The sequence below is a fragment of the Struthio camelus genome, chromosome W, assembly GCF_040807025.1.
Source record: "Struthio camelus isolate bStrCam1 chromosome W, bStrCam1.hap1, whole genome shotgun sequence".
NCBI classification, from domain to species: Eukaryota; Metazoa; Chordata; class Aves; order Struthioniformes; family Struthionidae; genus Struthio; species Struthio camelus.
The window spans coordinates 43599911-43888268 of NC_090981.1; the positions used below are offsets into that span (position 1 = coordinate 43599911).

Below are 288358 nucleotides of genomic sequence, written 5' to 3' on the forward strand. Positions count from 1 at the left end.
TCTTTATAGGAAAATCAGGCATCAACATATCAAAATCATGCCTATTCAAACAAAACCAAAAGCTGCCTTATTTTCCTTCAACACTGTATCTTTCCTAGTTAATGTTTAAATTATTCAGCTATCTGAGTCTTTCTGTCAGCTTCACTTCACGTCTGCTACTACATTATTCAGAATTTCTCTACCACAGTTTCTCCCTTGTAGTGTGGTGATCTGCAATAATTTTTCCTACAGCTGATCCTTAGATTTTACCTATGAAGCATCTTTTTTTTCTTATATCTGAGATTTAGTTTCATACTGCAGGTGATCACTGTAAATTTCCCTTATTGTCTAAAGCTGGGTTCCAGGTTCACTAATTCTGCATTTGTGCATTGCTGTGTCACCTCGGAGCACACGTTTGAGCCAGTTCAGATATGAAGAAACCTTTCCAACAGCGCTGTTCAGTTAGCAAGAGCTAACAATTGCGGGGTTTGGATGGCGTGAAGCCTGATATCCTGACTGCCACGTGTGGAGCAGTTCACTTATCCATCCTATTTCACCATGGGGCTGCCTGTAGATAGGTCTTTTTGGAAGAGCTGGCCTTCTCTTCACAACACCAGACTTCTCCTTTGACGTTGGCCAGAAACAACTGCCCTTAACGTACTACATCACCGCTGGGACACCATATGTAGCGCAGCATGGCAAAAACAATACATCATTTTTGCTTTTGCCTGAGCAGTGACTGCTTCAACCGAAGCATGGATCCTTGCCTGAAGAAAGCTTTACACATCCTGATGCGGCAGTATCAAGACTCTCAGTGCCAGAAATGAGCATTCTTGTTCATTAATGTTCATATAGAGGGAAAGAAGGTACATGGAGAGATGGAATAAGAGCAGGCTACACTGGCCCCAAGGCCAGAAATTCTCAAAATGTTGTCGGGGTTACTGTGAGGGTTAAAAACTGCTTGCAGAGGGCTGTGCTGCAAATGTGCAAGGGCTGACAGTGGAATGAGAACTTCAGGGAGGGAAAGGTGATGTCTGTGGAGACCTGTGCCAAGTCCGTTCCCTACTTTGTGTGAGCACAAAGAACATGACTTGTTTGATGCTTTTCCAGTCCTTCTAGCTCATCTGGAAAAGTGACTTGCTCGGGCCTTTCACAGTACTTATGTGTATTAGTAAGGTCAGCAGTCTGGGCAGAGTCTATCCAGGTAGATGGAGCCACTGTACTCTCCTATACTTGATACTTTGACTCTCCTGCCTGATATTCCCTGATACTGGGGTGCATAAAATTGGCAACTCAGCAGTATCCAGGACCACTTCAGTTAATATAAGAGATGGTTCCAAAACATGTTTTTGGTGCACAGAAGGGAAGATGAAAGAGGAAAGATTAAAACCTGAATTCGATCTCTGTTGCCTTACCGATTTGACTGTTATGTCCTATGGAGCAAGCACATGAGGGAGCAGATGTAAGAGGTGGGATGAGGAAGTCCATATTGAACTATAGCCAGCAGCTATCTGTCATGACTCATTGACTGAACATAAGAATCAGAAGGGTCAGACTGTGAGCTATTTTATGCAAAATCCCATATTTTTTGTGCTGCAGAACTGCCTATAGCTGAATTGAAACCAATAAACCATCATTCCCTACAGCTTCTGTTCTCAGTCTCTTTTTCCCCTGTCTTATTTGTTGTTCACAGAACCAACATTTGAGGACCACAGTTTTGAATCACTGACTGACTCCCCGCATCCCAACACATGTATACAGACTCCCTCCTGGACTATTTTCTAGATCACAGATTTGTAATCTAATTGCTTAATAATCACAATTTAATTGCTTAATAACTGCAACATAATAATTCCTCAATGAAGAAAACACAAGGAGTGATTAAAAAGCAATGCAAAACACATAAAAAAAAAACCAAAATGCAGACAACTATTCACAGATACGTTCAATTTTAACATGGAAAGGATAAGGAGCGACGTGTTGAAAAGTTATTTGCCAGAATCATTTTTCTGGAAGGCATCCTAGCAAAAGTCCTGCTACTGTCTAGACATTGCCCACTGAAGTCCCTCAGTGTTTGTCTTCTTGAAGGGTCAGGGTATGAGCTGAGCCCTGAGCTAGGAACGTGCAAGAAAAAGGACTGCAGAAGACAGGCATCTGCATACAGCAAGAAATAATACAATGGACGAAGAGAGAGGTGATACTGAGGTCTACTCACTGCCTGAACTAGCTCTTTTATCACCTGCCTTAGCTTCTGCTGTTCCTCCCACTCTTGAGTTGGAGCAGGAACACATGCACTCAGCAGGGACTGCTAGTGCCACTTGGCTTCGTTCTGCAGCTCCCCACTCCCAAATAGTATGTGTTCATTTTGCTGCATCCTCACTCATGACTGTAACTTACTATTCCTTGCTCCCACGCACTTGCTGCCACAGTAGATTCGCCATCCTCTTAAAGGCAACATTTGTTGCAACGCCTGGCTTCATCCACACACACTTAAGATAAGAGAGTGAAATTGTCACTGTTCTGTCCCCAGCTAGACAAATGACTCTTCTTCCAGCAGGAATAACTGTTCCTCCATCATTGTATCCTGCTGCCTTGGCCAGTGCTGTGATTGCTGGGCTTTGTAAGTGCAGTTATGGCATATGGTGACCCAATGGCCCATGCCCTGCTATCTGGGGGATGGGAAACAGGCAGGCATGTTCAGCCTAGGAGAAAAGTGAAGACTGCTTGCTGGTGATAGCATGCTGTGCCTGGGTGTTCCTAGGATACAGGTGTCCCCTGTCATGGGAAAGGTAGGGGCTCTGATGCTTGGATAAGGACTAGCAATTGGTCCACAGGAAAAAGAAACAGAGGGAAAGATAGCTTGCTGATGATACCAACAAGCCTTATTTGTACAACTCCAGGACACATGGAGCAGAATAGGACCTCAGGTGGATATGAAGAGCAGCAGAGGCTGATGGCTCCACTGGGGACAGCTTTCACTTTTCATATCTAAACTTCATTTTGAATGACATGACCTTGAGCAATATCCTTCTAGGTCAGCAAAAATGATTCTTTGTTCAAGCCAAGGATGACGAATTTTGTTATTAGCCAGTATGCCTTTAGAGCATCGAGACACTAGTGAAGTCTGTTATTCTGAGAAACAAGTATGACATGCTACTTCTCTACCACAAACTAAAGTCCAGTTCTTCCAGTTCTGATGCCCCTGAGATACTGTGTGAGGAACAGCAGTTGGATGCACTTGTCCTTATGTCAGTGTAGGTCTGGGGTATGGCATACAGGGCAGATTCAGTCAGAATAACAGAGTGGCGTAGAGCATGGAGAGGCAGGGCATGAGATAATGGGCAGCGCTAGACTGACCTTTGGCAAAATGACTACAACATGGCAATATATTAGCCATCAGTTCCTTACTATGATTCAGCTATTGGCATGGGAATGCTCCTACCAAAAAAGAGGTAAACTATCCACAGAGAATTATTCCAAATATCTTGCTACAGTTCTGGAATACAAAGGGGTAGTCCAGGCATGTGGCTTCAGAAAGTGGTCAAGTTTCTCATAAAAAGGGTAGGCTGCTTCACCAGCCGCAGTGAACTCACTGTTGTCCTTAGGCCTGCCCAGAGGTTTACTTTGGTCACGTGCTGCCCCTGTAAGCCGGCTGCGCTAGTTCTAATTGGAGAAGAATGTGGGTACAGGACAGCAGAACTGGTAAAACTCCCCTGGCCCCTGAAAACAGACAGATTAACGCTACCTTTTTAGAGTATTCAGAACAAGTTTATACTGGCTCAAAACTTTGCCTAATGGAACCACAGACTTTTTGGCTCAGTGATCAAGCACACTAAAACTGGATTTATTATCTTGTGGAACAAGGGCTTCACTGATTATAAGAAGCAGAATGAGAGGTTAAATGGGAATCCACATGTAGTAGATTTTTGCTGTTTTGAATGCTGCAGTGACTTCTGCCATTTCTCCTCTCTTCTCCACACTTCTTTGAAATGAGGGCAAAAAATGTTGACTCATGACCTTTGAGTTTTATATTTGAATGTCCACTTCTCTTTTCTCTCTCCTCACTAAGTTAAATCTTTTCAACATTTTGCAAGTAAATCTCTGCTGTAAAACTTAGAAACTAAGTGTATGTATGTTATGCATTCTGATTCCTTTCAGCTCTCCCAAGAGCTGCTTTGAATAACTCTTCAATTAAAATTTTACCTAGCAAATTAGGTGTTCTCTGTCTAGATTTTCAGCAAGACTTTAAAACTAGTATCTGCCCATCATCTAATTTTAACCTGTATCTTTCATTATGCTCCCTTAGCGTTCTCTTGTCTATTTATTGTAGATCAGTTTCTAGCAGTCTTTCAATCTTCCACGCAAGTAATGTTGCCTGACTGGTACAGCAGAGCCTTAAACTAAGTGCCCGTGTGGCAAGTTGACATTCTTCATCCCTGCTTTTTTCTAACAGTTATGCTTTCATTTGGAGCTGCATAGATTTCTCCACTGTGTGAATGGAAACACTCCTCTTTACAATTGTTACTAGGGCTTATTTGTGTGGCTTATTTTTGTTTTTTGAAGGTCCATCCTCTGTAAATCTGTGATCTACTTTATTGGGACAGGAGCTGACAGAAACAGATCACCTAGTTATTTACTCAGCATTTTCAATTGAAAAAACTGATATATTTTCCTCTCAGCTGAACAGGCATCACTGAGCACTCCTCCCCACTGTCTGAGGTTGGCATAAATACAATATATTCCACAAATATTGTAAAAACTGAGAGAACCAGGACTTAAAGGAATAATGTCAGGTAATTTCCTTACACAAGATTTCTGAAACACAAGTATATGTTGTATTCAATCTCAGATTACAATACTCCTCACAAACAGTTCACATCTACTGTTTGTTGAGGTTTAAACTCTTCAATAATATTAACAATTTCACAAAAACTTACATTTTCAGAGAAAATGGCCAGGTTAGATTAAGATAATTGAAATAATTGTCATTAATTATGAATAATTATTAATAATTATCTTAATGAAAACTACTGAATGAAACCACTTCCATGAGATTAGGGAATTTTTAGATGGAGAGATATTTTTATCTAAATAATGTTATCCGTTCTCTACTAGAACGTATTTTTCAATGAACGTACTATATGTCAGTATATTAAAATTGGATTGTTGTATTTATGAGACAAGTTTTGTAATAAAATTAGAAAGTTTATTGCAAGTAAGCAATTCTCACCTAACACATAAAAGTAAATTCTACTGTTCAGAAAGCAAGTTGTAAAGAGAACTTATTGTGGGGGGGTGTATCCTTGGCAAATCAAATACCATTTCTAATTCTGAAACTCCTTTGGAAAAGTAAATGACAATGTCTATTATATAACCCTCAGCATCAAACGATGACATATCTGTATCACCCATGTTGTTTATACAGAGTATAAACTAAGCAATTAGCTGGAGGCATGTATTCATTCTCATTTTCTATTAGCTGGTAGTCAGAGTGCTATCTCCCAAAGTTAACGTTAGTTGCAAGTAATGATGCACTGTCAAAGCTCACATTATTTGATTGCAATATAATTTTTATCCTTTCCAAAAGCATTTAATGCAGTTTCATTGTTGTCTTGAAAGTCACATAAAATGACAGATTACTCTTTAACAGTGCAGAAACATACTAATATCAGAGTTGTTGCTATGTCCATGATTTGAAGCATCAGTAGCCACGCAGGAAAAGGTGCTCTTTTCAGTCAAACATTCATTCATCCCTGCGTTTATTCATCTGTGTATAGCTGAAAGAAGAACAAATATAGAGTTGCCAATGCACACAACTTTTGAACTATCAACATGTACCATTGAGCTATGATATTGAACTATGGGTGACTACTGGAAAACAACATGATTTAATTTGCTGTCACTGTAAGTGAGCTGTATGAATGACTGTGACTAACACTGTAATACACTTCGGTTGATTGCACAACAGCTGCCTTTGTGTTTTTTGAAGTATAAAGTATTTTACATTTCACAGAAACAAAAAGTTGAAAGTGTCTTGTTCTTTAGAAGCTATGCTTTTATGATTTGTCCCATTTGCATGTCATCTTATATCTGACAGTCCTTCACGAGTAATTGAGAAACTTCTGCATAAATTACAGCAAGACCCATGGCAATTATTGCTATCTTTACTGATCCATGGCAAAATCAATTCTGTGATCATGTAGAATTATTCTTGACTTGTTGATGGAACATCACTATCGTAATGACTGCCAGAGTCAGGATCAGTGTGGTGATATAAGCAGATTAAAGTACATAAAAATATTAACATTCCAAGTGAGCCTTAGCACATGTTTATCCCATTTGTTCTGTATCTCTTCTGTGCTGGGTCATTAAACCTTAGCTATTGTGCCCCAGTTAGCCCAGGATTATTACTCAGGAAAAATCACATATGAATATCAAAAGGTTAAAAAGCCAATTTTAGTCTCACAGCACTTTCTTTTAGGTAGACTACAGGTTGACCTGTCTCAAATCTGTCTTTTGCATTTAAATGGAGGTTTATTTATCTGCATCATTCCGACTGGGTTCTTCAGTCTTGAAGATGCAGGGTATGTATTTCTAAGGAAGTATTTTAAAATATTTTTTCCATCAGTTCTCCTTTGAAACTCTCATGCAGTCTTCATCCTAACTTCAAAGACAGCCTCTTCTTTCCTCCAGTTCTGCCACACTCTTTTGAAGCCCTCCTCTTACAATCTTCATAGTTGCTCAAATCGTATCAGCGTCACAGTTTATCAGCAGCACAGAGTACTCTGTAGGCTGCCGAGTCTGGCTGAACATTTGCAAGAAGCTCTTTTAACATGTCTAGTGAAGGAAGCAGGCTTTTGTGACCATGTTTCAAAGCCTTACCCTACATACAGTCCTCACTGAACCTTTGTATAAGACATCTGAGAAGCCCTATGCTTGGCATGTTATTTACCTCGCCAATAAAAAAACAGAACAACACAGTGAAATGGTGTTTTATCAAGCAAGTCTCAAACCTGAAGCCTTTTTTATTAGCTTCACAGCTGCTACAGGCAGCGCTGGGAAGGCTCACTGTAGGGAATTTTAATTTTACTTTCTCGACAAGACGGCTGCTCTGGCTCATCCTGAGGGGCAGAGATGGAGGAGCAGAGAGGCTTCCTCTTTTTGCACCGTTATTGAGCAAGCCCGGAGAGGGGGTTACCCAGTGGCGGCTACCCGGGCAGACCCGACAGCGACGGCACCGGCCAGCGGCGGGGACGCAAAGGCCGGGCAGGGGCTGGAGGAGCTTCGTGGAGGCGGCAGGGCCGCTCGGCACCCGCCGCCCAGGCCAGCAGCTGCTCGCTGAGGGGAGGGCACCGCCGCTGCCGCCATGGCGCGCGGGCGCCGGCCGTTAGTAACGGACACAACCTCCCCCCCCCGCCCCGGCTGCCGCGCTGAGCCCGCCCGGCGACAAGCCCCGGGGCGCCTTCCCGCATGGCTCCCGGCGGCGCGGCGCGGCGGGCTCGTCACGTTGTGCCTGGCTCCGGCAGCGCCACCCTCCGCCCCCCTTCCCACTCCCGCGATGGAACCTTCCAGCCCACCCCGGGAATAGGAGCGCCCCCTCCAAGCGGCAGACGGCCCGCCCCGCATCGTCATTTCCGAGGCGGCCATTTTGGGAGGTCGGCGCTTGGCGGCTCGCCGGTGTCGGAGGGGGCGGGCTGCGGGGCGCAGCGGCTGGTGGCAGCGGCTGGGCGGGGGGAGGCAGCCCGCGTGCCGCCTGCGTGTGGGGGGCACCGGAGGGACAGAGCCGCCGCCGCCGTCCGGCCGGCCGTCCGTCGCAGCGCCCGCTTGCCCGCCTGCCCCCGCCATGTCGGACTTCGACAGTAACCCCTTCGCGGATCCGGACCTCAACAACCCCTTCAAGGTGAGGCTGGGGGCGGGCCGGGGCCGGGCGGAGGGCGGGGCCGGCGGGGGGCCGCCAGCCTGCCCCGCTGCCCCGGCGGGGAGGGGAGGGCGGAGCGGGTGGACCGGCGCCTCGTAGCCTTGGCCCCGCGGCGCCCAGGGCCCTGGGCCTCCTGGGGGGGTCGCAGCCGGGAGCGGCGCTGCCAGGGGTGCGGGAGGTCGCCTCACCATAGGGAAGGGACGAGCGCTGCGGCTAGCGCCGCCCGGGGGGAGCCTGCGTCTCCGGTGTCCGCGCTGGGGTGCGGGCTGCCTTCGGCCGCGGGCCTGGGGCACGGCTCTAGCGGCTCCTGAAGAAAGCCTCTGTGGGAGCCCTGGAAATGGGCACAGCCGCTTCACAAGTTCAAGTGTCCGTGTTTTGTTTCTCCTTTGGTTGCTAAAATAACACAAATCGCGCTTAAGTGCGTTATTTTGAGAGCAAGATTTTTTTTTTTTTTTAGTTTCGGTGAGAAATTAGGCTGTGTGAATGCATGCTTATGTATAACGACAGAACTTTTCTTCTGTGTGACTGACCTAGCCTCAAATAATCTAGTGAATTTTCCCCTTCTTTCTCCCTCCTCCCCCTTCAAACTTACCCACTTTACATTACTTGTTAAGCATACATGGCTAGGTACAAGTTCTGCCCTTCTCTTCAGAATGGTTTATTTTAATGTATTTTAAGGCTTTTAGTTTTTTGGACTCCTGACTTCTCGTGCTCACAGCTGAGAACTGTTTCTTTACACACCTTGCAGCATCAGCTGTCAAGATGAGGTGGCCTGCTTGGATGCTTCCCCTCTTTATCTGTGCTCTCTTTGGAGCCCGGTTTAATGAACTTCTTGAGCTGCTTACTTTCATCATTTTACTGATTGTGTGCTTGGTTTTTGTGCCACTTTTTGATATCATGCTGACACTTTAAAGCACACAAATGTTATTTCAGTGGGTTTTGGCTCACTGGTTTCAGCTGGAGTAATTAAGCCTTTTTAAAATTAACTTGTCATACTTCAAGCATACTTTCATAGAGGTAGCTGCGGAGAACATAAAGTATTATTGTTGACCGTTCATTGGAGTCTGTCTAAATTGCCTTAGTTTAGTTTTTATCATAAAATTTTGCAAAATCCCTTTTTAAGCTAGTTCCTGTGTTTTTCCTTCATATTTTACACAGTGCAGTGACCTAGATCAAGAGCAGTACTGATGCTGAGCTTGCTGCCAGTAGAAGTTTGGACTGGCACCAATGGGAGTGCTGTTGTTTTAAATACTTCTGGCACAGAACATCAAAAAGGTGTCACTGTTCTAGAATATGTCTTCAGCAACAGAAAGAAGTCTGTTTTCCTCTGCTTTCTGTACTAGTGATGAGAATACTATATAGCAATATTTGTTGTGTATAGGTATCCAGAGTAGTTAAGGGTATTGGAAACAGTATAGCAGCTGCCTTTGCGTGGCTCCTGAGCCCAGGCAACCTGCCCTATGTGGTGTTTCTGAGACCTAAGCTAGAGATGTAGCTCAGCCACATGTATACTGTGAAGATGTTGCTTAAAGCTTATTCATATTTCCCCCCTGGAAAAGACTTCTATTGTAGCTGTTAGGCAAAATCCATGCTCTACTTCTTTTATCAAGATGCATTGCAGTTGAGGACTCCAGAACTTGAAGACCATGGTTAAAGCATTGCTCTGGATTTCTTTTCCCTGCAGATGTTATTTTAGGAAAGCTGTGTGGTTTTTCTTTTTAGGAAGCTTTTTTTCCCCACTTCTTGCAAGTCTCTGTTAACTTCTGTCTCATTCTACTGTCCACAAAAGGTGATTTTGCATTTCTTTACTCATCCGGGCCTTTACTTGAAGGGCCAGAGAGGCCTTATGTATGAGCCACACCTTGACTGCCATCTCGCTTGAGATTAGTGGGATTTTAACCCATGTCTGAACTTCAGTTTAGTCTAACTGTATGTGTTTTAAGATACCTTGTATGTAGAACAAGTATATTCCAGATGGACCCTGGCAGCCCTTAGAATCATTTAGGTTGGAAGGGACCTCTGGAGATCATCTAGTCCAACCTCCAAGTCATGTTGTCCGAAACCTTATTTGAACTTATTCATGTTTTTATTTGTCTGTACTTGATAATTTTATGTGTGATGAGATTAGTTATTTTCTTTACATTTGCAGCCACTTTATATGCTTGTGTAAAATCAGTATGGTACAGAAAAGTGGGAGGGGCTTCATGCGCAAGAGTTGCTGCCAAGGGCTGAGAGCGGGTCATACTTTTCCTTAAAGACTTTGTTTTTACTAACTTTGTGTAACCTGCTTGTAAGACTTTCTGAAACTATTCTCATGCCTTTTTCTTTTTTTAATCAGCATAGATTTTTGTTTGATGTTGAATCAAAAATGTATTCTTTGGAAAGATAAAGGTGAAATAGAAACTCTAGTTTACTTTGTGTTTCGGGTAGTTATTCTTTCTGGAAACCGAACTTAAAATCGTGTTTCAGGTTTGATATCTCCTGGAAGTAAAGGAATTTAATTTGTAAAATAGAATTTCTTGTTTAAAGTATTTGCTTGCTCAGACTGACCGTAGAACTGTGTTGATTTATGAGATAATGGCCTCTATGTTTTTATGTGGTACCCCAAAGGCTAATATGCTTTTGAAGTCATGTTGTTCCTGTGTAAAAAAACTGTCTTCTGGATAGGTGTACCACCTACATGAAGAGATGTTTTTGTTTGAGAGACAAGAGGAAATTAAACAAAAAGATAAATAACATGCTAGTGTTAAAATGCTTTTGAAAGATGATGGTAAAATTGTGTGGAGGAGAATGCATCAATGTACCATACAAGTGAAGATGTGATCATTTCTCTAGAATTTGAGAAAGTAGTAGTAGCAGCGTTATCATGAAATATACATTTGGCACAACCTGAATTATTTTAAATGAAAGTTGGGCTAATAATGAAAGCTGTTTTATTTCCTTCACTGGGGAATGGTTGTCACATTTTTTGCTAAGTAAAGTTCTCTTTATTTTGAGTTAACTGAGGTCAAGTCAGGACGTTAAGTCAGGGTCAGAATCAGATCCAGTGACAGAAATCAGGGTCAGCTAACATCTCCATGATCACTAAGCAAGTCCCTAGGGATGAGGCAAATCTGAACACCTCGGAGAGGTTCAGCTGTGCTCAAGGCCTGGACAGTTGATTCTTGAATAGACCACGCCCGTGCAAAATAAATTTTGTATAATCAGACAAAGATATTTTTGAAATTAGCTTCAACCTCTTCCTGTGTAGCTGTCTCCTTGCTGTGTTGTGTTAGGGGTTTCGTTTTATTTTGTTTTCCTCATGAAAGAGGTGATGTTTATAGTCTTTTGTCTTGGGAGATGGTGCAAATACAAAGGTTCTGAAACTACAATCTCTTGAAATCCAGTATAAGTTTTATTTGCACTGAAATAATTCTGCAGTAGCTCAACTATGTTTTTTTTCTTTTTTTGCAGTGAATGTTATTAACTACTGAGAGATGAAGTAACTCATCTCTTTAGTGCTTTTATAGTGTTCTAATGGGTTCTACACGTGTGTGTGGTTGGGTTTTTGGGGTTTTTTCGTGTTTTTTTTTTTTTTTTTTTAGTAGAACTATGAATTTCATAGGTCTTTGTGGCTTGACTGACTGTCTGTAAAAAGGTTTGAGGACTATTACATTTGTCCAAACGTATGAAACAGTTACTTCTGAGTGACTGTGGAACTGAGACTTAAACAGGGTTCTATGCTGGATTTTGTGGGGTTGGTTCCTTTGACTTCACTGGAGCTCTGAGCAAGTGCAGGTGTTTGATACTATAGAAACTAAGGTAGGATCAAAAAAGTAAGATATACTTGTATTTGAATGTGAATGATGACATTACAGTAAAAAATCACTAAGCAGTGTGGGTGAAAACTCGAACAGAGTACCAAGCATCTTGTTCTGTTATAACATGGAAGGACGCGATCATGTGAACCTTTAAATGTATGTAACGTTAACTATGTGAGAGTTTCTCTGGGTGGGATTCAGTATCCAAATGTAAGTATATAGCGTCATTTTAAATGCCTGGTGGTATCTTGGTTTGCTGCAAGCTGTTGCTCTAAAAAGATATGGGTCTCTTGTCGATGTCTGAGATGTTCTGTGATATCTAAAAATGGCCTTGGGCACCTGACTTGGTCCCACTGAGGTCATAGGATTACTTGAGTCACTAGAACTAAGTGCATCTCGGAGCTTAACTTCACTACAGAAGTAGTTCTAGTTGTAATTTCGATATTGCACTTAATCTGACTTGCATGAATGCAAATTAATCTTCTGTCTAGTTTTGACAGAAAATATGAATTGATGGTCTGATGCTTAAGTTAGTAGCATACTGATGACTCTGCTGCCCTGTGTAGCTGCAGAGTCCATGTGATTTACACCTTGACTGCTATTGCTCAAGGCAAGCTGAAGTGAGTGAAAGTTACAGCAGGGGAGAGGAGTCTTAATTATTTTTGAAGGATCAGGACCCTAATTACTTGAATTATTTCCGCAGTATTTATACTTCATATTGCAAAAACTTTGTTGCACGCCTGTATGCATGGCTCTTTTTATATGATTATAAAATATATCCAATTAATTTGTCTGTCTTTTAAATTAGTAAAGGACATAAAATACTGATTTTATTATTCAGTTTCCCTTTGTGACTTCAGAATTTCTGAATTCCTCAAAACCTTGCATAATGTAATGTGAAACATCATGGTATTGGAGGTGTTCTTTAACATGCATGGTAGTTAGCTTTCAAGAGTACGCTTCATCAGCACTGTAGGTGCAGTACTGTGATATGTTTTAACAGATACTCAGTATTGGTTATAGCTGTACTTTTTTTGTATTTTCAGTAAAGTGTTAGGAAGTATTGCATTAGGATGGCAGCCTTCCTGCTCCAAGAACTATACACTGAGACTGTAAGTTGTGAAGAGGAACCTGCCACACCTCTCGGAGCCAGGGAAAGGGAGAGTTTTGAGACCAGTTCAGAGATAGAGGTGATACTTTTCTAGGGGCTACAGCTCCATTGCAAGATAGGACAGCTGTGGGGTTTGAGACAAATTCATCCGTGGGAGTCTATGAAGTTTTATTTGGTTTTGGAGGTGGTGAATTGGGTTTACTCAATAGCTCAGAACCCTGCATAGTCTGGCTTCCGGTTAGTGTGACTTGTAATGGGAATTGCTTGACAGTCAAGTGTAAGAACCGTGGATTGGCTACTTCTATGCTATCCTATTTATTGATTGAGCTCTGGCAGTGCTAGATTGAAAATCTTTGGATATCATTCCGTGTTGGGGGGGGGAATGGCTGATTAGTGAATGAGATGTTAAATTTGAAGCTGGAAGAGTTGAAGCATTCTAGTGGTTTTTCATCAGAGTTGTGGGTGTGTGTTTGTGGGGGTTGCTTGTTTGTTTAAGCAGAGACTTATTTCTGTACCTTTAAGTGATTAATTCCTCCAAATGTAACAAATGTAACTTCTGAGGCCAACTCTTTCTCAAAGTAAGTGTTTTTTAATCATAGGTTTTGCAGGTAGTGCAGGTGTGAGGCCCTAAGTCTTCCTTTATACTGTACACTGTAAACTTTATACTATATTAATGTGCTGTTAGGATAGAAAAACATACCTGGATCTCAAAATTAAGTTGCTCTTTGTGAAGTTTTTGTCAGCTTACACTTTCTTGGGCCTATGACCATGAAGGAAGAAATAGAGCGTGAAGATGCTTGCCACCGTGCATCAAAACCTGAGCAGCTTTTTGAAACTTTACCTTATGTAGCTTGTTGTGGCATGGACAGGGTAAAAATCTTTGGGGAGTTAAGCTGTTTGATTTATTCCAAATTTCTACTGAACATGTGCAAATTGCAATTTCAGAAGCTTAATCTGGCTGAAGGTAGACAGTGTTATGGAACTGGAAAATACATCCTTCATGTGCAGAATATCCTCCTTTCCAAGTGTTAGGTCCTTATTTAAAAGGTGAGACACAGAGTTAACAAGAAAAAGCTTTGATATCCACTGATGACAAAATACATGTTTATTCAGATTTTGTTCTAAAAAGTTAAGTTTGTCTGACACCTCCCCTCGCTGCAAAAACCTCAGGTAGGTATATAGAAAGCTAAATACAGCATATGGAGAGTTTAGTTGATTAGTTGCTCTCCGAAACTCATTTGTTTATGAAGAGTGGGGTGGATAGTTTTCTCTCTGATCGAGAAATTGAAAAACTCGGGGAAACAGTTATAGATGTTTCTGTTGCAATTTACTTAACTGATTGGAGCCATCAGTGTGATCTTTGGAAGCACTCCACAGAGAAGGGGAAGTAAAACTGCTATTGAATTTTCAGCAGAATTTGTACGTCCAGAATCTTATTGACAATTAATATTTTTCACACGTAGAAAAGGCTAATGTGAAATGAAATAGGTATAGAGAATAGTTTCTGTGATAATCAATGGAAGGCTTATCTTGAAACAAAAAGAGCTTAGCTTTTCATGCAGTTAAACAAAGGCTGAGGGGACCTTGATTGGGAAAACATACCAGTGAGAGACAAGACCTGAACTGGGAGTCAGTATTGTGCATGAAGATGGGTATAACCAATCAGTAATAATGGTAGACTGAAAGCTAAAGGGTTCTAATCTTTCAGAGTGAGGTACTGGAACTGCCAGTAGAAGTAGTAGGGATAAGAAATCCCTGTTGGTTGAGATGGACCTTGCTCATGATCTCTTGAGTCCACTCTGGGGAGTGGACTCGCCAATCTGAATTCAGTCCTGATAGACTTCTGGTCTGTGCTTCTAGTCTGCATGCCATCAGGTTTTTTTGAGGCATGACATCGTTGCTGAGCATGAGGAGTAGTTTGGAGGATTGGATTGATGCTGAACATCTCTTTTGCTCTTTGAGAACTTCCACCCAAGGACAAAAAGCAACAGGGGGAAAAATGCATAGTTAGGTGAAGGTGATTATTTAACAGTAAATGCTGAGGATGCTGGCAGAGTAAAGGCTCTGGTCGGTGTCAGTGACTATTAAAGCAGTTAGGGTGTAGGTATTTGTGAGGTTCTTGAAGCAAAAGACAAATTGTACGCTGGTACAGCTGAAGGGCAGCCATCGCCTGATCTTAGAGGTAGATGATAGGGTTGATATAATTTGCTGACTTGCTGATTGGTGATATTCTCTACCCACCCCCACCCCCCCTTTGATTTTTTTTTTAAACAAGAAACCTTTTTGTGTCCATTGTAAACTTGCTCACATGTTTAATACTTTCTTGGAAAATGAAGTAAAATTCTTTATAAAAAGAGTCTAAGAGTATTGTACTGAATGGAACTTTTCTCAGCTTGGATTGAAACTACTGCAGTAATCAAGAGGTCATGCCTGTCCCTGGAACGTAAACTAAAGCTGAAAATGAAGATTTCTATGCCTGCTGTAGCTTATTCTCCCCTCAGCTATTCTTAAGGAGTCTTATGAACGAATACATTTTTTTAATTCTAACTTCATTCTTTTAAAATTTTAATTTTGTTCTTTTAAAACAATTTGTATGTTTAGTGTATTGTTTCTCCTTATCCTTATTCTTTTTTTCTGAAACTAACCAAGTGTACTTGTCAGTTTACTTGGATATTTTTACTTACTGGCCTATGAATCCAGTGTAAACTTTTTTTTTAAAATATGCTGTCAATTCTAAATGCAGCATTCTAGTTTTACGTATCTTTCCAAACAACACGATTACTCTATTCTTGCTATGTATAATACTCCCTGTAACATGATCCAAGTTTTGGAAGGTATTTAGTTGTCTTATTTACTTCTTGTCAACCAGTATTAAAAATCTACCTTATTATGCTGGGTTTTTTTTTGTGATTACCTTTGTTCCCCTTATTCTTTTCCTGATAAGTGTTTTATGCACGTGTCTGTTCTTTTTTACTGCAAACTTTTTTGCTCTACTTTGGTTATGCAATTTTTATTCTAAATTCTTGTTTTCAATTGCTAATGTATTGTAAAACCATTATAATCAGTATCCAAATCAGTATTTAGAATGAGTGTTCATAAACCTACTTTCCTGACCCCAACAATAAAATGTTGCTTTTACCTCTTTGCTAGTCCTTGGAAGCAAACTATACTAAAGTAAATAAGTGACATCAGCAATATTAATAAACAATATTCTGTGCATAACCTTTTATTAATTTCCTTTAAAAAACATGCAAATACACCTCAGACTTATAGATCATTGTTATATTTTTAGCCTGGTTCCCCCCCCCCCCCCCCCGGCGTTCTGTTAAGTTACTTGTGTAAATTGCTTGTGTCTAGTATGCGTGCTTTGGCCTTTTTGGTACAAGAATGTGTATACCTCAAAATTAAAAGTGATTTTTTTTCTTTATTTTTATAAACAATCTCAAGGACAGTTTGGAGTGGGAGGATTCCTAGCTCACTACTTTCTCTTCACTGACTAACTTAAAAGCAATTAAAATTACAGTTAGAAACATAAACTTAACTGTTGGGTTTGTTAAGAATATTTTCACGTTATCTATGCTATCAAAGCATCTTACTCTGAAAGAATGCTGGGCCCATTCCCAATGAACGCTAATACAAAAAATCATTACAGATGTATCTAGTTCTTCTATCTTTAATTTTTTCATTTGTTCTGTATTAATGCTGTCTGGTAGCTGATAACTAACTTTGGTCTCCTAGACAACAGAAGTCTTTTAATTTGATTTTTAAAAAGCTGTAAAAATTTGCGTGGAATAGAGCATTCCACTCTTATTTCAATCACACGATCTTTGATTTTTTGGGGGGGGGGGTGCGGGGAAGCTACCTTCCTTTTCTTTACGTTCTAACTTGTAATTAGTGGAGTTCATACATCCTATGTATTAACTGGGTATTCAGTTAACTTTATCTGTGTCTGAATGATGTGAGTATAATTTGTTAACCTAGTACTGGAGACACTTTTAATAGTTATGTAGATGCTCTTGTCTATGCGGGGTGTAGATGTTTGTGGGGGGAGTTATTCTGTGTGTGTCTGTGTGACTACTTTTTCCATTCTTGATGCAAATAGTGGGGGTGATGCTTGTACCTGACTCTTAGTGATTCGAAGAATGGGTTTCTAATCTTTCCTTTTGAGATTGATATTGGGGGAGGAATAGAACAAGAAACAGAAAAGAGGAAAGATTAGATGGAAGCAGTTAAGTTGTGCTGATTTATTGATACTCCAGTCTTCCAAACTAATTCAGAACCTGAGGCTGTGGTATGAAATGATCACATAGCTGCATGTATGACTTCCATGCACTGCTAAATACAATATCTGGGTGTGAATGATGATCTGTTCTTAAATTCTGCTCCCTGGTTGATGTGGCCAATAATTCATAAATCAAGAGACGAGAAATTTGTGAAATTGAATCGGCAGGAGCTTGGGTCAGGTAAGGCCGGAGAGGGAAGTGCCAATTGGAAAGAGGGAACAAGGAGTTTAGGAATTATTGGAATCAGAATTCTATGGAGCAGGGACTGGGACTGGCTAGGTGGTTGGGAAAAGTCAGATTGTGGGAAGGAGCTAGTGCTAGGGCAGCTCCGTTCTGGGCAGAAGTACTGGTCCCCCCAGAACAGTCTCTTTTCAGTTGGAGATTGAACCAGGGACTCTGCAATTAGTCCATTCGGTGGCTGACATCAGATATTTGAAGTCTGTTGCAGAATGTATCAACCTTATCTTCCACTTTTCTACAGCGAGTAACCCAATTTTTGTGATCACTGAAATAGTGTAGCTTAAGTGGTTGAGGTCTGTGGATGTTTGGTAGTTCCAGCCATGCTCCTGCTTTGTACTGGTGTCCATATGCTATCACATATGGAAACTCATCTCTGGCTATTTTCTGTTTCATGCTGTGACTTGCTATTAACAACCAAAGGGAACTAGAAAATAATGCATTTTTTAATTTCATTCATGCGTTATTTTCTAGTTCCCTTTGGTTGTTAATAGCAAGAGACAGAAAATAGCCAGTGATGACTGGATGTATTTATTCCTGTAGAACATGACAGGCTTCACTGTTTTGTTCTACTCTTGCCTCAGGATGCACATCTTGCGGAATGTATAGTCTTAAAAGCATCCGTTCAAGGACAGTTGTTAAGTATTATTTTTTCCTTTCTTTGTGTGTGGTACCACTTAATCAAGGGTTGAATAATGAACACAACTTCTAAATTAAATGTTTTATTATTCTGCAACAATGAGTGTGAATGCTTCTGTTTTTTGCACTGCAACTAAGTGAGTTGGCATTCACTCTTTTTTTTAAAATGAGATGCAGTGAGCATAAGGTAAAAGATGCACAATCATTTCAGATATTCCTTAGGATGTCAGGTCCAATCTTTAAAAAAATATTACAAGTGCTGTCAAATATGAAGTGCAGCTCCTGTTGGCATCGGCTTTTCACTGCACTATGGATGTTCAGAACAGTTCAAAGTCCAGGAGCCTCCAATGGGACATTCAGACCATGAGGAACTTGTTTCTTTTTGTTCTGAGGCCAAGTGCTTAGGTTCTTCACCTGGCATTGCAAAAGATCTCTATGAATGAGTGCAGGAGAGATTCAAATCTCCAGTGTAGTACTTGCTTCTTTTAACTATTTTTTGTTTTTATTTTTATTCCTTGTAATCTTTAGTTTATTTCTCCTCATGTCTTCCAGCTTCTGGAAGCAATCAGACCCTGAGTTTCTGCTGAAGTTCAGACTCTAGAATTCAGGCTTTCTGAGAGCAGAATTTGAATGCCGCTTGGCGTGATGGGGTCCAATTTGAGTATTTCAGTGCAACTATAATAGTTTTTGCAGTTTTCCTACTAGATAATGGAACTTTTCTTATACAGAGCTGATGTTAAATGCCTTTTGCGTCGTTTAGTTTTTTCAGAGTTCCTCCTACTTTTGCAAACAACAGCTAATGAGTCAGTAAGAAATAGGAGTGTTTGACAGAAGTATAACAGTAATGACCATTGATAATTCAAAAGGGGAATGGATTTGTGATGGAGGAATTCTTGCTGTACTCACTATGTATATTTAAGCATATAATGTTTTCCTAAAACTAAGACTTGGCAAAATCAGCTTACTTAGCTGAATCAAGAGAAACATATGTTTCCTGCTGTTCTTATTAGTCAGTGTTAAAATGTTACAGTAGTGTGGAAAGATGTACGAACTATTTTTTTCCCCCATCCTTCTCTAAAATACTTGAAAAGAAAGTTTTTCTTTCATCAGATATTTATTGGCATTTGCATATTTGTAGTAGTAAATATAGACTGCTTTTTCTGAATTGACCACTCTTTCCTGCTTTTTGGAAACCTGCTGTCACGTGAATCTGTCATATTCTAGCTATTTAAATAGTTGCATTTGTTGCTCTTCATGGGCAGAATCTGACTGTCAGACACCAAACAAAACACAGAAATTTAGTGTTGAAACAGACTCTTCAAACAACCAAGTCAACTTAAAGTACTAAGTGCTATGTGAGTTGTAATTATGTAGACTTACGTATTCGCCATGTGGCTGATCGTTAGTGTGTTTCATATGTCTCTGTACTTCATCAATTTTATAGTTTGTAGGGATACAGTTGTTTTCTTTAAGGTAGACTATGTTCTGAGTAATTTTAGTCGTCTAGCTTTGTTTTTGTCTTCTGCATTGAAAAAGTGTATTAGTTCCCAGAATTGATTATTTAAATGCATTAAAAAGCCCTCACAAGTTGGACTGAAACACAGGCCTGAAGACTTTAAAACCTCCAGAACTAGAAAACTGAGGAACAAATAACATACATTTAGAATCACCTATTTGGAAGACTTTTTTGGTTCAGTTTACAGTGGTTCATGTATCAAGGCTCCAGCTAGCCTCACAGGTCAGTATAAAGTTTGCCCTTGTGTTCTTGCTGGAATTTTCTGATCTTCAGATGGTGTGCTTCGCAATCTCTTTTTCAGTGACTGAGTATTGTTGGACTGGAATTTCACTGTTTTTAATGGTTTTTGCTCTCATCTTTTGACTCTTCACGACCTTGTATGAAAAACTAATGGAGATGAAGATATGAAATCCTGCTGTCAGCACTCTTTTTGCACATTTTTCTCTAGTTCCTTCATTTTTCTTTTCTCCTACCCTTCCTGTTCGTATTCATGCCCAACGTACTTGGCTTTATTGCAAAGAGTAAATAGCTGGCAACTCTTGTTTTCAGTGTTGCTTTAGTTATGTGTAATCCTTCATGCCTGACTGTTCTAAGGAGCAGGAGAAGAATTGCTATTTGAAGGACTAAATTCAACCATTTGCTACTCTGATATAGTGCCGGATGGCAGTCCGTAGAATGGCTACCATTTGATGTTATTCTGACAAGTCACTTGTTAATATTGAAACACCAATGCCTGTTGATGTGAGAAGTTGCACGTTCAGTGACCAGAGGCATTAATGACACTTACACACGTTCTTTTTAAGTATTATCATCTCAAATTGTGATTTATGAAAGGTTTACTGTCTTTCAAAGTTGCTAGCTTGAGAGAGAATAACCTGAGAGCTCATGACTTATCATGTGGAAGAAGCTATGATTTGAGAGTGTTTGTGGAAGGGGTGCCACACCAAATGCATGAAGCAAACACTAGCGTATTTTCTGCTCTGCTAGTTTATACTGCCCTTAAATAATTCAAATCTAAATAAATTCAAATTTAGGCCAGTGACCTTACTTTCTACAGTCTTGTGTATTGAATTATGAAACATCTTATTTTGTTTTTTTGAAAAAAGTTCATCTGTTTGATCTATGCTAGTAGGTTACAGCTGTCAAGATTGTTAATGCTGTAATGGATGATGACTCTAAGAAACTAGATTTTATTTCTCAGTACCTTAGTAGTTTTAATTTTTTTAGTTATAGTAAGTATATATTTGTGTAGATTAAATAAGATTAATGTTTCATACTGAGGTTTTAAATTCAGCTGTCTTTGTATGTATATTTAAATGTATGTAAATACTGATCTCAGCCTTTAACTGTAATTTGTTTTCTAACATTGAACTAATTGAATATTGAAATTAAGAAACTATAGATACAAATTTACTATTTACTTGTTTATATACTTATTTAATGTATTTTATATACATACAAGTCTTTGTAGATTTGTTTTGTGTATTTGTTTAGATGTAACAAACTATATTGAATAAGTGGAATTCTTGATTTCTTAAAAAACCTTCCTCTCATCCATTCTTGTATTCTGAAGATGTGAAAACCTTAAATTTAACCGTAAAAATGATACGTATGGAAGCAGGCATTGCATGGTATACATACAGTTTTTCTTAATATGAAGTTATTCTCATCTGTTTGTGGGTAATTATGCTCTTGTACAAACCAAGCCTACCAGTCTCTAGCATAGACAAATGCATCATTCCTGAAGTTACTTTCTCAGTTAAGCCTTAAGCAGTCCTCCTTACTGTATAGTTCTTTGGAGGAAAAAAGAACATCTTTTTCTATTTCTGCCAGTTCAGTGCCAAAAGCTTCTCTGATTTAGCTTTTGTCTATGGGACACTGTTTCCTCAGCTCCATTTTTTTTTTTTTTTTCTCTGAAATGCTTTTACTGTTGTTGAAGATTTTGGAAGTAGTTTTCGATGGGGAAAATGTAAAGTTAAAGCGCTCTTCTGTTATGCTCTTTGTTTGGAGTATGGCTGTGGAGTTCATTGGCCTAAATGGCAGGATAGGGTTTTCTTCCCTTCTCTTTTGAGAGCTGTTCTCTTATAAATCAACTGTGTGACAGATGGAGTTTCTCTTAGGCTGTGTTAATCTAGGTTTGTAAGAAGCTCAGAACGGAATGATGTCATTTAGGGGACAGAGAAGGAAAAATGGGTATTTACAGTCTTTTTAAAGTGCAAATTAAAACTTTTTTTAGATTGAAACAACAGTTGAGTTTTGTGTGAGGTAATGATGTAAGTGTTGACTCCTTGCTTTTGTATATGTGCACACATTTACAGAACTATTTTCTTTTCTAGGATCCCTCAGTAACGCAAGTAACGAGAAATGTTCCTCCAGGATTAGATGAGTACAATCCTTTTTCTGATTCAAGAACGGTAAGCACATCTATTTCTTAACCGTGCTGTTAATCCTTCTGGGTAAGAAAACTGGTAAAATCTGTGAAGGACTAGCTAGAAACAATGGAAGATCTATAAAGATAGATGATCCCACAATCATCTTCAGAGGGAGTCATCCCCTGAGAGTCTTTGGAGGATTCATTGGGTAGATCTGGCTTAAGTGAGCTTTGAACTCTCAAGGAAGAGTGGTTTCCTGAGAGGGAGCCGAAACAGAATTTCATTTTTCCCATTTAATAAGATTTCTAGTGGCCTGTCCTTTATGCTTTTCTAAATTTTGTCCTTGCTTTACAGCATGTGTGAATGTGGCACACTTCCTCCAAGTCTTGCTTTTGATTCCCGTTTCACCTACAAAAGTGCAGTTCAGAATAAGGAAAAACACTGCATTTAACAGTTCACAGGCAACGAGTGGTTGTGCTGTACTGAAAGGAATAACTTAAGGCTGAGAGACGCATTGGTTTCCAGCCAATGTCAGAATTAATGTTAATTCACATTACTGTTACAGCTACACTGATTAGAAAGACATGAATCTGTCCCGGCAGTAATATTTGGGGAAGAGACAAAAAAAGATGCTATATTCTGAGGCAGGTTGAATTTCAGGGTTGATACGAGTACCTTGTAGTAATCTATCTGTGAGAAGTAAGGTCTCTGTAAAAACAATAAATTCAGTTCCCATAGCCAAATGTGCATGGTATATGGTAACTCTTATCCTGTGAAGACTGGATATCAGTGAAGTGCTCACAATACAGGTCTGAGTAACTAGTGATTGAGTTACATCCTTATAAAAGATGAAGTTGTTGACCATTCATCTGTCTTTCTGTCAGTGGCTCCTCAGTCCTGTCCAGGATGTAAAATGATCAGATCCCTCTCTGCTGTGACCAAATTCTGAGCATTGGGCTAGGCAACAAATAGCTTTGGGACAGGTATGACAAAACAAAGTGCCAACTCATAGGTTGGAAGGGACCTCAGGAGGTCATCTCTTTCAACTCGCTGTTCAAAGTGTGTCCAACTACATCAGGCTGCTCAGTGTCTTGTCCAGATGAGTTTTGAATACATCTAAGGGTGAAGATCGCTTGACCTCCTTGGGAAACCTGTTTGGGTGTTTGACAGCTCTTAGAGAGATTTCCCCACCCCCCCACCCCTGCCAACATCCAATTAGAATTTGCTGTGTCCCAACAAATCCAGTCTTGTGTAATAAAAGCAGCAGCATCCTTCTTTTCCGAACAGCCCCACATAGTTTTAAGATGTTATACTTTGTAAATTCCACATTAATTAGGACAGAACTCAGCAGCATTTGCCTGATACTTGGGTAAGCCAGACTTTGCTCCAGTTAGTATGAATTGAGAAATAAAAATAATTTTTACAGGGTGACTATCACGTTCTTCTGAGGTAAGAAATATTACTCAAGTCTTGTTTTCAAATCTTCATTATGCCTGATGTGGAACCAAAATTTTCCAGAAGGATAGATTGTACTGCAGAATTTAAGAGGAGAAGGAAGAGATTTGATTTCTGCTGCCCTGAAGCCATGTGAGAAGCTCTCCTCATCTACTTCCAGGAATACACAAGGCATGATAGTTGTTGGGATGCTCTGGTATGAATTGCTGAAAGAGGTGTTCTGAGGCAAGTCCCAGGCAAGAAATTTAATCTCCTTATTCAGAGCCTTAGCTCACTGGGAGAGACTTTATACAATTTCATCCCTTTAGACCTTGACACTGAGCTGGAGTTTTTTTTCTTCTCATTTTGCTTGACTGGTTTTGGTTCTTAGGCAGCTTTTTTTATTGACACTGATGGAATTTTGAGCTCAAGTATGAGAGCGAGTGCACATTACTTGACTTACTGTTTTCCTGTCTTTACCTTTAAAGAAAACTTTGAGAATGGGATATGTTTGACTTGAAAATAAATTTGATTTTGATATAGTCACATTTGTTTGTTTTCCTTCACTTTGCTAAACACTTCACCTAAATAATAATAAAGTGGATGACTTTCTATCAGCTCTTAACTTTGCAATTGACATTGAAGTAAGATGGGCACAGCAGCCAACCCTTCTATTTTGATTTGCACACAAATAGTCAACATTTGTGTGTTAGCCTTCTTTAAATGCTAGATGGATTTCTGTGCTTAAAAATCCTTCTGATAAATTCAGTCCTTTTTTTTTTGCTTCTATCATAAGATGCTAGTCAAGGTTGAACAAGCTAACAGGCAATGCCAGCTTCGCTGATTTCTTTCAAAACTGCCTCTGCATTTTATTCCTAGAAATACGGTGTCAATAACCAAAATAACAAATGAGAATGTTGATTCTGCTTATTTAATATTTATGAACATTAGTGGCTTTATAAAATGCCTGTTACTTCTCAAAATTAGTTTATTCAGTTACCTGGTTTGGCAGCTTCAGAATTTTCATTATTTTCAGTACCCAGTATGTGTCTCCCACTAGAACCTCTTGTGCAGACAGAATATTTGAGATGACCTTAAAACTTGGTTGTTTGCTTTTGGTTCTAAATAGCAAGTCAGTTGCTTCTGTGCCTAGCTCTAGCCTGATAGCTTGGTAATAGTATTTCCTCAATAAAATGTATATTTACTAGGTACAGTTGCATGTATTAAATGCATGTTCTATGCCAATGTTTTTAAAAACTTAAGTCGGAGATACTGCATTCCAGAATGATTTAAAAAGGCCTCAAATTTAAGACTTCTTGCGTCTTGTGCAACTACACTTAGGCCATTTTGGACAACTCTCGATCCAACAACTTGCAAATATTTCACCGTTTCAGCCTGTAAAGAACATGCTGTATGCTAGCTAATATGCCAGTAAGAATTTTTATCAGGATTATTTTAGACACTTTTCTTATAAAGTTAGCTTAATTCTTTATCAGACTGACTTCAGAGATGGCAATATGAGCAAACCTGTGCTTATTGTACATTTGGAAACTGATGTGGGACACTTGTGCAAATTAATGTGTGAAATTTTCCGTTGTATTGCCTTTTTAATAAATGCACAAATAACTGTCTGCCTTACTGCTTTGTCTACTAGCTAATAAATGATTGTCTCTTTTTAATTAAGAATATTTTAATTGCATGTATGATGCAACACTACTTTTGAGTACCCTATTTTTTTTAAAGGTTTGATGAACACAACTTGCATTCTCCCTGGTTTTTGTTATTTGCTTGCCCTTGCATGCATTTTTATTGAACTTCTATTTCTCCAGAGGTTGCTGAATATTGACAAATATTTATAGGAAAAAAATAATTTATTTGTGGCTTTATGAAAAAGTTAACTGGTTTCTAACAACATATTATCACAAATAACTCCCTCTCTCCCCCCATTTGTTTTGGTTGCTGTTTTTTCCTGTACCCTTTCCTTACTATTTTTGTCAGGGCAGTAACAGATCTTGTGTCAGCTGGGCTTTTTATTGAGGTCCATGCAGGTTTCCAGCTCTGCTGTACCATACATGACTTGAAGACGTACTGAAGAGAAATCAAAGAAAGTACTACTTTTTTCTAAGGAAATTTGGGAACAGGACAGCTGTATCTCTCTTGTAGCTGAATTCTTTTCCAAGGCAGATAGATGCGTGTGTGTTTTTTTTGAGCTTTAGCAGTTGTGGTGTGTTTTTCACTGCTTCTCAATTTTGATTAAAGTTTTGAAAGTGAGTACTTTAGTTTGTTAGGAAGACTTTATGCCAGCATGAGTCTAAAATAGTTTTATGATGTTTTCTTAATTATATTCCTGACCTATAGCAGATGTTTTATGATACACGTGGTTATTGTGTATTGAATTATGATCTTTGCATAGTAACCTGGAAAACCAACACATTAAAGCAATGTTTAATTTCTACCATTAGAGCTATATTTGAGCACTTGTACTTTATTCCCCTGTGCAGACATTATGAAGCTGAAATAAATAACTGTGAGAACATGATAGTATACAAAACCATGCATGGCTCTTATTGTACTTACTATAATATAGTAGCATTTCTTCATTAACAGGCTATAGCCTATGAAAACAATGACTGGAATACAACTTTTGTTGGGACTTCTTAACGTATGTTGAATTAGCAGAAGTCCTAGAACGATACCCAGTGAAATTAACAACAAATGTTGGAGCAAATGCACTTTTTTCCTCCTTCTTTCCTTACTACCTCTGACTTCCTTACACCCTGTCCTCTCTACTTTTTCTTGCGTTGTGCACCAATTGCAGCAAGTGATTTTAAATAAAGGTGGAATAACACATTCATGAGTGTTGTAAACATATCTACTGTAGCTCAAAAGTAAATACTTAGTGGAGTTTGTATCCATTTTAATGCCACATTAGAGTCTCAGCAAGTGTATACAACTAAAGAAGAGACTAAGCATGCTGGATTTTGTTGCTGGTGATTTAAACAGCAGTGTTGTGTAAGTTATTGGACTAAGACAGCCTTTAGAAAAGTGGAAGCCATTTCCAAAGAAAATGGAAGAACTTAAGCTCAGGCAAGCTAAGTGTGAAACTTCAGGCAAGCTAAAAGCTTTGAGGAAAAACTTAAAGCATAATTTCAAAACTTTATATCCTGGAGGTAGGAAGCTTCCACCTGCTTTAAGGTCAATAGGTGATCCTGTTGTGAGAGTACTAATAGAAGATAATGCTGTAGCAAAAAGATAAATGAAATGCTTCTTTACAAGTGGCAAATCGAGGGAAATGTCTTAAACCTGAATCCTCAGTAGAACAGGCTTTAGAAAAGCAAGAAATTGCCCTAAATGGTATTCTGCTGAGCTTTAAGGAAACTAAACTGAGAAACTGCTAAGTCTGAATTGGAACATAGCTTGGTTGGCCTTATAGCGGAGGAGGGGAAGTGATGACTATCACACTTGCTTCAGAAAAAGCTCTTAAAAGGATTCAAGCATTTAAGAGGCCAGAAGGTATAAGTTCTATACCAGGCAAGTAGATAAAACTTTATGAAGACCCTCCCCCCCCCCCCCCCCCCCGCAGCCTGTCATTTTGTCAAGAAATTGTGTCTTAAGTAGGTTTATGAGATAATGAATATGTGGGGAAAAGATGATATGAATGATGCATGATTCAGATTTCAAAAGCTTTGTATTTCAGTTGCAAATCTCCATCATGGTGTGGTTCAGTTCAAAGGGAATAATAAGTAACAGGGGAAGTGATGAACAAAACCACAGACACAAACCTGATAGATGAGCAATAACAGAGACAATAATAAAGACCTAAGCTTTTCAGCCGCTAATTGGTGGGCCACTAAGAAACTACAGGCATAACTTTGAAGAGATTCAACCTGGACTTGGATAAGAAGATACTTGAGACAAACAGATACTTGAGGGGTGCCTCTGGGTCTACCTAAAATTTATTAGGCAGTGTTTAGGGGAAGGGGAGCAAGGGGGAGCAGAAAGGGGTGTAGAAAAGAAGACAGATGAAAAAGGCCAGTTGTGTGTAAGCACCTACTGGTCTGTATGCTTGTCTCACTGAGGCCTGTGCCTGATGACTGACATCTGTCCTCTCTTAAATCCTTTCTTAACTATATTTCTTTGTAATTTCACTCTATCCCATGTGAGTGCTGCAATGTCTAAATGCCAGCAACTGGAGAGACTGAGTGAGTGAATAACGTGCCAACAACTGGAGTCAGACTACAGGTGATAGTGACCTGTATGTCTGTGGTGTTAGCAACTGGAGGGACTGCAGGTCACAGGGCCTGTGTGTCTGGGGTGCCAGCAGCCAGGGTGGCTAGAGTGAGGTGAAATCAAATGTCAGCAACTGGAGCCACACCATGGCTGATAGGGCCCATGTATTTGTTGTACCAGTAACTGGAGTGAATGAAAGTCTTAAGTGTCAGCAACTGGAGTGGGGACCACTCGTCATAGGGCCTGTGTGTCTGGGGTGCTAGAAACTGGAGGGACCAATGTGTTTTCCCTTGATCCAATGTGTGCAGGTATGTGCGTGTAATTTGTTAGGAAACTTCAATCTCGACTGACTCGTGAATAGGAAAAAAACCAGTTTTTGGGAAAACTCAAAGTCTCATCCAAAGGTGAGTGAGGGAGTCCAGAGTCCGGGCATGGATATTAGGCAGGCTGAGAGCCTGTGCCAATATTTGAGAGATCTGGGGGGCGACTTGTGAGATGAGCGTGTGAGAGCATGCGTTGAGCTGGACTACCTGGTGAGTAGGAGGAGACCCGTATATCGGGTAACAGGGCACGGGATCCAGGCAGGGATATTAGATGGGCTGAGAGCCCCTGCAAGTATTTGAGGGATCTGAGAATGTGCGTGTGCTTCTGAATCTAGAGAGCAAGGACATGCGTTTTCAGTAGCGAGCTGCAATCATGATCAGCCACAGAAGAGGAATGGGACTTGGCTAACTGTACATGTATTTGTTTTATGTGAGTTCTGGTAGTGTTATATCTGAGTGTTGTTGAAGGCAGCACCCTATCTGTGGCAGTTTGCCTAGCTGGCTATGTTAGTGTCCTCTGTATGGGCATGTATGTACGTATATACATGCTCAGCCTCGCTAATGGCTGAAAGAGCAAACGGGAAAGCAGCAGCCACATCCATTGGCCTAGGACGAAGAGACCTCCAAGTCTCAGGCTGCACCAGGCTGTGTTTCAGCAGTTGGGAAGGAGAGATCCCTGGGTCTTGGAGTCCACCAAAGGCCACTGAATGCAGTGGCCTTTATAAATTTTCTTAACAGCTACGGTAATTATTTCATCCCCTGGCTGCTCTTGACTTTCGGAGCTAAGGACTCTGCACCCTGGAATTCTACAGTCCACTGCTCTAATGTCATTTATTCGAGGGAGCACATGCTCTTATTTACACGCTCTGGTCATGGGATCTTTTAGCAAGTCTAATGCTGCGTTTGGATGGCCAGCTAACACATCGCGGGATCTAAACAGTCTGGAAGTCTGTTCCATAAGCACATATATGCATGTTCCAGTCATTAGCAGCACTGCAGGCTCTTTGGGCCAGGTGCCTTCAAGAGCTAAGTATCTTGCTCCCCAGTACGAGAGAGACGTGGCATTACTGGAGAGAGTCCAGCGGAGGGCTACAAAGATGATAGGGGATTGGAGCATCTCTCCTATGAAGAAAGGCTGCGCGAGCTCGGCCTGTGTAGCCTGAAGAAGAGAAGACTGAGAGCCGATCTCATCAATGTCTACAAGTATCTGAAGGGAGGGTGTCAAGAGAACGGGGCCAGACTCTTCTCCGTGGTGCCCAGCGACAGGACAAGAGGTGATGGGCACAAACTGAAGCATAGGAAGTTCCATCTGAACATGAAGAAAAACTTCTTTGCTGTGAGGGTGACAGAGCACTGGAACAGGTTGCCTGGAGAGGTAGTGGAGTCTCCTTCCCTGGAGATATTCAAAACCCGTCTGGATGTGATCCTGGGCAATATGCTCTAGAGGACCCTGCCTGAGCAGGGGGTTTGAACTAGATGATCTCCAGAGGTCCCTTCCAGCCTCAACCATTCTGTGAATCTGTGATCTTTAAATTCATTTTTTGAATGTTTTCCAGTCTGCTAGTCCATCTTTAGATGCTGTTACAGGTGTCTGTGAAAGGCTAATGGAGTCTTTACTGGGGACTGTAGGCAGTCTCACGCATTAATCTAGCAACCAGCTGCTTATCAGTTATGGTTTCAAATTCATGTTTGAACCCATGTTCAAGCCCCCTTGTTACTTCAGCCCCAGAGCTACAATAAGATTATTTTTGGCTCTTGTAGCATTGCTCTGGCCTACAGTGCATAAGTCATAGAGTTTCTGTTCAGCAGATTTTTATTATTTTGGTGCAAGACTGGTAAGTATCTTATGTTTGAAACAGAAGATAGTAAGACTTTTGATGGCTGTCTAGTTTTTGTAGGAGTTCCCATACAAGAATTTTTCTTTCTTACCACAGAAGGCTTTAGCATAAGAAGTTATCAGAGACAGTGAACAGATGCAGCAGTTTGCGCAGAAGGGCGCAAGAAGGCACCTTTGTCTCCAGTCTTAGTAGTGTATACTTCCTAAGATATGGTTGTGACACACTGCAGAGCCCGTTCCCCCTGTAGCTGTTGGAGTCGCTGTGTCAGCTGTGTCAGCGACTTCCACCAGACAGGCCTTCTGCCAGCAAATGCAGCTCTGCAGCTCTCAGGCTGCAGGGAGTGCCTGGGACCTCTCTGTGAGCTGGGGCTGACAGTCAGCTTTTCTGCAGAAGGCATGCTGTTGCTGATGAGTTGTGTCACCAGGTAAAAGAGTTACAGGAGGAAGTAAGCAGGCTGTGTAAGCAGGCATCCAAGCAGACGAGCAAGAGAGAGATAGGATATTTTCAGAGACCCTCCATCTTCAGGAGTCTCAACCCCCCACAGCAGTGGAGATGCAGATGGGCTCTGTGCCATGTGAAACAGTAAGTCATAACTGTAGAAAATGAAGGCTGGAAACTGGTCACTCCTCATATGAGGAGAAAGGCTCTTGCTCCTCCTGAAGACTTGCAGCTGACGAACAGGTTTAGTGCAGTCCAAGTGGAGGAGGAGCTGGGCATGGCTTCAAGTGAAGCAACTTTGCTGACGGACCCTGTGCTACGCAGGAACACCCGGAAGAAGTGGTGAGTGATTGTTGTGGGTGACTCCCTACTGCAGGGGATAGAGGCACCCATCTGCTGACCTGACCGCTTGTCTAGAGAGGTTGGTTGCCTGCCGGGGGCTCAAATCTCAGATGTCATATGGAAAGACTGCGGAGGCTTGCCCATCCATCTCTTACCCCCTGCTGCTCTTCCGCATGGGCACCAATGATACCAAGGGCAATTTGGAAACTATCAAATGGGTTTTCAGAGCTCTGGGGACAGTGGTCAAGGGTCTGGGGGCCCAGGTCATTTTCTCCTCGATTCTGCCAGTTAGGGGGAAGGATGCAGGAGGAGTAGACGGACTCTCTAAGTAGAAAACTGGCTGCACCGCTGGTGTTGGCAACAGGGTTTTGGTTTCTACGGCCACGGGACCCTGTTTGAAGTTTGACAACTGACTGGGAGAGATGGGATCCACCTCAGTAAGCAGGGCACACGTGCTTGCCAACAGGCTGGCCAGCCTGGTAAGGAGGGCTTTAAACCAGGAAAGACAGGGGAAGAGAAGAGTTATAGAGGCCACCAAGACAGCAAAACAGTGCTCAGGTGGGGATACCTCCAGCAAGTGCATGCAGCCAAGGAAGTGCCTGTAAGATATGACTGTGGGGTATCCTCTTACAGCCCTCCTGGGAAATCAGCTTGCTCAAATACCTCTCTGAAGTGCCTGTACACCAGTGCATGCAGCATGGCAAATAAACAGGAAGAACTGGAGATCTGTGTGTTGTTGCAAGGCTATGATCTCATTGCAGTTACAGAGACATGGTGGGATAGCTCCGATGACTAGAATGCTGTCATGGATGGCTACATGCTTTTTAGGAAAGACAAGCCAGGAAGGCGAGGTGGTAGAGTTGCCCTTTATGTGAAAGAGCAACTGGAATGTATTGAGCTCTACTTCGGGGTGGGTGATGAACGAGTTGAGAGCTTATGGGTAAGGATTAAAGGGCAGACTAATAAGGGTGACACTGTTGTGGGTGTTTGCTATAGGCCACCTGATCAGGAAGAGGAAGCAGATGAGGCCTTCTACAGACAACTGGCAGTAGCCTTATGATTACAGGCCCTGGTTCTCATGGGGGACTTCAAGCACCCTGATATCTTCTGGAGGAACAACACAGCAAGGCACAAACAGTCGAGGAGGTTTCTAGAGAGCATTAATGATAACATTCTGACACAGGTGATGGAAGTGCTGATGAGGTGAGGTGTGCTGCTGGACCTTGTACTAACAAACAAGGAAGGAGTGGTTGAAGATGTGAAGGCTAGGGGCAGCCTTGGCTGCAGTGACCATGAGATAGTGGAGTTCAGGATCCTGTGAGGAGGAAGCAGGGCAGTACGCAGGATCCTAGCCCTGGACTTCAGGAGAGCTAACTTTGGCCTCTTCAGGGACCTTCTTGGAAGAATTCCATGGGATTGGACTCTAGGAGGAAGAGGGGTCTAAAAGAACTCATTAATATTGAAGGATCATTTCCTCCAAGCTCAAGAGCAGTGCATCATAATGAGCAAGAAGTTGAGCAAAGCGGATAGGAGACCTGCGTGGATGAACAGGGAACTCCTGGCATAACTCAAACATAAGCGGAAAGCGTACAGGAGATGGAAGCAGGGAGAGGCCTCTTGGGAGGAATATAGGAACATTGTCAGACTATGTAGGCATGCAATGAGGAAGGCCAAGGCCCATTTGGAATTAAATCTGGCTGAGGATGTCAAGGACAACAAGAAGGGCTTCTTCCAATACGTCATTAACAAAAGGAAGACGAGGGAAAACGTGGGCCCGCTCCTAAATGGGGCAGGCGCCCTGGTGACGAAGGATACAGAGAAGGCAGAGATACTGAATGCCTTCTTTGATTTGGTCTTTAGTGCGGAGGCCAGCCCTCAGGAATCCTGGACCCTGGAGACCATGGAGAAAGTCTGGAGAAAGGAAGCCTTTCCCTTGGTGGAGGAGGATTGAGTTAGAGATCACTTAGGCAAACTTGACACTCACAAGTCCATGGGCCCTTATGGGATGCACCCACAAGTGCTGAGGAAGCTGGCAGACATGATTGCTAGGCCACTCTCAATCATCTTTGAAAGGTCGTGGCAATCAGGAGAGGTGCCTGAGGATTGGAAGAAAGCAAACGTCACTCCAGTCTTCAAAAAGGGCCCAGGGAGCTACAGGCCAGTCAGCCTCACCTCCATCCCTGGAAAAGTGGTGGAAATAGCTCATCCTGGATGTCATCTCTAAGCGTGTGGAGGACAAGAAGGTGATCAGGAGTAGTCAGCATGGATTCAGCAAAGGTGAATCATGCTTAACCAACCTGATAGACTTCTCTGATGGGATGACTGGCTGGGTAGATGAGGGGAGAGCAGTGGATGTTGTCTGCCTGGACTTCAGCAAGGCTTTTGACCCTGTCTCCCATCACATCCTCATAGGCAAGCTCAGGAAGTGTGGGCTGGATAGGTGGACAGTGAGGTGGACTGAGAACTGGCTGGATGACAGAGCTCAGAGGGTTGTGATCAGTGGCACAGAGTCCAGCTGAAGGCCTGTATCTAGCGGTGTGTCCCCCCCCCCCCCCTCCCCCCCAAATACTGGCTCCAGTATTGTTTAACTTATTCATCAGTCACTTGGATGAAGGCACAGAGTGCACTCTCAGCAAGTTTGCTGATGATCCAAAACTGGGAGGAGTGGCTGATACCCCAGAGGGCTGTGCTGCCATTCAGAGGGAACTCAACAGGCTGGAGAGATAGGCAGAGAAGAACCTCATGAAGTTCAACAAAGGGAAGTGCAGGGTCTAGCACCTGAGGAGGAATAATCCCATGCACCAGTTCAGGTTGGGGATTGACCTGCTGGGAAGCAGCTCTGCAGAGAAGGACCGGGGAGTGCTGGTGGACAGGTTGACCATATGCCCCTGTGGCTAAGAAGGCCAATGGTATTCTGGGTTGCATTAGGAAGAGCATTGCTAACAGATCAAGGGAGGTGATCCTTCCCCTCTACTCAGCCCTGGGGAGGCCTCACCTGGAGTACTGTATCCAGTTCTGGACTCTTGTACAAGAGAGACATGGCACTACTGGAGAGAGTCCAGCGAAGGGCTACTAAGATGGTGAGGGGACTGGAGCATCTCTCCTCTGAAGAAAGGCTGGGAGAGCTGGGCCTCTTTAGCCTGGTGAAGAGAAGACCAAGGAGGGATCTCATCAATGTATATAAGTATCTGAAGGGAGGGTGTCAAGAGGATGAGGCCATACTCTTCTCAGTGATTGGATGAGAGGCAACAGGCACAAACTGAAGCATAGGAAGTTCCATCTGAACATGAAGAAAAACTTCTTTGCTGCTTTGCTTTCCAGAGCACTGGAACAGGTTGCCTGGAGAGGTAGTGGAGTCTCCTTCCCTGGAGATATTCAAAAGCCAGCTGGAGACAATCCTGTGCAACGTGCTCTAGGTGACCCTGCTTGAGCAGATCTCCAGAGGTCCCTTCTAACCTCAACCTTTCTGTGATTCTGTGAAGTAGAGTTCAACTATTTTCATCCTAGAATACTGGGCAATCATTTTTAGGATGAAAAGTGTAAATCACTGAGTATTTCTGAGGAATAATACCTGTATCTCTGTGTTCTATTAGGAGCTGATGTGTAAGGTGGCAAGATAGTTCTGAAATGCTGGAAATAGTCGATGTTGCTGAGATATACTGCAGTGTTACCTGTAGGTGTAGTTTTTTAAGGCATGATGTTTCATCCCCTGAGGATTTCATTTGTATATGTCAAAAAATGGTTGGAAAAGATGCAGGTAAGCTGGGCCAGGTCATCATTTGCCAAATCAGTGGTATTTAGTTATGGTTCCTGCTGTGTTTTGAGGTGCCTTTATATTTAAAACGTCACACCTCTCTCCATATTTTTGCTGTTGTTTTCAGCCTTGTTAGGAACACGTGGTTCTCTGTCTTACAAGATCACAGAATAGGGGAGTCTTTCATGTTGCAAGAACCACACAAAGAAAGATGTGAATTGTAGGTTTCCCCTAAGCATATTCAAGAATAAAATAAGATAATAGCAGGACTGAACTGATCTGCTTTGGTAAAGCTCAGTGGACGACTTTAATCTTTGCAGTAGTTATTTCCTTGGTTTGGTAAGTATTAGTTAAACATTGTATATGATAAAGAGATACAGAGGAAGTCAGAGGAGGTGAGAAACATAGAAATAAGCAGGAGAGGATTAAAACAACCTCTGAAAATACTGTGAAGTACTAAAAACTTCTTGTAAACTGTGTTCTGATAGGTAACGAGCGAGTCGCAGAATTGCCTGTGGTGCTTGAAACTAGATATTACAGTAAATACTGGTATTGTTAAGTATTAGATTATGGATACTGAATTTGAAAATTTAATAGGGTACATTGTTTCTCTAGTTAACCAAGTGGTATAAACCTTTGTTAAGTAGAAAGCTCTAGAAGATATTATTAATAGATCTCATCATGTTTGAGAATGTGAGTAGATCACAATTAAATCCTGCAATTCCCATAAGAAATAACTATCCTTATCCATATTCATGTCTGAATAAAATTAGATTATTCATACTGATTCATAAAATGCCATGTGTGTATATGGCATACAGCGCACTGTAAAAACAAACAAACAAAACACTGCAACGTAGAATAGCTTCTCCTTCCTAAATGTCCTAAATACTGTGAGCTGTGTATCGGATTTTCAGTTTATCTATAATGCTTCCTTTGAAACAGCTGGATTAGTTCTTACAGAATTATGAAAAAATGTTTATTGGAATAGGAGACTGTTTTCTTATGACTGTCTTTTGTTTTCTTAGCCCCCTCCAGGAAATGTGAAAATGCCTAATGTACCCAGTACCCAGCCAGCAATAATGAAACCAACAGAAGAACCACCTGCTTACACACAAATTGCAAAGGTTTGTCTGTAACTTTCAGGCAGTAGGTTTCTTCTAATTATAATTACATAAACACTCTTCTGGAACAGTGTGTCTTTTATTAAAAAAATATTATTTCCTGATGATTTAGGAAAATGAATACTGCTTTTAGGTAACCATTGCATGAATTCATGCAATATTAGGTCAGTCTTCATTCATAACTGGAGATGCAACTGGAGATGCATAATTATAGAAAATAGACTCGGAATATTTATTTTGTGTTCATACTTTTAGCAATATCTGACAATGCTTGTTTTATTCAGGAGCATGCCTTGGCCCAGGCAGAACTGCTGAAGCGCCAAGAAGAACTAGAAAGAAAAGCAGCTGAACTAGATCGCAGAGAAAGGGAAATGCAGAGTCTCAATCAGCAGGGGGGTATGTATAAAAAATATTTTTTTAAATTGTAGAAATTTAACTTTTTCTTAGAAACTGTTTTTGTTTTATAGTGACAGGCAGGGTAAAACAGGTCATGAAGGATTTTCTAGAGAAGATTTCTTATGTCCTTTGCAGCATTTTATAAGGGGAATAAAAACTGGTCTGTCTTGTGCAAATTTCAGTGTGGCCTTGTTATTGTCTGCTATCAGCTATTTTTATTCTTGGTTAAAATCCAAATAATACTATCAACTAGAAATGGACCATTTTGAAAAGAAGAACTGTAAGTAACTTTATAAGTAACAACGCTAATTTCTATTCTGTTAGTGTTTATAGCTGTGGAAGAACTGTCCTGCTTTGAAACATTTTTCTATCTTCTATCACATTCTATGCAAATAGCAGAAAGAGTATAGGTGTTAATCAGTTTTTCAAATGACGCTTTGGATAATCAAGATCAGTGCCTCATTCTGCCTAAACTGTTGTGTGCAATGTAACACCATCAGTTTTTGCCTTGCAGTTTTTGAATGAAAAGATTTACATCCTCTTAACTGAAGATACTTTGCTAGAAGAAGATCAATGGGGAATATTTATTTTCAAAAGGAAGAACTTCAAACTGGAATCAGAAAAAAAAAAACACACTAAAACATTGTGTACAAGGTTGATTTTGTGTGCTCTTTTCACCTGTATCTAGTCTTCAGACAGTTGCATTTCCACGTTATTTTCTTTTTCTTTATTCATATCAAAATTGTGACATACAATAGTACAATTCCAGATTGCGTGATTGCTTAGGAATTCAAAATCTCAGGGAATTTCTTGCCAGTCAGGTGCTAATATCTGAGAATGGGGAATTGTTTTTCTTCTTTTAAGGAAAAAAATCATGGTGGTTATTGTGCCTTCATTAAAACATTTTTATTTTCTCAGGGTTTATTATTTTCATTCTCTTCATTACGTCTCTGTATCTGTTCTCCCAGATAATGATTTTCTTTAGTCATGTTTTCGTTTCAGTCTCCATATAGTTCCCTTCACCTAATTTCACTAACTTATATTGATGGTTCTGGATTAATTACTTGTCTCTTCCAGGCTTTAGGGACAGTTTTTGTCCATTCATCTATATCTTAAGGAACGTAACTGTGATACCTCATGCATGTTTCAGGATCCCTAAAATTGTTATTTACTATCATCATGAGGTTGCAGTTGTTCACATCAAAGTACTTGAAGAGTGTGTGAAGAATCTAAAGGATTCTTTAGGAAAGCTGAGCAGAGAAGATGGAGCTCTTACAGCTTAAAAGAGGAAATTAGATTTTAACTAAATGGATGTGTAAAAGATGCTGCAAATCAGGAATTATGCTGTGACTAAAGACAGCAATATTGTTTTCCGATTGATTTCTTTCTTTTGCAGGCTCCTTTTCAAACACTGTAGAGGTGTCTTGATAGGAAGGGGAGAGTCCTTTGCAATAGTACTCTAGTATTTGCATTTAGTTTACAAGTCTGGCTTCACGTGTAGGATACTTTAATTGAATGTAATGGACTACAATGGAAAGATCTTCAGGTTGGTAGGTGTGCTCAGTCTGGTGCCTTCAGACTTCTCAGCTCAAGTCCAGTGCAGTGTTGTGTTTGAGCTGATTAAACTGTGCTGCTTCCTGTTTTAGCTGGTTCATTTGGTCAGAGCTGAAAAACCCCTCACTGTGTTTGCATGAAGCTGGTTTGGGAATGTCCGCATTCATAGTGTAGGCACGTTGCTGAAGTTCTGTTAATAAGCCTTGAGGTAGTAGCTCCTTATGTTGAATGACATAACTCTGAGCTAGCTCTTTGCTCAGTCAAGCTCTGATCTTGGAATATGAGTATCCAAGGAATATTTGGAAAAAGAGCGCTTGGTTTTTGATGTCAAATCATCTCACCAAGCTGTCTTTCAGACTTAGCTGAGTATTTTGATAGTTATGCCGAAGGGGAAGAGAAAAAGCACATCAGATAATAGCTTGAATTATTGTGAACTTATGTGAATTTTTCTGTAATTCTACCCTGAAACTGTCAGTCCTGAAGGAAACTCCCATATATTGCAGAATAAAGATCTGGATTATTGTCAGATTTTTTTTATATAAGAAATCCCAAAGTAGTTTTTAATATGGATGGGAATATTACCTGATTACCTTCTGTATCCTCCCTCTGTAAGTCTCCTGTTCTAAATGGCTTGGTAAATTGATAAAAGGTTCAGCAGGAGAGGAAGAAAACACAGCAGGGTTTGGTCAGAACTATCAGCTTCATCTTGTCTGAACAGGGAAAAACGTAACTTAATAATGCAAGTATTTTAGATTTGCAAGTTTTCTGTTCTTACGGATGAGCTACTAGTAAAGCTATGGTTGAAGGTAGAAGTTGCAAGCAAAAGCTTGTCAGAATTTCAAAAAAAAGTCTTCAGGCTAGCCTCTAGTTTAGCTCCACTTTTTGAATATGGTGATTAATGTACCTATTGCATCCACAATTTGAAATGCTATGGTAAAGGTGTGTTGTATCTATCTCAGTTGAATCTCTGAATATTGTGCTTGTTACGGTTTGCATTCAGCAGAATGTGTACTCTAGCCTGTGAGTAGATCAGTGTACAGGAAATCCAAGGTGATTGACACTGTATTGTCTTTTGTTGTGTCTTGACTTTATCACACAACTTTGTATCAAAATATTTTGATGTTGTAGGTCATCTTTTTGTATTGTAGTTGAGACCATTTTAATAGAAGTCTTTCTTCAGGCTTTTGTGCTTTTAGGCAAAGCTTTGATGGTAAAATTTGGAAACTAGTTCCAAGCGTTAGAGATATCTAGATGTTACGAGCATGAGGATTCTGAATATAGAAAATGCCTTTCACTCCCCAGTCTTTGTGTTCCACAAAGTATGGGGGGACTGGGGGAAATGTGCATTTAAGAGTCAAGGAACTCGGAGAAATTGTTTTTCTCCCATTTTTCAAATCTGAGATTTTGGCAAGACTTCTGCTCTCACAGGATGCCTGCTTAGTCTTTTGCATAGGTATAATATTGTACTCTCCTTGATCTGCCTACGTTTCATCATACTTTATTTCTGAAGCTTGTTTTCGATATTGCGTGAGGATTGCTGATAAAGCTCCTGAATGTTGGTAGCCCAAATAATTTATAGACTTGTGCATTAAAAAAAACCCCTTCAGCTGAACCATGACGAGTCCAAAGGCATATCTCTTTCTAGTACACAGAGAGTATTATAAACTCTTTTTCTGATTTACAGGCAGAAAAAATAACTGGCCACCCCTTCCTGAGAATTTTCCAGTGGGTCCTTGTTTCTATCAGGACTTTTCTGTAGACATTCCTGTAGAATTCCAGAAGACAGTGAAGATTATGTACTATTTGTGGATGTGTAAGTATTTTTTAACAGAAAAAGCAAAATGCATTTTCAAACTTCATGATCCATGCCTGCTACTTTGAATTTTGCAACATCTATAATGTGAAATGTATTTTTTAATCCAGAAGTCAGATGGTAAAGTGAAATCTTTATGTTAGCTTCAATTTTAAGAGTATTGAATTATTTCATAGAAACTTTGATGGAAGAAAGGGGAAAGTATTACCCTAAAGCAGTTTGGTTTATACCATATTGTAGCTTTCTGTTTAAATATTTATATTGTTATAAAACAATCTCTGAGTGTTTATTACCTTAAAAATAATTTTACTGTTTTTAAAATCAGCTTATATATTAAGAAATCTAATTCACAGTATTTATTAGACTTTTGAGTATAAAATGTGCAACATTCATGTGTCTACTATTTAATATAGTTTTAGTCTATTTAGAAAAATAAATAGTATAACATAAATTAGCAGAAGAAACAGTCTATGTTTTATATATAACTCTTTGTTGTACTGCACAAGTGCTCTAAACAGTCCTTGAGGGGTTAATTTTGCATTCATTCAGGTGCTGTGTTTTGATAGGAAAAATGCTGGATGAATCAAATGTACAAATGCCATGACCTTTGTTTCTTCTGTCTTGTCCAGTGTGATGAGAGCTTAGTAAGTACCCTAAGACTGAGGAAATTCCAAAGGTTTAGGTGTTTTGATACCATTAATATATATTTTAGTTTACTAAGGTCATGTGAATTTCAGACTTTTTCTGTATTTTTTCAGGGTTCCAGATTTAACAAATCTGCATATTTTACCTGTTAATTTGGGAATCTTATTGTTGTGACTGAACCATATATTTGAATCCCATAAAATGAGCAGTCAGCACTCAGTCAAGTGAATTTCACTTCATTATCTACAACTTTATCCACTATCTTTAAATAAGTAAATGAATAAATCCTATTGTAGAATGAGAGATTAGTCACTCATAAATCTGATAGACATTTAAGTTTTATATCAAGTCTATAATCATGGACTCCAAAATTTTAGAATAGCTGCTAACTGACCATTTGCAGGACTGAGTTCTAAAAGTACTTTATGTTTTAAACACAAAGTGAAGTTGGGCAGTGAGAACTGGAGTATTAATACTCTTTTTCTTTTTTTGCCCTTATTATGGCAATAAATTAAGAAACCAGTGACATACTATTTCAAAACAGATGAGAATTCTGCCCTCATTTTAAGCTGACAGATTTTCTTCTAGGTAGACTGAGATTGTAACTGAGTTTCCTTGTTCTTTTCCTTCTTTAGCTCTCATTCTCCATCTCTGACTTAGGGATCACTAAGTAAGGAAGGAGCAGGGCATATTAAAAGAAAAGAAAGAATGAAATGAAGAAGCCTGAAGAATATTTCAGGCTAAAGAAAATGATTGAATACAGAGCTCCCTGCCTTAGGGCTGGCTGTTCAGTCAGTCCTTGTGACTCTTCTTTTTCAGGGATATACCTGCTTGGTTTGGCTCTTACTGCATTAGAGTGGCTATGCTTCCTTAACGAATGCACTCATTACCATAGCAAACCAACCCGCTGCTGCTTGCTGCTCTGCTCTATATTTTATTTCCTCTTCTGGAACTTCCTAGGTCTTATAAGGCCTGGAGGTCCATGAACATACTGATATTCAGATAAGTCTAGTTCCAGCTGCTCAGCACTTTGTAAAGTAGGTTAGTTTTCCTGCCCCTCTTTAGCAGCCCTAGGAACACACCTTTCTATTTCTTTCTTTGTGTGTGTGTGTTGCCTTGTTTAGTACCAATTTTAATATCTTTATTCTTAGTCTTTACATTTCTGAGGAAACTTTCTTATCTTTCATGGGATCAATAAACCTTTTATAGCGTGAGAATAGAGGTCTGCTTGTATCCCATTCCCAGTGAATTTCTCCACCTTTTCTCTGTTGGTGTCAGAAGTCAGAATGGTCTAATTCCTTCATGTGGTTTTCTCTTTGCCCAGATATTTTTTCTCCCGAAACTGCCTTTTTTTTTTTTTTTTTTTTTTTTTTTTTTTACTGACTGAGTGCTCCCATATGAAACCACCTACTGCTCTTTTAGTGGCTCGCGGATAGAATCGCAGTTTTGCTGGCTCATTGGCCCTGGGCTTTTTAGATCTCTATGCACTGCTACTAGTGAAATGCCCATGCCCCATATCTCTTGACCGTTATCTGACAACAAACATTTTTGTCTCAAAAGCCTTGTTTTCCAGTTACTTTCCCACAGGCTGGTAGGATGCAAAATGAGCAATACTAATTTTCAAAGAATATTTATTTTTTGAAGTTAAAACTGAAGAGCTGCATAATCTTATGGAAAGTTTTTGAGGCATATGCATTTGTTGTTTTGTATTGTTTGTGAGTGTTTCCCTTTTTCTGTGAACAAGACTTTTAAAAGTTTTTAAAGACATATGGCTTAAGCTGTAGATTGTGATGACTATCTACCTTAAGGTACCAACTGTTTTGATGCTTATTCTGTTTAGGAGAGTTTTGTTTCGTCCATCCTTCTGTCTGAGAAAATGATCAGTAGCACCTATGTCAGTCCGTGCTAATGTTTGTTTTACCTGATCTTGATGACCTCCAAGGAGGGATACCTTGTAAACTCCCCCCCCCCACCCAAATTCAGGCCATTCTAGTATGTTGCCATCCTTGTCATTAGAAGATGTTTCCTAGCATATAATTTAATTCTCCTGTGCTGAAATTTATTTTTGTTGTTCTGTCCATTGTTTTTACGGAGAACACGTTTATTCCCCATAGTCATCCTCTTTTAGCTAAATTATCGTAGTTCACTCAGCCTTTCTTTGTACGTCATCTTTTCTAGACTTCTGATAGTTTTGCTGCTGTCTTGTAGATTCATCATTTCATCCCTTCCATATTATTATGGGTTTTTTAGTGTGTAGCGTTCAAAATTGGACAGTGTGGACTGTCTAATTAACTTCAGCTGTCTTAATATACTGAGTAGAGAGAAAAAAGAAATAGTTCACATATTTGGTAGACTGTACGCGTGTTCCTGCATCCTTTTGTCAACAGAGGAATGTTTGCATCTCTCAGGCAAGCTAAAAAGAGCAGAACGGACAAGGCAAAAAAGATAGACTTTAACTGAAGCCACTCTGATATGATCCAAGGTTGTATGTGATCAAACTTTGCCAGCTTTTAGCTCACTTACCAGTTGCCACGTGGCTGCAAAATTCTCTCTTTTATGGACATTCTGTTCCAGTTGAGGCATTCCACTGCAGGGTTGTAATAGTCCAGCTGATTCCTGGGAGAAAGCTCGTTCTTTGTGTAACATATCCTAATGAGGACTTTGGTTTCCTCAAAACAGCATCAATAAAACATCACTGAAATGAACCTTACTACAAAAATCTGTTTCTTGCAGTCCAAATGGGACTGCAAAATAAAGTAGATGTCAAATAGACAGCATCACTGCAACTTGTGACCTTTATCTAAAATTCACTTTCAGACAATAATGGGTGCTAAAACATAGTTAATTAAGGTGAGGATTGTGTGTCTAAGTAGGCTTCTTCTATACTATGAAGTTACACTAATAAAAATGAATTTGTGAGCCTGAATATTTCATTAAACCAATATAATTTCTCACTGTTTGCTCTTATTCTGGCATGAGTGACCTTTTTTAAACTCACCTTCTTTGTCAACTGAACTAGAAAAAGGCATTCTCAGGTCTCTTTACGTTGCTCGAGCTGGGCTGGTTCATTGAGGTTATTGTCATTTAGCTATTCTGTGGTACAGAGTTCTGCCACAGCCTTGGTTTGTTTCAGCCCTCAGGTAGTCATTATCTTGTAATAACTTTTATCACAGTTGAATTCAAAGAGACAAATAGGAGGAAGATACTTAGAAAACTGTTACCCTGAATATAAAACAGCTGTCTTTTCATTTAATGGGAAAGTTTGTATATGTCACTTAGTGAATCCAGTGGCTCAAAGAATGAGTGCCTCTCTGGCACGCAGGAGTTAAGAGAAAGGGGAGAACTGTCAATGAAGTTCTGTGTCTTCATCTGTAGTTTGCTGCTAGTGAGTTTTTGCAGTTGAGATTCTTTGTAACAGCAGTGAAGTGCTGAAGTAGACCACTATGTTACCAGTTTTATTGCGCTAATAAGTGTCAGTGGCGTGTGTGACGTTGTTTCAACCTTCTTCTGCACTGATCCTATTCTCTTAGACCTTGTCCTGTTATCTGAACTGAAATTGTAAAGAGTATATCCTATCTGAAAGTTCAGATTCCACCAGAAGCTGGACCTTTCTAATAATCGATGGACTCTTCCTTTTTTTCCCAGTATTGACTAGGGGGGAAAAAAAAAGTACCACTCAGTAAACTTTCTCTTATTTATCAAAGAAAGGTAGGGATTTGGATTTGTACCCTGTGTTATACTTGTGATGCACGCACACAAAATCTCTGAAATCGAGTTGCTTTGCTAACTTCTTGGAACAATACTAAAATATTTAAATATATTAAACACTCTTTATTTAAAAAGCACAAAGTTTTCTGTTTCTGATGATTCTTACAGCGGAATGTGATTTCGTTGAGGGAGAAGTGTTTTGAGTTCCTTCAGCCTTTCATGTAAAGATGTGGGCATTTTGATTTAAGGTTTTTTTCCAATAAGATGATTTAGGTTTTATTTAAGTACTAGTTGAGAGGGAAGAACCACCCTTGAAGAGTTTTTTCAGAATCTTTGTGTGTTATATAAACTTACCAGCTCTTCTGTTACTCTTCCTTTCTAGTAAAAGCAGTGTGGACAAGGGAGAATTTAAATGTATATACAGAGCTAAGACTTTATTTTATTTTTTGTTGTGAACTCTTTATGCTACCTAGCTTCTTTATATTTCTCTGAGAAGTGATAAATAAGTAAACCTGTAAGGAGGAGGATGAGCTGTGAGAACTTACAAGTTTGAATGACCAAGATGCTTCTCTGAACTCTAAATAAATAAATAAATAAATAACCATTGGTTCAAGGAACTGCTTGTGCACTCTTAACTATAAATAATTTACTTTATCCTGGTCCACAAGGACAGAAACAGTCCTTTGGGACAGCAGAATCACTCCTGAATCACTAGGTATTGCTGAACTGAAACAGAAATTCATTTTCATCCTTTTTAAGTGTCTGACAGAACTAACCACTGTGCCAGATAGCATGAAAATAGTAGTTGCAATGTTTCTTGCTATTGCTAAGAGAACAATTTATTTGAAATTAATTGTGAAGTCATAATGCCAGTGCATTTTCTTCAGTAGAACTTGATAACCTCTAATATGACCTGCCAGTGAGAAAATGCCAGTATTGATCTGGAACCTGAGTACTGAAGAAGCAAATTTTAAAGACTGTTGATCTGAGAAATATTTGAATATGCCATATGATTTTAGGGTTCTAGAACAGCTCCTCATGGATTTTGTTTTACTCAGAAACACTGTTACTAAGTAGTTCTACTTTTTTCCATGTAAGACAAAGAGTTTTTATCCAAAAGGATATTTTTGAAATATTTCCTTTTAAATTAGAACATGTACAGTGATAATTTTATGGTGTCTTTTATTCCATTTGTAAGCTTTTCTCTAAAAAAACCCATATAGTTACATATTGTAATAGAAGGGCTGTGAGGTCTTCCATTTATTTACTTGTCTGGTTGTAAAGGGAAAATATTTAAATAAGTGCAAATATCTGTGTCCAGTATTTGCTGCAGAAGAAATATCAGTTACTGCAGCTGTGGAAACCTCTTTTACATTATTTTAATTGTCGTCTTAACTTGTTGATGCCCTAGGCATCAAGCCTTTGCTAGAAATCACTCTTAGGGACTCCCTGAGATTGAAAATGTTTTATGTTTATGAAAAGTTTTTTTTTCCTTCACCATGTATCTCATATTACTTCTGTTATATATTGGATTTTCTTGTTCAGTACTTTACGTAGGAATTCTGACTTTACCTGAGAGTTAGAAAACTGTGACAAAACAATTGGCTTATTGCAAAGAGGGTATTGATTAATTGTTAGCATGCTTATGTTTTGTTTACAATACTCCATTTATTTGGGTATTATTTTAAGAGTTGAAATAATTTATTGTATAAACATAATGTAATTAAGACTCTTTTTTGGTTTTGGTTCTACAGTCCATACAGTGACACTGTTTCTTAATATCTTTGGATGTTTGGCCTGGTTTTATGTTGATCCGACACGAGGGGTTGATTTTGGATTGAGTATCCTCTGGTTCTTGCTTTTTACTCCTTGTTCTTTTGTCTGCTGGTACAGACCACTTTATGGAGCTTTCAGGTAACAACTTCAGCTTGGCCTAAGATATTAAAAAATATTTATATATGTATATATATATATACACACACTTGCTGAAACGCATTATTCTTCTAATAGAATTTACAGAATTATCGTTATGACAATCCTTCAATATGATTTCATTAGAAACAAGTAGTATATCTGTTATTAGTTCAATTGCCATGTCTGAAACAGATGGCAACATTTAGGAATATCATAGAATATTTAAAATATTTATAGCTTCTGCTATTGACATAACATTTTTAGGAAATACTTAACTTTGTATTGGGCTAATTAGGTTTTTAATGGAAATTCTCATTAAATGTCTATCTCATCAGACCGAGAATCCGAGCAGGTCAGTAGTTAAGGGTTTATTACTACATTTTTGGTTTGGTGAATGACCTTGCTAAAACTCTGCACTTAAAATTTTACATTGTTAAGTAATCTACAGCGTCTGTTACTGCAATAGACTGAGATTCTTAAGAACAAGTAGAGCAGGTATATAGCTATCAAACTCCAGTATTTTCTGTAGCTTTTAGCAATCTGCATTTCTCACGCCTGAGGCGCAGTATCTTTGTGTTTAAAAATACTATGGTTGGTTTGCATGCTAAATTGAGCTTTTTTGGTGAAAATTAGCATATAGACATTCTAAAATCTTGTACTCCTGCAGTATTTCTTGCAAAATTATTTTAATGTTGAAGTGAGTTCAGGATATTGGAAAATCAGTTTCAATACACTAATTTTTGTTGAGAAAGACTGATAGTCATTCATTGCAGTTGAGCATAACTTTTAGGCTAAATCAGATGGTTTTTTGCTGATCAAGAATATATTGCTATACCTACACATCTTCGACCAATTATATAATTTATAGTTTCATGTGCTAAATTCTTATATTCTTATGGCTAAAATATGAGAAGGATATTTTTCATTTACTAGAACAAATTTGTTCATGATATCGCAGTGTGGGTGCAAATTAAGATAAATAGAAAATACAGAAAATCACCAGCATTTTGAAGTGGTAGCTTTCATTAATTAATTTTAAACCTTACATGTTCTCTTTTAATAGTGTTTTTTTATATATAATGTTTTTTTCAAAATTAACTGATTTGTTGGAGGAGGTGTTCACAGTGTTACATTATCGTCCAGGGTTTTACATCTAGCAGATGTTAGCCTTTCTTAGTGAATATTGATTGTTTGGAAAAAGAAACTAAAGCTTTCATTTTCAACTTTCATTCAGTTTCTCAGCTGAAAATGAAACAGTTATTGAACTGAACTGTTTGAATAAATAGAAATTAAGAAACCCTCTTCTGCAAAAAGCATTGTTACTGGCAACATCTGGATCTAGTTTCTTAATCTGTGACTTAACTAATTCAGTGATTTTTACTTTCTTTAGAACTCTGGCAGCAAGCACATCACGTAATTATTAGTTTTGATAATAAGTTGAAGTCTTTATTACAAGTTTCACCTGTGCATTTATTTTTGGTATTCTGACTGACTTTAAGGTTTCCAGTCTCTGTCAAGCTGGCATTTTAGTAATTTAAACAGCCAGCATATTTTGCATATTTTACTTTTAAAGAACAGCTGCTTCGGTATTCTGATCTGCATTATGTTTTAATAATTCCATATTAGATTTTATTTCTTTTCACAAGTAAAAAATTTCTGCCACACTGACAGTGCTGTAAACATCAGCCTGAAAATAGAGCAGACTTCTGTTCTTCAAGCACTGTAGCAAAACTTACATGGTGAGTCATATAAAGCCCGGCTATGTTCGGAACAAAACATTATGAGGCATACTAAGGAACAGTGTATTGTTGCTTTTCTCACCTCTGTTAGAGATGCAGGAGGCAAAAATACTGTATTATGGAAGAAGCAGCTCTTGTAATAAACACTTTACAAAACCACAGAATTAATGCCTGATATTTCAAGTCACCATCAATAAGTTAAACTGTATTCCCTCTAGTTCTTACCACAAGAGTATTTTACCTTGGTACTACAGTATTTGTCAAAAGGCATTAATTTCCTTGTGGCTTTAATCTTTTTTTTTCCCCCCTCTTTCAGGAGTGACAGTTCATTCAGATTCTTTGTGTTCTTCTTTGTATATATCTGTCAGTTTGCTGTGCATGTACTTCAAGCTGCAGGATTCCAGAGGTGGGGAAACTGGTGAGTATTCTGCTTTCTGTAGCATTGTACTATCAAAACAAAACAAAACAAAACAAAACCTCTTATTTTATACAGAACCTGCATAGACTCTTTGGGATTATTTTTCAATAAAATTTTGTATCACTGGAGTTGTTGTATTTAGCATTCAAAAAAGCATTCTTAGAGTGTTCTTAATTAATTGAGAAAAGTGTATGAAAGGTATCCAGAGTGTGTAGTACTTCTGTTGTTAGACTGGTCAAAATTTTATCCTTTGACGTAAGCTACTTTGAACTAGGCTTTTATACGTTACCTCCTCTATTTCAATGGTGTGTGGAGATGTTATTTGCTCTATATTTAGAATAAAGGCATAAATAAAACTAAGAGAAAATGAGAATAATTTCGGTGGTAATAGAATAATATATAAAGAGTATATTCTGTCATTAATTATTTGTAATTATAATTATTAATATACTTACCAATGAGATTTCTGGCTAAAATTTGAAGAACAAGTGGACACTGTATTCAGCTGAATATAGTTGTATATCTTTGATTTAAGTTACTATATTGGAAAAGCTAATCTCTTTGTCCGAATCACCTCCTTATTCTGCAATAGTTGATTTTTCTTTTAGATGCTTACAAGTTTAAAAGTTGTTTTCCATAAAGCAACCTGTAGTAAGTTACTTTTACTTCAAATACAGTTTCTATTTGAAGTCTCAAGGTCTAATATTTAGATTTTAAAAGGAAAAGCTAGTAGTTTGGAATCATAGTCACCACTCTTGCAAAGAAGTCGATGAATTTGAATTAACTAAAAGAACATACCCAACTAGTAGTACAGAGAGCTATGCCTAACAGTCCTGTAGCTGGGTAATGACATTTCTGTGTATGAGTGTTTTTTGCAGCTAACCTCCAGATGCATGCAAGTCAGGCAAAACAGTATTGGTTTAGAACTGGAGTGTAAGGAAAAATCCTCTGTTACTATTTTTGCTGTCAAATCCAGTGTTTTGCTTTTCAGTAGATACCTCTTGATTGACATGAATAAAATAGTAAGGTAGTTTTAGAGGAGCAACTCTTCAAGTATGTGGAGTGTGCTTTTCCAAGATTCTTAGGGAAAGGGTAGGAAAAGGAGGCAGATCATTCAAAGATGCTAATTACAGTTTGGATTTTGGAGCTTTGTGGTAGAATCCAGTTGGACATAGCGGGTATCAAAGCAATTTGAAACAGCAAGAAGAAAATTTTAAGGTTCTTTGGGTTTATAGAAATGTTTTGCTCTTTTCTGTAGAAGACTCTTTTCCCTCTTAGGGTCTTGTTTTTCCTAATGTAACATTTAATTTCCTGCTTTTGTGGTTTCAAGTTTGGTATTGTAGTTTATGTTGGTGTTAAGAACTTTAAGAATTGGGGAACGTTTAAAGTAGAGACTGCTATACCAGTATCCTGTCCCCCCCAGCTCTGTCCCTCTTTCTGTCCCTCATTTCTTCACCACTCTGCTCAAGGATAATCATCTTTCTCAAGCTTTGGCTTATAGTTTCACTGCATACATTGTGAAAATAGAATCAACGTTCAAAAAGCTTTTATAAAACAGGAATGTATTCATTTATAATTTCCATGACTTTTTCTTCCAAAACACTCAACGTTGACCAGAACAAGGAGGCTATAAAACTTCTCTAGAGGTGGATACCTGTGGTTGAACAGTTCATGTGCTATGCTGATAAAGCTTATCTTTTTTTTTTTTTTTTTTCCCCCTTCAGTGGATGGATTTCATCTCTTACTGGTCTTAATAAGAGTATCCCTGTTGGCATTATGATGATAATCATAGCTGCACTTTTCACAGCATCTGCTGTTATTTCATTAGTTATGTTTAAAAAGGTAAGTTACCTATTATTTCACACTTTTGTTTCCTATGTTTGATCTGGATTGTACTTTCCTGCTTGAGAGAGGTTCTCTCTCACAAACTAATGAGGATTAAAAGATATTCTTGGGAATCTTTCACAGCTCTGCCTTACTTATTAACAACTATGCTTTTATAGCAATTGCATTTTTGCTTGTACTGTCATGGACAGAAACACTGTGTTTACAATGCACTTACTTTCTGCAAATTGAAATGTGAAAGAGTAGCATAGAGCAAGAGAAGTTGGGAGGTAAGTCCACATTGAAAGTACAGGAGAATGCATAAGCTACTAAATACCCAGGTTGTAATTTTCAAGTCTGTAGCAATTCCTCAGGCTGAGTGAAGCACAGCCTAATTCAAATGATTGCTAAGTTTCAGCTCTTATCAAAATCATTCCCATGAAGAGCAACAGAAAATGGAGATGCCTGGCACCTGGGAAATGCATGTTTATTTCTCTGCTTGTATTATTTAACATTTTGTTGTCAGGTAGTGATTGCATAGCATAGAACTTCAGAGGAGGATGCTTTTTTCCCCTTGCTTCCTTTTTGTGAATTTCCAACCAGAAGGCCTAAGTTTAGATACTAACATGCTAGTAACTTTTTGATATTGGTTTGATTAAATGTAACTGGGAATTCCTATGATCATCTGCTGACAATTCTAATAATTCTACCTGATTTGTAAGTTAAACTTCGCCTGAAATTTTAAGTATAGCCTGGAGATCTTCTGTCTCCTTATTTGCTTTCTGTGTGAATACTCAGGTGCAGAAGAACGAAACAAATGAGAAAAATATATGGTGGAACATTTTTTCACATACTCTTTCTATGACACACATTTGGATTATTTTTGGAAAACTTGCATACTCAGATATGACCAGGTGTATCTTTATGGATGAGAAACAGTCACATTTATAAAAAAAAGAAATAAGTTACAACATTAGTTTTCTTGCTACACTTGAATGAAAATGTCTTTGCAATGTTATTTACAGTTTTATTGTCAGCTATTTAATTGACTACAGATCAGAGATAGCATTTTAATTTTAATACTGAGATGATTAGAAGTTACTGAGGATTTGCTTTTTACTGTACTAGATATTATAAGCCATACTGTTTAAAAAGTTTGTAAAACATATTGTTTATATCTCTGCTATTATGCAGAGCTATTGGTCATCACAGTAGTTTAGCAGATATGTATCTATATTATTAGGACATTTTATCCATTTTAATATTCAGTCATAGCTTAGCTTAATAGGTTCTTGTAGACATGTAAATCTTACAGACCTTAAAATGTGTCTAAAGAATTAGTATAGAAAAAATTTACCAGAATGTTATTGACACAGTGGATTCAAAAATTAATTTTTTGGTTTTGCTGCCTGCCATTTCTTTTAACATGCACTTACTAACTCTTCAATTAGTAGGCCAAGTTGTATACAAATTGAGACAGAAAAAGCTTTTGCAAGCGTCTATGGCTCTGTGCTATGCTCAGGCTGCTGCTGCCTGTTTGTGTGTTGAAGTACGTGGTGTCAGGCGGGAGGTACCACACCCATTTCTGGAAAGACCTGTGAGAACTCCTAACTTGCACAAAAATGCAGGTACTGCTACAGCAAAGCTGCGCCTGCCGCAGGCGAATCAAAGCTGTAGGGTTTGTAGGAAAAAAAAGCCATTTACTCATTTCCTGATCCTCCCAAGCAGACGAGCAAACCAGGTTTCCCCGCCACACGGTTCTGCTTTGTTTGGAGACTTTGTTCTTGCTCTGCCAAGAAATGGAAGGCCTCATACGCTTTTCTCCTTGCTTTCCCACCTCCCTAGGTGCATGGTCTCTACCGCACGACTGGTGCTAGTTTTGAGAAAGCGCAGCAGGAGTTTGCAACAGGAGTGATGTCCAACAAAACTGTACAAACTGCTGCAGCAAATGCCGCGTCAACAGCAGCAACCAGCGCAGCTCAGAATGCGTTCAAGGGTAACCGAATGTAGAGAAATATAAAAAGTTATTACGGTTCTCTTTGACTGTACTTTTATTTTCCAGTCACTTACTATATTCCCTAAAAGCCTAGATCAAAATACACACAGCATGTTTGTCTGTTCTTCAGCTGTGCATGGGTAAAATGGGAAATGTTTGTTTTATTCTATTATAAATGTATTTATTTTTAAAAAGATAACCGTTCTTTGCCCCTCTTTAAAATGTTGCATTCTAGAAAATAAAACCGTATTTTATGAAGGATGAATAATTTCAACAATTGGCCTGAGAATGACTTATGGTACTTTATGATCAAATAAATATATTAGGGATTTGGAGGTTTTATAGTAGTTCACCCTGGGTTTTTTTGGTTTTGTTTTTTTTTAACTTCAAGAAAGCACTTTGGATCAATTATTTTTGTTTATAAGACCTTGTTACCCTATTTCTACTATGAGAAGTAGGGTAGACAAAGAGCTGTAGAAGGTTAGGTTTGGCTGCTGCTTTTGCAATTTCAGCAGCCGCTAGAGGACAGATACAAGTAGGGTAGATACTATAAATTCTTCTCCTGTTTTTTTAGGATAAGTCTTTTGATATAAACCTGTAAGTTTGCATGAATACCTTTGAGTTATTTGATCATGTTTAAATAGTGTTTTGGTCCAGAATTTACCTGCGCCACTTTATAAGGTTTGTTTGTATCTATTATCATGGAGTATTCTCTACCTGTGAGAAATGACTGTGGTGCATAAACATTCTCTGTAATAGAATGTGTCTTGCAGTGTACAGCTTAGGGAAGTTAACTGATGGTTTTGATCAGAGAGGTAAGTGATTATATATTTGCTATTTTTAATTTCAGTATTCATGTCTTGGGGTAATCATTCTGCTGGAAAAGAAACCAATATTGACCTTTAGAACACTAGTTTCTTGCCCCCCTCCCCACTTTTACATGCAGTGGTATTTTTGTTGTGCTTGGGGTTTTTGGTTTTTTTAAGTGTAGATTTGTGTTTAACAGTGGTACTAAATCTCTAGCCTTGTCAGTCACTCTGTTTACTGCTTGTCCAAAAATCCAAACATACAGTATTTAATTTTCTAACAAGACTGTTGTCTCAGATCAAACTTTTTAAACAATGACATTTAACAGATACTTGAATTCATTTTAACATAACTCAGCCTTCTCTGTGATTTGATGTAAGCTGGAAAAAAAAAAGCATTTTAGCTATATTGAGTTGGAAAAGTGAGAAAATCTTTTTCTTTTACAAAATTAAATGTTAATTTATTGAACTGGATGCCTAAGGGGTTAAATTGGAGCTCTGCAGCTGAACAATCCATAATGGTATGTGCCATCATAATATTCCAGTATTTAATCAAGTCTAACGATAAAATGATGTTTCTCTCCATTGAATACCATTTCATACTCTTGGATTGACTGATGAATATTATGCACAATATCTTAGGCTGTTTTTTAAAGTCCATTTTAGAAAATGGTGACAAGAAGGACCACATCCCACAGCCTATTTAAGTATACACTGCAGATGAAGTGTATTCTTAGTGTGAATCATGTTTAGCAAGACTGAGTTTTAAAATCCTGAGGCATCTCCATGTTCTGCGTGTGGATTGACTTTCGTAGAGTAATCCTTTTTCACTACAGTGTATTGGTAATAACATAAGAGCATTGCAAAAAATAAAACCTGTAACTTAATCCCTGGATCAGTATAATACTGTTAGCATAAAGTCCCTATTAGTATCCTTTATTTACTATCTTCTTTAAATCTTACCTGCATTAGAATAAATACAGTAGGTTCACCTATGCTGCAGTTGATATTCATAAGTATACATGCTTCTAAATATTCTTCATGTCATGAAATTAATTCAAATATTCCGTGTAATAGGGACTCTAAAATTTTATGCTAGTGGACGTGCTGGCATTGAACTTGAATTTGTGTAGAATATTATTAAAAGCTTTCCAGGCAAAAGTAACAATTTTCTACTGAGAGCAGGCATTACACTTCTAGCAGCTGCATCGTTCTTTTCTGAATATTTTAAAACTGACTTGAATGTTGCATCTAGGAACCCTACTAAGAATTGCTTTTGAATCTAAATATAAGCATCTCCCCTCTCCCCCGCCCTGCCTGTCCCCCTCTGCCTGTCCCTCCCTCCCTCTCTCTTTCCCTCTCTCGGATATGAAGACATATATGGACATCATCCTTGCAATTAAATATAAATTGAAGATTGCATAGTAATATGCAATATGCATAGTAATATGGAATATAGAGAAGACATTAACAAATAAAACCTGAAATTGACAGGTGGAATTTTTTCCCAAATGTTTAAATGTTGAGAAAACATTTAATGTTCAGTGTATAGGGAGTGTTGATTTGTAATGTCATGAAGTGAGTGTACAGATGTAAACCTCGTAAGTGAAATTCAAATTTAACTATGTAGTTAGTTTAAATGAAAAATCTCTGACACTTGCAGCTCCAGAGGGAGGGAGGGAGGGAGAAGTTTGAGTTTAGCTTTGATAACAGAAGGCTGATGTTTGTTAAAATATTTTGTACTTAACTAAAGCTAGACTTTACGGTCTCTTATTAGTTAAGCAGACTGTGGCGCCCACTTAAGTTGTCATTTTGTAGTATTGTGGCAAATTGAGTACAGATTATGAAGTTTAAACACTGGAATGTCAGTAGTCATTTATCTGTAGTTTAGGGGTTGGTTTTATTTATCTGAGGGATGTTTGTATATTTTGTAAATTACTAACAATGCTCTGCCATCCTGGTGAACGTCCTGGTTCTGTACAAACGCACTCATTCTGTCCCTCTGTTGCATGTCTGAGTAGTTCAGAAGTTTTGTATATTTATTGTATTAACACAGTGTCATAGAATAAAAAAAAGACTTTTTTCCTGGATGTTTGCTCTGTATAGTTTTCAACGGTATAGAGTGTTTTTTTTAATAGGTCAAGATTACGTGCAGGAGGGCTGATCTATGTAAAAGTCTCACTTGTTTTTTTTTAAATCCTGTATATAAATTCTGTAATGCTGCTGAAATGGGAAAGTAAAATGTCCACTATCAAAATCATACATGAGGGTAATGGGAATTAGTCTACCCAGATATTATCGAGAAAACCCCTAAGAACCTGCAGCCTGCTTACTTACTTGTACTGTAAAGTTAGAGGGTTACAATCTAAACGTGTTCTGTCATTACTGAATGAAGTTCTACAGATATGAAGTGAATCCTAAGACATTATTCAAAGTAAAATGAAATTGCTGAAAACAGCATTGGTTTGGTACTGTTCATTTTCCTCATTTCTGTTTGCTTACTGAATTGACACTTCTGTATCACTGCTGTGTTTTGCTCTTTCTGTTCAGGTACTATCACTGCCTGTTGATTTTTTTTCATATAATATCAACTGTAACACCTGTTGGCAAGTACTGAATTCATTACCAGGTTTTCTTTGAAGGATGAAATGGGTAATTTAACAGTTCATATAGACCACTGCGGTGTAGTTATGTTTGCAAACGCACAATACAGAAAATACTGCTCTGTTGTGTGGTCAGGATTGTTTTGGGAGCTAGCAGATGTGGGTTTTGTGTGCGCTCACACATCAACTTTCTCTGTTTCTTTCTTTGTGATTTACAAATCCAGGGTGGCAGGGGCAGCAGACTAAAGAAACAGGTCTTGAACTTTCTGGTAAATGGTGAGCGCAGTTGGGTAGCATGATAAACTTACCCTTCATGCCTTACAATTAGAATTACTACACAGTTTATGTGCTGCTTTCTGGAGATTACTCTACTAGCTTACCTCAAAAAGTTGTAAGCACGAAATCAGGAAAGTAAACAAGACACACAGAGAAAGTACAGGGGACATAAATGTGGTTAAAATATTCAGTGGTACTTCTGGAAAGATATTTCTGTTAGGCAAAACAGTCACGTGTCTAGCACATGCATTCTGGTTATGAATCAGCAATAAGGTACAATGGATCAGATGATAACTAAAATAAATGTGTTTTAGGTTTAGAATTAGTGTGCAGTTTTTTTCCCACAAACCAATTTTATGTCTGCAAATAGCTTTTATTCTGAGGTGTAGAAAAATCAAAAAGATTTGCAAAAAAATGGTACAGATTTCTTACCTCAGTAGCATCATAGGAATTTAGCTTTATGCTGGGATTAAACTAGAAACCATGTCACACACTGCTGAGAGAAAAAAGGAAAAAAAAAAAAAAAGGTGTTGATGGAATTGCAACTTGTAGCTCGTGCTGCTGTTCATTTTGGTCTGGGGGTGGGGAAAAGACTCACCCAGCTATTTAATGGATGCACATGCTGCTTATCGAAAATGTGCTCTTCCTAATAAGCATTATAGTGATTGCGCCAAACGCCAGTGCTTTTGGTTTTAGCTTCCTGCCTAATACGCTTGGTGTGGGGATGTGACTGAGTAATGTATGTGTGCAAAAGATACTGTCCTACTTCAGTGCCGTTATGCTACTAACAGGTAAGGAACACTTTTTAACACATAGGAGGGCTTATACAAAGTGTTGGGAAGGCCTGCTCTCTGCTCGTTTGTACCCGTGGTTCAGGCAGGGAAGCGTTCAGCTGCTGAGATGGGAAATTGCAAAAACTTACTTAATTTTTCGATGCTGAAGTTGGCAGGTGTATTCGTTACTGGCAGTGCGCTTGGAATGGGGCTAATGTAGGACTGCAAAGTGCAGCCGAGTTTAGAGTCCAGTTACCTGGGACCATTTGCTCACCTGTTCTGCTTTGCACACCTACGCAGTTAGAGCTGGGTGAGCTACTGGCCAGAGACGGGCCCCATTTTGGCAAAGCGCTGCCTCTGACCACCTGAGGCACCAGGTGCCCTGCCGCTGCTCCAGCTGCCAGTGCTGCCGATCGATAGCTTTCCCACTGTAAAGGAAACGGGCATCTGTTGTCCGAGTTCCAGGCGTCGCACGCGTGCCGAAGCGCCCAGGGCAGGGCAGGGCTGCTGCCTTTGCTACGTGTGTATTTTTGATGTTTTAGAGGAAAAAAATGGATAAGCTGTATTGGGTAGTGGGGTGATATTTCTTTTGTTTAAGGTGAGAAAGCAAGTGGAAGTGGTCAGAACAATGTGATTAAGTTTTGATTTGTTACTTTTCTCAATTAGACTGAATTGCTGATCTTGCTGCATTTGAGATACTTAAAACTGGTTAAGAGACATTGCTTTCTACTCGCCTGGTATGGAGATTTCTCTGAATTTCACTTCTCTAAAGATACTGCAAATCAAGCAGTAAAAAAACCAAGCTCTCAGTGAATCACAGGAGCAAGACAATGTCTTTATATGCCTACTCTTCTGACGTTATGAACATATAGTAACCTTATTGCATCACTCTTCTAAACCTAGCTGGAGCTGAGGGAGAAGCCACTAGAGCACAGAAATCTGTAATAATTAACATGTTGTTTAGAGAATTAAGTGCTGAGTCCCCAGTTTCCATCTCCATTAGCCTTTTTGAAAACCGGAGGCAATATTTTTAATTATACAAACAAGTACTTTGAAATTTCTTTCAGCAGTATTTTGAATTGGTAGAATAACCACTGTAGATATACCTGCTTTGAAATCTATACTGGTGACTGATGTGGTGACCTGCTGAGTGGCAACTGTACTGTAATTTGTTCTGGAGTGTACGTTTCTAGGAGTCGAGAAAACCATTCCAGCTTTTGACCAAGATCTCATTCTTGGAAGTTTAGCAATTGTCAAAAGCTACATTAAATTTAAATGCAATTAGTTACATGTAAAATTAATAGAATTAATAAAATTAGGAGAAGAGACCCATAGTGACTTAATATTAGCTGATAAGACAGACATCCTGACTTTTTTTTTACACTACTAAAACCCTGCTCCTGGTTCTGCCGTAGATTTACTTAGGAAAAAATATCTAATCTCTCTGTCTAGTGCTTTTCAAGTGGTAGGTGAGAAATAATACACATTCTCTGACAAATACCATTTCAAAAATTTGTGTGATTAAGGCATTTTTGTTTTAAAACTTTCTGCCGCCTTCTTTTCATCAAAAGGAGCTGCAGTGCTTTATTTAAAAATGAAAAGCATTTAAGTCAGATGTATATTTATTAAGAAAGTCTTTTTTAAAACAAACAAACAACTATTGTCGAACCCGTAGCTACAATTTCAGATAACATACTTTGATCAATAAGCGGCAATAATTAGTAAAGTCCTTTGGAAAGCTCACAAACTAAAAAAAAAAAAAATCCTTTGGCTCCCAATTGCTATAATGCTGCAATGTAAACACCTTGCTCAGGCTCAGCGTACCTAATATAGTTGAATTAAGGTAGTCAGACTTCTGTTAAAGTTTGAAAACTCACATTTTAATTGAAATTTTTGATTAAAAAACATTAGGTACATCATTCATGCTAACAAATGTACATAGTGGTGACTCAAGAACACAACATCAGTACCACAAATAAACCATGGCTCAAAATCTAGTCCAGCTGGATTGCCACAGCTTTTCTTTTTTAAAAAATGGCTGTGGTGTACACGCTGCTGCTGCTGCGCTTGACCTTTGTTGGGCTCTGTCCTTTCCGTGATGGTTCCTTGTGGTAGGCTTCAGGGCCCACTGCTTCCAAGGAAAACTTGGAACTCTCCCTTTACCACTAAGAAGTGAGATATTCTGATGTGGGATAGTAATGCAAAACTGAAATGATTTAGCTGAAAAAAATCTCAGCATCCAGAAAGAATGTTAATTTTATTGAATAAAACAGATACAAAGATGATATAGACAAACCAGAAATAGCTCAGTTGCAATGTATTTTGCAGTGCCAAAAGCACATTAAAACACCTTGCTGAGCCTTTTCAGCTTTTAGATTGTAAATTGCCTGAGATGGATACAGATTCACATTTGAACTCTCTGTATTATTTAGATAGGAGGATTTCAAATCAGTCTAGAAGAGATTTTTAGTTAAATCTTTAAGCTACTGTCACTGTTGTTGCATTCATTTTCTAAACCAGAGATTCTATTACATTGTTCTAGGCTTAATTTGTCCACATCGCCAGAACCCCAGCCAGGCCTTCCCTGGGAAGTCCCTTTTCAAATATCTTGTTTAAACCCAAAAACTAAAAAAAAGAAAAAAAAATCCTGTTATTGCACATCTCACACAAGGTTGTGTATATATTTTTTTATATATATATATATATTTAAATATGCTACACTTTTTTAAAAAAGGTCTACGGTACTTTACAGAATATAAGTTTACAGAGGCGCTCAAACCACAGATGTCTGAAGACTTCTTCAATAACAAAAAAAAAAAAAAAGTCAAAGTTAAAACTGAACTAATTGGCACACAGGTTTTAAGGAATCCACAGCAAATTTTTCTAGATCCTATGCAGTGCATGTACATTAAGAAGCAGTTACACTCCACAGCCCCATCATGACATTAATTAAATTAGCTTTAAGCTTTTTTTTTTTTTTTTTTTTTTGGCCAAACATCTTTGAAAGCTACTGCTGAGGTGAATTTCAGGAACAACTCTGAAAAGCTGTCAGATTAAACGAGTGCACCATACACCTGAAAAAAACCTCATCCAGAAAAATCTGCAATATATACATACCATCTTATCACTTGCTAGAAAAACAGAACCCTGAGAAAAGAAATTCTGATTTGTTTCTGCATTTCTTTCCAGCCTGTCTTCTATCTGTGCTAGGTGATAAGCATGGATATTCTTGCAACTTAGCTGATTAATGCTGCTGCAGAGTAGTTTGATTGATAGTATACCAGCAACAAGCAGAAAAGCTGTGTTTTTTCTTGGTTACAAATGCAAACAACAGTAAAATGGTCCACTGACAATACTTCCTTTGTATTTAAAAACTTCAATATTAAAATTTTTAAGCGCTCTGGAGATCATAGCAGAGGTCAGCTAGTAATAGTAATATTAATTAATTAAATTATATATATATATATTTTTATATATATATATACACACACATATATAGAGAGCATTGTTCTTTGTTTACTTTTAAGTGAAAGCAGTATATGCCCTCTATACTTTCTGGAAAAACTGACCTTATTCTGACTAATCAAGTGGTCAAGCCAAAGCAGCATTTGTCACACTAATATAGTGTCAAAATTTGATGGCAGTAGCAACATTGCAATTGAATTGCTACCCACCTCAGAAAAGCTAAAACAATAAAGCTATTTTCTGATTAATTTTTTTACCCAATTTTATGCTACTCTCGTTCCTCCTAGCTGCGCTTTTCCAGTGCCAGCACCCATGGGTGCACAGCTGGGTGCGTGCCAGCCGCGGCAGTGCACTCCAGCAGGGGGCTCCGCAGCAATGCTGCAAGGCGTCAAAGCCCCGTGCGGCAGGGCTGGGCTTTGTACAACTACCAGAGCTTTATAAAAATACCATGTCCTTCCAGAGGGACGTTTCTGTGTATAGGGAAGAAAAAAAAAAAAAAACCCACCAAAACAGTAAGTAAAGCACAGGTATGGACAGGATATGCTGGCTTTTATTTATTAGTATTCGTATGCCACTTTGTGCTAGTGGTTTTGGTTTGTTAAAATAAATCTGGCTTTGTGCAGCTATTTTGGCATATAATTGGTTCCAGACCACAATTTTGAGGGTTTTTTTTTTTAAATTAAATATTTGAAATGAAGTCAATTACCCATTTTAAAATCTAAAATATGGTGAAAGTGGGCTAGAGAAACAGGTTAACACAAGAAGAGATTAAAACAATACCTTTTTAGTATTGCCAGAGGTTGACCTTAGTTTTTGAGTAGTGGCTCACCAACCGTCTCCCCGTGCCTCCAGCAGCTGGCGTGAGAGCGCGTGGGTGCACACAGGCTGGGAGCAGCGCTGGCAGAGGCGGCATCCGTGCACGCAACAGCCATCCGTGGGGCGGTGACGGCTTGTGTGCGCACAGGCTCAAGCCCAGCCCTTGGCTAGCAGCAGCGACTGCTGAACAAGTCTTGTATTGGGAGTGGCTTGCTATCTACCTGTACCATAACAACAGTGAATAGCTAATGGCACACGTTAACAGACTTACCAGGCATAAACCAGAATACCTGTTCCATATTATGCAGTGACCAGATGAAAAGGCAGCACTGTCATCCGGTAGGGTTAAATGTTACTGAGAACTAAGAAGAGTCTAAGATGCACTTAATATTTCATTAGAATTACTTGTCAGATGAATTCTCCCCTGTGCTTCCATACCACAGTTGCATCATTGCTTTTATTATTACCTTTTAAATTTGTTTTCAGAAGTAGTGCTAGTAAGTGATGAGACGCTACAAGTAATAGAACTGCCTGCCTTTGAGAAAGGAATGTCATTGTGGCCAGCTCTGTTTTATTTCTGCTGATTTAGTTGGAAAATGGTCCATACCACATGTGGTTAAAAAAAGGGAAAAGATCTTCCTAGCCTTTTAGACTTTGGCGTGGCTTCCTGAAAGATGTAAATGTATTAAACACTCCGCTGGCTCCAGGACAGTAGAGATATTGGTCTGTAGACTAGGAATGAGGTTTCACTGGCAAAAGAAAGAATAATACTGTTAAAAGTCCAACATGTGATCTACATTTGTAGAGGAGGCTAAAAAGTCCAGCCCCAACTCTTGGCATGCAAAAGATAATGCCCAGCTGTGCTGTGGAGTGATCTGCTTGGGATTCCAGGAGTTTCTAACAAAGGCACAATTGCTGTATAAATCTTTCAGCACATATTGGGCAAAATAATAATTCTACCAGTTTTTAATCAGACACAGGTATAAGCCAGTCTAACAACAGCTTCTCTGCCTGTTCAATGAGACCAAAATATTTTACCTGCTAAGTAACAAGTGGCACATATTTTGCATTGTAAGGTTCAAGACAAAGAAATATGGCAGAGATTCAACTTCAGCTCCTCCTTAAAGGTAGGTAGAAACTGCATCATGTCAACTTTTCTCTCTTCATTATATACTTATTATTCAAGAAGGCACTGTACTTTAAGGAAGTTCAGTATCAAAAAAGCACCTCAATAAAAAGTACAGTACCAAACCAGGTGGTGGTGAAATATTCACAGGTGAGGGTAGCCCTTGGAAACAAAACCTAATCAAAATAGGCTTCTCCTTTTTTTAGTATAAGGAAAACGTGCTGGCTTTTATTATTTTAAATCCAAATTTTTCAGAGTGACCAAGATGGGTAAGGCAATCGGTCAGTCAGATTTTGTCAGTTATATAACAACATTCCTGCTATATACAAATGTTTCCTCATCCCCCTCATCTGATTAATATATTCCACTTAGTTCTGATAATATAATGAAACTAAAAAATTCCCAAGTATTTACATTCTGTTTTCTTGGGATCCTTTCTCTGATCCTCATTGCCCAGCAAGGAAGAAAGACTGTTTCAGTAGTTCAAGGCTGGAATGCATGGGGCTCAATCACACAAGTGGTGGAAACAGGCAAGTGAATCTGCTTATCAAGTCACTGAACAGCAGATTAAGATCCAGGCACTGGTATTTTTCCCACTGTAGTTAGAGGAGGCAGATAAGGTTTTTCCCTTCTTCTATTTCTTCTTGTACTTTGTCACTGGATGTGGCAATTTCAGCTTGCGCCGAGAAGACCGCACAGATGAATGTCAGAACAGTGCCACCGATAGCTGTGTAGAAAGCCCAGCCCAACGAGCAGTCTCCTAGTTTGTAAGCAGAAGCATAATGTCCACAATAGCTTATTGCTTTCTGGCATCCCCAGCCTGCAGGGTAAAGTATCAAGCCTAAGATAAGGAAGAGGCCTAAAAATAAAAACAAAAGAAGACAGTTTAACACCAAACGATCAGTTTTAACCCCAAATGCAACACATTTAGTAATGGCTGTAATGATCATTCATTACTCACTCATAACAGGTCCCCTCCCCATGAGAAGATTCTTCCTCATCCATCCACCCTTCACTGATTGTTCCCTAGTACACGCTATGCAGTGTCTATCTAAACTTCGAGCTATACTACCATTTTTGTTGTGAAAGGTTTATTTCACATAAGACTTTGTTCTCAATTTTAATTCTTGTAGTCATTCTACATCCTTTGTTTCCACGCACTACTGCTAGCTAGGTATACACTGATTGCAAAACATTTGCATATCTCCACCTACTGTTTATACTTGCACTTTTCAAATACTTAGGAATGTTTGCATCCACTTTTGAGTCCTTATTTAGTTAACTCACATTCAGCTGTATTTAATCATTCATCATAAACATTTTTACTTTTTTCCTTCAGGTTTCTCCTAGATTGATTTTCTTGCCTGGAAAAAAAAAAATTCACAGTGCATCTGCTTATTTGTCCACATTAGTTAGGACATAGTAGAAAAATCATACAGCAAGTTTGATAAGCGTCTTCCAGAATGAAGGGAGTCTGGAATCAGCCACTAATGGGCTTAAGTGTCCCCAGCCGGCGCACAGATAACACTGGGATCCTCTCGACAGCTGCTCTGCTGCTGCAGAACTTGGGAGGGAAAATGCGCTGCAGTAAGGGCAGGAGCAGAAACCTCAACTCCTGATCGCCCTAAGCTGCTTCAGCACCCTGCTGTGCCTAGCCTGGAAGGAGAGAGCTCAAGACTAGTTACCCACCTGATTGTCGCTCTCTCACTGCTGGATGTCTCTTCTGTGAGGATTTACCTCTGTCTTAACTATGAGGGCTTTCATTAAGGAAAAGGAAGAGTCCCAGTGCATGTAGTTCGTCTTTGTACCAAAATGAAAATGTCACTATGCGAGATTTAACCAAAATACCTAGTACGCTAGTGGCTACAATGCTCTCATATGAGCCTTGCTAAAAAAACACAATGACTTGAAAAACAGATCTTCCTATGTGTAGCAAAACATCAGGACTGCACGAAGGTATCAAAATCTGCTTTACATTGTTTTCTTTAAAATTTTACTCAGAAGAGCAAGAAGAATTATGCAGAATAATTTTTGTTTAATACAACTAATTTATCAAGAAAATAAATAGAGCCTTCCAGAGCCTTTAAATATTACCTGATTTGTTTGTCCTGCCTTTTACTCAACCTAGCATGTCAAGAAGATAGCTGGTAACTATAAAAGAAGATAGCTAGTGCTATAATCTGAAAGTGGGCCAGAAGTTGTCCTTTTTACATATGGCACTGGTTCATTCCTAGATTTCATCCAATCCTTAAATTTAAATTAAGAGATAAGATGAAAACAGTCTTCCTTTCTTCCTTATACTAAGGGATTACTAGGAATAGCTGTAAAGACTTGTTCCCGTCTTTGTCATTTCAGTTAGAGTAGGCTGTTCTGCAGTACATTAGATTTCCTTAACTGTTGAAAGAAATTCAGCTGGATGCAAAAATTTTTCCTCATTAAGAGCAAAAGATGGGTCCTAGCTATTAACCAGTTAACATCCACAAAATGCAAAAACATCCCCCAACTGTCTAAAATCGTCTATACCTGCCAGATGTTTCACAAAAGAAAGTCCTTCAGCGTTTTTCTAACGATGACAGAACACCATGTGCATGAATGAACTAAATGTCATTCTTTGGGGCAGCAAAATCCATTAGAGAATGGCATCCATTCTCTGTGAAGGAATTTCATCACTGTTTACATTTATGAACCAATGACAAATTTTATGCCGTTTCCTGTCTGAATGGCTAAACTACATTACATATAAAGTATTGCCTTATGTTGGACAGACCTGGATAAGCCGTGCTTTCATCCTGCTGAGCCCAGCAGCCGTTTCAGACTAAACACCAGCAGTTCCTCTCCTCTATTCATCACTTGCTTCCTGTGCAGTGTAACCAGCATGACTAAACAATGTATTCTTCTGACTGCACATTAATATGTTCCAATTGCCATTTTCTCTTAATGATCACAAGCCCTTTGGGAATTAAAACCACCATCACTGAATTAACAACCCTGTCCTGAAACACCACCATGGCTACTGCTGCCAAGGATGTTTTTTTTTTTTTTAAGGTTTACCACCCCAACACTACAGTGCCTAGCGATGCTGCAAATTTGGCTTATGGCTGAGCCACAATCTGGACTGAGAAGCTACATCCAAAGCTTTTTGCCAAAAACACAGCACTGAAAAACTCCTGAAAACTACTGTTTCCTGGTGCATATCTGCCAAGCGGAGAGATGTTTACTCAAAAATTCAGGCCCCCAAAGGTTGCAGTACTGCTGTCAAGTGTACTGACAACCAGACTTCAGTGAATTTAAATATTCTTTAAGAGTACAGAAAAAGTCTGGAAAAATACTGCATACGTGCCACAATTTGATAAGCTATAGCTATTTTCCCCATGGTTGAAAAGAAAACGTGAGGAAGTCTTAACTATGGGCTGTGAATATGGTCTGTTTTTCTCATGGGTTCCCCCCCCCCCCCCAACTTGGTCAATCTTATACTGGTCTAACATAATAAAAATTAACGTCCCCCCCCCCCCAAAAAAAAACCCCACCTACCTTATACGCCATTTCAGTGTAGACACAACGATTCTCAGGAGCTTCACCTCTTCTTGCTATCACTAATATTTACCATAATTACTAATTTCAGCAATACCTGCTTCCTATTTGTTTGGAAAAGTTAATATGAGTATTTAATTAACCCACTTCCACATACCCACAACAGAAGTGGCACTCCTTGGATCTCATGCTGAACAGCAGCAAATGGAGTGGCACCGCCCTCTCTCACACGGTCACCTCTTCAGCTCAGAGCTGTGGGACCTGGCACAGTGGCTGAGCTGGGCAGGGCTCAGGGGCCCTTCTTGACTCTGCCTTGCTAGAGAGACTGCCCAAAAAGGGTGTTCAAGTAGGAGAAAGAGAAGCAAAAAAAAAAAAAAAAAAAGCGCACAAGGAGCTTTGCCTGCAGCTTCCTAGTAACTGCAGAAGAGATGCGCACAGGCTACCAAGCTCATCTCGCTGACTCCTGCTGTTTAAACAAAACAGCAGAGTCTTTCTTTACCACCCAACAACAGAGCAAATCATGGCCGAAGCCAGCAATCAAAAGCACTTTACTGCCCAACTGCTCGTGGCCGGAGCAGCAACATCCAGAGACTGGAAGACGAACAGCAGCTGCCTATTTAATTATATTCAGCTTGATAGTGCCCGTCGGTCATGCCAGCACCTCTAAGTCACTTCAATGCTTCTAACACAGGTGGTAGATGGAAAAGTTTAGGATCTTCTTACTGGGCCCAATCAGGTCTGCCCTCCAGGGCACTGCTTCACCAACTGCCATTCCCCTGGCTCTGGCTCCAGTGAGCCAGACCACAAAAAACAACTTCTGTGCTCCTGGGAACACAAAGGGAGAGGGAAAGGAAGGGAAAATGCCCATGTGGAAAGAACAAGAAAAGATATATCAGGGGTAGCAAGCGCAGGAGGGGTTGTGATACTCCTTGTGCTTTCCCAGGCGCAATGGTTAACTGCAACGTGAGCATCTCGCAGTCTGTGTGTTCCTCCTCCTCCGACCTAAGCAGCAGTGCACAACCATCTCAAGGAGCACGGGGAAGCCACAGCGTGTTTCTATGGCTAACACTTCTATGGCTTCAGCTCCAGCTATGGCAAATGCAAGCAGCCACAGCTAAGCAAAAACCAATTAGAGGCTGGTGTGCAGCCAGCCTATCCGCAAGGGAAAACAACATAGTAAATTCTCAGTGCAAATTCCTCCTACCAGCCCCCATGGGCAGCCTGGCCAGGGCCCTTGCAGCTCTGCTTATTTGAGAGAGCTTCTCACTTAATTGCCTGTATCCCTGTCCTCCAGCGGCCACTGCTCGCTCCCTGGAGCTTGTCTGCCTGCGTCTCTCTCATTTTTGTCATTTATTTGTATTACCGCAGAGCCTGGCAGCTCTGTTCACAGCTTCTGCCCACGACAGCTAGGAAGCTCCTTCTCAGACAAGCCTCACGGAGGGGCAGCGTGCAAGGACCTAGCGCAATAACCCTGACTAGCGCACTGGCAGTAGTTTCATCACACCCACAACTCAGCTGTTAACAAGTTTTTCTTTTATAGCCACTGCAACAAGACAGTCTTGAGAAAAATGCTGAAGGAGGACACATTAGCTTTCAGTTGAGTTGTTTGTGGAGAGCACAAAGCAACATGGGAGCGTGTGGTTTCGTCTCCCGAAGAGTCGCCAGGCGGGTGGTGGAGCAGGGCACTGGAGGGGCTGCACGGAGCCAGGCCCAAGCGTCTCGGTCACGAATGGCAGACCACAGCGCAGGGGCTGCAGCCTCGGGGCGGCCAGAAATGGGAGCCAAGTGGCTGACCCTTGGCATTCACTTATAATCCCAGTGCACAGGAACACATGACTAGTTCCTAGCACAACCTATTGATTTGTCTGTAAGAAGTTGCTCTCTCTAGAAAGATTAGCTATTATAATCCTCAGATTTCTTGAATTTGACTCAGTTATTCTTCAACGTAATTCATTAAATATTAATTCTGTATTTAATCTGCATTATGCAGCTTCTACGCCATTTAATGCTGTAAGTTAAGATTAAAGCATTTAGGCTTTTGTTAGTCATACAAGTACAAAGTTCATTTCTGTGCTATATAATTTTATGTCAGCATAATCTAATGAAGCAACCATTATCTCCTGTCAACAGTTTGCTAGAAGACGGATCTGGCAGCACGAGAGTAAATATTAATAATAATGATTTCTTTTTCCTAATAAATCAGTTTTTGCTCCCCTCCCAGTGTATCTGAATAGCAGCCAGTCTTCAAGGGAAAGAACAGAGACCACAGATCTAGTGCTCTGTCTAAGGAGAAGTTTTTTCCAAGGAGTCCTTTCAGGTCTTCTTGCTAATTTACAGTAAATGAAAGTTTTAATTCACACCCAGTCGACCTGTGGAATCGTTGGTGTCTGTGGGAGGAACAAAGTCATTCTGAAGACATTATGTGAGGCTCTTTTCCACTGTGCTCCTCTACAGTCTAGCTCAAGCTATCTCTGTTCTAGATTTAACCCCCGCCTTAGCACAGCTGCACGGCTCTGGGTGCAGCCTACGTTGTACACGTTCTCTTGCTACTCCTTCTTAAACACTATGATAATTTTTCGGAACTACTTTTTCCTTCTTGTCAGTTGTTGCTCGCTCTGAGTTACCTTTCCTCTGAGGATTCCATAAAACAGAGGTCTGCAAGAACGCTATGCAATGCAGCTACCTGCCTAGGAACAAGAGTAGAAAATTATTTAAATGCATTTTTTTATCCAGAGAACTCATCTACAGCTCTTTGGTGCAAGTCTGTTGGTAGAGAACATTCTCCTGTGTTTCACTGGAGAATATTTGCCCACGTAACATTTTACTATCAGTCCCAAATTGTCTGCTTTTAAAAAGAAGCCTTAGAAATAGAAAAGGCCAATTTATTCAGATTATTAGACTAAAATCTACTTCCTCACTACAACATAAACAGCCTAATATTAAACATTAGCTCTACTGTATTTGAGTGATGTAAAAGCAACTCCTTTCTCCTGAAACACTAAAGCAAAAAAAAAAAAAAAAAAAAAAAAAAAACGTAGCAAATACTGCAAAATATCAGTATGAATATAGCAGAAAGCATTGCTGTGAGACACAGTTTCTGAAGACAGTTCAGTGATGCTTTTTATGTAAGAGAATTTTTTTTTGTGTTTGGGCACCAAGTTTCCCCTCCTAAGGGTCTGGAATTGTTCCTCCTGCTTTTGATACACTGTGGTAGCGTTGCTAGGCTAACACCATGGAAAACCAACAAACTGCTCTATCACTATGGGCTTTTGTATGTCACATTATGTGCTGGTCAGTGCTGGGGGTCAGAGCTGAGTAAAAGCTTTCTCATCCTATCCTTGGAAACAACCCTTAAAAAAGGAGTTACGCAGATGCTTGTTTAGATGAGCAGAGGCATGCTACTTAGTTCTGACGGTCTCCTGTGCAGCTGCTGTTATGCCATATTAAACAACAGCATATACTAACAAAGCCAATTTCCATTGCAAATCCTGATACTATCTTCTCATTTCCTAGCAAAATAGCAAAGAAGCTCTGAAATGCTGCTGAAGAAACAGGAAATTAAGCAGCTGTGACCACAGCAGTGGCAGCATCGCAGGCTTCCGCCAACCAGCTTCCACCGTTTTAACAGAGGAGGAGACACAGGGCCAAGGGGGGAAGGATTAGCCTTGCCCAACCCCAGGCAGGCGATGCGGGCAGGCAGCTTCGTCCGCAGGAGTGATATTGACTGTTCTCATCTTCTGCTCAGCTGCAGCAGATGACTGACTCTTCAGCCCAAGGGCAATCTGCCAGCTAGGCAAAATAAACCTGCCTCTATTGCTCAAGGTCGTATTTCCAACTAATGCTAACTGAGCATCCGAACACTTTTATGCTTAGATTATTTCTACAAACGCACCGAACTAGCTTAACCCAAGGAGACTAAGCAGTTTTTTCTTATACACAAACTTTTCTCAGCAAACTTTCTATCCAGCAGGAATTCCACCAGGTCACTATTCATGGGCTATTTTACTCCTTCAGCCACTGACAAACAACTTAAGTGACAGCCTACTACTCGGCAGCTATACAACAGACATCTTCAATCCCATGAAATGATTTGGTAATCACATTTTAATCTGATCAAAGCTAATGAGATGGGCTCAGAGCAGCTGGTTTGATATGGGAAAAAGTGTGGGCATCCCATAGCACTGCAATACTGTTGGCACACTGAAGAGCGTGCTGGTTACACCGCCCGTGGCGCAGTACCCACCACCTTCCTCGGTGGCTGCTCTCCATCTCTCTGGATGACTGCCAGCAGCATGGAAAGCAAACAGCTGACCAGAGGCAGGAAGGTATTTGCACAAGAAGAAAGGGGAGTATCGGTAAGCCTGAGTGCCCCGGCCCACTCAGAAACTTTTCAAAACAAACAGAAGAAAAATTGACAACAATGAAAAGATCAATGATTAAAAAAGCCTAGCGTGACATCCCACTTAATTCTGGTTCACATAAGCAGAGGGGATTTGGGATAATTTGGAAACATGGCTGTTGAGGGTGGAGAGGGTTGCCAATGGGCAATGTAAGGAGAAACTGGAATCTTCCCAAGCAGCAGGGGTGACAAGAGGCGAGATCCAGACCCATTCAGTCACTGTAGGAGAGTGCAACCATATGCAGATTTCTACATACTTGGAATACCCTGAGCTGAGGGCAGGAGAATAACCAGGTGATCTCTCAAAACCTGCCTCGATTTTTTTTTCCAAAGTCTTTTAAAGTTGTCTTGAGGTCATATAAGGGGAAGCAATTATCAGAAGAAAAAGCATTTCCCTAACCATTTTCTTCCTCAAATTGAGGAAAACAAAATTCTTTTAAACAGTCAATTAACTAAGCCATTTTCTCAAGGATACTTTCCCATTTGTTAAGCAGATCAAAGATGCTTGTTCATAACCTAACGTATGTAAACATAATACTTCTCATGATATTACTAATATTAGGGTGTGGAAATAGGATGGGAACACAGGACAGGGGACCTGCACGACAGGGACATAGAAGGGAAGGCTACTGATGGGATACAGTGCCTACTATGGCTATCAAGTATATGTTGCTACCTCCAGAAGAAGCTAGAAATAAGTCAGTTTATAAACCTCGATGTGGGTTGCTCTGGCATATGGAGGATTCCTGTGTGGGGTTTTTTGTTTGTTGGTTTGTTTTTTTTTTTTTTTAATATTGGTGTAATTCTATTGCTCTGACTTGTCTTTAGTAAAGTGTGAGCCTGTAGACTTCTATTCTGGGAGAAGAGAGTGCATATTCCTCATTAGCTTTTAACAAAATGTGTATACAAGGTAAGAGTCCCCATTAATTGGCAGGGAGGAGGAGAAATGTGGAGAATCAAAAAAAAGATTAATCTCAAACGTTGAAATGACATCCCCACCCCTTTGCTGGCTGCGTAAGTAAATGGGGATGTGGAGGCATTTCACTGCACTTCACAAGGGCTCTTGTAAGGCAGATACTAGCCCTGCTGTTAAGTAAAGATCAAGCCCTGTATACATGAAAAGCGAAATGCTTATGAGTTTTCTACAATGCCGAGTCACTAAAGACTATGCACACACAGGGCGCTGGACAGTACCTCTCATCCTACTTGTGCCAACCCTCTGTCACACAAAATCACTAGTTTTGACTTTCTGCTCCATCTAGAGCACCTACCTGAGGTGATGGACACATAAATGTTACGTTCTCCTAGCACAGCAGAGCTGCCGGGGCATGTTGCAAAGCGACCTGCTCAGGCTCGACAGCCGGCAGGCACCAGGGCCAGGCACGGCGCCCCTCCCCGCCGACCCTCGCAAGGCAACAGGCACCACCGCAAACTGTGAGGGCAGCGCCACCGCTCCGGCCCGACCACCAAGTCCGTTCACCGCCCACATCTTACCTCAATAGCCAAGGAAGCATCGAGTGTTTTTAATTTAAGTTGGCCCAATAAGAGCTGCTAAATGAGTAACTGAACTGTGGATAGTAACTTTGGGATGCTCTTTAGTTAGGAAAGGAGCCACGAAAAGCTTGGCTTCTTTCCTGGCCACGAAAGAAGCCAAGGGAAAGACCAAGCCCATTTTGCAACACTTGCCATAACCTTTCTCACTGCTCTCCAACTGGTCACTGCCAGTGCCCTCAAAACCATGAATTAGCTACAATGAATCAGCTGCAAAGGAAGGAAGACACCAGGTCATGGGCACCCCGCGCTGCATAAAGAGAGGCAAAGCAACAACCTGCCTCCGTTTAAACACAGAGGCAAAGGGGCTCTGGCACAACTCGTGATTGAGTTGCGTTTCCTCTGTACTGATCCAGTCTGCAAAGAGGCCTCCCTCGCCTTGCCTCACCGAGGCCGCAGGGCTCGCACGGTGGGAAAGGAGCTACAAAGAGCTGAGGGTCGGAGAGGAGGAAAAGGCGAAGGCGGACATGGGAGGGGAAGGATCTCACCCAGCCTGATGTGGCAGCGGAGTGCAGATTGCCAGTGCTGGGGAAGGAAGCACAGCTCAAATCCACCTTATTTCCTTTAACAACCCACTGGGTGCACTGAACAGAGTAGCTAACCATCAGTTAGCCCCAGGTGTTCAAAGAGCTGTTTTAATCTGTTTTGCTGTGCTCGAGTGAAAACACAGCTTTTGTTGAATTTAAATATTTTCCTACAGTGTTTGCAGCCTATAGATAACAACAGCATCAGTCTTGGCTCTGAGACCTGGAAGCAAAATCCAACCAAAAGAGATTCCCATTACTCTCCTGTTATTTTTAACCCTCTCCTCAGAGGGGCCACCAGTATCTTTTACCTTAAATCCACAAGAAGAGGAATACAATGAACTTCTCAATATCTCATTTAGCCTGCACTGGTAGAAGCAGTAGACCGTTGCATGCGTACGTGCCACAGTTAAGCACTGCTCAATAGGTAGCCTGAGAGACTCACCTGTAACACCATTTTATTATAGCTTTATGGTTGCTATGAATGACGTCAACTACCAAACCTTATCAGTGAAAACCTGGACATTTACAATCTGCCAGGTGTCCACTGATCCATACTCGCCCATCTTCACAGCAGCTGAGAGGAACTGATCGTCAAATGTAACCAGACACTGGAATCTTCACTTTATTTCTTTAAAGTTACTGATATCGTCCCTAAGGCTCAATAGCAATTTACCACTTTAACTCATTTTCCTTGTCTGGCATATTCCCTCTTGTTCCAACCCAGCAGTCCCCTTAGCATGAACTTTCGGCAGCTGAGTGTGTATTAGATGCTGCCCTGGCATTTGGCCATGTAGGTTACAGGAAGCACTATACCACCCTGTTCAGACAGCAGAAGTAGTTCAGGCTGTCAGGATTTCCATTGTAAGTCCCTCTCCTCCCCTTTCTTTTTTCCCACCCCAAGAATTCACAGTTCTGGCATCCGAAAAGAAAAATCCTAAGCTGAATCCAAGAGGAAATATGCTTTTTGAAAAATGCATGCTCTACACTTTAGAAAGACAAACAAGAAGTTTCCTTGCCTCGGAGGGCAGGAGGGCTCTCCCCCTGCTTTCCTCCTGCCCAGGCGTTGCATTAGTCTCGCCCGTCTAGCAAGGGCCTCCGACAGCCGGCAGGCAGCAACACGAGCTCGCCAGGCGTTTCCTTCCTTGCTCGCTAGCTCGCCCCTTTCTCTGACAAGGGGTGCCGCCCGGCAGCGCGCTGCTCCCTACCGCTTCCGCATACGCTGAGCTACTGGGCGACGCTGACTCTCTCAGCGTCGGAGTGAGCTCTAGCAGCACCAGGGCCCCTCCGCAGCAGGCTTCGGTAGCGCGCTGTCCTTTTGCTTTTTCTCCCCTCTCAGCAGCGAGTTCTGGCTAACCTCCCGTTTCCTCCCTGGCTTCCTCAGCAACTCCCAATTCCCACCACCCACCTCAGCAGCCAGGGGCCCTCAGTCGCACCTCCCCCCCTACAATCGCCCGGGAATTACCCAGCCCCCCAGCACCCTCCTCGGCCTCACTGCATCTGGAGTCTACTTCATACACCCCCACGAGCAATCCCAGATCGCTCTTTTGCCTTCAGATGGTTTCCATCACTTTCCTAATCACCCAAACTCCCAAATGGAAATGACGACTAATAAATATAACATGCTAAACTATTTCTTAGTGCAAGAGTTGTAAAACAAACCCTTCCAGCAGCGCAAATACACTGTTCTAGACACAGCAGAATTCAAACTGAGTTTCATCCCTGTATTTTAGAAAACTGTAAGGAGAATTGCTTGTGTTTGAGGATAAAAATGCACTCTTAACTGAACTACTGCCCACGTATTGCATTGGCTCCTGATCAGAGAAGCCTCCAAGTGACCACAGCAAAGGGAACAGGAGAAGGCATGAAGAGCAATACACAAAGAGGAAAAAAAAGAGGGCATAGAAAGGACAGAAGAATGAACAGAGGAGAACTTGTCGCGGCAGCTGAAAAGGGAGAGTACCGTGGAAAGAGACTGCACAGTTTGGGACTAAACTGGACAGGTGACAGGGGAAACCTGCCTTGTAGAAAAAACAGAGGAAAACGCTGGAAAGGAAGAAAATAGGGTGAAAGGGAACCTCAGCACTTGGTGATGAGAAGAGAGCACTGAAGTCCGGCCCTGAAAAGGTTTCATATGGGAAGACGCTCAGTCGTCTCCCTGGCAATGCTAGAGGAGAGCTCAGATCCCACAGGAGAAACTGCTCTGGACCGGGGGCCCCAAACCTGCTGGGCATCATCTGGTTGCAGGAGAGAGGACCCGAGGAAACGGTGGGGAGAATCTTGCTCTCCTGGACCACTTCTAGCAGCCTTTCAAGACAAACCACTGCCCCATATGACTAAACATGCACCCATTAAAGGCATAATTGGCCATGTCCCAGCCTTATAGTCAGAGTACTAAGGCACACGACTGCAAGTGCAGTCTCGCATTCTCCCAGACAAAATGCAGACATCCCTCAGCACGTGACAGATATGCAGCAGGCCTTACCACAGATGCAACGTGATTTTTAATTGCAAAAACCTGATGAACAAGTGCAATCATCACATGTCCAGGTGTGCTTTTTGTCTGGTAATACAAGGCTGCATGTTGGCCACATCAGGGCCTTTCAGCCATTCATGTGTCAGAAGATGAGATGCAGAGTCCTTGCAAGAGAGAGCACTTGGGAAGAAGCTGACAGCGGTTTTGGCAAACCAGGTTCACAGTTTGATCATGCCTGTCTTAGCCTTGTCTCTCTGGAGCACTTTTTTACTTTTTGCCTGAATGGAGGAGTTTCCAAAGGTGGCCGTGACCTTGACATGCTTCTGTTAGAGAAAATTCTTTAGTAAAACCCTCTTTGAACTAGAGGAAAGCGGACTGTGAAAAGAGAAAGCAGTGAGGGGGAGATAACCCAAAAGAGGCCTCCCAGATGAAACCATCATCACTCTGAAAAGACTTGAGGGAACAGGAGCTGCTTTAGCCCAGACTGGTAAGCCTGCCTGGTAACACAGCCCTGCTCCAGCACAGTGAAGCAGTGAGAATGGAAACAAAATTCCCAAAGCAGCCGGCCTTCTCAGCAGACTAACAAGCCTTCCCCTCTGCCCTTTCTAAAGCTTTTTCTGGTGCACGGTATAGTTCCCTGAAAGGAAAATCACTGGCCTGTTCAAGTTTCAAAGCCGAGACAATATATGCACTGCTAATTTAGTTTCTGCCTTGTGACTTGCGGTCAGGGTGTTGCTGGCAGGTTGCAGCTCACCTGCGCATGAGTCAGCCGGCCCCCATCGGCTCCACTGCTGGCCTCTCACTAAGGAGCCTGGTCTGCCAGCCACAGCACCCGATGCCAGCTAGCTGCAGCTACCCCTTCTGAGGCTCAAAAAAGCCAAGAAAAGTTCTTATGATTAATTTCATAAATGAAATTGTATCAGAGACTGAAGGCTGAAGTTGTCCTAGGCTCTGTCCTAAGCTCCCCTCCATCCTCCCCCAACATACTTTTTTAAAGTCATACTTTTAACCATGAGAAGGGGTGAACATGGGAACTACGAAAAGAAACTGCATACAGTACTCTGAGGTGGTTCGGCTCTTCTAGGACAGGGATATGTTTAGATTATATTGCTGAGCATAGCAAAGTACCAAAGCCCAAACAAGGCTTGTAAACACTCTGTGTGATTACCATATATTTCTACTACAGTATGTCAATAAGAGATCACCAATCATTTACTTCCTAAATGATTACTGTGACAATTTACTTTGAATTAGTTCTTAACAACTACTACATAATAGCATATTGCCTCTTCTAGTCTCTGTATTTCAAATGATTCATAGACTAAAAATAGAATACTTACCCCAAGACGACATTCAAATGAATGTATGCCTGGACTTCTTGCTGCTAGGTAGTGATTATCTATTTAATTATACGGCTCTTTTCTTTGCACTCTCTATTGCAAAGACAAGACTCTTTTCTAGATGAAACAATGCTCAAACGTTCCTAAAATCACGATTGCTGATTACCATTTCTACACATCCCGAACAAAAGAGTCTGCTGTCTAAAAACAAGTGGTAAAAGTCCCGCTCCACTACAAAGGAATTTCAGGATTTTAAACAGAGCTATATTTTCTTCTTTTATAGCTTTGTATTCCTAGTTTTCTGCCACAAACAAAACCCTGTGGACCAGATTGTGTGTGTGGCTCCCTCCCACTGACCTAAACGAGAGTTCACACATTTGTCCAAGGGCAGGCGTTGGACAAATACCATAATAGAAGAGATACAGCTTTGTGTTCTGCAATTTCACCTTAGGCATCAGCCAGGTCACAACCAGTGTTGCTAGACAGAAATGATATATCCGGTGTCTGCTATTGTTTTTTCATGATGAATTCCAGGAATAAATTAACATGCTGTATGTTTTTAATTATATTAAATCTCCACAGCAAATATATAGAGATTTTAAATGAGATTAAGTCTGTAAAATTCTGAGTTCCTGTAGAAAACTCTACTGTGGGTACATCTCATCTTTGAAAATGAGATATTTGAAATATTTGAAAATATTGGACTGATACGCACTGATAAAGAAAATGACTTTGTGTATTCTTGTCCTACATTTATTGAAGAAAAAGGTCACATTTCAAAGAATGTTCTTAAGGTGATCAGGCAGGGTTGTATCTAGTTGTTCCCTGGCCAGGACACGAGTCTACAAATCATAAACCTTGCATGGATTAACTCTGTGGACAACTGTCCTTCCGGAAGCACTTGCTTAACTGTTTTCTGAAACTCAAGAACTGAGAACGATGACATTAAAAGCTGTAGTAAGTCCTAAGGAAAATACTTTCAACTAAGTAAGCAGATGCTGTAATGCTACTGGCACAAAAGTAGCAGTGGACCCAATAAAATTAATCTCAAGAAAATGAGTTGCTAGCCACAAGACGCCTGGCTGCAAATACTGGCAGGCATACTTCTCAGAGCAACAGTTTCAGTAATGTGACCTTTCAATTACCCAGCTTCATGCCATGTCATTTGTCTGAATTATAAGAAGGGAAGTGCTTCCATTCTCAGTACAGCTGAGAAAAGAACTCTCTCCCCTAACATACAAGGAATGCCTTGTCTACCATACTGTTCAGTTTCGAGTCCGTGCTTACCTTTACAGGCACAACTGTTTTGATTATAAAACGTAAAACTGTTTTTGCATGTATCTTCTCAGAAGCAAGTGGTCTCCAAAACAGTTCTCTAAGATACAAGAATCAATTTCCTGTTAATTTTGATGTTTGACCGTTTATAGATATTTTGAAATGGCACCAACGCTGTAAGTATGGTTAACCTTTCAAGAGACACACAAGTCTGACATGCCCTAACACATACATATCTGGTCCACAGGGTTTTGTGTGTGGCATGGTATGGTTAACCTTTCAAGAGACACACAAGTCTGACATGCCCTAACATCTCTTTATGTTGATAACCGCTCTTCCCTGCTGGGCAGATCTCTCTTACACAAATACACCTCTAATAGAAAAGAAGAAATGTCATCTCTTGAAAACCAGGTTTCCTGGATTATTTCTGAAGTAAGTGGTAAGATAAGAAAGCAGGGCAGTTCTGATCTGCACTGCCGAGCCGCTCATGTGTCACTTTGGGGCTGGCAAATTCTGTAAACCAGCAGTGGTTACATCAAAACATGCAACTTTTATTTGAAGGACATTCTTCCACTAGTTATATGCCATCAGCTAAACAGATGCATCTTCAGCCATTTACGGATCTAATTCTGTCTCAAAAGCACAACCTGACATTGTTGGTGTCATGAATACGCAGAACACCTTTATACTGAAGCTGCACAAAGAGGAAGGCGATAAGAGCTAGCAGGTCACTGCTTCAGGGGCTAGTGTCGGCCGGGTCCCTGGCCATTGCTGCTTTCCCCGGAGAGCTGTGGCAGCCGCTGCCTTGACAGACTTCCCAAATTCTCTCACAGAAAAAAACACAGACATATTTGCATATGTCCCTTCATTCATCTAGACTAAGATTACCTTAGTCCTCAACTAAGCAACTGAAGCCAACCAGCTTAATAAGGGTTTAAACTTGTACTGTTACGTCTCGTGTGAAGCTACAGCCAACACAGCGGTATCCATACAGGTGAGGGCTGGGGAAGCTGGACTCTTGTTTTGAACAAACAAGTTAAAATTTCTAACTTTTGTTTTAACAAAACCATTTATGATTCGGAAATATCTGTTTAAGAGCACCACGAAGAGGGAAGGAGGAGGTGGCCCTGTTCATTCCCTCCTTCCTCATAAGGTCTCTGAGGGCTGCCAGAGTTATATCACAAGACCACTTTTCTCCTTAACACGACCACAGGTAAACAGTAAAAAAATATGAAAACCTGCACATGGGAGCGGTTCTCTCCACTGCTCGCTAGTGAGAACACCAAGAACTGCTCTAGCTAACATTTTCCATTCTCAATCTACATAGCAGTCACCTCATCTCTGTAAAATACACAGTTATAAACAGAAACAGAAGATACCTATAAGCAATTCATCAGTCAGAGTAAAACTAACACTTGAATAGTAAAAGCAAACTCACTGGGCTCATCTAAACAATAAACTGGCTAAGGGAAAGTTTTATGATAAGGTTACTTGTCAAACTCATGTCCTTGAAGAGTGCTTCCCGTGCTGCTTCACGTGAAACCTGGGAGAAGAAGGTATGCGATTCTGCAGGCTGCTCTTATCCCTAGGGCTGGTATTTGCCCTCACCACAGGCATGAAGTCTGAGACATGCAGAACTGCCTTTGGTCTATGGGAAAATTACTAAAGTAGCAAAAAGGAGATAGACTGCGTTCCTATACAGTATTAACTTTGCTCTCTGCTGGTAACAAAGGAGAGAAGTTCTTGTTACTGAAATAAATTCAGAGGAAAAACCCCTGCACAGCAAACAAAAGAAACATTGGTCAGTTCATTTCGGCGCACAACGGGCTGCAATCTTGCTGCCAATGTCAATCTATTACAAGCCGCGTAGCTATAAATTTCAGCTGTGTTTAAATAAACACCAGCATATAGAATCACTCTCGGGTCCATCTAATGCAGTTTGTCTGTAGGCAGCAGAGAATCTCTACATTTCTTCAACTGAATGGCACAAAAAAAAAATTTTTTTTAGTTGCACGTACCTGCAATCCCTTGTAGCAGCCCACAGACATTAAAAATACTTTTCTTCATAATACTCTGCACACACATAGTAAAGACGGACACAAACGCCACAGCGCAGAGAATCATGATTCCCACAGCTAGGAAAATAGCGGTAGCCTGCCAGAACCCACTGGCAATCTCACTGAAGTTTTCAGCGTAAGGACCACAAAGCGTGTCTCGTCTAGAAACCTGCACGTGGGAGATCCTGGTGCAACGCCCATAGATGCCCAGCGTTGGGTGGTAGGGTTCCTGTGACCCTCCTGTTCTGTTGTCCATATCCTCAGAGCTCCAAGGCTTCGCTTTGCCAATCAGCCAATCTGCACTCATGAAAGCAATGAGCTCTGCAAAAGCCACGACAATACTCAGGAGTGTCCATAGCATCGACCGACATGTTACAATGACATGACACATATTGATGTCCAGTGCTTGTGATCAGTGCAGTTGACAGTCTTAAATCCAGATACAACAGGAAAAAATTAAATTAAAAAAGAAACAAAAAAAGAAAATCACTGTTGCTGCTCTGCTTTTTCAGCTCTCTCTCAACAGCCAAGATAAAACTTCTCAGGAGAAAAAGTTAACTGCCCGAAGTTTTGCAAGCAGTACAGTCGTTTGTTCTCTCTGTTTAGTTTCTCCTTTTTTCTTTCCTGGATGCTGAGCTCTGAAGTGCGCCTTTCTTTCTTAATGTTCATACTGGCACATGACGCTCCAGGCTGGTGGGGAAGGCCCCAAGCTCTGCCCACTAGATTGACATCACACACCTACAAGAAAGAATATATCAGCAGTGAGAAAAAGGGTTCATTTGCACCCCCGCGCATCCCAGGAACAAGCCAATATCCAGATCCAAAGCCACATGCAGAAGTTCCAACAAGGGCTGCTCAAAAAGAGTCTGCTGGAAACCTCCCAGCTTCGTCTCAGGGGAGCGATTACTCTCGCACTGCCCAGCTGTACTTACAGTATCTGCTCTGTCCCATCCGACTTGCAGTTGTTTGACAAACGCTTTGCGAGAAAGGTCTCAGTAACACCAGACGGTCCCACCCACTCCTACCACCACTCCCACATCATCTTCCTCTGGTTGAAATTACTAAGTTTGCTGGCAGTTACCCAGCAAAACGTTCGTACATGTTCAAGCAGTTTTAAAGACACGCAGTTCAGTTAAACTGCTGCCCTGCCTTTGGTCCTGGGACTCTAATGAGAAGGCTGGCACAGTACCCACCTTCGGGGAGGAAACAAGACACGGCTCTTACATGTTACAGTCACCTAGGACACAAAGCACAATGAATGAACCTCATTTCTATTCACTTCCCAGAATTACCGTAACTAGATTTCTGCTGATTGTTGCTGATCTAGCCTCTGTCTCAAGAGGAGACAAACAGGATTACAGCTGGGGACTGCCCACCCACTAGAACGCAGCAACTTTATGGTGACGCAGCCCATCATTTTAGAGCTTGGAAACAGTTTTGCAGAACTGGTGTTTCACAACATTCTTAACTTCTGTTCAGCTTTAAGTCAGGGTTTAAGAAAAGTGATCCTCCTGCAGGTATGTAACATCTCATCTTGAATTAACGCTGACACTGACAGCCTCAGGGTGACCTACACTACTGTAAATATGAATCTGCACAAAAATGTCCTGATCACTGCCAAGCCACCAATAACTCCAGTTAGAGAGGTTGCCAGGGAGCTACAAGATTTTTCACTGCCCTAAATCTGTTCCTTCCATAACCTTCTGCAGGCTGGGACTGCAGCAGAAACATTCCCCAGGGGTTTCCCTAAGCATCTATGCTGCCTTTGAACAGTAGGCGACGACATTCCCAGAGTTATACTTATCTCAGTATACGAGGCAATCAGAGACTCTTACACATCTGAATTTTATCCAAATATCTTGCTTAAAATAACAAATGGATCACTACATATGCCTCTGTGCTTGAACTTGAAACATGTCACTTAAAAAAAGGAGGAGAAAACAGGAAATGTACTCATGTTACCCATTCAGTGATGAGAACATAGCACTTTTAAGTTTTATTCACAAAAAAAGATACTCATATTCAACTGATTCTGAAGGCAAAAGAATCTAGAACCAAAACAGTATCTTATTACTATGGTTGCCAAATAGGAAGTGTTCAGTGGATGCAAAAACAACCCAAACAAAACCAAAAACAAAACAAAAACAAAAAAAGACATTCTCATTCTTATCTCAAAGATTCAAAGACTTCAGCTTTGTCAAAGAACAGCCTATTTAATTTTATAGGAGTTTTGAGGCCTATGGTCAAACTCTAGTCCCACCGAATGCGAAACCAAAAAAATCTCACAACTTCAACAGATTCAGAATTTCACCCAGGAGTTTTGCTCTCTCCGATACTTGTGTTAGTGAATGAAACACGAGATTCTGTCCTCATGACTCCTCGCTTCCTCACCTAGCTCGGTAGACTTATCTAGTACTGACACGTGTATGGACTTAAGCTGCCAATTGAATTTTGTCTCCCTTACTTCTACGTTGCCTCATAGCCTGTTTTTTCTGATATATCCTCCTGCATATTTTCCTGATATTTTACATTTGGCATGGCTTAAGAGTAGATTTCTCAGCTTCCAACTTCTCTATTACCACTGGTAAACCTGAGAAAAATATCCAAGCACTTGAAAGACAACTTAGTCTCCAGTGCCTATCTCTGGCAATTAGGCAACTCATTTCATCGGTTTTATTAGGTAAATTATTAAATTTTACTAAGTTACATGCTAAAAGGGGCATAACATATTTATTTGTGCTTTTAGTTGTACTAAAGACAATCGTTTAGATTACTTTCCATTTTTCTGGAGTAGCTGGGAAGAGCACGAGGTTTTCAATCACCCTGACACGCTGATGACTCGAATACACCCATTGTAATAACAGAGAGTTGAAGCCTTAGTCTGCCAGTAGTAGTTAGCTCTCTCAGTATTTCCACTTTAAATAACAATTGGAATGTAGGGAAAGTCCACCACAACCCCACATTCTTCTGATGTCAGCAGCACTCGTAAGAAAGAAATTAATAAAAAACTTTTTTGTTTTTTGTTTGTTTTGGTTTAAGAAAAGTTCCAAAATGGTCTAGAGTCTGTGTTTCTGTGCAAGAAAAACATGTAAATCCCTTGTCTTCATAATTATCCTCTTTCCCTGTAGGTACAAGGGAAGAAACAGTTAAAAGCCCGCCTTAGCTGTTATAGCTGACGCTGCTCCTGCTAAACATAATAAAATACTGTTTCTAGAACGAGATACTGTTTATAGATGAGAACAAAGTTCATATTTACTTAAATAGGTGGAAACTGCAGATGAACATTGGGAGCCATAAACCACATAGCATTGATAACAAATGTTTGATGCATATCAGAAACAGAAGGAAAGGTCCACAAGTTGGGTTCTTTCCCATTTTAAAAACAAGTGAAAGAACATGGTAACTCTCTGAAATATGGTATCTCCAGGAAAGTCAATACATTAGCAAAAGCAGTCTGGTCAAAAATGGAGGTAATGTCAAATCTTAGGACTTTACTAGAACGCACACTTCACAAAGCAACATACCAAAATTTCCATACATAACACATGAAAGTTAATAAAGGTCCCCATTAACTATAGTTTCAGAGAACATACTTAGCTTTCAAATCAAACCTGCACAACTCAGAATTTTCTGAGATGACCAGTATTTTATTCCACTACGAAAGATACTTCCAGAATAAAATATAACTCTCAGAAGTGCTTCTGCATAAATTTATTCTTGTGCAAGTGATGCCCTCGAAGGGGAGCACCACCCACCTACAACTCCTGTTAGCAGCAAGCAGACAGAGGCCTGCACAGCATATCAGATCAGTGGAGCGGCAGGGGCATTGCTCATTTGTGAGATTTGCCAGATATAGGTTGCAGATTAATTACTGGAGGTAATCTACAGTTCAGTCATGCTTATGTAGTTAACCTTTTCCTTCCAAAACACACCACTTTGGGTTCATAGATGAAGTTAACCAATTCTCACATTGCTCCTGCCAAAACCTTTACATTGTACCTGCAAGTCTTTTCAACAATAGATGATGCTACATAATGCCGTACTTCATGAAGCTTCCCACCAGCATCCCGCTCACCCCTTTTCTCCCATTCTTTGCTTGACAAACTCGAGCTATGTTCTTGTGAGGCTCAGAATTGATTGTTTATTCCTCCTCTCAGTTTTCTGTCCCTTGGCAAGTTTTTTCATACTAGAACTGCATGTTCTTCACAGCACGCCACTCAATATCCATTTCTGAATGACTGTCAAAATATTTGCTTTGACAGTCCAAATTCAACACATACACCAGGGCTTTAACTCCTTCTATATTAACTCATTCAAAAAAAAATTCTCACTACGAAAGCAGCCTTCTTTTCTTAGGCTCACCCCTCAGATTATTTAGGCCTCTCCCCATATTACTATTGTTACTATTGCACGCAGCTGGGCAGGGCCTGAAGGAAGCCCTCTATGTTGAGTAATGGGGTGCACCAGCAGAAGCAGCAGCCCCCCGGGCCAAGCCAGGCCACAGTTTGGCGGTGCAAAGTCCCCCATGGTGCAGGCTGCCTGGGCACTTCCCAGCCTCCCCCCTCCTGGCCCACCCCACCACACAATCCAGCATAGCTCCATGACACAACGTAAGCCACACCAATGAAGTCATCCAAGTTACTCTTCTTTTGGAAGAGATAGAAGGTATTTTTTTTAAATAAGGTCATTTCAGCAAACCAGTTTACAGTATTGCCCCCAAGAAATAAACTGTGGCAGCAGCAAACTCTGATGCTGCAGCAGGAGCAAGCGACAAAAGGACCCTCAACCTGTTCTCATTGCCAAAGCCAAAATACCACAGCCCGACACCTTCAGCCTCGTTCACGCTCGTCCCTCAACTATATTTGCAATGCAGTTCTGCCTCAAGTGAACTCTATTATAGCTAAAAAATGTCAGTGAGTACATAGGATCCTCACAGCATTCAGAGAAGATAAAACTGAGTTCTTGAAAGCAAGGACTAACAATCTTTTGGTCATTTTAATCTAACAAAACAAACTATCTTAAAATATCTCTAAAACTGCCTTCCTCTTTAGACACAATTTTGACAGCCAGATAGTCTGCCTCAGTTATATTACACATTTCTAGCTAAGAATATCCAATTGTTGCCTTTTAGTGAGAAAACTCTACTCCTCTTTTACTACATAACATTGCTACATGTTACGTAAATAAGAAAGATCTGTTTTTCTGAATTAGATGAAGAAACACACTTGCCTCCATTTTGCTTACACTGCCGAAATTAAAAAGTTAGAAGCTGATCCAAATTATAATACTTGATATAAGGACTGATTTTAAAGTTTAGAGATGTTAAGCTACAGAGTTTTGCTTTGGCATATCACACAAAGAGGAAGGAACAGCTGCAAAGTTCAACTCTGAGTCAATCACATACCACTGCTGTTTATTTTAAGAAGGTGTCCTACAAGCAAAGTACAAGAGACCTGCAAGTACCTTGCAGAACTATATTATGGCCAGTTCTTTATATATCCCCATATGGTTTTGACTGGAGACAGAGGGTTCATACCAAACCTTGGAAATCAGCTTTCCCCCTTCCCAGCCTGGTTCTGTCAGCTCAAGAGTGAGAATAAATCATCTTCAGATAAGTGCCTTTTGGCTTGGCTTAAACAAACAGCTGAATGGAAGGCCACACAGACTGCTGAAACAGTCCCAATTTGTAAAATAAATGCAGGCACGATTAGACCTTTTCTTCTAAAGTTTGCTACAGTCCAAAACACAGCTATGCAGAGGAGTTTCTAAACTTTGTTTACAAAACACAGGCTTGAGCATCTTATAACCCAAAATGCGCAAAACTTGCAAGCCTAGGTCCTGCTTTCCCTGAAACACTGCTCATTAGCAGTTATAAACATTGCGAGAACGCTTTGAACTGTGAGAGCAGAAGTAGCTGCTATTTATGACGATGTTTGCAAACCCACTATTTAAAACAAACAGAAAGAGGCTCATACGCTAAGGCTTGGTTATCTCAGGCTGACCTCCCCCCCGCAACCCGGGTCAGTGGGAGCCCCCACTCCACACAGCTCCCAGCCCTCGGTGCTGCCGGACGAGTCGGTCCCCCCCGCCGGAGCGAGCGAGTCAGCCATCAGCTCGCAGAGGCAGGAGGGACTACACTTCTGAGGGTGAGTGTGGGAAGAGGATTAGCGATGATTCATTTTCTGGGTGAGTGATAAATGGAAAATAGCTTTCTTATCCCAGGGACTGCAAACGAAGAGGAGGGAGTTTACTGAGAAACAGCAGCCACAAACTGAGAGGGGTGAGGAAAAAGAAAATGGGAGGAAGCAAGAAACAAAAACAGTTGCCACATGCACTTGGTAAAGGATGGATCAGTAGCGCTGCCACTTCTCCCGTTTCGTTCCCCTTGCAGCATGCTGGCTAATCCTCCAGAAGGAGCTGCCTAGAAGGAGAGGTCAAGCTCCTGCCGACCAGCTTCCACGGCAGCCTGCGAAGGACTGCGCTAACAAGCGTGATTTCTCAGAGGGTACCATCATGAACGCCAACTCGCCTTGCCAGAGGTGCATCTCTATGTTTCTATCTCCACACACTTATACGCAACTCCGAGTGTAAGACGACGTATCTTCACCACATTTCCCTGCCACAGGAGACCAGGGCAGAGAATCAGGACTGAATTTAGGGAAAGAGCAGTTGTCTCAAAAGCTCAGTGCAAGCCACCTCTGCTGGCCACGCAAGGGCTCTGCTGGCACTAGCTGCTCTGTGGGAAGTGGTGCATACCTACCCCTGACAGCAGCTGTGCCAAGAAGAGAGAAGGGCATGGGGGTATCTTCAGCATGCCCGGTTTGTGTGGGTTTTGTTTGTTTGTTTGTTTTTTAATTCAATGCTTTTCATAGAGTTCATCAGAAATCTTCAGTCTCCCATTATAAAACAGGAGAAAGTGCCTTAAAGCTGAAGTGGTTGCACAGCTCCAGACAAACAGCAGAGAATAAGCAAAAGATTCCCTTCCCCTCCATCCACCTTCGTATTTTCATCAAATTACTCCCTGCTAAAATAACATTCCATGTGAAGAACAGAACTTGTTAAATGGAGAAGAGAAAGCAAAGTGTCGACGAGGCTTCACTAGCAAATGAAAAAAAAGCAAGTAAAATTTTGCATATATCATAAATATTTAACTGTTTTAAACCTGTAAAAGCACCTAATGTGTGCATTATTATGACAGCTGGTTGAGAAGATGCCATATTCTGCTCAGACAGATGCATTTCACTAGTAATAGAAGGAATGTAGACTTACAATACATCATGTCTTAATCCTGTTGGCATGACATAAGATGTGAAATATAACTAAAATATTTTGCAAAATTGCTAAAACTCACTGAAGTACCATAATCAATTCCATATTTCCCTTCCTTCTATTTGAATTATGCCCTGTTTACTTCAGCCTTTTCTTATCAAAGAAAGAGCTCCTAGATGCGAAATCTTAAATTAATCTTTCTAGCCCTCATATTCCCAAATTCTACATATGCCAACAGATAAAGAAAAAAAGCTGACAGTGGATGTTCTCCTGAGACAGTGCAAGTAGGTTGCTTCATCCCATCTTGCAAGTGGACTTTTTATTATTGTGCTGTGAAAAATGCCATCTAATTATGGGTGGATTTGTTTCTAGAATACATCACTGTAAAAGAAGTGAATATGAAACTTTAAAAAAAGCAGTTGAAATGTACTATTCTCTTTCTGACCTCATTAAAACCCGTGGCAAAACTCCCACCGACTTTAATGGGGCCAATACATCACTGAAAAATCACTAGAAGAATGAGAGTTTCCAAATTTTCAGACCAACTGCAGGGGAGGTTTAAACACAGGATTCATTTCCCGCTTTCCTCATCCAGACAAAACTTTGCATGTTGCCCCCCCACTGAGAGATCAACTAAGTTGGATTTGCAATATCTCCAAGTCTGAACTGCAAATTCTCAAGCAGGAGATTTGTTCCATTGCTCCTTATTTATTGACTTACAAAATTCCTTAAACCTACAGCCATTACCCTATGTTTTGAAAACTTACTTGAGATCTGCTGTAATTCCAAAATTTATTAAAACTTACAAGGCAAAGAAAAGCTAATGTGTAGTATTTCTATTGTTGGTATCTCAAGAGAAAATTACACATCACATAAAAAATCATCACTAAGGGAGCAATCTTGGCTACAATTACTGATAGCCTAATTCTTCAGGAATTTACCAACTGGGAGTGGAATAGTGAGCTTTCTTCCTTTCTTTCCTCACTAGGTCACTGAAGTTGCAATATTCGAGAGTCTCATCTGAAGCCCCCTTTCTCAGTTACCTACAATATTACATCTGTCAAGCAGACCCAGATTATTCACTGTGTTGGAGTCGTTACAAGAAGCAATTAAAATTACAACTTCTAAAGGTGGGGAGAGGAGGGAGAATGGGTGGCTAGAAGGAAAATGGGAAGTCAGGAGGAAAGCACTGTTAATATTTGGTAGCAAAGAAATCCTTGCTATTTTTGTACTAAGGGTTTTTACCTTAAAAGGAAGCTAAGCTTTTGCTGTTTAAATAGTTAATAGCGTGTACATGAGCTAGAGCATTAGCCCAAAAAAGCTTGGAATCCATTCCTGTATAAAGCAATTTACTCCCATGAGTTCATTGTGACAGATCTGGAACTGCTCTTAACAATTTATGAATATTGTATTATTTATTATACAAATATATTGGTTATTGTTTAAAAGAGGCAAGTGAGAAAAACAATCAGGAAAGGAAAGAATGACTCAGTTACGCCACTTCTTAGCAAACACAAGAGAATTGCTTGCTGAAAGGACAACGCTAAGACAGGAAAGGCCTCATGAACAAAAGACATCAAAGACACTACGGCTGTTTAGGAAGGAACAGTCTCTCAAGTGGAAGGGAAGAGAAGCTGTTTTGGACAAACAAGCTTAAGAAATATGTGTCTGCTGGAGGCGCCTGTTGTGATTAGCCTGCTTGGATCATCGTATTAGGCCCTCACACCTTTAGACGAGATAGACATCTGCAAACAGCCTTTGCTCCTTTTCTTAAGCAAACACCACATTCATTTTAAAAATTAGCAAAGGGAAACTGGTGCCATCACAGCTGAGGCTGTGTTAGCCCAGCAAACACAACAGTTAGCCTACAGCCTGGCCTAACACCCAGGCCACTCTTCTGCTACCACAAGAGCTAAGGACTACCCTTTGGGAGCAGGGTGGTCTCAAAGATGCAACAATCCTGTAATCATGTTTTCCACCAACTGTTACTCACTGCACATACCCATAAACAATCTTGTATGTCAGACTCTCCCAAGAGCCACTAGTTAACAAGTCACATCACAGGCATCCACTGCTCTCCAGGTCACACCGCGTAACATTCCCATGATGCAGATGGGACTGCGGTCAGAACAATGCAGCTCAGTGAACTGCCCACCTAGGAGATCAATTACGGATGACCCTGGGAGATGGAGAACCTACCATATTTCAAAATACGTATATTCATTTCATTTCCTCTTAATTCAAACTGAAAATGAAACATCCTTCAAAAAAATCAATACGGACTAGTGACTCAGCACAATAACCTGTACAAACTGGCCTATGTCACAGGAACATCCCTCTTGAACAAATACTATCATTTCTTTGGACCTAGAGCAAAGGAGAATCAGTAATGGCTTGAGATAACTTACATATATCATAAAAGATCAGAAGTGTCAGCTTTCCACACAGGAAAGGTGCGTAGACCTCTGAAATATCTGGACACTATATATAGTGCATAACTTGAAAAAGTTTATGAAAATCCGTTTCTTTATTCTGAAAAAAGGCAATGTACTCGGAGAAATACAGATATATGATATCTGCAGACATCTACTGAACTTGAATTTTAAGCACTGGTAATGGCCATGTAGATACATAAAAAAATAGTAGGAAGAAGGCATTATAACGGTCCTAATTTCCCCGATGAGACATTCCTCAGTCATAGAAAGAAGTGTGTGGCAATACTGGAAACTAAACCTGAATGCCACTGTTACGGACTCTTCACCTTTAGGGTTTTGATAAGCTCCTCACTTTCCTGCACTGTGCCAACAGTTTTCCTTGCCTCCATTGGAAGACAATCTTCTCAAATTCCTCTGTCACTTTGAATCTTGAGCCCTGATTCACTGGCTACAAGAATATCCCTGACTCTCTATTAATTATGACCAAGGACAAATGATACTGAAGGGAATGATCACATCTCCAGCAGCAACTTTAATCTGCCTGATCAGTGAGAAACAGTTCTGTCATTAACGTGCCATTTTTTCCCTACAGTTTTCACTGTTGAAATAGACAATTCCCATAGCAACATTCCATGGCAGCTTGTCCATCACATCAGGAAATACAGATTCACCTGCAAAGAAATAAACTCACCTAATAGCGTTAGCTGTTTCTCTAAAATACATAGGTACAAATTACATAATTTATCTTCCATTTCCTAAATGCCCTCCTAGAAAACCAACTCATTTCATTATGGACAAAATTAAGTAGATCTGAATAAATCAGTAATACTATTTATGAACAGAGAGAAAATAAGATCATATAGAGCAGGCATTTATTTAAACATCAGAAAACTACTCATACTCTTATGTCGCTAAACCATACATGTCTTTCCACATCACAGCTTCAGCTGTGCACTGTGCCAATATTTGCATATATTCCTGAGCTCACCCTTTTTACACAATATGTAACTCTTACGTTCTGATACAAACTACCTAGTTCATGTAGCCACCTATTTGGCATTAAGAAAGTTCATCAGATTCTTCAGGCGGGCTTTTCAGAACCGTCGCCTTGATCTAGACTGCAAGGCTCTGCTTTTGAAAACCACAATGCTTGATGTTGATCATTGCCACTACAATACTGGCCTCAAAGCCTGGCAGAGGATGCTCTTCTGCCTGCCTTCACCCATTTGGTTATGTCAAGATATTAGAATTAACAGTTCAGATAAAGCATTCAAAAATCAAGACTATTTGAGAAATTATCCAAAAGGGGCTTTGCTTTAAAGCAAGTATACAACGAAAGAAAGAGTTGCAATGAATGGTATAAAAAAGAAGAAAAAACACCTAACCCAATCAGTCCCCCTAATCAGTCATCTGCTCCCATTAGAAAGGTTGAAGATTAAGTTAGCTAAAACCTATTTCAACAGGTCCATACTCGTCCTTTCACATAATCGTAGAGCCTTTTTTTGTAAGTTTACATGACGTTCTGTAGGTCACTGATATGGACCAGGTTGTCAGCCTGAAATTTATAGCAACTATGTTTTCAAAAGTGGGTATTTAAAACTAGACAGTAAAGCAAGGCCTCTCAGGAGCACCCATCTCTTCCATCCGCTTGCTAGCACGTGTCCAGGCTCCCAGGAGCAGCGTGGCTCACCCAGAACGCACTGGCATGGAGCACCTCCCTGGCATTCACCAGCTCACACGCAGCAGGGAAAGCTGCTGAATTAAAGCAGGGGTTTTCCACTGGCTGCTCTATGTCTAGTTCTGCTGTTACGACAGGACGGCTCGAGGCTGAGCAATAGTTTCAAAGACTACCTCGGGGAGAGGAGAGACTTCTGACCATGTTCTTTCCCAGAGAGGCCCTCCAATTCTGGGGAAGCACAAGCAATTTCCACTTTTTAGTAGATCTGAAATTGAGATTGGTCTCAACTGCTACAGGATTTCCAATTCTCCTACAACAGACTTCGTGCCTCACAATGCGTGTAGTACAAAGGTTTATCCTACTATGGATTTGAGGGAGTATAGCATTACATTGGGGATTTGGGACGAACGTTCACTGGTAACAGCAATGTGACCATTTACTCTCACTCATGAAAGGAGCTTAACTTAGGTATTTAAAAGACCAAAAAAAACCTGTCTACTTCTTACTCTGACAACTTCACCTAGCATCTAATGACCATGAATCTTTATTCTATAAAAACTTTGTTTTCAGTTCTCATAACAAGCTTTACAACCTCTAAAAATCTAATAGTGTTAAGGTGTAATTCCTAAAAATCTTAGCTCTAAAGATGAGGTCATTCTAACAAATGACTAAAAATGGCTGGTTTATGAATTTTAAAATGAACAGTTTGTTTATTGCTTTAAAAAACATTTTTTGGAAAGTCCTGTACCAAAGTTTTTGTACAAGAGCCAAATTCATTGGTTTTAATATTTCGGCATTTAGCTTTCTATAATTCTTAATAGTATAGTCTAGTATATGAATAGTATAGTGTAAAATTACAATACTAAGTCAATTCTGGTGATGTAAACTGGCATAGTTCTGTGGAAACCCACAGAACTACATGAGCTGAGATCAGCTGGAGGCGTGCAGGACTATCCATACCTCAACCAACTGGGGCAAGAAGGAACCACAAACCCCATGAGTAACTTTAGAGCTTGCCTGCTGCTGATGTCACGTAACGTGCTGATGCACATTTAAAACAATTCTCTTCTCTTTGCTTTTCTTTCTTGACAAAATCAGTGCTTCTCACGGGCTGCCACTTGCCATGGGATGAACACATAATTGTGTGAGCAGCAAAACCATTGCTGCCTGATTTATAACTCTAACTTCAGCGCCTGTGCAGATATTTCTGGGACAAACACAGGTTGACTTGAGTTAAGAACTATTTCCTTAGGGAAGGTACGGGCTATCTGGGCAAAAGGAGACAAGTCTCCCAAAATCTAAGAAAATACAGTATTTTTGAGGCCCCTCTCCTCTATTCTCATGAAATGTGACTGAAACTGGACAACGTTTCTAAAGATAAAGGCAAAATTATTAACAGATCCAGGCCGTATGACTGCTCTTGTGTGTATATATATGTGTGTGTGTATGTATATGCATGTGTGTGCGTATATATGTATATATACATATATATGCATACACACACATGTGCATCTGTGCACATATTTTTATATATAGTATGTAATTAGTCTAAAATTGAATTTACTGAGTAAATCATTATTTTCTGTATTTTTGCAAAATGTTTAGCCCTACGAGTAATAAAAGTTATGAGATTGGTCCAAAGTACTAGGAGAGAAAAAAACAAAATAAAACAAAACACACTACCTAAATGTGCAGAGGACAAAAATATGCAGGTAGAGAGAAAAAGGTCAACACTATCACATTGCAGCCAGCTTCCTTTGCCAGCAGGGTTTTGTTTTGAATGAAACATTGCTTAACATGCTGAAATGCTTTCCAATGGCTGCTAACGACCACCCTTTCCTGAGCTTCAGAACTTTGATACTATGTGAAATCTTGCTATTTGACACAGAGTATATATACTACAAAACCATAACTACAAAAACCCTGGAAACATTTTCCCCTTATAAAATATCTTTCTGTTCTTCCAGGAGAGTGATTTATTTTTCATTAAAACAGGAAAAAAAATAGGGAACATTGAAGTTCTTACTTTATTTAGAGATAAAAAAAGTAGTTGTATAAAAGCTTCTTAATAGCTGAACTTCAACACAATGATGATCATCTTAAAGCACTGAGAAAAACAAAACCAAAAAAAGAGTTCCAAATACTACCATCCGCTCAATAAATCAAAATGGGAACAAAGCAGGTTTCATGCACTTCAAGACTATGCAGTCAACTACCCTCCAGGCTCCAAGTACTGTTGGATAAATAGCTTTTGCAATACACCCAGAAGATCATCAAGTTTGATACCTCTTGGGGAAAAATGGCACAGCAGGCTCCAGGTTCCCCTTTCTCATTCACATCAAAGGATATTCAGTTCTACACAGAACTGTAGAGAAGATGCATTAATCTGTGTTCAGCGAATGTCATCTTAGGAATGAAAAAGTAAGGGGTTATTTTTGGTTTGGGGGTTTTTTTTTGGTTTTTAGAACTTTAATTCACTGTCTACAATAAAAGTGGACAGGTTAGTTTTGTGTTTAACACAGAATAGATTCTAAAAATACACTGGTTGGTTACATTTTGTTTTGAGCTAGTTATGCAGTCATTTCACTTTCTGCTTTGGGGTAAGATATAACTTTGGAGGTTTAAAAAGAAGCAAAGGAATAAGTAAAATGCAAGTGCCTTTTCCTGGAAAATTAAAAAGAAAAAATAAAAGTTGATTCAACCCTTTTGGGTCTTTGCTCTTGGAATCACTTTTGCCTTTGTATCCTCTAAGCTGTCAAGATGACCCACGAGTTAAGAGTAGAAGCTCTCAAAGCTTGTCTGAGGAGCCTGTTCTGTTTTGCAGCACTGCCAGAATATGCTACAAGATCTAACCAGACTGACTCACTCCTTTGGATAATGATCTCATCTGAATTGAAGCTGTGAAAATATCAAGTGACTTGAGATGATACAACCACTGTTGCAAAAACTAGGTTCTGCTGCAGCTCTTCTAGAAAGAGGGCTTTGCTGGATGACAGAGATGAGATTCATAAAGTAGATACTCCTGGTGATCTGATCCGCCCAGACCCCTGGCCTGGTGCAAGCAGGCAGCTAGGTCAGAGCTGCTGTCAGCGCTGCAGGGATCCCTCTGCAGCAGGCCATCCTTCTTCAGCCACTCTTCATGCCTCACAGCCCTTAATGGTCCTCCCGTAAAGCACTGAAGTATTCTGCCCTTGCAGGGCTGAGATCCACCTCAATTCCTTGCCTGTGTATTTGGAGCAACACTCTGAGGACCAGGCTTCGGTAGCAGAGCTATTGCCACTGGCTTCATTGCTGGCATCTCTACTGCTAATGTGGCCTGTTTTCGTACTGAGTCTTTTCATAGCAATACTTCAAAATGCTGCCTGAGCAGCTCTGGAGCTCTCAAGGAGCACCAGAGAAGAGAGCTTGTGGTTTTTTTTGTTTGTTTTTTTTTTAAAACCAAAATTCACATGCATGCCTCATTTGGCCTGAAAGGCATCTCCGTAGATTGCAGAAGGAGATGAACTGAAATTGTGCTCCTTGGTGTTCAAGGTGCGTATCACTGATCACAAGAACATCCATATCTGTTTGCTGTATGGATTTATCCCAAGCAGGAAAGGAAACTACTTTGTTCCTTTTTCACTGGAACTAAAATCTGCTACCCTATACAGGGAAGACCATCAGTATTAACTCCAGGTAGATCAACATAAAATTATCAGAAAAGCTGTAAAGCATTTGGAAGAGTTGGTAAGATTTGGTTGATCTAGGACACTCCTAAAATTTTGACTTCTAACTGTGGTTTAGAATAAGCACCTGCAGAGCGTTGCAGCAATGTTTCTGTCGATGCCCACGTGCTCGAGCCAGATACTGCTTAAAGCACGCATGCAGCCCTGGTTTTCTTTGTGATTCCACAGACACTGTCTTGTGTGTGAGGGTTTAACAGCAGTTGAAAATGCAATGAAATATGCTGCAAGAAGAACAATAATACATTTAACTTCTGTCCTTATATGTGGAAAACCTTTTGTGTACCAGATTTGGGTTTCTTTATGAGCTGTGACCATAAAATTGTATACAAACTGTACTTGATTGTACTTCTTGGGAAGCTGGTTGGTTTGTTTGTAGAAAAAGCAAAAAACACGATAGGTTAGGTTAGATTAGGCGTGCGCGTCTGAAATGTAAAACTAACATGCTGGTCACACTTATACCTAGTAAAAACAATCCTCTCCCTTGTTTTCAAACCAATATTTAAGGTTTTTTTTTTTTTAAACAGGAAGCCATAAAAAGAAACAACAAGCAGAAAGTACTTAAACCACAAGCAAATGCAAGGAAGAGATAAGGTGAAATGCTAAAAATAAATCTGGAGCAGTTGCAAGTGTAGTGAGGAAGGAAAGTAGCAGTAAAACATCCAAGTCTTTATGCAAATATGGTTAAAAAAAGAAAATAAAAAAGCAATAGGAATCAGCTGGTGACAGGAAGAGAGCAGTGGAACAAAGATCACTCCTGGAAGGCAAACACAAACTGTTACAATAACCTGTGCAGGAAAGCTGGAGACGTGAGAGAAGGTCAAAGCACAACTAGCGTATTCAAAGAAAGCAAGAGGAGTGAGGCAAAATGAAGAGGAATGGCAGAGGCGAAGCCCATTCAGCTGCACCTGTGACGACTCGGTCATTCAGGCAGGCTCCAAGGGCCTGGCTGCTGACCACCCATTTGGACAGCCTGTGCCCTTCTCCGAGGACACTGCAGCAGGGCAGTGCCGCAGCACCACCCCTTCGGGATTATATGAGGGGAAAAAATAAGCTCTGCCTGACCTGGGACTGCTGGGTGTCCCCGCCGGGACCTCGGAGCTGGGGCTCCCCAACACCTTGTTAGCTTTGGTGCAGAGAGGCAGCTGGGCCAGCAGCATATGCAGTGGCACTGGGCTGAGTCCAGCAAAAGGCTTCCCAAAACCCGAACAGAGGCAGACACTCCAATAGCTCTGAAGGGCTCTGCTCTGGCCCTAAAGGGTTATTTCTGGCCTACAGATAACTGTATGGCACCCATGTCCCTGCCTGTTCCCCAGCCCATCCCCTGCTATGCACGTTAGGAGCTTTTCAATTGCCCAAGGTTTCTCGCTGTTTTCCAAGTTGAGATCAGCCTGTTGTCCAACACGCTGATCTGGTCCTTCAGCATACAGAGGCCAACCATCCTTAAACCACAGTGATTCACCCATTAAAGCAGGGGTGCGGACAGGTGGGTTAAGTCTTAATAATAACCTAAGAATATAAGACATAAGGTTTGCAGAGAGAAACTTGTAAGTAAGTGGCAGAAAAAATGAGCGGACAGAGAAGAGTCAAATAGGCATGAAAAGTCATTAAAAAAAAAAACAACTTAAGTGCTTTATACCACGAATCAGTACAAAATACGAAAAACCAGAAGTTTCATGAAACAAATGTTAAATAATCATCCAGGAAAGCGACACGGGATTTTACAAGAAGCTTTAGATAAACAGCAGATGATTGAAACGTAGGCAAAAGAATGGTCAGTGATGGCTTGAACTTTGAAAACTCCTGAGGGACTTGTTAAAAACAAAAACAAAAAAAGGCAATAGTATATAGGACTGGAACTTATCAAACATAGCACTAACCTTTGAACATGGAAGAATGTAAGGCTCGGGGGGAAGAAGGAAAAAAAAAACAGTTCAGCCTCAGCTAAAACCAAGCAATAGGACACCTATGAACTTTTGCAGAGAAATTCAAGGTGAAAAAAAATCCTACAAAAAAACCCCTTCAACCTATGAAGAACATGAGATTATGCAAACAAGCCTAATCTTTCCCCAGTGTGTTCCCTTAGAATGACAGGCTACAGTCCAGAGCCTAAACTAATATTTCTTTAGGATGAAAAGATCAAGAAAGGTCTTGGGACAAGCAGACAGTTATCCCTCCATGCATTTTAAACAGCATTTTGTCTTCTGAAAATACCAGCGCACTGAAGAACACTGCTAAATGCAACTTGTGTTAGACTTAACTTGCTATATCCCATTATCAGATCCCAAACAATCCAGTTTCCTGAGGGCAGACTACCATTTAAACGCTCATAACTGAGGGAAGAAGCGTTCAGGAGTTCAATACAGTTGTTATGATTCATAGAAGTTTTACCTAATACTGCAGAGTCATACCCTTATGATCATTATATGAGCAAATATAAATATTGCTTGAAGTCAAGAATGATCCTAAACTTGATTTTGAAACAGTTCAAAAATAACTGTTTAGTAGCACAATACTGAGAAAAACAAGGATGACTTTTACATTTCTCTTCCGCTTTCTGAGACAGCAGCAGAAAAGGTCAAGCATTACTTCAGATTTGTTGGTACTGTACTGTTGTACTGTACTAAATTGGTAGTTAATCACTCAAGAACAAGTGATGTCTTCAAAATACAAGGTATGGCAACAATTATCAAAGAAAACCTCTCCTTGCCTTTCCCCAGTCTCTCTTGGTAGACAGAAGTCATATTTGCATTGATTCCAGAAGAACAGAGGACACTGTAATACTTCATCTACTGTACCATTTCTTAAAAGCACCTATGCTCACCTTAAAAACATACTTAGTTCCTTGTGTAAGCTAGAATATAAAAAACATACCTTTTAAAAACTATTGCTTGTATTTTGCTAAGGAAAATAGAGCATTAGTGTAGAGCAAATTTTTATGCCAGACAATAATACTACACATTCATCTAATTGAATTCAAAGTCATGCTCCAATACAGTACCCCAAGGAGGCAAATGTTATTCCAATTCTATTAATACTGCACGTGCTGTTTAACAAATACATTGTAAAAACCAGACAGAAAGAAAATAGAGAAGGGCCCTCCACTCCCTTTTTTTCAGGCACAAAAGCAAGAAATTAAACCCCATTTGATTCCAGCAGTAAAATCCAAGCAATACTCGCTGGCGTTTTTTGTTTGTATTGCTATATTTTTAGAAAGGTTGGCCAGATACATTCTTAAGGAACTTTTATTGATTAGCATGACTTAGCTCCCAGGGAAAATATAATTGTGGCTTAAAGCACAAAACTAATGCAGACTATGATGATGATCTTTCAACTGGCAAAATGTTTTCATGCACCCACTACAGTATTAAGAGAAATCTGTTTTGTTAGCGACATTTTGTTTGATTTAGTTTCCCAGAAGAAATTAATACACAATATGAAGGCTGTAGATATATCACACTTCTCAACTAAAAGCAAAATGTTTAAAATTATAAATAAGTTTGCATAGATTTTTTCTGAGCAGAAAAATTTCATAGAATATATTTAGAAATGCTCAGTATAATTTGAAAAAATTTTTTAACTTCATAGCCAACATTTTATGAACTCATCATTTCCATAAGGCCTGCCTTGCTATTTGATCACAGGAATACAAGCTTCTTTTGAGAATTAACATGCATCCACAAATGTAATCTTAGAAACAAAACAACAAACCGACTCAGTTACTATGTTTTCACTTAGCTCGTCTGGTATTCAGGAAGCGAGGCTCTGATTAGTAATCACTGAGAAAGCCCTTGAAATGATGAGTGACCTTTCAAAAGTTCAGAAGAATAAACACGTATCATGAAATCACTGGAAAACAGCTTCTTAAAGAAAACAGGCAATGGAGAAACGTAGTTAGGATGAATGTTTCACTATGTGCCAGTCACATCCTGATTTTAATGCTCTCAACATCACAGAAGACCGAGCACCACCTCTCTCTAAAAAACAGGAATGCTCGTTTTTTGCTTCACAGTTTAAGCAGATGCTTACACTATATTAACATTGCCTTTCTATAACACCAGAGGACTACCCATGTTGAAATATTCTGGTGTTGTACTAAGACATTCTGAGATGAGACATTTGTTTCCTCAATGAGAAAGTACCAACAATTACGAGCTTTCAGAGACCACACTCCCAAGAGAAACAGACATATTGGAAGAGACAATAAAAAAGTATGTTTTGGCCAAAACTGGATTTAAATAAAACCTTTAAATAAAAGGTAATCCCCATGACCTCTCACTGTAAGGCCTCTCACTGTGATCTTAAGTGGAGGAACAGTCTCCTTATAGAAACAGAAGGCAGTAATTAGACATGCCTGTAAGAATTACACATCATAAACACAATGAACTTGAAGTCTTAATACATATCAAGAGCTATGACTTAATTGCCACCAAAAAGATTGAATTTGGAAAAAAAAGTGCAATAACACAATATTGATGCAGTTTGGAATAGCTTTCCTACTTTCTCAGCTAGAAATGGCATATGAGAAGGAGAAGCCTTTTGCTGTATATCAAGAAGGTATGTATTTGCTCAGATGCTCAGGAAATTGAAGACAAACAGATCTGGAATGTCTCTGGGTGAAGAAAAAAGGGGAAGAGAACAAAAAAACCCTCTACCTCAAAATTGTCCCATTCTCCCATTCCCAGTCAGGAGATGGTAAACGAGTTTTTGTTTTTATTTTAAAAAAGTACTTGAGGCATCCAGTAATGCTGCTAACACAGGATATTATTCAATTATTTGTTGAAAGAACAAAATAAAATAGCACGAACTCAAAAAGACAACATTCAATAAAGGAAAGGGCAACTTGCAAGAAAGAAAAATGAAATGTTTAAGTACAGGGTGAAGAATAGCTAGCAGTCCTATAAAAAAGGATCCAAGTGTAAAATGGGTCACAGCTGAGTAGGAGTCAAAGGCCTGACAAGACGTGAAAACAAAAAAAACTAAACTAAAAATTTCTAATTCAAGGATACGTTAATACTATTACCTGGACACAGAAGGCAATGATTTCGCTCACTTTCAATGTTTCGCTCTGCACCTCAGAAAAAGATGTAGACAAACTCAAGAGATCAGAAGACAGCAACAAGAATATCCAGCTACCGTAAAAAAAAAAAAAAAAAAAAAAAGTGACACAGGAAAGAAGATCCGAGGAACCTCAATTCATATGAAAGAGCAGATCTATAATAGGGTATTAACTGAGATAATTAAAACACTAGATTCCTAGAAACATAAGCCCTTAAAAGAAAGGTATTTCACCCAACAAACAATTTTGTCCTTAAATATGAGACACTAGCTAATTCGAGTCCTTCCAAAACTACAGCACTGCTGAAAACAACCATATGGAAACAACTGGAAAAAAAAAGTGTGTGCGTTAACATAAAGAATAAATTCAAAATCATTATACTGATTTTGTCTACCTTCCTCCCAGTTTCAAATTTCAGCAAGAGCCACAAAGCCAGCTGTAGCTGGGTTAAGCCCACATTACCAGATAGAAGTGCAGCAAGAATTTCAGGGTGATTTGAACAGAGTTTTCTTTCACAGTGCAATCAGTCAGACGCTAGATTCATGCCCTTCACAGAGCCAGCCTATAAACTACAGAATAACACACCAACCAAATCAAAACAGGATGCGCATGGCAGTCCATAGGTTTCTAGAGCACCTTCTCCGAGATTCAGTTGCAAGGCACTCAGGGGCTTTTGCAGTTACTGCCAGCCCAGGGGATACACACACTCAGAACAGTCCAGAACAAATTATAAAGCTGAATTGCATAACACAATCTACTGCTTGGCTTCCTGAGGCATTACCAGTGCAGACTGGGAATCAGAAACAAGAGCTATGTACACCATCGCAACTCACAGGTGTTTTCCTTAAAATGCTTGCTATGTTACCATAGAACTTCACTTTTCACTCTGTGAGTGCAGAGAATAACTAAAGTGTTAGAAAAAATTTAACTGCCACAGTTCTGTGTTGGAGAATTTCAAGCGGGGAGAAGAGCTCCCCCTTATAGGGAAAGGGAATGAAAATGGCAGTTCAGCCTTGAACTGCAGCACAGATTCCCTTTATCTATCAAAATGTAAGTTCTGTCTTGTACAGAGATTGTTCGAGATTGTCCACTCTTAAAACATGCCTTCATTGCTTACAGCTTTGCCAAAATAGCAGTTTGGGCTGAAACCTTCCAAGCCAGATGTCTGCCTAAGGCTGAATTTTCTTGCACAAGTTTGAGCCAACACGTCAGATGTTTCAGGGAATGAAGCTACATTTTGCAGCATTAAAACATTCTGGTGACCTTTTCTTCAAGGAGGTCAGAGATGGTGTCTGGGAGAAGACATTCCTGACAAATTTAAAATGTACATTAGCTGGAAAGAGAAGCAAGATCTGTAGTAAGAGATAACATCTTTTATTAGATCAGCAGACATATAAGACGAAAAGGTACTCATCTAACCTGATCTGGCAGTTCTAAGCCTTCCAGAAGGTGGAATTCAGCAACTCAAACCTTCAAAGACTGAATCCTCACTTGCACACCATTCCCTCAAGGCTGAGTACTGAGCAGAACACAGAGTCACCATCCCCACAGAAAAATAGGTAATGTTGATCGGCTGTGCACCAGGATGTAACAGATATGCAATCAGAGCTGTCGACAGGGAGTGTTGTCCCCCCTGTATGTTCTCACCCCTCTGCAAAGCTGTTGCTAGTGACTAGGCTAACGCACAGAAGGGCTAGACTGGGGGGCTATTTTGGAAGGAAATAGTCAAAGTTCCTTAAAAAAACTGCTTGGAGATCGGGTGGGTAGGAAATAAAGGGATAGCAGAACTGGCACCTAACAAATTAGGTGAGGTGGGAAAAGATGGGAGATTGTACTCACTGGGAAGAAGTGCTAGATCAAGGGACAGTGGGGACTGTCCAGGGGACATATCAGCAAACTAAATGAAGAACAACTAGGTGTTAATCGTGTTAATCATAAAAGGTGAAACACACCTAAAAGGACGTGGAATTTATTTTACACAAGCAACCTCAAATCTGACCTTTCCTTACATTTTAAGGATGCTATTACAGAGTTTTAAAATTCTCATCCTGCATCTGCAACATTACTTATAAACATTCACATGCACTATTGTGAAGCGAAGAATGAAATTAGATGCTATACTGAGCTAGTCTAGCAGAGAAGCCTTGCAGGCTGTTACTGACCCCCTTCTCTCCTTTCCTGGGCTAAATTTTCTCTCCGGTTTTCTTGATGGTTCTCATGACCATTACATCCCTCCATGAGGTGATTCAACTCACTAACCCAGCAAAAAAATTAACTCAGAGGGAGTGGGAGGAAAAAAACCCCACAAAACAACCACACACGCATCTTTCTAAGTCAGCAAGTTGAACTGGCTCCCAGAGAAGGAAAGAAGCAGAACAGCTGGCAGGAGAAAGGGGCAGGACCACACAGCAGGGAATGGGGGGAGCAAGACCTCCCCCTTCATTTCAGATAATGGTCTTCAGCATCACAAGTTGAAGGATATTTATTACAAAAATTACAGCATGACATATAAAAACCTTAGAGGAGAAAACGCTTTTGGCTTACCTAAAGCAAAGCTATTATCTCTGTCTATAGACAAGCAACATTTAACAGGAATCACTTAAACCTCCCCACAGATTATGGCCCCTAGAAACAGAAGTTTTTACCAGAAAATCTGACAAAGACTAGCAATATTTCTTTGTTTATCGTCACAACTCCAGAGTCACCCATTGAACCTATTTCACTTCAGCAATGTTACAATGACTCAGGCTGGTGTGCAGTATATTCCCTACAAAGAAATCAGCTTTATTGTTTATCTCATACCTATGCTATTTAAAAACAAAATAGTTTTATTTAGTCTCTCTTATTTTTCTGTAGTTCAGCCACTGTGGCCAAAATGTACCCAGTGGACATCCCACCCACTTAAGAGATTAAAACTGAAAAAACATCCTTCTGTTCTTAAAAATCTCTCTCCTAGATCCATGTTACAATTCAATTTGTATTCAGACACTGCATTCCAGACTAAGTTTTGAAGAGCCTTTTATACCAACTTTTCCCCTAAACAATAGCTTACCAACCCCAGCCCTCAAGCCTGGAAATTCTCACAAAAATATACTTTTATACCAGCTGAAAAAAGGGGCAGTGATCCAGCATCCAATCGTAACACTTGCTTTGGAAAATAACAGCAGTCAGATGGTCAGAGAAACACCACCTCCGCTGCTGGAAGAAATAGTGCAATATTCGTTCAGCTACAACAGACTGAGCAGGAGGGCAGCTGTGACCGGTGTTGGTGGCCCCTGTACGGGCGCACCACAACCTCATAGGCCTACGAGCCCAAAGACACAAATCACTTGGGTTTGGGTGGTGGAGAAACCCAGGGCTGGGTGAGACCTACCTAAGTTTCAGGGAGATCCGGTGAGGGCACATTCGCGCTGTGCGCTTGGTCTCAGCTCATTGAAGTCGGCCAAAAGATACTTGCTGACATCAGATCCTGCTCTTGCATGAGCCCTGCTAAGTGTTTACATCAGTCAAGTTGCAGACTAGCTGCAGCATACAGTATGTTCACTCCTGCCTGTATTGCAAGGGGGGGGGGGGGGTTTAAGATCATTTGTTTTCAAACTGCTTCGAGATCCTTGGATCTAATATTAAAGTGCAAGGATGTTAATTATAAATGTGGATCTACCGACCACCTCAGAGCATACAGAATGACCTGCACAACTTAGAATCCCTAACGGTTCCCTACAGTTAAGTCTTTATTTCACAGATTTACAGATCTTACTGTGGCTTCTTTTCCCTCTAAGCTCCTCCAGGCCAGAGCTGTGTCTACAGCACAGATTTGTGGTGAGAAGGGTCCTGGAGTGGTGGGGAAGGAATTACCAAATTATGTTGAAGCTGGTGAGTTGCCATCAAGTAAAGACTGTAATAAAAGAAAGCCCAAAAGAAGGCACGTTCTCTGGCTACAGACTAGCACCATTCATCACATCAGTGTACACACACTAGGCTTACGCACTTACACAGAGGACACGGCCACACAGCCCAAGGAGGCTGCAGCAAGAAGGAAAGATTCTTGCACCACGTCGTTGTTCTTATGCTGGAGTCAAGGCCTTTTTGGCCTGAACTCTCTTCATGACCTCACCTACCATGACTACCCTCCAAGTTCTTTCTCAAAACTCTTTTTCTCAAAGGAGCTCAACAGTTAGAAACTGCAGCTACACATTTAAAAAACCCAAACAAATAAACAAAAAACACCTCACACCATACATAGACTCTCCAAGCAAGCTCTCAAAAAAATGAGCTTCCAGTTGGTTTAGTCATTCAGTTCCAGCAATCTGCTCTGTTTCACCCTGTTGTTCTTATTTGCAAGACATCGATTTTACTGCAAGATGCTTTCTGGGGCAGAGTACTTTTGAAATTAGAACAACAGATACTAAATGGGATCGTGGGATCAATGAGAGGCCCCTATTGGAGAACAAACAAACAAATAAAAAGCAAGAACAAACTAATCCACGGGAATTTCCTAAGAGCAAGAGGATCTTCTCTGGGCTCTCTGAAGGTAAAAACATACTTGTTCAGGATCTCCATCTCTGTCTGGACTGCTTTTTTCTATTACATATTTTAAAATATGTTTATTCTCAGTCATATGACTTGGGCATACTAACTCTAAATGCAAAATACCTCCTCTCAGTTTAAAGAATGAGCGGGAACAGACATATCTAAAAGTTCCCCATAGCAGTAAAAATGTAATTTAAAAAATTTAATAAATGTTGCAAGTGTACATCAAACAAACAGATGTACTGTTTTTCCTGTAAGTGCACAACTGAAAGAAAGCAAAGGGACTCAACTTACAGCAAAATAATAGGAACATTATCAAATTTGTTTAAAAAAAATCACCTTTTCCTTTTTCCCTTCAGGAGGGGCTGATGCTAACTGAAGTATTTTGGTTTTCAGATAACAGAGGGGAAAGAATTTCTCCAAGATACAGATAAAAGGATGTAGGTAACACTATATACACACAATTAGAATTCTCAAATGTTTGCATCACTGACAGTTCCTGAGGGCGCTGGGGGAAAGATTAAGCTTGATTAAATTGCAGATTGTGCAAGTTTGTTTATGGACTCCACTGCGAAACAGAGAACAAAAACCTATGTGAAACAAAGCTATTTCTCATTAACCTGTTGGTAAAATAGCTGAAATCAGTTTCCCAATTATTTTCAACATAAAAATATTGCTTTTGAGCTAACTGAGAAATAAACATAGTCTAGTGAAGGTTACACATGGAGAGGAAAAGGGAGAGAAGCAAAATTATTTCAGCCCAGGAGTCTGAAATTTCATTGTTCTACTTGGCCAAAATACATGTTTCAGATGTCTTTGTTACATGGCTCCAATTCATTTAATGACCTTATTGAACTTAACTACCATTTATTTTCAGCACTAATTTCTCATTAGCACATGCATTTCGTCATAACTAGATTTTGCTCTGGCAGCAATAGGAGGAGGAATAGATCCTCTCTACAATAGTTTTTTCTTGCTTTCTTTTTTGTAATATCAACATCTTTCACATAACAGCCTATAAGTCTATGCTTCTTTTTTTAATCTCCTGATTTCATAATAAGGACACAAAGATTCTTGGGTTTGGCATCTATAGCTGTATATATGTATTTTGTAGAATCAAAGATTTTAGTGGGCTACTTTAAAAAAAGCCCTTTTCACAGAATTTCTCTTGTTCTGAAGAGTCCTGACAAGTTGGATTTAATTGCATCCAATCTGTCTGCAGACTGAAAAAGACTATTCACAAAGTTTAAAATAACCTGTTATTCTTTGACTGCAACGATCAGCTAGTGCTGAGAAATATATATGAAATTGAAAAGAATATTCAAATATATATCAAATTCAGGCAAGGTTTGGTTTACTGCCCATTTCCACACTTTCATTAGCATATATAGGGAATATACCCTCACTAACCCCATAGAATTAAAAAAAAAAAAAAAGTGAATTAGGAAAAAAAAAATTTACAGTACTTTGAATTTCCTCTCTAGTGCATTAGTGTGGAAAAACTTCAGCTAATAGACATGCTATTTTTAACACGAAGTGAAAAATAACCTTTTAATGGTATTTGTTCACTTATTCATTGGTAATTTTCTAAAAAAAAAAAAAAGAAAAAAAAAGAACCATTTTAGTTGTGGGCTGCGTTGATTTTCCTGCTCTGTTTCATTGCCATTTTAATCCATGTTCTTCAATTTCTGTCTACATAGCTTTGTTCTACAGAGATACAATATTTGGGGGGGGGGGGGGGGGAGGATACTTCTATGTACAATTCCTTACACAAATACCTGATGCCTGTAGTCAAATTTCTTTTTTTTAATTAGGAAGAATGCAAGGTTAATTTAAATTTTCCTTATGTTTTGTGAGTTGCTGAAAGTTGCATTTAAAGCCAACAACTGAGTTCTCTGAATAGTAAGTATTTTGACATATTCATCAAAACTTTAAATCACTTCCTTCAATAGCTAGTTATGAGAACATTTTAACAGAGAAATAAAACAGAAGAATGCAGATCGAGGTCACAGGTACCTCAAGCATAAACTATTCAAGCCATCATGCTCTTCTGGAGGGGTGCTCTTAATGTCAGTCTACCAGTATTATCATAATCTAGACATCAAGACAAGTGGTTGAGGTTTTGCCAGTGGATGCTCTTATCACCTTGTCTCACAGATATTTAACTTATTTGCCTATCAACACATCTCTATAACACATCCTTAGAAAGAAACAAACTTCAAACACAAGATCTCCTCTTTCAAAAAGATCCTGCACAAACTTTTAGAAAAACTGTATTAAACTTTTCAATTTATCAATGTTCTTTAAGTAAAGATGTCAATTCTTTGTAATCATGTATTTTTTCCTCTGAACTTCTGCTGCTACTGGCTGACCTGATCTTTTACAAAATTCATCACGTCCGTGTCTCAGGCTATAGCCACTGAAGAAACACACCCTGTCTCGATAGTCATCCTTCCCCTTCACTGTTGAGATCCACAACATTTAGCTATGGATAAAAGTAGAAAATGATTCTAGTTTGATTGGCATTAGAAGAACAAAGAAAATGCTGACAAACTGATAAGGAAAACAATAGAAATGGAGAAAATGTCCTATGCTTTATTTGGAGATGGAGAGAGAGCATAGAGAAAACAAAGCGTGCTACAGGATAAAATAATGAGGCAAAAAATATTTCCACGTTATTATGGAAAAGATAATGTAGATAGCTCATGTATTTGTGAGACCTAACCTTATAAAAACAAGTTCATTTAAAAAAAAAAAAAAGAAGATAATCATCATGATTCTGTGTTTGGGAACTACACTCACAAAGTAATGCTCTACATAATCATTTTTCTTCTGCCCAAATATTTACATTTTTATTAGTGGAAGAGTAACCCATACTCTTCCCTTCCTGGATTAAAGCATCACCACCAAATTACACAAAAAGTCATGGCTAACTGGAAACAGCTGCTAAGCCACTTGTATTTCCGTTGCTTTGTAATATCATAGGATCATATCTTACATCTGCTTCTCTTTTACATCAAAGTCACAATAGATAGTAAATGAAGTTGTCATAGAATCTCGATCTTGGAGAGACACAGAAAGTGATCCCGTGGTTGTTGCAGATGTTCCCCTCTGTACGTTTACTAATAATTGCCTGGTGAGCTTTAAAATTCTTGGAGCCAGGGTCTCCAGATGTCTCCTCCAAAATTAATATGAACAACCAGAAAGTTTACAGGAGTGAGACAATCTAAAAATTCTTTTTTCCTAATTATGTCGCAAAATTCTTTCCCAACATCTCAAGCAGCTCTGATATCCACAGAGGAACGGTGCAAAATAACATAGCTTTTCTGCCTTCACATAAACATGAACAACTACAGCATACCAAAACAAAAGCATCACAGAAGACCCCATATCATATATCACCACTTCTATGTCAAAGAGACACCCCTTCGTATTCACCAGCAGCACTTAAGCCACCAGGCTGCATTGTCTCTTCCTACTGTCAAGCATTCTGTTCACGTGCTGTTAGCATACCAAAAGAGTGAGCTTACAGTCTGACATTAATGCCCACTCCATCAGAGACATTATCCATAAGGTCTGGCAACACAAAATGAGATTTAGAACTCAATGCACTAGAATTTAATGAAAATTCACTCTAACACAGACTTTCTAGCAACATTTTTCTGGCCATTCTAGCCTTTGCTGCCCTCAAGCAATTGCACCTACCTTACTTTCCAAAAAACCCCTGTGGACACAAAGAGAAACTAAGATGCACGAGTCACACATCCAAACTTTCAAATCATGTTTTATTATAAAGGAACCTGGCAGGTTTTCATATTATCAAATATTTTCTCATTTTTCTTGAAGACTGAAGGCAGATACTCTATTCTTATTAAAATTCAAACAAAATAGATTGTACAGAGGAGCTCACTTTCAGTGACTGAAGTATTTTATTCAAGGACTTGAATTGATTCCAGTGAGAAATTTGCAACAATGACCTCTGAACATACCTATGGACATTTTTTTTTTTTAGTCACAATTTTATGAGGACGTACATAAATAAAACAGGTTCAATCCAGGCAGTATTTATCGCCTTCCTTGCCTCCTGCCAGAAACTTTTCTTCTTTAAACAAAGAGCTACTGCTTTTCCTAATGGAATGAACATTTCTAAAGCCCCGGAAATCTAGCTGCAATTAGGTAATATAAATCAAACTACAGTAATGAAGCACTCAGATGACCCAGTTTTCCAACCAACACAGCAGGAAGGTTCTATGGAAGCATTCCTAGGGATTTCTAGCATTATGTACTTATCTGTCAGGAACAGAATCAGGCAGACAACTCTTCTACCTTCCTGCAAAAGATTTTGTAATTTTTCTTGGTAAAAAATAAGACAAAACAAAAAAAAACAACCCTACCCACAAAACTAAAAGCCATAGTCTATACAGGAAATGGAAATCATTCAAAGTGTTAACCAGACAGAAAGACAACTTATCTTCCAAGTGTCAGCATCATAACAATTAAGGTTAACCACTTTGAAGACAGAGAATTTGATCTGATTAGGATTTTGACCTAGTACAGGTGGGCAAGGCCATAAATCGGGGCTTTCAATAGATATTGGGACCAGCTACTTCTCTATTAGCTATTTTAGAACAAAAGAACGTCTCTTGTTTGCACCAGAAATCCCATTCTTGTCAAAGTTGGTAGTGGATATCTACGAAAAATACAGATTTTGCAAAATTTCAGATTAAAAAATGTTATTGGAAAATTCTTCATTGGCTCAGTATAAGCCAGCACTAGCTGGTAAATGACAAGTTTAAACAATTACAAACTATTTTGGACAATACCTCATGCATGTAAGAAAGAAACCTGATGAAAGAAATTTCAAAATTGTTCTAGCCCAATATAATTCTCTGAATAAGCATCACATATTTGATGTTGGCCAACTTCTAAACGGTTGTTGCATGAGTGCATCCATCAGTCTCCCAACTCTTTACCACCTCTGTATTTTCCTGCCCTTTACGAGCTAAAATCATCTTTAAAATCTGAGATGGAATAATGGTAAGATTTGTAACCTAAGACAATAGATTGCCAAGAGCTGCTATTTTCTTATTAATCCAGAGATGGGAAAAAAAAACAAAGAACCCATCACCGACTTCAAGGAAGAACCATCCTAATTTACAGATCAAGCTTCACTTCCCCGTTCTTTCTCTATCCCTAGACTACCACAGAATAAAAGTTCTAAGTTTCACCAGGGTCACAATAATAGTACAGTCTTCATATACAAGGAATCTAATATTGCGCCTCAGACCTAAACTTAACGTCAAGGTACTAATTATTTTGTGTAACACGTAAGTGTCAATTTAGAACGACAAAGAACTGCATGAAGTAACTCTGCACTTCAAAGGCAGTAACTAGGGGTAAACAAAACCCTGAAATACTATCGAATACAGATTGGAATACTGTACTGTCAGAAGCTACATAATTTACAGTTTCAACAACACTGCAAAATCCAGAAGATACTGGTATTATGGAAAAAAAAAACCCAAAAGCTAAACAACATTGAATGTGTTTGCCTGAATACCTCCGCAGGAAGGCTTTCCTCTCAGCAGAGAAAAGGCCGGAATCTTCCTGGTGCAGCAGTAGTCAATGTGCCACACGCACAACTCCCCAGATGTCTGTGTGATTTAAAATCCTAAGTTGTTCCTTTTTTCTTCTGCAAAACCACACTTTCCTCTTAGGCCTTTATGCACGAAAAAAGACAAGCTAGCTACAGAGCACTAGCCTGTCCTAAGAGCTGAGCTCCCCCCTTGATATGAAGGGGCACAATTCAAATCACTTTTAAGGAGAACAAGCACACAATTCTGCCCTGCAACAGAAAACAATAACACTAGGTAATACTAATGTTAACATCTGAGAATTGCAGATGATGTTGATCTGGGACAGCACATCTTATTCCGTTAAAATTATGAAGGCAGTCTGTTAAACAACATAGCTGCAATCAACCCCTATTGTGCAACTGTAAGCCATTATATGCAAGTCTGCTTTAGTTACTGGAAAATGTTCAGTCTAGACATTTATCAGAAGATGATCAGAACAATAATAAAAAAAATTGCAAAGACTTATACATCCGTTTAATTAAAATTGTATGTTCTTTACCACTGTATGTACTTTACCGCACGCAGGCAAACAAACCAGCTCCATTCCATCACTGTTCAAATAACTTGTCCATGGCAAAAAAAAAATCTATTGGTATCATAGCTTTAGATGGAACAATAAAAGTTCTACTTTGACAGAATTATTAGCTCTAGAACATGTCATAGAAATATCAGACTGTTATGACTTTTAGAAATAAAACTTAAGACCATGCCTAGCTCTTTCTTCTCCCTCAAATCACAATTTTAAAAAATGACGTTGTAAAGTTGTAAATTACCCAAAACTATTTAAAAGCTAAAAAAGCACTAAATACACTTACTTCTCAAGGAGGAAAACACTGCTTTTGTTCCAAAAATAGGCAATTAGGGCAATTACAAAAAGTCCATCCTTTTATCTACTGTTTTCCATCTCTGCTCTCCTCTTCTCTAAGCATTTCTAAAAACATCTGAAGCTAGTATTTGTTACATTTCTCTCAGGGCCTGTTTTAACCCTGTGACCTATAGACTCTAGAGGTGAAAAATTATCTCAAATATAAGGAAATGAAAGAAATAAAACTACTTAATAATGATCTAGTAAAAACCTTTTGAATGCTTTTTCAGATAACATGCCAAACTCTGAAGCTCTATGAGTCTTTTAGGATGAGATTTGTTTCTACATATTCTCCAATTTTAAGAGTATAGTCACTGCTTACCGAAACCAATAGGAGTTTTTCAGCTACCTTCCATGGACTCTGGACAGTCCTGGCTTACTGTACTAACATTACTTAAGATAGAGGTATTTTTCCTTATTGTTCAAACATAATTGCATGCACACAAACAACATTATAGGAATAGCTCTTGAAAATGCCACAGTTATCTCTCATTTTAAGCCTTAGCTCCAGATGGATCATGTAATGATTCTTACAGTTGTGCTGATTATTCCAAATTTGAACATAGCCAACATATTAAAAATGTCTAAACCTGGGTGGATTAGCCCACCCTGGTTGGAAAATCAGACAAAAGACGTAACTTCATATAATTCTAGTTGATTTAGGCACACTACAAATAGCTGGAGTGTTATAATAGACACGGCACCATTGCATCCTCTGCCAATTAAGAAACTGGATTAGAACACACGCAAACAGCTAAAAATATGGAATTAATCTACACGGTAAATTGAAGAGGAAAGTGGACTCATTTTCCATTTGTTCTAAGAGCCTGTTATTCCCATTCTTCTTGTTTCTCATGAACAAGAATGGAAATAATCATAAGAATACTGAAAGCCCAGTTTTACAGACATTTTGGAAAGTGGTCCTCTTATTAAACATATAACATTTTACAATACGCTAGCTTCTAATTAAACTGTAAAGTTCTGTGACGTTTTATTTGATATCTTTCTTTTAATAGATTCTAAGTCAAACTAATACTGTCCCTTGGTGAAGGAGGATGTATAATTACTTAAATCAATGCTTATAATTTCTTCACCTGGCATAGAAAGTAAAGTTCCATTTTCCATTGTTCACAGTGATATTACTTTCCTTTCTATTAGCAAGAATAATAACACAAAAATATGCTTATGCAAAACAGTTAGGTGAATCTGCAAGCATGATCCTGTAAAGAAATGCGCAACTATACCTGATATCAATCGAAACCAAGGGAGTTTAAATGTTTTCCAGCTCCTGTGATTTTATCATGAGTCATATTTTGTGTCTTCCTTGAGTCATATTTTTGGGCACCACAGCAGCGGTGCTTATAATTACATTTGATAATTTCATTATTGTGGTGAGGGTGCGTGCCTTTTTTACACATATGCATCCACATATAAAGCATGAGCGTGACACCCTAAGTAACATGCCAGATTACTGGGTATCAGCTTTTGTTGTACAAAAAGCAAGAGATTGTTACAAAAGAGTTTTTAATGTTACTGACAATTTCTTAGTGATAGTTCAATAAAATCGGTTTACAGGAAGTCGAACATGTCTTCTTGGTTGTGTACTTTCACTAATGAGAACTTCTGGTTTTTCCTTTTAGAGAAAAACAAATATTACATTTTATCGACTGGACAGCTTATGATAATGATAGCATTCCACCCACACAAGTTGGAACAAGGCAAACAACTGCAAGAACACAGATGAAGCAAAATTTTCTGAATTTTTTCCTTTACCAGCCTCGATAGCCTTAAGAAGCAACAGCTAAGAACAGAGCACCCATGCTTTTTCGGTCTCTGACAGCTTCTCACCTCCACACTGCTTGTTTTCATCAATTTCTTCCTTCCTACCCTTCTTACCCTTACTGTTTACATACAAATGGGTTTTGGTCTTAAAACTATTACAAATCTCCTGATTTTGGTAATTTGTAGTATTCTAGTGGTAGGGAAAAAAATGTCATCCCAAGCTAAAAGCTTTAAAAAAATTAATAAATAGCATCAGTTAGACATTATTCAAAGCTGCACTGGTCAAGCCTTTATTGTTAAAAACTTACTCTGTTACATGACTGCAAGTCCATTTAAATGCTACTCAAGATGCAAGTGGTCACATAAGATTCAGAGTTGTTATTATCTAAATTAGAAGCAGGGAAGGAAAACACACAAGTGCTTGCAATGCAAACATAATTCCAAATTTTAAAATTCAGCTGCTTTGCATACCCACAAAACTTTAAAAATCTATCTTCTATAAAGTTTCTGCCAGAAGAACTTAACTGCTTGTAAGTTTTTGAAAAGCAACTGCTGCAATCAAAATTGCTTTTCAGTATTCATATAAACCTCCATAAATCCTAACGATTGCCTGGAGCGTATACTACTGTTCCAGCAATGACCAAAATGATTAAATTCAACAGAGGAACATGGAGGGGGGAAAAAAAGCCTTCTGGCCTCATTTCCAACACTGAATATATTAAGACTTACTCTCAGGTTGCACCCAGCAGGAAGCAATTCTGCTCAGCAAAGGACTAAAGTAGATGAACTAATGGATCTTTCTCACATATTTTGACGATGCTCCATAGTCTAAATGACTTGTCATTTAACAACAAAAAACAGAAAGACCTCAAAGTAAACCCTCTCCACAAAACAGAGTCTAGCAAACATGAACGTCAGGGTTCCACACAGTTGAATGCACTAACATACAGCCAGGAATGAACTTCTAGAGTAGGCTATTGTTTGCTAAAACAAGCAAGATTGTGTTCTGGCTGCAATTCCTACAAACATTCCCACCTGGCCTTGACAAACGGGAGAGAAGAGTGATGCAATTTCCATGGCACCTCCACTCTCAAAACCAGACACCCATCAACTAGGTGTCAGCAAGCTCTTACACAAGCCGTCTCAAATTACTACGTTGCACCAAGATACGAAACTGGTTCCCTTTAACATCTGTTAATGTAATTGGTTCCTATGAGCCTGTAACAATTAAAACCTGTTGTTGCAGGGAGCAGCAAGCAAAGGGGAACTTATATATCCACAGCTGGGCAGTTAACAGAACAAATGGACCCCATCTGAATCAATGATTCTCACTGAAATCCAGTTATGAAGTTGTGAGAACAAGCCATAAATGAAGCTGATTGCCTCACAACTGAGTGAGCTCAAACTGCTCATCAGCTGCTCTGTCACAGCAATGACCATAGGCAGGGTGCAAAGGCTTAAGAATCTCGAGCCAGCAAATTTAACAATCCTGGAAGAAGGAAGACCAACTACAACCATGCCAAATATGGACTGAATCACTCATTCAAATAAAAACAGAATTTCTCTGTGATACATGACAGAATTGGTAGTTTTCAGTGGGTCTGTATTAAGGCAGAAAACATTTGGAATCGAAGTCCTTGATTAGATTCAAAATATTTTTAAGAAAAAGCAAAGTATTGGAACCATTAAGCAAATTCAGCTCTTCACTGATGCAGAATACTTCATTGAATTTATGTCAGAAATAGAAAAAAAACCTTTTTCCTCTCCCCAAAGGAAAAAGTGAAAAAAGAACAAACTCATACCCAGATCTGTATTGACCCCACCTCTGCAAACACTTACATATGAGCCTGTCCTACACACTCAAGATGATTTTTAATTTCAGGAGGACTTCTCATATACCTGCAACTACCTGCACAAGCCCCTAGACCAGGGGCTATATTGTCTTCCATATCATCAGCTTCCAGCATAAGGAGAGAATCTAACAGTTCATCATAAGTTTTGTAAAAGATCTCTAAGCCCTAACACCTTCTCACAGCCCGAGAAAAGAAAGCAAACACTGCAGTTCTCTTCCAGAGTGCCTCCATCAGATTAATCTCTGGTATTAACAGCTAATTTCTCTTTCTTTCTGTAACCAAGTTCTAAAATGACTTCATGGAACACTTTTCAAAGCATTTTGCTCCCTGTCCTCTTCTGCATATTCTACCACCATTTTACGCCACCTAAGTAGTTGCGCCCAACACTGTACTGAGATGATACTACCACCATTAGAAGGTCCTCGGAATCTCGTGATACCCTATGAGATTGTGTACCTCAGTGCTGGACACCTTTAATAGCTCACTTTTTTTTTTTTTTTGGGGGGGGGGGAAGGGGGGGGAGAGGACAACCCAAGTGTTATTTACTTGGTGGGAGCCAGGCAATTAATAGCTTTCACCTTTGATTCTATAAGAACTATTGGTCTAGTGGCATTTATTTTTATACTACTTCTGTTTGCTATTTATCACTTCTTCCTTTGCCTCCTCTGATTTCCATCAACCTTTGTGGAATTCTGCAAAGTCAACTTTTAAGATAGGAATATTTCTAACAGCGAAGTTGAGACTTATTTGGTATTTGTAAGTGAATGCAAAAACTCTTCCCTCTCCAGAGTATCACTGAAGAAGGCCTATGTATCTGAAATCATGTTCTTTTCTCTCTGTATGTTTCCTCAGACAACCACAGTTATGGATCCCTATTACTTTCTCCATAATGCCACCCAAGAGCCCCACAAGCTGGGCGTACTTCCTCTCCTAAGGGCATCCAGCCCTGCTAACCAGGCCACGTCAGTGGCTGTGGGCCATAAGGAACTGGGCTGCAGGAGGGAGAGGCACTTCCTCTCCCCAGAGAGATCTCTGCATAAGCAAACTAGTGAAAATAAGGTCAAAAAAAGAAATGTACACCTAGCTCGGGGTGTACAGAGCTGGCCAGGCAGCAGGGTGGATGCAGTGAGCCCAGTGAAAGATAGGTGGCAGGATTTTGGCAGCAGGGTAGAAGAATAGATTAGATTGCATCTTCAATGGATAACGTCACTGGAGCTTGATATTCTCCCTGCAAATAATCTTTGTATAAGTCATTGATTACATTTAGGAAGAGGTGGAGACAGAACAGTCTGCAACAGCTCAGACTGCATTTACTGATAGGGTATAAAATTACTAGGGGGAGGAGGAGGAGGGGAAAAATCCTAGTCCATTCTAAAATGTTTGAGAACCACTTACATAAAAGTCGTGATGATGCAACCATTTCTGCAGACAGGAAGCCAAAGCAGGGAAAGCTCTTACTAAACGTCATACTGTTATATTAAGGAGATAGAAATAGAACAAACCCTGTCTTATGTCATCATAAGACACAAGGCTCTTCTCAGGTTTCCCAGGTCTGATATTCCTTCCATTATCTAGCCTGGAAAACAGGTAGTTCTGAATGTGTTTCAGCAATCAGAATTGTAGTTTGAGATGAATAAACAGAAAAAAAAAAAATCAAAGACAAGTTTTTCCAGTTTGTGCCTATGCACACCCATACCTAAACTTTTCCAAGTCTCATTTTTATAAAATAGTCATTAAGCCAAGAAGAGATATAAGAATCAGAGCTTATGAACACAAAATTAAATAAATTACTCCAAGTATAAAAAAAAAAAGACTGGCCCTTCTTTAATCAGTTCTAGATGCTGAATTATTATTTTTAATAAATGAAATGTCATGCTAAAATTCCAGAATGCACGACATTGCCTTTCACAGCACACTAGAATTACTAACACAGTAAACTTCATATAATTTATTAGCATGCTTGCTGGTACTGGACTGAGTTGTTACTTTTAGATTCCATGTATAACTTAAATATTCATTATACTGATATTATATTCTCATTAAACTACATTTCCTGGATGGAAGATCACAGAGAAGAGAAACTACTACAAGCAGACAACAGTCTCTAGAGAAAGATATTAAAATAAGTACTCAAGGAGACCATCGGCAAAGTTCTACTCAGGTCTGCCCTCTCCACGTGCCCGAGGAAAAACTGTCAGTGCATAATTAAGAAAACAGATTGAGAATATAAAGACAAACTTTCTTCATAATACAAAAACCAATTACTGCCACAGCAGCTGTCTTACATAGATTTGTTTTTTTCTAGTTTTGCTTCACTTTTTTTTTTCCCATAGAACTTCCTATAGCCTCTGTCTGAGACTTGTCATCAGGAAACTGTTGTTTATCATGAATTCCATTACTCAAGTTATTTCCAGATTCAAGAAAAAGTTACCCAAAAATGCTTTTGTTTAGCAGAGTTCTATCCTAAAACAGAAGTGATGAACTTTGCAAATCATTTGTTGAAGTATGCCATAAATTAAAATGTGCTAATACTGATTATCAATTTCGCTTAATAAGAAGGAAATGCACACACAGATTGGTGATTAAAAAAAGGAAAATAAATGGGATGAGGAGATCTTTCTAAGTGAGAGTCATGGCATTTGGTCAATTCTATTTGATTCCCTTGGATATCCCATCTACAGACTAAGCAGGACACCCCCTCTATATTTCACAGGTATTAGTATGACATGAATGTCCCTGAGGTAGAGTTGCTAAAGCTGTCAGGAAAACAGTCATCAACAAAAACGCAGTAACAAACAAAAACTGAGGATGAATTGGTGGGAGTACCAAGGAGGGAGACCTAGGAAATGTTTACATTAAAAATAATGTTGCCTTGATATATGTGCAAAACAGTACTTTATGATCATACTCCCATCAGATTTGATGGTTTCAGGAAGGGGTATGAACTGTATGCAATTTCCAGAAAGAAATAGACTCAATGTGTTCTGAAAAACTAGTTGGATTTCAGCAGATGTTTTCAACATCCCTAGTAACAGAATTTCTTTTTCTTCTTCTTCTCTTCAGCATTAACTTTTCCAATAAATAACAACAACCAGAAGGGAATTCTGCAGGGAATGATTTTTCCCTTGTTTAAAAAAAAAAAATCTTTCGAGACTATGAACTTCTTAATTTTCAACTGCCTTAAATTTTGCCCCCAAATAAATCGTTATGCAAATATTTCCTCTTCTTGTTTTATTTGTCTAAGAGGTGGATTTAAAAATGATCCAGTAAAGGACAACTGCAACCTTCTACCAACTAGACAAAAAAACAGAGGACAGATGTTTAAGTATACTTCATGCTCTAAGCAAGTTAATAGCTCATTCTCAAAACAAAAGGCTGTTAAATAGGGTTTTCAAATATATTTTTGAATGGTGGAAAAAACACAGTTAAGCTGAGGAGTTTGCACTGATACTTCAGTATTAATTGCATACATTCTGCCTCCAACTTTCTGCACTGTTGCATATGCAACTTTGGACAGCGGTTATCATTAGCAGATGCAAAAGGACTGACATCTGCTTACTTAGAAAAGCTCGTATTAATTTGCTATTTACAATACAGTACTATCCAGATGCTTCTCACACCCCCACAGCACCAGTGTTTGTCATCAAAAAAGTGTTTGAGTACAAAAATAGGGACAACATTCAGTTTGTATTTCTGTTTTGCATAAAATACAATTTTAAAAAGGGTATAAAAGACCCCATCAGCCTACATTTGGCATTATTGAAATATTTTTTTACACAATACTCAATTTTCACATGGATATTAGCTATATTCCACCAGAATACCATTCTAATATCTTAGGACAATAAGATATTAAGATATTAATTTTAAAGACATTATAATAGGCACCTTTTAAGTATTTTAGGAGGTATATACAGCACATGAAGACATCCACCTTTTGGTCAGGCACGTTATTTCATTTCCCTCCCACTTACTGCATCCTGTTGAAAGCAAACCATATTATTTCACTGTTGTTAATGCTCCTGTCATAACTCCTTTCACGTTACATAGCTGTGTGCTCTGATTACTGGGCTGAGGGGAGCACTGCCCCTAAACGGGACTGCAGTGGCATGATCACAGCACAGGACTTGGGTCTCAGGAATTCATGCCAATACATCACTAGGTGTCCTTGATTAAGTCACATCTCCATTGATCTCATGCTGTTTTAAAAATCAATGAAATTGGCATTTTGGTGTTTACCTAGTATTCATAAAAAGTTCAGTTACTAACACCTAGCAGCCCAGGCCACTCAGTTCATTATTCTCATTAATTACTTTTTCCATGGTCTGCCTGCATAAATTATTGAAAAAAAAAAAAGATACTGTCATCTTCTGCTTCAATTCCACAATGTATTTAGACATATGAACTTCAACAGGCAACTGATTTCAACAGACAGGCTACTTGCATGCTTGTTTGGAGGCCCTAATGCTCCTCTTCCTTTTAATAACTTTGGGAATCAATCTAACAGCCTCAACAGCTTATGACAGAAAGGCCCAGAAGGATATACACAAAAAATTCCTCTGAGGGACTGAGAAAAGAGCTAAGTCTGTCTCAAGAAATAAAATAAGAACTATTTCTTTCAAGTGCTACAGGCCTACTTGGACATAAAGTTCTTGGCTCCACATTTGAGCTCTGTGCATGTCTCTGCTTTCTGCGTAAGGAATCCCTCATCACACCCAGGGCAGAAAGCAAGACTCAACCAAAGTTTTGGCAATTCTTGACAGCAGTCCTTCTCAACCTATACAGTTTTCTTCTAGTTCTTTCACTGACAGCTTATTTTTAAGAGAACTGTTTTCCTGGATTTTATGATGGCCCTATTTGTAACAAATGACTTTTGTGCATCGGATAACACGTCTGCTCATCTTTAGACAGGTCTAGAGAGTGCAATACACAGAGCCCACGCTTTTGAAATAAGTCAGTGTGCTGCAGTATATGGCAGAAATACTGTGTTTTACCTTTTCCTCCCCTTCTGTCCAGCACATCTGAAAATGAGCTCAAGCTCTTTTTCAGTTCCAGCAGCTGCCTATAACGGAAAAAATGAAGATTGGCTGTTGCCAGAAAAGTGGGCAGTAAGAAATAACAGATGTGAAGTTTTAACGGCATCATCGGCCAGTTCAGTCTCACAGACAGCTTCCGAGCTGGAGCTCCACTTGGGCTGCAGGGCCCTCAGAGGCCTGCTGGCATTTTGAGCAGCGGAGCTATGCCTCTTGTTTAACTGGACTTACTCAGTGACCTCAGCAGTGGATGTAATTGACAGGAAATATTCATATCCTTGCAAACATGTGTGAGCTGTTTGTAAAAGATCTTTGATTAAAGTTAGTCACTAATTTTCCAAAATCATTTTAACAGTTCACTTCTCTTCCTCCTTCCCCCTCTCTTCCCTTTTACTTCACAGACACTTGGAGTGAGCAAGGAAGAAAAGACAGTTCCCTCATCACAAGATCTTATTACGTAAGACTCACAAAGAAAGTAAAATCAAATAAACCAATCTAATCTGGTGTATACATTTTAAGAGAAAGGACAGTGGGTGAAAAATGCCCTTTAAAGTCAACTTGAATTACAGAAGTCATTTTCAAAGAAAAATGAAGTGTCTTCAGAGTTTAAAGGGGAAATCATGAATATATAAGAACTGCAGAATATATCACATCAGGGGCAGCTTCCATCAGCTCAATTTGCAATATTAAGTGGACTTCAATTTAAATTAATAACGAATAAAACAAAAGTTATAAATAGGCATCAGAAATATGCCTAGAAAGTGCAATGTGGATCACAAAGATGATTGCTACTTCAGAAAAGTCAATTATAAAGCAATAGTAGAAAAAAAATACTGTCAGTGACGAATATGTAACAGCAGCAACTAACATCAGCAGAAATGAAGCTGGGCTGTCAAACCCATCACAAGCCATTGTTCTCCTACATGAAAAATCTAGTTGTAAAATGCAGCTCTCGGGAGCAATCATTCTCATGCTACATCTCATCTGGTGTAGTTACTACTCGTTGCTGAAAAAAACAGTACCACTCTCACCGCCTACTTCCAGTTGCTGATTCCCTGTTTGTCCCTTGTGTTGAATCTACTAATTTCACAGCCACAGGACAAGCCAGGCCAACACAGTTATCTGATGTAGCTTTCCTCGCCAGGAAGTTAGTTTTTTTGTTGAATCAGCTACTTACCTTGAACTCGCCTTAGGGCTAGGGGCTGATGCAAGAGAGGAAAAGAACAATCTGAAGTTGTACTGCCCTTTTTGGCATCAGCCTGCAGTTGCGTAAGACTAACTGCAAAACTAAACTGTACTCTAGACTAGCCTTTTTCTTTCAGAATGAATAATCAAGTGTCTTCAAGATGCCATGTCACACAGTGAGCCCCTGAGATTTAATGTCACAGCATGAAAGAAATTCTGTAAGTGAAAATAGTCACGCAACAGCTGAAGGCATGCACAGACACCAAAGCATAGCAAGACACATTGAGGGACAGTATCTGGACCAAAGGACTTGAAATCTAAAGAGACAAAAAGAGTAAAAAATGAAATAACTCAATGTAATTTAGCAGGTTAAAAACGGAGGTAGAAAGAGAATGCAAGGGTCATTACAGGCAGCCCTAAGCCACACTCCTGCCTACAGCCGCATTAGCTATTTACTCACTGCTTGCAGCATGGCACCCCCATGTCAAGAACTGCATAAAATTTTAGAAATAAAATCATTTGTTGTTCCATAAGCAAATTATCAGTTCAGCCTGGTTTATAGCATCTGAAAGTTCCCGATGCTTTCCCAAGGAAAGACCTCTTAACCTTAATATTTTCTCAACTCAGTAGCTCATCCTCTCTCCCCTCTAATGATACACAAAAGCAAAGAAATGTTATGAAAAAAAGATCCACTGCTATTTCTGTCTCTATTAAACAGAAATGGGGAACTATTTTAGGTCAGTGATTTTAAAATACATCAAAATTCTCAAAGAAGGAACAAAGACAAACTGTCTGAAATCAAAAAAGACACACACAGAAGAGAGATTGCTGTGATTAGCTTCACATATTAAAGCCCATATAGAAAAAGTAGTACAAATGTATATAACTTGCTATTTATTCTGGCTGTTAAAAAAACCAAAACACAAAACCTAAATAAAACCAGCAACATTGGCTACAGCTCCATTTTTTGTTTCCATAGGAGAAAAAATCCCCTACCTCCATACTATTATATATAAAACCAAAAATCCCAAATCAAACGAAAATACAAAAACCACCTCCTGCCTCCATATGTATCCCTCCATTGTGAAGAAAGCAGGATTACCACATAGTGATTTTTTAGTTACATCAAAACCATTAAGAATTTTTCTATTTTGAGCTTGAGATATGACAAGGCTTCATCAGAACCCTAAAATATAATTCTTGAAGTCAAACACCGCCATGAAGCAGATAAAGAAATTATATGGTTCAATACATGGATAGGATGGCAGCTGGAAAACCCTGAGCAAGCCATGGCTGTCCTCTCTCTGATGGCTGTCAGGACAGAAGCAAAGATCTTCAGAAAGACACTTTACTTGCTTTACTTCACCTTGGTTTCTCCCAGTTGTTTCCAAGGCCAGAAATACAACCCTAATTTGTTGCCTAATCCAATTTCAGTGTTTGCCTTTCATGCATGTGTTTGTCATTTTCAGTTACTCCCAATTAGTATGACCTGTCACCAGTGGTATCAAGAGAAGAATTGCTGATCTTATATTTCATTGCTGAAAATATTCCCAGAGAAGCAGAATACTTGTTCCAAGTCACAGGTAACAACAGCGTATCAAAAGAACAATGTTACATCAAAGTTTTGATTCATCCATGCCCAACTTAGCTTAGGCAACCTCTTTCAAACAAAATGTGTATTAAAAATGGCATATAAGCCTGTACTGCAACACAAGACAGCATACATACAAGTTGGTGAATGCTATTCACTCACAAGTAAGTGAATGCTATTAAAATTAAATAGAAACCTTAGGGAGAAAAGGAAAGAGTAAGTAAAATATCAAAGATTTAATTAAAAGCTTATCAGAAAATAATTTTAACCTTTACATTTTGATCTGTTATTTATTTCTTGTTTCCACTTACAATTTTATTAAGAATGCTTTCAAAGAATTGCAACTGAAGTGAAAATCCTTGTTTTTAAGTGTTTTCCTATTTTCAAATGCATCTTCAAGACAACTTTCGTAACGCCTATGAAGAAAATTCAGATAGCCAGGCTCAGCAGCAGATCTGTAAACTATTTACATATTTACTTATGCAAAAAGTTGCAATTTCAGATTTCTTCCAACGTATCACATCTGCACAGAGTTAACCTTATTAACTATGCAATCTGCTGACAGTTGCTCGAGTCTTTAAGTTAGCTTCACGTTCTTTATGCATGTGCTAGTATTTTTGTTATGTTGCTAAGCATTATAGGGTTCCCATCCTAACTGGTCTAAGGCACATTGCTGTGAAATAACTCATGCTTAATCTGCAATAGTATCCAGGAAGCAGGTTTAAATTATTAAGAAGTCTCTTTATTCTCAACTACCAGCTCCTTAAAGAGCATCAAATGAATGAATCCTTATATTCATAGTTGCATAAAGCTGTATAAATTGCCTATGATGTATCATGGCCAGAGTACCATAAAGTACACAGTTCAGTCTTCATTCCTAACAAGAGCTGTGAAAGTGCTGTATGGCATCTTGGTGACCCATAAAACGAGCAAGGTTCCAATTTAACAAAAGGTGGTGCTTCAGCTTTTCCCTTATTCAACAAAACTCTTAAGCACTTCCTTAGCTTCTACACAAATAGCATTTTAATTGTTTTTCAACAGCCCTTAAGCATATCCTCTAATTCTGTGATGAATCAGAACCCCATGTCAGACCATCCCACCAGAAGGGCCACCATATTAACCATAAAATAACAAGTATCAGCACTCTGTAAAGGAGGAAATGATTTCAGCTCGAAACCATGCAACTAAACATCAGTAAAGTATTAGAAGTTGCTTCACATGAGCTAGTAAGTTGTTTATAAGATTACTTTTAAATACACTTGAGTCACCAACAAGCAGCAGTCATAAGCAAGTTTCTTGGATTTTTTTTTAAAGCACTATGCTTATTTTCTTTTAATTTCCCTGAAAATATAGATATGTTAAGCATGACTGAAGGATAGTTTTTATTTTCAGAATTTTAGGACTGGTGACTTTTGAATAGTGGGCCAATAGTCACCTGGCCAGTTATTATCAGAGTTTATGGATAAAAAGGCACAGACCGGAGTTCTCCCTTATACACTTGAAAAGAATCTTTCTAATTGTTAGAGCTTTTTGTGGGTTCACATGATCGGTATAGCAGAGTGATGCCTCTTGGATTAACACCTTGATTTCAACATGATGGAGCACTTGTGTGGCGTGGAACACTTAACTTGCACAGAGCATGAAATATCACAAAGGTGAAGCAAGTCACATAGATCCATACACATATGGGTATTTAAGTGGGAATGAAACTAGCTGATGAGGTATAACATGGTTTGAATTATTTCTGGCATAGTTCTTCATTTTCCTGAAGTTTAAATGGGGATCCTATTAAGTCTACCACTTTAGGCAAGAGAATTCAGATTTTTCAATGGGAACTTGAATGTTGTTTGGATTTGTCTGGATCTGTCTCCACAACTAAAAATATCCTAAATAATTGAATACATACAAAGTTTCCAAGAACCTGTAACATTCATTCTAGAGTACTACCTGAACTAATGTAAATATCAAAACCCATACCAGTACATAAAATTCACTTGAAAAATTATTTGACAATTTAAAAGTTCTTCCTTACCCTCTCCCTGCGTGCTTCTCTAGTCACACAGCAGGTAAACAATTGGCACACAGGATGCAAAGGAACAGCAATAAGCAGGGCATAGGGGATCAATGAGATAATCTGTCTTTACAAAGGACACCCCAATTTGCAGAGAGAACTAAGAACCACAGAAATAAGCTTGGGCGTTTAAAGAAAGAAAAAAATTCAGCTTTCAGTAATTTATTAACTCACCCTAGGCTTTCATGTATTTTAGAATCATATCTGATAATTGTTCAATGCATGTACTGTCATAAGTTTGAGAAATCTATATTCAGGCATCACTTATTTAATACAACAGGTTACGGTGTATGTTACTACATTAACAAGTATAGGTTAAATTATTCTGCTTGAAATATTTCAAGTTTAGTCATTCAAGTTCAGTATTTTCTAACTCAAGGGTGGGAGAAAATAAGTTTCACTTATCAAAAGCAATCACTGAGACCATATCCTCTTCACCTTCTTAAAATTTCTGCTTAAAAATAAGATGAATCCTCTGGACAGAAATTTAGGCTAAGAATAAAAATATTTAAGAGGAATAATCTGCTGCATATCTTCCATCCCTCCAGCAGCAGTCAAACTTCAGAGCCACACAGCATGCAAAAACATCAGCTAAAGCAATCTGTATTTGTTTTACTCACCTGTGTTCTAAGTCCTTAGATCTTGGTCAACCACTTCAGAAGTCTGGCAATACCTAGAAAAATAATGGATGTAAAATGTAAGAAAGCAAAAAACATTAAAACACTAATTATGATAAGTACTAGTGGATGGAACCCTAGAACTTTGCTTGTAAAAGGTGATATGCATATGGGTAACATTTCATTATCGTGACGCTTCTGCTTTGTTAGAAATGCAACATTCTGGTTATCACTGCAAACCACCAAGGAACTAAGCAAAATAAGCATGTGTGAAAGAGTAACGCATAAACCACTAAGCATGCTCAAAATTGCATCTTAATTGCATCTTTTTCTTTTCCTCTATTCTATTAATAATTTATGTCAAAATTTGAAACTATATTTAAAGTGATTTGTATAGTCCATTACAAATTGTAACAATATTTTTAATTTTGGTATAATTCAGGAAGAAGTTTCTAAAATGGCAGAATAAAAAAAACAGACTATGATAGCATGTTCAACTCCACAAGCTTATGGAATACACTTCCCAAGCCTTTTCATCGCGCACGCACTTTTCTTGAAATTCAGCGTGGATAAAGACAAAGTCTTGTACCTGGGATGGACTAACCCCTTGGACAGGCTGGGGACTGATTACCTGGAGAGTAGCTCTGCTGAAATGGAGCTAGGGGTCCTAACAGACGGTTGGCTAAACATGAGTCAGCAGTGTGTCCTGGCAGCAAGGAAGGCCAAGAATATCCTGGGATACCAGAACAGGAGCTTTGCCTGAAGATACCTATTGCTCCCCTTCACTCAGCACTCCTTAGACTGCATCTGGAATACAATGTCCCATTTCGTTTCCTCAGTACAAGAAAGGTGTTGATAAAATTGAGTGAGTCCAGTGGAGGGCCACCAAGATGGTCAGAGAGCTGGAGGCCAAGCCCTGTGAGGATGGGCTCATTTGGCCTGAAGAGGGAGGGAGGACTTGGGGGAAGGAAACCTAATAGCAGCCTTCAAACACTTAAGAGGACGCAACCAAGTAAAGAGCCTGGGTCCATCTCCCAAGGCGCACAGTGGGAGAACGAGAGACAATAGTCATAAATTCAAACAGGGGAAGTCCATGTTGGATACAAGAAATTTTTCTTCACTATAATTAAGCATTGGAGCAGCTTGCTCAGAAAAGTTGTGAAATCTTGTATGTTTTGAAGACCCAAATGGATAAAGGGCTGAGCAAGCTGGTTTGATTTCAGTGCTGATCCCGCTTTGAACAGGACGTTGGACTAGAGACCTTCTGAGGTCCCTTCCAACCAGAAGGATACAGTGATTCTGAATTACAGGTTTTCCTACAATAAGGAAAACTGCATTTTTATCCATATATCAGGACAGGACACACAGAGAACCTTTCTTTAGCTACAAGAATAAAATGAGCCAGCAAGTCAGTAGAATCCAATGAAGAGGTATAAATTGTTTTTTGAGAACGTGGTTTCACAAAGGAAAATCTGTGCGGGACTCTTATCAAAGCATGCTGCTGAGAACAGACAGAGGAAAACATAATGGGAATACTGGAAAGTCAAGCAAGGCCTCAAATTGCCTTTGAATTCCTGGCACGTAGCATATTCCACCAGAAAAATCAAAGGGACTGGATCAAGCAGCTTTGATCCAACTTCTCCCTTCTGCTTCTAAAGCAGTTAACATACACGACAATGAAAATACAGCAATGCTCAGAGAGGCAGAGACTAACTACATGTCATAAATAAAAAAGGTTAAATCATTTTCTTTTAAACCCTGACCTGCTCAAGCATCTAACGACAAGATCTATTTTAAATATGCAAAAATCAATGGATTGCTCAGACAATTAGAATTAAGTGGTGCTTTTAAACAAGTTTTCTCACATGGGAGTCCTGGCTCCTAAGGAAAATTAAGTGATATAGACAGGATAAGATAGGGTCAGCCTGTAAAGGCAAAAGAGCCTTTTGTCATACATTTATCTACCTGCCAAATGCACAGCCATGATTTTCCTCACCCAAACACAACAAATACCAATAAAAGAAGGAGAGCAAGCACTATATCAAAAAGAAAGACTAGTTTTTGTCTAATATTTTTGTGACAAAACCAGAAACCTCATGTGCCTTCCACTCCCCCATAACCACACACAGTGCGCTTTTCTCTACATCCCCGATGGCCAAAACGAAATCAAAATCCTTCCAAGTACGACAGAATTAAAAAAAACATGTGTATGGTCGCTTTTTCTCTCAAGAGCTCTTTCTTATAAGTGTCACAATAGCTCATACTGATTTCTACAACAGTTGGGAAAAAAAGAAAAAGAAAAAGAAAAATTCATGTCTTCCTTTCTACTAAACCACCTGTAAATTTTGCTGTGGCATTCCCTTTCTCCCTCTCCTCCAAAGAAAATATGACTTTCTTAATTTTCAGGCACTTCCTCATTTGCGAAGAAGAAATATTTTGGCATAATTCAGGGAGAGTCTTCCATATTCTATTCCAGACAGAATTCTGGATTTAATACTTTTACTTACAGTCAACAGGAGAAGCAAATAAGCTAGCCACTATTAACCCAATAGAGACATTTTGATAACATCCCTTTGTCACATATACCGACTTTTTACACAACAGGAACCACGAACACTTAGGCTTCTAAGCAAAAATTAAAAAAGAACACAGATATATCCGCTGTATCTTTAAATATCTCTTTCAAGTAGCTTTGTCTTCAGATATACTACTGTGCAATACTTCCATGTATTATACAACAGTGAGTATCCAAATCAAAGAAGTATTTACTTACTTCAGGAAAGTTTGTATGACCAATTATGCCACTATGAATAGAAATAATTCAGTCTATGGGTTCATTGTCTTTTGCTATCAATGCAGAACAGTATAAAATTTAAAAAAAAAACATACTATTTAATAGGCGCCATTAAGTCTAGCTTCAGAAATAACAGCAAAACAAGAAGGGTAAAGTATTTTCTTAGGGGACATACTGCTAGCAGGTTAAAAAAATCTAAATTAATTACAATTTTTTAACATTTCTTCCCAAGCTAATTACTCTCTCACACACAGACAAGGAAAAAAAAAAAAGGTTCAGTCTTTATTTTCTCCATTACTATCTACCTCATTTAGTCTACAAGATCATACTACCTATGTATGCAATCTAAAGCAAATTCAAATTAGCATACTATATAGAGCAACATAACAACTTGCAAGCTGTTTCAATGAGAAAAGAAAAAAGTTCTTACTTTTTATACTACTGCAAATATTTCACCCAAATGCACCTGATCTGAAGTTTACACCTAATAAAAGCCAGATGTACTTCTAATACACTGCTGATCCATGTTCTTAATTCCTGCTTTCCCACCACAACACCTTGACCGAGAAAGCGGCACAGCCTAGTTTTACACATCGTTAAAACGTTTAAACCAAATATTACATTTTTATAATCCTAGCAATTCCCACAAAACTAAACAGAATAAATACAGAGGCATTAACAGACCTACACTGTGAATGAGAAAGCTCTCTTAGCCTGTTACCTAATTCAACAAGCACCTGAGCGATCAGTGAATCAAATCACTGTTTCTTTAACAAATATGCCAATACTAAGGTAAAAGATACACAAATACATTTTTACTAAAGTTATTCTCTAAATGAATACTATCTTACAGTGTATTTTTTAATAGATGTTTAAAACTCTATTGGAAATTAATAATATGAAACATTAATGAGTCTAGTTCCACACTCACTGAAATCAGTGGGAACTTTTGCCATTAGTGTTACATGGGAGGATAAAAGCACATGCATTGTTTACTTTCAAGGCTATGTAAAAATATTGAAAAAATTTTACTTTTATAACTTGCTTCTTAAGCTGTATGTACATTTCGCAGACAGGGACAGCACAGCAGAGGCAGGTCACCTCCCATGAGTGCCAGCACGGCATGTTGCGCCCTGGCCAGCCCTTTGGCCTCACTCCATGGAGCCTGCCGCGGCCAGAAGCACGACAGCCCAAGCCTCACCAAGATGGTGCACTCTGCGAGGAAGGACCTCGCACCACTTGCTCTCCTGCAAAAGCATACCCATGCCCGCCAACCTTCTCTTAGCCCCATTTTGGCTGTAAAACTGCTCTAGACGGCTGCAGCTAAGCCCTAGCTTAGCAAGCAGCTCCATGCTGCGGCCCTCACCTTGGCATCGGGGAGCAGCAAGAGCCAGGCGGCTCCGCACAGGGCAGCAACCTGGGACCTGGGCTGGGTCGGCCTCCCGGCAGCACCCCGCTGGGCTCGCCCAGCAGGACTGGGGACCTGTGACGCAGCAGGGACAAGGACTGGGCTGAACTGGGAGCCCATGGGCGAGCACAGGCCCGGGGAGGCCAGGCTGGGCAGGCGAGGGCGCTCGCCTGACATTCAGTTGCTCTTGCAATACTCTTACCAGTAGCTATTTCTTCAGTAACTACTTAGACTCAGTTGGTAGGCTTTGGCTGTTCTTCTTTCTAAATGTCAAGTGCCTTAAAAATAACAGCTTCTGAAGAGTATTATTAGCATCCAAATTATTATCCCCAGATTACTACACACCACGGTCCACAAAACAGTAAGTTTACAGAAAAAGTACTCTGCTGGAAGAAAGGGAAGAGACTGTCTCAAAGGAAGACAGCCAAGTTATCTTCTCGTGAAGTCTTAAGAGACAGCAAACTGTAGACTTAACAATTAAGTTGTTAGCAAATAACATACCATTTTATTTAAATGGTAGATAGTCTGAGACTATCTCTGAATGCTGCATGGCCATCCTGCCCTGATGCTCTGAAACAAGGCACATTATATCACACATATACACATGTACACTTTTTTTTTTTTCTCTCCAATCCAACACCTGTTTTTCAGGCCAAAGTTATATTCAGAATATTGCCATAGTGATGCAAGCTCTGACTATTATAAATCAATGAAATAATCATTAAAGTTCCCAAATTCCCTTAGAAAATGCCTGTTTTTCAGTGCTCCAGCACCACAAAGGATTCTTCCAATCTAACTAAGAACCTGTTTCTTTTGTGGTTTTAACCTAAAGATGATGCTTCCTTAAGCACAATCTTCCCCCTCCCCCAACAAAGAAATGCAAAATAACATTCAACTTCCTATAGGTTTAAGACCTCTAATAAAGCAACCAAACATACAGTTAGGGACCAACTTACTAAACCAAGAACAAGCTGTTATTAAAATACAGCTTCAAACTCCTCTATGGTGTCAGGATAAACAACATTGTTTGTCTTAAGCATATATTCTATATTGGACTAATTTCCATGTCTCCCTCACCGTTTTCATCTCCAGAGATACAGTGATAAATATACATGAAAAGTAGCTTATAAAATTAAAGCAACAATAGATACTACCTATTATTACAGTTCTTTTGAGCCTTCCACCAGTGAAAAACTGCTTTTCAAACATGAAGCCTTCTATGATTCATATAATGATTTCGCTGAGTCACAGATTCTAGGATTTAGGTCATTCAGTGTGACATAAAAGCACAGTTCCTTCTACAAAAACTAGTATAGCTGAACAATCCCATCAGTAGTCCTATCATGTGCTCAGATTTATATTCAAAGCTAAAAAAAAAACCCCTTAGAACACATCAGCTTGTTTATTTTTAACTGTTCTCCAGCTCGCGTCTCAGAATCAATTTTCAGTCTTAAAAATAAATAAATAAATAAATAAATAAATAAATAAATAAATAAAGAGGTCCTGAACAAAATGTCACGTGCCTTCCTTCCTTGAGTGTACAAGTAAATCTTGTCATGGAAATAAAAACCCTTACTCAAGTGTAATCTGCCCAGTTTTCCAGCTCTGGAGAACAACCTGCAGTTTCTACAGCGCTCTGCAAAAAGCCATAAGCCACTTAAGTCCAGCCAGCCAGCTCTTCCCATTGGAGGTCACAAGCCGACGCAGAGACATTCCTTTGATGCCAATACCAGGAAGGGGAAATGAGGGAGCCACTGCTCGGTAAGAGTTAAAAATTATACTCTGCTTGCGGATGGAAGAAATAGCTAGCCCCAGGGACACTGGGAATTCAACAGCAACTAAAAAACATGTTAACCGTGGTTTTGTTCACCACAAAGAAGCTTCTCTTTGCCTTTTTAATTTTTGTCATTTTAGGCTTACTCCAGAGCCAATTTGTTTAAACACTGCTATAGACTATCTTCTTTTCAGAAAATCAGTCTGTTCTGGTCATATGACAAGCAGAACCTTTGGGTTTTATTGGTTCTCACTCATTAGCTTTTCCTGAAGCTGTAATAGTCCTGCTTGAAGACTGTCACAGCACACTTTGTAAGAAGTTCTACTTATTCTTTAAAGTACATTTACTAGAGTATTTCATCTGGTTAAGTTCTGTATAACTGTGAACTAACTTGTTTACAAGTTATGAGCTCCTAGTGATAACATTTTACTTCTCTAGATTTCTACTATTCTTTCTACTGTCTCAAAGAAGGTACTCTATTGTGAAAGATTGTCTCTACGTACACACGTGCACATGAGCAGAAGAATTGCACCTGAAGTCTCTGGATTCAGAGGGAAAAAAGAAATCTCAGTCTCTGCTTTTCCTTTCTTTTTCAGGACTATTATAAACTAATGCTTTAAAAAGGACACTGATTGCTACCTTTACCATTTCCTGCACAAAGGCACACGAAAGGCTGAACTGGAAGGTCATAGGCCGGTTTTAGACTCAAATCACAGGCTTGCAGAATACCCCAACAAGGACTCCATTTACATGGGGGTTGAGCTGGGGCAGAGGGAGGGTTACCCAAACTTTTCCCAGCTGGAGGTAATGTTGAAAGACCACAGGAACTTTAAAATTTACACGTTGCCCAGGGAGGCAGTGGAGCCTACACCTTGGGAAATATCCATAACTCAGCTGGACAAGGCACTGAGCAACTTGATCCAAGCTGGCCCTGCTTTGAGCAGGGCACAGGGCCAGATGATCTACAGTGGTCCCTTCCAACCTGTATTATTCTATGCTTCTAACTACAAATAACTGAACATAAATCTTATGCAGATATGTTTTCCTTGAATATGGATGCTTGGCCTTCCTAGCTTGCATGTTGTCTTTCACTGATTGACCTTTACATTCCCAAAGGTAGGTAGGTATTGAATATGGAAGAAAGTTTACAATAATCATAAGATCATGTCCTAACATTCTGTACAGAAACTCAAGAGAGGGTGTTCACCTGACCAAGGATTTTTGGTTTGACCATGCGCAAGATATCTACATCAACTACATTCATAAAGTCACTTTTAAAGAACATGAAATAGCCATTTATAGCATTCTAGACCGAGCCTAAAAAACAAGACACGGTGGTATAAAGCTGTTTATTCTAAATAGCTCTTTTTTGTCAATTGTATAAACAAAGTAATATCCATGAAAAAATTTATTTTGAAACAAAACATGAAAAACTAAGGTCAGACAGGCCTCCCTACAAACAAAGACAAAAGGGAAAAAAATGGTCACTTCATCTGTGAACTGTGAAGCTGTGAAGCACAAGCTTTAGAATATCCATACAAAAGATGCTGTGAGAACACGGGAACTCCACTGTAACCCTCATAGAAAACCGACCTCTGTAACAAACTTAAGAGCAACACTTCTTTCGAACACATAACAACCACTTCTGAAAGTTCCTTTTGTTCTCTGAATCTCTTAGATCATTAATCTGTGCTATTTTATTAGTAATAAGCATTTTAATAGACATTGGCCATTTCCTTGCTAACAGAAGAAACGTAATAATGCATGCGCAATGTGAACAGTCAAGGGACAGCCAACAAGGCGGTGAGATGGAGGATATAAACACTCCCACCATTCCTGTCCCTTGGAAGGCTGGAAAGATGCATCACAACCACACTCTTCATGCCCCACTTCAGGTTTTTGGGTCAACTCTATTGTTTTACCAAGAAAAACTACTTGCAGCTGAATTCACAGCTCTCTTTAAGCCTTCAACATAGTACGATAATGGTAATTCAGAAACTTCCAAGGGAGCCTCTGGATTTCACTACTGAACCCTGAAACAAGGTGTAATCTTATCTGTTTAATTGAGGGTTTTTTGGTCAGAATTCATCCCAAGGACAAGAATCAAACAATTCCTTAGGTCTCATTGACTGTTCAGTGCACTGATTTTGAGTGCACAGTGCACTCATCAACATGTACAAGTATCTGAAGGGGGAGTGTCAAGAGGATGAGGCCAGTCTCTTCTCCGTGGTGCCCAGCAACAGGACAAGAGGCAACGGGCATAAACTGAACCACAGGAAGTTCCATCTGAACCTGAGAAAAAACTTCTTCACTGTGAGGGTGACAGAGCATTGGAACAGGTTGCCCAGAGAGGTAGTGGAGTCTCAGAGTAGTCAGGAGTAGTCTCCTTCCCTGGAGATATTCAAAACCCGTCTGGATGTGATCCTGGGAAATATGCTCTAGGTGACCCTGCTGGAGCAGGGAGGTTGGACTAGATGATCTCCAGAGGTCCCTTCCAACCTAAACCATTCTGTGATTCTGTGATTCAAAACCATAATTCTGGAAAGTTTGAAGTTGCAAGTTCCAGAGTCCCTAAGTACTAACTTTTTTCCTGCAATACAAATACATCAGAAAACTGTAGGTATTGACTATATTTTTAAAGGATTTTTCCAAGGAAGGTTGAGTTTTAGAATGCAACATAAATAAATTTTCTTAGATAATTGCTTTCTTATGGTATTCCGCAACTGAACATTGACTCAAAATCTCTTACAGTAACAAATGGCTGGTTTAAGTCATTGCCTTTGAAAGTGCAAAGATGATATGGAGCTTATTTTACTCCCCAATATCTTTTATGGCATTGAAAAACTTTTCAAATAAAGGAATTATATACAGACACACACAATCTTTCTCACATTCATATGTATACTGCACATACACATATGTGTAATATTCCCCAGCTCAATTCAGGTGGTTCCCAGAGGTTTTAACTTTCGAAAAGGAGTTAAATACACGAAATAGACCTTTTTCTTGTTCATTTATTAGCACTGCTTTCAAAGGGCTCGCTCAGAGAACGAAGCACAAGAAAAATGCTAAGTCTCTACTATGCTTGACTAACAAAGTATCCAAAGTATCCAATCAGTTCCCACTGAGTTGTAGTTCTTTTTGTGTCCACATGCAAATGATTAGAATACATTGTTTGAAACTCACTTCCACATCTGTTGTTCTGCAGGACTTGGAAAACAGATGAATTTTTCTGATAATTATTTGCAGAGAGTATAATCACAAGCATCTGTAATGGTATCCTAAAGTGCAAAGGGAAAACATCATGAATCCAAGAAGTTTTTTTGCTGAATATTTTTGTTTCCTTACTAAGTAAGATTAAAAAAAAAATTGTCAGATGGAAATCATTAATAATTGCTTGAGAAGCCATCCACTGTAACTTGAAAAAAGCAAAATCCAGCTTTCCTTCCTAAAACTCTTTGTTTGATGTTCCTGTAGTTTACCCATATAGCCAAAATCCACGTTATGGTCTGTCAGGTAACTTTTTAAAATTATGCAGAAGTGACAAAAGCCCACAGAACTACAACACAGAAAATACATGTTTTTTCATTGGCCTCTACAGCTGACTTCTAGTACTTGCAAGAGTCAACCTGTTTCAAATAGATGGATATTTAAGTGGTAAGAATATATTTTCTTGAAATCTCTATCTATAAAATACTGATAACCACAGAAAAGAAGAATAGGAAACCCTTCACTTATTTTATAATGCAAGCACTGACAGCATCAAAGGATACTGGGGAACGCATGGTTCAAGAAAGCACTTCCTCATGCATGGTGCAGTTAATGCTGAGAAAATCTGCTGCAGTTTGCCGTGAATGTGAAATTTCAGATTTGCTCAAGAAACCACTGGACACGTTAAAGGAGGAAAGATCCACTGAATACTATTAAACACAAAACTGCCCTCTGAGGGCCAAGTAAGTCCTCAAAATGCAGAGCAGTGGAGGCTACGAAAGCATCAGATTAAGACCGCTCTGTATTCAAGGCCGCTGGCCATCAGACACTGGCCTTAATGAACCTCTGGACTACGTTGGCATTTGTGGCCTTACGACCTTAGCTTGGACTTCTGACCTATACATATAACAAGCGCAGGAGCAACCTTATTTACAGTGACTGAGGGAGGTAGGGAGGGCTCAGGGTAACTGAAAGGAACGTTTTGACTTTTTTTTTTTTTCTTTTTTAACTTAATGCTAAGCTTAACGTAACAATTAGTCATCTACAAGGACAAGTCAAGGAAAGGCCAAAATTTAAGTTCAGTCACAGCAAACTGTTGAGTCAGTTAAAGAAACCAGACACTACTGCCAGCTCCTACAACTTTATTGCGAACTTCCCAATACTTGGTGTTTTCTTAAAACCACAAATGCCAGACTATGTGATTATGATTACCTCACATAATAAGAGAAGGTGTTTTCAAGCTTTCCTCCACAGTCATTAGGACTAGAAACATGGATGACAACAGAAGCACAACGGGGTGGGGGAGACAGAGGAAGCTACCCACAATAAAACCTCCAAGCACAACAAATACATAACACAAATCAATTTCTGTGTAAAATTCGGAGAGTTTTTAGGTCATTATTTTGGATTCTGATTGTCCCCCTCCTTTTATTTATTTAAGTTTGCTGGTATTGGCAACAGTGGAAACAAAACTAAAATTTAGAATTCCCCTATGTGGCCCGTCTCAAGCGTACTGAAACACTGAGTCACCTTAGATGGAACAGACGAGGGACTTCAATTAGAACTTACCAGGCTTCCTAAAGTGAGCAAGGAGAACAGGAGCAGAAGAAAGCAAGGTCAGCTAACAGAATGCTTATTAGTTACGTAAATAGAAGCTATAAAAGGAAAGAAAAAAAGTCTGTCTTCCACAGCAAACAACAGTTGGGTTTTAAAAGTTTTCTGCTAAGCAAAATTGTTATCTGACATTAATTAGGACTTCAATTTAAAATGCATAGGATAACTGAGTGCATAAGTCAGAAGGCACAAAACGGCCTGCTGTCTATGATTATTATATATATATTCAATTTCATTATGTAACTCAAAGAATAGTACAAAGGAAAGATTAATAATGCAGAAGATGCAATCAGATAGCATTTTGCTTTGGAAGAAACAGCCTTAGCAAATCTGTGTTCAAGCACTGAAACATTAAGAGGATAAACAATATTGTTTGACTAAGGATTAAAATACACCAACTAGCCTTATTTATACATAAAAAGCAGTCAGGTTGTGTAAGCATGGCTACCATATCCATCAATTCACTGTAAACAATAACTTTGACTTTTATTCTTTCATTTAAAATGATCTAATATTGTAAAGAATCACTGCAGACTTCCTGTCGGTAAAGGAAGTTCGGACACATCTACAGACATTAACCGTCTGCAGAGAAAGATCAGGTGAAAAAATAATATTCTCTCCCCCACCTGCATCCCACTCATGGCAGAACAGCACTGTCCCCACGCGGGTGGGGAGGTGCATGTCCCCACACTGGTCCCCTCACCAGTCACTGCGCTTTGAACACCAGGGATCTTCCTGCACAGATGCTTCCCAACTTGTCTTCCATGTGCTATGGGCACGAGAAGACACGTACCTTGAATTCATTAGTGTGAGCATTCTCTGCCAATACCATTTCCTAAAACACACACACATATATATAAAAAATATAACCCCCACATATTTATAGCCAAAAGAATATTAACATACACAATTTAAAGATTCCTATAGCTTTTTTCTCTGCTAGCGTGACCAAAAGGCTAAATGAAATTCAATATACGTAGGAGTCCCATGGGTCTCTTCCACTTTGTCCTTCTGTAATTGTACTAAACGCTTGTCTGGAGTCTCTCTCCTAAAGCATCTGGAGTTGACACTTCTTGTATTTATCCAGCTAAAGAAAGGTCCACTGCCTCTCCCCTGCTAATACGATGAAGGATTTAATGCATCAGCAGGGACTTGAAGTCTGAAACTCAATCCAGTATTTTCATAAAATGATTCACAGACTTGCACTGACCTTTTTGACTTAGAGCAAAGGGATTCCATACAGCAGTTTTGGACCAGATTAATCCACTCATGTTTCCAGCAGAAGGGGAGGAAGGAAGAGCACTATAACATGCAAGCACTGAATGGACTTTATCATACGAGACAGAAAAGAAATCCAAGTTAGGGTCACTTCATACCTTCTTAAAAATATCACAGCAACTATTCAATGCCTTCTATGAAACAAGGATGAACACCAATCAACACCAGAGCAAATTAAGCAAAAAATGAAAACAAAAGGGGAACCAAGAAATATCATGAGAGTCTCTTTTTTACTTTACAAGAGGGAAGTGCCTTGAAACCAAATCTTACTCCACACTGATACCTCGGGGAACAAGGAAGAATCAAAGGAAGATTTGGATCAAAGGAGTGTTCACATACAAAGCTGAACAGGTTCCCCTTTTTATACCTAAACAATAAGCTAGGTACTTAACACAGAAGGAAGACATATTCTGCCATATACAGAGAGGACTTTGTCAAACTTCTGATTGTATTATATCAAATAGCGTAACAAAAATCAGCAAGGCTAGCTATTCTGAGTTTGGCTTTTTGAGAATGGACCATTTTGAACGTTATCCCCCATTATGCCTTGAAAAAAAATTTTTTTTACTTGTGCAGGAATGATACAGCTTGTTTGTGCAAAATGGCATCTTATCTTTTCCTTAGTTCCTTTGAAATTCAAAATGTCCTCCATGTACACATCGGCCACACATAACAAAAGATCCAGGTGTATAAACATAAATATTATTTAAATCAAATAAAAAAGCATCCTAGTATTTTTCTAAAAGATCAGAAGTTTATAATGGGTTTTCTTCCAGCTATATAACTGTTCAAAGTAAGAGAAAGATAGATTTCTGAAAGATGAAAGGAAGTGATAGAAGAGGTGAAAAACAAGAAAAAAAAGATGGAGCGAAGGCATGTCTTTTACTTCTCTAGTGCTTCTTTTTAGCCGCCAGAAATCAGACAGAACTGACAGAACTGCTGCTTTGATAAATCAAGTCTGCAATAATAAGATTTATATGTAACTCTGTTAGAAAATGAACAAAGTACACGAGTTATCCTATTCCCAAACATCCAGGGCACCTACTATTAAGATCCTAAAATTTGTCTTCATCTTCTAAATTCTGAATTGAGGTCAACAAAAAAAAAAAAAAAGTATCACAAGTATCTCAGAGATCCAGCATCTATCAATCTCAGTCACAGATTCATTGGAAGCATGTGAAGAGGGCAAGAATCAAGTTGTGTAGAGTAATCCAGAAGCACAGCAGCAAATAAATTAATCACACAATGAATCTCTCAGTTCATACATAATCATGCATTAAAGCTGGACATTAGAAATACGACCCTGCACATGTCAGAAAGGCAATTTCCACGATAATTAACAAAAGGTAGGCATCTTTATGGGGCTCTGTCAGCCACATATTGAGTAAAGATTTCGCCTTCACTGAATGCCCAGCAAGGAAACCCATATACTAGAATAAAGAGTAAAGCTTCTGCAACTTTTTCCAGTCTTCTGAAAACAAAGTTCAGCCAGCAAAGCACGTTCAGGATTGCGTATAAAGATACTTCAGATTCCACACACGACAAGTCACCAAAAGGATATGCTACTTTAAAAATAAAATAAAACAGAACAAAAAACACAGCTGATTGTGTTTCAAGTAACTATACCTGTATTTTGTTTATCTTCTGAAGATGGTATATTCCTGTTAAAAATACTTCACATGCTAAGAGTATTTTTCGGGGGAGTATACTCCTACTCATAAATAAATTAATGAAAGATTCCCAAAGATTAACTAAAATTTAACTAAAAAAAAGAGCCACAATAATTAATATTAAATATTGTTAATTTCTGGGAGTATATTCTAGGCATCTGTAATAGTCTTCTCAGATATTAATGTGAACTAATTTCTTTTATATCAGATTACATGCTAGAGTATTCTATAAAGCTTGTTCTCAAGTTGAAAACTACTTCAAAAAGCCCATATGGTTAGCATAATAGCTCCTTTTTTTTTTTTTTTTGATTCCTACAATCTAAATAATTCGGTTCTACTCAATTAGCTCCTATTTTCGTATTTCTGCTACAAATAAGAAAGCATTAGAAATTATACATGCCATTTAAAGTATTTCAAACAGGCATAACAATTTCATTTTTTTTCAGGTGTTCAGTTCTAATTACTCAATGGTAAAAATGTGACCTTCTATTTATCTTTTGTATTTATTAAACCTGTACACCCAATGAACACACGACTAGAAAAGACCACCTGGTAAAAAACAGCCCCCTACAGTCAGAGGCCGTTGCACCCAAGGTTAACCCTGGGGACATACAAAACAACCACACACCTCATCAGCTAAGCAGGTTGGTAACCAACCGTGTATGCCAATTGACAGACAAGATACCTTTGCAAAAAGGGCTGCTAATCTGATAAACAGTTGCATAATATAAGATGATCAGTCTTTTCTCTACATCACACTTAACAGTGCTGCAGACATGCCAACATAAATAGATCCAACTTATTTTAACTTTTTGTTAATGCTGTTCAAAAGCAGCTCTGGCACTAACATGCTACAAAAGTTTAAATGCCACCTTGTCTTAATCACGAAAGCGCAGACTCCCCTTTCTAGAACTTAACTTTTTGAACATGTACACGTTTTTGACTTTTCCTTCACCTTGTTTTAAATACTAAAAGACCAAACGTTTGAAACGGTGCATCAGATATTGGCTTAATCGTTATGCACCGAGTCACAGCTGAAGCCATCCTAACAGCAAAGTCCCTGTGGTATAGCCAACAAATTTTGAAGTCAGCTCTTCCATTCCTTTTTTGGAAAGCTAATCTGTATTTGGACACATGGTTGATTCTATATACGATGCTTATTCAGTATATGTTGCCAGGGTCCCAATATTTCATATATTTGAAGGGAGACCTCCGCCCTCACTTTAAAGGTAGTATTCTCAGCACTTCTGGTACTTGCCTTCAAGTTGCCACCATATCTAATTGTACTTTTTGAGCCCACCTTTATGACATCCTAGCATACTGAAGCAAAACCTTTAGTTATTGACACTACATAGTAAGATATGATACAAACCAATTCAGAACTGTGTGCTCAAAATTAGTTAGTCATATAGCCTCTGAGTTTGCTTTACTTTTCACCATGATTTTTCAAACACAGTCAAATTGAACACAAATTCTGACACAGTACTGTATGTCCTTGCCCTGTGTTACTCTTCCCTATGCATCTGCTCACAGTTGTTGATGCGGACATGGCTGTGCTTTTATGGACGAGAAGTAGATATCAGCTAACCACATATAGCCATGTAGCTGCACAGAAAGATATTTCACTGATAAATCCTATCTAGGAAAACAGTTCAAGTAGTCCAGACAGGACAGTGACAGCGTAAGAGTCTCTGGCAAAAACACAGGTTCAGAAATGCTCTTTCATTGTCCAGGCACTGCGTGCTAGACCCACTCAGTCTAGCATGGTAGGAACTGTGTGTGGCTTGTACTACTGCAACCTGTATTTCTCCTATTTTGCAGTAACAGCTCGAATTCTGCTAGCAGCAGCTGAGTCCAGCCCCTCAGGAAATAAATACCTGGCTCTCAATATCCATACCCAAGTAAAAAAGTGCTTCTGAGTAGACAATACACATATCTATGATTCTGAACATTCCTACTCTGCATTTTATTTCTGAGGAGCTTTTGATTGTTTTGTATGAACTAATTATTAAAAGCTTTACTGTAATGACTGCCAACACTTTGGTAAATTTAAGAACTTACATATTTCTACATATTTTACACAGCAGATATCATCTTTAGATGTCACAACATTTAATTCTTAAAAAGCTCCTCTTTTTTTCTTTAATTAGAATCTAAACTCAGTACTGGAACAATCTTTCCAGGCTTACTTGTAAGGACAAAAGCTTAGTAAAATATCCATCCAGTGTCTAAATAGTTACTGCCATTCAGAAAGACAAACAATTTTGGATGATGACATACATTCATATTAAGCTTGGCACTGAAAGCTTCATGCTGAAAGCAATAGTTTTCTGCAGTCAGTCATAAGCATCTTTCTTATTTCTGACTTTTGAAACAAATATTTGTTTACAACTAGAATCAAAGATTAATACTAAATACTATTTCAGGTTTTTCTAATCAATACTGTTTTCCCAAATCTCATATATAGTATTTTCATAATCACGCTACAACCAAACGTATGCATAGATGGTTGAAAAAGCCTGATCAGGGAAGCTTTTTACTGGTCAGTTTGGTTACCTTAACGATTGCTTTTGACAACATTAAGAATTACATGCACCAGAGGATCAGGAACCCACAGGCCAGGAATGTAATTTCACATGGCCTTTAGTCACACTTGATTTCTTTTTTTCTATGTTGTTATTCAGTAACAGTAAGATGCATTTCACATTTGGCTTGTTAAAATGTGTTCCCTACATAAACAAGAAGCAATCAGATCAATAATCAACTAGCAAGAATGAAATTCAGAGCAAGCTGCTGTTGTAGAATAAAGAAAATAGGAATCTTCTATTTCCACATCTTCAAAATGAGAAACTGCAGAGCTTTTGGAAAATTTATCTTTACTTAAAAACAAAGTTGCACGTTATGCTACAAGAAGTATGTTCTTCATTAAAATTGGTATTCATGACTTTACAGTTTATCATAGTACTGCAGCAGCAAAATTCTTAATAGTGAATTGCTTTTATCTACTCTTACTACCTTCCTATTGTTGTACAACTAAATGATTAACATTCAAGAATCCTACTATTCTAGATCTGCCTTTTTGGTCAAAAAGTTTATTTCAGCACGAGAGTATTACTATTTGAAAGGCAAAGTCTTGTTTATGAAGAACATTTCATAGTTTTAATGTCAACTCATATTCATGGACATGACAGCTGAGACAATAAACTATTGAAGAATGAAAAAAATGAACAGCCCAATAGGCACTGCTCAAAGATCAATGTACAGTAAAGCATGTCCTCTGTAATCACAAAACAGCACATGTAACCAAGAAGCTATCCTGGATCATCACACCAGGACAGTGATCCAACCCTACAAGGAAGAGGATAGAAGCCAGAGAACTTTTTGATAGGGAGAAAGTAAAGAAGGGCCTAGAGGTGAAAGGAAAAAACCTTTCAGTTAGGTAAAATCTAAGTTCTAGTACCAAAGAGTCTATCGCCTAAAAACTCCTCAACTTCAAATCGACTATCTGGCCATAGACTATTCTTTTTTTTCCTTTCAATTTTCTGAAAAACTTACATTTCTTTAAGATAATAGTCTTAGACTACTTGCGCTGCAACTCCCATTTTTCTGCCTGTATGGAAAGACATCTTTCTTCAAGTCTTTTTTTTAAACATTAACTTTGGACTGACATTTTTGCATTTGTGGTACAGATGATCTAAAGTGAAAACATGACAAAAAAGTTAATGTTTAGACAAATTAATATAAAAACTAAAAAGGGAAGCAAAAAAAAAAAAAAGACTGGCAGTGGGAAAAGATTCTTGAATTACTCATGAAGATAGTAAAGAAGCAGCTATCCTCTTATCAGTTTTAATAAACCCAATTTAAATTTTTCTCAATGCTTGCATAAAACAAATTGAATGCTTTTGTCTACACTGTGAAACAGAGCCCTTACTATAAAACTAAGCATCAGATGACGCTTATTCTTAGTGCACTCAGCAGAAGAACTTTTGAGATACGCACAGAAAAGCTGTCCGTGAGGCCTAAATAAGTTTGAAATATTCCTATGAAAGAAAAACTTTCATGGCAACTTTCAATGTCATATTTATGCCACGATCAAGTCGGATTTTAAAGTCAATATTAAGAAATAATAATAGATTAGAAATTGAAAGCAAACAAGAAATTCCTACTAGTGTTGTTGAGTATAACTCTTTCTAATGAGGCTATGCGCAGCAAAGAGATCAAGGACACTCCTTAAAAAAGAGGAGGAAAGAAAAAAAATACCTTTAATCCCTCATAGTTTACATTGCTTATTCCATTTACAGGTTGTGTAAATTCATACCACTTAAAGCAATGCATTAATTCCTAAGGGAAGCATGAAGGGTACACTTCCTTAGTTTAAGTGTTTTGGGTAAGTAATGTGTTTACACTACCCCAAACAGCTTTTTAAGTTCAATAATTCTACCTAGTTTTACAAAACAAACACACTGTTGCATGCAGTCAAAAGGATATCTGCAAATTAAGAGTATTTTCCTGGTTCAACACAATGTTAATGGGATTTCCATTTGTTTCCTGTTTGAATTTTAAGGAAGGTTTTTCTCATAAATGCATCCTTGTTATTTCTGAGTACTACCATGTTTGTCAGACCGTCATCTGAGCGAATGACAGGAGCTCCATTCATGGACTTACACACCATGAAAATCCATGTGGTTCAGACGCACTGACATGCATATATGAGTTACACAGCTTAATTTAATGCCTGATATTTTCATATTCTTTCTTCTTTTCACAAGATCATAGACACACAAACTATACAAACCTCCGTCAGAGCCACCAAAATCACCACCACTCCAGGTGATTTCAAAAATACACTTTTTTTTGCCCTAGGGAGCTATGCTTAGTGAAGTAAAACTGGTTGAAGAGCAGAATTACTAATGCCTGCCCTTTCTGGGACACACGCATACCAGTTTAAATTAGTGATACTTGGTCAGCTTGCAGCTGTTTTTTTTCCAAAATATGCTGAACCTATACAAAATAATGTTTTAATCAATGTGAGATCCATGGAGAAGTCTGCAACCACTTAAAATTTAATCTACCGTTTAACACCAAAAGAATAGTCTCCAGAGCAGAGCTGAAGAACTCCAAACTCTTCTCCTTGAGCATACTGAACTAAATAACTAGGTCAGGGCAACCTCCCCCTCTTTCAAGCACAGAGACGGCTGTACCGTTTGCTGGCGGTAGCACAGCTTCAGTGGGGCAGAAAAAGGGTGGCTATGGGCTGGTGACCTGCCAGCTGGGCACTCAGGGCCTTTTTTGGGTGCCACAATTTAAGCCACCTCAGACTGCGGCCAGAAATGCACCTGGTTTTCACTTCATGGCCAAGTGCTCTAACAATTTGACTATTATGCAAGAAGGGGAGCAGAATAATGCCTTATTTAATACTCCAGTAGTCCTTTTTTTTTTTTTTTTTAAACTTTTTTGCAGAAAAGAGCATAGTCATTTATCTGCAGGAAAGGGTTACAGTCGGGGCCTCCCCTCCAGAGTTGAGTAAAATGTGAAGCCCTCCTGGAGGGGCCGGTTTCTTCCCCAGAGCAACATCTCTGCCATTTACAATTTATTCCTCAGGGACATGCAGTAGTTGGAATACATAAACACAGCTTTGTCCTGCAATTTTAAGTCTTTGCTCTCTGAAGCAGAGAGCAGAGAGATTGAGAGCTACATGTCTAAAATTTATTTTAAAATACTGTAAAATAAATGTATTATATTTTTACAGCAATAATTAAAATCCATATGGGCAGTTTCCTCCCTCAGTTTCTTCCCTTGCTTGAACGTAACTGGGGACCTGATCAAGAAACCCAAACGTAACCAGGACACCGTGCTCACAAGTTACTGCTTTCTTTCTGGAAGCCTCCCCTCTCCCCTGCAGCCAGCTTCCTTTGTCCTCGCTTGGCCCTCGCGTTGTAGCGCCTCCGTGCACTTCAACCGCTCGCTGCTGCGTTCCTCTCTCCTTGCCCTGGCAGCTGTCCCTCCGTGACCCACGCCACCACTGTGCTTTCAAAGCACTGCACCAGGGTCTTTTATCTTTGTTCCTTTTCCTGTAGGAATTAAAATTTCTTCAAACTTTACCACTCTGCTGCACACAGGCCGAGGAAAACGTGTCTTATCTAGAGCACAATTCTTCCTTAGTTCTGCCTACTGGGAGCCGCTGGATCCAGCATTCGCAGATGGGCCAGATCAGCCCCGTTCCCTAGCAGAGTGAGCAGAAAGGAAGGGAACATAAAAATAGCTATAAGGCAAAAGGATATAGATAGCTTACAAAACCATAGGAGGTTTATAATAGAACCTACTAATTGCATATAGACACATAGGCAAATTCCCCAAATCATTCCAGCCATACTGCATATATCAACATTACAGAAAAATTTAAAATCTTTTCTTAACTATATTCAACAGTTTAATAGTTTCAAGATTTAAATAAAAAGACAGAAGGTACTTCTGGCTCTTTTTACTTCCATAAAGCTGCTTTAACCCCTTTTCAAATGTAGGTTAAGAAAACAAAGGGTCTGGCTAAAGCATACGTTTTCTAGAGTACTATTTTTAGCTTGCTTAAGGCAGAAGGAATTCACTGCAAGTTCTCCACAACATGGTACAACATTCCCACCAGTCTCTCTGTTATAAATTAATGAAAAGTTGGCTGCTCATTCTCTGCCTAAAGGCATCTACCGTATACCATAAGCTTCTGTCATGGGCACCAAGGAGTGAATCACGGTATAAATTTATCCAAATAAAAGAGCTTCCAACAGAAGCTCTTTGCTTTGCCTTCATTGCAGCAAAACGATCTCCTGTGCCCTCTCAACAAGTAATTCTAGTGTCCTCTCCTCTTCTCTCATTACTAGACGTAGTAAAATCGTTCAAATCATCCGAAATCGTCTGCACAAAAAAAAATTGTGGTCTTTGTTCTTCTGTAAAACACAGTACACAGGATAATCACTTTTTTTAAAAGTCACGCTCCACTAAATTTTAATGGTGAGTTTAAAGGAAAGTTCACAAATTAAGTATTTGTAAAATTGTATCAAAAGGACTCAGTGTTGATCTTTGCATTAAAAAGCTGCTCTAAACAAAAGCTATAAAGTATGTTAACTGCGTACTTTGGAATAATGCCTAGAAACAAGACACAAAGAACCACCCCTCCCCCCAAATCCACTGTTCTTTGACCAGATTTTTACAACAGCAAAGCAAATATAAAATCATAACTTAGCTACAAAAAAAAAATAAATAAAACAAAAAATGGTATATATTCAAAGTAAAGATTTTTAAAGTGCTAAACACTGGCTTAATTCAAGTGCTCCTGCTGGCATCAGTGGGAATAAATTTTGCTCTTATTGACTACTACAGAACAATTGGATTTCTAAACATTAAAAATACTTAATTACAATGTTAATAGTACACTAAATTTCATCTACTGGCCTTATAAGCCTTGCCAGTCAGAATTATTTGTTTCTAAAGAACAGGGACATTTTACAACATTTAAATACAGAAGAACAAAAGGACTGTAATAATCTAGCTTAAACATAGCATGAGTTATTAGATAACAGTACTAACCATTACTTTTGAAAACCATGTTTAAAGTCACCACTTACAACCACTGTGCTAAAAAGCATCAGCCTACCTGCCAAAAATTACAGTTTGCTTTTGACTCCCATAACTCAAAACAACATTGACAAATGTGCAGAGGAGGGAGACACCAAATATTTTTCCTGAATTTTAAGCTCAATATTTCATAGTAGGCCACATATTGGCCCTTCCTTTCACCTGGTCTTTATTCTGCTCTCCAGCAGAGCTTTTCCTGTCTCCATTTCAAGTTCTGTGAGGCATACAGTTCCAAATCACATTTGGCAGATGGTGACATGGTCTAGTGCAAAACTGCAACTTCTAGTGTGGAAGTGCAAACGGCACATACCCAGTATTCTCTATGCAACCTAGCAAGCAGTAAGAACAAATGAGTCATCCACTGGATCCTTCTCACTGCTAGACGGGCTTCTAACACACTATATAAAGAAATCAAATAAAACAAAGAGATATTTCATCAACTTTTGGAGTAGTGAAGTACGAATTATTTTAGTTAAAATTTATAGTGGGTTTGGCTGCTAATGGAAAAATAGCATCTAAAATAAAACCTTATATGGTAAAGAATTCCTGAGCCATGGAAAACAGTAATTAAAGCAAGTAGCTCCATGAATTCTGCAAGTAATGAATCCTGGTTTTGTCAGATTTGGGCTTCACAGTTCACTGAGAGATTTGACAGGACGTTTCAGAGTCCTTCCTCCATGTGGTCACCTATTTTTGTAAAATACAAAGGTATCCTTAGTTTTGAGCAATCTCTCTTTCTGTCAATTGCTGAAATCAACTGACTGCATGAAAAATTATTCAGAGAAAGAAGAGGCAGCACAGACCCCAGTCAAGAAAACTTAACTGAAAGCCCAGGAAGAACAACGCCTTGTAGCATGACTGCACTAAAGAACACTTTTAACACAACTATGTTAAAGACACGCAAGGACTGTGTACTCCCTAATACCAGAGAGCAATACGGTTCCTCCTAATACAGGAGAGAACAACTGAACAGGGCTTGGACATTATTTTGCCAGGCCACATGAACTACATCCCATCAGCCTCTCTGCTGAACCTCCTCCCACCACCCGCTGCCTTACATGCAACACATTCGCATTAAAACAGCATTGCCGGGCCCAGCTCTTCACAATATTCAGAGCTCCCTAATCCTCCCCACTGCATAGTGCTCCTATAAATCTGCCACATTAATACCCCAATAGCATCCTTTTCACTACTGTATGGCAAATATACACACTTGCACTTTTGTGCTGGTTGGTGGACAGGCAAGAGAGGCACAAGTAGACTGTGAGGGCCCTTGGAGAAAATCTGTGCACAAGCTCCAAAACGTGGGTCCAAGTTCAGATCCAATTCACAATCAGGTAATATGGATGATTTTCTTTGGAACCAAAAACAAGTACTTATTTTTTAAAATTCTTGAGTAATTTTGTTCACACTTAACTGAAGTTTTACATAATGTTGTTTCTCTGCCATGCCAACTGTTCATCAACATGTTTCTCAAACAAAGATGCCATAATAAGATTGCAGTCATTATTCTAATTTTTTTTTAAAAAAGGAGAAACCATAAAACACCGTTAATTACAAGTGCTATTTTAGGAACATGCCTGTTGAAATACCTTTTATCAAATAACAGTAGTTACCATTAATGACTATGTACAGCATACAAAGGGAGGAACTTCAGAGATATTCTACTTGTTGAAGTAACCATCATTTTTGGAACTATACTTTGGTGGTTCTTTAATTTATAAACATCATCTAACTCAGAATTTCTGAACACAGTCATTAACCAATCTTCACAGAACCTCCCTGAATTAAAGAAATTTTTTCCTAGCTTTACTGGCAGGAAACTAAAAATTCAGAGCTTTAGCCACAAAGTAAATGGCAGTGTTTTCACAGCTTTGTGAGATTGTAACTTCTACTGTTGAACCTTCCAAGACCAAACAGATTTGAAGTCTTCAGTACAGAAGAAAAATTACAAAGGAGAACAGCACAGGGCCAGCAGAATGACTAACACGTGGAAAAAGTGAACAGGAAAAATTATTCACCATTTCTCACAACAAAAGCTAGTGGGCAACCAATGAAATGGTACATTTGAAGCAGACAAGAAATGCTTTTTCCTCACAACGTATGCTTAAATTATGGAATCACTGTAGCAAGACATTTGGACACACAAAAAGCATAAGGGGATGCAAAAAGGAACTAAATTTTTGAATGACAGACCCACTGCTAAACAATTACTTGGATACAACCTTTAGCTAAAAAGCTTCCTAAGCCAGTAATTAGGGGACCCAACCATGGGAAAGAATCACTACATATATTTCATGCATTTCTTACATATTTCTACCCAAGCATCTTTACTGGAGGCCTTTGGAGAGACCATTGAGCTAAATGGACACTTGGCCTGACCAGAACATGTCAGTTCTTCTGTTCTCATGAAATTAGAAGACATGCCAAATACCAGAGGAAGGCAGACAAACAGGCACAAAATGTACGCAGACATTAGACTGTTATTCCTCTCCCAATCCACAAACAGCATTAATCACCATTTCTGCAAACAGCATGACAGCATGTAAGACATGACAGATTTGGACAGAGCCATGTATAATTATTGTGAGAAACAAAAATTACAAACGAGAAAAATGATTTTACCTCTCTCATATGCTCATATGTATGATTTCATTCACTGCTGGGAAACAAGCCATGATCCAGAGCCAACACTTAAACAGGAAGACAAATTAGGTACAATCAGACTTAAAAGCTGAGACTATATTCTACAAAGAGGGTAAATATTGGTTCACTTTTAGAAAGCTTTTCTAAATTCCGCTGAAGTCAAGACTGTACAGGTGAACCCCTTATCTAAGGGGTCCCCTAGCACAGCACATAGATCCTATTCAATACAGAGTAAGAAAGGTCATTAAAACCAAGGAAAAACTCAGTTTAATTATGAAGGTTTCTGCTCCCTTCTTGTCTTAAACATGACAGTTCCTCTGGCTAACTGTTAAATCTCCATCAAGATCTAGAGTCATTTGAGACTTATTTACATATCTCTAAACTGGCCAATTAAATCCAACTATACAGGAGTGTTTTTTGTTTGTTTGTTTGCTTTTTAAGTGTTACGGTTCTTCTTGCACTATCCCTGTAACACAATCAAGGATTAGGTTCCTTCTGTGGTTTTGAAGCTCTTACCATACTTAAGGTACAGTTTGTTTTTTTTAAAACAACTTTTTTTTTTTTTTTTTAAAGGAGGAAGATGTTAACTCTGGTTTAATTTTGTCATGACCTTTCCATAATGAAGTAAGATATGGTGCTTTTGGTCAGAATTTGCTACTGCCAAATTTACTATGTGCTCAACAGCAGTACTTCAGCCTGGAAAACTTCGGGTACTTGGATGCCCCTAGTGACTGAGATTCCTGATTGTTAGTTAAGTACCCTATGAGAACCTGTTCTTTCCAGTTCACCAGAATAAAATCAAGACGACAACAGATTTGACACAATTACTTTAATTATTAGGAAAGATGTGGAAAGGTAAACCTTACAGATTGGTTCAAATGGCTGAGAATGCCTCTGTCTTCTTTAGATAAAGGTAATTCTGCTCCTATGATTACCAAATCTTTCCTGTTGGTTCTGGTCACAAGCAAGCCCACTAAAGAAATATACCATTGTATTACTCTCTGGCATAAGATTTTCTGCATGAATGCTCACTCCTGTGGAGTTAGATCTTGTTTTGTGAGCCAGTTAGTTTGCTTTCCCCTTGACTCAGATGGTTTATATACTTGTAAAACCACAGGAGGAGCTAAAAGAGACTTCAAAAGATCGTCTTATCTAATTCATACTGAGAGATACAATCAAGGATAGTAAGATCATCCTCAAAACTTTTTTGCGTCTAACTTGTTTTTGTAAACCTCTAATCTCAATGGATATTCCACAGTATCTTTAAGTCATCTATTTCAATGCTTAACTATGCACACAAACAAGTTACTGAGACTAAGGAGAGGGCTAAACCACATAATAGCTGCAGGGTATCAGACATCTGCCACAGAAACTTTTTTGCATACCTAAGGCAGTTCTTATTTTTCTATCACCCATCCCAAGTTATACTACAGCACAATTAACTTTTTTTCTGCCCTCCTGTAGTGGAAGATAGTATCTCCTACAAAGCTTTTCACTTCCTGAGAGATATCTCTTCCATATGAAACAAACACACTTCCTTTGAGTTTTTCTCATAGGCCATATTTTCAAAGCACTTTATTACACTTTCTTAAGAAACATTCCAAGATGTCTGTGCCCTTTAAAAGAAAAAGTTAGTAACTCTAAACTGGATACAGTACTCTGAGACCTCAGCAGTGCCTTTGTCTTTGGACAATTTCTCCAAGTTGTCAAGAAAACTGCTTTTCAACCTTTTTTCATGTATGAACCCCTATAAACGTTCCAGTGGAAGCATAGGACCCTATGTAGTGAATTAAGACTTACTGATAGTAGGCTTGCTTTTGTTAAGTTACCTTTCGTGGACTCCTTATAAGCAATCAGTGGATTCACTGGGTCTGCAGGCTACAGCTTCAAAATAATTTATTGCCATCATTCTGAATTCTTGTCTGGATTTGCAACATATGCAAATGTGGGTTTAAGAGATCCCAGCTTGCTGTTGTCCACAAACAAGTTCTCTCTATTCTACTAAGCAAGCGCCTATGAAAAATACATAGCAAAGAAAAAGCTAAGATACATTGGACCTGTCTGAGCCATTAGCAACTACACTTGGAGACCTTTCTTCAACCACCTGTATGTTCAGTTTATAACGATTTCATGTAGAGCTCCCTAGTCATTTTCTAAGAATGATACATGAGATAGCGTCAAGAATATCACATGCAGTCATAGCATGAAAAAGAATAATGAACTGAAGACATCTCATCCATCTACTGCTTATCTTTAATCCACTAGGTTAGCTATACTGCCAAGGAAGGAAATTAAAATTGTCTACAGAGTTTGTTCTTGGTAAATCTGTATTGGCTGCTTATCAATTTTACTATCCTCTACATGCTTATAAAGCAAATGTTGTATAACTTGATAAAAAAATGTTCTGGGATTAAGATTTCACTGATGAGCTTACAATTCCCTTCATTTCCCCCAGCACCTTTAAAAAACAAAACCAAAGGAAAGTAGAAAGAGAATTACTATGTTTGCCCTTCTCCAGTCCTCTAAGAGTTCCTCCTATCCTCCCAGGCTTCTCGCAAAGACTCTCTAAAGATTCAATCTAAAGGGTCCCTGACAAAGAGGAGAATGATAATGCTGACTTTTTGGTTTAGTAACTTGAGCATAGTAAGCTATTAACTTGTCTTGCTTCTTCACTGAGGTTAATCAAATAGGAGCTTAATGAATATGCTGAGGTCCTCAGAGAGGACAAAGGAAAGTAATGAGAGACTGGACTTTACTCAAGGTTGTCCCTGGCCATCTAGATAGAAAAATTTCACTAGTTTGCCACCTGAAGGGATATCAGTGGGTCAAACATCTTCAAAAATTTAAGGACAGTGGGAAAAAACAAGCTAAGCTGCTAACCTTACTGCTTACCTTGAGAAGCATATTGAGGGGCAATAAAACAGACTGGTTAAACAGATGTTTAACAACGCACTACTGAACTGCTTTGCAAAGCCCCTTGGCTACATTGAGGAAGTGGGGGCCTGCTCGGGTGTTGCCCGGTGCCGCACAGCTGGGAGAGTGCAGGAAGCCAGGGGCTCTCGAGCGTTCCAGTCTGCAGCTCTCCTCGTTGCTCGAGTATGAGTCTACTGTGCTAATGGAAATCCCCAGGTAGCTCTCAATTTCAGTCAGAACTGTCTCTTTCCTGCCACGTTTACCTAAAACGTAATGTCTATAATGGCCTGTAGTTAAGAAATTCTCCAAGAGACTGAGAGGCAGCTCACCCTGTCAGGGACAGGAGACACAAAATGCATCCTGACAGCTTGCCAGGAAATAGAGAAAGCAGCAGGAATAGCAAGAAGGCGGGTTTTTTTTGTACCTGCCTTGAAGTAAATGGAAATGGCAGGTTACCTAGAAGGCAGGCTGAACACTGGATTCAGCACGTGAAAAAGACATCACTCCACTAATATGTACTGTTATGCACTAATCAGCTAAAGCAGTCTGCCAGAACTGCAAGTAACAACCCTACCCTAAGTGCACTGATTTAAATACTTGTCACACTAACCGATTTAGCCTTCAAGGCACAGGAAAAAGATCAAAAGGTGCTTCTTTCTCTCTTTTTTCTTAATAGAGGAATAGAGAAAAAGTCAAAAGCAGAAGGCAGAGATCAAAAAGTCCAGAAGTATTTTCTAGTTTACTCAATGCAGATAGTTACCAGCGTTTATGCACTCTGGTTCATTTCTCCATCAATGCTAGCTGCCATTACAGATCCTAAGTTAGGTTAATAGAAACACTGTAGAGCTTCAAACCCACACATAGCCCAGAAAGCATACTAGTACAGTCATTTCCTTTGCTAGCACCCATTTAGTATTAAAATAGCCATACTTACTCTTTTAGTTCCATTAGCCTGGGGCGTGCAAGTTTACTTGTGTGCAGTTACTTACTGCATAGGTCTAGTTTGTCGTGTTCGGTACATACATGGGGCTCAAACAAGTAGCAAGGTCCCATGTCTTCTGCGTGCTGGCAATATACAGTAATTACCTTCATCAGACAATAGAGCGCTGGAGCAATTAAGAGACTTACCCAAAACCCAAGTAGAAGAATGGAGCTGAACACTAGCATATGGGAGATGATAATAACATACAGAGACTGGAAACAGATGAAGGAGGATTGGATCAGCACATTTTCCATCCTAATAAACGTCCACATTTCATTTTTTAAATTCAGAATTAGAAATTATTTTTGACAGCAGTAATGTGGGGCAGTCTTCCCATTTATACATTGTTGTTCAACACAGACTTCCCTGAAATCATCCGTGCCTTTACCATGATATCTTGGAGCCATTCAGAAACGTAGCTGGCAAGGACTGTTGATCCACACTGGCAAACATCAGTTTAGGTAAGCAGGAATCCTCTCATTAGGATTCGGATCAAAACTATTCTGAACAGAATCAAGGTTATAACACCTGTATTGGCCCTCATATGCACTGGATTGAATTGAACAAATTCTTGTTGACTTCTAAAATTATATACTAGCTGAGAGAAACTGCTTTTCATAGAATATGGCATATGTGGCAGCTGAAGGTAGTAGATTTTGCAGACTCTTAGTTTAAAAGCCAGAGATATACTGACTGGCTGACTCAAACTGAACCTCTGTTCATGGAGTGCCAGGCTCCTCTCCATATGCCAGGGGAACGCTTCACACTGCCTCCCTCACCGATTCTGCACGGAGCTAAAGGTAACACGAGGATGAGCTGGAACCCACCTGTCTAAAACATACCATGAGGAGAGACAAGTCAAATATATAACTAAGGTAATAGTTGCCTACCCAATTAATCAGTAATATGGACAACACATGACAACAAAACACCCCAGGAAAGAAGGATGGTGCCTTGACACAGCCCATTTCATGTTTTCCTCTTGTAAAATATATAGTTTTTCATTATGTATTTGTTTTGCACAGGGCCGAAACAAACACTTTTTAAAAATAGATTCTTCATTCTAGAAGGATGGTTTATAGCTCCCAGTTTAAACTACTGTTGTCTATCTGATCAATAGATTGCCTTAGCAGACCTTAACAACTGACAGACTTGCCAAGGAAAACGCTAACAGCAGCATTATAGAAGCAAAAACGTCAGTGTTTGAACTAAACAACAGCAAACCAAGGAGTAAGCACAAGCCTCCAGGTTTACTTTGTAACAATTATCCTAATGAATTATACTAAGACAAGATTCAACGAATCAGAGACAAGCCTCTTGTCAACTTCAGCAGTACTTTTCATCTACGTTTTCCAAGACTTGTACTAATTCTCTCTCCTTTCTTAACGATAGGATCATTTAGCTCAACACAAAAGTTCATTTATCTTAGCTGAATAGGGATAAGCGTTTTTAATAAGATTTTGCCAGACAAACCGTATTTTCATACACATACTTACTATCCCAGTTAACATGTATTTATGCTACATATGAAATAAAGCAAACCCATGTCATAAAAAAAAAATTACTACAATCAAAACACATACTTCTGAATTACACACCTTACCCTCCCATTTCATCATATTCATTATATTTTATTTTTTGGGATCCTCATTTTAAGTATTGGTTAGCTATGTGAATACTTCAGAATAGTACCATAACTTGTTTTATCTAATTCAACGGACACGATATACATAACATATACAGTGTATATGTTACGTCCTTAAAAAAATAAACCAAAAGCTGATAGCTCCCCTTCACAAAAATAACCTATCCTTCTTCAAAAAGGAGAAAGGAATCTACATTTGATGATTTCACAATACAGATTGGGACCATATGTTTCATTTGGGGATTTTTTCTATTTTTGTTTTTCTTCCCTCTTTAAGTACTAAAACAAGCTCTATTATGCATGAATCCTAAAAGCTCAAGTCAGCCAAAAGTTGCAAATCTTTCAGAATAGACACGTCCATCTGTCATTGCACAGCAGGAGAACAATAGCAGCTTCAATTTAGACACAACAAGCTCACACAGTCCTTATACAGCCAGACAGAAAATCTGCCTTAACTGATAACTAGCTGCCTTTGAAAACCCAGACAGATGTTCCTGCGTAATACTAGGATCAATTTCTTCTTTCTCGTTCCTGTATTTTCAAATTCCTCATCTGTTCATAGCAACCAAAATATTGTTAGTTTACTGCTTATACTCTTTACAGAGCTTTGTGAAAATCAGATCTCGGGAGCAACAGAACTCAAAACATAAAAGCACAGAGTACTATACTGTTTTTTAATCTGACATTTTTTACTGATGGAGCCTGTGTAAAAGTAGATGATTCACCAAGTTTCACAAAGACTCTGCCTGTATTCCTACAGTTTTCTAGAGCTATGCTCAGCAGCCTCCAATAATTTTCTCCCTAAATCTGTTTAACAGATGACACATTACGTTTCTCCTCCACTGCTGAAAATCAACTTTGATTTTTTTTCAACGATTTATTCAGTAATATATCTGCAGACATGCAGAATAAAAGTTCTAGTCAGGAACTTAATTTTATTGTTCTGCATCACATATTTAATCTTTAAATGGCTAAACAGAATAATTGGCTAAGCATTTGGTGGGAGTTCAGTTAAAAAAAAAAAGAAAAAGCATTACTGATAACACTCAACTAATTTACATATTTAAAAATAATCTCACTAAGCCCATCTGTAAAACCTTTGTTTCAGTAGTGTGTGTTTATTTTCTTTTCATGACAGTCAGTTTCATGGAGTTTTGATTACAGCAGATTTGCAAGTCTGGCTCTTCACAGTTCCCACACTTTTCAGAAATAAACAAGCGGCTTTTTTTAAACAACAGGATAGTGATGGTGTCATGTGTCCTACTGTAAGGTTTTTTTCTCATTGAGACTAAGCCTCTAAAACAAATCTGACTGCTAGTAACTGAGGAGACACAGATAATGTACAGCTTAGAGTGACTTCACAAGTCAGTTGGGATTTAAAACTAAATAAACCCCCAAACCAAGCAAAAGAATCTCAGACATGTCTTAACGCCTCAAGATGAAGGCTAACACATTACCCTGTAAAATCTCACCAGCTTTTCTTCAGAAATGCTATCACCTGCACTTCCTCTTTTCAAGGACAACAAAGACAAGGATAGAGGATTGTAATGGTCAAGGAAAAGAAAGAAAACAAGGAAACTTGGGAAGAAGCGAGAATATAACATTCAAGAGACAAAGACAGAAAAATATATGCAGTTTCTTAATAGAAAGTATGCTTTAGACAACTTTTCAATTCTAAGATTTAATTTCAACAATTTATCTGTCCCTCTCAAATTTTTCTGAAAATTTTCCAGGCACTGGTTATAAAGTTCTCCTTACTAGAATCACCCCATTTTTGAAACTACAAAGCAAACTCACTTTCTTTTGACATCCCCCAAAGATTTAGTTCAGCTCCACCTAATCAGCAGAGATGATTCATCAGGCATTAACGGCTAGTCCTTTAAAGTTTGCTGAATGGGGACAGTATATAGAACTTGATGAATAAAGAGTATCTCAAGTCCCAAGACAGCGTATCTCAGAGCAAGGCAGAGAAAAAGACAAGAAAAACACTTGTAGAGTGGCTTTCTGTCTTCATTTGGTTTTGGGTGGCACAGGCTGTTTGCTTTAGCATTGTGCCAAAGGTGCCTGGAATGTCATGGGCAGGACAGACTGATCACAAGCAAGAGTCCAGCTGTGGAAGTCAAAAGGCAATAGCAAATCCAGTTCCTCACCATTAATAAGCTTGTTCAGTTTCCTCATAACTCACTGCTTTATGGAAAGCCATCTCATACAGCCCTATATTATCCAATAGAAGGTACTTTCCTAAACAATAGATTACATTAAACATACTTCATTTCTCTTTCTTTAAAGTAGGGTTTGTTCTACCCACTAACAAGTTCCAACTCCAGAAGGTGAATTTCTACCTCTGTTTAGCATGATACATTTGTGTCAAAACTAAGGTGAGTCAATGCAACTTATACTTCAAAGAAATTAAATTTCAGATAAACCTGAAGGTTTTCCTTTTTTTCTTTACATAGAGCTCCACAGATCTGTTAGAATTGGACATGTGCCTCCAGGAGGCAGAGGGGAGACAGCAGAATTAGGCTTCAGATGCGGACATACAAAACAAGGCAAACTAGCAGTGTCCTCCTTTTCTTGCTATTCTCCCCTCCACTTTCCTCCTTCTCCTATGCTCCCCCAAAAATTCGGTATACTGATAACTTCTACAATAAATAAGGAACAAAGATTTAATGAGAAGTGCATTAACACTGAACTAGCATTTGACAGACCACCAGATCCTTATTCAAGTGGTACAACTATTCTGAGCAGAAAGTTCCTACAGATTCGTTACTAAAGTGGAAGAGGAACCGTTTTGGAATTCTTAAAGAGAGTGAATGGGCATGACAGTTACAAGTAATGGTTTTATGATTTAGAAGCATTTATTTTCCCTAGAAAAGTATACCTACATTCAAAAAAAAAAAGATGGAGATGGAGTAGGTCTCTATGTACAGCAAGACATTTTATTATAGCATTGGGAGAAACAAAATCAGAATCTACAAACTGCAGAGCTGGAATAAAATGCGTGCCTTAAGGAAACACTTAATGCCAGAATCCTTGCAAACCTTACTTTTCTTGTATGTGCTAATATCATCAGTATAACATCATCATACTTTTGCTGAAAACTCTCATAAAGAGTCATTATGTTTCATCTGTTTAAGATGATATTTAGCCATTGGTAGCTAGCACATCACTTGTTGACTTCTTCCTGGAGGCTAGCTAAGCAATGTACCACATGATCCAAATATTCATTTTAAATGCAGATGAACCCAAATGGAAGCCCCCTATTCACCCATAAACTATTTTTGCCAAGGTACATTTGTAAAGCCTTACTGTTTCCTTCAACAAACCTAAGAAGCTATGAACAGTATCAGGGCCACCTTCTCATTCCAATCTTTTTTTTTTCCATTCTGGAAGACTATTGAAAAGATGAGGAAAAAATATAAAAAGAGATTCTTATGCAAACACAGCCTTAAAAAAAAAAAAAAGGCATGGACACACAAACGGCCCCCATCTACCACACTGGCATTACAGTTTCCACATGCAAAGATATTGATCACAAACTTATGTGAACAACTTTCAAATGTATTTTGTAGCCGCAGGAGCCACTCTGCCTGCTGGAATTCTGTTACACAGGGTTGCTTCATCTTCCTTCATATAAATGCAAAAAGTGTGTGGAGAGTTCATAAAGACATTGGAAACTTTGATTCACCTAGTACAGGAGTCTCTGTAGCACAGGAATGACAGTAGTTTTCCTAACAAGTATGAACACACTCAGAGCCCACCTGTTACTCCAGCTCGTAAGTGGAGGGGACTCACTAATGCCCTTCACCTGAACTGAATCACAAACACCTCCTCAAACAAAAGTTAGTCCCTGCAGTCAACAGATGCAGAAGTGAAAGATTTCCACAGTAGATGAGAACACAGAAGAGAGACATCCACAGTCACTGGATACATAACTCTTGAGCACCGAATACATCTCTGCAAGGTAGCAAATATTTTGATAGGTCTCAGGAGGAACCGGGCTTTGTTTCTGTGATATCACTCACTCTTCACTGCAGACAACTCCATCTTCTCTTAATGTTTTTCTAGGACATAGCCTTGTACCTGGAAATGCATATCTTAGCACATCCAATGCCACATCTCTGTGCTATTTCTCAATCCAGAATACTAAAGGCATCAGAGCACCATGGTTCTCCTTTTTGCATAAGCCCTACTTAGATTTCCAGCAACAGACTGGTGTATTTTCTTCTTTCCAAAACTAATATTGTTGCCACTGTAATTCTGGAAAAAGAGATACCCTGGGGGATCCCATGTAGAATCAAATGCTAACAACCAAAGTTGTGAAAACAAAATGGTTGCCTTCCATCTGCAAAACATAGCTGCTGCAGGAAGGTAACAGGGGAATGCTTTGAAGAGGAATCTCCACCTTAAGAAGTTAGTTAGATGTTTCAGACAGACACTGCCCTGCTGTGCTTATCCCCAATTATCTGGAAGTAGAAATAAGATGGGGAGCAGATTGCAATGCTTTGATCTGAAGTGGAGAATGGATGGTTTCAGGATTTCAGTCATGTCATGGCCTTTACAAACAGCCAAGACTGAGATCTGTTCCTAAAACTCTCATGCATCTTACAGTCTCCTGTGTCCACCGACCTCCTTTGATCACAATGATGAGTAGTCCTTTTGCGTCCAAAAGGAAAGGATCTGGTAGAAGACAGGGGGCTAGCTTGAAGGCCCAAATAACCCCAAGGCTGCAGTTTCAGGAGCAGCTGAACCAATTTGAAGGTTTCTTGCTGTCCAGAAGGAAATAAGGCTTTTTGTCCCCCCACCCCGCTTTTTCCTCCCCCTCTTTCCCCTCTTGCACCTGGCTGCTTAATCCTATCCCTTCCCCTCCCCTCATGCCAGCACTTGACATCCTAATAATACACTCCATTTAAAATGCTGCATATTTTTCTTCAGAGTTAGGGAGAGAGGAAAGGAAGGAGGAGAGGGTTAATAATAAGCAATCCACATGAGGGTCTGATAAGCTCCAGTGCCTGAAGCATGTGGTATAAGCATTGGTCCAGAGCAGAGAAAGGGAAATAGGACCTCCCCTGTCTGAGCAGTGGGAAGCATACCCTGGGTCTCAGGGACCTACACAGGCAGCAGCTCTCAAGACTGCACTTCTTCAAGTGTCCTTACAAATAGTTCCTTCAACTAGGGGCTTACAAGAACTTCTCTAATTTGCCTCATTTGTAATTTTTTTTCTTGTATCATTTGACATGGCTCAGGCCCAAACACTGATTTTTTTCCGACAACTCCAGACATATCTGCTTTCCATTAAGACTGCAGTAGTGAACAAATACAGAGCCTTGGTAATTGCTCAAGCTAAGGCTTTCTGCAAAAATGGTTATGGCAGAACATAAACAGAAACTCCTTCAGATTATGAAGAGACCTTCCTAAAAATGTTATTAGATCATACTCTTAAGTCATTTAAAAAAACGCGAATAACAATTAAAAAAAAACAAAATCATGCACTCTTTCTTATTGAGTAACACAAACACAAGTTTGTAGCACATTATTTCATTCAGCTAAAACATCTGTAAACTAGGTAATGAGGACATGCTAGCATTATTTGTCCTTCTAAATATTTTAACATAGATGTATTCACAGTATATTGTGAAGTAACCAGCCAATGGATATAGCTTACAAACGTCTGTTTAAAATTATCCCAATTTAGGGACAAATGCATGTTTCACAGTTTAACTGGAAAATAAGATGTTCCCACAAAATATTATACCTAATGTCTGCCATTTTTCCAACTTTTCTTATATAAGAGGTTTTAAGACTACAGTAATAGCTGGTATTGATTTACTGACCTGCCTTTTTTAAAACAAAATTTAATGTTATAAAAAAAAGTTAAACCTGCATCTTTCACTTCTGCTGTGCAAACATACAGGGTCTCCTAGAATATCATATGCATTTTATACAGCTGTTTAGAATGACAAGTTTAATTAAAGAACAGGAATTTAAATAGCCTAAACTTACCAACCAGTTAGCAAACTAATTTATCTGATCATATACTGATCACTTGAAATATACTTCAGGGGGATAAAGCACTTCTGTTATGTGACCACACTTAGAAAAATCTACCCATTTACCACTGTTGTGAACACCAGTGGAAACTTTTCAACGGTCAAATGAGAAAAGAAAAATTGCATTATTTGCAATCTGAAAATTCCTACTTAAGGAGAAAGCCAAGATGATGTCAGGCTAAAATTGATACTCATGATTCAGTGCTGCATGGGTGGCTGGCCTCTAAAATTAAATTCTCTCCTGATAAGAAACATCAAGACCTTGCCACTATGGAAAACAGGCCTTTACCTTTGTAAGTGATAACAAAGTAAATTTTGACACTGGGAGAATCTCCTATCCCAATCTAGACAGAGAAATTTTTCTTCAGATTTCATTTGCTTCCTTCCCCGCAAGTGAGAGTATTGGCAGTCTCTTTCGTTAAGAGGACAGATATTGCCCCCTTTTTAAAATAAATTATTTCCAGGATTTCAGGCAAAACATTTAATTATCAGAAATTTATCAAGACATGATAATACAAATATAATAGTTTTTCTATCAGATGAGATAATAACACAGATTCCTGTAATTCTGGGAGCAAAAGAAACATATGAAGCCATACTGCACAAAACCAGAACAGGTATATAACAAAAATAGTATCTTCTAAGTAGGGTAACAGCATTCACTCTAGCAGTGCACATGACATGACAGAACTACCAGCCACAACTCATCAAGGAGTAGCCCAGTGGCACTCTGTTGATTACTTCAGGCTCCTCTGAGGTGATGAGCATCCCAAAATAAAAGAGAAAAAAATACTCAGGGAAAGGTCATCTCCTACGCCTTTAGCACAGCCCCACTTCTTTGTTCCTACTTACCCACAGCAAGACTTACCTTCCCAGAAAAACATCTCTCCCTGTTTTCTGCATACAACCAGCCTTCGTCTCAAAAAAGAAGAAAAACCTCCTCCGCTTCCTGATTAGATGTCACATTAACCTAATCCTTTTCTTTCTATCTCTCCTTGCCATGTCAAACTTCTGTTACAGGTGTTGTAGAGAACGTCTGATGGGGCTCATCGTTTTAATTAAGCCTCCTATGGCCAGTATATTGCTTACACACTAAAAGCAGTGAAACTCAGCCCTCAGTTAATACAGGAGAAATCCAAAACAGCCTCTGAGTTACTCTAGATTTTAAATCCATCCACAAAAATGTAGGTCTTTAATCAAATTAATTCCAACACATACATATTTCTGGGTCTTTGTATATGTCTTCTGCATCTCTAACAAGCAAAACTTCATGGACCTTTAATAGACTGTATCAGTAATTTAGAGTATTTTCAACATTTTGTTAAAAAATCTTCTCCATCAATGACGTGAAATAAAATTAGATTCCATTATGTTTCACAAAAAATTCTCTTAAATAATTCAGTCAATAAATATCAGCCCCTTACAGCAAATGTCACCTATAAATGATCAAGCTCTAACAACTCCCTCTGCTCTACAGGGTCAGACAAAAATCTCTCTATCGCTTCTTAATTGGCAAAATATTTAACCAGTCTGAATAACCACTTAGAGAGAACTTAAACTCTTGATTCCATGTGTTTAAACATTAACATTTTCAGTTTGCAAAAAGTATAAGCGAGTTAGCCTTAAAAAACAAGCAAAAAAGACACACACTCCCCAAAAACCAACCCCCCCAAACTTATTTGCAGCCCATTTCCTTTGATGTGAAAATACCTAAAATAGACACTAGCAAATAGCAACCCTTACACGTGAAGTAATTTTTTAAGGCTTATTTTAATTATCGACTATGAATCTAGTAGTCTGAATGCTATTTTTGACTCTTTATGATCCAAGTAACTAATTTAAACCTAATTTTTCTCAGTTAAATCTTTACAATCTTACCTAAAAAAACCCTGAAAAATTTACCCAGTGAAACATTCAAACTCAATCAACAGATAAATCTCAACTTCTCAAATAACACAGCTTCTTCTTACATTTCCTCAGGATATGATTACCACTTATAAAAAACAAAAATAAACTTTTTTTTTTTACTCCTTTAGGACAATCTCTTCGAGAAAACTGATGTATATTAGCACAGCTCCAGGTAAATAGTCTTAAGCAATCAGCAAAAGCAAAAGATATACCAGATAACAGATCAACTTTACCTTTAATCCGAGCACATACAGGTAAACCAAGATTACTCTCCTTTGATCTACGAAAAAAACAGTCAGGGATAGTGAGCAGCATATCTTTCAGTGATTTTTACTGGAGCCATTGGTTTTCAGCTCCTTGAAAACAATCATACCCTGAACACTCAGGAGGAATGCATCGTAATGAGGAACTTCCCATCACATACTTTCAAGATGTACTAGCAAATACTGTGTCCTTTTTTCTGATTATGAGTGAAATTTTCAAACACTGCTGGTAATTAGGTATGTAAAGTGAACATCAAATTGCCTACGGTGGCACTTAAAATTAGAATTAGGAGGAAGCAAACTTCTGAAATACAAGTCTGAGAAGGACAACACCCCAGGACCCAGCCAGCCCCACAGGCACTGACAAGTCAGCAGCAGGCCCTTTGGCTTGAAAGTTTCTTTCACCAGTGCTAAAACATTGGTGCTCTTTATATGCAGATCTGCACAGGAAGCCCAACTCTTGCCTTCATCACAAATCCCATACAGTAATGCAGTGGAGAGGCACGGAAATACTGCTTAAATCATGAGAGCGGTCTAATACTATGCATTCCCCAAACTGTTTAGGCATTTTATATAGCTCATATATTAAAAAGTCACCTAAAAATAGCCATGGTCCTAAGCATGGGGACCAGAAACTGCAACTCACCACTCTCAACCGCAGCCACTAGCTAAAAATGTACAGAAGCAGGCTCCCTCAATCAGTTTCTTCTTTCTCCTTAGCCTGCCGGCTCTGTTACTCTCAGTTGAAGTGTTCAGCCTCAGTAAGAGAGGCAAATCCTCCTCCTCTCCCTCAGACGCTTCTGTACCCTCGTGGTGAGCAGACCTCACTGAGAGGCAGTGACTGTGGCTCTGAGCCCCTCAGCCCATAGCGGAACGGGAAGGTGAGGCTCCCGCTTCCCTTGCAAGTGCCCTGGCATGCTGGCGAGGGTACGTGATGGCACCACCTTTTCGACTGACACGTTATGGGAGAGCAGGGGGGACAGCATGACCTTGACATTGCTGCCCACAGGAGGGCTGCCTGAGCTGGCAGAGATGCCCAGTGCCCCGAGCTAGATGCCTGCGCTCCCAAGGGAGGTAGGGCTTCACACACCCATTCTGCAGGCCAGGTCTCCAAGCCTCCTTTGGAGAGCGCTGGTTCTCTCAGGCTGTACAAACACAGCAGGCACTAAGCTTAGGTAACTTGAATCAGGTGCTCTGCATCTTGTGATTTTAACGGGATTTGTACAGGGAGTTGCTTTGAAATTGTACCCAGTGTTTTTATGACTTCATTTACTGGTATATTAATCTCTGGCATAATTTTGAAGTATGCCATTTTAAAAACAAATTTATTGAAGGAAAATGAGTTGAGGGGAGAAAGATTCAGTTTCCTTTTATGTGTATAACTCATTTTCATTATCAGCTTATTGCTAAAAACAAGTGATTATTCACTCCTTTTCTTACTAGGTAAAAATCCTTACACATTCAAATAAAAAAATCTGAACACAAATTAAAAACAGGCTTTGCTTGATATTTCTAGTATTTTTACTTTATTTTCCTTGCTATTTTGAAACTACTGTATTTGCAAAATAATGGTAATTCCGCATTACTCAGGCATGTATTTCTTTTTTTTTTTTTTAACATCTGAAATCTGTTATGTCAGGAAATAAAGCACTGTACTATCTATTTTTTAAGCAAATTATCCAGATGGGTCTCTAGAAGTTTAAATTTAGATCAATATATTATAGAGGCTTTCTTACACAGCATAACTCAGTACACAGGACTTCCTTCAAAGCAGAATCAGGGTTTGTTTTTATTTTACTAAACCGTAAGGGATGTCAAACAAAGCTGATCTGGCAGGGACAGCCAAAAAAGACATCAATTTTAATTGCCTTTTTCTGTGAAACAGCAGAAGTCACGCTGGAAAGAAAAGATTCAACATCCAACAGAGTCTTTGTGACAGAGCAAGGACTCTGCACAAGAGACCATGACAAAACTAGCACTCGTTATAGACACACAATGGAACAACAATGACAAAATCTCCCCCAAAAGACATCTTTCTTTCTGGACTGAAAGGTCATGTATTACAGCTGTGAAGGTAACTTTTTTTTTTTTTTGGTTAAGAAATTAGATACACATGTTGGTGATTGAGACTGGAAATAAGACATGGCAGGTCACGTATAAAGCAGTCCCCAGCTGCCACAGTTTATTATTGTTGAACAATATATCTGGAGAAATTATTTGGATTTACAGACTTTCTCAATTACATTTAGGTCTTCAAGAATGTATTATTTCATACAAGAGCAGTTTCCAAAAAAGCATTTAGGCTTGTGAAGGGAAAAAATTCTAGGCCACAGATTGCTTCCAAGATAACCACTATTGGTTGTTGAGGCCAGTTGCGTGCAGGTGACTAAGCTGCAGCAGGGACTACCCCTAAATAAGCTCACCAGGGCAGAAAGGATGCTCAGAGGCACACTGGTTATCCTGACTGACATGAAAGCAGTCCCAAAGCTCAGCCAATTTCAATCACTGCTAATAAGACTTCTTTTGATTTTGGTATAGACTTTTTCTAGAACTCTCAAAGTGCAACACCCTAAAGGATTTCAATATTAATGAGTATTGTCTGTTGCACAAATTAGCCCAGAATCTATCATATGAAAGCCAGGGTCTTGCCAGATGGCCTCTATGCAAACGCATACAGCTAAAGATATAGCTAATAAATATAAGTAATCTTCTGATCAGCAAGTGAAATAGATTCATACCTTACGGAGCTAGAAAGGTCTGCTATGTAACTCAAACCATATGACTTCCTCAAATAGTTCTGTGTTGAATTACAGTTGACTTTTTTTTTTTTTTTGGGGGGGGGGGGGGAAGTAATCTTGATTCTAAAATTGTCCGTAACTTTCTCACTGACACACTAAACTGAATAAGTATACTAGGTCATATTTCTCAGGCTTTTATAGATTTTGCCAGCTCCTCTCTGGTCACAGTTAACATCATCTTTGATTCATGGACAGTAGTACAGGATTCCAGTAGCAGTTGTACCACTGCCAAATGAATGATACAACCTCTGTATTGTCTACTCCTACTCGGAGTGCCTCATTTTTTATACACAGAATTACATTAGTCCTTTCTGGCGAAACTGCTGCACTGAGAGCTCATATTGAGCATATTATCCGCTATGACCCTCTATTCAGAGTTGCCACGTTTTACTCAGAACATGCCTGTAGGCATTACCTTCATTCTTAGTTCCTAGCTGGATGACTTTGACTTTAGAATTGCCATTAGCCAGAACTCAGCTTACCAATCACATCACTCTCCCTTTTCCTTGATTCACCATTCTACTAATTATTTTATGTCATTGGCACGGAACAGGATGATTTTCCATCACTAGTGATTTTTAAACTACATGGAACACTTTTTTTATGCTGTAGCTCAAACTGGAATTAATTCAGAAATGTCCTAATGCCTCCATTACCCAGGCAGTCAGGCTGCCTGACCACAATGGTCCTTTCAGGCTTTGCAACCTTTAGTTCTTTGACTCTTTAAATTCGACAGAGGTAATTTGATGTTTTCTTCTTTGTCACCAATAAAAAGTTTGTAAAGAATCCAAAGCTTATCTAGAAACCCAGTTAAATAATGACAATTCCATATATATAGTTACACTAGGCTCCTATCATTTAACCAGTTCCTAAGCCGCTCGTTGCTTTGATTTTGCTTTGTTCTAGAACAAAAAAAAAGTTGCTGAAAAGTTAAATACTTAACCTAAGTCTATTATATCATTATCTATGAATTTGTGGCTTTATCTAAAAAAAGTTCATTTGATCAGATAACTTTTCCACAAACTCATACTAATTAGTATCAATTTTACACTCCTTTCAGCGTGTCTTAATATATTCCTACCTTGGGCAGCATGATACAACTCCAATGCAAACGCCTGGCTTTCTCAGCATTTCCATTCAGCTCACCATCTTTTTCCTGAAGACGCAGAGCATAGTTTTTAGGTAGCACTTGCTACTCAAGAAATTGAATATTTCTGCATATGGCAACCTGCTGCAGAGGGTCAGGCTGCTGTTGCTGAAAATGTAAATGGGAGAGGAGCCAAGGACTGTTTCTGATGTACCACTGCACAGCAACATCAGTTTGCTCCTCAGGCAGCAGCAGCAATTCAATGCTTCAGGACTGGCAACCCAGTCCACCCTCCTTCCAGCTGCTGATCCAGCTGGCTGCCTAACGTCTCACCCAGAGCAGTCCAAAACAAAACCTGGATCCAGCCCATAAGCCTGTTCTGTACAATATTAAGTCAGCACATATAATCTAATAAAATAGAGACATAACACTGGCATCATTTTCTAGTCTCTGAGAGTTCCCCAGAAGTAAAACCGCTGGGGCGGGAGGAGGTGTAAGTAGCATTACAGAGCACAGAACTCACTGGTCAGCTTTTTCAAGCATTCTGGATGTACTTTATTTGGCCCTGGTGACTTGAATGGTTGCTGTTCAACATCCTGAGTTACTGACCAGAATCTGTTTCATTCTAAACTTGTGAAAAGAGCTACACTGTCTCTTCCAGATACTGGACCAGGCTATCGAACTAAAACACTTGCTAGTTTTACATTCTCATTTACAGTTATACCATTCCTATCTAGTGATGGCCTAATTGTAATGCTGCAGTTCTATTTGTTCCTGATACAAAAATCTCAACTTCTACAGTCCTTAACCACAGTGATCAGGATAATCACACCCATGGAGCAGAGTCTTGTTTCTATTAAACAAGAACTGTAACTAGTTCCTCTTTGTACAGATGGTGAACTATCACGATGATCTAAAACGTTCCAATTCCTTCCAATTCCTATTCCAATTACTGTTCCAAATACTTTTTTTCAAAAGTTACAGTGCACTGTTGTATAGGGTACATATTTCCATAATACAGTAATAAATTAGTAATAGCCATTGCCATCAGTGTCTAAAGATCTAAGTTTCTAAAAATCCAAGACACTTGTGAGGTGAAACAGAAAGACTGAAGGTCTGAGAAGGCTAATTATTATCCGGTCCTAGTAAATTAAAACAAAAAGGATTAATGTAAAAAAAAAAAAAGATTTTTGTATGTTTGGAATCTAATACAGATATACTGTGAAGATATACAGATGTACTGAATGAACATACACCTAGAGTTTAATAGATGGCACTGGGAAGCATTCTGAATTGTGGGTGGTGCTGTGCGAAGAGCTATTCTAGGAGTCTTTTAAAACTAGAAATCTGTTATACCGCTGCATTTGATAGCTGGGGACCAGACTCGGTGATCCAGAGCCTTTAGTAATTCAGTATTCTTAAGTAATTCAGAAAGAAATTGGCTGGATGTGCCTTTAGAATTTATGACAAATGAAAATTAGGATGGTGTGGTTACTGCTGAAAAGGACCAGTGACTACCACAGCTATGCTGGTTCGAGGTTTTTTAATTAACCTTATAGTTTACATTTTGAATTTCTGCACATGCGGAACTGACTTCTTCTCATATATATACATAGATCCTAAGTATATACATACACACACACACACACACATATATATATATCAGTTATAATCTTGATGGGTGGAAACCATACATTTCATTTCATTTCCTATTACTCTGCATAATACCTCTATAAACAAAAGTCAGATCTCCATGGGCACTGGTAACACTACCACTGCCAAATGGGTATGTTGTCTTTCAACACTATTAAGCAAAGTGATTTTCTTTCATCTTAGAGATGAAAAGGTTTGTACAAACTTACAATACAACTATTCCCTAGCAAAAGCCTTTCTACAACTATTCATAAATTTATTACAGTTTCCAACATTAGTTCATGTCATAATTGATGTTGATATTTTCCCATAAAGTTAGTAAGAACAGTTTTAAAATGGAATGGAAAACTACATCTCTTAAGTGCCAGTTAACTTCTGAGACAACTTAAATAAGATACAAAACTCTAATCAACATGAATTCAACAGTGCATAATGGCCTTAAAAACAAACAAACAAAACTCCAGACAGTATTGATCAGTAACTACTCCTGAAGAGAAACAGAAGTAAATACAATGCTCATAGCATCATTTAACATAACATGGTTCATTTTCTTTGTTATTTTTTCCGAAAAGGAAACAGTCTCCTCTTACTCCAACAACTACAGTGCTCCTGAAAGCACTATAATCACAGGCAATGCACAGTGTAACCATTATCTACACTTCCCCTGCTGTAAAAATCAGAATGCGTCTTCAGTTCTAGATTTTTACATATACACACACACACACACATAAAATCAGACTGCTGTAAGTAACTGAAATACTATTTTTCAACTCCGTTTTACAGAGGAAAATTGCTGTTCCGCAAGTACTCAGCAAACCTAACCTCAACTAGGTCAATACGATCAGTTTCAGCCTCTTTTGAGCAAACCCAAAGAGTTCCCAGGCTGTGTCTGGTGGTTTCCTTCCCTACGGTCCATTAGGAGTTGAAAGGCAGGGCAGTTCAGAAACAAATGGAAGAGGCTTAAAGCAACATGCAAAAGATGAGAGTTAAGTTTTTCCCTTGGCCATTCCAGCTCTAGAAGCAAATACAACGTGTGCAACACGACTAGCCAGGGCAGCAGGGAAGCAGCCATTAAACGTTTGGGGCTCTTTATGCCCTGCTCATTTTGAGCCACACAGCGAGTCTCCTGTAGCAGCTGCTCTCCAGAGCTGCTGAGGTGCACCACAGAACTGTCTTGTTCTGTAAAAGCCAGACCAACTACAAAAAGCATAACAATGCTGTGCTGTATCTGCAACAAGTACTAATTTAAGTATGACAATTTCTAGCTCACCAATCACGTTCCTGAGGGCAGATTTCCACTTACAGGATGGCAAGAGAGTAACGTTTCTGAAGTTCTACGTTAAGGGAGACTCATGAGTTCTGGATATGAAAAGCTAGTCAAAGGTGCCACAAAAAGGGAGCATACACCTGGAGCACGTGAACGTACATCATACACATGAACAGCACATACGAAATACATCAGCACACATAGCACACAGGGCAGCGTTTGTTTTCTTGATAACTAACAGGAATAGACCTCTTAAGGAAATAGCTCCCCTCACCTGCCTCTATTACCTGCAGTCATTTCTTTCTCAAGTGCTCAGGAGAACATAAACTTTATAAATTGACAACAAGAATAGCAAATATAGGTGAGAACTGGGGGAGGGGTAAGAGAGAAAGGAATGCAAGGTACCAGCATGCCCATGCTTTCTTCTGAAGCGAGCACCTCCGTTGAGGGCAGCTGGGAGGAGCCGGGCAGGCTCCCCTTCAGGACAGCACCTACGCGTAGAACGTTCCAGAAAGCGACCCCACCTGGCCAAGACAGCTCAGGCCACGCAACTCGGCTGCCCCAGTCCTACCAAACTGAAGGAAACTCCAGTTCCTGATCTGATTTTGCATCTTCATCTGTTTATATGAGGAAAAGGAAGATACTGTTGGAGCCTCTTTCAGAATGAAAACAAATCAAACGTTTCGCAAATTTACAAAAACTACTTAAAAGATCACGTTACTAAAAAAAATTCCCTAGCTATAAACGAAAGACCAAGATAGTTATGCCCTACGTATTTTACTAATCATTCAACAAAATCCCTCCGTTATGTTTCAGAATACTGAAGTTTTTTAGAGGTAATTTTTCTCACTAGCTGCCATGCTAGAATACGGATGGTTCAGGATTTGGCTGCTTTTTTAAAAGTCGTCATCTAATCAAATCATTCACGCAAAAAGAAAACCTCAAAAGTCAACTATGTGATGAAAGGGTAACTATAAAAATGGATAAGCTAACTTTGTCTTTTAATACTAGTTTAGTTCATTTTGTAAGTAACATTCATCTTTTTAAAGCATCAAATGTAAATGCACTAACTAAAAATAAAAGCAGACAGAATCACAGAAAGCTGTCTGTAATTTTGTGAAGTACGTAAGTGCTTTATATCTTTAAAAATAGCGTTCACCATATATAATTAATTTAATAGACCACACTTTATGGCTGTGTGCCACATCCCACTTATTCTGGGAACACTATAAAAGACAGAAGATTATATGACTACAAACGTCAGCGTGACTGGTCCCTGAGTTATCTAAAAAGTACATTGTGAGCAGTATTTATTAAGTCACGGGAAGGGATTTAGTTATGAGGCTACGGAAAGGGAGTGGAAACAGACCATCTCTTCCTCCTGTTTAACAAACAAGCTGCACCACCATGTCCCTGTTTTTAAAACAGAGGTCATATTTGCTTATTTTGTTCAATGTAATTCATTGTCCGTCAGTTACAGGTAACGTCTTCAAGGAAAGGTGTTATGAACAACTTCATATCATTACATTGAAGGAACGGAGACCTTTCTACTAGTTGTATCATCACTAGTATCCATAAGATGCAAGTCCCCAATATTACTCCACCCTTTAAAGATAATAGTAAATTTAAACGTGCCTGCTTTGAAAAAAGGAATTGCATAGCTATGTCTGGTGAATGCTCAATGAAATGGAACATCCACTCATTCGGTTACTGCAAGATACATAGCTTCTTAGATATCTCCAGTTGTATGTATATACCTTCATGCAATCAAAATGCATAAATCCCAGTCATCCAAACGGGTACGGTGTGATCTCTGGCTTCATGACCTGCACATGCGTCTCCTGTCACATGGCCACATACTTTCCCATCACATAGTGGGCAACTACCCAGTCACACCGTGTGCAGGGCCATCAAGCCACAGGGAGGAGGGAGGGAACAGGACACAGTTCGCAATTCATCTGGCTCACTGCCCTCTCCCTGCATATTACTGAAGGGCTTCAAGAAGGCAGAGACAGAATGAATAGCATAATAAAATTATTAGAGAAAACAGAAAGAAAATCATGGAAGGAGAAATATCAGGCAAAAAAGCCACTTAAATGCATTTCTTTTGTAGCAACTCCCATGAAACGCAAGAGTCTCCTAGAGCTGGAGAGTAAAAGGATTCGCTACAAATCTACACATCTAAGTAATACAGAACCTGGAAAGCAACTGCAAATTAAGGTCATTATCCAATGAACATTTCCATCACAACCACTAACACAAGTTCGAGAACTAGGAGCCACTAATTATGCTGAAGTTTATTTAAAAAACAAACTGTTCTTACAAACTGGGGATAGGGAACAGAAAGTCTGTTCAATCTAGGTCAATGCAAGACTGCTCATTGCAGCATCACTTTGTTCACAAAGTATCTAACTTAAAAGATGTGACTAATGTAATTTCTGTTATTTCATAGGAAACACTTCCACAGAAAATGATTTCAATGCATGAGTTATGCTGACATACAGCCTACATTTTCTTCATTGCATCCCACTATCACCTTGCTTCTTTGACCTCATTTCATCACTGTTTAACAAAGCCAGTAAGACTACTTTTGTTTTCCTTATAAATCATCCCACCAATCCTTTGATCCTTTTGATACCTTCTTCTTAACTCCTTTGATTCTGTCAACATCTTTTCATATCAGGTACCTCAAACCGACTGCAATTCCAACAAATGTAAATGTATTCCAGGACTAAGAGGGAGGCATGTTATAAAACGGCGAAGAAATACCTATCTTTTTTTTTCTTGATCCGCAGATTATTTTTGCGGATTAAAATGGCATTGATCTTTTTGCATTACTACCTCAAACTCAAATCTTACGTATTCTCCCCTTCCTTTAAACAGGAACAGTTTTTAGGTGTTTCAGGCCTATCTGCTTCTTAGTTTAAACTGCGTAGCTACATGGCATTAAATAACATTTTCCAAGCTAAAAGCAATACAGTATTTTCACATTTGCATTTTTTTTTATTTGGGAGGCTCAACCTCTCTAATGAAACTTACTTCTGATGCTGAATGAGGGATGATACTCTCATCTCTTTCTCTGCGGGCATTTTCTTAATGGATTCCTGTTTTGAGAAATATATTGCTTCTGCACCAGACTCAACTGTGAGTTTTAAAGGTACTTTACAAAATCATGTCAATTATGGCAAATGATACTTTTTGCACATGCCTTATTAAATCAAATTAAGACTGTATCTGCATATATAAGACTAGAAATACATCTCAAAAGTTAATTATGTAATGAGCAGTCATGTTTATTATTATAATCCTATTAAATATCATAAAACAGTATATACTTTACTTGCATTTGTAATATTTTTCAGATAGCTATTTAAATATATAAATAGCTAAGTTTTAAACACATGCACTGTCTACACTGTACTGGAACAAACAAACATTTTGGCAGTGTATGTTCCAACTGAGCTGAGTTGGAACCTAGTACACAGACAAATAAGTGAAAGGGAGCCAAAACGACTTCCCTCTAAAGACAGAAACTCATTTAACCATATGAAAAAGAAACAATCATTAGGGAAACCAGTTTATCTTCTGTTTCTGAAAGGATATAATAAATAACAGATACAACTACAGTGTGGGCCTCATCCAGGAAATCTGTGCGGTCTCTCGGACCACACACTCCTTCTAGAAAGTCACATGTAGTAATGATGAAGCAACTAACCCACCCAGAGCAATGCTTGGATCACTTACGTATGTCTAGAAAAACAGAGACATTCAGCAAATGGTTACCTGCACCTCAGGAACTATCCCCGTTCTGAATTCTGTCTTTGAGAATGCAAGAATGGCTAGAGGCCTCTGCACAGACTTACTTCCCCAAATAATTCCAGTGCAACAACAGATTCATCTTTAGACAAAGTCTTCTGTTGACTGCTTCATTTTTTAACTCCAACATACTGAAGCCTTCAGAATGGCAGACATCTCTGGGGCCACAGTCAACGACCACAGAAGTGGGTGCTGACCAACATGTTCCAGCCTAGAAGTTACTAAGCACTGTACACAAATACCCAAATCCCTGTGGAAAAGGAAGGGGAAACCATGTATTTCTTGATCAAGTTGAATTAGAGGAGAAGGAATATGAAATTTTTCACTCAATGATTGCTTCTCCTCTAACTGGCTGACAGCTAAGGAATATTACTGCAATGACAATGCCCTTTTTTAAAACCATACATACGCTATCTTCAAAACAAAACGGGAATCATTCAAAAAAACTGGCTCTCAGCAGGGCCCTGATCCCTACTGTGGGGGACGGACTAGATACTGAATCATTTATTCCACTCTGAGAGAATGCAGACTTCTCAGAAAAAAGACCCAGTTTTTGCAGCACAGACAGGTTTAGGCTGACTATATCCATATGTAGTAATTTTCTCCATTAAGTCTTTATCTTAGTCACATGAGGACAAAAAAGAAAAAAAGCCAATAACCCTAAAATAAAGTATGAATAGACAAAATTAAGATTCACCAGGCTTAAAACATGGATCAGCCTCTACCCACTAAAGACAAGGCTGAACAGCAATTTTCATTGCTCTCTCAGTTCATAAACAAAGTTTATTACTACGTTACTCAACCATTAATACAGTAACAGCATGCACGTGTTACAACAAAAGAAACATTCAATTTGAACTAGTTAAATCTAGAGTTATAAGAATATAACTGGTCATCTGGTATCAAATAGTTTACAGTTGTATGCAAAATGAAATTGTAGTGTATAGCAAAGATACCCTTATGAAGTTGCCAGTTGTGAACAGCAGACAGAAGCAGTAGATAGGCACATTTATTATTTTTAAAGACGACACTAATTTCACTGTAAGACCAGCAAATAGACTACTTCTATAATTTGGTAATGAAATAAACACAGATTAGGAGTTATGATATTTGTTTCTCACAAGTGAAAGAGAGATGTCCATGGCTATCCAAACATGACAGACAGTTCTACACCCTTAAAAATGATGCTTAAAGAAAAACACTGAAGAGAAAGGAAAGGAGAAGGTCTGTGGCTTTTGCAAAGGAGCAGAAGTCCAGATTTAGGAGTCCAAATGTGAAGCCCTTGCACTCAGCCTCATACAGTCATTCAGAACTTTTATCCCTTCTGCTCTTTATGAGGACAATGCCCTGCATGCAGTATTGTTCTAGATAGTGTTTGAGTATGAAGTCAGTACTTATTTGCTATTATTTAATGTGATGTTTTTAGCTATTTTTATTACCTACGGTTACTCTTAAAAAAAAAAAAAAACACACACCCATGACCCTACCTTACATATTTCCTTTCTGAACAGGGAGATAAATAATGGAGTTTTGAGCTTCTGAGGCCTTGCAAGAAGCAACGGGAAAATAACTTGAAAACTAAACCAAAAAAGAAATGGCAAATAAGCACCTTTTTTTTTTTTTTTTTTTTTTTTTAAGATCTTGACTGAGGAGGAGGGCTAGGTTCAAGCCAGTCCACAGAAAATAAATATCAGAAAGCTTTTTTTTTCCCTACATCACAAGCTGGTTTACCATACTACACAATGGGACCATAATTGCCTATTCTTCGCTTATCAGACCAACATCTTCCTAAATTGGGTCATAATGTCTGAGGAATTTAGAGATAATGTGGAATATATTATGTGCGTTTGCAAAGATGGCTACACTATTCCCATCAGCTGATTGATGATGTCTCAGCCCACAGACAGACAAAGACCTGGTGCACTACATTTTAATTAACAGTGCATATAAATAACCTTTCACATTGTCAGATACAGAAAAACATAAGTGAGTAATAAGACCACTGATTTTGACGTTCAGTCTTTCTGGTAGAGGAAAGTAGATCAGAAAGGGACACACTGATTTTCCAAATTACCTAGTTTGTATAAGGCATATTTTAATTTTTTATCCTCACTACAAAAAAAATTCTTCAATAAAACACTATATTCTGTTTAGTTCTAAGAGCAAATGTGAATGGAAAGTGAAGCAATAAATATCAGCTCAGTGCCTGAAAATGTAGACTATCCCTTGGCAGAGAACACTTATGGCCACAGATGAGGATTCAGAACGAAGAACTTTAAATGAAAGATTTGTTAATTGGTTATTAAATTAATCTTTTATGAAACTGTTAAAATTTCTTGCGCATTTGATTAAGTTGCTGACATCTTTAGGAACCATATAATGTAGAATGAAGAACACAATAGTGAGTGACAGCTTTGGTAGATGTGTCTTATTATTACTGATTATGATGATAGTGACTACTGCAGGAGGAAAGGATGGTAGTCAAGACTTCTTTGGAGTATCTTTTAATTAATCGTCTCCCTTCCATAATCTAACATCCAAAAAGAGTGTCTAACAGGTTTCTGCTAATAAATATGGTCTGGTTATATAAAGATTTAGAAGAAGAATCATTATCACAGATAAGAGATCTGAGGTCAATGATCAGTCACACTGATTGACTGATAGATAGATAAAGGGCCATTTTTTTCACCCCTATCTTTTTCAGCATAACTCTGAGTAGCAAAAGGGTAAACCGAAAAAACAAAAAGACTTCCTTTGAACTGTGTTCACAAATCATATCTAGCACAGGAGCCTCTCAGCTGTATTCCCTCATTCTCTGGCAAAGAACCTTGCATTTTTCATCAGCTAACAGGCAGGTATCTAAGCAGTAGCTTAATTTTACCTCATACGCTTCTCAGAAGCACAGTCAGTCAATGATCCATGTCATTCGGCTAAACTTTCCTCTGTCCATACAAAAGTATTTCTGTGCAACAGAAGAGCTGGACCACTTTCCTGCCTAAGAAGAAAACTTGATCTTCTTTCGTCAATTCAGAAATACACAGCTGTGATACTGTTGACTATGACTAATTGCATTTGGCACAGCTTTAATAAAACTTCAGAGAACAGAACTGTATTCGCTATGTGCAAACACATTACGAGTTCAAATATTTACAAGTATCAAATGATGACATTTGAACATAAGACTACTTCTGGGGTTTATTACAGTTTATTCTTAAGGTAGTCAAAAACAACTCTGCTGTAGTAATATTAATTAACATTCCCTCAATGTGCAGAGATCAAAGTAGCTACTATATATACATTTCAACAATAACAAAACAGCACTCACTGTTCTTTACAACAAACTTCAATCGTCTCACCTACATAAACCTAAATACTACCTTTTAGACCTCTGTGTAATCCTGCCTTCCCGACCTCCAAAGCCACATACTTCAATATAGCTCGCTTCAGTGTAAACTGTATGGGGTTTCAGTATGATCAATCTGCTTCAGAGGCAGATGTGGGAACAGACTACAAAGACCCTGGAAGGAAACTTCATAATACCTACATGATTCATTTCTTTTTAAACCTGTGTGCAGCACATCAGCACCAGATAATCTGGGAATTCAACCACTGTTAACATAAAGGATGCACAGAATAAGCCAGTATTTGCTACAAAAATGCTATATAAGAAACACGTAGGTGGTAAGTCATGAAGAAGCATGCAGATACAGGCTAGAGTAAAAAGCATTGTTAATTTAACCTGCATAGCCATTTTGGAAAACCCAGCAAAAGTGTGCTAAATATATCAATACATGACATAAAAGTAAAGAATGCATGTGCAACACATGGCTCTATGTTCATTAACGCCAGATTACCATCTGGAACATCACCATCTGGAATGGTCACCAAGCAATCCAAATTACACCCCGAGCAGGTGTGGACACAGTCCCATTTACGTTAAGTTTGCCAGAGCACAGGATATTGCATTCATACACCAGCTGAAGGAAGACAAACAATACCGGGTCTGGCATTCTCAGAGCTGTACAGACAAGCAATATCTGACATAGCAGAAAACCTACTAACACAAAGTTAACTTATTAAAATTTCAGCTGACAAGGTGTGCTTATACTAGATAATTGCAGAATGTGGTTATGCATTTTTTATCTGCTTGTGAGTACCTTAAAGATGTACTATTGAATCAACACTCTAAAGTAATCTAGTAGATTAGTGTCTGTAGAAAAATTAGTAACACAGCTTCCCTCTCTCTATGCTTCTGTCTCGATCAGCGATCTGGGAGCTTTCTGTCTTTTTTCTAACTCTGCAGGGAATATTGCATCTTTTGTGTTCATGTCACCAGGTAAAATGCATCTATAATAGACGGGGGAAGGGCAGACAGAGGAGAAATTTCCGTATTAAATAAAATTTCACACAAGGGTTGGAGAAATTAAATCAGCAAAATACAGTTAGGATTACAGGCATAGCTGTTTAGATTCTCTAAATGAGACAATGTGTATTATCTCATCTGGCAGTTTAGCATGACTGAAATGAAACATAATTTGTAGCTGACGCCAACTGGCAGGACACAGACAAATGTTCATGGCAATTTTTTCTTTTTTTTTAAATGTAATTCTGTCTTAAATTATAAAGAAAATGAATAAGAGGCTTTTGGCCCATAAAGTGCAAGATCTGCAGATGCTACCCTGAACTGCTAACTCACAGAAAAGTGTATCTTGAGTTTTTATTTTTTAAAAAGACAAACAAAAAATTTTAAGAACAGCTATGCCAGGTCAAATCTTCTGCTCAGTACCCCTGTCTCCAAGAGCAGCCAAAAGCGGATGTCTGGGGAAGAGGATAAGAATAGTGTAAGCATTTAGTCATACTTTCCCCAAATACTCTCCAGCCTCCAACAATTTGCAGCTCAGGGACTTTCAAAGCCAGAGGTCATGCTTATGTATTTAATAATCCTCTATGGACTTTTTCTTCCATTCATTTTGTCCAGTCTCCGTTTGAATCAGTGTAAATTTTTAGTACCCGCAACATCCTGTGTAGTTCCACAACTTAATGATACGTGTGTGAAGAACATCATCTTTTTGTTGTTCTGAACCTGACACCTGTTAGTTTAATTTACAGGCACATTAGTTCTCGTATTGGGAGAGACAATGAACGACTGATCCCTATCAGCCCAGTCATGCCATTCATGATTTTATAAAACTTTGTTGCATCCCCAGTTGTCTATTTTCCTCATTGACTTAACTCTGTATGAAAAGTGTTAACACTTCTCTGACTGTCCTTGCACCACTTCTCTGGATCTTTTCTGGTTTTACTAGATCCTTTTTGAGATGGTCGTTCAGGACTGCACACAGCAGTCCAAATGTGAGTACACCACGGATTCAAATGGTAGATTTGTACTGTACTCTTAAAAAAAAAAAAAAAAAAAGTCAGAAAAACCCAGATTCCTAACATTCAGATTGCTTTCTTGACTGTGACATATTCATGGAACTATTTATTATAAAGCAAAGATTTTATATCCAAGTGATAAGTCTGGTCAGAACCCATCACTTTACATGAAAAGGTAGGTTTGTTCCCCTGTTTCCCCAATACCTCACCGCTTTTTTCTACAAACATTGAGTTGTATATACTGTTTTATTGCCAGGTTACTTGATTTTGTAAGGCATTTCTACAGATTCATGTGTTCATTACCTAAATAACACTTCAGCATTAGCAAACTCTAGAATAGATCAATATGCACCTCCACTGATAACTTCCTTCCGTTGTGACAATTTCCTTCTACCCCCTTTTTTTTTTTTTAAAAGAAGCTTCACGATTCCCCCATAACAGCTTACTTTCCTTAAGAGACTATTTGAAATCTAAGCAGCCTAACAATCAACTTGATTTCTGTTACCTATGTGCTTCTAGGTTTATGAGGCCCTTCATAAACTCATGTTATCTCTTCCTCGGTATGTCATATTTTATATGTTTCCACTGAGTTTACATTTTGTTACATATGCATATTACAGACATCTGGCATACTGGTCTGTAATTTCCCAAATGTCCCCTAGAATCTTTTCAAAACTGCCACACATGTGCCAGTGTCAGTCCTCCATTAACAAAGTGTTTTAAAGAAGGTCTCACCACATTTAGCAGTTAGTTCATTTCTGAGTTTCTTTAGAACTCCTGGGTGAATACCATCTGAATCTGGCAGTTTGTTATTGCTCATTTTTGTCCGTTATTCTGCATCTCCTGCCAGCATTTTAATTTGAGAGAGACCCTCTAATGAGTTTCCCATAAAAAAGAACTCCAGTGCAGAAACCTCCATCAAATTCTTCCACAGTGAACAGAAAATCAGAAAATAAACTTAGCCTTTCTACTGGGCCTTACCTTCTCTGAATGTTCCTTTTATTCCCTGAAAATCTGTGGGCCCTACAGGCTCACTGACAGACTTCCCGCTCCTTGAGGTGTCTAAAGAAGAATTTGTTACTAATTTTGATGCTTTTCTCAGGTTAATCCTCAAATTCTTTCTTAACCTATTTTTCTGTGTTTGTAATGCCTATTTAATTTGCCAGAGTGTATCCCTTCTATTTTCCTCTGTCTGACACAACTTGTACTTTTTGAACTACAGCTATTATCCCTGAAACTACATTTTCCAATGAGCATCAATTACACAATGGCCTAGTGTTAACATTATTGAAATAGACAAGGATGGAGGTCAGTATTTTTTCGTGAAAAACAAAAAAAAAAATCTTACGTCCATCACTTGTAAACTAACTGAAAGACTTCAGAAGAAATGAAGTTTCCCTCCAAGCATTAACATATGTGTGAACTGCTTTCTCCAGTCTATGGGATCATTGGAAGTCACAGTAAATTTTTCTTTTCTCAGATTCTTCAAAACCCATGCCAAATTAAATCATTTGTTCTCCAAGGAAAATATTTTGGCCTAAAATTTTCCCATCTATTTTTCTCTCCTACTTGCATCATTCAAGGAGAAAAAAAGAGATTTAGTTAAAAATTCTTCCCTTTTCTAAGGCAAGGTTTTTATCTGAAAAATATTTGTTTCAGTATTTTCAGGAAGGACCTGTAGGATGGAATAAAGTCAGCTGTTATGTTAGCAGACAGTTTTAAGAGATGAGAATTCGAAATGACAAACTGGAGGAACGCTCTGAAAAAGCAGTGTCATCTTCAGTAAGGACATGCACAAGATGCTACATATAGGCAGGAATAACGAGCTGTAAAACTAACAGAGCGAGCAATGTGTTACAATATTTGTGCTCGGAAAAAAATGCAGTGGGTTACTGTCCAAACATGAAAAAGAGTCACAGAGTGGCAAAAAAGACGAACAACGTACCAGTAGATATGATACATTTCTGTCCAATATCCATCCCACTCTATGCTATTCAGCTTCACTAATACCTCAAGTGGAATAGAGTCTTAATTCAGACAGAAAACTTCAAAAGATGTGAAGAAATGGAAGACAATCCAAAGAAAAACAAGAATAGCAGACGTACAGAAAACAGCACCTATGAGGTCAGACAAAGAATTCAGCTTAAAGAAAAAACAGGGTATGACAGGCAAGAAGAAACATTAAATATTGTTGTAAGAAGGAAAAAATGGTTTTCTTTGTCCAAGATAGATGCAGAATGAGTAGCTATGGTGCTAAGCAGCATTGAGAAGGGTATGAATCGGACAACTGGAAAAGAAAACTTTCTTACGGCAAGATGATGTGAGGGAGACTGCTGAGTCTCTTAAGAACAACTCAGACATGACAGATAGAGAGATCCTAACCTGAGACAGGGGAATGGACTAGGCAACTTCATAAGGCCTCTTCCCATTCCATCTTTTTATGATCTTGTCCCCAGAATCTAAGGCAGAATCTCCTTTTTCCAGTGATTTAACAAGAAAGAGTTACAGGGCTGCCTTGGAAAAATGAGGTTGCAAGCAGGCTGCTCACACAAAAAGTATTCATCCATACCTTCTCCCTGCCTGCATCTGAAAAGCTTGTAGGGGGAAAAAAAAAAAAAAAGCCTAGGAGTGGCCAAGAGCTAGATGAATTGTGCGGTAAGCATGGACTCCTCTGATCTGACCTTTTCCAGGCCTTCTCCAAACATACCTTGGAAGCAGATGCGTACTATGCCTACGCAGTGCAGTGGATATGTGCACATGGCCTGAGGCATCCTGAAAGTGCATCCTGAGGCATCCTGATTGCACATCCACTGTGCAATCCATGCAACAGAAAAACTACATAGATGCTGCTGATACGAGCCACTTGAGCACCAATGGGTTAGAGCATTCTCTTTCAGATTTGCACTCTCTTTTAAACTTTCATGTTCCACTTTAACATGTCCCATTATTGCACTAAGCACAGTCAAGAAAGACTGGATATTTCAGTACTCCAAATTTGGTTGCGATGAAAGGCAAGCTCTAATTCATGCTGTCAGGGCTGTCATGGAATGTGGTTTGGGTCACTTGGATATAAAGATTGGTTGAAGGTAATTACACTGATTTTATGCAGTCATGATCATGACTAATGACTGAATAAACATGTATGCACAACACAAGCCTCATAGATATTTCTGCAAACTGGCAGCCTCTGCTAAATTATCTAGCACCTCAGCAGAGCAATCAGCTGGGCAGTCTGTGGAAAATCTTGCACTCTAGCTGTCTGTCATGTACTGGCAGTACAAAGAAAAACTAAAGCAGAGAGAAAAATTAATTACACTTTTGTTAACTCTTGAAAGGTAAACCACACCAGACCATTACCGTACTGAAAATCAGTGTAGAAGTACTACTGAAATATTTAAAAGAGAGAGAGAGAGAGAGAGAGAGAAGGCATAATACTGCATAAACTTTCTATTGAGCATAAAACTATAATTTAATTATCATGATGAATTTGGCCCACCACTTACTGTTGAAATTGTAAGTTAAAACAATTTTTTTAAATATAGAAACAAATCCACAAATATGACCATTTAAAATTCAAATATATGTAACTAATCTCAACATATAAAAACCACACAAGAAGATATTACCTTATTTAGAAAAGAACCTATATTTAAAATTCCCTTTTCAACAGGTCAGTTTCAACCAGAATTTTCCTGTAAACTCTAAATTATTCAGACTTGGCTGTGCAGAATGATGGTCAGGTGTTATCAGGGGCCTGTTCTGTTCTAAAAGACAGTAATAACTGCTATTGTCATGGTAACTATGTACATTTACCGTCTTGCTTACATCACAAAATAAAATACTGAGAAGACTATAGCGTTTGCATAAGGTGCCTTCCTTTGATAATACTACAGGCAGAGTTCAATAATTACAATTCATAAATATTAAATATTTATACACAATATCCAGAAAGATGATGTATTCCTCTGCACACAAGGAACTACCTTCTGAAATTCTGTACAAATCTTACTCTATTAAACTCCAGACAGGTAACAAATTTTATTCTCATCTGCAACACCTTGTATTTTACATGTGTATATTTTACTGCAGGAACAGCGACATACACATAGAGCACTGCATATATCCGAGTTAATTTGTGTTTCAGGAATAAACCACCACACTATATATGAAATTATATGTTTTGTTACAGATTTTCCTCCCCAAAATTACTGTTTGCACAGGACATATCAAAGCAATACGCATGTGCTAAGAAACAAAAACAAGAATATGCAACCATTAAAATAAAGGTGCTCTCAAATGCATTTGCCAGCGCATAAAAACAGAGCATTAGCACCACCATGTAACTAGAGAGGCTAGTTTTTGAGAAATGAAAGTTCAATGCAAACTGACAAACCAGTTTTCAGTGATCCTAGGCATAAACCTTTCAAACAGCAATTCACCGACCTATGTAAATTGATTTGGCTTTCAGATAATTTCCTGGTGAATACTATTACAAAATCCATAAACACAGATGGCACCAACTGGCACCCTGTCTGCAATCTCAAGAGAAGATCAAATATGGAGACTGAATTTATCCTACCACATCAGAGGTAATACTTTCCAAACAGGTTTAAGGGATTTTAACTCAAAGCTGAAGGAATAAAGTTATGTCACAGCTACCCAAAGCCTCGTCTACCTAGAGAAGTTCCACTGCTTGACTGAAGCTGGTTTAAAAATTGTATGATTGTTAATAAATAGTGCAATGTTTGGTTCAGACGAGGCCCAAGTTATAATCGTGAGCACCAAGCTCAAACCCTTTTTTTTTTTTTTTTTTAAGGTACCTCAGCAGAAGAACCTAGGAAATACCTGGGATTAAAAAGATTCCTGTAAGACAAAAAGCCCAACAAATTGCAGCCCAACTTTAAAAAAATTATTAATTGTACTGTTAAAGTGGATACCTACTAAACGATTTCATCTACAAAAGTATTGTTACCTACTGAACATCGCATCAGCATTAACATAGTTAAGGGTGAATTATCATAAATAATGCATGAGAACGCACACATAGAATATGCAACGTTAGCCAAATGAATGCCAAATTGAATGAACTCATACTAATTCCAAAACAAGGCATTTATCATTTATCATTTTATCACTGATAAAATGATAGTTTCCACGTATAAAATATGAATCTAACAATATCTCCAGTTTTTAAGACAGCAAAACAGTATTAAAACAAAATAATTTGAAATGGGACATTGATGCCATTGACATAGGAAGCTGTACGGCTGCTTCAGCAGCATTGTTTCACTAAGCCTTCCTTAGCACTAGAAGCTGTATAAATGTGAAAATGAAAATAAGACCCCCAAAAATCAGGTTAAAGTAAGGTTTCCTCATGTGTCTTGCAGTTTTCTGGCTTGCTTTATTACTTTTGGTCATTTTAGCTGGTTGCAACACAACATAATGCTTTCTCCAAGACAAGTTTTTTTCTCTTTGTACAATACTTCATTTTCATAGTTTATCATTTAAGTTTCCATTCTTTCATCATTGGCTCTCAACCCTCAAACTCCTTCTTCCCCAACCAAGAACACTTAAACCAACATGAATTAGAAGTGGAATTCAAGGAACAAATGTCACAACAGCACTCTGTTCACACAGCTATGTCCAAACCTTTTGAACTCCCTTCAAGAGTTTACATCTAACTTCACTACGGAGCTCCAGGTTAAGTAAGCCAGTATGATTACCAGGATAAGACGACAAGGAAAATGAGAAAATTATTTAGCAGTAGACTGTAAATGATTTTTCATTTGTTTAGGGGGAGGGGAGGGTGTTAGATTTACTGAATTAGAAACTAGATTCTGTTGTGTCAACAGCACAACAATCCCCAAATATCTTTTACTATGATTTGATGCTCAGTCCCTAAAAATCTAATTGGCCCAATTACTTGGTGTGTTCTTTGAATTCAGAGTTTCAGGTATATTTGGGACCCATTCACATAGTTTCAGCACATTTGCAGTCAGGTACTTGGCTTTTACTGCAAATTTACTGTTTAATTTGTTTTCCTTTGTGGATTTTGTTTTCTTTGAAATTACCTTCCACAAAAATACCTTCTAGGACAATACTTCTAGGAAAATTGTTTATTTTATTCTTTGATTAACTGGTGATAAAATATTGATCTGTGGTTTATATCTGACTTCCTACAGTCCAAACACAATGACAAACAATTAAAAAATAAAGATCTCAGATCAGCAGTAAAATATTTTTCAAAATGCATTAACTACTTTTAATAACAGATCATTAAATCATTAAAATAACTGAAATAATTTGCTTTACCTAAAGGACAGTTTGTTTAAAAACAAAATGATAGAGCTATTATTTACACAGCTTTCAGAGTATATGACCATAACTCTCCAGCAATGTAATATGACAAGTAATACAAGACTGCTTTTTCTCTTTGTTTTTCTAAGGCTCCATATTCAGTTTAATCAAAAATTAATCGGTATGTAGTATGATAATTTTGGAATAACACATCTTACTAGTTCCACATTTCCAGTTTGGGCACCATCACCTGGGAGAATCCTGTCTATTTTTGTGAAAATTTGAAAACCAGAAGATAGAAACAGGCAAAACAAAGGTCTTTGGCATCATTTTAACAGACTCGTCAGCTGTAATCACATCTGCAATTGTCTCCACATCAAAGAAAGGGCTCTGAGAGTCAGTAACACCTTCCAGCAGCTCATCACCTCTGCCCCTGTTCCCAAGCGAGTTCAAAATGCTGATACCCTGAATGATTTATCCCCTAGGCAGAAAGCAAAGAAATAGGAATTGTTGTGGGGGAAGGGAGGAGCTGAAAACAGAGAGAAAAGAGGCAAACGGGAAGACACAGAGAGGCCCTCTTGATGGGGAGATAGGAATGGGGACACAAAACAGCTTATCTCACTGCCAAAAACTAGTAGCAGTTCAAAAGTTGGTCTTTGCTCTTCTCCCCACAGGCTGTATGGTGAGACCGCTCAGCCAACAGGAGAAGCCAGGTGTGTGTATACCTGCACATATGTGCGCATGCATGTGCAACAAGTGAGGAAAAAGCAAGGGACAGAGAAGTAGCCACCCTCACCGCCTTCTCTCTTAGCTTCACTTAACATGTCTAGGACAAAGGCATAGCGAGGGCAAAACCTAGCCACTTTACTAGCTGTTTCTGCGTACGGAGGCTTCTTCGCTTTCCTCTTGCCCTGTAACGATTTGGCTTTAAAATGTTGAGGAGGAAATTACTAGAAACTGCCTGTTGCCTACAGTAAACAACTAGAAACGTACTAGGTGCTAGAAACAGAGCTGGGTGAAGGAGGGAGCAAGTCAGCTGCTCCACCAGAGCTACCATCCCTCCCCGTTTAGCACAGCGCCTGCTCATGTCCACTGCTTCTCATTAATTCTGGAGTCATCCAGTTGATGGTGAACGTGTCTAACAGTAAAAACAGCTGGAAATATAAAGTTTGATGAATAATAATTGTGTATGCTTCATATCACTCAGAAAAATAATGAATCCTCCTTTTGATGCAACGATCATTTAAATAATAATGTCTACATTGCTGAAATATGCAAAACAAAATCCTAGGTTTCTTGCTTGAAGCCAACTATAAGATCACCTCTGATCCAAATAAGGTTCTACTGAGCCAATAGGACATCACATTTAATATATCATTATTCTATCGTATTGCAGTACAGCACAAGCAATTTTCACAATTACACACCAGAACATGAAAAAGGATCACTCCAGTTACTGGCCTCAGTTTTGCCCTCAGTGTTCCTGCTGCAAACTTACCAGCACAATACAATGAAGGGTGACTAAGATGATGTGGAGGACTTAACATTGGTTAAATAGGAAAAAAGGAATATAGCATTCTTCTATAGAAATGTCATATCCAGTCCTAGTAATGTATGTTCTTAAAAAAAACAACACACTGCTGTGGCTTATCGGATATGCAGGTACATCATCACCCAAACATTTCCCAGAATGCTTACTAAAAACAGATGATTAACTGAAAAAGACTAAGTGGGCACTCTTCTAAGTACTGATTAAACCTAACTTATGACCCAGACAGAAAAGACTTGTGAAGAAAGCAGCAATGTGACTAAAGCTGTAGCGGTTGCAACTATCACATGTAATTTAAAAAAATAAATCAATAAATAGTCCCATAAACTTTGTTTGAGATAAAATCCTCTTATTACCAACTGCCATAGTAGAACAGACAGATGATCTATATCCTGCATCTAACAATGAACAGAAGAAAATACTCAAGAAAAAGCCATAGATTAATTAAGATTAGGTTTTATAGCATGTTTTATTCTGAAGAATAAATGGGGATATTGACTTATTTAGTGCCACGGATACTTCCTAATAAATCATTCTTTGTGCACCATATATATTAAGGGCTCAATGAGTCACAGCTCTGTACGATTTCTGTGACCAAACCCCACTGAAAACAGCAGGTGTATGCTCGCATAGGCAGAACCAACTGGAAGACTGGGACTGAGCCCACATTTTCACTGAGGTATCTGTAATAGCGCCTAGGAATGTTTTCCTAAGAAAGCTAAAACTTTTAATTGATATAAATAAAATTTTCTTCCAGATGAGATCAGCTAGAGCTTTTTATTGTTTCAGTTATACCTAATAATAAATCTCTCCTCAGGATCTGCACATTCACAGTGTCTAGTATGCTTACTTCTGGCTCAGTGTAAACCTACTGAAACGGAGAAATCCACTCTGCCGCCAGTTATTGGCAGTACTTACACTTGTCAGAACACAACACTATTAGCTCGTATTGTTTTATTTGATATTGCTCCAACACACTCACAGCTTTTAAATTATGGACTCACATTTCTGCCATCTTAAAAAGAACAACGGCATTAATGTCACTAAGTTCCTTCCGAAAGACATCTAGCACAACAAATAAACCTTTACTGATATTCGTGCCATGCACTTCTTTCCCTTTCCTGAAGGATCCTATAACCTAAAAACAAACAATAAACAGCCCCCCTAAAAAGCAAAGCCCAGAAAGACAGGGGAATAGAAAAAATATACGGGAGGCAGGAGGTAAAGTAAGCAAAATGCTAAGGCGAGCTTTGAATTTCTTTCCCTCAAGCACCGCACCGAGACTCCAGGCGAGCGGCAGCGGGGCGGTGAGGGGCGCCCAGGCCGGCCCGGCGCCCCGCAGCCGCTGGCCCACGCGCGGCGGCGCCCCCAACAACCCCCCACCCCGCTCCTGGCAGCTCGGCTTCCCCCAGAAACGGGACGGGCACGGGCACGGGCATGGCGGCAGCGAGCGCTTTCCCTGGGCTGACTCGACGGCCGCCCCGACGACGCCGCTGCGCGCGGACGGGAGGCAGCGAGAGGCACCGTCCCACCGCCGCCCGAGCCCCGCGGCCGGCCTGCCGGGGCCACGCGCGGCGTGCTCGGCGGCACCCCCGCCGCAGGGGCGCAGCACGGCGACACCGCCCGCCCCGCCGCCGGCCTGACACGCGGGCCTGCCCGGCTGGCCACGCGCCGTGGCGGGGCACCGTCCTGCCCGCCGCTTCCCGGGCTGGCGCCGAGCGACTTGCGCCGGCCCCGCAGAGCCCGCCGTTACCTCCGCGCCGTGCCCGGGCCCCGCTCACAGCCCCGCGGGAGGTTTCCCCGAGCCGCTCCGCGGCCACAGCCCTCTCCCCGAGGAGAGCTCACAGCCTGTGCCGCCCAGGCCCACGGGCGATGAATGGAGATGCGCCGCCCGCCGCCGCCTCACCTCCGCCGGGCGCTGCCCGCTCCCGGCGGCTGCTCCGCGCTGGGGCTCCGCTCCGCTCCCGCCACCGCCGGCCCGCGCCCCGCCGGGCTCGCCCTGCCCCCGCTCCCGCCGCGACCATTCACTGAGGGAAGAGGAATGGGAGCCGGAGAGCGCGACCCGGCTGCCTCCGGCCGGCGGGAGGGGAGGGAGCCGAGCCGAGCCGAGGGCGGGCGGGAAGGAAGGAGGGGAGGGAGCGCGGCGGCTCTGCCCGGCCCAGGACCGGCCCCTCACTGACGTCCCCCGCCCCGACACCGCCGTCTCCCGCCACCCGCGCCGGGGGTGCCCGGGCTGGGGTCGTGGGAGGGGCGGCGGCGTGCGGCGGCGCCCCGCGGTGGCGGGCAGCGGCGGCCTCGGCGGCGGGGAGGCCCCTCGGCTGCCCCGGTCCGCGGGCAGCCCGCTGCTCTGCCGCGGCCGCCCGGAACCGCAGCGCTCCCGCCGTCCGGTACTTACGGCTGCGGGCCCGCGTGTTGGCACCAGAGCCACTGACAGTAGTCCTCTCACGGCAACGACATGTTCACCCATAATCAAGCTGGTGTGAAAAAACAACTTTCCTTCACCTCCCTCCTCCAACTGACGTGGCTGAGAACTGGCACTGACCTGCAAGATTGGTAATATCGAGCCCAGTATTAAATATTTTACTGCTCATCTTTGTAATTAATAGAAACAACTAGTTAATCTGTTGCCTCTTGCACCAACTACTGTTCCATTTGACCTAGTCTTAGAAGAAGCATTAAATACAAAGTGGGAATGCTAAACACCAACTTCCCCCATTTCCGAACATTCCTGCTCATCTTAATCTTCTGAAAAAATATAATTATTATACAACTTACATTGCAATAAATTGTCTCCAATTGTCAGCAAGGCTTGTATTTTCTCTGTGAAATGCTTTCCACTCAGAACTAGTCATTCCCTAGCAGTTTCCCTCTAAAATCCTAGTTAACATTCTTCCAGTTTCAAAGCAGCATTCTGATGACACAAGGTTTTCAAGAATTTTGTAATTGTTAAAGTGTCTTAAGATGTCTAATTCCAAGAATATATGAATCTACTAGCAGCAAAACTCATTTAAAGCATTTGCAAATACCTGCGGAGAAAATCATGGTTTAGGCTTGGACATGTCCCTGCTCGCCTGTGCTCTTCCCTGCTGTTGTGCCCTCATGCAATATACTGATAGCTTCAAGTGGGTGACAGGTGTCTAACTTCATATAGCTTTTTTCAAAGGCAGCTTCACTTGCTAGATTGGAACTGGCAGTTGCAATAGATAAACCAGCCACTAAGTGGGTAAATAAAATAGATCACTTTGACTATCTCAGAAATATTTTCTCCAGGGGAAAAACAAACTACTATACCAATGTAAAATTTGCTTTGCTGCAGCTAAAGCTGTCCTCCTCAGGGGAATAAGCAAAGGGTTCTTTTTCATAGCTATCAGATTGCTACCTTTCATTTACCTGCAGCTATGTTTTTGGCTTTTTTAGAGAGCTGCATTACTGTTCCGTTCTCTGAAAGCACGGAGAGAACCGTGCGGGCAGGCCCTGCTGACAGCTGGTGTCTCCAAAGTCTTCAGCGGGTCTGCGCAGAGGCACAGACCATCTGAGTAGGTCCACTTGCTGGATCCAGGCCTTCTTTGTAATTTGTGCCTGCTGCTCAGAAAACCAAAAGCCAGTTAATATTTTCCTAAGTATGTAGGTTTAGGAGGAAGAAACAAGCAGGAAGCAGAACAAATAAGCAGTAATAACACTTGCGTAGCAGAAACATTCAAAACATATATACGGTTAACTGGACTTACTGAAAATACACTTTGTTTATTGTCCAGACTTGTATCCTTATATTTCTTTTCCCCTTTCAATCCAGACAAGTCATCTTTTGAAACATTCAAAAAAAGTTTTACTAAAGATATTTTTGTTTGTTCCTATTAAAGACTCTGAAGATTCCATTTCTACAAAAGAAGGGTATCTTTGTAAAGCTGAACTCCTTTTGACCTCAGAGAGTAGCTACTTTAACATACAATAGGAGACGACTCGGTAGGCCTGTCCAAAAATAAACTTCTGTTTAAAGAATATTTTAACCCTAGAGACTTCAAACAAACAGAGCAGTCAGAACATTATTTGATAATACAAAATGAATGTAATTGACGTATTAATTTGCCAAAGCTACGAAACCGCTTGCATTCCAGTCTTTAGATACACTTTGAGCTAGTCTTTGTAATAGATGGCACAATTACTTTAAGATCAGACTGTATTCCCAAACAGATAGATCAGGCCATTTCAAAAGGATGTGTTAGAACCTTGCTGGTCCATTAATAACATGAAACTGGAAGGTTTAAAAAACTGCATTACAAATATTCTTGTACCAAAGATCATTTTTCTCACTGATCCTCTATCAACTCCTAAAAGATAAAGTGAAATGCCTATTGATTTAATAGAGATTACCTAAGATTAAAGGAAATAAATATTAAGGTATGTTATATTCATTTACAAAGTTGCCTGTGCTCCTGAATATAGGCGCCGAGGTATGCTCAAATCACGCAAGTTTCACTGCAATTAAGTGATGGGATAAGGAGTTGTGCCTAAACACTGTTAGTGGTACAAAAGGTGATGGTGATGGATGTGGCGTTAGTGGATCCAGTGCTGGTAGCAGCCCTTTTCCTCTTCCGTTAATTACTTACCTTTAGGAGAGAATTCAGCGTTCAGAAGCCTAAAGGGGGAGAGGCACTCACAGCCTGGTCCCCACAAGGAAGCTGGAGTTTAGACACATTTTTGTGTACAGTGGAGACAACTTTCTTATCTGCATGTGGTATGGTACAAATCTATGCTGTGAAGATCCCTTAAGTATGAAATCTCATGCTTGTAGTTCTGCAACCAGAGAAACAAGAAGTTTGACAATGCAAACGCTAAACCCAACAAAACACTTGTAGAATCTCAGAGAGGCAGATATGCAAATGAGGAAGTGTCCAAATGCAGTATTTAAAAATACACAGCAGGAACTGCTACACAGCGCTGCTATCACTTAGAGCTTGTGTGCAGGCTTAGCAATTGGATAAAGTAATTACCCAACAGGAATGATGATTCCTGATAACAAGAAAATGATTACCCATATAACACTGTGATGCAACTTATAGGAGATTGATTTACATGTATATGGAGGACAACCATGGCTTAGAACGTTTTCATTTGGACTATTTTTTTTCACTTACTATTTACCCTATTACCCTGAGCAGAGAAACTTGTGTGGCAAACTCAGTGTGTCAGGTTGTGTGGCTAAATGAGCCTAGGGGGTTAAAAAAAGAGTCACGAGGAGGCAGTTGTGACCAATAAGTAAGGAAGCTGCACTCTGAAAGCCCAAGAGAGGGCTGGGACGCCCACAGTGCTGGAGAACCCAGACTGCCCAGGGGGACACACCGATAGCTAGACAGGCCTGGGAGCAGCATGTAGTATGTGCAAGCACAGTGCTGCCCTGTGGAGCACTACCTGTCTCCAGTGATTATACAAAGAGTTCAGAAATCTGTCTTAGTACTTCTGTTTTAGAGGTCAACATGCAGACAGGCTGAGACAGAAACAAGGTTTGTGCAGGACTAGCTGTCAATGCACAAAGGATTTAATACTTGTATAAGCATAATTCCTGCATGTGATCTGGTGAAACAGATCTACAGCAAGATCCAGTCTAGCAAATGAGTATCCATAGAAAGGCTTGTTGAGGTTGTGCATATCACCAAGATTTGGGACCCAGACAGATTCAAGTGTAGCATCTTATTTTCTTAATTTGAAATAAATATTTATTTGGAATTGGTGTGAGGGACTTGTTACTTCCTCCTATCAAAGTACAAATGCTTTAATGTTAAATAATTACAATATTGGCTTTGATGTGCAGATCTAAACATTTTTATTCTGATTATCTGAAATCCAACTGCACAAACAAATAATTCATCACCAGAACTTAGCACATAGGCATTATACAAACAGGAAACTGAGATGTCAAACAAGCACACTTTAGATTAGGTAATATATTACATGGAAAAGATGATATAATGTTCTTTCCTCTTGCTCATAGATCTTCCCAAGCATTAACTCTGTAGGCATTCATTTGTTTAGACAGTTTTCCTCCCTAAACATCAGTTTACTTATAACCCCAGATAGTAATATTTGACATTATTTTGATTGATCTATTTAAATTCTCCATAGACTGTTAGAATGAAGGATTATTTTACCCTGAAATTTCCTGAGTTCACCTGAACAAATACAGCCTTGGATGTGGCCCAAAAATATTCTCTGAAGGTTTTAAGAATAGAATATAGACTGGGCAGACAAAACAGGATAACAGAAAGTACAACCAAAAAGGCTGTTACATCCAAATAATCAGCAAATAACATATAGGTTGGCAAGCAGAACAGACACTATTTGGCTCAAAATGAAAATCTCGGTTATTCTGTGAAGAGTCACTGGAAACTATTAAAGACGTATTGGAGAAGATACAAAAACATCTATATGGTGACTAAAACAAGCTAAAAATGAACAAAGGGAATATCATGCATACATATTTTCATTGGAAGAAGTAGTTAGACTAAACAGCAGAACTATCTTAACTTTGTAAGTTTCAAATATATTCACCTCAGATCCGTGTCCTGATTGTAATTTACTTTTTTTTTTTTTTTTTTTAAATTGATTCTTGTAGGAAAGAAGGAAAGAGGAAAGAATTTTGTCAAGGAACCATAATGATCAGTGGCTGGAAAAACAATATTAAAATTGGAACTTATCCTAAGAACTCCAGAGAAAAATGAGGAGAGAGGAGAAAAGGAGACAAGAAAGGGTGAGAAAATACAAAACTGGAAGAGTTGAGAAGTCGGAAGGAACTGACTGAGGGAATGGGTGTAGTTTCTTGTGCTTTCTTTACAAGCATCAAGTCTAGGGTAACTCGGTATACCGTCACTTTAGGAAAGTTAGTTTAATTTGTTCGGAGATTATTTTGCTACTAGAAACAAGTATAAAGGGCACAAAGGACAGAGCCTTTTAGAACTTCCCTGAGAAACTGATGAAGGGAATACTCTTCCAGACATGCAGAGCATGCAAGGAAACAGCCTACGTTGATTAAAATAAAAACAAATCGAAGAAATAATGACAGTTAAAATGGAGTGTCACACAGTCAGAGACCTTTAAAAAGAAGGAATCATGAGAAGAAAAGGCCTTCAGAGGGTTTCAAAAGGTATCTATTGACCCTGGTGAATATTCTAAGGCATATTATCTACACGTCACGTTCCAGTTCTGAACCAAGCTTAGTGTTTTTGGGACAGTAATTGTTAACTAATTTGGGACTCAGCCAGTAGGGTACCAGCAGGAATCCACCACTATTTTAAGGTGGCTGTAACTGAATGCAGACACTCAGGCTTACTGGAGGGATCCAGATTTATCACTGTGTCTAATCTGTATTTTTGAAACACATATTATTGCAAGTAGCATGAAAAAAGGCTGTCTAGCCAAATATATGTTGCCTGACACAACAGCAGTAACAGCTGTTTTATCTCCTTTCCCATAATTTGGGGCTCTAGGACAGAGAGTATTTTTAAGTGCACTTTGAGGTAGTAATTCATGGGAAATTAAATTAGCAGTGTCCTTTTTACTGAACAAACTGAGACATCCATTAGGAATAAATAATTTGAGAGGCTGAATTTTACATATGACATTCATATATTGAAATTCCCACATTAGTACCCAGCTGTGCTAATCTAGTTCTCTTCTAATGTCTTAAAATATCTTTTCATGTCCTAAGGAGTGCTAAGAGAAAACATATAGAGCTAAACAATTTAATGATCTTGAGCAGAACACTATGCAAACAGTATTTTAAACTACCCTATCAACTCATATATGCACTTGAAAAAAAGAAAAGAAACTTCAATATGTCCTTCAACTACTAGCTTATTTTATCATAAATGAAGCATTTTCTAGGAATTTGTCCAAAACATTCTTCAGTTCTACAGATTATTGAAGGAAATAGTTTAGTGCTATTTCTAGGAATTATATATCTCAAAATTATTTAATATTTATTCATTCATCACTGTTAGCATCATTAGAGATGGGAAAACCTCAAAGATTATAACTCTAAGACGGTAAAGTTTTTCAAAGTAATTTAAGACCTGAGGAAATTGTATGATAATTGGGAAGATTCACCCAAAAAGAAATTCAGTAGAAAGGGCTTCTTACCCCATAACCCCAGCTCTAGAATGTGTTTTAAACATTTCTCAGAATTGAAATGGGCGTCTCAGTGGGCAATCCTGCCTAGGGAGGAACTGAACTATGATCACACTAAGTCATTCTAAGCTCCAGCTGGAGTACCAGTGAGATCCAGGGCAGCACCAACCCCGTCAGAGGGACTGATTACTCCCACTGGCAGCTTGTGCTGCTTTTGATTTAACATCCAGCTTCATATTCAAAGATAGGAAGTGGATTCCTGGCATATTTCATACTTACCTGGATGTTTGGGATTGTAAAAACTGACCATGGCATTGCCAGGATGAAAAAAGGAGAAAAATGATAATGCCAATTGCTTTTTGTTGAATTGCCTTCTTTGTTTTCTACTGTAGATGAGATATATCTCAATTACAGTTTCCACACCTTGCACTCTACTAAAAATGTTTTTACAGAGGATCTAATAATGTCTTCCAACCAGGAGTCTGAACTAGTAATCTATCCTCATCTTCCTTACTTGTTGGCAAACTAATACAATGCCTTTTGATATTTGTGAAATCTGGCCCTTTCTTGTCTCATGTGGTTCTAGTTTCACTCTACCTTCTTTTGCTACTGTAATCACAACTCGCTTGGAACCCTCCTTCCTTGTCTTGAATCACACTTTCACTTTGATCTCTGTTTTTCCCTCAGAAGCATTTACTTTATGTTTTGAAGCTTATTGCCTGTGAAACTACATTGGAAGGCATCCAACTTCGGGCTTTGGCCAACACTATGTATTTTGGTTAAACCAGAACTCTGAAAATAAACCAAAAACCCCAAAAAGGTTGTTCTATGTTTAAATTTGAGCTTCCTGAGAAGTAATTCTTTTTCCAGATGCTTGGAACTTGCCACCACTATTTCAATATCCTCAACATTCAAAAAATTAACCTTTTGGGGGACATACTGTACAGGCCTTCTTAGAGAAGGCCTTAAGGACTTCTCAGGGAAGGACTTAAGAGAATGTATTTCATTTTTCCAGAGAGCAGGCAGCATGTAATACCTTATGACAGAGTTACAAACTAATTTACAAAATAACATTGAGACAGTTTTAGCTGTTAAGTAGCTGCAAAGCCCATCAAGTATTAATTGAAAATAATAATGCTACAGTTCAGAGAAACTCTCTTGAAGAAAAGACCCACGATACCATTAACTCATCCTTCACATTCTGTGGGATTAAGTCATGTTCATGTTTATGGCCTCACTACAGTACTAATCTGACACGTGTCAGATTAAAGAGATTCAAATGTCCTAAGCAGCCTGGGGGCACATAACAGCATGTCTCTTCTAAAGAATGAAAGATATGCACAGTACACACTGACATTAATTGTGCAATGATCTTTTAACGTGAGGGATCAAATACAGTCTATATGACTCGGAAGAAAGGGATCTTCCTAACAGAAAAGACTTATAAATTAATCACAAAAACATATTTTAAATTTACATGCTGTATTTTTTATGCAGTCTATTTATTGACTCCAGCACTGATTCACCCCAGGAGGCTTTTATTCTGTCAATCCCTAATCACAAGTAGGTATTAACAGTTACAAAGATGTAGCAATTTCCTTGTAACTGGGCAAACTACAGAGTATTACAATATTAGCTTCCCTGGGCATGCGTTCTGAATCTGAACAGAAAAAGTAATATAAGATATACAAAGAGGTTTAAATACGATGCTTTAAAAAGTCAGAAGCGTTTGAAGTGAGATGGTTTCATTGTGCAGTGCAGCATACAACAAAATTTAAAATAGCTATCAGAAATTTTTGCAAGTAGCATATGCTGAATACATTTGGAAAAGTGAGCAGCTTTTTACTTAAAATTGGCAAGCAAACTTGCCAATTTTACATTATTATGAAGAACAACATATAACCTCAAAAGTTGTTCATCAGAGAGCTCAAACAGGAGATGTCTAGAAAAAACAAATTTTGTGTCAGCATACTTACCTTTGTTCTAGTACCTGAAACTATTCATGAGAGAGTAATGGAATTATTTTTGGATAATAATGTAAAGCCAAGTGAATGTGATAAACTTATGTTTTTATATAACACACCAAAGTGTTTATTGATCTTCACATGCAGCACAGCGCTGCATGGAGCCTCTTTGAAAAAACTGTCTTCGACGGTTTGTGCATATAATGCCTTAAAATGGCTTTTCTCTAAAGGTATACTGCAACTTTGTACTTCTACCTCATAATTTATTATTAAGCCACAATATGTTCATTGAGTGTTTTGTTTTAAAATTCCATATAATTGAGCATACCGGTTTTCAGCAAAGAAGCGGTGTGCTGACCAGAATGCTGGTGCCAAACAAATTTATAAAACCAGCTTAATGGTTGAGAAAACCCTGCTGAAGTAGCCTGATAATTCAGATTGATTACATTTCCCTGTAGAGAGCACTGTTTTCTTCAAATTATTCACTGGAAGCTGAATACATCACTTTGATAGGGTACCTCTTTATCAAATGTAAAAGAATGTGCAAATCAGCCTCAATATAAAAATGCAAGACTAACTAGCAACTTTTGCTGGTCAAGATCTTGAGGACTGTAGACCATAAGCAACTCAGTTTTTTTAGCGATCCAGTCTTATGCTAAAATATGTATTTCTCATTGCTTTGTTTTGTAATATTTCATTCCTTCTTGCTTATTTAATCTTCAGGTACATACCTCTGTATGTTAGCGTAAGAGATCTGCTGGGATCTTTACCTTAGGCTTCTCCTTACCACTGTATAAAAAACTCAGTATTTGAATCCTTGTCTCTGAAATAGATTGATCACCCTCATGGAAAGAAGTAAGTTTTTCACAGCCCTTGAAATTATTTGGAGTGTAAATACTACTGCACCATCACTTACTACAAGAGATTTAATTTTTTCCTCTAGGATATTATTTTGAATTTATATATATTCAGCAGTATTACTGTCTTCTGATGAGTTAATTGCCATGTCTCTGTGAAATAATGAAATAATCTTATTCCAGGCTTACAGTCAGTTCTGACCGCAGCATAACACTTGCTTCCAGAACAGGTATCCTTGTCAAAAACAATTAATTAAAGATCTCTCAGATCACATACTTACAAGCACTAAAATAGCCTTTTATTTCTCAAAGATTCTATCTATATCCTGGTAAGTGATCATTCTGCATCTTCAGCTGTTTTGCATGTAAGTAAAAAAACTTCAAATCGCGTTGTTATGTTCTGCATCTTTACAAAAATTAAATTAGCTTTTCAAGAAGTGATGATGGATCTCCATTAAAACAGGAATGTGAACTCTTAGCTAGAGATAACATTAGGAATACTACAGTGATTAGTACGAGGAATTCATGCTTTCACTGTTTGATTAGGTAAGATGGAACCAAAATAATAGCTTAGAAACCTAATATTTCCAAATAGCTGCAGATGGTAATGATCTGGCAAGGACACTGATTATTGGGAATCATATGAAAAAGAAGTTAGAAAAGAGAATTAAAACACCACAAGTGATTAAAAGGAAATGCTATTTATGATTATAATTATAGTGCTAATAAACTCAAGAGGAGAGAGAAAGGAAGACATTTATTACAAAGAAAGATAAGGCCCATATTCATCAGAGTAGGCTGTATAGTCATTAGTGCAGGCTTTTCCCTTAGGACCAAAACATCTGTAAAGAGCTGTAGTGAATAAATACAATTCTGATATGCAAAGTCAGATTAACAGAAATTGCTGTTTCATTGTACAGTGATCTTACTTAGCTATCACCTACCTCTCAGGGCTTGGCATCATAGCCAAATTCAATAACCACATAGCACATCAGGTGTAGCTGGCACAATAATGCAGTGCTGGCTGCCACACAGTAAATTCTGTTTTGCAGCTTCAAAGGTTTCAAAATAAACCTGGAGATCTACTGCACTGAAAACTGAAAAAAGATACATAATGTTGTTCAGTGAGTCAGCTGTAAAAAAAAAAAAAAAAAAAAAGGCAATTTTAGGGTGGTACTATTTCACTGCCGAGTTTCTTCTGACATTTTCTTATTTGGTATTTGGCTTCTGTGCACAATTCATATAAACTAGTAAACTTTGGAGAGAGAAATGTAACCATTGCAGGAAAAGACATAAAGGGATTGTTACATAACAAAGTGGTAGGCACTTCACCTCATACTGTGCACACATTGTTGTTATTTTGCAAAGTCACTGAATGACAAGTAAGCAAAAGCCACACCCTGACATCATGCCTATTTCAGTTTATGGTCTTTCCTGGGAGTAGCATTTGGTTACAAATCCTTGAGAAATCTCGGAGAAATCTCCTAAAGAAGAAAATTATGATACAGTAAACTGAGAAGAAGAAGACCTCTTTGCTCCGATAAAGCAAAGCACCATGTTCTGTCAGGGAATTTATAGTGCAGCAATGATGCATCTAGTAAGTATGATCATTCTGAACAGTCTAGGAAGAAAGGAGATGGTACTAGGTCATTAATAAATGGTTCCATGCAGCAGTTTCAGAGCAGGTATTACACAGTGAAAAACAGGATTAAAGTCACTGTTAATATACAACCTCCGGCTTAGGAATAGCAAACAAGGAAAACTAGCCTTTTATGGCAAAGTGCACAAGGTTTACCAAGGATGCTACAGTAGCAAAATTAAGAAAACACTAAGCTACTACTTGGGTACAGCAGAAGCTTTCATTTATGTCCTCTACTTACTACGTACACGCCAGTCTTGTGGATTAGCATTTTTTGAATACTCACCATTTCTGACAAGTTAGATTCTTGTGGTTTTGGCTATCTGATTTCAATTGAAACATCTGACTCAGAGCCAAATCATAGTCCTTCCAAAACTGATTATAAGCCAAATGGACTTAAGTGAGCCCAGTTATAGTTCATTCAGTAAAACAAATTAGACTCTTGATTTTGTCCCTTTTCAAATTAATTAAAGAACCATGAAGGGCCTGGCTTCCACCATTCCTGTTATAAATAAAATACATTAATCACCCCTTCCTTTTATTTTCTTTAATCAGGATGATTTCTAGATAGCATGGTCATAAAAATCCAAATTCAGTGAATAAATATTTTGCAACTAATAGGTCTAGCAGATCTTTTGAAGGGCAGGTATCTTCCTTTTTTCTCATGCAAGTACAGAGGAAGGAGAACTGTAGAGCAGCTTAGAACAATGCGAATCAAGATTTCCCTGTACTTGGGGAAACCTTGGTAAGAAAAATGGATGCTCAGTTCCAGAATTTGAACAAATGGCAATCAGGACTTGAGGCAGAGATACAAAAACTGACTAACTATGAGGTTACACTGTTAGGCACCTAATGAATCAGATGCAACGTCCTTTGCCCCCCACCCCAAAAAATGATTTTATGGAGGAATTTTTCTGCACTTAGGAACTGCTGAAGAAAAACAAACAAGGATACTAAGGAGTTCAGTTAAAATAGCTTGTAAGTCAATTGACTAAGTAAATTAAAGACTTGAGGTCATGTCATTGTATAGTGAGCAGAACTACATTCAGTATATTTAAATTGCTTGATTTTTCTCTTAAATGTTTAAACTAATCAAATGAAAGTTGTCTTTGTCACATCAGTAGTATGTCCATTAAAATTCAATATCACTGCTTATAATTCACCATCTGTTTTTCTCTCTAGTAATTTTATTTTAATTATATAGTTAGGATTTCCTGTTGGCTTTTCCTTTCATTTTGTTCTGATTACAATCTTTCTTTATTCAACTACAGTATGCTTTTTATCTATAATATCTTCCAGAATAGTACCAAAAAACCCACCAGAGACGATGAAGAATGCGTGAATGAAAGACCCTTAGACACACAAGTCAATAGAGAAAGTTGATATAACCCACCCTCAACACCATTAGAACATTCTGTCAACTCAGCTGAAGTTGACAGTATCATCGCATTTGAGATAGTGAGCCATACAATTATGGCTGGAAGATTCCCACAGCCCTGCCAGATTCCTCAAGGGGATTAGCACTTGTCTGATTGCAGTACACAACAAAGACATTGTTAAAGTAACAGTGCATCAATCAGGAGGAATTTGGAGACTTTGAAGTTTAAAAAAATAAAACAGTGTGGGAAAAAAGCAGTTACAATAGTTAAGTGCAATTATGCTCCTCTAGCTTGATGACACACATTTTGATGACTTGAGTTTTCTTCTTAACAATGTGTCAATAACAAAATTGGAAATACCTTTTTTGTATTTCATCAAATAATATTGATAGTTATTTGAAAGTGTTTCAGCTTCTTTCCACTAACCAGAAGATAACAAAATATACAAAAAAACCCCCATTATTTGTGATTAAATGTGAGTCTCAGACTCACAATTAAGCGTGCAGAGTGTGAGAGTGCACTTCCCCACCTTATTCCTCGCGTCCCCTCCTCCCTGCAGCTGATTTCAGAACATAGTGCCAAAGTCTAAGCTGGTGCACCTATGAAGAACAGTGTGTAGTAATTTCTAATACACTCCCTTCTAAATTTCTCTCTGCTTTGCAGGTAATACGTAAATTCCAGTTGGATAACATTCACTGATAAGAATGACAATAAACAATACCCGCATTGTTTCCTGTGAGCCTAAAGTCATTGTGCTGCAATTTACTGTTGCAACCATATTCTAGTAAACAGACTTCTACATATTGAAATGTGCAGGCTTTTATTTAGATGAATAGTTTATACTCCTGTTTTGGAAGGCTCTAAACTCAATGCCATGTACCAGAGATGTCAAGTATAAGGATTTACTCAAACTGAAGGTACAGGAATTCACTAAACCTTGGCTGTGATTTTCCAAGAAAATTGCACTAGCTGCAGGACTGGACTTCTGAGAACTTCTTATATAAGAAGTTCAGTAAATATCATACTTTTCAGAAATATTCCAAAAATCAGTATGTTCCCAAAAGCATCTCTAAAAGATTAGTGGCAGAGGTGACTAAGGATGCAGAAATTCAACATAGGCAGATAATCTGAAGCACAGATACAGAAAGCATAGAAAACAGCAACAAGAGACTTTGTAACACAGCTGTCCTTACTACATTTGTTCCTACTACAAAGTTTTATGGAAGTTTACACTGTTCCAACTGAGTTTGAAGCTTGTGTTGCAGTTGATAGGTCCTTCAGTCCAAATAATCTGACTTTTTTTTCAAACAGCATTGTACTCCTCTGGTGAAGTCGGAGGACATGCTGGCATCAGCATGAACTAAAACAGATCCTAAATGAGACCAAGCAGCCAAAGCAACTGGATAACATTCTTAGTCCAGAGTCCACGGACTTTGCAATAACTTTTCTAAGAAAAAACATGTCCATCACAGAGCATCACAGAAAAATGAATAAGTAGGGCTTATACTAGCAAGGAAAACTGTAAGGCACTGTGCTTGCTTGATCTAGTATGCTACAACCATGTTCTACAAACAGTGCAACCACTGGTCATAGGATTAGTAGTTTTATGTGCTGTTAGGAAAGAAGTATGCTTGGACAGACACTAGACAAGCACAAGACAACCACTACACTGGACAACCACAGGAAGGAACCAGACTTAACAACTAAGTGCCTGTTCTGGCAGATGTATTCATAAGGATCACGAGGAAAGACGACAATGGTCTCATGTATCATCTGTAATCCCAACAGTTTAGGAATCCCATTCTCTCGAACCAAGTGACCACAATCAACACCTACACATCTTCACTACTACTGTATGCACAGCCACACTGCCACCCAGAAACTAGTCAGCCATTGAAATACAAAAGTTGAAATGAAACAGCATAATGCAATGCTGTATTTTCAAGATACTAATTCTTGACCCTAACCCAGTTCACTGCAGCATGAGCAGTCAACACAACTACGTGGGTAAAACACAAGCTTTGTGGTAAAACAGGCTTGATTAAAACAGATTCTTAGACTGAGATGTGTAGAAATAAGGTAACAAAAAACTGCCTGTTTAAATTGTACATCTTGCTTTAACCATTACCATATCATAGGCTGAGAAATAATGAACCCATCCGAAAGAAATCAGACTGACTGACAAACCTGAGCTTGAGTTACCCACTTTGAGCATGAGAAGATCCAATTTGTACTGCTACACAGATATGCCATCATCGTTTGCTTACTAGAGACCACTAATTAAAAACAAAATAGGAAAAAATGACTAATACCTTCCTGGAAACTGCACAGGACTTGCTGGTATAAACTACTATATAGCTCAGTTTGCTACAGCAATGCTACATCAGCCTCCTAACATGAAGATCTAGGCTATTCTATGGCTCTTACTATTGCTTGAGAGTTTGGAACAATAGGGATGAAATTGGAGAAACTCTGAGGCACAAATTCTTACTTAAATGTGCCTGGTTAGATGATCTGCAGGGAGGAGGAACTGGCAAGAAACAGGCCAGGTTATGAAGCTTTCCGTGTGTATGTGCCAACAGAACATTAAAGGTGCATGAGGACTTGCAAATGCTACACTGTTTGAAAATCTGTTCTGCCTTTAATTTTTTGTTTCACTGTTCTTGAGAGGAGAGGAATGAAGAGTGTCAAATTACAAAGTGGAATTCCTACTGCTGACCAGAAAACACTGAACTTCCGTTTTCCTAAGAGAGAGAACAGTAGCCACTGTTATGGCTTTCTGAAAGCAGAAAGCTTTATTTCTAAGCAGTATCATAAAGCTAAATATGGACAAATTTTAGAACTATAGCATTCTAATGGATTTATGAGACTCTCTGTCTGTATATGCTTTATTATGGGTCAGCCAAAAGAAAATTCTATCTTAAAAATATTTTTTCCTTTCTGAGGTTCATAGCTATCATTTGATCTGTATGAAAAATTCCTTTCATTTCCAGGTTTTTGAGTAAAAGGAAGAGGAAATGGAGATTATAGTATTTTCAAAATAGCACATTTATTTTAATGATAGTTTCTAATACTAGCAGGTTCATTTTGAAACTGAAGTTCTATGCATAAATGTATCTTTGATATCTTTTTCTCTGCAGTCATGTCCAGCTAACATTTATTTTAAATATAAACACAACATGACAAAATTAAAACAACATTAAAATAAGAATATAGTGTTTGTGATATGCATAGGTAAAACAAATTCTGATTATCAACTGAGAAAGTAAGTTTCTTCTTCTAACATTGCCATAGCTTAATAGTTTTTGGTACTTCATATTTTCAGATTACTTTTCAAAATAAGCCCATGAGTCCACAACAAATGAAACTTTATTAGGGAACAGGAATCAGGCAATTTTCCCTGAACCAAGAACATGATTCTAATTTACATTATAAACTGGGACCTTTAATTCAGCTCTGCAGCTAGACTGGGCTGGTTTATAATACAAGCTCAGGTTGAGTGAACCACATCTTGAACAAAGTTTTTCCAAAACGCATAGCCCTGGTCTCTATTTTTAACATTATCCCTATAACAGTTAAACAATCTCCTTTCCTCTTCTCACCTCCCCCTGCAATTTGGGCAACTAAGATACACAGATGTTAATTAATGAGTAATAAATTCAGAATCTTCTGAGTTCAGCTCCTAGGCAAAGCCTGTTAAAGGTGCCGTTTCATGCTTCCAGGTTACCTGTGGCCATTGCTACTTCCAATACAAGCGAGGCTGCTGGAAAGCGCAGCTGGGCTGAGGGGCAGAAAGGAAGTGTGGGACCATCCCCTTTGCCTGCAACATTTAGATAGTGTGCATTAAGAGCATAACGTGAAACTGCACCCTCAAACCAACAGGAATCTGCTCTTCGCTCATAATCAACTAACAACTCTTTGCATATCAACGCTGTATTCAGCCCCTAAGACAGCAGTGGGAGAAAGGAATGCTTTGAGCCTGGTATAGCTGTGTGTACACTTTCTGGGCTGACAGTTATGGAACTAAACAACACCAGATCTCCAATACCTGTAGGGTTTTGATAATTATCCATGTCTTACAGTTTCTAATGGCCTAGCTCATGCTTAGAATGAAATCTAAGTGTTTTCACCAGGTATTCCTAAAATATCTTCTTTTCTTCTTATGCGCATCAGTGGTACATTTATGAATGCACAATGACAATAAATTATGGATAAAAGCAGTACTTTTACACAAGAAAACGCTTCTTTACTGTGAGGATGAACATTGGCACAGGTTGCCCAGGTGGGTTGTGGAGTTTCTGTCCTTGTAGATACTCAAAAATCCAGCTGGACACAGTCCTAGGCAACCTGCTCTCACTGACCCTGCTTGAGCAGGGATTGACCAGGTGATTTCTAGAGGCTCCTTCCAACCCCAACTATTCTGTGATTTCATATGTAAAAATGGATGATTACTTTATTTTGACATGCCAGCAAACAAATGTTATTAAATCACATTAACTAAAAGGATGCATAGTGGCTGCTATTGAAAAGTCAGCTTTTGCTAGCAGATACAGTAATGCTTACAAATACACTTCTATAGGACATGAGAGGAACGGCTGCTAAACAATGTTATAACACAGTCTCAGCATCATCACTGCTTCTAAAAAAATAAGTGCCAGTGCACTGAGCAATTTAATCTTGGTATTTAGAATCAAAGACACAAAATATAAAATTTAGAAGTACAACAAACTTTGATAAACTAGCAGCCTGGGTTTTTCGGATTTTGGTTTTGGATTGGGTTTATCCATATTTTATGTTGCTAGTTAAATAGAAGATGCATAATTCATTGAGAAGTACAAACACTTTCAATAATATTTGTGGGTTAATAATTAGACTTTCCTCCTAACACTGCACTCAGTCTTTATAGCTCTATTTGCTCTTTCCAAAAAGAGAAAGAGGATGGCTTCTTGCCGCTTTATTTATTGCTATAAATTTAATAAAAATTTCAACAGAAAAACTTCCTTTTTGTATGTAAATATTTTCTGTTTTCTAGAGGCAGAATAATGGTTTAAAAATTGATTTTAGCTGCTTGTTTAATATACCATGACCTTACTTTATTACAAAGTAAATACAGAAAAAAGCTGAATACTAAAAAATTCTCCATATAAAACAATGCACATTAAATCCTTAGGCAAAGTAGGCAGAAATAATTACCAAAAAAATCCTATCATTAACAATCAATTATGACTCAAAAGAATTTCAGACACTCGACACCTGCTGCCTCTAAGAGAAAAACTCTGTCATTCACTTCTGTAAACATTTCTTCAGGGTGGACAACTTTCTAGGGCAAATATAAACAAAAATGCAGTGTTCCACTCAATTCCATCCCACATTTTTCAGAATCCAGCTAGGATATTTTAATAAGATTCTTTGATACTAAAAACATGCCTATGTTTTACTGAGCCAAAGACCGTGCCATTTCAGCTGTTCTGAGTTTCTTAAGATGGAAATTATGGAAAAAGAAAACTACCTGCAAGTTCTTACCCAGGCTTCTACAGTCCATGAGTCTATGAGCTTTAGCTAGAAGCAGAATAATAGTTAATTTCAACATTGCTTTGATCCATTTGTCTTAATGTACCATGACCATGCTTTCTTCATTATAAAGTAAAGCCAAAACAGAATTGAAAAGGCAGGAGAATTACTTTGTTTCTACAAGATGTCACTGGTAGGACGGGAGGTGACTAGACCAGACTAATAGCCACCTTGGGATTATTTCAGACAGTACTTTATCAATCAAGTATCACTTGTAAAATGGAATATTTGAAAACAGAGCAAAGGGGACACGAATTGGAGTGAAAATTCAGTAAATCTACAAGGGCTACCTACCTAGCAGCAGACAGATGGTCATGATTTTCACAGCCTTTTAAAAAGGTTCTTATTACCACTAATATACAGGGCAAAGTGGAAAAATGATGATTCTCCAGAAACTATGTTTTCATGGATAAACCTGCACTGGTGAGTAACATCCAGAAAAAAACATTCTGAGTCTCAGATCTGCCAATACAGGAACTTATAAATAAAAAGATATTTGTTATATTGAGTTAAGTAGCGTCAAGCTGGAACTGAGATGTATGTCTGCTAGAAGTGAAGTCAAGAGGCAAGGGTTCATGCCCCAAAGCCTCCGACTTGATGGTCTCAATGCTCATCTTCTCATTGTCCAGAGACCCATTAAACTTTTTTCCCCAGTGAGGCCAGATAAACCAAAGCAACATAAGGGCTCAGATGTCCTTGGATAAGTCATTTCAGCTCTCTGTGTTCAAGTTCCCTACAAAAAAACCATAGTATTCTACTTCATCAGCATTCTGGGAGAACATAGACAACAAAGAAAATAAGGTTCTGACATGGTATGTTAATAGGGCCATCAAGTGATATTTCAGGCAGAATTTTAGATCCCATAAAATGATTTGGGTAGGCCGCAGATGTCCTAATCAAAGTTTTCCATTCATTACCATGGGCTTTATGCCCAAAACTACTCAACAAACATTGCTGAATACAGAACACAGCTTACTTTGTTTGTATGCATATTCACTGAGTTCTAACTCCTTGTTTGCTTGAATAAATCATAAGAACGCATAGTACAAAGCGAGACATGCTTCTTTATTTTTATTACTGTCCTGAATGCCAGAATCTAGCAGCACAGAACTGTGGCTTTGGTGTAGTACCTTGTTGTGGCTTTTGGAGACTCGTCCAAATAAGCATTACATTCCTTAGATCCAAATCTAGTGATTCTGACTGTACTTTTTCTAACTATAGTCCTACAGACAAAATATAGCTGCCTTTGTTGCTATTGAGCTTAGCCAGAATTAGGGGATGAACATCTGGTAGCTACTTTGATGATGGCAGCCAAAAGCCAATTTTTAGAAACTTGGCAGCAGATATACCACCAACCTTTCCAGTATCTCTTCACTCTACCCCACAAAATAACACTCTCAGGAGGGAACACTAACACAACAAGAACTTAATGCACCATCCTGTTTGCCTCAGCTAACCACAGTATGCAATTATCACAAGGGCTGTTACTGAACCCATCCGTGGTTGGATGGCTGACTGATTCTGCTTACTCTCTACCAAAATGTTTTTACTGCTCTCTGCAGCAGCTCTGTTCTATGTAGATGCGCTCATACACACATTGTGAAACACCAGAAGAATACTTTTGAAAACACTGGAATCAGAATATCCAAACTAGCTTGCAACCCTAAGTAACTGCCTGTGTTGTCTGTTTAACCAGGATCTTCCCATATAACAACCACATCTGAAATTGAATAGTATCCATTGTTTGCCTGCAGCAACAAAGACTGCAAACAGAAAGAGTTAAGCCAGTTAGTTTGAAAACAGCAGTCAGCAAACAAAAAGTTAGCTTAAAAAACTCCCCAATCTTAGAACTGTTTTTTTTCTTTCCCTTAGCACAAGCACTACTTTCCCATTACAAATCTCACCTTATTTAGAGCTAGAAGGATACAAAACCTAGGAGCCCACTTGGGGTGAGGTTGCAAAGGGAATACCAAAAGAAATGTTTCACCATAGGAAGAAACCTCCAGACTCAGCCCATATCTATAGCAAAAGCAAAGGGTAGGGCAGTCAGAGTCCCGAGCCTGTTAACGGGCCCTAACTGCCCAGATTAGCTTCACCTGGGACACTCCCACCCCACCTCCCACCACCGCCAAGCCCTGAAATGTCCAGCATGGGGTCTGGCCCCATGGCTCCTCTGGATTGGCCTGGCTTTGGGTTCCTCTCATCCCATCCTCGTCCCCTGGTGCAGCAGGGATTGTCTCAGTGGAGGCTTGTCACCCCCCCACCCCCTCCCCCATCCCCAACACACACATGTGGCTAGGACTCTTCAGCGGCTGCCTGAACTCCCTGCCTGGCCCCAGGTTTCCTGCACACTGTTCCCATGCCCTGGCTCTAGGACCCCTGAAATGGCTCCAAGACAGCCCACAGCAAGTCCCCCTCTGAGCCAGGATCTCTGAAGCAGAAGGACACACCTCACTGTGGGGGGCTGCTGTTAGGGTCCTGAGGGCCCCGAGGGACTTAACTGTTCTGACCAGTCTCACCTGGGGTCTCCACTTACACCATCTGCCCAGGGGCCAGGAGCAAAATTTCATCTAACAGCTTGGGCCTTGGGTCCTTGCTTGAGCTGTGTCATAGTGCCTGTTCATAGTGCTATCTCCAGTCCTGTATCCTGAATGGGCCTCAGACCTGTTTTGTAGCCAGCCCTGTCTCTGGCCTCAACTCCAGCTGCTCATGACTGAACCACCGAGACGGACCCTGCACCTGGCTCATCACCTTTCCTTGTTTGGGGCTACGGGCCCTGTTGTTAGCACCTACTTCTCCCAAGCCTGTTCAGGTACTATGGGATTGTGCTCTAGTTGGTTGCCGGTGCTGTGGTCACACTTGTTTTGCCATTGAGGTTAGGATTAGAAGAGAGATAAAGCATAGGATTCTAGTTGTGGGGGAGCTGCTAATGACAGATTTGGGCTACAAAAAAATTCTCCCATGAGAACTTTCATCTGGGCCATGGCTGGCATTGTCTAGGGTTAAGGCCCCAGGCATGGTTAGGGTTCAAAGAGAGACAAAGGCTAGGGGTCCTGTTGTGGTGGGGTCCTGCAAAGGGGTTGCCAAGGGATGGTGAAGGTTTGGGCTGCAAAAAGAATTCTTCCCTGAGCAGGAAGGAATCCTTCCTCAGGGTTACAGCCTGAGGTCATGATCTAAGACTAGTGTTAAGGTTAGTGTTCAAGTTTAGAGAGTAACAAAGCCTACTGCTAGGGTTAGTGGTAGGAGAAAGACAAAGCCTAGGTGTCTGGGGTGGAATGGGACTGGTAAAGGAAGGGTTGGAACCAAAAAGTGTTCTCTGATGCCTTTGGCATCTCAGCGACAACCTGGGTCTTGGATTAAGGCTCAGTTCACATCTAGTTTTAGAGTTAGGCTTAGTATTAGGGTTACAGTTAGTATAGAAACAAAGCCTGGGGTCCAGTGAGACTGGACCTGCAAAGGTGATGCCAAAGGAGGGGGTAGGCTTCAGAAAGAATTGTCTCCTTGGAGCTCTTTCACATGGGCCTTGGCTCAGGATGCTGGGCTATGGCTCAGCTCACCCCTAGTGTAAGAGTTAAGGCTAGTGTTATGAGAAAGATACAGCCTTGGGGTCTAGTTTGAGTGGGGCCTGCAAGGGAACTGCCAAAGAAACGGACAGGCAGGGAAAAAAATAATCTGCCTTGACAACTGTTACATCTCGGAAATGATCTGGTGTTCCTAGGCTAAGGCATGGCCCACACCTGTCGTTAGAGTTTGGATCGTCACATATTTCTTCACTGTTAATTTTTTTTTTCATTTAGACTGTTTGCTTCCTGTGTTTGTAAGTTACGTGCCTGTTTCTCACTTGGGTTTCCCAAATCCTAGGAGTACAAACCTGATTTCACATACAGACTGCATATTTTGGTGTGCCAAGCTCCATCACACACAGTGGGTATTAGTGGTTCTCTCACTAGTTTACCCCTTCTATCAAGACTTTCTGGGTAGCAATGGGGTGGCACAGGTCTAATAGGATTCTCTGCATAACCTCAAGCTTCTTAAGGAAAATATGGAAGAGCTTTGGAAATACCCCTAGTAGCATTATGCTATTGAACCACTTCACCAGAGAGTGAGATAAGAGGCAAATTCCAAGAGGCCAACAGGGACTGCTAGTGCATCTTCAACTGCACACAGCCTTCAAGGGTTTAAATTCTAGGTTCTTCTGTTTAGATATTTTGAAAAGGATTAAACTCAGGTTTTCCTGCAAGGCCTATTTGTCAACTCTAGGAAAGCCCATGTTCTCTGAACTAATTACTTACAGGAGGAATATTGGGCTTTGGATTCAAGAACAGGTTCAGACCTCCTGTTTTGCTTATAAAAGGATTCTTTCCTTGTTTGTGTACATCTTTCTGTAAACAACAGAATGCATAGCCAGTATGAGCATTCTTCCTAAACATGGTTACTTTTCTAAAGTTATAATTATTTTTACAACATAAAAATGAAGACTTTCAAATTTGAAATTCTAAGAAATCTGCTAGATTAAGATTGATCTTAAAACTTGGAAAGGGATGAAATGAAGTGTTATCTAGAGAGTCCAAAATACTTGCATTTTTGAATGTTACTCATTTAACCACAAAACATATAAAGAATTTTGTACTTCCCAATTTGAAACAATCAAGCGGTATACAACTTTCTGCTGATGCCAACAGCTAGCTGTTTTTTTTCCTAACCCAGTTCAATTAAAATATTTTATGGAGGACCACCCAGGGAAAACAATTAGGAATTTTAAAAAACCCTTATTTTATATATACTTATTTTTTATAATGAATTTCAAAATACAACACCTCTTTGCTAAGGAAAAAGGGGAAATAGAAGATAAATTCTATACCACAGGAAACAGTGACTTACCACAGTCTCTTGCTGGTAGATGGATTTGAATCAGCAAGATAATAAAATGTAGATTGCAGGACAGAGAGAAAAAAGAACATGTAATGGCTCTACTTACTTCTGAAATTAAAACTAGAAGTTCTTTGATCCTTTCTTACTTTAGCCAAGGAGTTGACATTGATGGGAGAACTCAAGCACGTTAATTACCTGGGTTTTTGCAAGTTAGCTGATGTTGTTTTCTGTTCCGTGAAATTGGACAGCAACATAATAAAAACAGTACTCGTATTAAAAATATCATTGATAAAAATTCCCACTTTTGTGGGTAAGCCAACATCCTTTCTCATGTAATGAGAATGCAGAACAATGAATGATACACAGTGACTTGGGGACCCATCTCTGCCCCACATTCCTGAGTCCATTCTCTTGTTATTATGGCAACCACATCCTATAATTGCTTTTATAAACCAAAATGTCATATGGGCTATTGACTGAGAGCAGTGAGCTTTCAAGTCTTACATACCTACTAGTGTAGACAGAGTTCTAAATACACACACACACACACCCCAACCCTCTTGCGTGATAATAATATAAATTGATTGGACTTGTTTCCCTTATGGGCTGCGGAATGGCTGTCAACCTCTCCATCTACATTTTGATTGCAAGAATAAATTAACCAGCAAATTCTGAATGAATCAGGAATGGGGAACTAAATAGATGGAATCTCTGATACTTGGATGATTTATTTCAAAAAGACATTTGAAGGTCCAGCTATATAATTAATGCATAAGATACAGAAATAGTAATACTGAAAGTTACATGAGGTATAGTGACACCTCACTCTTTCAGAACCCCATATTCTAAACTCTATATAATTACTTATATGTTACAAAAAATGAGGATATGAAGCTTAATGTTGCAGTATTAAAAAGGTAAAAGTTATAAACCAGCATAAATCATTATGTTGGTATAAAATAGATATACCGTGACAATTAGGAAAGGGAAGTGCAATAACGGTTTTCTGGAGCTACTGAAGGAAGATGGGAGCTTTGTCAAGGTGATGCAATAGCTTATAAAAAGGTTCTGTTGCTTACATTTTTGATCCCTTCCTGTGGTCAGCACATAATAGAGTTTGTCTCAGAAAGTTATCTTAATGAACCTCTTGGCGCTTAAGAGTGAAATGCTGTTGTGCTGTGAAGCCAAAATAGAAAGAAAAGTGGAAAACAGTTTTGTGAAATGGAAGGAAAGATGGTCATGTATCAGTTTGGAGACTACCTTTACAGAACATACAAATTCTGTTTATTTTTATAAAGATACTGGTTAATATGCAAGTTGCGAAACATGGTACATTTGGGACTTCTGTCATGGCATACGTATTTTACCAGTGAAAACTGAAATTGCCTGGAAGCAGATCATAAACAGAGGTGACTCTTTACATATTGTGTAGTTAGGCTGTGGAACTCCTGACTGTGGTATTCACACAATCTTCTTCCAAGAATTTACACTGAGGACTACTAAACACAAAGCAGTTAAATATCTGAGGTTCAGTTTTTCTCTGAGCCACAGTTAGAAAATGAAAGACAATCTGCAGAACTTATCACATATGCTTGCCCTTTACTCCTGTGCAGCTATCTGCTTTCAACCACTGATGGAGACGGATTGAACCTTGGTCTGACACAGGCTCTCAAGACATATCAGACCAAACCATAGAGAATATATGTTTGTCCAACATAGGAGAAGTATTCTTTCCCAATCTATCTTTCTTCTTTACCCACCTTCAAGGCTGAGGACAGTGAAGGAAATGGAATGGAAAAATGCTAACATAAAGAGGCAGAAGTGACAAAGGAGAGGGGAAAATATGAGAGACTTTGGGAAAAAGACAAACAGCTGAACAGGCTTTTAGAGAATGTTGTTTTCCATTCTAGTATATGTAGGAACACATCAAAGGTGGGAGATGCAAGCAGGTTTAAGAGTGTCATGGAGAATCAGCTGTACCAGAAGGCAGGAATTTCTGTTTATTTTAAAACATGTTTTTCGCTTCCTGAAGTTCCATCTTTCCTGTGCTTTATCTTTGTAGTTAAAAAAAAAAAAAAGAAAATTTTGTCAAGTGTGACAGTCTTTTCATAAGTCCGTCTGCTAATTGTTGCTAATAATTAGCAGATGTCTCCTGAAGGAGACAAAACTGGGAAAAGATGCGCAAAGCCTTAGTGCAAATCATAGGACTTGGCCCTGGATCCTGAAAACATGCAGTTAGGTTCCTGCTTTCTGGAGAGGATGACAGCTAGAGTTCTGCAGCCTGAGAACTTGGCTAAAGACATTGAAAAGCACTGACAGAACTCTGGCCAGACTCCAGAGGTTTTTAACATTAAGAGAGCTGGTAGGTTGATCTTCTCACATCAATTTGGTGAGTAATCAAGTGAAATTGTTTGGCCTGGTTTCCTCATGGCTCAGAGCCAATTTCAAGATGAAAATAGTTGCTACTGTGATAATAAAAAAACAATCTGAGCAGAAAGAGTACGCCACAAAGGCAGGCAATAAGTAAGAGTAAGGCTTTGTTCATCACAGAATCAGTGAATAATGCAGGCTGAAAGGGCCTTTTGCAGGCCATCTGGTTGTTCCCCCAACCAGTACCAAAGCAAGGCCAACCTGCAAATTAGATCCAACTTCAGAATTAAGATTGGGTTACTCAGGGCCTTTTCCAGTCAAATTTTGAACGTCTCCAAGGATGGGGATGCCACAACCTCACTGGGCAATCTGTTCCAGTATTTCAGCACCCTTACAATGAGATTTTTCTTTCCTTATATCTAATTAGAACTCCCTGTGTTGCAACTTGTGTCTGTTGCCTCTTGTCTTCTCTTTGTGCATCTCTGAGTCTGACTTCATCTTCTCTATGCCCTTCATTTACCTTGTTGAAGATAGCAATCTCTCGTTTGTCTTTTCTTCTCCAGGCTAAATTAACTCACTTCTTTAGCCTCTCCTCATGTGCTCATTTCCATGGCTCTCCACTAGACTCACTCCAGTATGTCAATGTCTGTCTTGTATGGGGAAGCTCAAAATGTGATGCAGTGCTCCAGTGCTGAACAGAGGGGAATAATCACTTCTTCAGTGTGCTGGCTACGCTCTTGCTAATATGGACCAATATGTCCTCGGCCACCTTCATCACTAAGGCATATGGTAATTCTTGTTCAATTTATTGCCCAATAGGACTCTCAGGTTCTTTCCCACAGCAACGGTGTCTATCCAGTCAGAGCCCAGCCTGTACTGTTGTGTGGAGTTTTGCCATCCCAAGTGCAGGACTCTGCTCTTGTTGAACTTCACACAGTTTTTGTTCACCCATTTCTCCAGTGTGTTAAGGTCCCTCTACATGGCAGGCCTGCCCTCAGGTCAACCACCTTTCTCTACCCCCATTTCATATGTTAGCAGTGAATAGGAATAAAGGATTTTGCTTCATACTAGAAGTTTTGGGTTTTTTTGGAGATTTCTGACTGTTCTCTTTTCTGGACAGAAGTGCATGTTAAAGGTAAGAATTATGTAAATTGCTGTATTTCTTCTATTCTCTACAGATATGTAACAGCTTCTGATGCTTGTCTTCTGGGCAAGCATGAAATGAAACATCAGTTTCTTCCACAACACAATTCTGAATGATCCTGTTGCCATGACTCATAGCAGCTTTTTAACAGAAGTAATCTCTTTCAGGGAGGAAAGCAACATCCTACCACCACTTTAGAGGCAAATTGCTGACAAAGAATATTCAAACAACAGATTTCTAATTTTATCGACATTTCAAGTATAATTGTTGAGAAGGAGAGAGTGGGGAGGATTGAAATAAGATTTCCACCATATTTTAAGAGTAAGAAAGACTGAATGACTCAAGGAATGAACTCACAATCAACAAGATTGTAAAAAACAAGGTAAGAAATACAGGAGTAGGACCCTGAGTCCATAAATCAAACTCCACTCCAGGTGGGTTTTGTAGAGTGCAGTGCTGTGCATTATGCCCAAGGACCCCAGACCCCAGCTGCTGCTGGATCACAGCGAGGATCCTCCTCAGGATAGAACACAGGCACTGAACGTTTATAATAATACTGAAGCCGTGAGAGCAGTTTTTTCACCACATTAGGATATCTTTCAGACAACTCATTTTTCTCCTCGGGATCATGAACAACATCAAAAAGCCAAAGTCTCTTTGTTGGTGGATCAGACGACTGAATCATTGACTCATTGAACAAAGATGGTGGAGGGAACCAGTGACTGCAGCCTACAGAAACAGGAACAGACCAAGGGTTAATTCTCAGATACAGAGTGGTGATGTGGAGAGGCAGAGTTACACTGTAATCAAGAAAATCACTAGGTTGCCTGTCAAGCCACTGGCCAGCAGTTGTTCCTACATTCCTTAACTCTAGCCCAGCACCAGAGCCTCTCTAGACCAGGGCTATTTCTACAAGAGTCCTATCTGTACAAAGGAGCTGCACCATTGTAAGGAAGGCAATGAGCTTCAGCTTTAGGATTCAGAATTTCATTTCACTTAATTTCAGAGCAGGTAATTTCATGGACTTTCTATTTGATAATTTTTCCACTATAATGAAAGCCATTTATTTTCTTTGATGTTGCAAGGTTTTTGCATGCATTGTACGCATTTTAAAAGTGCCCCTCCTGGATTCTTGCACATGATCAAAACCCTGAAGACTTAGCACAGTAAATAAGAAAAATGATAATTTATTAAACAGAATGAAATTGGGGCAAGGGGGAGGGAAATATGACATGTTGTATTAAAAGGAGTTACTTATTACCTGGATATCCAGTTAGTAACTTCCATCTTCCATGTCGAATTGCTGCATGCATGGAGATATTGAAAAGTGTTTCATCCCATGGAAAAGAACTATTCTGTGATAAAGATGTCCTGTTGTCAATGCCAAGACCTTAATGGAAAGTAAACTAAGTTAGGAACATTGTACATACATAAAGTAATTTTTATAATTTTGTTAGAAAACAAACCAGTATCATACTTTTTTTTGGTGTGCCAGATACAGCATTTGTTTTATGTATGTGTGTGTGCATGTGTGTGTACGTGTACAAAGATCTGTGCTACAATTCACTGGATATATTTAGGTCTTAGATCTTGAGCTGCACCCTAAAATGTGATATGTTTGTCAGTGGAGAAAGTCACTCCTGAGTTCAAATAACTCTGTTAGCAACAATCTCATATACAGGCATATATTAAGAAAACTCATGATTGTAATTGCCATCTTGCTCCAGTCAGGAATGTAAGATTGAACAATCTCCTGATTCAGTGCCATTACAGTTCATTCTCTTAGATCACTCCCGTGAACAAGTTGTAGGTCCTGGCTTTTATCCACACACTGCTAACTCCCTCTGGAATAGGCTGGCTGCATTCACATAGATCTGCATCTGGTCAGAGAGGTAATTCTAAGGTACAGCAACTGAGGGAGTGTCAGGCTTGTGTCTTGGGTAGAAAGAGTCAAATATGACATGACCCATCTCCAGATACTGCAGAAAACTGTGTCAAGTGTCAACTATGCCCAAATTTTCTCTCAAAAGGAATCCTGTAGCTCCTTCTAGGAGGAAGCTCAGAAAAAAATTTAACATGCATGTACCAGGGATGATCAGGAGACAAGGTCTTTACTGAAGGCAGGAGGGAGTCAAACAGACATTCCAGGATTACCCAAACTGACAACCATCTTACATCTCAGCTTCTATAAACAAGATCTGACTTTAAGAAATAAAATCTAAGGCTTTTATATTAACTGTATTAGCTGATACCTGTTTACCAAAAGAAACCTGTAATCTGACTAAAAACAGAACATCAGGAGGTAGAGAGAAACCAATTTTGATTTTCTAGCATCTTTCAAGAGATAACTTTCAATAAATTTAGGAAATCTAAAGGACTCAGCAGGCAGACTTTTGCCACTGAAACAAACAACATAAAAAAAAGAGTTGTGCAATAATATGAGACCCCCAATACTAGAAGCAGTACTACAGGCTTCTAAAAAGAGTAAATTCTGTAAGTCACAGTGAGGCAAATATAGATCAGATAGAAGAGAGCAAAAGAAAGTTTGGAAGGACAATGCTGGGACACAGTATCTCTAGTTTTTATGAAGATCCTGCTAAGTTTCTCTTTTATTACTGGTCTTCATACTTTGAATCAGTTTTTTCTTTGATAAGCACTTCTTGTGCATTTTAAGTTCCCTCTTTACATCACACTTGTGTAATGTTCCCAGATACATAAGGCTATTAAAGAGGACCACTTGTTTAGAATATGCATATACAGATAGGGGAGGGCTCAGTTCAGTTTAGATCATGAAGCACTGAAACTGATGATTATACAAAACTATAAAAAGAAAAAACTTAATCAAAATCTCCCAGAAGAATCTCTTGTGGAAGGTAAATGCACACACAGCTGTGTGTGCTGTCTGTAGCAGATATATAACCTTTAAAAGATTAATATTGCTTACTTCTCAACATCCTTGTATTATGTATTATTCTATCATGCTCTTTGCTACTGGGAATACTAATCTTCACCATCTACTTTCTTAAAGAGCACAATGAAAGACATAATCAGCGGATCAAAAAAGACAACCATGTGCTTCATTCATTAAATCTCTAGATTACAATATTGGAGCTTGGTCTAAAGGAAAAACTATGAGTTCACATTTCCAATTTTAAGGTTTAGCATGGAGAACACGCTTCCAATTGCTGAGCTCCTGTATGTGAAGCCATAGTATTACACAATATAAATTACTTAAAATACTTCAAATAAATAGTATGAAAGATTGTATTTTTAGATATACTTTTCAAAATATTTTTAGAATGGCATACATCAGACTCATAATGAGACTCAACAAGATAAACTAATTAAAAAAAACCCCTTACTTGTACTAGGTAATGAAAACAAACAAATCCTAAAATTAAGCAAATACTTTTACCTGCGCTTGTAATTGAAGTTGTTCGATAGAATATTATCTTTGAGAAAAATTTATTGAAGAGAGAAAGGCAAGTGCGCACATGTTGAGCCAAATATACAGAACTGTCAGTCATGTTAACTCACCCACTGTAGGCCCTTGTCTTCTGCCAAAGAAATGTACTGTCTATTCTTCAGCCAAGCACATTACTTCACAGGCAGTACAGGTCAACTTTTATCAGCTATACCAACCACACAAAATAGACTGATGCTCACTTGAGTGAGCTCAACACGGCATATTTATAGGACTGCCAGATTACAAAGTTACATAAGCACCAGATAAAAGTACTAAAATAAATACAAATAGTTTGATATGAGTTCTGTTCTTCCCATCATATAATTTGTTCCCTTAAGCTAGTATACTCCTCCCCCAACATTTACCTGACTTTCTTCTTCCCTTCAGCCCATCTGTTAAGTTTCCACCTCTGTCTTTATTCTTCAACTTCTGTTATTGCAGATGAAATGCAAAATTATTGGACAGTCTTCTCTCCCTGCCGTATGAATTTTACAGAATTCTCTTTTCCAATTTGGTAGACTAAACAAGTCATATTCTTTTTGTTTTTGTAAGATAAAATGTTCATTCTCTAAGCATCTCAGTAGTTTTTCTCTTCATCTGCTCCAGCTTTATTTTCTTATTTTTTCAGCACGGTTGACCAGACAGCAGCAATAGCCCCATGCACTAATTCAGCAACCAAACAGATGCCTTTTATGGATCTATCTAATCAAGTCTGCCTTCACATGCCCACACGTTCACTTTATAGAGTTAGGGCATATATCAAAACTACAATGCCTTTGCGCCTATGCAAAGAGGCTAAACATTTTTTTTATGCCCTGTGATCATCAGTGTGTCAGTGGCCAATGAAATAACAAAGCTTTTCTTTTACCTTAAAAAATAATCACAGCCTTTGCCATCAATTTTCTTATTTTCAAACAGAAGCCTCTTTCCTGAAGCCGCCTTGCGAGCATCACCAGCTGCTCTACTTCCTCTGAAGTATTCTATTGGGAAATCATACAACTTTCATTACCTCAGAAAGCAATGGAATTTCATTCAGTTGTTTCTTTTTAAATATTTAAAGCTACAATAAATAAATTGATCCACATATTTTACTGGTTTTTGTGGCAGTTATAGGTTAGCAAAAAAGTATTTAAATAGATTTTATCTCTCCACAGAAAAAAATAAAAATAAAATACTTCAAAAAAATTGCCCTTGGATAAGTAACTTCAAAGTTTACATCATATTTTAAGACCATCGTTAGTCTTAACAGTCTGAAAACTCATTTTATGATTAGATTTTAAAAGGAATTGAGGTGGCCATATCCCAGTACTCACAAAAGCAGTTTATTATTTAAATACTTAAAAAAACCTGGGCCTCAATTCCTTATGAAAACCTCAGATTAGTTCCTTTATTTCCATTATTGCATATAATTTGTCTCTATAAACTGACATATTTCCAGTTTTGGCGTAAATTGATTAATAATTTTCAATAGCTAATGTATATCTTCAAGAGATCTGATTTTCAGAAAGCAGGTGTCAATCAATTCTGAAAACCTATGCAGGATGCTTAAAAATCATCAGTCAGATATCAAAAACACTGAAAAAAATGATAGCTGCGTTCGAAAAAATAGTTGCCATGTTACCAGTTTGAATATTTCATAGCATAACCTTCAGGTTAGAACCTGAAAAATTTACTACCAGATAAATATATAAATAACATTCTGAGTGATGACCAGAGAATAGGCAGGACTTATAATAAAAAGTGAGTGGTCTTTCAATACATGTATTAAGTCTTGCTAATGCACCAGCACATGTACAGCAAAGGGAAAGTAATAAACATGGGGGGGAAAAAGCAATCCTAACTCCACATACACAAAAGGATGGTTTAACAAGCTATTGGTATTCAGGAAAGAGTTTGTGGAGTTATGATAGACATATAATGTTCAGCATCAGTCAAAAAACGGAAAATAAATATTAGGAATGGCAAAGAAAGGAACACTATGCCACAGCCTAGCTGCATCATGTGCCTCATGTGGGATACTGTGTGCAGCTTTGGTCCCCACACTACAAAGTGGACACAGAAAAGCTAGAAGAGGTTCAAAGATGTGACAAGGAAGCTGTATGGAACAGCTTCTAAATGAGGAATGATTAAATGTCTCTCCATCCTCAAAGAGAGACAACTGATGGGGAACAGGACAGAGATCTGTGAAACTAAGTGGCACTGACAATCTGAATAGCGAACAACTGGTCATTCCTAATGAGGGGGTATTAAATAACTTATGAAATAGCACATGAAATAGCATATTCAAAACAAACAACAGGATATACTTCTGTATCACAAACCCAGCTTAAGTGTGGAATACCTTGCTATTGGATGTTGCAGATGCTAAAAATTTACAGAGGTTGAAAGAAGAAGAAGAAAAATCCATCAAGGGCTGTTAAACACAAAAACACCTAAACATAAGCAGCTACATGAGCTGCAGGTAGGTTATGGGGGAGTACATGAGAGATGTATTTTTATGCGCTCACTCTCTCACTCTTTCCTGCACTACTGCTGCTCTTGGATACAGGATAATGAACTACAGAGATTTCTGATCTGACATGGCACAGCTGTTCTTATTTCCATCATATACCACATCTTACCAAATTACTTTCATTTCAGGACAACCCAAATATTTTGTTTACAAAAAATGCGATATGCCCAGGTAGAGTTATGTAAATCCTTTTTGTTATATTAGTCTTTTATGTATAGTAAACTGAAAAGGTAGATGTTTTCATAAAAAGACAAGAATATACGATTAAAATTGTCTGTAATTTCAAAAATTGTCGTTTCAGAAATACAGGTACACAAGTCATTTCTTGCATACCCTCTAGTTAACTTGTAATGCTTTTCTTAAAAGGAGGGATAGCATAAACAGATGAGAATATTGATTTATACTAGTCATGCCTTCCAAAGCACAGAACAATCCATATCAATGCAAGTCAGTTACTTGCTTAAGACTTGTTTCTCATTTATATTACAATGAAAATAAAGAGTGAAGTCACTAAAATAACAGATTCACATCAGACTTGTACCACTGTGATTAAGCCTGGAACCTGATACCTACATTCTTTGTTGCTTTAGTCATACAATTTTAAATTAAAAAGAACAACTACAATTTACAGAAATACTAGAGAAAGACAGGTTTTGCCATACCAGAGAAGTTCCTTGGTACGTTCAGTTCAGCAGTATGTTCCTGAAAGTAATTAATATCTGACAATTCAAAGTTAAACAGAAAGGATATACCAAAACTCCTTACTCCAACCAGCTATGTCTTCCGAGCAATTCTCTTCTTTTCACTTTGTCTCATTTTTTATGATCTTCCCTATGCTTGGCATGTGCCTAGTCATGTTCTTTCCTTCTTACCCTTTCAACAAAGCTCTTCTGACCTCACTGAGTACTCCACGTGTGCTCTTGAGCCAACACATCCTTTAGGTCGGACTGGTAGCTCTTCCAGAGAAAAATGTCATTAAACGTAATAAAATTATTTAATAAAATTATTTAAGGTTATATTTATTTAAATTTGTTCTCTAATTTTTAATCATAGAAATGAAGAAGATAAACTGCAAATTTTCAGCTGAGATGTAAACAAGCAAATATATGGGACTACATATTCTCCTTTGTTTATCAATCTATCTATATATTTGCACAGATCTAATAACCATACATAAACTACTCTTCACTCCACTACCTCTCCTTTCTCCCTCTAATGATGAGACCAACTCAAGTAATTGGTAGAAACATAAAATGTGGATATAAATAGATATAAATAGACAGTACGTCTAAAACTAAAATATTCTTCCTTCAGTCTATGATTAAGATGATCCATGCTGAGAAGTTTTCTTCCAGGGTAAGAGATCAAACAGCACACAGTTCTCGCTAACATGGCATTTTCTGAGATCTTGACCACAAAAGCTAGAGGGTCCAAAACAGTACTGCTTGAAGCATGCTACTTTTCTATACCCTACGGTCTTACATACTAGTATGGGGGGAAGACATGCTGGGAATTGGAGAGCAATTTTGGAGAAAGAGAAAAGAATGCTAATTTATTATTTATTTGGGAAACAGAGCTCTACCCAAGGAGTTATTCTAAACAACCTAACTGAACGTTACATGGACTATGCCTCTGCAATTTTCCAGTATCCTACACAATAAAAACAACCTTCTCCTACAAGCAGATACATACAGTTAGTGTCTTTTATGGACAACAGAAGCAGACAAACCTTGTACCTCTATTTTTTCATTTGCAAAGCAATGACATTAACAGTCATCTACCTTTAAAAAGAAAAAAAAAAGTAGTGTAATTCCCAATGGAAAATTTGAAAAATAACAGTATTCTCTACAATCAAACTTCTATTTATGATGATATACCAGCAGACTGAGCCACATGGCAGGGAAAATATAAACAGCTCCAAGCTTAATTGCAACCCACTTGATGGAAAAGACTGAAAAGCGTGCATTAAGAAAAGCCACCGAAACCATCATGAACTAGGATCTTTAGATGGCTCTCACTCTTTCCAATGTAAACTGAAAGCACATCTGAAAGAAATAATCAACAGGTGCTACTGCTTTGCAGGTCAGGAACATAAAGTACATTTAAGAGCTTCCAGATAAAGCTGTAACACCACCAACATTTCCTGTCATGGAAACACGTATGCTAAATAGTTTGACACTTTGCAGTTCACAATGCACACCATACAAAAGGATTCCCTGGGTACTCTCCCAGTAATTAAAAATGATCTCTGTAGTTCTCTTGACTTTTACTGCAGTAGAAATTTTCTGTCTGGTTATGCAACTCACTATCACTTAGCTGGTTAGTCCACTCCAATATTTAAGTAATATATGACAAGGTCCACATAGAACAGACATTTACTCCTATTACAGCATGGATTATTTAAGGGAAGCAGAAAGGATTGTTCATGCAACAGCCCATTCTGAACAGGACAAGCCTTACTGAGACTAAGCATTGTCCTACAGAAAGAAGAGTAGAGACACTGAAGAAACCTGCATGCCGTGGACAAAGAAGGTGTAATTGATACTCCCTCATTGGATTTCCAAAAGGCTCTAGACAAAGAAACTAAGCAACCATGGGATAAGAGAAAAGATCCTCATATAGATAAGAAAAGGACATAATAAAATGAGAAACAAAATGAATTTTTATTTCATGTCAGAGAGGTCACCAGTGGATTTCTAAAGGAATTTGTGCTGGGACCCATACTGTTCAACATATTTCAAATTATCTGGAAAGGGGACCAAACAGCAATGATACAGCCTGTGGATGATAAGAAATGATTTAAGGTAGTAAAGGCAAAGGTCAACTGTGAAGAACTACAGAAAGCCCTTATGAGACTGTGTGACTGGGCATTAAAATAGCTAATGATATTTAACATGTAAAGTGACACATGTAAAGTGATGCATATATGAAATAACAATCCTAAATTCACACATAAAATGATGGAATGTGAGTTGCCCATAATTGTCTGGGAATAAAATCTCAGGATCATGACAGATTGAGTTGAAATTTTTGTGGAATATGTCAGTAATAGAAAGCAAACACAATGCAAGGAATTACTAGAAAAGGACTAAGGAACAAAGCAAAATGCACTACACAACTGGAAAAATGTTTGTAGTTCTGGCCTTTCCATCTCAACAACATTAAAGTGCAACTGAAACTGAAAATGTTCAGAAAATGGTGACAAAGACAGGTGAACTCCTTATTCCCTCAGGAATTTAAAACATCTGCCAGATGTACATTCTGCTTAATGGAGTTTGTATATTTCCAAAGAACTCCAGGGACCAGACTGCTTCCATCCTCAGCATCTGCAAAAGAGGGTTTCTCCCATCTTGAGTGATGTTGGGCCAAATCTTTAATGTTTCACTTGACAGCGGACTGATCAACAGGCCAAATAGTTTGACTACTTTATTCCAATGTGATGAAGAATTACATGAGTGACACCACATCTTTTTGGTAGTCTTTAGTATATTTGATGTGACTACATTCTTAACCTGAACCTAACCTCTCAGTCTCTGACTATATATCGTCTACAATGGCAAATCACACTACTACACAGTACACACCCACAGTAAGAAAAACTCAGACATGCTGAAATACTGCATGAGATATAAAATTCCTTATCTGGGAAACTTTTCCTGCTTTTGCCAGTAATAGCCAGGTTCCAGCTGGACCAGCCTACATTCCCGGAACAAATATAATCTTAGACATATCCTCAGATTCAATTACATACCATTTTTTTCAATTACCAAAGACATTTCATAGAATACCTCCATGTTATTCTATCACTTCATAAAACCTCCTTTTAATAGCACTGGAGCTTGTTTCTATCAGAATGGCTAGAATACCTCTCTGAGCTTCTGGTGAGCTGCTGTCCTTTCCCCTGAGTGGTAAATTTTTTTTTTTTTTTTTTTTGCTGGTAGGCACTATATAAGCAACAATTATTACTAGGATAGTGTTGCAAACTCCTGCTTGTTTGCAAAGGATTCTCATGAGGATTACATACATTGGGTTTTAGAAAAGCGAGCTAATTTAGCTGTAGTCCAGTTTAGCACTAGTGCCTGCAGTACATGAAGCCTGCAGGCCGCAGGACTGAATTGTAAATGAGCTGCAGAGACATTGCTGAGGATGCGACCGCAAACCCAGCTAGAACCAGCCCTCAAAGATACAGCACACAATGGCCAGAGGTAACAGTTAACCGTCAGATAAGAGAAGGCACTATGAAGCAGGAACATAGCAACCATCCCGGGATTTAGACGTGAACCAATCAAAAGGAAAGAGACCACCAACTCAGTAAAGAAGATTGGAAGAGACTGTCACTAGCAGGCAGGGAAATTTGACTGTAAGGAGTATAATTACCCCCAAATTTCTTTGTTTGGGGTCCCTCCCTGCAGGCACCCAGCTCGAGCTGTTACTTTGCTGTACCATCATTTAAATAAATAAATAACTAATTTCACTGCTAGACGTACGTGAGACTCTGCTCCTCGGAAACCTAGAGTCAAACTATTTCCATAACATTGGGACCACTCATGTTTTCAGACATACATCTGTTAACGCAGGCTGGAGGTACACACACACAATTACGACTGTGACAGATGCACCTCCCACAGGATTGCATTAGTTACACACTAAGAGCAAGGAACACAGACGCAACAAAGTTTCATCCCATAGCCAGAAGACAAGAAACTAATGAACTGCAGAAACTAGGCTTTCAATAATGCCCTTTCTCAGCTCTGGGGAATAAGGTGGCATTTAAGTCCCACACGCATCCAGAAAAGATACTGCATTTAAAAGAATGCAATACAGACTGTGAAGTCGCTGAAGATGGTCACTCCAGGAAGATAGGCTTTCAAAAGATAGGGTCACCCCGACAATGACCAATCTTAGGGTGATAAATTAGATGTTCAGCTACTTTCTTATATTCTGATGAGATGACACTCTAAAACATACTGAGTCATTCAAAACAAAGTTTATTTACTTTATAAAATGTTTTTATTAGAGAGGAATGAACTTCTCTTTATGTTACAGAGTAGTATTCTGCCTAATACTTCAAGCAAACACTGGAAAAAAACACACAGGCTACTGTCACTAGAATTTAAAAGCAACAGACAGTAACTGGTAATATTTTCACAGCAAGTCAATGCATATCCCTCCCCACCTTGTCTGATCTCATTAGTAGCCTATAAAAACCACAGAGGAGATCACCCGATAGAAGTCTGGGACTGGCAAACCAAAAACCACGTATCCACGAAACCTAAAAGGAGAAAGAGTATTTTCTACTATGCTCATTATCAGCTTTAAAATCAACATACTACTTCAATCATCCAAGAATTCCCTATTGTATTCAACAGCTTCTATACATTCTCATAAAAATGGTAATAGTACCATTCACCTATTGCTTTCATTAAAATAAAGCAAGAATTTTGCATACCGTAGTTTCTGTTCTTATGCAAATTATCTCACTCTATTATCAGGATTTGAAACATTAACTTATATGCTACCTGTTAAATAAAAGAGTTTCTCCCAAAGAGTTTCTCCTCAATGGTGGAAAATCACAGGCAATTACTTTTCTATCAATAGACACTGCAGACTTCTTCAAACCACCAGAGCCTGTTCTTGTACTACAGTAGCAGAAGCTGTAAAGTAAAAAGAAGCACAGACTACCTTAAATGTTATAGAACTACATATAAAAACTACTCTCATGGAAACAGTCTTCAGCATCCTATAAATCTGACTAGATGCATGCACACCAAACTTGTATGTTTGGCAGGTTCACTGTCCCTTACCAATGCTTAGCTATGGAACAGCAGGAGGTCTGCTAGGGCTTGAAACAAAACACACTGAAACTAATGGGAACCTTTCCATCAACTCCAGTGAGCTCAGAATTAGACTCCTGAGCTTTAGTAGAAACAAACAAGCTACTTCCAGCAACTCTTATCAATTTCTTTTAATCAAACAAACGAAGCTAAACTCCCCTTTACATATACAGTTCAGCAGAGATAACCATGTTTTACATGAAACCTTTATATGAAAGGCTTATACGTTTGCATTCACAACAATCATTTCTGGTAGCATGTCAGTTTTAACCCCCCCCCCCCCCCAAAAAAAAAAAAAAAAAAAAAAGACCAGCATAAATTAAAGTGATTCTGAAATCAAAACAAAGCAAAAACACCAATATATCATTTAGGCAGTCTCACAGGCAAAAGCTTTAGAAAAAAATCAGTCACAGCACACAATCCCAAGAATGTTACCAGAAACTGAGGCTTATGGAGCAGTGGAGAAAACTGAATTCCAGAGTCATTTTCTCTGCTGCAAAATCCATGTCACTAAGCTCAGAACTTAAGATCTATAAACTGTTTATTTAAACATATCACTTGATCTTCCCTGCAGCACTGAAACAACAGAAGAAAGGCAGTTTTCAGGTAACAGGCACCAAAACACATGATTCTTTATAGTCAGAAAGGGAAATACTAAGATGAAAAATGAAACAAAACTTTACTGCAGTAAACCTCAGGAAGCCACACTATAACTTATCCTTGTGGTCAGCACAGCTTCCCATACCCACATCTTCTGAACTTTCTTTGGACAGGATTTTTCCATCTGTCCAATAGTTTCCTCCCTAAAGGAGAAAATCCTCAGGTCACGCTGAAAGCATATAAATTATTGACTGTATGTCCACTAAAGCAATTAAGCACAGTGGCCAATTAAATGCTTAATTGATTTAATTTTCAGTAAACGGGCAATAAATAAAAGTCTCAGACCAATTAAATATTTAATTTCCAAGCATTCTAATAAAAAGAAAATTAACCTGAAAACTAAGGGTTAAATTTATAAGTGGATGTACCTGATAAAATGGGAGAGAGTTCATCCCCCGTTCTTTCAGACAATCTAGCCCAGCATTGGGGATAAATTTCTGGGCTTTTGGGACGCCAGTTGCTAGGCCTGACTGCCCTGATTGTTAAAAGGTGTTTGAACTATGATCGCCTGGTTTCCAGGACAGCACTCCCCACCAGCCTGTAACGGCATTCCAAGATGCATGCTTTCTCCATTTTTCCTGTTTCACATCATATAATGGCAGTCAAATATTTTGAATGACAAAAGAGAAAATAGGTTTTTAAATTGTGATGGGATATTCAGATGGGATTTCAATTTCACTCATACCAAATTTGTACATAGAACTTGGAATTTATATAGGAATATACGCAAATATGGTGAGTGCATCATTTGGAGCAGATTCTTAAGTCTCTACTATCTTTTAAATTTTAATTTAATTATGCATGTGTTTTTCTAGCATCCATAAATACAAAATACTCCACGGGCACAGAAAGTTTTAGACTTGCTGGCAGTCTAGTTTGGGGCTTAATCAAATTATTCAACAAATAAATCCAAAGCTGAATTAAGGACTCTACCTTCCATTCAAAAAAAAAAAAAGAGCGAGAAAGAGAGAGCAAGCAAGAGAGAGAAAAAATGGAAAGTGGAAAAAAAAAATCCAGATTACCTTCAGTATTTCCCAGTTTGGAAGTATCTGGATCAGGGGAGAATGGACAGAGGGGCAGGAAGAAGGCTTAATATGGCAACATAATAAATAAATATCCTTGAGCATACATCTTTTCTGGTGAAGGCCAATTTAGCAAATGGAAAGCTGTACTCATCACATTGATCAAGTGCACACAGTAACAAAAGTAATTTAGATCTATGGACTTGGTTAGCAATCTAAGCCAACACTGGATTTCCATTCTACTTGAATTGCTTTGTTTTATAGTTTGGATTAAGCACCAACAACCTGCATGAGAATTTTCTCTGTCTGCATATCAGGAGATAATATACTAAACATGGTTCAAGTTTTTAGTCTAATATAATTACTAGAGTAAAGTACTATAACTAGTTGTGACAGCACTGAGAACAGCAAACATATTACATTCTTCATTTCTATCAAAGAATATTAAATTAGTCTCTTCCAAACCCTTTGAAAATCTTGACTGTGTCCCTAATATAGTAATAAAATTATAAAAGTCACTAAAATCTTTAACCAGTCAGATGACTCAGTGTAACTATTCACCTGCAAGAAAAGAGCAGGACTAAAATTTTCAAGGAAATCTTATTGAAAAATAAAAGAAAAGAACAAAAGCAGCAGCTAATATTTTTACAGTTAGGAGATACTTTTAGATCATATATATTTTCTATTTATACATGTAAAATCTTTTTAAATGCCTCATTTGTTTGTCAGTTCAGCAGTTTGAAAATTCACAGTTGTTCTTCACGCATTTGTAAAAGGAATTGGAGGGGAAGAGGGATATTTCTCTCCTCTATAGCTACCAAAGAATAAAAAGTCATTACAAGTAGATGAGGATTCCCTGTGAACCATCTCTGATAAAGACAGTGCCTTTTACTATCCTGCAGCCATGGAACCAAGCCTGGAACAAGCGTTTCACCATAGAAGGAATGCTGCACACGCTCGCATGCTTAGACTACAGCCTACACCGCGCAGTGCAAAGTCGTGCAAAGATATCAGAACTGTATATTAAGGGATCAACATTTTTCTCCTGGAAATTTGGTGAAGTTCTGTACCTTTTACCGCAGTACAAATATAGCAAGATTGCCTGAATTACATGAATGATTCAGATTTGTTTGGGTACAAAGTACATTTAAAGCCACTTCAACTATCACTTGTCCATAAACAGAAAATTTTGCAGTGTGTGTCATATTGGTACAGTAGAAAATCCATAGATGGTGCTGCGTTGAGATTTTAGTTCAGCATTTTATAAAAACATCTCCTGGGAACTTAACAACAAAAATTACCTCTTGCTAGTCTGGATTCATTGAAGCAGACTGTTGATTTGTTTGATTGCTTACCACAAAATGCACAAAACAAAGCACGCTCCAGGAGAAGTTTTAAGAAATTCTAATTGCTCTGACAAAGTACATACTGATATCTTGGCAGGAACACAATATGTTTTCTTCCTGCAACCGATTCTGCTCTGGGATCCGGTGCACAGAGGTCAGGCAAACGGGCTATAATCTATCCTGGTTGAGCGTGACAATCTCAGACAATCGTGACTGACTCACGATCAGTTTGGTCCTATGCAAACTGTCTTATGTTCTTTAGTGATAACTGCTAAACTTCAGCAATGAAATCAGCTAACGAACCATCAAAAAATTAAAGCAGAAATATCTTCCACAAAATGAAGGACATTTTTGCAGCTTCCTGATTAGAATTCTAGAAGCAACTATTCCTGAGAATACCTATATTCTCATTTTTAGAAGTACAGCATCAAGTGGAATCTACATAAAACAACAAATGGATACACCATAGATGTCTAGCCTACTCCTTCTTGGGATATGTGATTTGAAGCAGCTTCACTATATTTTCCTCTGAATTAACTGAAGATGAAACTCCTACTTTGGTGACTGGAATTTTGTGAAGAGGTGGAGACAATAGGTGGGAGAAAACGGCAGGAATAATAAAAAAAAAAAAACGTTATGGAGACATATAATACATACAACTACCATTATCACAATAAAGTCAGGATTTTGTCCTTACTGCATGTCTGAGAATACACGAATGTATATTTTAAATCTTAAACAACACTTACCCTACCATATTTGTAGTTGTTTTGAGTCTACTATAAATTTATTCTTTCTGAGAATATCTACAAGGAAACATAGAAAACAAAAACTTTTTCTACAATAGGAAAAGTTAAATATAGAAATTCCAGTGTCTGACTGTAATTACTAAACAACATGCTAAGCCCAAGCAGTTTATTTCAATTATTTTAATGAAAGCTTCATATACAAGGAATAACTGTTTTATGACCTGCTTCTTTTTACATACATAGTGCTTTTTCTATGTTAACAAACCTATAATCACTAGTTTATTTAGTGCTTCTCAGGCTTTTGCTTTCTTATGAAACACCATTGCAAAAAAAACCTCATAGAAATCAAAACTAAAAGTTGCAAGGGAATTTTGAATAGTCGTGTCTAATCAAGAAACATTTTCCCTCTTTAAGATAATAAACAAAACATCATCAATATGAGAGTAGAAAAATATCTTCATGGTTATTTCTTCCAAAAGTTTACCACAGCGTCATGCTGCTGTTACTGATATTTGATGCTACAGAACACAGATAAATCCTCACTGCTGGAGGGAAAATGTTGCATATTTTTTGCAAAGTTTCAAAGACATATGATGCATTTCATTTCATCTACAATAACACTCTTACCTCCAGATGTCTGCACAGATAAAGTAAACTATTTTTTGCCTTTCTTCACAGACTTTTATAACCTAGTGTTTTTCCTTTTTGCTTAGAATAAATACATAAATAAATAAAATATTCCATGGTGTTTCTAAATGATAATTCAAAAGTCAACAGCCTTTTGAAAGTTATGATTTTCTTATTTCAGTTACATCTGTATAACCTTGTCTTTGGCCATCCTTATTTGTAAACTAAATTTTTAAAGTTGCACAAGTAGGTGTGATGCCTTAATTAATAGGATGCTTGTGACAGTCCAGGAGGAAAATGAAAACATTTTAGAAAAACATAAAAACAAGTCTGCTATAGTCATTTCTAAATGCTGAGGGTTCAGTGGACTAACAAGATCTTTACTATATATACACTTTTAAATAATTCCTTTTTTTTCTGAATTCTGGTGTATGGAGCAATTATTTCACCTGAAAAAGGATACTCTGGAAATGTCAGGGGTTCCTCCAGCCTATACTGTGATAACAAATTATTGAAGAAATAAGGTTTTTTGCTACTTCACAGAGGAAAGACATTTTGTGACCTTTTGGTACTCTACGGCAATAATGAGTATTCTACAAAACTCCAAGACTTTCTGTTGCTTTATTAAAATAAAAATGTTTGAGGAATAGCCATGACCTTAACCTTGGAAGAATTAATAGAATACCAATTTTGAAGAAACAGATGAAGCCTGAGGCCCTATAACTTCCTATTGTCATGTTGATGATGCATAGGTCTGTACCATACACCGAAGTTCACTGATCTTAAATCATTTAGTGGAACATTGTGAACAGTTAGCTCCAACCTTCACTATTATCCCTTTTAATTTTAGTCTTCTCTTAGTGATGTTTGACTTCAAATGCAAGACTTACATTAGAATATCATGCTTAGTCTGCTACCTTTCAAAATGCATGTTCCCCTAAACTTAATTTCTATGGCAACAGTAAGCATATAAAAACATTCCTGCTGTTGTTTCAAAGTATTCTCCACCTTGGTTTTTTTTTTTTTTACAACTAATTACATCTTTTTGTTTGCTTGTTTGTTTTAAATCAAACTACTTAGTAAAATTCGGGACTACTTATGCCAGCAAAAAAAATTCCCAGAAACTTCAACAGGGCCAAGCATTTATCCAGACTATTATACTCTTATACAATAAAAAAAAAGAAAAAGAAGCCATTCTAAATGAGAGTAAACTACTTACTAACACAGCCTACAAGGTTAAACATCGCAAAATGTGATCTTCTAAAACGAAGCACTTTATTTTTATTTCTCCTGGAAAATTTTGAAAAACTTATTAGCTTTTTTTTTAATCTTTTTTTTTTTTCCAGGAAACAGACTTAAACTAAATAGAATAGTATTTATGAATTACTAATATCAAAGGCCACATTTAGAGACCATTATATGTGAAACACACAAACCCCACTTGTGTTATTATGAGGTAACACTGATATCCTGTGGTGGATTAAAATTAACAAATTTCCAAGTCAGAGAGATTTCATTTGACAAAGGTAATCTAGTCTCTAGACCTTATGCACTGAGAGCTGCATCAAAATATAAAATATTAGTGTTATTTTCAAATAGGTATAGGATCTAATGAAGCATAGAAAAGAAGCACAAACAGGGAATGTCTGAATTCCAGTTGTGATGCTGGCACTGCGCATATTATCAAGTGACTGAACATCTCTAAAATTCTAAAAGAGAATATCTATATCCCAAAGGAAACCTGTGGATGAGTACCTATGAGACTCACCAAGAGGGCAATTCACCATCTATTTAATACTTATAGTCAAGTACTTCGTACTTGATACTATAGTGATGGATGGTTCACATTCAGATGCAGGAGGCCAGCATGACAACACCTTGAAGAGTGTTTGAGTGCCATGTGTAGCCACATGAGGGGCCACATGTTGGTCACAATTGCCTTTTCAACATAAAGATGATGATGTGGACTCATGATTTGCTTGCAATAAAGATGACAGAGTGCAGCTGGTGAGCATGCAGTATGTTTAATTTCACAGAGAAATCAAAATTCGAGAAAGAATGAACGTGTCCGTCTTTTCCCCATTCTTGATTGTTTTCCCATTTCAGCATTCTCCCATTCCATTATGCATGCTTAGTCAGCTAATTAAACTAGTAGCTTTCCTTCACATTTTGATTTTCCAAGGGCAGATTCCAGATATTAGTTTGGCATAGACATGGAATATATTTATCCTACTCAAAGCCCATAGAGTATGCTCATCCATGACTACCTACACCTGTGACAAACCTCTGCTGTTATTGGATAATTCTATTACTGTGGAATGTTTTTTCACTTTCTTAATAACTGTAAAACAGCTAGGTCATCAGTAAGAAAAACAGGGAAGAAATTACTTCTGGCCTGCAAAGTCTCAGGAATCATCTTCCATCTGGGCACAATAAGTAATAAATGTGGCCTCAAGGAGCTTGGAATTTGCATTCCTTAATCAAGATGAATCCTTTTGGTATATATGTGGATATAATACATAATGCTACAGCCATTCTAATGTAATTTTAATGTCCATGAATGATAAATCAGCCCCAGAAATTAAATTGTTTCTCCATCGCAATATATAATATGTTCTGCACAGAGCAGATCTAGCCCCCTATAAGCAATCATTTATTTTGGCAATTAACAGTGCAATGTATGAGGTAATGTCTTTTTCCAAATGTCAAGGAGAGCAATCTAAAGTTCGATTGATTAATTTTGCCTTAATGCCAGTTTGGAGAAAAATCACACAGTATTTTTAAAACTTCTCTGAATTTCTGTCTTAGCTGTCTGCCTTTATGAATAGATATCTTCAAAATAAATTGACTATAATTAGTAGCCTACAATTTTGCTATGCTTTTGAAGTTTTAGTTTATGGTAAGTCTGGAATTTTAAATGAAGGTAAAAGTTTTTTCAGCCTAGAACAGCCCCACTCAATCAATGTATTTAATCTGAATATATCTTTCTAGTTTAAAGAATTCATCTTCCTTTTGAAGAGGAAGCAAAATTGTCCATACAAGCAGTCTAGAAGATTTTATAAAATTTACTAAGTTCATTAAGGAATTTAGCCTAAAGTCAGATTAAAAAAAAAAAAAAAAAGTAATATAGTGTATATTGACAGATTCTGATTAACAACTCTGAATTCAAGGATATATTTTCTTTCACCACGTCATTTAGTTTTGATTCTCAAAATAAAATCGCCTATTGTGGGATATAAAGTTTCAATACTGCTTCAAGATAGGCCATCTAGTAATGACTGTGTGGTCAGAAATATGTTTGGTTTAGCAGTTAGGGGAATTTAGACTTAAATCCAGTTGGTTTTTAATTCAGCTGAATCACCAAAGCTTGATGAAATGCCATAGGCTGTCTAAAAGAAAGCAGATCTTTCACAATGGAAGGGTTCACGTCACCCTCACAGCTGCCAAACCAGCAGCTTTTTTTTTTTTTTTTTTTAAAGACAAAGCAAAGTTACAAAAATGGGGGGAAAACTTTTTTCCTTTTAACTCTTGTAAATCAGATTTTAATTTATGTAACTTTTTAATGTATTTTATTTGAGCTTTTGTAACATACACATTGCAGAGAAAAATACACTCAAGTTTGTTACAATGTAATTCTAGTTCTGCTGCTTTTAATTTTCTTAATTTACTACCAAACTCTAAAATTAATAGAAAATGTGACTGCTTCAAACATAAACCTGGAAAAGACCAGATCTTTCATACCAATGTCCTACTTTTCCATAATTGCAAACTCTTTAATAAATTACAAATCCACACTGGGACACAGTTACTGATACATGCATTCATCATTTTGGGGGGAAAAAAGTCACCAAGGTTTATGAAGAAACAATCAGAAAGACAAAAATAACGGCTTTTAGCAAGGAGAGGAAACAGCAGCTAGCTCAGAGCACTCTGGGTCCCTCTGCATCTGCTGAGCTCACGAGACTGGTTTAGCACAGTGAGGTCCAAGTGGAGGGTGCGGTGCCGCATACCTTCTCTCTCAGGCTCTGGCTGCATGAGCAGTCAGCCAGTACTAGGAGGGTTGGCTCTCCCTCTGCCTCCCCACTTCCAACTGCATGGTCCTGCTCACTCCCACCTTGCTCTGGCTCTGGCATCCATCAGCCCTTTCAATGAGGAGATTCAACCCACCTGCCTGCCCAGAGGAAAACAATCTGTTCCCCACCCCAAGTAAGCAAGCTGAATCAGACCATGGACATATCTGACAAGTGCTGGAATAGGTGCGAAATAAGCATGAAGAGCATGTGGCTTGCAACGGGGAGGGAAGGAAATGAAGAAAACTGCTGGATCACTTCGCCCCATATCATGAGAGAGAAACTTCAGAGTTGAATTTCAGAGCCACCAACAGAAGCAGTCTCACCTGTCCCCAGAAATTCCTTCCAGCCCCTTCCTTTGTGCCAAAACTAGTGTTTGGCAGAGTTGTACTGAGAAACGGATCCTGGGAATATATCCAAGAAAAAGGTTATTACAATCCGAACCAATATCCTGATTTGGTGCATAGCTTGACTATACAAGTGGTTTTGGTGACCCAAGAGAGGGGGGAGCGGAACTGAGCAGCTATGGGAGGCAGGACTTACTCTTTGTGGTAAGCATTATCAACTTATACTATGAAACCACTGCTTCCAGCTGAGGTTCCCTGGTGGCCTGAACTGATGTAGCTGACAGGTGCAGTCCCTTCCTCTCTGCCACCAACTACACACACACATCCTCTCCCAGTCATACAGCCACCGGTAAGTTGATTCAGCTGGTTGATTTGGTAGAAATCTTTCCCCCTCTAATTTTGTTCTTTCTTTTTTTCTTTTCTAGGTTAGCTTGACAGTCTGATCTGGCAGAAGACTCATCCTGTCATGTGATTTCCAGATTGAACTCAAGGGAAGCAGAAAAGGATGGGAGGAAAGGAGAGAGAGATTGCCCAGTTTGGCAGTAGCTCACCATTTAACTGGCTTTGCTACAGAGGCCACACCGTCCCCTCCCCCAGCAGTATGGTTTATGGCCATTTACCCCAGTCTCATACTCCAAGGGCCACACTGCCTCCTCTGCAAAAACACCACAACTGTTGTGGGTCCATACTGTAAACCCGATCAGTTCACTAGAGAGAAAAGATTATTTTTAACCTTGATTGTTTTACTGGACTGCCATAGATCAGAGAGCAGCATGAGGGCAAGAGCCTGCAACCGAGGACAGGAACTCCTTTTTAGCACTGAAGGGAACAAATGAGAAATTACAGCCTGAGACACTACAAGAAAGGTTTACGTTTGGATGAAGAAAGCTGCCCTCGGAGAGAAATGGCAATTGCTTGAAAGAGACAGCTTAAAAGACAACTTGTCAACATTTTCTTATAAAACAGAACTGCAGTCAGACTAGTTCAGAGTGTTTTCCCTCTTACGCTGTTTAATGTTAATAGTTGGAACAAAGTACAGTCCTTTGATACAAGATTAGTGTATGGCTACTGTATTTACTGCCACGCACAAGCTCCTGAAGAAAGATAAGTAGATGATGAAATGTATCAGATCTGCTGGAGTAACCCCAGCTGATCCCCAGATGTTAGAAATCAGCACCCTTGAGAGCTTGAAAAATTGCAAGTTATCCCATGAGCAGTAAACACACAGGTGAGGGTGTGCTCTAACAGACCAGAGTGGCAAAAAATTTAGTTAGCTCTGTAATCAAAATACTATTTCCAACCTTTAATTTAACCTTCTCTTGAACGCTTAGCTTTAAGAGTTAAGTTATGACTAAATTAATTGTGTCTTTTGCTCAAACTCTTCCCTGAAAGAATACTTACACTAGTGTAAAAATTTTGAATAAAACAGCTTGATTTTCCCATTTCAGTCAAAAATCCATAAATTACACAAGGCCCCCCCATGATTCATGTTCTTAAAAATACATATATTGTCAGCTTATTCAGAGAGAGATGAAGATAAATTCATCCATTAAATAAAAATAATATATACTGAAAGAATGTATGCACTATTTGCAAAAGCACTAAAGAGTTCAGGAACACTGAGTGTGCACTGAGTGCAAGTATAACGATAACTTAAGTCTCTGTGTGTGTGCAATCACTGCAATACAGGGCCTTTCTTAATTATACGATCAGAGCTCTCCTAATTTATCCCCAGCCTCCTGGAAGACTTTTTTGGTCATGTTTAATAGGATCTTGAGATTCAATTTCCTATTTGCTCTTCTGCAGGAGCATGCAAATCCAAAGGTTTGGCTAATCTGCATCTTCCAGTCATTATTTTACATTCTATTTCAATTTCAACAAAAAAGAAAATATTAGTACAATATGGACACTCCATGTGGCATAAGAACTACAGAGACGATTTAGGTCAAGAGACATTTTAAGTGGACTGAGACAGAGGCAAGATGTGCATAAAGAAGGCCAAAGACTTAATTATCAACACAGGACATGAAAAGGAACTGAGCAAGATACACACATACGTATTTTAACATCATAGGCAAAGGAATACTCCGATCTCAAAACAGTTAAGACAAGGAGACTATAAACAGTCCAGGCAAGAGCAAGACTCAAGAATGAAGTTTTTATCACTTTAATGATAGGAAGATTGTATGGGCAATTATTTTAAAATACTTTTTTAAAATACGAAGAGAGTTATGACTACTGAAAAGATGAAAGTGCCTATACATTCCAAACTTTGTGTCTCTTTAATCTATTAGAGATACCGATATCATTTTTCCGGAACTTGACTGTAAACCTGTTACTCAACTTATACTAACGCAGAGGACAGATATTTTAAGAAATAGGCTCAGCCGCATACTTACAAACTCATTCCTAATAACCCAGACTTCTGAACAGAAAATTGTAATTGTTATATGACATTATGAGGAAGTATAACTTCAGTATCCTGGTCAAAACCAGCATCATAAATAATAAAATGACCCATCCTGAAAAGCACAAAATGATTCCAACTTTTCCAAATGATTCCAAAAATAAATTAAGTACTTTATCCTAAACAGTTGAAGCATAAAGAAATCTGGATTCTTGTCCCCAACACCGGATTATAAATTAATATGCTCTGTTGCATTAGAAATGATGCATGTTATTCAAAAGAATGGTGATCTGAGAAATAGTTTTATACCCCTGTTACATATGACAAAATATTCTTATCAAATCTATCAGCAATACAATTACTTACTCTCAAATCCCCTGAGAATGATATCGTAAAATCAAAATTAGGAAGTACCACTTATATTAATCTGAGGGTCAGCACTGCCTGATCTTGACTGCAAGTGCTATTACGGCAGAAAGTGAAACGGATAGCAAGGTAAGTTGCCAAAGCTGTAAGCCTTTGCTGAGAAGAGACAGGGAAACCCTGCATGATGCATAAGGACATGCAATAAATAGTTACATTTTTGTTTTTAAGTTCACTCTAGTTTTGAAAGATGTATAAAGACATTATAGATTTATATATACCCATCCCTCTGTTCTTGCTGGCTAAAAGTAGCATCTTATTCAAAATGAAAGTTCTGCTTTCCACACCTTTCCCTCCCTCTCTCAGTCTCAGAGAACACATACATGCACACAAGAAACAAGGAAATGAAACATTCATTATATATCACTAGTGAATAGTAAGTGTCAACAGACTAGGGCATCATGGAAACAATCTGGGGAAGAATTTCCTGAGCTTAGGCTCCTTAAAATTTTGTTTTCTCATCCTCCTTTTATTTAAACGGGAAAGTTGTCTATCCAAACACCTCAGTTGAGCTCAGTCAGGACAGTGCCCACAAGGAAAAAGATGTTCTCTGAAGTAACACCTCAGAATACCACATCAGGGCATAACATTATACAGGAATGCTACAACTCCTTAAGCATTCTTTGAAGGGAAATTGGAGAGGCTACGCCTTAATTCCATCAGTATGTAGGAATTATCTGCAGGCAGTGCTGTCCAGCCAACATTAGATATGCGCAGTGTTGCTCATTCTCAGAGAAGCATCACAGAACCAGATGTGCATTGCAGAAGACCACCTTACCCATTTCCATCAAGTTACTACAGCATAACTTCTATCTATCTTGCAATTAACAAATCACTGTCCCCATGGTACTAATTTCCCTCTGTCTGGATTTACTTCTTCATTCAATGAAACACAGGAATTCTATAAAAACACTGGAAAAGACATGTTCCAATGTTTTGTATGCAAAACATCTCTGCTTGAAAAGTCTGTAGTTCTTAGCAAACTAATAATGTTGAATCAAACAACAGACCATGTTCAGAGAGCTAAATACAACTGGTAAACTTAAGCTCCAATTCATGTGATTATGGCATTAAAGATCCAACTCGTGTGATTATGGAACAAAAGCAACCATGAAGCCTGGAACTTCTTCGCTTCACATAAACTCAGGTTTTCCATTTGCAAGGTCAATAATACAATCATATTATAGAGATGTACCAAGATATGCTAGGGTGAGCAGTTTATCGGGAGCTACCTACTAACCTGGAGCACTGAAGATAGGGTGTTTGGGGGTTTTTGTTGTTGTTGCTGTTGTTTTGGGGTTTTTGGCAGTGTGCCTCCCTGTGCATCTCAGGCACAACAATCCTGCTCCTCAGCAATCTCACGTCCTAAAGTGCTTCATTCATTACTCAGTAGCATGTGTCAGAGCTCTGTGAAATGGAGTGTGTGCATTGAGCATGATTCAGTATGCGTTTACAACGCCTGGGGGGATGATGTTCCTCTACCTTTAAGCTAAACTACTTCCAAGCAGAAAGCATCCTACTGTATTTTGTTTCACCAGGAAGGAAATATTTTGCTTAAGGAAAATACAGAGCATTAGGAAGATAAATTAAATGTTTAATAAGCTTTTAAAAATTAATAGCATACTCACATGGGAAAGCATCCACAAACATGGGGTCTATGTTATGAAGCAGCTCGACTCTGGGAGATGGTCTTCCTTCACTAAGAGAAGATTTCAAAAGGAAATGTTATTTTCCTTTTGCAGCTCATTAGGTTTATGCATGTTTTATTTTAGGGCTTTTTGTCATTCTAATACAAAACAAGTTCATACACAAAAACTAATTACTATCAACTTTAATCTGAATGCTCTTTTCAGGCCTAGGAGCAACAGCTTTTGCCCCAGTCAGTTTTCCCTGACTTCACTGGTATTTACTGAGATTAGTCAGAAGTTTACAAAGCAGAGAACTGAGTCTGTGCTTACCAAGCATTACATGAAAGCAGGGTTTCACAACACCCAACTTCAAAAATCAAATTTAGCAGTGTAAACTAGCATGCTAGGCTTGCTATGCCCTCTGCATACCCAAACAAGAACTGTCACTCTAGAGTGCTGAAGGCATGTTGGCTAGGTGCCTCACAGAACACCAGAGGCATTGGCTACTCCTCAAAAGCCCCACCTTCAGTCTCTAATTCAGGTCAGGAGGTTTATTTACATTCTCTGTATCTTCTGAAAAAAACCTCCCTCCCTCTCTAGTCATTGACTATACAGGAGGCTTATTCCATACTACCCCTAACTGATCAATACATTTGTGAGTTAAGTAAAATCCACTCCTAAAAAATTCTGTCAAAGAAATTCACTCCTTAAAGTGCAACATGCATAAGAAATTATAATTAGAAGGCTCCTTGGTTGTGATAGAACAATATTTTATTATTTGACAGTGAACATAAACATTTTAGTTCCAAATGATTTTTTTTCCCCAAAAAAGGAGCTTCACTTCACATAAGACTCAAGAGATAATCCCCTAAACCACCTGACATTAAGAATACAAAACCAAGTAATATAAAACTTGCAGGAAATCTCAAAAAGGCTAAGTTACTTTAACACATATTTCTAGAGAAAGTATTTTTTAATTAAACAATACTTACATGTAACTTAAAACTTTCAATAACAACTAATCAAAATTAATAGTTCTATTCCCTTTCTAAAAACCTTCCTTGATGCTATTATATTTTGATTTCTTGATGCTTTATATTTTGAATAAATATAAAATTAACAAGGAGGATTACATAAAAGACTAAAGGTATTCAGATGATACAGCCGTTCAGTTAATGCACAGGAAGTTCTTTAGCCTACAGCGTCAGGAATTCAGTGTGCACAAACAGACCTAAAGAAACGTTTTTCTCAAAACGTGTGAAAGGTTAACCTTTTCCCCCTAATATCTTTACTAGTCACACTCCTAACTAAGAAATGTCTGGCCTCATTTAGCAGAATCCTATTGTAGATTGAATAGACTCATAGCACTTCTAGATACTCCATTTACAGTTTTGATCAAGTGTACCTTTCTCCATCTGTTATCATAATAGGTAACAGTAACATGAACCAATCAAGGCAAGTTAAACTAGGACCTGAACTTACAGCACGTGAGTGATTTTTGTAGTAACTGCTTGGGAGGATATTCTTACTCTGCTATTTCTGTGCTATCTCTACATTTTTCTATTACCCTTTTTAAAAGAAAGCAGACACTAGAATTATGCTAAGAAGCCTAGTATCTTCAATCAGTGTCATACACAGAAGAAAAAAGTAACTTACTCCTATGTGCTTCTCCTGTTTATATATCCAGTGTTCATACACCACCAGGTTAGGCCCAAGGAAGTCAGAACTGAGGATATTCATGCTATTAGAGCAGACTAGAGCAAACTACTATCAGCATCATATTAAAGGTAATTTTCTTCTATAACTTTTAATCGGTAGGGTGGATAAATGTACACTAAACATGGCTAGGATTTAATTTGAATGATTACTGCATAGCAGGCAGAACACAAAGGATAAAGATTACACCTCCATTAGTTTAAGTCTTTCATGTTGCAGCAGTGACTTTTATTGACTGCGTTTTTTCTGTGATAGAATACCGACACTAGTAAATGGGAAATGCTACTTGCATATAATCATGAGATATACTCCCTGAAGCTTTATGACATTACTGCATTAAGGTCTGTAGCACTGTAAATTGGTAATGAACTGCTCATTCAATTTTGGTGTTATTCCAAAGACTATTACATACAAAATGGAAGTATATATCCAATATACAGTTTTCACAAAACAATAGCCAGCCTAAGAATCCAGAAAAGAAGATAGCATTGTACATTTAAAAAAAGCAGTAGGCTGATGGAAAAAGACATCAGCAAGAGACAGAATCAACACTCTGGGGAAAACAAGTAGAAAATTTACAAGTGCACTAGCAGAGTTCCCTTTCCCTAGGCCTAAACTGTCCTCCTTCCCATTTATGGAGCTCCACTGCTGACCTTAGTCTTCTCAAAAGATGCAGCTTGAACAACAGATCCAGCTTGGCAGATGTCCTGCCAAGGATATTTTGCATCAGAAACATGTTCCAGCCAGTGTAGCTGGAACAGGAAAGTAATAAGATTCTCTAGAGTATCTTACCCTTGTATATTAGTAGCTTCCACTGTATCTTACAATTCTCTCCTTTTAGGACATCATTTTTTATAGTACAATACTCTATTACGTTACTCCTCTCTCTAACAAATAAGGATTTTCTTTTTTGTCTGGGAATTATTGTACTATATCCACTGAATATTTAATCAAGCAGTTAAAAGGTGTTGTTTTTCAAAAAATTTTTCTGTATAAGAACTACTGGTTGATGTGTATGAATTAATTTCAGAGTTAATATGAGAATCAGTTAATTTACTCTGAGAATGTCACTATCTTCTTTCTTACAATGTTTCTAAAACATAAGGAAAGATCTCTTACTCTTTAGTGAACTTGAACAAACATCAACATGTGCTCTTTTACAGTTTTTTTTTAATTTTGTTTTTTAATAGGCCGAAGGTGTCCTTGGGATGGAATCCAAGGTTTTCCAGGGTAAATTTGTCTTGCACAAAAATATCCTCAGTGTTACTGGGCAAAAGCATTTGCAATACTTTGCCATATATTATATTTCTCTGGGTCATATTTGTACACATTTTCCTAAAATAATTATTTCTCAGATATGCCAGAAATAAATGTTATGCTCAGCTTAAGATCTTCAGCATTCATTTATAACGTTGTGAGAGTTTTTTCCAACAAGTTTTTTCCTCCAATTAATTTAAGCATTTGATACATAAAAGAGTTGATTTTGCTTCATTTCATCCAATCAATTCTTTTATTTCTGACGTTACAAAAATATAAAACTGTAACTTGTCCTGTAAAATATTTAAGTAAAACTTGAAACCCTTAATTGCTGACAACCTTTGAAGACATGTTGATTATTTTAACTGCGTATTATCTTGAACCTCTCACTCCCTGTCATACTACTACATGTGCTTTACAGTAATCAGCACTGCTGTTCTCCATTTCACTGTTAATGCAAAACAAAATGCTTTTTCTGAGCAAGGACATACTAGATACTCAGTACTGAAGAACAAAATATATCAAAATAATATATCAACTAGGGCAAGTTTCTACAGAAGGAAAATTATTTTGCTTCACACATTCATTTCAATAGACTAGCAAGCATCTGGAAAACAGGTATTTCTTAGAAATGCAAGTGCCTTTTGGGATACTTGCTCAGAAGCATGCTGTACAGTCCGGATTGCTTTGCTAGTAGCATTTTCCTACTGTTTTCTACTAAGCGTTCTCGGTATTCTTGATTGTTCTTTTTGCAAAAGTTTCCCAACTAATAATATTAGCGAATTTTTGAATATCGTTTCTAGTATGTACACCGCTTTAGAGCTTCCAGCGGTATTGCAGCTGTAGTCACAACAGTCTAAGGTATTAGAAGAGTGCAGTCTGCTATGATTTACATAGGAGGCTTGTGCATGAGACTGAAATTTCAGTCAGGTTGTCAGAAACATTTTGGGAGTGGAGAGTTGCATCAAAGCAACTTTGCCCATGTTGGAACTCCCTTACTCTATTGCTGTTGAGAGTAGGAGGGGCATCAGAGTCTGAATGGGAGAAGGACAGCTGAGAACAGCAGTGGCAAGCTGCCATGGCAGAAGTCCCTGTAGCTGCCCTAGGGGAATTCGGGAATGGAAAGAACTCCCATAGACATGTACCATGGACAGAATTTTGGATAGTCAGAAATGGCTATCCAAAATGGCACAATGATACTACTCTAAGTCATACCCAGCTTCTTTTCTGAAGTGATATTAAAGGAAAATTTAAATCTAATTTGAAAGGTACTTGTAGGAAAATAAAGTTTAGGAGCTACTCATCTAAAGATATGCTACAAGAAAGTTTTGCATGGAAAAGCCTTTTTGATGGCCTATTATCTTTTACTGTAGAAAACTGCAACAGAAAGGCCAAGACTGGCATGAATGGAAATATCTGGGCATGGAGACACCAGCAGGACACATAGCGTGAAAAATTAGGTCATCAAGACTGCAGGACATCTAAGCACAGTTTCACAGGACATGGACATCAGGAGACCATGATGACTCTTGATTAATTGCCGAGGTGGGACAGAACACAGACATAGCTCCAAAAGGGTACAAAAAGTCATATCCAAAACCTTGACATGCCACCAACTTACGAAGACAGATTGGAAACCTCTGCCCTAACGTTTGGCTGCTGGGCAGACTTCTTGGACATGCATGTTCTGGTCCTTGAGAGTGTGAGACTGTGAGATTGTGAGTGAAACCTGTTTCAATACAGTTATTTTAAATAAAATCACCTTTCTTTCCTGTAAGGGCTCTCATTGAGATTTGCTACATTGTTGATACAATGTTGCAACAGTATTTTCTACAAAACCAGGTCAGCAGATTAATTTTGAAGGAGCCACAAGGAGTTCAAAGTCCATGTCAAAGAGCTTCTAAACACTGTGCAATTTTTAATCCAAGTTCAAACAATGAGAGCAAGAATATTGTATTTTCTGTTTCACACATTTTAGAAAAGAAACATATTATTAGCTGGGTTAGAAAGGAAGGCCAAAGAGAATTTTTTTTGTTTTGGTCAACAAAAAACATTTGCTTCTGAAGTTGAGTTGTTCATGCCATTTGCTCCTCACTGTTAGCTTTCTTCTGGTTCTTGTGCTAAAATTAAGTAGAGGTGTGAAATGAACAGTTGCAGGCACATGGATTTTTCAGCAGTTCTATTTACCACAAGAATATAATAGAATCAATGTCACATTAATATAATTCATAATTTGGACTACCAAATATCTTAAAATGAATATAGAAGCTTTATTTTGCTTAAAGATCTCAGAATTTATATTAAAGAGAATACAAACACACACAACGCCTCTGAAAACTGATCAGTCGTTTATAGCCAGAGATCAGACAGATAATGGAATGAATTCAATACTCCTGGGACTTCTGAGTATATTTGCATTATCTCACATATGATTTTGAATATCTAAATCAAGGTTCTAAATTTACATCCTTTTTTCCATTGCTTACCCACATATATAACAGGAGATTTAGGATTAATCTATCATAAGGAGCATATGAATCTATTTTTATTAGACTGTGCTGAAAAAATAGAGTTGTAACATGATGACTGTACATTAATTTCCACTTTTCAAAGGAGGTAGAATATTAGCAAATTACATTTTCACTCATTATGAGCCACTTGGCCCTAGAAAAGCAATATATTTGAACTTTCCATCAAACGTCACCGAAAGGGCACTGTGCCTTTGTTGTTCGCTAATATTCAAGTGACCTTTTGAGTTATGATCATGAAATTTGGTACTTTCATTTCTCCTGATTACAAGTGAAAACCATGTGAAATTTGACATTTCTGGTGTAGGTCAGCCAAACAGCAATCTAGCAATTCACAAAAATTGACTTTTTTTTTTTCCTCTGAAAAAGTCACACTGCACACAGACTCTCTAGTCTGACACAATTAAAAAAAAAAATCTGAGCTCAACTCTCTAGCTCTCACACTTGATCCTTGCGTAAACTGGTAAGATTCAGGTGTCAGGAGCATGCAGGGGATAAACAGCTGCACCTATCTTTCCCTATGTATAATTTTACCACTAAAGTAACCCCATCTGAGAAGACTGGTTCATGACAAGAATACCTCACTGAAACTGAATCTGCAGCAGACAGGCATTCTGCTGGAAGCTAGAAGAAAAGTTAGTCTATGGTATAGGGGTATGCTGGGATCTTGCGGACGCTAAATTCTCCCACAATAACATCAACATGTGAAATATTTTACTCTCTCTGGCTGGACAGGAGACTCCATTCCTTTCTGGCAGTTAAGGACCCCCAGTTCATTTATATACATCCGTATCTTCTTCCACTTGGAAAAGAGTCTTGCAATACACCTAGACACAAAGCCATGAGCTCTAACACTCTAACTAGCACAGAACTTTGCAGCCTAGCTCCTCAGAAACAGAGATAGCACCAAGCAAACAAGCTAGGCAGTATCTAAACATTATCTGAGCTAATAGGGTTTGGATATCCCAGTTAACACAGACAGTAATAAGCGTACAGAATCAGAAAGAGCCCAGTAAGATTCATCAGCTTGGTCTCAGTGCCAACTGCACTGGAGCTGAGCTGTCTCCTATACAGCATTCTAGGCATCTCCGCACTGCGCTCCTGAGCACTCCAGCTTCCTTAAACCAAGTCAGGTATAGTGTTGCCTCCAACCTCATAGGCTTTCTGAGAGCATGGGTACACTGGGCATTATGCTACAGACCTATCCAAATGGTTATACTTTGAGCCAGTGACAGGTCCTGTACTGAGCTAAACAAACTCTGTTGAATCAAAGCTGAATTCACACTCAGCTAGTTTAACGTCTGCACAGACTTCTCATGTGTCCAATTCCAGAAGCACACTGCAGAGATACCAGTTTGGCTCTGTAGAAAGCAGGTCTGGGTCCATAAAATTTACTACTTTGTACTCTATGGCGTGCAAAATCAGCTAATGTACTTCTGGATCATGGGGGACTCTTGAGGCAGTACATCATGTTTGAGCAATGCTGCGACTGTGCTGATAAACTCAAACTCAAGCTAATCCTATACGGAGATTTTGCATCTTTAACCAGTATTAATCTATAGCCTGGATAATTCTCTCATGGGTAACAAGGTTAACTGTGCTTATACCTTCCTTTTATTTAAGGAAAGGAACATTTACACTTTCCTCCCTATTCCAGCTCTGTTCTCTAGGCTCATTAAATTCTTTTCATACTAGAATTCCGACTCTGTCATTTGGCATGCAAGTTACCTGATAGTTTTCCAAACATCAAAGCCATCCAGCGGCTTAGTGCCATTGGTATGTCCTCCAGCAAGGTGCACCAGCGTTGGCAGCCAGTCAGAGATATGGATAAGTTCGTGACTTTCTACCCCTTTCTGTTTCAGTAAAGGGCTTGCAACAAAACCTACTCCTCTCACTCCTCCTTCCCACAGGGTCCATTTTCTTCCTCTCAGTGGCCAGTTATTTCCACCTGCCAAAGTCTGCCCTCCATTATCTGAAATACGAGAAAATAAAAGAAATTATTTGTTAGAAAAAAGTAAAAAAAAAAGGTCTATCACCAACATTCATTCATCCATTTTTAAAATGTTCCCATAACATAGGAGTGACATGCAAATGCTTGCATACTATTTTAGATATCCATATATGTTGCATATTCAGAGCACAAAAGTTATTTCTTACAAGAGTCTTCCAAATTCTTATAATGAAAAGTAATGATGCCTAGCAACACCACAAGCTGATGATTTAGAACAATAGTGTTAAGAGCAGCCCCTAAGGGTTGTAAACAAATCTGGACATACAAAGCTTTCAGAATCAAAGATCTTACAAATTTATTTCCAACTATTTCCCCAGGACCACATGAGGAGTTGCTGTCAGTGCCATCATTAGTACTCAAACCACACTGCCTTTCTATTTTCAAAAGCACTAAGTTACACTCAGAATGCAAAGTTGTAATTCCAGTGTCCAGACAACACATGCACTCAGTTCAGAACAATTTTTAGACAACGTGTGATTTGTGATGTCACATAAAATTGACAGTTTCTCATGCAAAAGGAGAAAGCTTGAATGAAATGAGTTATAGTTAAAACAATCTGCAAACACATTGGATCTTTTATGTTTGGTGAGAACAACATATGAAATTGTTGCAATCAAGAGATTCAGAGTCATCAGTATGAAATACAGGCAACCAAATACAGCCCACCAATATTTCTCGCACAAGGAAGATGAGCAGCACTGCGATCTGAGAATTCAAACAGCAGTTGCCAGTGACAGATACCAGTTTTTACACTAAGAGCGGAGGGAGTTGTCAACATAAACAGTGTGCGTCAGGAATACTCAGGGACAAGAGCCTTCAGTAGCTTTTAACCTTTCGTGGCATTACAGTTTTATCTCCACTATACTGGAACAAAGTTTGGACATAATGTGGAATAAAATTCTAAGTGTTTAAAACATCTTTCTCTATCACAAGCTACTGCCTTTCTCTATCAGCTCAACACCGGCATGAGAGTTTGTTTAGCCCTGAATGAGACTATCAGCAATGAAGTAGCAAGGAAATTGCAGTAGCTGAGCGTCTTATTGAAGTATAGAGAGAGAAAAGCGTGCATTTCCTGGATTACAATCAAATCTTTATTATACTTAAATATTTTTATCCTGAGATTTGACAATATTTAGCTTAGTTGAAGACACATATACTCTGCCACTTTCATTATGCAATGTTCCTGGGACAACCATTCCATCTAACAAATATCCTTTAAAGAACTGTGTGCAATATCAGCATTCAGATAACATACATCCAAGTCTTAAAAAAAAAAAAAAAAAGGGAAATTGAAAATGGGAAATTATGTTGTTTTGGTAACTTTCATCTGACATGTAAATGAAAGAATACCAGCATATGAAACAAGCTTCAACCCACTCATTTTTACTTCTCATTTTCACATTGCTAGAACTTGCAATTTCCTTCTCCCTAAGGAGTTTGCATTTAAGTGACTCTTTCTGCTTGATTTCCTGACTACATTATCAGGAAAGTTTTGAAGGAGGGCAAAGGATGATTTCTGTTTTGATTTCTAAGGTTTGTTTCCTTTCCAGGTAATCACAGCAGAGCAGATATGTCACTAGTCTTCTGACAGATTTCACCATTCAAATAAATCTAAAAACTTTGACAGTAATATATATAGAAGTGACACCATTTTTTCAAAGTTAAATCTATATTACTTTTGTGTAGTCTTAAATATTATCTAGGACATCAAATAATATGTTAAAGAGGAGCAAGTTACATAATACTGAAAGATCATAATGGAATCTATATTGATGAAATATTAAGCTAACTAGTAAATAATAAAAATGGAGGGAAGGAGAATACAGAAGAAAACAGTCTTTGTGTGAGAAATAGATTTGGGAGAGGCATGAAAACTCCTAAACTGTAAAGTCTAGCTAAATAAAATAGGCTCAAAGGCCTGATCAAAGGCCTGTCAACTATACATCTCCAACACGAGCACTTCCTAGCGTATTTGCTACTGTTCTGCCTCTAAGCTCCACTCTTTGGAGCAAGACACTGGGCTAGAGCTGGTAGCTAACTAACCCTGCCCAGCCTTCCCACTAAAACTCTGTGCCTCTTACCACAAGCAGACATCTTGGACACCTCGATAGATGACTAAATTGCTGGAGACAGGAAACAATACCAGGTGTGCCAAATACTTCAGCAGTTTGAGTCGATCACAGTGTGCAGATGACTCATTTTGTCATCTTGCAAAGTAATTTACCCATCTTGCATGGGTAATTTAGTTTACTTTAGTGCTGATAATTCCAAACAGTCTTTCCTAAGCCAAAGATACATTCAAGTTGTTTTTCTCTCTGAGAATGCTTTCATGTGAGGTTCTCTAGGTCTGTACTTTATCCTTCCTTCCATCCTTTTTTACTTCCATATAAGGTGTTAAGTGACCAGGGATCAGTGGCATCAGTGACCGTAATAGACAAAATCCCTTTTTAAAATCTCTACGTGGTCTACTATCACCACGCATACAAGGAATAAGAAACTCATAATACCAGTTGTCTCATGATAAAACACAACAAATGCTGACAGAAGAGCTCCACAAACTGGCTTTATTAATGACTTCAGTCCACAGAGGTACATAGAATTGGAGTTCTACTGTATCTAACTACTAGGATGTGCCCAGACAATTGGAGACAACATGGCTTGCTGCTGTGTGGGTGTGCACGCACGTGCGTGCGTGCACATATACCTTTCACTTAAAATACAGCCGAGGAAGCATACTATGGATGCTAAAATTTGCATGGATTCAGAAAGAAAAAAAAGTGCAATATGAAAAATCATTGACGATATCTTTTCATTTAAGAACTACTTCTGCCTCAGGAATTTCTTCAGCCACAAATTGCTGGAGGCTACAAAAATGCTGTGGTAAAAGACACCAATCACAAATTCTAAGATTCTTTCCTAGGTATCTGCTACCAGGTATTGCCTTAGGGAGGGGATACTTGGCTAGATGAATTTTCAGTTTGTAGCAGGAAAGATAGTCTCATGTTCTCCCAAATAGCTATTCCTTACTAATTCCTCACATCTTGAACCTGGAACAAACTCCAAAGACCATATGGAAAACCCCAGTGGTTTAACACACACACACACACACACACACACACACCCCTAACATCTACTTAGTTAAGACAGACATAGGATCATTGTTGCTTCATGTTCTACACTGACTCCATATCCAAGACTAAATCCACTTCAAAACAACTTTTCCCTCAATGATTTCTCATCCATTTTTGCAACTGTTTCTCTCCATGACTCATCCTAATACATAACCTCACCAGATAGTCTCTAAGGCTTTTGCAATAAAGTACCTGGAGCAAGTGGCCCTGATTTATAACATTTCTTCTTACTAAAGCTTGAGTCTTGCTACACAAGCCTCCCTCAAGAATGGTATGATGATTCGTTCCTTCCTGGAGACAAACATCAGATATGATTTTCATTAAAAATAACAGTGAAATAGTCTGCAAAAAGTAGCAAGCATATTTTTTTCCTATCTGGAAGAATCATTTTTTAATTACATCTATATAATTTAGACTTCAGTAGTACCCACAATGTGGTGTGTGTATTACAAAAATCATAAGACAAATTAGCTCTTGCCCCTAAAGAAAGGATGAAAGGGGAGAAAAATTAGGCTATAATTAGAAGCGATGTTGGTCGGCATTAGCATTATTTCACTAACTTATTCAGATTTGTTTATTTTCTTAAATGGAAGCATCACACATTTCTAAAGAGCTTTTCTGCTGGCTTGGTTCAACTTGCTTTGGTAGATGTTTAGCTACCTTCCCCTCCCCCCTTGTTATTTTTATCACTCTTCTCATTCTGTATTGTTTTAAGGAGGGAATACCCAAGACGTTCTTTCTCATTCTGATGGGATTTTCTTCTACAAGCCAAAATTTACCAGAATGAAAGAGAATACTGGGGAGAGACATCCTTGCTGACGCAGGAATAGTAGGACTGGACTGTAACAGAGTTTATATCAGGTATTACCACAACCACCAAAAACAAAACCCTCCCAAAAACATAAGAGACTTAAACAGTGTTAAATGGCAATACAAGGACAAACACATTGAAAAGCAGACACTTCCTGGCTGCTTTAAAAGGTAGTTTTGATGAAAGCAACCCACCCTTGAATTAACATTAGCCTTGTTGACTGTGGAGAAATTTGTAAAATGTAGCAATTACATTATAAACACTAATGATACACTGCACTGCTTTGGAAACAGGTGTGATTTCTGCTACGTAAGAGAAAGCTAAAATCTTGAAAAGAAAATGAAACACATTGCCAGTTTTGAGTATGAGAGAGAACTTGCAACTGTTTAAAAAACAAACAAACAAACAAAATCTGCTATTATTTCTTTCTCTTAGGCTTGAAAGCAATGACTGTTAGAAAGGTCACATTTATCCTCTTCTCTAAAAGAGGACATTCCAGGGAGATCTGGAGTAACCATATAGTCACAAACGGAATAGTTTTTCTAAAGGACAGTTACTATTTCTGAAGGTCAAGAATTAGGCTGGAAAACAACCTAGGTTTTAGAGTCCATAGGTATAAAAGTCAGGCTTATTTCTTTACTATTATTCTCTGTCAATTTCAATATCTCTTGTGAATAGCATTATTGTCTTCTGTGTTATCCTTCAGTATCCAAGGACTAGGAATCTGAGTGGCAAATTGTTTAAGAAAAAAAAAAAAAACCCTGCCATACCGAATAATTCCTTTTGAATTGATGTTAACAAAATTAGCAGGCCTAAAAGCCCAAAATGAAACACAATGCCTCCAAACCCAGAACAACAATACATTTTACATTAGTTTCTCCATATGAATGTATCTATGGGATACACATCCTGATGAAATAGATTGATCTAAAGCTCCCAAGAAGAAATAACTTTTACCTCAGAAATATTCATACACAGTAGCCTAACCTCTTGAATAATTTTTAAAGTATTTGCAAATGTATTTAAAGTATTTGCAAATGTGATCCTCAGTAAATATACCACACATTAGTAGAGTAAAAATACTTTTTGGACCAAAAACTTCTGCCTTCCATTTAGAGGAAAGTACCTGCAAAATAACAAATATTCTTCTTCTAACACTAACAACTACCCAGATGTGCCTTCAAGGATCAGATAGTACCATTTCCACCTTCTTTCACTCTCATATACCCATTTACACCTAATCACTTTCCCCCTATTCTTAGAGTATATACGGTGCCGTTCACACTAAGAAACTTTCATGAAGTGAGTTGAAATAACAACAAAAAATCCATAGTACCTTCCTCCCAAAAAGATTTTAGATTCAAACACTACACGTTTCCCACACAGAAAACCAGATAATGCAATCTATGTTCAAACAATATGTTTACAACAGAAGCTGATGGTCTTTCAAACTACTGTGGATTTTTTGATAAAAATAATGAAAGGCAAGGATATGGGGATTTTTTTAAATCTTTAAAGGTAAGGAAAATATTTGTGCCTTCACCTCTAAAAAATAATTAAAAAGTAAAACAAAGCTTGCACATCTTGGATATATGTTTAAAAAAGGCCAATGTTTTCTTCTAACATCTGCTTTTGTAATCAATATTCATTGTCATATACATGAGAAAGAATTTAATTTGTTAAATCTATAATTCGTAAATTAAAGATGGTTTGCAGGAGTTCTTAAAGGAATCAAGAAAGAAAACTAACAGACAGGCAGTTTTGTTTCTCCCAGATTCTTCTCTGAAGAGCTGCCAGCTGCCAAACATCCTGACTAGTGCACTACACACATGTAGTGATGTGGGATACAGAATCACAGATACATGTAACTACTATAACTATAGATACATGTAACTAGTAAACAGCTTAACGGCTATAACCTCTTTGAAGACAGTGCGATAATAAAAAACAGGAATAAAACAATTCCGTGAGCAATAACTAATGAAGCATTATGGAATCAAGTCTTGGGGTTGCCTCTTTTTTGCTGAATTACACTGCAACTGCAGTAATAGTCTATTTCATCCAGACAGGTTATAAATACCCATAATTGTGCAGAAAACTTCAGCTGGGATTCATACCTTATTAGGCACCAGGGGGAAAAAAAAAAAAAAAAAAGTTGATTGGAGAATGAACCCTGACATATGCTCTTCCCAGGGTCATATGTATTTCTCTCCTTTGTTCAAGTCTTAGTAAGAACAGCTCAAAGCGATTATTGAACTCAGTGGTAATACTGCTAGCATCTCTTCCCTCTGTTTGACCACTCTTCTTGACTCACTCAGTGAAAATTGATCAATGTGTTCAAAGGTTCCTGCTGGGAGAACAAGCCAAACAGAAACCACGCCTGTCATACTGCATAAAGCCAATTTTCTAAAAAACAAGCTTAAACTCCTCCAGGCATAACATAAAAATCAGTATTGCCTATGTTGTGGAATGAAACACTTAAATAAGGAGCTATAAAAATACCTTTGTGTTTTAATCTATGCATGGCGGGAGAAACACCCCAAGTGTGTTTAGAAACACAAGAGTTTCTAAAGAATGCTTCAGTACGGTATGATCAACACACTAACTTCCTTCACTTCGCGGACCGGTGGCCAGAGCGACTTTTCTGTGCCTTCTGCTATCTACACACAGTATCTTAGTGGCTATGCTAATGGTGTTGCCTCAAACGAACGTCCTAGAACTGAGGTACTACTTTCTTTCCAAATAGACCAGAAATTTACCTACATTTTAAAGACTTCCCTCCCTAATTTCTCTCCAATTTTTATCTAGGTCTTAAGTAGATAAATTAAAAATTGTAAATAATATTGAAAATAATTTTACCTTTTACATTATTCAAAGGTAACAGTCTGCTTTGTCATATGGCTACCTTTTACCTCTCCAGCAGGAGGGGTTTTGTTTCAACTATTGCTGGAGAGATTTTGTTTCAACTATAGTAAAGTAACATTTTTTTAAACAGCACCCTTTTTTGTCTCCCTTGTTGACTGCTCAGCTTGCTGCATTTTTCTTAAGGCCGTGACTGAGCTACACCCTGTGGCTCCTTCGACAAGCTTGGCAAATTGTTCTAGCCAGCCTTGAAGAGGGGTTCCTGAAAATTCTCCAGGGGTGCATTGGATGCTGCTGTTTTAACAATTTTAACTCCAGTATTTCTTTTCAGTCTTTATATTTTCTTATTGCAAAGAATAAGCCACTTTACAAGAAAATAAAAAAAGTCACCCTTACTGACTTCATTTAGTATGTATATTATTTTAGAAAGTGAGAACACCTCATAAAAGTATGCAGGGTTTACATAAGCTCTCCTTAAACTTCTATGTGTTCTAAGCCTTCCACACTCATAAAAGATAAAACCAGATGGTTTAATTTGTGATTGTATAACCCCAGTTACAATGGCAGAATTGTAATCCTAAATATGCATTATAATAACCCTAGTTAAATATGCATTATAATAACCCTATAAGTCTATTAACTGGTTTTGGCATTTGTAGAACAAGGAGAGCCCAAGAATAAGGAAAATATGTGCAATTAGAATTATGGAAGCAGAGCATATAATCAATAATTTCTTTTAGGAAAAATAAGTCTTAACAATGAAAAGGTTTTAGTGCAACAGTCCACAAGAACAAGCTGTTTTGCACTCCAGGCTTCACAGCATAACAACAAATTCTGCATACATTTTAGTAAAAAAAGTAATAAAAAACCTAAAATTGCTTACTATCACAAAAAATCAATAGGCAAAATATTTTATGAAATAAGGTTAATAAATATTGGCAAAATTTAAATATATAACTAATGTGTGTACCCTAGGTTCATTTTTAAAAATAAGCCATCCAAAAGTTTAACAGATCTGCATGCATACATATTCATATATGGAAGGAAGCAAGCAAGCATTTAATTTTGAATCAATCAGAAGAAAACAAACAAAAAAAGAAGTGATGTGTGCCAAGAAAGTCTGAGTGTTGAACCACTTGTTTATTCTGTTGAGATCACAGCACTAAAAGTACTTCAAATAATACATCTGCAAGGGCAAAGTAAAAAGAAAATTAACATTTAAGCACCTAGGATAATATAAACATAATTAGATAGTAAAAAATCAATTCACTAATCTTTTATTATGTATTATACTTTGGTGCTTAATAACTTTCATCAACTATTATAGTCTGCAAAGAGCAAATCTAGCTGAATGTTTCTGGCTTTCAGCTACAAGCACCTGGATCTTCTTTTTCTCCCCGAAAACAGTTACCAAATACTTGCCAGTCTTCTTAGTTACTGTACCTACAGTACTTTTCAAATTCAGCATTCACATACCTCAGCTTTTTTCTGTTTTTCACCTCTGCACAAGCTCATACATTTTAAATCGTTGAATTTTTCTGAAGTTATAAGTAGAAAAAACTCCCATACCCTGTAATTTCTTCTCATGGGCCCCTGCAGTAAGCTGATCTAGCACACATCTGCCTGATACGTAAACCATGCCAAACTCGGTTTGAAAGGTTTGTCTAAAATCATGTAGTATTTTAAAATGAGTACAGACCAAGGAAAAACCAATTCTCTCCTATTTTATAATACAGATTTGGACATTTCAGTACAATAGAATTAAAATATCTTTCTAATAAAGAAAAGAAAGCATCTTCTAAGCTCCTGCAGCTCCTGAAACTAAAGGCTGCTGACACAGGCTGCATATAATCTTGCATGAAATACATGCATAAAATGTTTGAAGTGAAATATGGTCAATAATAATTCATGGTGTTTGTTCCACTTTCTTGCTTTTAATAGATTAATTTCTTTGTGAAGAAATTTAAAGTAAATGCTGCTGTAAATTTAACTCAGAAGACTTCAAGTGCATCCCCCATCTCTCTATACTGATAAGAAAAATATATGTTCATATGGTAGACAGACACTCAGTAAAAAGAGGACTAGATAGGATTGACTGCAAGTATGCTAGGAAGCACCGTACTTCAAGCATCAAAACTCACAATTGCCAGAAACTGTCTAATACCTGGCAACATCTAGGATTTTTTATTCAGTAAAAGCATTCAGAAGTTTATTTTGAATGCATTTAGGTTTCTTCACCTGCTTCTGGAGAGAGTGGGACTTTTCTAGAACAAGTCTATCCAAACAACACTATGGATCTAATTAGGATACATATTCATAGCAGCTTTTTAAGGAAAAAAGCAGGAAGTGAGGCCACTGTTACTGTATTTAGAGATAACCTGTAAAAGCATCAATCAGCTGAGAGATTAATATGTCTATACTTCCAGATGTGTGGAAAATACCTGACCTCAGGCCTACTGGTTTCATAATTGAAGTTGCAGCTACAAGGTAAGAAAAGATGATAAAATTCTAACACATGCAAGGACAGGAGCCAGCCTAAAACTAGTCTTACATGTATTGTTGATCGTAGTTAAGTGCAACAAAAGATTCTCTGACCTCAGACACAACAAAAGCTTTAAGATGTGCATACACTGCAGGGACTGCTGCCAACCTTAGAGGATCATTGTTTCATTTCTCTATAGTTTCCTCTTTTGAGGGGGGAAGAAAAGACTACTTCAACCTAACGCTTTTTTTCTCCCATTAAACAAAAAAAAAAAAATCACTTCCAGGGATATGAGGCTGCCAAAACTTAGAATTACTCATCTCTGCTGTTTGAATGTAATCTAATCTACATGTATTAAAGCCTCGTGGTTGCATCCAGAATCTGTATTTTCCATCATAATATCCTATACCTCCTCTCCTTGGAGTTTACTGCTGTGATTGTATTTTGTCATTTATGTTACACAAAATAAATAGAGCAATCTGGAGCTAATTTAAGTGGTTTAGCATATCAGGATACAGCTGGGAAAGATTTTAGGAAAAAAGCTCCATGTGAACAATAGCACTGTGAAGCTGAACAGCAGAGAGCACAGGAAGGCTGTGCAGACAGCCCGGCAGACAGCTGTCAGCCATTCCAATAACAATCTCTGCAGCCAATGAAAACTGGCCAGTGTCGAAACTCTCCAACCAGCCCAGGAACAGCAACAATAAAAACAGAGAATTAAGAAGTTCAGATCTAATGATGGGAGTGTCATGGCCATAATTCAGTGTTAGGAACATTTCAGCTGTTTTTTGCCCATCTAGCAATAGAGCAACTCCTCCTGCATGTCTACAGTTTTTACACTTCATCTGCTCTGGGCCAGCTGTCTTTTTTTTTTTTTTTTTTCCTCTTGTTAAAATTAAGTATAGGCATATGCATTGACTTTACACAGTGTAAACTATAACTTGATTCAAGCAAGCAGAGAGATTTACATGTGTTTTTCACATCACTTTTCTTTGAGAGGAGTGATTTGAGTTTTTAATCACTTGGGGCCTTAGCCATACCCAGAATATCTTGACTCAATTCACTAGCAGAAACATACAGCTGTTGGCATAAAGACATTAAAATGAAACAAAACACTAGTTATTACCTACCACACTGGACATTTGAAAAAAGGACATCAATCACCTTAACAATAAGTATATCTTTTCCTAAGCTAACTCTCAAGCCAAATACGTGAACTACAAAAATCAATTGAAATTGTCTGACAATTCTCTAAACTAAATACAGGAATAGAAAAATAAAGAAAATAATATGTTTAGTACTAGTTTTAAACTTCAAGGGAAAAAAGGTTAATTACTTTGTGATCTGTTGCAACAGTTCTGTCCCTTTAGGCTATTTCATTCTTGTAGAAATAACAATGAAATGAAACAGGTAAGTTTATTTAGTAGTCGCCAATTAGATAAAAAAGACATTAGTTTTGCATAGGTATATTCAGCAATGTCCAGGCCTCTCCAAACAGCTATCTCAGGTTTTGCTAAAGGTAATATGCAAAAATCAAGCCAGGGGGAAGATACTTGATAAGCTAACATTGTGGAAGTGTAGGTAATTAAGAGAAATGGAAGTTCATACAAATAATTGTATTCCCCTTTGATGATCTAAGCAGCATTTTTCATCAGTTTTCATAAACATGAGTCTGTTAGCAATGGATTATGTTTTTTATGTGAAAAATGGCAGACCATATACTTGCCAAATGAATGCTTCAGAGTAATTTTGTACTTGTTTACTTATTTAACATCTTTTCTGGATGACAGGTAATAATGGCTAGCATAACATATGGCCAAACATAACAGGAAAGGCCTTTAAGTTGGCTAAAATTGACAGAACACATAACATTCTTCTCCCCTTCTTAATTTTGTCGCATCAGTGCTACATTCGAGTGAGTGACAAGAAGGAGCACTTAAACTCAGCATTCTTAATTGAATAAAAATGCTTTTATGCTGAATTTGTAGAATTTTTTTTCCCCCCAATTACATGCTAAAACATGCCATTTTCTAATTGCTCCCTTTGTCTGACTATCTGCAATAAGCCTGCAGGACACCATGGTAATTTGGTAAAGTCACTGGTAGGTTGGATCTTGCCAAGAGGAAATTTTCTCCAACGTCATTATCCTTGAACTTTCTGCCACTTTTGATCACATTTCCTGAATCCTGAAGTTGTGAAATACCTCCTCTGGCAACTGTCTGGCATTACAGACCACACTCAGTCCTCAAATATGCACATACAACTCTCACCAGCTTCTAAAGGGAGCTGTTCATATGTATAACAAACAACTGTACACTTCAAAGGAATAGTCAAATTGCGTATTTTGCTCTTGGTGAGCACTTGCGGTTTTGAGGTTTTTACAACTACTGTAAGTAATGATCATTCCTTTGAAAGTTTAGTCTTGAAATTCCATCCTTTACAGGTTAACTGGCTTCCTCTTCCATTTCTGATACTGGGAGAGAAACAGAAGAAACCACAAAGCACTGATAGATTCCTCTGCCCAAAGATAGTATTTCACTGTTTACAGAGCTTTAGCCCTGGATGACCAAGCATTTCCCAGTACACCCATACTTCAGAAAAACTAATAATTTCATTTGCAGAAGAGTTCTTGCCTTCTTTTCTGTGCAAACTCCCCATGTAACGTAGCGATATTAGAGCCATAAAGCTCATCCACTTTATTCAAGATTCAAGCCATGCTTGCAAGAGGAGTTTGCAAGGACTTCAAGCCTACCTGCTGCTGCTCACCATCCTCGATACCACCACTCATCAGAACGTATCTCCTCTTTCATATTTACTGACCAATTTATTCACATGATCACTCACTAGTCTGCTTCAGTCCAAATCTGCATTAGCAAAGATCTCGTTTCAGTGAAATGAGCAGGGTTACCTTAAACAAAGGTAACAGGAGAGAGAATGGCGGCATCCTATATGGAGAAAGCCTTTAACGGGCATAGCTGGAGCCAGAGAGCATGCTTGTCTCCAGATACAAAAATGCAATTTGTAAGCTCCCCGAGCACTATGACTGCACTCATGGTTTTGTCTTCCTCATAAGGACTTCTGCTCTTCCGAATAGCCACTATCTGACCCATACGTATGGGTCCAGAACTCCCGTCTTCCTCCCAGGCAAAGGGGTTACTGATTCTTCAAATCCATTTTCAAGTCTTTATCAGCATTATGGTTTAAGTGACTCATTAAATTAGCCAAGGTCTTCAGGTTAATGTTTTCCCAAAGCCTCCTTCATTTGCCTTAGGCTGCAAGAGGTGCTCTTTTGGCGCTGGCTAAATCAATTTAAAGAGTTAACCTAATTAAAACCTCACCTATCCCAGAAGAGGTCAATAGCCCATAAAATAGACTGGCACAACTGCATGTGTGCTTCCTCTTATTTTGTCACAATTATCTGGATTAAAAACAAACACAAACAAAAACCTTAAAACCTATTGAAAACATTCAAGCTACCCAAGATTCTCTTGGGGAGAATCCAAGGAAGCACTATGCAGTCTCTGAATTCAGCTGAGATTCTTCAGCAGGTGCAGTGATGAGCACTTGCAGGCAGAAAGAGCCCTAATCTTTTAGTCCCACTCAAAAGCAGCCAGGAGGGCATCACTGTCTACACTATTCTTTTCCTGAGGCATGCATTTCTCTTTTCTTCATGTATATACTTTCCACTAGCTTTAACTTCTAATCAACAGTAGCTATTAGCAAGCAGTAGACTACGTCTGCTAGTCAAAATGAATCCTTTGTGGTCAGTAGAGTGTAATTATTAAACTCTTTTAAACAAAGGCTTTGTTTCCTCAATCAGTTGAAAGCACCGAAATAAAGCTTGGCGGCACATTTATTCAAAGTGATATATGTGATGCAATCAAGTAGGAAGACATGAACTTGTATCATTCGCAGCCATAATTGCAACTATGTACAACTTTCAAGCCAACAGTAAAGGAAGCCTCCAAGAGTATTGTAAAAAATCCAGACTTGAGAGAAAAGCATGCATAGGATGTCATCCCTAAGATTCATTTGTTACAAATGCTAATGCAATTGCAAAATATGTTACAATGCTGCAGTGCAAACAGAAAGCAGATTTAGGAATGACTTAACTTTAATAAAACTGTTGTTAAAATATGTTGGTGTTGTGCTAATTTTAACCATTACATTATTAATTTGTTAAACTATGTTCTTGCAAAATATCAGAAGCAGTGTAACGCTCCAATATGTACGTGATTCTTCTTAGTGATCAGTAACAATCTTTTGTTTAGCCTAAACACATAGATTACATATAATGCACAGATGTTAATAACAAAAAGCATGCACTACAGTTGTAGTATTACTCCTTTTCACATGTAGTTGGCTAAAGCTATTTACTTTTAAAATATAAGTGAAATTATTGGTGCAGATTTCTGGTTCTTCACAATCAAGTTCAAGCAACTCTGGAATCTTACTATGTAATTTAGGATCAGCTCACCTCAATGTATACAAAGCTCTGGCTATATTTTAACTTGAGAAAATACAAATAGAGGTCAAAGCTAAGAACAGGCACAGACAACGTTCCACAAGGCAGTAGTGTTCAAAGTTCAGACAAAAGGGGTGGGTGTTTTCTTAAAAAGAAATTTGGAGAAAAGGAGATGCAGTATAATAGAAGACAGATATCCCAGCCAGAGGAGACATATGAAGGTATCCAGAGGTGCAGAGGTTTGTAAATGCAGTACAGAAAATTAGGAAGAATGTATAGGGAAAGTAGACTTTTACTATACAGAGATTTACTATAAGACTGAGCTGTAAAGAACTTTAAAAATATAAACAAGGATCCTTAGGAAAGGAAGGAAAAAACAGCCTATTAACTGAAGCATTAGCATGAAGAGCTAAAAAGCCCACAACATACACCGCAGTAAGTTCTCCAACTAGTTTTACACCAGACATTCACATGGTCTGATATATGCTCACCCATGGCCAAATCTTAACAGCCATGACTAAAGTACATAATCACTTTGAAACCCTTTCTCCCTGCTCTGTTTTATTAGCTGTGAAGATAGGCAGATACTTTTCTGTCTTCTAGCCTTAACTATTTTACAGATTTTTTCCAACATAAAAGCCATTCTCTAGAGCTCCAACCTGGTTCCATCAAAAAATCCTAGACGTAGACAGAATTAGTTCCAATGCAACCACCTGTAAAACATTTTGTTGTGATAATCTGTTTCTAGTTGTTTGAATATTGTAGGTTGACAGTAGATGCTGGAAGCACTGTGCCCTCCCCCAGTCTTTAAGCACTGTACTCCTGTTTATTTCTCTTCTTTCCTTTACTGTTTTCCATAGGGATTGACACTCAAAGGTTCCCTTGGCAGGGAACCTGCCCCCCAGCAACCTCAGACACATGTTCCAATTTAATCTTCACCTCTATCCAACAGCTGGGAAGGCTAACATTCTATTTTTGACCTTCACTTCTAAATCTTATACCTCAGTGCAAGAGATCTTTTTTCCTTGTGTCAAACTTTATTTTATCATAGTCCAAGCTAACTTCCTTATCTATGCTACAACATCCTATTCATGGCCGCTATTTAGTGTGGCAACATCCTGTCAAAAACCTAGATAAATATCATGGGTAACATCTTTAGTTTCTGCTACTTGAGCCTACACATCCAGGCATTTTCTAAATCTCACGTCCTCCAGCTTCCTACCAACATTTTAAAGAGGTAACCTTTTTTTTTTTTTTTTTTTTTTTTAAAAAAAACATCCCTCAGGATCTCCTACCATAACTTAGTCCCTTTTCTTGTTCTTCACTTCAAGGTGCATTCATCTGATCATGTCTTCACAAACACCTCCAGGGTCTCCTTTCTACCTCATAAAATTAAAGCTCATCTTTACATCTAAACCCTGCATGTTTTTTCTCTTGCTGATTTCTTTCATCAATCTCCAGTCAAAGGACTTACAGTAATAATCTCACATTTTCTCATCTTTTCTTCCTCAATCTAGTTTGCATTTCACACATACATTGATTCTCATGCATACAACAGTGTTCCCAGTCTGCAAAGCTACTGTCCTGAGTTAGCACAAAAAAAAACAAAAAAAACAAAAACAAAACTACCCACACACAATTATTTTAGGCACTATCTTACCTCTTTCCCTTTTAGAAGGCAATCCATACATTTTCTCAGGACAAAAGTCATGGTTTCCCTGTATTTTTCATGTCACACGCTAATAATCAGAGACCAGAAACAAACCTTCTCTTCTGTCTTGCTGAGTAAAGCTGAATTGCCATAAAGATGAAACTACTTAGCACAGAAACTTCTTAGAAACACCTTTCAAGAAGCACTTTGAAGCAGCTACAAGTTCTTTAAAGAAAAGTGCAACTTCTTACACTGATCATAGGGGGAGTCTTTTTGCAGCCCTCAGAGAAAATGAGTTGTTCTTCGTGGCATGAAAAGCTTAAATCCCTTCTAAATTTTTCTCAGAAATACAGATGATCAAGAAAACTCAGAGGAAAAAACCCCCACAGAACTAGGATATATATTTTTTTCCATTTTAAGGTCAAAATACGTTTAACAGATACAATATTTTACTATTAAATACTTGTAATCTGGAGTAACTAACATTCCTGCATGTTAGGGTGGGGCTTTTCTTTTTCTTTTTTCAAACTCAAAAGCTGTAAGAAAGTATGAATTACCAGGCATTTAGTACATCTATATTCTAACAGCCTGATGGTTTTGCTTTCCCATGAATTAAACCAATGAAAAGTCTTACTCCTTTAACCCATGTTAAAGTGAAATTTTTCACAAGTGCAGATCTATTACCTATTATCTATAGCAATAATATAAAGTGATGGAAAGTGAGAATATAAATGAGATTTATGTTGAGCTTTTATTTGAAAGGATTCTTAGTTTTTTCTTTAGACATTAGCCTTCCCTCATACATTCATTTGGAGCATGCATTCCAATTCTGGAATAGGCATAAGCATATGGAACAGATGTACTATCTAAACTACAGTCTTTATGAACATACAGGTATAAAAAAAATTTGAAAAAACGCAAACAGCTTCAGAACAACTTAGCAGGGATTCCAGTGATGTTTTTCATATACTATTTATTCAACCAAGGCTGTTCTGCAACATTTGCCACTTCTTCCAAATTCTTAACCCAGATCAGATAATATTGCATTTTTCTTTCCTAAGTCAATCAATGATAGAAAGATAGGGAAAAACTGTACTCATTCACGAAAGCAAGGGCTGCCCAATATTGGTACACTAACTGTCTGTGAAAAAACAATGTTTTTAGATAAATATGAAAACTTTGTGTGAGCTTCCAGACAACGTTAATCAGTTACAAAGGAAACTTAAAAATTTATAAATATATGAAAACTCAGACTTCTGTCTATTTACATTTTTTCTATTCATCCATGATTTACAATTTTGTATGTCAGTATTTCATTAACCAGATTTAATTATTTCCACCATAATTTTTACATGATCTTCCACAATATTAAATCAAATTATTCTGAGAAAACACAATGACAGTGAAAATTAAAAGAGAAAATAGTGGTCTAAGTGCCAGATGTAGCATGTATCCACTTCGGTGAGTGATTCTCAGCGACATTAAAAGCACTATTCTTCTTTTCCTTGCATATTCAAAGTTCAAAAGTGTGGCTATATGTGAAATGTAGGTTCTTAAAGAATAAGGGCAATATACAAAGAGGGATGCTGTAGCTATCTCCTTGTAGCTATCTTCCTTTTATTAGGAAACTATTTGACTGGAAGATGGCATATATTTGGTAACATCTTTAAAATTTAGTATCTATAATAGTATCTGATGATTTAAAAGTACCTGATATTTTTGCAAATTCATGACAGTAGTCTAAAACTATCTACAGGACACAGAAGAAATATTAAAGGTGTGCAATGAAGCATGAGTAGGGAAAAACAGACAGCTTTTTCAGCCTAAAGCTTCCCTAAGCTTTTTCCACTACTTGTGGTATTATGCTGGGAGATGATCTCCCACAGAAAGCGAAAGATATTTTAACATTTGGATACTTAAGATGGGCAAACAGGGAAACTGAGAGAAACCCACAGCCACCCCAGCACCCAACAGGTCCCAGTAAAATAGAGAAGAAAAATTCCTTCCCTCTCCTCAAGTTACTGAAGCATTTCTACTGTGCAAAAACTGAGCTCAACAAACTCTTGAGGCAGCTCTGCTCCAAAGCAAAGAGGTATGGACACTGAGTCAAAGAGGAGAATAGCCAAAACCAGCAAGGTTCTAAAAAAAAAATAAAGTGGGCTTTAAAATGATGAAAGCTTAAAAACAAACTCACATTTTTGGAGACTTTTTTTTTCCTTTTCTCCTTATGCTACTGCATTCTGGGCTTTTGATAAAAGCCTGAACATACCAACCACAAAGAACATTGTAAAGGAAAAAAAAGAAAAAAAGAAAAAAAGAAAAAAATTAAAAATCCTTACCTGTTCATATCAGTTTGAGAGTATCATATTAGAAAACTAAGAAAGTATAAGACATTAGGAGACATTAAAATAAATTGTAAACAACAACAGAAACATACTTCTCTTCTAATCCTGAATCTCACAGCATCTAAAATCACAGAATGGCCAAGGTTGGAAGGGACCTCTGGAGATCATCTAGTCCAACCTCCTTGCTCAAGCAGGGTCACCTAGAGCACGTTTCCCAGGATCACATCCAGACGGGTTTTGAATATCTCCAGGGAAGGAGACTCCACCACCTCTCTGGGAAACCTGTTCCAATGCTCTGTCACCCTCACAGTGAAGAAGTTTTTTCTCAGGTTCAGATGGAACTGCCTGTGGTTCAGTTTGTGCCCATTGCCTCTTGTCCTGTCGCTGGGCACCGCGGAGAAGAGATTGGCCTCATCCTCTCAACACCCCCCCTTCAGATATTTGTACACGTTGATGAGATCGCCTCTCAGTCTTCTCTTCTCCAGGCTGAACAGGCCCAGCTCTCTCAGCCTTTCTTCAGAGGAGAGATGCTCCATCTTTGTAGCCCTCCACTGGACTCTCTCCAGGAGTGCCATGTCTCTCTTGTACTGGGGAGCCCAGAACTGGACACAGTACTCTGGATGTGGCCTCAGCAGGGCTGAGTAGAGGGGCAGGATCACCTCCCTCCACCTGCTGGCAACACTCTGCCTAATGCAACCTAGAATACCATTGGCCTTCTTGGCCACAAGGGCACACTGCTGGCTCATGCTTAACTTGTTGTCCACCAGCACTCCCAGGTCCTTCTCTGCAGAGCTGCTTGCCAGCAGGTCAACTCCCAGCCTGTTCTGCTGCATGGGGTTATTCCTCCCCAGGTGCAGGACCCTGCACTTGCCTTTGTTGAACTTCATGAGGTTCCTGTCCGCCCAGCTCTCCAACCTGTCCAGGTCCCTCTGACTGGCAGCACAGTCTTCTGGTGTGTTAGCCTCTCCCCCCAGTTTAGTATCATCAGCAAACTTGCTGAGAGTGCACTCTGTGCCTTCCTCAAGGTCATTGAGGAATATATTGAACAAGACTGGACCCAGCACTGACCCCTGAGGGACACCGCTAGATACAGGCCTTCAGCTGGACTCTGTGCCACTGATCACAACCCTCTGAGCTCTGCCATCCAGCCAGTTCTCAGTCCACCTCACTGTCCACCTATCCAGCCCACACTTCCTGAGCTTACCTATGAGGATATGATGGGAGACAGGGTCAAAAGCCTTGCTGAAGTCCAGGTAGACAACATCCACTGCTCTCCCCTCATCTACCCAGCCAGTCATTCCATCATAGAAGGCTCTCAGATTGGTCAAGCACGATTCACCTTTGGTGAATCCATGCTGACTACTGCTGATCACCTTCTTGTCCTCCACATGCTTAGTGATGACCTCCAGGATAAGAGGACTCCAAAATGACCCTATCATTGTGCTAATGTCAGCCAGGCAGTACAATTCCTATTACAGAGGAGGAATTACGGGGGATGATGGACTGAGGACACCTTTCCAACTATTTTTGTCTCACTAATCCAGAACAATAGGAATCACCAAAATGGATGTCTACAGATGTTGCTTCTTTCTGTCATTTGATGATTCTGTATTTGTTTCATAATATCAAGTTTTTGGTTTGTTCCATTTGATCTTCTAACATGGCATTCTAAAAATCAAATGCAATTCAAACTTAAATACTAGTGACCATATTTCCTTTAACAATTTTATGTATTTTATGACTGTGTTCAGTGAATGTTCCGAGCTGAGAGAAGTTGTCATTTTAAAGTCTGTTCCAAGTAATAGTTTTTGATTACCATCTCAGAAAGACCATGCAGTATATCCTAATAAAAATAACAGTACACCTGTAGAAAGTGTTCTTATTCTATAATTACTACTTCCAGCACTGTCTAGTTGTTGTGGATTAAAGAAACTTTTAAAACTAAACCAGAAGATGAGATATATAAAATAGGGCACAATCAACAACAATGTGCTATGACCAATTCTTTCTGTTTCACATCAAGAAGAAAAGGCCAATTAACTAGACTAATTTTAAATTTCAAAACGCTTTTAGGAAATCCTTCTATCTTTTATACCACACAACATCCACAGAATATGTACAGTTAGAAATCAAAAAGATCTCAAATACTCCTTTTGGCAGCAACATGAAAACTTTACACAAGCTACAACCAACATAGCCAATTGCTTCTAGTGAGATAAGCATAATAGTTTTTGGCTTGACTTGACCTTGACTTCTTCTTGGTTAAATATTTACATGGGCCTCAGGAGACACAAGGTGAGCTAAAGGCATTTTGTTATCCTGCTAAGCTATTACAGATTCCCATTTTTTGCATGATGGGACAAGTTTGTCAATGTTCCTTTCAGGAAGAATTGGGCCACATACAGCTCCTATCACTAAGCAGAACATTAGTGGTTTTTTTAATTGAAATCCAGGAACATTCTGAAAACAAGATACAGGAAGGCATCGTCCAACTAGAGCCTTGAGGGTCAGGTCCACTTTCCCTCCTCCCCCTGAATACATCCATCCATTATGCCCCCTCTTTGCTGAAGTGAGCAAAAAACAACTAACTGCTAAGCTGCAGGACGTCTCCTTCTACCCACTACAGTCAGCGCAGAGAACTGTACTACTGCTGCTGCCAAGGGGGGACAACTGAAAACAGGGCCATAGCCCAGATACCTGGATCACACAGTAGCAGCAGATCAACTTTCTTCCTCCATAGCACTAGTAGTCAGCCTCCCTCTTTTCTTGTCCCAACCTCAAGGAAAAAAAAAAAAAAAAACACCACACCCCTGTTTTCCGCTTTAGATTCATGTTAGAAGATTTAAAACCTTTCAGGTTTTGTTACTGCTAATAGCAGGTAACCAGTAGCACTATACATCAGTCGAAACAAAATAAAATAACCTAAGAAACAAAGAATAAAATCCTATGTAGACCAGTTACATAACTGTATATTAAGGAAGAGCCCAGCTCTTGGAGATAAATATTCTATTACTACCTTTTGCAAAAAAGATCAGGAATAAGACAGCGTATCCAATTCATCCATAGTTTAATTCTGCAAACATTTGTTCCATGTTATATATCCAGCTGTCCTTTGCAGGACTGGGGCTCTACAAGAAAGCAAGTTCTTATACCTAATCAGATCCATATGGAGGTCAGCGTGAGGGTCCATCCACGCCGAAGCAGGAGTGGAAAGTATATTACAAATAACTGAAATTATTTCATATGTAACTTACTAAGTTTAAGAAGCAAGTTTAGCAATGTCAGTGTCTCAGTATTATTGAAAATAGCATGCCAACGGAGCAACTCATTTCACCTGCAATATTTTCATAAAGTAAATTTCTGAGATTGACAACTTGAAAAAATAAGTAAAAGAAACCACAAGCAACATGCAAACAACCTTAGACAAAGATATAGGATGAAAAAAGACAATTGGGGGGGGGGAAATGACAAAAACAAACAAACCAACCCAAAAAACATTCCCCACACCTTTCTTGCCTTTCCTCCTTTTCTGAAGGGGAGATTATATTCTAAAGAAAAGTCAAACTGTAGCAGGCTACGTGGAGCGCTGACACCTCTTTTCTACAGTGCAAAGCTGTGTTTTATATGATTTCACTTTTTATACTGTTGAACTATTCAGTGCCTCCTCAATTTCATGGTAACGAAAAGCAAAGGAGGAGGACTACAAGCAACATTGATACAACAGTTAAAAAAAATCCTATTTAGCAGGCATGATACCACTAAATACCATTTAATATGTATTTACTTAAAAATGATGGATATAAGCACAAGTCAAGTCCACATGCTAGATTCTGGCACACAAAGTTTGGATGAAACACTACAACCATCTGCCATTATCAACAATATATAAGCATGCAGTTTAGTTTTTTTTTTTTTCATCTGTTTAATTTTATGGGAGAATTTAGTATTTATGAAAGAGAATTAAATAGCATTGACTAGTGCCAGACACAACGTGAGCAAGCACTAGACAGCTTCAATGCACAGCTTTGTAAATGCATCTCATTTTTGACCTCCAACATTCTTGCTGAAAGTCTAGGTCACAGAACAGGACTTCAGAGTCTTTCCTTTGTGTGATTTAAGCTCATGATTGTGACTCAGAGTTAAACAGAGAGCACTGTCGATAATAGTGGTAAAGGATCACATTTGGGGAAAATTTCTCCCCTCTGATCTTCACAGCATGAATAATGCTTATTCTGTACACGTTCCAAGTACGGAACTCCCATTGAGGTTTCATAAAAAAAAGCACAGAATACACAGCAGAGATCTACACTGTGGATAAGCTACTCACAGCATGAATTAGAGAATAACTTTGCCCTTAATTTGAACTCAAGTTCTTCCCCACACTGCATTTGAAAGATCCATTTGTTGCTGTATTTTCCAATTGTTCTCCAAATGTGGCAGAAATGTAAGCACGCTCCCTCTGATGGCTAACATGAAACATACATTTCCAATGACATGGACCAAAATTGTTTGGCTGAGATGAGTTGATGAATAACCACCTGTTCAGTATGAAGTGGTATATTCTCAGTGTAAAGAGTAATCTTGATGGCTCAACATAAGCAGGAGGAAAGCCACTCAAAAAATGTCTTTATAGTGGTTACGCAGTATTAAAATTTCAGTGTTTAATATAGATTTTTCGTGCAATAAAAGAACTACTGAAAGTCTTTTTACCAGAGACACAATAAGCAAAGCCACGCCTTCTCCTATATAATTTTGCTCATGTAATTTTTGTTGTGCTTAATACAAACCATAGGGCTTTTATTTTCCATCAAAGGAAAATAAAACTTCTGCTGCATCAGGAGTACTGTGTTTTTCCTGAGTTGTGTTCAGATAAATCAGCTTACGAGTTTTTGTGAGTCACTGGAACAGTCTTATTCTGACTTTTCTAAAGTGGGAAAAAAAGAGTAAAATTGATCTTATGGAAAAAATGCATTTGATACATACACTATTCCAATAGCTACAAACCTAGTCCTATAACAGCTGTGTGCACAATGCCCTTTTTCATCCTATTCAATACTTTTTTTCCTCCCCAGTACAGCTTTACTGGTAAGAGCAATCCTAGTGCAGACAGCTTCAGGCGACTGCTTTCATTGTAAGCAGTGTCAGTAATTAAACAGGTCTCAGTAGTTACAGACTCTGCTGTGTCAGGTCTACACTCCCAGTCATCATCACTAAATACAAAAGAAAAAGAAGGAAATTTTAACTTAAAAAACAATGTGAATATCCTGGTACTTTTTTCATATGCCTTCAGTAAGCAAGTTACGTAAAACACAATTGAGAAAACTTTGGACTTCCCCCTGTGCCAGGGCACTAAACCAGAGAGCTGAAATGGGTGTAGAAGAGTCTGATATATACCTTAATGATTTCTTAAACAATGTTATTGAAGATAAAAACTAGTACTGTTTAATAGCAATCATAGTTTAATACAATTTTTTCACAGCTGTGCAAAATCATTAAACACCACTATCATGTAAAATGAACTGTTCTCAGCATTCATTATTACCCCTTGGTCTGAGAAAGAATGTGCCAGAATAACTAATGGCATACTTCAATTAAAGCACTAAACAAATAGGGCTAGTCTGTGGCTGTGGGCAAAATTCATTTCTCAGTTTCATTTACAACTGAATTTCACTGTAAGTACCAGCATTTGCTCAAAATGGGGGTGGGGGGGGGAAAACAAAATTCCACTTACGTTGGAATTTTAAACACAGCAAAACAAAAAAACGAAGTGATCATCTCTGACACAAGGTCATCCTGTGTTCAGGAAACTGATTTTGGAATGTTGGGTTCTGCAGGGAAAAAGCAGGGGGAAGGGTTTTTTGATGCTAGGAGGAAAGGAAAATAAGCTACCCTTTCCTATCAAACATTTTAGACTTCCACAGGATTTAAAAACTGGGGAAAAAGATGCACACACACATGCTGTCAGTATCTTCTCAGTTTTCATTTTGAAATTATTTTTATCAAAAGATAACACCTCCGTGAACATGTGTTTTTTATAAAATGTTCTTATAAAAATAATCTAGATCTTTCATTACTCTTATGTGTATCTTAAGGCATCAGTTCAGATATGCTGTGCAACACAACACTTCTGCAGAGATGACATTCTTATTTCTAAAAATATTCATTCATATTACCCACACTTTAAATGGGAAAAAATGTGTAAAAGAGACTAAAAATCAACACTGGAATATAAAACACCACATACATCCACCTTTCCTTAATTATAATTGACGTGCAATTATTCTGCTCAATGAAGATACAGTGATCAGGTGCACATTTTGCCTTTACAGTAAGCTGAAATGATTAAGATAGAAAAGTAATATTTAGAAGTTTACAAAATCAAATAATTTGCTTGACTGAAGGTGTTTTCAGCTAAGACACCTGCGCTTAGTTCCTCTTTAGGAAGCAGTAGATGCTTGGGTACTCTCCTTGCTGACAGTTCAACTGAACCTTTTAGAACATCCTGATTGGACTCATTAAAGCAGCTCTTCAAATCTATAACTGAGCAGGTTTATTCTAAATTGTGCCTGACAGCATTCATTCAAAATCAGCTCTTCTAATAATGTCTGATATTAATTGCTGTAACCAATCCGCTCTTCTGTTAGCTCAAAGAGTTTGGAGCTAAGTCTCTCTAAAGTCCCTTACCAGTAAAAATGAAAGAGTAGAAGCTTATTCAGGGATAAAGGCATTAGGAAAAAGATAAAAACAGCCCTTAAGGAACCAGCAAAGGGCACTGTAAAGCATCCTACAAAGTCAGATCCGTAGTTTCTACCAAAACATAGAAGTTGGAAACAAGGAGAAAACAAACAAAGACAGTATTTTAATCAGACAAGAGCCACAACGTGCTGGACTGAAAGAGATTGAGAAGTCTTTATTAGGAAAAAGATGATATAAAATTTGAGAAAAAAATCTAGGTGTGAGAGAGAGAGAGAGACTGATTGCATAAATATCAATAACTATGTCCAAGATAATTTGTGCTCTTATTAATCATAATTCTAATATGATAAAAAGACCATCTTTTGGAGTGAAAACAGTAATCCCTGTCACATGCTCCATTATGGAGAGGATTTATGTGGTTTCCTCTCTTAACAGGGTAAACCAAAGCTTGGAGAGAAAAATTCTACACATTTTGCCTTTCAAAGCCCTCTTGTGGCAATTAACAGACACTACAGTGCTAATTCACATTTAAGAATTAACATACATACTGAAAGAAAGAATGGTAAGGAAAATTGCAGGCAGTCAGAATGACAAACTACTCCATTTTTTAAGGATATTAAAAAACTGAAAGTTAAATAAAACTGAGGATAGGAGTTTTAATACAGAACTGAAATCAGGTCAGATTCCTTTGCTCTAATGTTGGCAAGTTTCCATCCAAATCACTTGCAACAACTATAAACATATGCTACACAGCAAATTCCCACTCCTCGCCTCAAACTATAGGTCTATATTGGAAACAAGGCTTGGACTCTATGCCTGTGTTAATAATGCTGAGCTAAATGTGTACTACTTCAATGCTTATTATGTCCTCTGGTTATTTTAAATCAAGGTCCTTCTCAAGAAAGTTATAGTTATATTGTTTTGTATTTTCCAAAAGAAAAAAATAAACCCTATGCCTCATTCTTTTAAATTTCAAATGGACAAAAGTCCACAGATAGCAGATAAAATGCATGCAGCAATATCTTGGGTTTGCTTAACAGACAATGGCTTCATTCTCGCCACTAATTTCATTAGTATAGAAGCACTTGCATCTGCAGTATAAAAGCTGCCCTATAAACTCAAATTCTATTTGCTATTGCATCAGTCAATTTTCAAGCTAGTACCCAACACACAAACATAACACTACATATCTTTGAACTGTCTAATCTTTTTTCCTATTTACCCACATGAATAGCTTGCATATATGTACAAAATATAAAAAGACACGAGAGATGTTGCTTTACATGATATACTGACAGAGTCAGACTTTACTAATGACCAGATTACTTCATTCTTGGCCCAACATTTCCATTAGGCTGCAAGGTCCATTAGGACCTGGAGTTCTTATACACGTTTTACAATGTCTTTTTAAAACATGTAGTAGTTCCATTTGCCAACTGGCATGTTTTCAAGGGAAGTCTGGTTGGGCCATAACATACACAAATAGGAAGAAACATTGAAGAGTTTATTAAAAAGAAATCTACCATGAGTATAAAGATTAATCATGTTCTAGAACATTTCAGTGAGCATCCACTAAAAAGGTCTTTACTTTTGGTGTACGCTATTTAATAGTGGAGGAATCAACAGGAGGATTGCATGTTTGTTGCAGTTTTACTTTTTGGTATAGCAAGCAAGAGCAAATCACTGCAAAGCTTTTTATGAATTTTGAAGAAACAAGAGATAAACATCTAAGTGTGAATTTGGGCTAAAACTAGACAGGGAATAGTAATTAATCTAGTAAAATTTCACTCTCCAAATGTAAGGTCTTCATCTCTCTTTCCTCTACAACTTTCCAACACTACAGTTATCAAACTGCATAGGTTTGTAACAAAATAGAGAGAGCTTTTATGCTCCTGAGTCTGTAACTACTGTGTTGGGGGGAGACACAGATTCTGCTCATTAAAATTGAGGATATTGTTTATACTTCTCTAGATTCTGTTGCAGTCTTCATTTAAATCCTTAAATTGATCTTACTGATTCTTCACTCCACAACATGGAAAGAGCTATCTTGAAGAGAGTTCCTAATTTGATAGGAAAATTTGTCTCTTTTGTCATACCTAGCAAGAGGAGGTTCTAGTAGGCCACTGGAGGCTGGGAAGGTGTGCGGGGGGGGGGCACAGCTTCCCCAAGAAGGCATACTTTCAAGGGTTGAAAAAAAAATTAAGAGGTATGCCGGAAGACGACTGGGGACAAGAAGAGTGGGGGGAGGGAGAGGAAAATTATCCTTAGCACGAAGCAAGCAGCAGAAGGCAAGGTGTAAAACAAATGAGACACAGAAAGGGAGGCATATTTTCATTATACATACCAAGGAAGACTGGAAAGACCTAGATTTAGGACATATAGGAGTGTGGGTTTTACAACAAAAACTTAAATCATCTCAAGCCAGACTGTAGACCTAACTCCCACACTCATTACCGTAGGTAATACGATACTATAACTTTATACCCATATTCTAACTACCAGTCCACACCAACACTAACAATTACAAAGGACTCGAAAGCTGTGCAAATAACTTGCAGAGTTATCTCATGCAGCACCACTGTCTCCACAAGACACCAAATTGTAGACCCTCTGGTGTTTCTTTTTAATCGAATTTCTAATGTTCACTTCAAAACAGACACAATCTGCAAAAGCTATGAATATAATATAGAAAAGCTGAATATATTTTGTGCTTTTTTTCCTTCAAATACTTAATGGCTTCAACATTTGTTTTTTGGAAACCAGGCCTTTAATGCACACAATGTTTTATGCCTGTAGAGAATAGTTGCACAAAGTGAAGTGAGAAGACTGGAAAGAATGAAACGTTACCTTGTGATCTGCCTGATCTAGGCCCAATTTCCTTGCATTTCAATCCTATTAAATTCCACTCCTGGCAGTTTAAAATGTCAATTAACTCAACACAAGACTTATTAGATAGGATAGACACTGTATTCTCCTGATTGCTTGACTCTTCTTAAAACATGTGTGTAACTGATTGTACAGATAACTACTGTTAAAAGCAGAGAATACTGTAACAGTTTGAAAGAATCAATGTTTTATGAACAAAATGTAAACTTGTCTTTTTAATCGAGTCATAATCTGTGCTTCCAACCCAGATGTCTTTAGTTTTACTCCATAATGTACTGAACAAACATTACTGAAATAACTCTACCAGGACCGCATCAGCAAAGACTGGAATTTTTCCATATGGAGTAAGTATTGCCATAATTTTCCATATGGCTTTGCTTACTTTCAGTTCTAAATATGAAAACATCATAAACAGAAACAGGCACTTTCACAGAACAGTTATCAAAACTCGTTAGAGCCAAAACCTGAACATTAACATAACACCACAAGGCAAACAGGTTTGGATTTAAAATAAAATTCCAATGGCTATACAAAGCAGCTGGTAAATTCAAAGTATATTATTGCATTTTCATCAAACTTTTTTTTTTTTTTTTTTTAAAAAGTGTTCACACAAAATGCAATTGCCATTTTGACAGCCCTAATAGCAAAGCCTGGACAAAAGAGCAGCTGTCAGCTTTGGAAGGGTATTTCCCACTCCCAACCAAACAAGAACAGTTATTTTCCTGAATTCAAGTCAAGTAGCTGTATTTCAGAAAGGTTCTGTTTCATTCCTAATTTGGAAACAAAGGAGATTGCTTTATAATGTATTATTTGCATTATCCTAATAATCTAGAAACTGGATTGGGTTTGCTTTAAAATGTGTTATTTGCATTATCCTAATAACCTAGAAACTGGATTGGGTTTGCTCTGTGCTAATATGTACACAGATAATATATACACAGTTGTAATTTGGCAACCTAAACTGTATTATCAAGTATTAAACTTCTTATTAATAGACCTTTGCCTCCCAGGGGTATGGTGCCAGTGAAATATCTCAAGCAAGATAAAAATTCCATATTACATGTAAGTGAAAGAAGAGGTCTAGACTTCAAAGTCCCTGCTACATAGTGGTTTGTCTCTCATGAGGCAATGTACAGGCTGATGAGACAGCTACCTATAGCTCAGCACAAACAAATTTGTTTGATCTGTCTCAGTAAGGGTTCATTCCTGACAGATACTCAGTGACTAAAATGGTAAGTAAGACACCCCAACTTCACCACTATTATCAAAGCTTTTACAATGCTGTTTTTACTCTAATAGGAGTATCCTCCATATTCATAGACACTCCTTCAGAGTTGTTTTACTCATACTTAAGATAGCCACAGGAGTGAGGGGGGAGAGAAATCGCTCCTTATGGAATAAAGTTTGGTTTTATTTTTATTAGCCTTTTGTAGTTACAAAATATATTGAGGAACAGAGGGGCCAGACTTCTCTGCATTCACCTGGTTGGACACTGTATCAAAGGTATTACTAGAAGAATATTTAAACTTACCAGTAGAGAAAACAAGAACTGTGTTATCCCAAAGACCGTGTCTTTTCAGAGCATCAGTAAGGTTTCCTACAGCTTCATCCATAAGAGCCACCATTCCTGAATAGTGGCGCCTCTTTTCATCTTTAATGAAGGCATATGGTTTCATGTATTCCTCAGGGACCTCAAGAGGTTCATGGACAGACTGAAAAGCAAGGTAAAGAAAGAGGGGCTGGGGAGGAAGGGACAGAACGTAAATTAGTTCAATGTAAAGCATCAAGTGCAAAAGCTACTACAGCAAAAGCAGCCACCGTTCATCAAAAGGTATAGGAACTGTGTTCTCATTTCTTCCAGTCTTCTCTCTCCTAATCCCTAAGCATAAACTAGTCAAACTCTGATAAACAGTTTATCCAAAGCTGTGAAAAATATCAGGTGCATCTTTTCTTCATAATCACAGTTAAGAGAGCTTATTTCTGTGACTTTTCTCCTGCTAGACTTCTATTCTCTTTTTAAGAGACCAAGCTACATCCTAGATCACTTCTATAAATTCATTTGCCATGACCTGTGTTAATAAAAATCAAATGAGGAGTAGCAGGCCAGGGTTGTGCAGCCAAAATGGATTCTGACAAGAGACAAGGCAAGTTTTGAGAGTGCTCGTTCTCACATTTAGTTTTCCTCTATCTTGCTGAAAAGCCTCAATTTACAGCGCAAGCATAGGTCTCTGCATTAATATTTCATTAACATTATTCTAAATATTCTTTAGTGTTAAAGTTATCAAATAAAGTAACAGCTGCTGACTGTACCTTCTCAGTTTTATGACTGGCTATTAGATTTACAGCTCTTTCCATGAATAAATTTGTGGAGTACATGTTTTTAAATCCAGTTGCAACTTCTTCGCCATCTCGGAAGTCCAGAGCACAGCGAGTTACATTCTTTGCTTTGATGAGCACACAATGGTCATGAGAGTAATAATCCTCGCTCCCCAGAAGATAGCCTGGAACAGGAAAAGATGACAAATAAACAGATAAACATAGCATCATATGAACAGGTACATCAGAAAAAAAAATTGTCAAAGATACATGTTGAAGATTTAGTGGTTTTTAATCAAAACACTCCTCCAGCATTTGATCTATAGAGACATCGCTGGACAAGACTCAGTAGCTCAACATTCAAAACTTCTTAGGCTTTTTATTGCTAATATAAACAGTAATTTCAAAGCATACAAAACATTTTGATAGCTAAGGACTATGTCCATAACTTTATATCAAAGACATTAGCATTAAAGTAATGCACTCATAGCAAGGGCAAAGACCTGTCCAGGCACTATTATGATTTTTAGCTGGTATGATTTCGTATATTTTCCTTTTCACAAAAAAAGGCTTCTCTCTGTTAGAAAGTTTGGAGTTATTTTGTTTGCCTTTATTCAATAACATCAAAGCAAGGAGTATTTTTCATGTCAACTGTGAGGTAATTTCTGATCTGGTGCTGACACCAACTGGTGAAAGGAGACAATATTATTCAAAGATTTCCAAAAGAAACGGACTAAGCAAAAATTCTAGTAAAGATTTGTTCTTACCAAGGCCCACTCTGTTAAACCTTGAGTACCTTTGCTTTTTCTTTTTTTTTTAAACTAACCAGAAACAAAATTCCTCAGAACTCTTAAAATCTCAGTAATTATTAATTTTAAAAATCAGATTTCATGTTTTATCCCTCTCAAATACTCTGAAAAAACAGCTGAATCCCATAAAATTATATTCTGAAGTTCTGCAAACCCCAACTAAATCCGAGGACAAAACTCAAAAATGGAGGAACTTTACTTGAATTTTCATTCAGGCACTTCAAGTAAAGTTACTTGTGCAACAAAATATGTACAGAAAGAAAGAAGTAATATTTGAAATACACTTCTCATGCATTTTAGAAGAAAAATGACTTTTCTTTCAAACCATAAATAGTGATTTTGTGTGCAGATTACCTACATCAACATACTCAGTCACAAGTTGCTTTTTTCCCTATTTTGAATGCCCATTGGGAGACATACTGTGTCAAGTTTGCTGAAGAATCAAATGCCCCTAATTGCAAACAATACCTACTGGAATTATGTGAACATAGTAGGATATTAAAGCACTACATCCTATGAAAAATAATTCCTTCAAGTGTCATGCTGGGCACCCAATTGCCATGCCAACCTAGATCTAGCCTAGGCCCCTGTATAAAGAGCCTGTTCATTCCCTGGGTGAGATTTCATGATCAGCTTAAGCTGATCTCAGCCTATGCTGCCAAAAAAAAGCACCATTTCTTTTGAAGCGATAGGAGCATGCAGCCAAAGAGGGCAAGGATATACACCCTTCAGCAATAACTCATGTGTATTAACTTAATTCAGTCATGAACCCACAGTCCCAAACTCCCTCAAGAGTCAAAAGACAATCATATGGAACAATTCCTCCCATCTAAAATTTGAATCACCACTATCTATAAAGGAAACATAGTGTAACCAGGCTCTTCATCTAACTAGCTGAAGTTAAACAAGAGGAATGCAGGCTGCCATAAGCACAGTTTAAATTTCTCCGTATCTTAGTTTATCAGCTGTAAAACTGGGCAGCAGTACTATCGACATTTTACAAAGTTATTTCAAAGATATTGCACTGTTTTGAAATATTCCATTCAATGAAAGCTTCCTGAAAACAACCAAGTGGGGAATTAACAGCTTTATATTCAGTACCAAAAAGGAAGAGATGCATTACAGACTACCTGATTCACACAACATCTGTGATACTTGTGCAAAACTATTAGACCTCCAGGCAATACTGGGGCAGGAGCATTGAGAGGAAAAATAAACCACATGTAGTTTCAAGTTGCTTTGTAATGCACTCGCACTTGGACAATCTAATTCTGATATTTTTTAACCTGACTGCTTGACTTCATAACTTGCAGTTCCTGTAACACGCTTTTTGGATGCTGTTTTATAGAGGTTCTTATACCACCACCTTTGCCACAGGCTCTGGGAAACAGTTTAAAAGAAATGATGGTCTATTAACAAAGCATGAACACAGCATGGTATAAAGTGTATTCCTCTTTCTCCTTTGAAAAGATCAGCTTATTAGAAGTATATTATTATTTACTGAACAAGTAATGTCTACTGTCTGATCTAATGCAAAAGTTCAGTTTAAAGATGCCTCTAGAAAACATACTGATGATACACCTTGAATTTCCTAAACATCATGGAACCAAATTAGATGTGGATCTTAAAAAGAGAAATACTTTCTTTGCTAAAATCAACAACTATGACATTAAATCTTGAGGCTTGGGCATGTATTTAAGGTGTTATCTTATTTTAAAAGGTTATACAGTTATACCTTGGAAACAGGCATGCTCAAGTATTGATTTAAGAATATACTAACAGTAAATCTACTTCTCTTAGAGGAATCAATCAGTTTCTCCATATTTTTAACATTACTTGTATTATATACATTAAATCTAATCATTACCAAAGTAAGTATCAAATCCTCTTCGGGTTGGAAGGCACTCTTTTCTGTACATCCCTAGATGCCACTTCCCCACCATGTGGGTAACATATCCTGCCTCTTTAAGTAGCTCTGGGAGGAGCTTCTCATCCAATGGGAGACAGCTGGGTTGGCAGGGCCAAATTATTTGGTGTTGTAAACCTGTGTGGATCTAGTAGGAAAAAGACAGAACATATATTAGTTACAATGTAATGACACATTCCAGTAGGCAACGTTATAAGCAGGTGCAAAAAGAAACAAAACTACAGAGCAAGCTAGCATTAGTTTTAGAGCCTGTTTTCACAGATGTACCACAGAGGAGGTATAGGAAGCCAAGCATGGAGGACAGGGGGAGTACATAGGAAGATAATGAAACAGTACTGCAGGTGTTAACAAGGAGATCTTTCCAGGCATAAGTCAAGTGTCATGAAAAATAAAGTCTTTCATGTTTTCATCTAGAAGTCAGACAGGTGGTAACTACCATTACAGTCTTGTTTGAAGACTAGGAGCAACATCTCAAATGGAATAAGAAATTTCAAGTGTCATTAGAGACAGGCAAAAAAAAAGCCCTGCAGCTAAAGCTGCAGAACTTTTGTCTACATCCAAGAATATTCACTAGATGAAAGGGTGATAAAGGCCAGGAAAGCAAATTTTTGCCATTACTGTTCTGAATGAACATGACATATACACATATTTATATATGTGTATATATATGTACTTACACACTTAGAGTGAGCATGAGCACTTTAAGAATAAGTGTGTGAATACTGGGGATAAAGCAAGTTTTAGATACAGCCTAGATCTGACTTCTAATAGCTCCACATAAGTTTCCAGTCTTAAAAAAGTGACTTATTTTGTATCTCTTTACAAAAGTATTACTGCTATGATACTCTACTATGATACTCTAAGTACTGCATTTTGCTTGATGCAAGAAACACTTTTATCAGCTCCTCTACCTCCACCCAAAAAACCAAAACAATCATCCTAAACCTAGGACAGGAAACAGACATATAGGTTTAAATATCTTATTTATTTACTAAATTTTTCCAGTATTCAGTCTCTTTCAAAGCACAAAATCCCCAAGATCCCCTGAACCACAAGATAGCTGATTTTTTTAACTACACTAAGCACTCCAATCTAGCAAGCCACACGATTAACTTTAAAAGCATCACTTAGCGTCACTTTGAATTCACTTTTAAAGCACATGAGCTCTGATCTTAACTGAGTGGGTAAGTAGGCCCTCACAAAGCTAACAAGTTATTATTTTTCTGCCAAACTAGAGCTTGGGAAAAGAGAAAGAAAAAAAAAATCTTCCTTAAAAAAGAGAAATATTACAAAAATGTTTAACATAGTGAAAGATACAAGCTAACAAAGCATTGTAACTTCTTCCAATGTCTCTAGAAGGCAAAAAATGAGGGAGAGGAGAATAAGAGAAAATCCATAGCTTTCATAAATCAATACCTTTGCTCTTCTTGTTCATTTAGAGCAAGATGCTTACCAAAATTCCAGGAGAGGATCAGATTTAGGTTACTTTCTTAAATCTCAGAGCAAACATTAATCATAGCAGTGGTAAAACAAAACTAAACTATGGATATTTGCTCCGTAACTATTTCCTGCACAGAATACCTCCTCAATTTTATATAAAATTACTTCCATTTTCTAATATTATTTTGCTCATTTGTAACAAGGTCAACACCAAATGATTAAATTATCAAGTCAGATACACTCCAAGAATTTAAATCAAAATTGATTTACAAACATTTCCAATTTCCACTTTTAAGAGCAGTGCAGCAACCTCCAGTTAATAATTAACCATTTCTAGACAAGCAGGTTAGAGTACAAGATGTACTCTGGAAATAGTTAAAATAAAGCAAAGCATTATTTTGTTATTTACATAAAAATTTTTAAGGAGTTGAAAAAAGTCAACTATATCTTCCTATTCTTTATTATTGACTCTTGACGTTTCTAGGAACAGAATCAAAGTTGCTATGGAAGGGTGTCATATAGAACAGCATTTCTGAGAGAGCAAGAGATAACATATCCACAGGAAGCCATTCATTTTCATTCTAAACAGTTTCCTTGACAAATCGCTATAATTAACACACACATGCAGGATTTTCTGAGAGGGGAAGTTTCTGAAATACACTTAATCCTTTGTCGGTTCCTTTTTTCTGTCCTCGCTCTGTTTTTGCCAAAGTTGTTATACAAAGGAGAGGGAGAGCAAGAGAATAAGAAAGTACAGTAACGTGATGAAGTCTGATTCTTACAGCTGTGCAATTGAAAAAAGGTGTGGGGGAGGGGAGATTGAGAGTATAGACTACAAAGCCGCTAAATACCAGACTAAGTGGCAGCCTGCCTGCACTCCATCAAGGGGCTGATGGAAGTCCACACCCAAGGTATCACATAAAGGAGGGTGTACAGGTTAGGATGTATTCAAACATTGCATTGGAAAATAGGCTGCATAAACTGAACACACGTTGCTGCTTATGTCTGAATCTTGCATGCCTATCCAACCAAGTGCCTAACAGAAGGTGACGATATCAGAGTTATTTTGCAACAGACATTGCCATGCCTTTTAACCTGAACTGAAGTGTATAGACATCTCTACTTTTCTGAGGTAAAGTGTCTCGCAACAGACCCACATTTAGTGAGCTTTTAAGCTAGCAAACAAAAAAGTGAAGTTCAGGTGGTTTATTTGTATATGAGTACATCTCATCTTCAAAAAGAGCCTTCCTCCAAGCGTATCCAAGTGAGACAAAAGAAGGCCAAGCTACATCTAGTATTAATAGCAAATAGTAGGAAAAAGTTTCATTAATTAGCTGTTAACACAGTGTGTTTTATTTAACCTTTTCAGAGCATAGGACCAGGAAGACCAGAGAAAAGCCTATGAAATAAGTGTGCGAGAAGCAAGGAGTCATCGCGACAAGCGGTTCTTTCAAACCTTCTGTAACGGAAAGCACACTGGATGCGTTCCCATGTAGCCGGCTGGCTTATACCTTTTTGCAGCTGTTTTTTTCTTGGGGGGGGGGGGGTGCGTCTCACTTGGGACACCCCTTGAGGTCTCCCCCACCCAAGTCACGCCGCTCCCCAACAGTGTATGGTGCAGCAAGCGCCAAGTTTCGGGACTTCCAGCTTTCTGCTGCGGGACGGGCTAAAAACAGGAGCCGCAGGTAGCTCTCCCGCGGGCGGCACAGCCCTGGGGAAGGCGCTCGCAAGCACGCAGCGATCAGGCAGGCTGCGTTTGGCTTCCAAAGCCACCGCGAGGCAGGCGCTCACCTCCCGCCGGCGGGTCCCCCAACACCTGGGCGAAGGCGAAGGCGCCGCCTCGCCTCAGCCGCCCCGCGGCGGCCGTTGGGGGCGGCCGTTGGGCGCCCCCGCGCGCCGCCCCCGCGCGCCCTACCTGGTAGCGCCCGCTGAGGAGCTGGCTGCGCGACGGCGTGCACAGCGGCTGCGTGTAGTACCGCTCCAGCCGCACGCCGCCCGCCCCCAGCGCGTCCAGCCGCGGCGTGCGGATGGCCGAGCCGTGCCAGCCCACGTCGCCCCAGCCCAGGTCGTCGGCCAGCACCACTACCAGGTGCGGAGGCGGCCGCCGCGCCGCCGCCAGCCGCAGCAGGCACCAGAGCAGGCAGAGCCGCCGCCAGCCGCCCGCCCGCTGCGCCATCGCCGGCCTCCCGCGCAACCAGGAACTGGGCCGCAGGGCGGGCCGGGCGCCCACGGCCGCCCTCGAGCGGGCAGCGGGGCCCGCCCCGGGGCCGGGCCGCGGCGCGGGGAGCGCCCCGGCCCCGGCCCCGGCCCCGCCCGCCGCTGCGCGGCGCGGCTTAGCGCGGGGGCGGCGGCGGCGGGGCCCGGAGCGCCCTGAGGGCCGCGGGCCGCCTCCACGGCACCCGGCTGAGGTCGAGGTGCGGCCCGCCTCCCTCACGGACACCTGGGCTGTAACTTAAGCCGCAAACACATTTTCTAACTATCCGAATAGGGAGGTTTTGGAGTACCAGTCTGCATAAACGCTGTATCGATTAAGTTGATTAATTTATTAAACGAATCAAAAAACTGATTATCAAGTTGTTGCGTGTGAGACCAGAGTATCCAGCTCCGTGATGTTGGCCCTTTCTTCTAACTTTATCTTCCTTTAATTCCTGCATCAGAACATCCACTGGAGCCTTTCTCATGGGGAACCACAGAACTATTTGTGAGCTTTTGTTTCAAGTCATTTTTGCTTCCATGGAAATCAACAGAGCAATTTTAGTAGACAACACAGTATATTCTGGTACAAGTAGCTAGACTGTTACTTCTGTCTTCGTATGCAAGACCATGGCAGCTCATCCAGTTTCACTACTATCAGCGGGGCTTACTTGATGCATAAGCAAGATGGGGCAGCCAAGTATTAGTCCCGGTCTTGCTGCTCGCCAACCTGTGCTACAGCCCTGGAAAGAAAACTTGCTGCTGCCACTGAAAAAGCAGCGCAGGTGTGTGAGATGGCAACCACTACTGCAGCAGAAAGCGCACGGCCCCTCTCCTTCCGCTCCTACCAGCATCAGCTGCTGCTCTGACCCCATCCCCAGCAGTCAAATCATGGGTGACCCCGTGCTTTTTTCTGGGGGTGCCAGAATGCAATTTTGCTTATATGGATGAAAAGTGTCATCTAGCTCTGGCTGTGAAATATTGCTTGTGACTGTTAGTGAGTAGGAAGGAACTGAAGCAACTCAGAAGCTGAAATAACAGCTATGTTAACAAGGCTGTTTCTTCAGACCATGTAATCTTCTAAGGCAATATCGTAACGACTACTAACCTAATTATAATCTTGATGTAAAATCTAAGACTGAGTACTGTGAAATGACAGAAATGACTGTCAACTCTACTCAGTTTCATTCATCCATGGAATACATATGAATTTCAGTGTCCACTTAAAAATCAAATAATCATGTGTTTGACATTTAGCTGGAATGGTGTGTATGTACATTCCCAAATTTATATAGCCATTTGGTAACAGGTGACACAAAATTCCACATTAAGAGTAATATTTATCAGTAAATAAAGGCAAAGACTGAGTATGCCAGACTCCTGTTTGCTATCTCTTTGACTGACAAGTCTCTGCGGATGGAAGATTCTTTCTCCTATGAATGAAGGCTCCTGGACAAGCCCATGAAGTTACCAGCTCTTTACTTATAAACTCCAAAGCATCACCTACTTGTTTTAAAATAGCAACAATGATGAATGATGCCACTTTTTTTTCTACAATAAGTGTGTGCTATATTCCACATCTCAAAAATACTGTTTTCTAACTTCAAACTGCAGTATCTCCAAATTATGAAGTTACAGGATGAGATATGCTTGTGAGAGGTAGTTAATTTGTCCTAATTGTCATAAATACATTGTTATATTATGATAATTCAGTGTAAATCAGAGCACTGATTCACAATCCCTTGAGAAGTCAGTTTAGGCTTAAATTTTCAAGTCTGCCTCACATTCAAGTTCATCTGACTGATTCCCAGAGTGCATATTTTTCAGGCTGCCAGTGGTCCTGAGTAGACAAATGATACTGGCTGTATTCCCTGCTTCCAGATGTTTCTCCGGACCTTCTGGGTCAAAGAAATGGAATGCTCTGCAGAGGCAACTCCGAATAAGATGACAGGAGGACGCACTGGAACTGCACTCAACACACAGGAGAGGAAAATCCATAATAAAAAGAAACCAGGGGAGCAGATGAGGACCATAGCGGTAAGAAGAAGATGTATCTGACAGGTAATGTAAACTGCCAGAGAAATCCAGGCAAAAAGAAAGTGGTTTGAGATAAGAGAAAGAGAGATAAAACAGAATTTGAAAAGGAAGAGATGAATTAAAAGAAAAAAAAGATTTTTTTTTAAATTTTTTGCTCCTAAAAGACAATGAAGAATGACCTGGTACTATTAAGACAAGCTACCACTGATTTTGTTATACATAGAATTGCAAGTTCTTTTTTCTTCACATGCAAACTATTATTAGTGCTGTGTTGTTATAGTTTCATTCTGCATATCACACTGTTTATTTTCTCCGTGAGTCTCCAATCAGTCAATTCTTGGACTGCGCACAGATGTGCTGAAAGTCCTGGAAGGAGGCTTTCTCTGCACACTTTTGTTCATCTCAGCTTTAGGACTTGGATGACAATTAAACAAGTTACACAACAAGACACCCAGAGTCTTTTTTGGGAAGCAGGCAAACAAGGGCTTTTTTTGCTTATGAGCCCAGCGTCAAAATAGGACACTAGTATCGGAACAAGAAGCAACAATACTTTCCTAAAGTTAGTTTTCCCTGAAGTGAATTCCATGATTACTGCCGAGCTGATACGTGACCATGATTTTCTTTGTTGAGATGTGATTCATAGCATTCAAAGGACTGGAAACTTCCATCTGACCTTATTTTTAGTTCAGATGTTTAGATCCCCATTACCAGTCACAGTTGTCTCACTGAATTATGTACTTCACCAACTTCTTCCATGTCCTCATTATATGTAAAATTCTATTCAAATGTTAGCACATTCCCATGGAAACAATTCTCATTCATTCAAAATAATTACCTTGAAAATCTACACAGTGCTGATGAAAACAGAAATGTTGGATATCAATTTTGTGATCAAATTCATAATACCTATTCACCTGGCATGTTTTCAAAATTATCATTCAAGTGCTGCTGAACTCATATCCCCTTTCAGAGGAATGTCAAGAGTTATTTGCTATTCATCCTGCTCAACAGAATAAGATAATCTGATTGCCTGAGTAAAATCATCTAAAACATACACAGCAAACACAACTTATTTGCACAGTTGCAGTCTGTGTGTTGCTGCTGTCATATTTTCCTCAAGCTTTTTACTAATTACTATTTCAGAAATTTGAAATCCCAATCAGAAAATACTATTTATATCAGAGAATATTCTCTTGCATCAAAAGAATAAATCCTGGAAGTGGCCTGTGTTAAGGCCCCTTTGTCTCAGTTTACATTTTCCGGATTTGGATTTGGATAATTTGGATGTTGTTTAGAGGTTAGCAATTAAGGAAATTATGCGAGTGACAGGCCAAATTATGGTATCCGTGTTGATTTTATCATTCCACACAAAATATGGACATGGCACCTCTTGCCACAGTATATGGGAACACGGAACATGAATTCAAGTGGTAGTAGTAACATCAACTCTGGGGTACTAAAGCTCTGTGAAGCAGGGAGGAGAATAAAGGAAGATCATATAAAATGCGTCTGAAAAATCTGCCTTTTGAGGTGTCATAATATGTTTGCACACAGAAATTTCAGTATTTCAGAAAATCTCCTAGGCGACCATCATTTTTTCACATCATTACAGATTTTTCTCCTTTGTTAATTCACGTGGCTGCAAAAGACCTGAAAGATGTCCCTGTCAGTCTTTGCACCCTTACCTTTTGGTTTGATTGGTTGGAAGCCCTCTTAAAACAGGCATGTACTGTTTAAGCAGTCTTGCTCTTATTCACTTCCTCTTGCTTTATCTTGACACCATAAGCTTATGCAACATCGTATCACAAAACACCATGAAAAGAAATAATGACAGGAAACCACAAAAACTGCTGTGCCCCCCACCAATTCTTCAGGTTTATAATTTTCATTTTATACCTAGGAAGGACTGACCTGTATGTGTGAGCCTCTCTGTGGGAACGATTTGTAAGGGGGCTTCTTCCCCTTAGAGCTTATCCATACTGTGCAATGCGCCACAGCGTTGAGCTATCCTAATAAATACACAGTAAGCTGACTTGGGTATCACAGCAGTAAAAAAGAACCTGGGTGAACTAGGAAGCCCACAGACATGGCTATTACACCTAATGTGCTTCTAATACTCAGCCATGCTTGCTTAAAACTACTTTCAGGTATCTCTACTCCTCAGTGCATTGTGAAATATAAAGCACAGCCATTCCGAAGACATAACACACCACAAGTTGTCAGAGACTCCATTTGTCATTTTTATGATCAGAAAGGCACAGGAGGTTGTTTTGGTCTTACAAATGGGCTGCAGTAAAGAAACCTTATCACCTTTTTCCAGAAACCATGTCTTACCATGTCTTTTGTCTGATACCCTAAATCTGGAAATGAAAGGAAAATTAACTGGCCAAGGCTCAATCTTGACTGGACTTGCATGACAGTAGCTGTCAGTGAGAAGCCCGTCAGAAATCAGTATTCGGGCCTTCTCTCTTTAGATCATACGTATTCACAGTCTACGTATAGTCTTACTCCAGAGTTTTCATGGTCATGTATTGAATCTGAGCCTGAGTACAAGAAAGCACTTACATGCTTGTTAACCTTGTGCACATACCTCAACTAAAATATATTCTTGAATGCCTTACTGAATAAAGGCAGGACTCTTTAGCAGTCCCATGCACCTGTTATCTATGAATATTATATTTTAAAAGGGACAGGTCATCTCCATTGGCTTATAAGGAGAAAACCAGTGGTTGTGAGGTTACAGTTGAAAGTGTGGTACAAGTACATAAGAGGATACAGTTTCTGAGCTCACCTGAATGTTGGAATTATATCTGTGATTCATCATTATTGCCTGCACAGGCTGCAGAAAACCTGCCCTTTCTGCAGGTTTAGCAAAAATAACATCTCTGATTGGTTCAGCAAAGTAGAACTAAATCACTTACGAAAGAGTAACAGAGAATAATTTCTGAATGGATTTTTCCCTCAAGACAGCAGTATGTACAAACCAGCCATATCTTATATTTTATTTTGACCTGTGTTGTAAAGGATATTCAGAACAGCAGAATGCAATTCCAACTTTCATTAATTCTCTAGTAAGAACAGGTGTTCATTATTCAAACTGTGTTTCTACTGCATATTCTATTTATACATTTCTTCTTTGCTGAAGATTTAGAAGCACCAACTCCTTTGGAAGAAAGTGCATTTTGGACATTCTTTATATTCATATGACCATAGAAAAAGATTATCTGCAGCCTAATGATGGGCATTATTCTTTGTAAGTTGGAAATTGTGACATTGTTGATTTAAAAGAATTGTTGAGCACATTATGGAACTCAGAAGTGTGTTTTAATCATTTAGTGTGTTCCTGTTGCTCTTATTATCCCAATCCTGCTTATTCAGGTTATCAGCTATTTAACATTGAAAAAACCCTCTGCTGCGGCTTTAATTATATATTTTAATTGTCAGTATTTCTGTGTAACAACATATGGTTCTTACTGCTGTTCAGTTTATAATTAACAGGAAAAGGAACAACAGTTCTTCAGTGTCTACATCTTCAGATTTATACCACTAAGTCAGTGCTCCATCATGCAGTACTTTTTAGTTCTATCCAGAAATTGAGCAATAACATCATGTGTATTGTAAAATTTTACATGTAATCTACTAGAAGATCCATATAAAACAATGACTACGAAGAATGGGCTTCCTCTAAATGTTTAATTAGGAAGAACTAAATTTTGATCTTTTGTCAGAATTTCTGCCAGGATAACGTATTAGGAAGGAATGTTAGCAGTTCAGTTTCCTTTTAAGTATTATTTTTTAACCATTGCTGAAATTTATTTCAGTACTTTAGAGAGCATTTTTGTGCAGAGCTAGTGATATTATTTTAATGATAAGTTGGTGATATCAAGGAACAAAGAAGAAGTAATTCACCGCAAAGACAGGCAAGGGAGGAATCACATCTCAAGGGGAAAGAATTTGCTGTTGGCCAATACCAAGAGCAATTTTCTCCTCCGCCTTAACTCAGATCTGCTGGACAGTGTGTGGGCAAGCTGAGTGGAGGATCTACTCATTCCCAGCCACTTCCTGCTCACAACCGCTACTGAGGAGGAGGAATGCACAGCAGTTCACTAACTGTGCTCAGATCTCCGACGTGAATAGCCCATACAAGGAAGCAAGGGGGTACCACCATAAAATTCCTCACTGATGTAGCAATGAGTATCTTACGTTTAGTGATTAATGAATCTGAATAGCTTGATTCTCTTAATTTCACGGGTATAAATGGAACTATTTCTTACTGCACAACTTCCTGTATCCACCATCTGTGTTTACACTTTGGGACTTCTACCCTTTCTCTGAAGGTGGGTTCTTGTCGGTTCAGTCAGCACCAATGGCTCTTGAATAACAGTTGCTGAATAATTTTTTCCTAAAAGTTCAACTTCCAAATTCTGTCCAACTTTGCTGAGTTCTGTGGGAACATATGCAAAAGCCAGACTCT

At 38.7% G+C, this 288358-nt stretch overlaps 4 protein-coding genes and 1 pseudogene across 10 annotated transcripts in view; 1 reads left to right on the top strand and 4 right to left on the bottom strand.

Moving 5' to 3' along the window:
* The first annotated feature begins 7615 nt into the window (after nt 1-7615).
* On the top strand, nt 7616-54622 carry LOC138064134 (secretory carrier-associated membrane protein 1). The gene is made up of 9 exons (XM_068925313.1): nt 7616-7879; nt 21820-21897; nt 35243-35341; nt 35623-35734; nt 38973-39101; nt 45209-45368; nt 47424-47525; nt 49250-49367; nt 51195-54622. Exons 1-9 carry the CDS (start codon nt 7823-7825, stop codon nt 51357-51359), a joined length of 1020 nt encoding a protein of 339 aa, XP_068781414.1. The 5' UTR covers nt 7616-7822; the 3' UTR covers nt 51360-54622.
* Nucleotides 54623-61050: 6428 nt separating this feature from the next.
* LOC138064332 (uncharacterized) lies at nt 61051-61762 on the bottom strand (annotated as a pseudogene).
* LOC104152954 (LHFPL tetraspan subfamily member 2) lies at nt 61669-187388 on the bottom strand. Of its 6 annotated transcripts, XM_068925739.1 has the most exons (5): nt 187220-187386; nt 123693-123745; nt 121313-121417; nt 78325-79101; nt 61669-62069 (listed from the first exon to the last, which is right to left on the bottom strand). In XM_068925739.1, exons 4-5 carry the CDS (start codon nt 78752-78754, stop codon nt 61813-61815), a joined length of 687 nt encoding a protein of 228 aa, XP_068781840.1. In that variant the 5' UTR covers nt 78755-79101; nt 121313-121417; nt 123693-123745; nt 187220-187386; the 3' UTR covers nt 61669-61812. The 6 variants fall into 6 exon arrangements, with proteins under 6 accessions (XP_068781840.1, XP_068781843.1, XP_068781838.1 ...); XM_068925742.1 differs by lacking the exon at nt 121313-121417 and having other exon boundaries at nt 187220-187388; XM_068925737.1 differs by lacking the exons at nt 121313-121417; nt 187220-187386 and adding an exon at nt 187067-187135.
* A 23038-nt stretch (nt 187389-210426) lies between these two features.
* On the bottom strand, nt 210427-281911 carry LOC138060894 (arylsulfatase B-like). 2 transcript variants are annotated; one of them, XR_011137420.1, is made up of 10 exons: nt 281570-281911; nt 278155-278341; nt 275473-275663; nt 274694-274901; nt 245551-245794; nt 238322-238392; nt 228820-228876; nt 224728-224862; nt 217565-217676; nt 214491-214620 (listed from the first exon to the last, which is right to left on the bottom strand). XR_011137420.1 is itself a non-coding variant. In XM_068925404.1 (8 exons), exons 1-8 carry the CDS (start codon nt 281828-281830, stop codon nt 213694-213696), a joined length of 1557 nt encoding a protein of 518 aa, XP_068781505.1. In that variant the 5' UTR covers nt 281831-281911; the 3' UTR covers nt 210427-213693. The 2 variants fall into 2 exon arrangements, 1 of the variants encoding a protein (XP_068781505.1); XM_068925404.1 differs by lacking the exons at nt 217565-217676; nt 224728-224862; nt 228820-228876 and adding an exon at nt 210427-213959 and having other exon boundaries at nt 214492-214620.
* A 4961-nt stretch (nt 281912-286872) lies between these two features.
* Nucleotides 286873-288358, bottom strand: part of LOC104152992 (dimethylglycine dehydrogenase, mitochondrial) — a 46169-nt gene continuing 44683 nt past the window's right edge. The window contains exon 16 of the mRNA XM_068926153.1: nt 286873-288358. This exon is cut by the window's right edge and continues 46 nt beyond it. Coding sequence (XP_068782254.1) covers nt 288189-288358 — 170 coding nt within the window. The 3' untranslated portion in view covers nt 286873-288188.

What these genes read in the sequence shown, in the direction of transcription:
- LOC138064134 (XM_068925313.1), top strand. Translation starts at nt 7,823, where the DNA reads ATGTCGGACTTCGACAGTAACCCCTTCGCGGATCCGGACCTCAACAAC. An exon ending in CTTTTTCTGATTCAAGAACG is followed by an intron (nt 21,898 to 35,242) that starts GTAAGCACATCT and finishes TTGTTTTCTTAG; the next exon opens with CCCCCTCCAGGAAATGTGAA. An exon ending in CATTAGTTATGTTTAAAAAG is followed by an intron (nt 49,368 to 51,194) that starts GTAAGTTACCTA and finishes CCACCTCCCTAG; the next exon opens with GTGCATGGTCTCTACCGCAC.
- LOC138060894 (XM_068925404.1), bottom strand. Translation starts at nt 281,830, where the DNA reads ATGGCGCAGCGGGCGGGCGGCTGGCGGCGGCTCTGCCTGCTCTGGTGC. An exon ending in CCAGTCATAAAACTGAGAAG is followed by an intron (nt 274,902 to 275,472) that starts GTACAGTCAGCA and finishes CTTCCTCCCCAG; the next exon opens with CCCCTCTTTCTTTACCTTGC. An exon ending in GATGTTTGGAAAACTATCAG is followed by an intron (nt 238,393 to 245,550) that starts GTAACTTGCATG and finishes ATCTTCTCTTAG; the next exon opens with TGAAGGAAGACCATCTCCCA.
- LOC104152954 (XM_068925742.1), bottom strand. Translation starts at nt 78,754, where the DNA reads ATGTGTCATGTCATTGTAACATGTCGGTCGATGCTATGGACACTCCTG. An exon ending in GCTGCTACAAGGGATTGCAG is followed by an intron (nt 62,070 to 78,324) that starts GTACGTGCAACT and finishes TTTTATTTTTAG; the next exon opens with GCCTCTTCCTTATCTTAGGC.